This window comes from Neovison vison, chromosome 5, assembly GCF_020171115.1.
Source record: "Neovison vison isolate M4711 chromosome 5, ASM_NN_V1, whole genome shotgun sequence".
Lineage (NCBI taxonomy): Eukaryota > Metazoa > Chordata > Mammalia > Carnivora > Mustelidae > Neogale > Neogale vison.
In genome coordinates this window covers 135,308,464-135,596,821 of record NC_058095.1, presented here as the reverse complement: position 1 = coordinate 135,596,821, position 288,358 = coordinate 135,308,464, and the positions used below count along the sequence as shown (strand labels likewise).

The 288,358-nt window shown below is 40.1% G+C and overlaps 1 protein-coding gene, 1 long non-coding RNA gene and 1 pseudogene across 8 annotated transcripts; 2 read left to right on the top strand and 1 right to left on the bottom strand.

Annotated features, from left to right (window-relative positions):
* Positions 1-61,115: 61,115 nt before the first annotated feature.
* On the bottom strand, positions 61,116-268,751 carry LMO7 (LIM domain 7). 7 transcript variants are annotated; one of them, XM_044249894.1, is made up of 32 exons: positions 268,691-268,751; positions 268,474-268,544; positions 189,294-189,364; positions 176,077-176,146; positions 156,161-156,267; positions 121,390-121,420; positions 120,491-120,604; positions 115,700-115,898; positions 112,075-112,327; positions 110,866-111,144; positions 108,783-109,502; positions 107,774-107,803; positions 100,359-100,476; positions 98,147-98,289; positions 96,412-96,844; positions 94,430-94,738; positions 84,300-84,414; positions 83,107-83,268; positions 82,135-82,241; positions 81,283-81,343; positions 79,524-79,580; positions 77,594-77,619; positions 77,209-77,313; positions 76,509-76,601; positions 75,804-76,138; positions 74,872-74,937; positions 72,596-72,648; positions 70,167-70,380; positions 66,434-66,715; positions 64,475-64,583; positions 63,260-63,362; positions 61,116-61,900 (listed from the first exon to the last, which is right to left on the bottom strand). In XM_044249894.1, the coding sequence occupies exons 2-32, from the start codon at positions 268,531-268,533 to the stop codon at positions 61,878-61,880; spliced, it is 4,848 nt and encodes a 1,615-aa protein (XP_044105829.1). In that variant the 5' UTR covers positions 268,534-268,544; positions 268,691-268,751; the 3' UTR covers positions 61,116-61,877. The 7 variants fall into 7 exon arrangements, with proteins under 7 accessions (XP_044105829.1, XP_044105825.1, XP_044105824.1 ...); XM_044249890.1 differs by lacking the exons at positions 108,783-109,502; positions 110,866-111,144 and having other exon boundaries at positions 82,135-82,322; positions 115,712-115,898; positions 268,691-268,741; XM_044249889.1 differs by lacking the exons at positions 108,783-109,502; positions 110,866-111,144 and having other exon boundaries at positions 82,135-82,322; positions 268,691-268,740.
* Positions 206,449-210,464, top strand: LOC122907281 (annotated as a pseudogene).
* A 760-nt stretch (positions 268,752-269,511) lies between the features above and the next one.
* Positions 269,512-272,185, top strand: LOC122907155. The gene is made up of 3 exons (XR_006384691.1): positions 269,512-269,641; positions 269,727-269,821; positions 271,856-272,185. It is a non-coding gene; the product is annotated as an uncharacterized LOC122907155 (long non-coding RNA).
* Positions 272,186-288,358: the final 16,173 nt, after the last annotated feature.

The following is a 288,358-nucleotide window of genomic DNA, read 5'->3' as shown; positions in this document are numbered from 1 at the left end:
AATTTATATATATGTATATGTGTGTGTATAATATATAAGATTATATATACATATATGTGTGTGTGTATATCCCCTCAACATTAGGCTTTTTAATTACATGTAGCATAAATTAATCACTAATTCCAATGTTAAATTCATTTGGGGTTTTAATATATGCTGAATTTGAGAAGAAAACATGTTTTTGTCAATATCCTAGGAAGTGATTTAATGCTTGCCTGATTCTATAGATGAATAAATTATTTAAGATTAGTTGAAAAATGAAAAGCTACTCTGAATATTTTTATTAGATGGCACATGGGAAAGTAAACATAATTCACATACATTGATATTTAGACACAAACAATTCCAAGTGAATTGGTTGTTTTCCTCATTGGAAATAAGGGCTCTGAATATCCCTGAAGATTAAATTCACTTTAAAGGTTTTCAATGAATGATTTAAAGAAAATATTCCAATATCTTCCAATCTAAGTATTAGACAGAGAAGTCAATAAACAAATGGTGAGTACGCAAAGATTTTCTGTCAAGCATCTCTTAAGTAAGAGATTTCTATTTATTTTTTTAAATGAGTCCAGAGAAATTTGCTCAATAGAAAACATTCAGACAAAGTTCCTAAGCCAGCTTGCTTTCTGAAAAGAAAAAAATCCTTTGTCCCTAAGACATAATTGTTAAAAAAAAAAATTGTGGTCAGTACATGTAACAATAAAGTGCAGGGGGAAAAAATGGTGTTTTTAATTCCCCTCCCCAAGTTCTCCCACTACATGTCATTGTGATGTGAAGGTGGTTTTAACTTCTCAAGAGTCTGATCACTGTTAAACCACTTAGGTTGTCTGTCAGCTCCTGAAACCTGTCACCTAACAGCACAGAGAGCATCATCACTCAAGGATTTCAGCTCTTCGTGTCTCAGGAGGTTACCTGAACTAACCCTAACATGGAAGAAGACCTAGGAATATGCATTTCAAAAGTCAAGTAAATTATTTAAATGCTCTGTTAGAATAGGGATTATTTAAGTGATGTGAGTTAGGAACCAAGAGAATCTGAACCCAACTAAAGTTCCAATGTAAAAGAAATACACAGCAGTCCCTTCCTGTGCACAGAGGCTCTGGCCCCAGACCCACCCCCACCCCCAGCACAGACGCTTGAAATCGCCGATAGTAGTGAACCCTATACATATAGACTATGCTTTTTTCCGATACATATGGACATACCTATGAAAAGGTTTAACTAATAAACTAGGTACGGTAAGAGATTAACCATGATAACTAATAATAAAATTGAACAATATCCTGTAATATACCTGACCAATATATAATAATATAATTATTATTATATTATCATATAATAATTATAATTATATTTTATATATAATATATAATTATAATAAATATAATATATAATAATATAACACTATCCTGCGATTATTATAATATAATAATTATAATTATAATAACTATAATATATAATAATATAAAAATATCCTGTAATCATAACTGACCAAGAGCCTGAGAAGCAATCAACAATATGCTTAATAAAAGTTACATGAATGTCGTCTCTCTCTCTAAACATCTTCTTGCACTGTACTCACCCCTCTCCTGATGATGTAAGATGAGAAAACGCCTGCGCCAAGGGAGAAAGAGAAGAGAATGACGCAGGCGCTGTGACGTAGAGTTAGGCTGCTGCTGACCTTCTGATGATTCGTCAAAAGGATCATGGGCTCCCAGACCTGGGCTGATGCGCTAACGAAACTGCGGAAAGCGGAACTGCAGATGAGGGAGGACTACACTATGGCTTTTTCATTTAAATTACACTACCAGTCCCTGTTGCCTGTTTGAGGGAAATCCTGGTTTTTTGGTTTTTTGGTTTTAATTTTTTCAATTTACTTATTTTCAGAAAAACAGTATTCATTATTTTTTCACCACACCCAGTGCTCCATGCAATCCGTGCCCTCTATAATACCCACCACCTGGTACCCCAACCTCCCAACTCCCCACCCCCCCACCTGGTTTTGATTCTAGGCTGAGATTGACCTTCCTGTATCATCAACCCCTAAACCATTCCATGGTTTTACCTTCCCATTAACAAATGTTTCCTTCGGGAAAGATGTGCAGTTAGAACGGCAAAGAGTAGGTGTTCCGTGGTAGGTTCAAACCCTCTGTACCGTTACAACCCGTGAGACCTGGGTGATTTACTCAACCTTCCCAAGCTGCTTTTTTAAGTCTCTGGCCATGGGTTTGTGAAATAGCAGTTTTAGAAACCTACTTTATAATGTCGTTGTGAGGATTATGAGATTAAATATACAATATAAATGTTAATTTTCATTATTAAGTTGCATTGATCTGTGAAAATTTAACTGGATGTTAGAAACCACAATACTCCGGTCTAATCCCATGTCCATTTATTGTCTTTATGACCTTGCAAACCATGTCACCTCTACAGGTTTACTTTCTCATTCCTAAATAAAAATAATAGTACCCACCCTGCCTATATCTCGAGTGTTGTGTGAATCAAATGAAATAATATATATGAAAATGCTTTAAGTTAATAAAATAAAACTTTAAAATATTTTTATTAACATATAACCTAAAAATAAAGGCTTAAAATATAAATCAAGTAACCAAATGAAAGGGAGAAAGGTAGAGGGACTTCTCCTTTCCAGACTTAGCTCTCAACCATGCCAAAAGGTTTTGGGTTACTTTAGCAGCTTTTCAAATCACTGCCTCAGAGCATAAAGCCAAGGAATCTTTGATCATTGCTCCTTGTTTCAGCCAAGAATAGTTGTGTGTGTGTGTGTTTAAGATTTTATTTATTTATTTGACAGAGATCACAAGTAGGCAGAGAGGCAGTCAGAGTGAGAGGAGGAAGCAGGCTCCCTGCTAAGCAGAGAGCCTGATGCGGGTCTCAATCCCAGGACCCTAGGATCATGACCTAAGCCAAAGGCGGAGGCTTTATACCACTGAGCTACCCAGGCACCCCCAAGAATAGTTTTTTAACCAAATTATAACTGGAAGGAAAGGCAGACATTGCACATTTGTGTCCTAATGGATAGGTAAACATCTCCTTGAATCATAAGGTACAGAGAAATTATTTTGACCTATATTCTTCCTCAGAGACATAAACAAATAATAATTAAGTTTCTCCTGATCTGATTCTATAATTTACTAGTGACTAAAATGTATCTAAAGAAAGGAAGTAAGTAGCAATAAAGGGAACAGAGGTTGCTAGAAACATTGGAAATGGAACGGAGTATTGTGGGGGAAAGTAAAAATGACTTCATCCTGTTAAAAAAAGAATGAAACCAGAATACTATACACAGAATATAATCTTCAAAATGTTAAATCAGTAAAAGCAAATGACCACACTGCTTCATTGTATGGCAGAAAAACATAGTGGTTCAAAGTACTCCAAAAAAAATAAATAAATAAATAGTGGTTTTGGAGTCGATCCATTTGAATTCATTTCAAGATCCACCTCTAACTAGAATGGATTCAGCCACACCAGGGCTTAGTCTCTTCATCTGTATATCAGGAAAAAATAAATCAGGGGCTATGAAGATTCAATCAGATATGACATGCTTACAGTTGGCCCAGTGCCAGCAACACATAGAGTGTCCAGTATATTGATGCCATGACAACTAAGGTGAGGAGGATGGTAAATCAGGAAATGATCTAGTCCCTGTATTAGTTTTTTAGGCTGCCATAACAAATTACTACAGACTGTGTGGCTTAAAATAACAGAAACTTGTTGCCTCACAGTTCTGGAGACTAGAAGTCTGAAACTGAGGAGTTAGTAGGGCTGTGCTTTTTCTGAAGTCTCTAGAGGGGAGAATTTATCTCGTGCCTTCCTCTTTTTTTTTTTTTTAAGATTTTATTTATTTATTTGACAGAGAGATCACAAGTAGGTAGAGAGGCAGGCAGAGAGAGGGGGAAGCAGGCTCCCTGCCAAGCAGAGAGCCCAATGTGGGACTCGATCCCAGGACCCTGAGATCATGACCTGAGCTGAAGGCAGAGGCTTTAACCCACTGAGCCACCCAGGCACCCTCATGCCTTCCTCTTAACATCTAGAGGGGCCCACAATCTTTGCTGCCCCTTGACTGGTAGATGTATCGTTCCAATCTCTGCCTCTATTATCAGGAGGCATTCCCTCACGTGTTTTTCTCTATATCTCTCCTCTTCAGATAAGAACACCAATTATATTGGATTAAGGGTAAGGGCCTGTCCTACTTCACTGTGACATCATCTTAACTTAATTACATCTGGAAATGCCATATTGCCAAATAAGCTCACATTTACAGGCACCAAGTGTTAGGACTTCAACATAACTTTTCGTGGGACACAAATCATTCACAACAGTCCCTAAAGAAGAAGATGGAAATGATGGATGCACACTTGGGCTTTTCCCCCAGGCACCTTCTGTGCAATTCCAAAAGATATTGCATTTGGTTCTGCAAAGTTCCTAACCATAAATAATTTAAATGTCAGAAATCATTCAGAATGAAACACAAAACAATTTAGAAAGTAGAAGAGCTGACTAATAGGGAAATTGAACAAGAGTGAAATAAGTATGCTGGACAAACAAAATCCACAGGGAAAGAGTGAGAAGTTCAAATCAGACCAGAAATCAGTAGAAGGAGACATTATTCAGAAAGGATTAAGCGTAACAAAGGGGATGAAATTAAATGAGAAGATGATTTAAGAAGAGTACCAAGGGATTTGTTAGGCAAACAATAGTTCTAATAAATGCTGGTGAGACAGAGGAAGTAGTGAAAGTATGATTTTATTAATCATTAAAAAATGGGGAATATGGCATAGGAATTAATTACGGCTCAGCAAGCTGGAGGTGTTTATCAATTCCTTGATTTTACATATACCAGTCTATAAAGAGAAATCCAAATGATGTGTAAATGAGTCTCTATGCCCTGTGATCAGGGTACTAAAGCCCTTATTCCGTCAGAGGATGAAGAGGAGAGCAGGAGTGATATAACAAAAAAGGGGGTAAGAACCCTCCACCTCTCTCAGTTCCCTATCTTCTAGACCTCACCAGTTCCAAATCCAGGCTTTAACACTGATACCTCATCAAAAAGATGGAGGTAATAATAGTAATATCTCCCTTTGCAGGTTCTTCTGAGAATAAGCAATTCATCCTATTTCAAATCCTTAGCACGCAGATGGGCACATGGATTCTCCTTAAATGACAGCCACCTGCTTAGACTGATCTTAATTTTCAGAGCCTACGGTGCACTTTTTTTTACTGTGACAAAATAAGTCAAACATGTTTGTTCAGTACATGCTGTGTCCATCAACAGACCTACTACGCACCCAGCACAGGGATGGGCTGGATAAGGGATTTAAAATGAACATAATGAGGATTCTCTATCTCAGAAAATTTTCTACCCCTACCCAGTACCTGGCTGGTTTCTTTTCTTTTCTTGGTGGGGGGGGAGCAAATTATTCACTTCATCTCAGTAAATAAAACAGTGTCAGGAACCTTTTGTAATCCATCTTCCTCACTCAGTAAGCTCCGCTAAGTATACCTAATGGGTCTGAACTCATCAGAGCAAGGCCAGCTAACGGTCTACCACCCAGAATACCTCCAGAGGCTGATCTTTCTGTGGGCACTAAACATATACACATGAGTACCGTGTCTGGGAAAGAACTCAGAAATTAAATTTGAGAGAGGTTACACCCTCCCTCTGCTGGCTCAAAACCTGGGGAGCTCCCTGACTGAAATCTGAAACCAGTCCCTAGGCACAGAGGCCAGTCACCCCAGAATGGTAGGGAACCTATGAGGCTTGTCTATGGCAGCTACAAGAGGAGTAGATCTCCACACCCACCAGCAGAACCTTTAAAGTTTATACAGGGGCCCTAACAGCCTTCAGTTGCATGTACCCTCCAGGCGGTCTCAACAACACACTGCTCTCTCCTTCTTTGGCTACTTCTTTGAAGTGGCTCCTCAGGCAAGAACAGTGGGCAGGGCTACATTACAGAGAACTAATGCCCTTTTTTTTTTTTTTTTTTAAAGATTTTATTTATTCATTTGACAGAGAGATCACAAGTAGACAGAGAGGCAGGGCGGGGGTGGGGGAGAAGGCTCCCTGCTGAGCAGAGAGCCCCATGTGGGACTCGATCCCAGGACACTAAGATCATGACCTGAGCCTAAGGCAGTAGCTTAACCCACTGAGCCACCCAGGTGCCCCAAGAGAACTGATGCTTTTTAAAACTCCATAGATGGCTAGAACTTCAAATCAATTGTTATTTAACCGGAACACTGTTTTAGTCGGAATAACAATATTTTAAGCTAAACAGGATAACAGGAGAAAAGGCTTGGGATGATGATATACACAGTAGAATTAATCAAACCAGGTAGCTTCACCAGTTGTCCTAAGGCGGTGAGAAGGACCTCCCCCTTTCCCATATGAAGTAGCTGATATTTCTTACCTGCTCACAGAGGCTGATCTTAAGAGCAACAAGGGGAAAATATGAGACCAATTGGAACCTGAGCTGAAAAAAAGTGTTTATGTGTTCTACTTTGACAGAGCAGGTTCTCAGAGAAATGGGACTAGTCTAGAGCAGGTTGGGCCACTTCATAATAAATCTACGAGGTAAGTTAAGTATTAACTACTTTTTCCATGTTACACACAAAGAAGCTGAGCGGTGGAGAGGTTAGGCAGCTAGCCGTAGGCCGCAGAGTAAGTAAGTGGCCCACTCTGGATTCCCAGGAAGGAAGTCTGACCCCACTCTGGAGGTCTGTCTGCTCCTGCAGGTGGACGGGTGCCGCTGAGTGTGCTGGGAGATGTCGAGAAAAACATTTGAGGATACATTTGAAGTGGTCTTGATTACAAGAAAGAAAGATTATGATTAATTCCACATGAAACAGTTGGCAATGTAGAAACTTCTGAACAGGACATAGTAACGATGCTCCCGTGAGCATAATAAGGTGAACAAGAGTATGCTCCTTCGGCTGGGTCAAATTTAGCTCGTTCCTCTAAAATTTCTGGAACTCTTGCCTTTCTACGTCACCTGTCTGGGATAGAGAAGCGGAGACAATTACAGTCTGAGGAAGGCTTCGATATCAATTCAGCTTCTGCTTAAAATGCAAAAAACTGCAGGAGAGCATCACTCCTACTCTAAGAACCAGAAAAGGCGGTCTACAAAATCATAACTTTTCTTGAGGCCATCAGAGAGGGGAGGTTACATGGCACCAACAAAGCACAAATGGGATCAAGCTCCCCAGAGGAGGAAAGGGCACATGACTGTCATAGTTGCCAGAGCCCTGGAAGAGGAGTTAGCTACCATAAAGGCAGGTAAGGAGAAAAGAAAGAAAAAAAAAAAAAAGCTTCAATTTTAATGAGTTCTCAAAGGCCAAATGAGAACTACCAGGAACCAGGTTAGAACAAAAGCTTGACGTGGCATGGGAGGGACAGGGAACATTCCCACCCCCCAGGGCTCAGGTAAAATCTGTTTCTCAGGGAGCGGTTGAGGCAAAAGTCATCTGTCCCTGAGGAAGAGGGAGGCACTTCCAGTCTTCACTATGAGCCTCTCACAGACTAACAAGCAATAGGCTTCTATAGCTAGAGGGCAAGCGGGGTGAGGAAGAGTAAAAGGGGCAAAAGCTTTTAGCCTGGAGGGGAGAGGGCACTTGGATCCAGGACTCGGCACTGACACAAAACAGAGTTCTGGGACCTGTCAGAGCTGGGGTCATTTGTTACTGAACTATAATTTAGCCTCCTTTAACTTAATCATCCTCCTAACCTGAATCAACCTTGTGAAATAAAGGAGAACACAGAGCCGGTCTTGGGAGGAAATATCAGCTCTGTGTTAGTTTTTGAGATGCAGTTGATGGCAACTATTTCTATGGGGGGGCCCCAGGCTGGAGCATCAGCCGCATTTCCGTTTCCTAACCTCATTTGTAGGATCCTAAGAGGATCCTGAAATTTTGGCTTCCAAGCAAAAATGTCCTAAATTCAATACAATCTTTTAGGAATTTTAATAGCCTGCTATTTCATATTTATTTCATTGTAGACAAAACTTGGCCTTCTGAAAGTTTGTTGTATAACATTAAAATATTTTTACTGAATGGAAATTGTTTTGTTTGAGAATGGGGGTAATTTTTAATTTTTAAACATTCCTGAAACAAATCATTCCCCTTTTTCTGGCTGTTGACTTGCTTTGTGATGTTTCCTTAACCTATAAAGCAGTGAAATATAATGTGGATGAAACTGAAAAACTTCAAGCAAGATTTGCTGAGACCGGCCAAGCTTCCTGCCTTGGACTCACCAGTGACCAGGCTCAGTGAGCTGTGGCTCCTGAGAAGCTAAAACTAATCCAACCCTTCTCTTCCCTGCCATCTCGTCCACAATGTTCAATAACCACCACCAAATGTCCTCTGCCCAGACCTCAGGTCCTTGGTATTTTCAAGGAAAGCAGTTTTTTGTAGTGCAAAGGTAGCCAATTTCTGTCTCTTAAAGTTCACCCGTAGCAAAGTATAATTTCTTTTCTACTAACAGAACAAACCTGAACTCATTTTTTGGCAAAGTATTTTAAAATGTGAATTTTAAAGAGACTTAGCAAACACTAATAGAATACCTTCTGTAGTTGACTCAGCGAGGTGAAATGTGAAATGTGAAACCTTTAATAGGTTGAACAGATAATTACACCGTAGTAAGAACATGCCGGACACTGTACTAAGCACTTTATAACTATTTTCTCATTTAACCCTTCTAACATCTGAAGACAGGAGAGAAATGATTCCTTATTTTGCAGATAAGTAAACCAAGCATCGGAGAAGCAGGTAACTTGCCCAAGGTCACTTAGCTAGTAAGTCAGAGAATCCAGACTCAAACCCAGGCCAAGTGGCTACAGAGACTGGGTATGATCATGGGAAGAAGGGGAAATGTGGAAGCTCTGCTGGGACAAATGACCACAGCTGCACAGCCTTTGTAGGAAAACGAACAAGAAGCATAGTCATACTGGTAGATTCAAGCATCAGACCCAAAGGAGTCCCCCATTCATTTCTAAAAAGCTCGACTCCAAGGATCTATGGCTTCCCTTAGACCTCAGTTACTTGTGATAATTGATTGAAGAACTGGTGTGCAGAAATACTAGTGGGGAAAAGTGTGTTTTGATATTTAGACATAAATATGCCAAATAAACCTCAGTCTCATATGTATAATTTATTTCAGCTTAGACTGAAGGTAAACTGAGTTATGATTTATAGAAATAGCCAACTAGATAAGGCATCCACTCACAGTTGTTGGGTTCCCAATGTTGGGTCCCCCAATAATGGGTCCATGGTCAAAGGAGTGAGACTGATACAAAGCGAAGTTCAAGCAAAGCTTTATTTCGCACCAAGCATCAAGAATCTAACCGACCGTCAAACAGACCAGTCGGGGCTACCCCTTACACAGAGGGCGACCCCCACCCCCAGCCTCACAGACTAACTTTTATAGAGCAAAGGCCATGTGGCTGGGCCTGGCCACATACAGGTGGCCAATGAGATTGTAACACACAGAGAAAGCTGCACAGTCGTGCTAGGTCACACACGGGTGGCCAATTGAATTACAATTCACCCCATAGTAGCTATGTGAACTAGCCTATCACCTTAGTCAGAATGGGCGCCCAGAAGGTGGGGCCCACACTCCTTGGTAGCTAGGGAGACAGTATGTGCGCTCTACTGATTGGATGTCTCCACCTGACCCGACTCCTCCTTGCATTTGGGCTGTTATCACCACCTGACCTGACCCACCTTTGTATTTGGGCTTTGTTACCTGGGACTGGTTTCCCAGACTTGCTTTTAAGTAAGTTCCCCTGGGTGGGGGGCAGGGGGGGGGGTGTCAGTTTAAGTTTAACTGCATAAACAACAAAATAGGGGCTGTTCAACCAAGGTGGGGCCGCTCTGGCTAAATAGGCCCTTACACAGCGAAAATGGTATTTCTTCCAGATCCCCTTACAATCTTTTGGTGTTTCCAAGTGGCAACATTCAAACTGTAGAAGAAAGGAGACTCTATCATGTGTTTTTACTGGCTACTCCATGCCAGCACGCCCCTCTGTGTTAGGGAAGGGTATTCAGGGATGACTCTCATGGTGACACTTCGCGAACTTAAGAGTTTCCCTACATAGTCTTACCTGCACAGGTGTTGTAAAGGCAGGTGTCCCCACCCCCCTTACCGAAGGAAGATAGGTCCCCACCCAGACCCTCACTGGATGCCTAAAACCACAGGCAGTCTCTGGCCCTATCTACACTGTTTTTTCCTATATACGTACCTATGATAAAGATTCGTTTACAAATTGGGCTCAGTAAGGGATTAACAACAATATCTAATAATAAAATAGAGCAATTATAACTATATACTGTCATAAAAGTTATATGAATATAGCCTCTCTCTCTCTCTAAATATCTCATTGTACCGTACTCACCCTTCTTGTTCTGATGTGAGATGATAAAATGTCTACATGACAAGATGATGTGAGGTGAATGACATAGGCATTGTGACATAGCATTAGGCTACGACTGACCTGACAATTCATTAGAAGGAGGAACCTCTGCTTGTGGATTGCAGGTAACTGAAACTGCAGGAAGTGAAACCACAGAGAGAGGGGGACCACTATAGCAAACTAATAGGTTATAAATTAGTAGTCTATATAAATGTAAATGCATATAATAATAAGTACCTATTGGTATCCATAATCCAAACCCACACACATTAGAACACTCAATGACCATAAGGAAGTCAAAATTTTTGTGAAATGTAAAAGGAATCATGTTTGTTCTTAGTCTGCAAAATTATGAACAGCTCTCAGTCTAAATCAACAACTAATTCGTTGAATGACCCGCAGCTAATATCTGATTAATGACACTTAATTACCAGGAAGCACTTTAAAACTATGAAGAGCCATAGAAATGTTAAGGATATTATTTTCCAAAGTCTCTAGTGCCTTCCTTCAGGCAGAGCAAACAGCTCTCCTCCGTTCCTATCTGCCTCTGCATTTACTTTCACTCACCATAAACGATGCATTCTCTCTCGTAGTCTTATTTTCGTATTTTTGCAACTCAGAACTAGTTCTCCAGGAGAGTGTATGGTATCTCTGGATTATAGGAGAGGACAGTAGACCTCTCTTTCCCAGCCCCAGATGTATGCCTGAAACCACAGAGAGTACTTAGCCCCATCTGTACTATGGGTACATACCTACCTATGATAAAGTTTAATTTCCAAATTAAGCACAGTAAGAGATTAACAGCAACAATAATAAAACAGAATAGTTTTAACAATACACTGCAGTGAAAGTTATATGAATGTTGTCACTGTCTCCCAAAATACCTTATTGTGCTGTATTCACCCCTCCTGTGATGGGTGAGGTGGTAAAATGCCTCCGTACTGAGATGACCGATGTAAGAGGAATGACACAGACACTGCAGCACTGGGCTGCTAATTACCTTGTAACAGTTGGGTGTGCTTCGGGACCATGACTGACCATCAGTTACCGAAACAGCAGAAAGCAAAACCATGGATAACGGGAACTACTGTAATCCGACAGCTTGCCAAGCCATAGACTGTTCTTTGAAAAAGTCATAAAATATGTAATTCCTGTGAGAAAGCAATGATTACCCACAAGCAGCATTATCTGCCAACCTGTTACTGAGCACCTTAGCTTTCCTGGAGGGAGTTGTATGAAATATCACCAAAAAAAAAAAAAAAAAAGGAAAAAAAAAGGTGGCTCAGTTGTTAAGCGTCTGCCTTCAGCTCAAGTCATGATCCCAGGATTCTGGGATTGAGTCCTGCATCAGAGTCCTTGCTCGGCGGGGAGCCTGCTTCTCTCTCTCCCTCTGCCTGCCACTCTTCCTGCTTGTGCTCTCTCTCTCTCTTTCTCGCTCCTTCTCTGTCAAATAAATAAATAAAATCTTAAAAAAAAAAACGGAAAAGATGGGGGGGGTGCACCTAGGTGGTGCAGTTGGTTAAGCCCCTGACTCGGGTTCGGCTCAGGTCACGATCTCAGGCTCATGAGCTGTAGCCCCATGACAGCTCAGCAAGGAGCCCCCTGGAGATTCTCTCTCCTTCTCCCTCTGCCCCTCCTGCTTGTGCTCGCTCTCTCTCGCTCTCTCTAAAATACATAAATAAATCTTCTTTAAAAAAGAAAAGATAGAATCACAAGCAAAGCAAAATTAAGTGAAATATCCTACATATAAAATGCAACATTCTCAATGACAAAAGTGAAAGGTTGCTATTTCCTAGAGGTCACTATCACTTGTCACTCTAAAGCAGACATCAGCTACCCACTGTACTCCCACCTGCCTCCTGTTTGCCCCAAGCACAGAAAAACATCTTCAAACTTCCTCAAGAGAATCCACTTCTATCCCCCTAAAAAGAGTGAGAAACATCTACTGGGCTGAAGATTATTCTGTTGGGAGTGGGAGAGCAGAAACTGAGAAAAGAAACTACGGGAGCGCAGGCAAAAGCCAACTTACATATTCTTGGAGCGTCATTTTCTTCTTGCAAAACCTCCCCCAGCCGTGTGGCTCCTGGAGTTTCAGCTCTGGATTAACTCCCCCTTCCCCATTCCTCTACATCTATGTGTTTTGTAAGATTGCCTTTCTTGGGATGTCTTGAGATCAGGGAACTTTCCTTTCCTTCTTGGGCAAGCCCTTTGGGTCTTCCTCTCCCTCCCCAGCAACTTACTGAAGTTCTCCACCACACACACCAAAATGTTCCCTCCCCTGAAAGAAATCCTGCCAAATAAACTTTTATTTTGTTATACATTCTTTTTTTCCCCCTTTCTTTTCTTTTTTTTTTTTTTATTTTTAAACCTTGACTATCTTGGGTGTACATTGATCTGCTTCAGCGAAGCTGAAAAGAAATTGAACCACTATAATATAATGTCTCTAAAAGAAGATTTATTTCTGCTTCGCACATTCCTCACTGTTCTCCTGTCTTCCACTTCCCAGTCAGTGAAATTTCGGGAAACGTGGGGAAAACACCACCACGGCATAAACCTAGGCCATGCGGCTAAAGAGCTGAGGCAGCTGGTAGCCACTCCAGCCCCTGATCCTGACCCCGGAGGAGTCTAATTTTAAGCAGATGGACTTAGAAGCAGAGCTGTTTCAGGAAATCATTTTGGAAGAGTAGGACTCGGCGAAGCAAGTGTCAAATATTATCAAATTGTTATGCTAGCATTCCCGCAGGCAAAAGCACGCATCACGTTTATTTGCTAGACGTCTAGCTAGGAAATGACCCCTGTTTATTTCCATTTGTGCAGCATTCCACTTAGCTTCCGTAATGTATCCTCAGTTGGCCCAAACCGCAATCAGGTATTACGCGCGCGCACTCACACACACACACACACACACACACACTCACACAGCGGCTCCTCGAAGGTCGAGCCTGTGGCGCACAGTCATGGCAGGTTCAGAGCCCACGCAGCTTGCAAGGTTTCTCTCTGGTTTCCTGTATCTGCTCTGCTGGGGTCCTCAATCCATCCCGCTGATCCCGTCACGGGAGGACCTCTCTCTGGTTAGCTAAGGCCAAGTTTCTACATCTCTTTACTTCTTAATTTTCCCACCCACTTAATGGATATGGTACTATTGATTTCAGAGAGTTGTACTCACGATTTAAAATGTAACAGTATGCCTAAAATATGGAACAGAGCCCCCAACCTAACACATAGCAGATACTCAATAAATAGCAAGTGTTGTTTTTGTTTTGAGTATCAAGTGACTCCTCAAAGAGAAAATTACAGTGTAAAAAAGGCCATGAGAACCTTCTTCTAAACCATAGCCCCTGAGAGACAGCGAAGACCTACCTACCCCAGGCTAACTCCCTCCACCGCCTCCCAGAGACCCGAATCAAGGTCTTTGCCAATCCCTCAGAAAACCTGTACTCTGCTATCAGTAAGAAAGAATTTCAGATAAATACCATGTGAGCATAAGATCACTGCCTTTGCTTCCCCTATCCATAAACCAATGGGCACCTTAGCAAGTCAGATAGAAGCTACTTCAAGATAAAATTCTGTAAGGACACCAGCTTGCCTCACTTGGCCCACTCAGAACCTCGAGAGCTGCCATGAGACCCAGGTGTCTGTTTATGACAAAACCAGGAGGGTTTCTTAAAGTTTGCTTTCTAGAAGTTGACTGAGGATAACCAAGTCCACATCTTTGATATGTGTATTTTACTATTCATAATTATAAAATTTCTATTCAAAACTATAAATTATACTATTCATAATTCATAATTTAACAAAGAATGAAATAGATTATGATATTAATTAATAATGTCTCCTCACTCCAAAAGATAATATTAAAAATTTTTTAATCTGCTGTGGGCTAGATTCTCATCTGTGTTCCTATGGCTCTTGTCCTGAGCTACTCGTGCTGGAAACTGTTTCTTCATCCCAGGCCTTTCTTACTAAGTCAGCATCATTGTATAAACCTTAACTCAAAGAGTTTACGAATTGATTTCTACGTGCGAATAGAGTGCAGTCCTGCGGGGACTTGGATGTAAATATTGGTCCATCTCTGCTACTGAATAGTGCATACCAAAGCCAGCTCAGGCCTCTTCCCATTAGGGGAGCTGGAATCCTCTTGGGGCTCTCCCCTCCTCTTGAGTAGACTGAGAACCATAGTCAGTCTCCAGTTTAAGAGTCAGTCCAGCTCCCGCACTCCTATGTGGAGAGCCCGAAAACCAGGCGTCTCCTGCCATTGCTTCTCCCTGACACAAAGAGTACCGGGACCAAGCTGACTCAGAAATCCATGAGGTCGTGTGCATCTTTGAGAGAACATAATCCACCGCCCTGTATCTTCAGCAGAGGGCAATTCCACCGACATGTTCTCTCAGCAAATATTCAGAGTGCCTCCAGGTAAGGCGGACACAGTGCCAAAAAGGACAGCGTCCCCTTACCTTCCTCACGCTCACACTGATGACAAGGAGAGTGTGTTCATGCAGCTCTGAGACTCAGACCTCACTCACCAAACAGCTGTGGGGCCAGCACTTCTAGAAAGGTCTTTGATCTCATGTCCTCTCTCATGGTGTGCCTCCGGCCCTTTTCCTAGATTGATTTTTATTTTATATTTGATGTATTACATAACATTTCTTGATTTGATTTATTACATAACATTTTCTTTTCTTTTCTTTTTATTTAAGCATATGAAATGTGTCCCCTTGACAAGTTTTTCAATGCACAACCCAGTACGGTTGACTACAGACACAATGACATACAGCAGACCTCTGGAATGTACTCATCTCCCCAGACTGAAACCTTTGATTAGCATCTCCTCATTTCTCCCTCCCTCCTGTTCTGGCCACCACCATTTCATGCAGATGCTATGAACCTGACTATTTTAATTTTTTTTTATTTTATTTGAGAGACCGAGGAAGAGAAAGAGTGAGCACAAGCAAGGGGGAGGGGCAGAGGGAGCAGCAGACTCCCCACCAAGCAAGGAGCCCGATGCAGGGCTCCCTCCCAGGACTCTGGGACCATGACTGGAGCCGAAGACAGACACCCAACTGACTGAGCCACCCAGAAGCCCGCACCTGACTATTTTAGATACCACATATGTGGGGAAGTCTGCAGTCCATAGCACTCTGAACACATCCAATCCCTTCTGACTGATATTTTATGTCCTCAATTTAATTCATTTCCTTTTTTATCTCTACATTGTTGTAATTACAACTATTTGAAAACAGGACACATCTGCTTCAGCCACACTTACAATACATTCCCTGTCACTTGAAAATGAAAGGTTGCCAACCAGAGAGAGATATGTGGAAGGGTCTGAGCCCTGCAAGTAACCACTGTCCTCTTCTTACTGAGGTTTTCAGTGTCGCTATGAAATTAGCTTTTTTTTTTTTTTTAAGATTTTATTTATTTCTTTGACAGACAAGTAGGCAGAGAGGCAGGCAGAGAGAGGGGGGAAGCAGGCTCCCCACCAAGCAGAGAGCCTGATGCAGGGCTCCATCCCAGGACCCTGGGATCATGACCTGAGCCGAAGGCAGAGGCTTTAACCCACTGAGCCACCCAGGTGCCCCTGAAATTAGCTTTTAGAGCTCTTTCGAACTCAGACTCCAGAAAAAACCCTGGCAGATCAATAGCACCTTACTGGTACAGCCTGAGGGCAGAGGTGGCAGGGTCTATCTGCCATCCCAAGGCCGGCTTAGGACATAATTCATGCCCATGTGGCTTTAACTTTAGAATCTAATTTCATCCAAATAGCCATTCGCCCCTGCTAAGCAGCACAGTAGTGTACAGAGCCTTGCAGCAAAAGGCTGTGCCTCCCTTAGGCCCTGGGTGATCAGGATGGTTTCTAACAATTCATCCTCAAACTAGCGTCTTAGGCAATACCGAGGACCAGCGGCCAATGAGGGTGGCCGTGCGCCTGCATCCCCTCAGTGCCCAGGAGGGGCTCTGCACATTTGGGAGCCAGGTGGGGAATGAACCGTGAGGCTTTCCCTTCGGCTGCTCTGCCTTGCACCCCTGCCAGGTTGGTCTCTGTGGGAGCCAAAGAGCAAAGAGCCTCTCCAGCACAAAGAGGACATCTGTTTTGCCAGCTCGGCACAGCAGCGTGACTGGAGATAAATGTTTCTGGCGCCCAGTAGAATGGCTGTTCTTACTGTGTAGGGGACACAGGACGGTCTGAGCAGCACAAGTAAGTTACTAGGACTTTGGAAATCAAGAGTCATAACGTCAGGAGGTGACAGAGGGCAGCAGAGAATGAGGTGAACGGGAAGGCCCGTCCTTTGCCGTGCTGGATAAGCTTCTCTTCCTTCTGGGAAGCTGGGAAGCCCGGTTCTTTGCTCATGGCCCACAGTGGGGTGGGCTGTGCGGCCAGTGAGCACCTGGGCTCTGGGTGGAGGCACAGGGAGGGGACAAAATGTCTCCGTCCCCAGACTCAAAAATAGGCCTTTGCATTCAGGGTGCAAAGCACTTAGCAACTTCCTTCCTTCTGAACATTTGCTTTGCATTTCAAGTCAGCTCCTTTCGTCCTGGCAGAACTTTGCAATCTCGCTTGGAAAGGCAGAATTCACACAGAGAGAAGGAGGCTTCCACATGGGCAGATCAATGGCATTTTCGCCTCAGACGGAAGTCAATTAAACAGATTGGAGGACTTTGGGACTCACAATCTGAAAAGGTCATGGGAGGTGGGTGCTGGTGGGATGCACCCATGTGTGTGCGCACGTGTGTGTAGGTATGTGGGCATGTGAATGTGTGTCTATGCTGGTAAGGGTGAGTATGTGTATATACTGCAACCCTTTATGTTGAAGTGAAGGAGAAGCTTATCCATTCAACTCACTGATGAAGTATTGAAACTTCCCTGTTGAGATCAATCATTATAGATAAATTGACCTGAACATCCCGAGTTTCAGAACCAAAAGTAACAGAAGCCTTTCAGTCTGCCCTGTACCCCACAAAATGGCTCTAAAGCCATTCCCCAGGTTATTCCAGGCTCCTCCTAGGAAGCCTCTTTTTCAAGACAGACAACGTTGCTTCGTGAAGAATGACAGTGCAGGTGGCCAGGGACATCTGCTCCAAACCTTCTGCTCATTGTTCCGGCTTCCCAAGAGGAACTTCTACTTATCTGGAATTTCTACTACCCTTCTGTCTGTTCCTTTTTTCCTGAATTTTCAGCTCCTTTTCATGATGGTTTGAAAATCAACAGTTCACCTGACCTCTTCATGCCTTGACCTGAAACATTAGCGTAGTCAACTCTTCTTGGTATCCATTTTCTTCTTTGACACCTACTTACTGTTGTAGGACATATGACACATGTTACCTCTCATCCTTTGAATTCAACAGACAGTAGAGCAAAGAGGTTAAGAATGCAGGCTTTAGAATCAGTTTGCCAAGGCTCATAATCCCAGTTACACCATTAGCCAGTTGTGTGGGTTTGAATGAGTAGTTTCCTGTTTCCAGGCCTCAGTTTATTTATCTGTAAAATGGGAATGATACCAGTACCTGCCTCATCAGATCTATGAGAGAATTCAGTGAATTAACACAACCTAAGGTGCTTTAAATAGCCTGGTGCACAGTAAATGCTCAATAAATGTTACCTTCCGTTACCTACATGACAACTCTGCACAGTGTGTCTTATTCCGATATTCTAAATGAGAAAGCTGAGCCTGGAGAAGTAAGGAGGCTGCACAGAGAGGGAATGGCAGAGCTACATTTTAAATTCAGAAGTATCATTCTCCACAACCTATGTTCTTACCTCACAGGATGTGACGCGCACAGCTTGGCATTGGTTCTAAGCCTTATCAACTCTCAGGCAAAATTAAAGGGAGGCAAAGTGATGCAACAACTGATAGTAATAGTTATGATTATAAAAGCCCATGTTTCTCTGTTCGAGGGCCAGCATTCACCCCCTCCCACAAGCCTTTCCAAAAGAGCGAAGTGATTTTATTTCTCATGGCTTCTGCATGCAGGAGATGAGGGGAAAGAGAAGAATGTAAGAAAAGTGAATCAGGGACACCTGCGTGGCTCAGTCATTAAGTGTCTGCCTTCAGCTCAGGTCATGATCCCAGTGTCCTAGGACCTAGACCATTATCAGGCTCCTTGCTCAGCGGGAAGCCTGCTTTTCCCTCTCACAGTCCCCCTGCTTGTGTTCCCTCTCTCGCTGTGTCTCTCTCTGTCAAATAAATAAATAAAATCTTTAAAAAAAAAAAAAGAGTCATGAAGGAAACTTCTCATTTTCTTCAGAAGAAAAGTATGTCTTCTTTATTTTCCTTTTTTTAAAAACCTTTCCCTATGTGAGCTTCTTCTTTGTTTTTTGTTTTTCACTTTAGTTTTGTATTTTATTTTTTTCTGAGAATGTGGAAAAATTTTTTTCTAGTGATTACATGTCTATGTATGACTTTTCATACATACATACATACTTTACTGTTTCTTTTAAGGAATAGAAGTTTTCTAGAATTGTTATGGGTAAAACATCCTTCCTTTATGATTTGAGCCGCAGGCATCCTTGTTTAATAAATCCTTGCCTACTCCCAGTCACAGGGGCGTGTTTCTACAGTGCCAATTAACTCTATGCTTTGACCAAAGATGAAATCAGCCCATATATTTTCTTTTCCCTTTGCCTCCTTCTACTCTGTTGCCCCATTTAGCTGATGCTATTATCATTTTAGTGTTCGCTTTGTAATGGTAAATATACTTGTGCTTTTATCCAGAGGCTCTGCAAGGGCAAGGATGTGGGTACAGTCCCAGCCCCGTGCTAGCAGTAAGACCGCACACTGTTCCTTAGAAAATTTAAAAAAAAAAAAGTAAAACCGACTCCAAGTCAGGTAATAAAGGCAGTGATACAGCTGCAACAATACAGACCCAGGCTTAATACTCTTCCTCCTAAGGAGATACCACTCCCGCTGCTACGGGTCCCTTCGTGTGTCCCTCACTTGTTTCATCAGCTTTACGTAGGATCTTTGAATGTTTCACTGTAAGAGATGAAAAAACAACAAAATGATAATACATTTTTCTCTTTACCTCTTGCCCATATTTATCAGGGTTTGTAGCATTTGTGTTGTTTGTAGCAATATTTTGTTTTTGTTCAATGAAGTAGATCTAGTCCCACCACCATTTTCCTATACTTACCATCCCTTTCCTGATTGGCTGTGATTTATCCTTTAATAGTTTTTAAAAAAAATTTTAAGATTCTTTATTTGAGAGCGAGAATACATGGGGGGGCGGGGCAGTGGGAGAGAGACTCCCAAGCCGACTCTGCACTGAGGGCCAAGCCGACTCTGCACTGAGGGCCAAGCCAGATGCAGGGCTCCATCTCAGGACCCGGAGAGCAGGACCTGCGCCTAAACCAAGAGTCAGACGCTTAACCAACTGCTCCACCCAGGCGCCCCTATCCTTTAGTAGTTTCTTTTTTTTTTTTTTAAAGATTTAATTTATTTATTTGACAGACAGAGATCACAAGTAGGCAGAGAGGCAGGCAGAGAGGGGGAAGCAGGCTCCCTGCTGAGCAGAGAGCCTGATGTGGGGCTCGATCCCAGGATCCCGAGATCATGACCTGAGCCAAAAGCAGAGGTTTAACCCACTGAGCCACCAAGGTGCCCCTTTCGTAGTTTTTTAAAGATGGGGTCGACATTCCCCACATTCTAACATATTGAAAAATGTCTATTATGTTAATACGGGGCTAATATTTTGGCTGGGTATGAAATTCTTAAGTGCTGCCCACTATTTTCTGTGAAGTCTGAGCCTAAACCCCTGTTTTTGACTGGAATTTCTCTTTTACTTGAAGATCCCATGCATGAATCTGAGTAAAATTTTCCCAGGAAATAGCATTCCCTTTCAAACTATAGAGACTTCTTTTATCTGTAAGATTGTCTAAATACTTTTCTGAATCATTATCTCCATTTTTCATCTTTAGGACACCAATTAGGCATATCACCTTCATCTGTTTATTGTTTTTTCTCTAATCTTTTTAACTTTTAGCTTCTATTTCAGTGTGCTCATTTTTATCAGGCCCCTTACTGTGTTTCCATCAGTGGCGAGTTTCTGTTATGCTGCTAATCATTTTGCCTTTAGTTCTATAGCAGTTTTTATTTCTTTTTTATTTCTATTTTGCTTTGACTTTTTCCTGAACTCTGCCAACTCACAGTTCATCTCTTCATACTCTCTAACCAGCTCCCCTTGACACCTTATATTTCTGCTTTGTCTCTTTTCTATATTAGAGCAATTGCCTCTAATTTTTTTTTTAAAGATTCACTTACTTATTTGAGGGGGTCAAGATGTGCACATGCATGCGTGCACATAAAAAGAGAAGCAGACTCCCCACAGAGCAGGGAGCCCGATGCGGACTCCCTCCCAGGACCCTGGGATCATGACCGGAGCCAAAGGCAGATGCTTAACCAACTAAGCCACCTAGATGCCCTATCTCTTTAATTTTTTTTAATGACTGGACAGATATCTGCGTTTAATATTTATCTGCAGTGTATTTCTACTGAGTATTCTTTATCAGCAATTTGTCCTGTTTTCCTTTTCTCCTTCTTTCTAGTAATAACTGTATGTATATATGCTGATTCCTTTTTTTTTCCTCACATCATTTGAAAGAGGTAAGTTTTTCACGAACAAATTATATGTATGCAGCTATATGTAATTATGTGAGGATCATGTGGGCAAAGAGCCAGGACATGGTAGTAACTATGAACTTTTTGGGAACTTACTTTTCCCTAGCTGTGGAGTTCATCAGTTGTGGGGAGTTTCATCATGTGAAGACCTTGAAGTTCCATCCATCACCACAAGGACAGACTGTTTCTTGCAAATTATTTACCCATGTAATTCCTCCTTTGTCTGTGTTGTTCCTCATTTCTCAGAACAATACCAAGCAAAGGGAAAACTTCCATGCCAGCCAGTGAACCTTTCCCCCAATTTCCTGGCAAGGGCTTTAATTCTGCGCCTCTACATGAGACTCTACCTTAGAAAATCACACTGGTTTCTAGGATCTACTCACATGGACATCATTTTAATTTTACCTGACCCTGGGTGGTTTGCTCACCACCATTGTTATATTACTTCATCTACGTTGTTTTTCCAAATTTTTATCATCTCTCACTTTCATTGGAAAAAGGTATTGTGTTTGCATCTCTCATTCTTTTCTTGTTGCTTTCGGAGAAGCTGAAAGAAGAGAGAAATGCCAATTTTCTGTCACCATCTTCAGAATGGAAATCACTAGATGTTCTTAAAAGAGAAACAATTTTTTAACTAAAAATGACATATAGAGAGCAATACAAAGAAAGGAGGAAGAGGGGGGAGCGCGAAGGGGAGAAAGAAGGGAAAGAAATTTAACTTTGCAGTAGAAAATCTGCTCTTCACAAAGAAAGCCACAGTAGTCAGTACATACTCTTGGGTTCTGGTTGAGTTTTCACTGTAGTTACTATTTTTATCAGAAAGTCCATGACTAAATCATCCTGTTTGACATGACTTGTTCACATGGAGGTCATGCGACTTCAGCCCCAGATATTTGTCATTGCAACAAATGCTGCAGAGTCCAACAACAATTGACGTAAGTTTTAACTCATAGAAGCAGAGAATAGAATAGTAGTTGGCAGGGGTTGGGAGCATGGGGAAATGGGGAATGATTTATCCATGTGTACAAAGTTTCAGTTAGGCAAAATGAATAAGTTCCAGATATGTGCTGTAAAACATAGTAGCTATAGTTAACAATATGGTGTTGTGTACTATAAAATAGAATAGATTTCATGTCAAGTGTTCTTACCATCACACACACGCATGCACCCACACAGTCGGATACAAGAACATTTTTGGAAGTGAAGGATATACCTAGTATGTTGTTTGTTGTGATAGCATCACAGGTATTGGCATATCCAAATCCAAATCCTCAAGATATACACATTAAAGGTGTGCATTTTTTGTGTATCATTTTATACCTCAATACAACTAAAAAAAAAACACAAAAAATAAACTAAAACTTTTTTTAATAGCGATGAGACTATGATTTATCCCATGATAGTATTGAATACATTGATTTTTTTTATGTAGAAATAAAACTCTAAAGTGAGAACACAGAATTTTTTAATGGAGAAGAATTGGTTATATCCACTGACAGTCAGCTTGTTTTATTTGTGGATGGCAGAAAGACTGGTGAGGCAAGAGAATTTTCACTGCTGAAAGCATCATAGAATTAGCTGTCACACTTGACATTAATGTTAATTGTGGACAAACTGAATCTTCTGACAGATTTTCTGCAGCCAATGATTTAGTAAAAGTGCTCTGCTTTGGAACACCAAGAATGTCAGCTAAAGGTCAGCTTCCAGGGCATTGAAATGACCCCTTCACATAACAAGATGTTAAAATTGGAGTCTTTCTGCCTTACTCTAAAGCTGGGGAAAGCAAACAATAGGCACTTAAGTACCACTACATGACAAAGTGCAGGGCAATATCACCTCTGCAGAACTTGCAAAGTGAATGGTAAGAACTCAGGGCTGCCATCATTCCTTATCAACTCTCTTGAGGTATAAAAAGATGGAAGTTAGAGGGATTGCAGAGCCATATTAGTGCAGCAAATTCTGGAGGGCTAGAATTTTTTTCTTCCCCTCCTGGAGGGTGGGGTAGGGGAGGGCAAGTAACAGAAACATCTCATGAAGAGCTAAGAGCATTTGACCTTGATTGTCTGGCATATGTGGGGTCCAAAGACAGATATCAGACCATGCTGGAGAAAATCCAAGGCAAGAACCTGAAGCCCATGTCTACAGAGTAAAACCCTGCACTGGGAACAAGCTACAATTCACAGTGGGACAAGGATTTGTGAGTGTTTTTAGTGGCAGCATGTGGACCACATTGGGAGGAAAGCTGATTCAGAGTTGCCTTAAGGTGAACTTTGCTCAGGAGATCCCCCAAGGATAGGATAGAACCCAAAAAGGGCAGTTAGCATAGGATGAGCTGCTGGACACACAGAGTCTGAGACTCAAATTATGCGAATTACAATTAGAGAGCCCAGCATGAGTATTTCTCTGGAAGCTATGAAAGCTCCCAAAAGAAAATAATCAGCGTGAGGGACCAGACATTGATAAAAGGCACCAGTGCCAGAATTTCATTCCCTGTGTAGAGGCAACTACTGTTCAATACCATAATAGATTCATTTTATCAATCCTAGGACTTTACATAAGTATGTTCATAGTACATACTCTTTTATGTCTGGCTTACTTTCCTCGGAATAATGTTTTTGAGGTACATCCATGATTTTACATATATCAGAAGATTATTTTTCTTTCTTATTACTGCATATATGCCACTGAATACAGTTATTTGTTTTTTTATTATGTTCAATTAACCAACATATAATATACTCAACTAATGAATCATTGAACACTACATCAAAAACTAATGATGCTGGGATGCCTGGGTGGCTCAGTTGGTTGGACGACTGCCTTCGGCTCAGGGCGTGATCCTGGAGTCCCGGGATCGAGTCCCGCATCAGGCTCCCAGCTCCATGGGGAGTCTGCTTCGCTCTCTGACCTTCTCCTCGCTCGTGCTCTCTCTCACTGTCTCTCTCTCTCAAATAAATAAATAAAATCTTTAAAAAAAAAAAAAAAAAAAACTAATGATGTATTATATGTTGGCTAACTGAATAAATTTAGTTCAGTGTGTTTATCTAAAAGCTCGTACGTGGGCCCTGGGGTGGCTCAGTTGGTTAAGCGACTGCCTTAGGCTCAGGTCATAATCCTGGAGTCCCAGGATCGAGTCCCACATCAGGCTCCCAGCTCCATGGGGAGTCTGCTTCTCCCTCTGACCTTCTTCCCTCTCGTGTTCTCTCTCTCTCTCAAATAAATAAATAAAATCTTTTTAAAAAAATAAATAAATAAATAAAAGCTCATACGTTTTGTCTTTGTACTTCATCTTCTCTTAAGATTTATTTATTTATTTAAAGAGAGGGCAGGGGGGAGGGGCAGAGAGAGGAGAGGAAGAGAGAGAATCTCAAGCAGACTCCCTGCTGAGCATGGAGCCCAAAGCCAGGCTTCATCTCAATACCCTGAGATCATGACCCGACCTGAAACCAAGAGTCAGATGCTTAACTGACTCAGCCACCCAAGCACCCTTTTCCATTTGATTCTGTCCTCCAATTTAAATAATGCTTTATGTATTACGGGAAGTATGGATTGAAGTTCTTTTTTTTTTTTCCCATACAGATATCCAGTTGTTCCACCACCATTTCTTGAAAAGTCTCATTTGCTCATTAAATTATCCAATTACTCTTGTTGCATAATAAACTCTCACAGAAATGAAAGGTTTAGAACGTGCCTTTTATTTTGGTGACTGTTTTGCAGGTCAGGAATTTGAGAAAAGCTCTGCTGGGCAGTTCTTAACTTGAAGCTTCTCGTGTGGGTACACTCAGGTGTTGCATGCGAGTGCAGCAATCTGAAGTCTTGATCGGGTCGGACATTAGATGGAGGACACTCACATGACTGGCATGTTGGCTGTCTACTGAGAGCTCAGCGGAGAGCACCAATGATAATATCTACACACGACCTCTCCAGTATGGCTTTCATAGGGTAGTCAATCTTACTCAATGACTGGCTTCCCCCAAAAAAGAAATGTCCCAAGGAAACCTGCAGAAGGCACATCACCTTTCATGACCTACTCTCAGAAATTAGTGTCACTTCCATGATATTCTTTTGATAAAAGCAGTCATAGGACTATCCAGATTCAAGAGAACCCCACATCCTGATCAGAGGTGTATCTAAGAATTTGTATTCATCTTTAAAACCTTAACAGCATATATATGGGGTTCTAGTCACAGACTCTTTTTTCTGTTTTGTTGATCTATTCATCTATCTTTACATCCATAATAATATCTTGATTATTATAATTTAAAATAAGTCTTGAAACTGATTAGTGTAAGTAATTTTTTAAAATTGGTTTGGCTATTCTATGTCCACATTTCCACATAAAGCAGTTTACCGGTTTCTATTTAAAAAAAAAAAATGCTTGGATTTTAACTGGCACTGTATTGAATCTATGGAATAATTTGGGAAGAGTTGATTTCTTAGTACTATTAAATCTTGCAATCCATAAATGGTATATTTCTCCATGTATTTAGGCCTTTAGTCTCAATATTGTTCTGTGGTGTTTCATATAAAGAATTTACACATCTTTCATTTAACTTATTTCTATGTGCTTTATAATTTTTGATGCTCTTGACAATAGGAATTGACATTTAATTTCATCTTCCAATTATTTCTTGCTATATTGTATACGGAAAGGCAAATATTTTTGTACAGTAATATTGAATCCTGAAACCTCGTTAAATTTACTTGTTATAACTTATTATACTATATACCTCAAATATAATGCTGAAAAATAGTTTTAGTCTTGTTTTCAAATTTTGGGATCAAATCTGAAATTTTTGGCAATTGTTTTTTCCTTGTTTTTCAGCTTCAATTTCATTCTTCCTTACTTTAAGAGCTTCAGTTACATATGAGTTATACTGATTGATGTTGCCCCACAAATCTCTGTGGCCATTTCTTTTTTTAGGCTCTTTTCCTATGATTTAATTTGAATAGTTTACTGATACTTTCTTCTACAGTGTTCAATCTTCTGTTAAACACATCCAGGGAATTTTCCATTTCATATGTTATTTTTTTTTCAGTTCCAGTGTTTCTGTTTAGTTCTCATTTTATAATTCCAATTTCTCTGTTGAGATTACCCATCTGTTCACTAATTATGACATTTTCTTTAAATTATTGAATATGTTTATAATAGCTGTTTAAGTTCTCTTCTGCTGATTTCAGTATCTCTGTCATCTCTGGGTCTGTTTCCATTGATTGTTTTATATAATGATTATAGAGCACATTTTCCTGTTTCTTTTCATAAGCCAGAGAAGCCCAGTATCTGAGTTGTGGTCTTCCTGGAATTCCAATTAAATGCCTGAAGTTTTAGCAAGATCTCTCTACTCTGATTGATTTGAATTTTAATGCAACCCTGAACTCTGTGATCTCCAAAATTGCAGGTCAGCTTATAGTTCCCTAAGTAGATGTTTGCTGTCAGGGCTTGCAGTCTCTCTACACATGCAGCTTAGTATTTGGCCAAAGATTCAAGGGACCCCTATGAAGATTTATGAAGCTCTTTTTCTGCCCACCTGCCTTCTTTCAGGTATCCATCCCTGACAGTTTCAGCTGTAGCAGCTCCAAATTCTGCCACCTCAGCACAGTGAGATCGTGCTGCTTTGCTTGGATTTCAAATTCCTTGCCATGGTCTAAAAGTGCCTCCAGTCAGAAATCTGGGGGTAATCACAGGCTCAGGTGTTTCCCTTTGCACATAAATTACAGTCTAGGACTATCTGTTGTCCATCATCTGAAAACAGTTGCTCTATATACATTTGCCTAGCTTTATTGTTGTTTATGTTATAAGAGTTAGTCAAATACCAGTTATCACCATGGCTGGAAGCCAGTTGATATTTTGTTTTCTAAGATTGCCTAGAGACATCAGAATCTGGTGTTATTTCATTCCAGTTAAATAAAATATCCACAGTGTTTGAAAGGACAATAATGAGAAATAATAAATTGGTTTTCCACTTGACCCTATAAAGTTCAATTGATTCAAAGTTACCTTACCATATCAGAAATATAAGCATGTATGTGGAATAAGAAAGAGAATATGTTTAAGGAGCACTAATACTGCCCCTTTAATTAGGGAATGGAGGAAATGGTGACCCATAGAACCTTGACTGTAAAGAAATAAAGCTGGAGTGAGTTGGAGGAAGAGAACTTTGAGTTTGGATTCAATCCCAGCTCTATTTCTTATTAGCATTATTGAGCAAAGTCATTTAACCTCTCAAAGTCAATGTCCCCTATCATTCCAGCTGGATTAAAATACTGACCCCCTCCTTTTTATCATGAATAGCAGGTGTGAAATACATGCAAACTCTCTACAAATACTAGTCTTTATCAATGGGCACTTGATTTAGGAGCTGTATGAGAAGATGAAAGAAAGAAGTAAAGAGAGAGGGGAAGGGACGGGTGGCGGGAGGGAGAGAGAGAAAAAGGAAATGAAGGAAGGAAGGAAAAAGAAAAGAAAAGAAAGAAAGAAGCAAGCTGTGTTCTAGAATGTGGATACAGATTCTATTCCTCACTCTTTATTTTCTAAGCATGTATAATAACACTAGCACCCCCATTCGTTCAGTGTTTACCACACGCCTAACACTGTTTTTGAAGATTTAATTCATTTACTGGCTACTGTAAACATGAATGAGAGGTATTAACATCCTGATCTTGCGAAGGAGAGAACCAAGGCTAAACAAAGCTAAGAAACTTGCTCAAGGTCAAATGGCAAATCAAGAAATCAAACTCAGACTCTTATGTCTACAAAGCCTGGTTTTTCCCATTACACTATATGGACCATGGGCAATCATCACTTTATGCTTCAGGGCTCTGCTCCATGATTTGAATCATGTGCTAAGTATTCCTATCCTTTTCTCATCAAAACATGCATAATTGCAACATGATTTTCTAATCTTATTAAACCTCAGGCATAAAGAAGCCTAATCTAATTCTAAGTCTACTTAACTTGGAAATGTTGAATTCTAGGAGTATGTTTGTTCTGGTTTTCATATTCAGCTTCTGATCTGCTATCAGTAAAGACTTCAATCTGAACAATGATTCTCTCACCTTATTCCAATCCATCACTCAAGACTTGGTGCTCAACTTTTTTCTCCTCTACGCTGGTGAAATTCACAGTGAAATTCTAGCTGTATCACCTGTTATTGCCTGTCATTGCAGGTGGTGAAAATGTCACCTAGGTTTTTTTGAAGGAGAGTCCCCCTGCTTACTCTGATGCAACCCCTGTCCCTAGAGATAATCTGAAAAACCTTTTTGCACATTTGTGTGTGCACAGCTCAGCTCACGCTGCAGACATGGATTATCTCGCCCTATGCTCATTAGTACTAATCATCATTTTATCTCTTTATTTTTAAATCTATACAATCCAGGGCAATAAAATTATTATCAGTTTGCAGAGTTGGGCTGAGAAGTGAGAAAAGGGAAAGCCTTCATTTCTATGACTCCTCTGATAAGATTAGAAATGAGGATGTGTTGGAGGAACCCACCTCTGCCTCCTGTGCAGAAGCAGAGGCCAGCTGTGGCAATGGCAAGAGGTCATTCCACAAGCATTGGTGGACACTGGGCATATCTGAATAAGCATGTCAAATACATCTGTCAAAGAGACATGTCTCCCACCTGCCTGACAATCACCCCACTCAGGGGCAGGTAGTACAGTGGGATCTGCAATGTGTGTGCAAAAGCCCCTGAAGGGAAGAAAGAACTGGCCCATGAGGCTGGCTGTATGACAGCTTCAGAGAGAGAAGGAAGCTGTTTCCAGATATTTCTGCCATGGGTAGGAAAATAAAAAGGCACCGACTGACTCATCGGGGCAGACGTTCTCCTGGCACAACCTGGGGATCTGATGGGGTTCTGAACCTCCACATTTTCCTGTAACAGTCCTCCATATCTTGTAGTGTTAGGTCTCCCAGGGCAATGGGAACCGACCAGTAGAGATGCACTAACTCAGTTGTCACCTCCACATCATTTCTTTCTGTCCCTGCATATCAGCCACCAGGGTCACTCACCAATCATCAGGCTAAAATATAGGCTTTTACGGCATGCTGCCTCCTACAGAAATTCAGTTTGTGTCGAGCTCGAAGTTGACCTCTTTTCAATCTCCTGAATTTAAAATTAATGCAGCATCTCTGTTTACTGCATGATTGAAGATTCCAAACTCTGAAATGTAATCACATGCAAAATGTTAGCAGGGCAAAAGATCAAGGACGTGTATAAGACAATTTGACACATGCAGAGGCCAAGTCAGAAAGGTCAAGTCAGAAAATAAATTGCAACTAGCAAGGGCATGAAAGATCAGTGGGGCCACGCTTTATAAATATATTAGCAGGGTGAACAAAGTGTAGGGTCCTTAATTATTGTCGTGGCAAGGGAAATAGAATAAGAGAGAGCAAAGTGGTCGAGGTATTAAATATCTCCATCCTCCTAAGATCTATATCCAGTGCTTGAAAAGTATTATTTTAACTTCAGTTTTGAACCCCCTCCAAATTTTTTAAAGACTTTAATGATCAGAAGTCTAATTAATGGGTAGTTGGAAGTAAAAGGAAAGTCAGCCTGATTGAGTGGTACTTTTATCAACAGTTTACTGGGCATTTCTGGATGTCTCCAAGTCACTACAACTCGACCTATCCAAAACAAATTCATCTGATTTCCATCAAAAACTATCTCTCTTCCCAAATATTTCCTGTCACAGCCAATGAAGCTACTATTCATTTTCCCAAATCTTGGAGCCTTGAAATTTTTGATGCTTTGATACATTTCCCTCCCATCCTTAATCTTTATTGTCAACACCGGCTTTCCTTATTTTTACTTCCTTCAAAACATCTCTTGATCTATCTCTTTCTCTGTATCTACTTCTTTTTTGTTTCAGTGTTCCAAAATTCATTGTTTATGCACCACACCCAGTGCCCCATGCAATACATGCCCTCCTTAATACCCACCACCGGGCTCACCCAACCCCCCACTCCCCTCCCCTCCCCAACCCTCAGTTTGTTTCTCAGCATCCACAGTCTCTCATGATTTGTCTCCCCCTCTGATTTCCCCCAACTCCCTTCACCTCTCCGCCTCCCACTGTCCTCCATGTTATTTCTTATGCTCCATAATAAGTGAAACTTATGATAATTGACTCTCTCTGCTTGACTTATTTCACTCAGCATAATCTTGTCCAGTCCAGATAGCTACTTTTTTTTTTTAACAAAATCTTTCACCTCACAATTTAACTCCCATGTCCTCTATGCTCACCTCTCAGGATCCACTTTTATTTTTTTTTTCTTTAATTTAAGTAGGCCCCACATCCAGCCTGGAGCCCAACATGGAACTGGTACACACAACCCTCCCCTCAAGGCCTGAACTGACATGGAGAGTCAAACACTTAACTGACAGAGCTGCCCACGTACCCCAGGATCCACTCATTTCTATACCACATCTCTGGAGGCAGCTCTTTTTCAAAACCATAAACGGTCTCTATCTTCTACCTCAACAACTCTTCACCCTCCGGTGCAGTCTATACAAAATAGGAAAGCTTATGTGATGTGATTTGCTGACTCAGTTCTCTCCTCTTTCATCTAGTCATTACCGGCTTCTTGGGGTTTACAGTTCTCCCTCCCCCATCTTGTTCTTTCTTCAAGGACCCAAGGAGACACACACACTGAACAGGAGCTGTGCTTTGACCAAGACTCAGGGACATTGCACCTCAGCTCTTGGCTCTGGTGTCCAAGTTCTGATTATCATTAGCCAGTTGGATCCCTTTTGAGTTCTGGTATTGAAAACAAAAGGAGAGGACAGGGAGCGCCACCAGCAGCAACGATGACACAGCACAGAGTTTAGCATGAGCCACTGTGCATGCTTTTGTGACAAGATACGTGACACTGGCTTATACCACCAAAAGTCCACATTCTCAGTGACTTAACACAAGGCTTTATTTCTCTCTCATGCCACAGTCCCACACAAATCAGTGTGGCAGGGTGGAGAGTGAGGGGCAAGAAGCAGTAGTTTGGGGGTTCCAGGCAGGGGAAACAGCTAGAGACCCTCAAAATGACCCTCCCATGACAGAAAGAACTAGAAATGGAGGACATTCATGCTGCAACAGAACATCAGTGGCCCAGAAGACTTAATTCCCTTACTCCTTAATCCCTTCATCTGTGTGACCCAACACTGAGCCACAGCCAACAGCCATTAGGAAACGGTGGCAGGTAGAGGATGAAAGCCAGAAGGGAGAAGTTGACGATGTCCTCCTCCCTTACTATAGCTTTCCAAGCCTGAAGCAGAGGCAACCTGGGGTGAGGAAATGCTATGGCCTGATTTAAAATTTCATCGTTTAGTGTTAGCCCCACTGAGATAAAACTGCTCTTATGAATAAAGAATATCAGAAAAGCTATGGGCGTGGCCTGCAGTTTTGTCCAGGAAGTCTGAGTTCAGAGTGTGTTTGAAGGGGTGCTGGGAGAAAGACAGAGTTCTTCCAGCTCGAGGTCTCCAGATATAGTCCAGCGTGCTCAATAACTCAGTTACAAGTTCACTTAGCCTGTTCTCCTGACCTCTTCATTTGACCCTTACTCCTGCCCTCGGGCCCAGGACATGCCGACCAAATATTCACCTATAAATTCACTTTAGGTATTTGCTATTCAATTTGATAAATATTTACTGAGTATCAACTATGTGCCAAATACTGCTCTGATGGGAACAAGGAAAAATAGCTGCTGTCACAGAACAAATAAATATATAGCACGATGTTAGGTACTATAAATACCATGATGGGTTTGTCATGTGTCTGTTTGGCTGTACTGAACTACGTTTCCCAGAGTTCCACTTCTCATGTCTTTCCTATTAGAGCAGAGAAGGATGACTTCTTGGGAGGCGCGGAGAGCTGAAGGGGAGCAGCGGCCCTTGCCTGTGTAGCTCAAATATGTTGTTGATGATCTGCTGAATTACCCTGGCTTGAAGAAGTAGCTGGGACCACCTTTCCCAATCCCCCTCCTGCTTCTTTGATACCTGGGCCAAGTTGACTCCTGGACAGGTGTGTGTGTGTGTGTGTGTGTGTGTGTGTGTGTATAGCTCTCCGATGAAAGGCTTTGTCTCTATAGGATACCCTTGCCTTCAAGGTTGGAGGCCAAAAGATGGACACAGGTTTCACTCTGTCCCAGTTGGGTCCAACCAGCCCTTGATTTGTCCACTCTGCATGCACAAATGCAGATGTCCACAGATATCCACACCCAACTCCATGTGGACATCATGGATATGTGGATATCACATGCGGACATCAAACTCCAGTAACAGATGCAGATATCATTTGTATTTCTCTGCTTGAACCATGATTGATATAGGTACAATGTTTTTTGTTTTTTGTTTTTTAATTAGATGTCAGGTCAGTGAGACATAGGAGGAGGTTAAATAGGGTGGTCACGTATGTCTCTGAGGAGGTAACATTTGAGCAGACACCTAAATGAGCCAGTGAAAGAAGCCTCAGAGTACCAGGAAGGAAATTATTCCAACAGAGGGATAGCAAGTGCAAAGGTCCTGGGGTCAGTAATAAGTCAATATGTTGGAGAAACAAGAACCCAGTGTGACTAGATCAGAGAAGGAAACACTCTGGCTCCTCTCCACTCTGGTGAAGAATTGGCTGGAGAGTATCAAGGTAGAAACAGGGAGTCTGGGCAGGGGCTTAGACTACATGATATTGGCAGAAATGCTAAGTGTCTAGATTCAATACATATTTTGAAAGTAGAGCTGATAGGAATTGTTGATTAAATGGATATGGATGTGAGGAAAAAAAGAAATCAACAATGATCCTTGGTGTTTTCCACTGAGAAACCATATGTTAACCCTGGGAGGATCTAAAAATATAGCCTTACCGTCCTCAAGGAAACAGTCTGTTGGGTGACGTGCCTTTCTTCTGCACATGCCCCACACTCAACACTTCCTCCCTCTCCAAATTCTTCCCAACTCTCCATTTAAATCATTGTGTCTTCCATCTTCACTCAACTATGAGCTGCATGGAAGTAGGGATTCTTATTTATCTTTTTTTTGCCCCAGTCCACTTAGTGCAGTGATTTTGTGGAGAATAGGATTTATTTAAAAATTTTTGTGTTGATTTTCTTTCTTTTTTTTCTTTTTTTTTTTTTTAATTTATTTGACAGACAGAGATCACAAGTAGGCAGAGAGGCAGGCAGAGAGAGAGAGGAAGGGAAACAGCTCCCTGCTGAGCGGAAAGCCCGATGCGGGGCTCAATCTCAGTACCCTGGGATCATGACCTGAGCTGAAGGCAGAGACTTTAACCCACTGAGCCACCCAGGTGCCCCGTGTTGATTTTCTTGAAAAAGATTTGAAACCTACAAACTCTCATAAGCTGCCCCAATTCCTTGAAATCACATCACAAAGTGGCTTTAAGGTTTTCTTTTTTGGAAAGTCAATATGTGCATTTGTTTGCATGTGCTGATTTTGCTTTTCTTTTGGTGAGTTTCAGGGATATGCCAGGGAATCAAAGATTATAACAGAGGAAATCCTTTTATTCCTGCCATTTATCTCACAAAAGAATTGGAATTTCTTTTAACAAAGTACATTCACATATTAGGCAGATTTTAGGCAACTAAATGCTAAGCAAGCCAACAAAAGCCAACCCAATATCTTACACATGTTGGATATTAATTAACACAGCTAATTAAAGCAATTTAAAATCTCCCCTTCCTGATTCCATTAGCACTGGATTTTTCAACTAATAAAGAACCTTTCTTAAGTATTATGAATTGTTATGGAAATCACAAATTGCAGAGGCATTTATGAAGGAGAAATAATTTATTCATTAATTACTAAAATTCACTGACCATAAATTTGTCACTGAAATAAAACTGTGGCACTTATACCCAGATGCACTCATAAATAACGAAATAATTAAACTCACAGCCTCAGAACAAAAGCCTCGCAATGGGCACAATGAAGTCCAAATAAGTATCTCACAGGACAAAAATAGACCATGTAATAAAAATTATGCTAATCTCCATGTGACCCCTTCAGAGCTCTCGTGCCAGCAGCTTCCAGAAATTGTACTTTGTTTGTCATAACTTATTTCCTGTTCACTGTCCCTTAAGGGTGACAAAATATTTGGTGCATACCAAGGCGGATATTGTGCCCGTTGACACTGTACTGGTTGTGACGATGAGGACTATGGTCTTTGAGCGCTCAAAACACATCCTCTCCTAACTCCTATCAGCATGGCCACAAGCCTCCTCCATGGGGCACAGAGGAGAAAGAAAGAGGGAGAGAGGAGAACCAGCTTTTACCAAGGACCTATTATTCAGTAACGGACTCCTAACACCTGCTTTAAATATATTTACTTAGTCCCCACAAGAATTTTTTTCTCCATTTTCAAACAACAAAGTTGACACTGAGGATTTAATTCCTTTGTTCGAGGTCACTCAAGACAAGGTACTTTGTATCCAACTCTTTCTGACTCTAAAACCCGTAATTTGGCACTTGAATTTGGCCTAAAGGTAGTACCTCACGTCTCTCATTTGTACTCATCCTCTGAAGCATCCCTTCCCAGCAGTCCTAGTAAGGTCTGAAGCTCTGTGTTGGGTCCACTCCAGATAGACCAGCCTGCTCAGAAGGCAGGAGCTCCCCCTTTGCGTCAAGCTATGTTCCTCAGCAACTTCTTGTCTTCCGAGAGAAAATCGATGTATTAGGAGTGACTCAGAGACCTCTGACATATCAGAAGCACGTTAACTGTAGGGTATGACGCACGCACACCATGTTCTTTCAAGTTGGGTGAAAATATGTGGAAGGTGGCAGTCAAAATCAGAGAAGGAGCCCTTGAATGATGACTTAGATATGAGAAGAGTGAGTAGCACCAAAACTATGAGCAATTTCTGCCTCTTTCTGCCCCACTTTATGAAAATAACTGGGCATGGGTCCACAGAACTTCAAGTTCCTATATGTGCCCTCCCAGTTACTAAGTTACCTTTTTTTTTTTTTAACCTCACAGAGCTTCTTTCTCTTTATTTGCAAACTACTGTCAATAAAGCTAACTTCCAATAGTTGTTAGAAGCTCAAATGAAAGTGTGTGTATCTGAAAAGAGGTCAACAGGGTAAATCTAGCCCATATATATGTTTCATTTGAACAACACAGCAGAATTTTTTTAATGTGAACTTGAACTTAAGAAGATAATGCACGTCCCAGCTGACCATGGTCCCCACCACTCCTGAAGGTTTTGTAACAACCAGCTCCACACACTGACACAGTCTACCTGTCCGAGGCATTTGTTTGTATCTGATATGTTTATATGTCTTCTGAGAACTATAAGAAATTATAAAAATACTATAAATAGTATATATTTCTTTAAGGACAAAAATCCTAACTTAATGTCGTGTCTTATGTCATGATAGTTTACAACAGAATGCCAAACAGATATGGAGCTCTAAACAGAAGTTTCTGGAAATGGAATCACATGGGTGGAGTCGTGATAGAAGTTATGAGGAGAGTTCATCCTCGCAAACCTGATCAAACTGCAAAACCCTGATTTCCACGGCCCAAGACACTAACCAGCCTTCCCTGTGCTTTCCAGAAAACACTCAGACTGTTTTTAAAGAAAGAATCTTAATATTTGGCTTGGATTGGAAACTTGTATTTGTATGCTGTAGCCATGGTTCAGGTCATGAACGTTTTACAAGGAAACCAAATAAGTAAATCAATAGTACAGAAACAGTTTACCTCAGGGCCCATCTGTTACCCTGTGGTTCACTATAGTCCTTAATATTGCCATGATTACAGTTTCTCTCTTGTGAGTTCAAGGAATAAACAGTATTCTGAATGTATAAAAAATTATTATTTATTCATCTAAACAACTTCCAAAGAATCATCTACATTGCACTGAGTACTGGGTGTTCATGGCACCGGAGGCAGGTGGGTGCTCAGGGCCAAGGCTCGGTCAGACGTGCGGCTGAAATTACAGACCAGGCTAGCTACGGGACAAGGAAAACAGGAAGAATAGCTCTTTCTGTCCTACTATTTCCAACTTTCTTTTGCAGCTGTGTGCCTTTATTTCTATCTACTAGCAAAAGAATAAAATGTAAGTAAGAAAATTGTATGTTCTAGACCTCTTACCATTAATTTACATAAGCAGAAAAAACTCACGAGTTTACATCAGCTCTACATCCTTATCCATAATTGGACAGTTTTCTCCAGTGGCTTAAATAATACCTTTCAGCCAAAGCTTTCAGACTGTTGCTTCTTATTAATTTTATTCCTCTTGGTCCCCTGTGAGTTGGGTTAATAACAGGGGCAATAGAATCTTTATGTTGTACATAAAAAGGTAGACTAAGTGATTAACCCCAGGTCCCAATCCAGTACTAGCCACTGGACACTCTCCCTCGGTTCTCTTGTTCTAGTCCCGCATCGCACTGAGTCACATACTAGAATCGCTAAGGACTGCAGTCAGCAAGGGCTTTCCAGATGTAGGCAGTGGTCAGCACAGACACAAGCAGGAGAGAACGCGCTTCAGCCAAGAAACTTGCAACAGTGTGTCTCAGTAACTATTATTCTTCTTTCCACTCTGTGAAATAGTGATGCCAGATATGCCGGCCATGAATCACCTGGAAATTTGGAGAGTTAGTATAAAGAGGGTGAAAGAATCCATATTTTCAAAGCGCACATCCTCAAACATTGTCTGCAGGTTGCACGTATTTTCTTGCACATAAAGCAGCTACTATTTTTAGGCATAAAAGGGAGCGACTCTGACATATCAGAAGCATGTTAACTATAGGGTATTATGCACACACACCACGTTCTTTCATGTTCTATGAAAATATGGGGAAGGTGGCAGTCAGAATCAGAGAAGGAGCCCTTGGATGATGACTTAGATATAAGAAAAGTGAGTAAGCACCAAAACTATTTTTTTAAAGATTTTTTTAAAATTTATTTGACAGAGAGAGAGATCACAAGTAAGCAGAGAGGCAGGCAGAGAGAGAGAGGGAAGCAGGCTCCCTGCTGAGCAGAGATACCGATGTGGGGCTCAATCCCAGGACCCTGAGATCATGACCTGAGCCGAAGGCAGAGACTTATCCCACTGAGCCACCCAGGTGCCCCAGCACCAAAACTATTTTTAATCATATATAGCTTATATGTACTGTTCTGGGTTATAAAATACCAATGTGTGTATGTGTGTGTGTGTGTGTTGCGTGTGTGTGTGTATACACATACATATATGTATATGTTATTATACATATTATATATTATACATATATATGTTATTATACATGATTTGAAATAGTATTAAATTAATTGTGGCCTTGTAAATATGCATCACTCCAATTCTTATAAAAGTACAAATACTATTACGCAGAGTGTATTGGGAAGAAATGAAGTTGTAACAACTGAATAGTCGGGATACACTATCCTAAACAATATGCTCAAGCTTATGTCACAAAATATAATTAGAGACTTATTTTTGAGTAATGAATATCCTTAAGCAAAATTTCATCCTTTCTACAGTTTATTATTTCCTTTTATGCCTTCCCATGCCCAATCTTTAAAAAGTTTTATTGGGGCACCAGTAATATTGGTGGCTCAGTGGGTTAAGCCTCTGCCTTTGACTCAGGTCATGGTCTTGGGGTCCTGGGATTGAGCCTTGCATCGGGCTCTCTGCTCGGCAGGTGGCCTGCTTCTCCCTCTCTCTCTGCCTACTGCTCTGCCTGCTTGTGATCTCTCTGTCAAATAAATAAATAAAATCTTTTTAAAAAACAAAAAATAAATAATAAAAATAAAAAGTTTTGTTTCTTGGGGTGCCTGGGTAGTTCAGTCAGTTGAGCATCAGACTCTTGATTTCAGCTCAGGTCATGATCTCTGGGTCATGAAACTGAGCCCTGCATCAGGCTCTGTGCTGGGAGCAGAGCCTGCTTCAGATGTTCTCTCTCCCTCTGCCTCTGCCCCTCTCCCACTTCTCTCTCACTCTTTAAAAAAAAAAAAAGTTTTCTTTCCTGAGAAACATCTGTTAAATAATTTATTAGTTGGTCTTTTCATAATAGACATATGCTTTTTTAATTAGAATTTTAAATTTTTTAATTAACAATCTTTTCCCCATTATTTATTTTAGAGAAAACTGATTGGGAATTGCAGCTTTGATCTGATTTTTTAATTTTTTGAGTTTATTTTTACAGTGATCACAGAATCCCCAACACTGGTTTTCTGCTTTAGAGCTTCTGCTAAACACAATGGGTATCTAATTGTCTTATTTGTCTTTGTCAGTTTCTGACAACCGAGAACACTCTGCATCACTTGGTTTAGAAATAGTACTACAACCAGTGACACAGTCCTTTGTTTCAGAACTGGCTCCAACCCAGGTAAGTATTATTGATTCTTCTGCAGAAAGAGTTCTATTTCCCAGAGTTTATTGAGGTAATCTCCAAGCAAACTCATGGGCATAGTTCTGATTTTAGTAGAGACGTCCCCCTGGCCAATCTATTGAGTCAAAGCCTACTGTCTTACAATAGAAAGCCTGAGAAAAGGGCTGCTATCATTAAGGGAATGGTGCTGCTCTTTTTCTATTGTTGGAAGGTCTAGGAGAGCTACAAGTTTGGAAGAGAATAAATAATAACTCTCTTAACCTCAAAGGAAAAATACTAAAGCTGATTGTGGGATTAAGCAAAAGTTGACCAACAGCCGCCATGAACTTGGCAGAGATGCACAGTTGACACTGTTGGGATGGTTTACATGTATCATCGTTTTTATTATAACATTACCATTTTACACATAATGAAACAAAGGCTTAAAATATCACATTCTTCTTGAGCTTAATTAGGAAGTCATTTCATATGCACACACACATACACACACTCACACAAGGATGGCATAAATCTTTCTGAATGTTCTATCCACTTCTCCCTTTGCTCAGATAATTGACCTTTGCAATCAGGGAAACCATCCTGGATCTCTACCAGGAAATAAAGGAATCTCAAGAACAGGAAAGAACAATGATGGAATGTTCCCTCAACTATGTTATTCCTCAAACTGATTATCAAAATCACCTGGGGAATTTTTGTTTTTTGAAGACAGCTTCTCCTCCCCCAGAGCTAAAAAAAAATCCAGCAGGCCGTGGGCAGGGTCTACCATTTGTATGTTTTTAACCATGGGATAACTCCAATCATCAGCCAGGTTTGGGTACCACCTACTTGCCCCTCTGTTCTTAGAATACCACATATAATTTTATCACCCCCATATTTCCCTCAGCACCCACCAGAATTGCCAATGCAGCAACGAATCCATCTTCTGTGCCACCTGAAGTCCAGCCAAGAGCTGATTTTTACCACCTTTTCCTTCTTTGCTAGCAGAGAAACAGGAGAGCACATGCTTGGACCAACTGTATCCAATATTTAATTGATACTCTGCTAAATAATTAGATGATTATTATCTGATGATCATTATCTAGGCCAGTCCAATGGTTCAATATTTTCAATATTAACTCCAGTACTAGTCAATGAATAAGGGACTTGGGGACATTTTGAGAGCTGGCCCTCCTATTCTGTGGCAGCTACAACAGATTCCAAGAAGCTGATGGAAGGGTCAGGGAGAGACCACCAGCTTTTGCTTTTCCGCCTCTTGACTGCTCTCCCAGTGCTAAGAGCTGTCTCCACAGTGACCATTGCAGCAGCAAGAGGACCAGGGGAAGGTTTGGGAAGATCATAAAAGCCTAGTGAACCTTAAATGGAGCCTTACTTTTATTTGAGATTGAGCTGAGTCATTTAAGTTCAAAGTAATATTGGTGGTGGTGGTGGTGGTATTTTTTTTGTTTTAGCGATTAGTGTCCAAAATAATAGCTTTTGTTCAGAATCAGCTGTAGTACCTACTCTTTTTAGAGATATGCACTCTTGGGGCGCCTGGGTGGCTCAGTGGGTTAAAGTCTCTGCCTTTGGCTCAGGTCATGGTCCCAGGGTCCTGGGATCAAACCCCGCATCGGGCTCTCTGCTCAGCGGGAAACCTGCTTCCCTTCCTCTCCCACTGCCTGCCTCTCTGCCTGCTTGTGATCTCTGTCTGTCAAATAAATAAATAAATAAATAAATGAATGAATGAATGAATGAATGAATGAATAAATAAATAAATAAATAAATAAATAAATAAATAGAGATATGCACTCTACCAAGATTTCTGCATCTTCCGGAGCTACTTAGCCACTTCACAGAGTTTCTGCAAGAACTGTAGTCTCAGACATTTCATGACTTCAGTAGAATTATTCAAGATGTTGGGGGTTATAGGAAGACTCAGCGTGTGGAGCAAGAAGACTTGCACCAGATCCTCCACTCTGCTTTTCCCATTCTTGCCGTCATTATTCATGTCCTCTCTCCCATACTCCAGCTCTGAAACCTCGAGACCGAGCGGTACCAACATCCGGACATAAGGTAGAGTTCTGGAGTCAGACTTGTGCCCAATTCAGATTCCACTCTAAGGCAGCACTACACCTCTGGACAAGTCTACTGACCATTGCCTCCACCATTACATACATGGAAATCATAATGGTATCTACCTCACACCGTTTCCGAGAGAATGACACCAGAGCATGTTGTAAAGCACAAAATACAGAACTGGGAACATTACAGGTGTTCATGAATGCCACCCAGGGGGCAAACTGATGTCCACTGAGCTACTGAAATGATGCTTCAGATCTGATCCCTCCTCATAAATAAGGACCAGAAATGGAATCCAGGTCAGTGAGAATGTATTATTATTAATACTCCATTAAATACTTGGAGAAATCAAATACCAGTGATTTCAAGGAACTTGCAGTCCAGTTGGGAACATATTATAAACATATGAAACAGGGGACCTGAGAAACAATACACACAGTAACAAGATTAATAAAATAAAAAATAAAATCCAAGCAAAGCCTCATTCTGAGTTGAGTAGTGATATTTAAGGAAGGCATTGTAGAGGAGACAAAGGAGAAGTAACAAGTGAAAAGGAGAATTAACAAGTGAGGGGTAAAGGAGAAGGATGTGTTAGCTAGAAGGCTAGATAGTGTTAGGAAACATACATTGAGTTACATGTTTGGGAATCATGCAAATTAGCAGGTACATGCAAAACCCTAGCTAAGGTGAGATGGGGGTGGGGAGGGTGGAGATGAGGGAAATGGCCAGAAAGAAGCTTTTGTGATGAATCCTAGGGGTACTTGCAGCTTACATTCCCCTCTTCTTTGTACACCATGTGGACACCCAGCAGCAGAGGAGCTGGAGAAGGAGGGCCTCTGAGCAGCAGCAACCTTTGTGGGAATGTAGGGGGTGGTCCTTGGAGCTGTGGGGGCTGAATGGAGACAGAACAGGTGAATCCAATAATGTTCCAGAAATACTGTCATGTTCTTTTACATACTAGCAATTTCTATGGTTTTCTGAAATCGGAATTATTCCTACAGAAAGGGAAGTGTTTCCATGGTGTCATCGGGCCTCAGGGTGACCACAGTGATGGACTGGGCCATGTGTACACTCAGGAGCCTGTGAGAAGAGAGAACTATGGGAATAAAAACAGGGTCTGGCTTGGGGCAATCAGAGCTACATTGAATCCTAGCTTTGCCAGCTGCCAGCTGCGTGACCTTGGGCAAGTTCCCTAACCTCACTGAGCTTCAGGGTCCTTCTTGGAAAAGGACAGTTTGTTGTGCAGATTAAAGGCAACATGTACAACACATGTCTTGCATACACTAAGCACTCAATAAATGCTAGACAGTATTGTGACCTATAATGTAGGCAACTCAACCCAAACAACCCTGAGTATAACCCACAATTGAGAGTCTCAAGACCCTCTCAGAAGGCCCATATTTTATTAAAACGTGTTTAATTTATTTATATTTCTATTATTTGTATTAAAACTTTGCATGGTTTACGCTTGTGGCAGATACAAAGCCCCTCAGGGGTTGTGTTTGCCTGCCCCCTGGTGGTAACACACGCCCACTTCAGGCACGAGAGAAATAACCTCATTTTCTTGATGAGAAACCACAGACCCTGGTAGGTAAAACGACTTCCCCAAGGTCACAGTGTTTTAAAAGGCAGAATTAAAGTCCAAACTTTATCACTCCTCTTCATGTTTTGTTCTAACCAGATGGAAAGAGCCGAGGGAAGTTTAAACAGGACACTTAATGGATATAAAGTACCGATATCCATTTACTTCACCTCTCTTAAGCAATAAAACCATTTCCCTTTGGGAATGAAGGGGGTTTAAATTGCTAGGCCCTCTACCACCTGGCTAACCTTCCATGGCACCAGATACTAATGGTTGTGGCAAAACAAAAGGAAGTCTCTAGATGCTTGTGACTAGACAGGCCTGGACTCCCCCACAGGTGGAGAAAGCCAAATCAAACCACGTTAAGAAAATCCTGATTTAGGAGTCTGAAGAACATTTTCTATCAGGAAAGTAGGCAAGGTGAGATGGAAGGGATATAAGCCCTCTCCCCCAGGGTCGTGGTGGGCTGGGGATGGAACCCTGGGTTTGTGGCTAGATAAACTGGTTGGAATCCCTGTTACGTCTCTCACTTGCTGTGATCTTAAACTAATCTTCAGAGACTCCATTTTGTCATCTTTAAAAGCCAAGTTTGAGAATAAATACTTAGACAAAAAAAAATTCTATTTGAGTCCCAAGTATCAAAATTTTCAAAAGTCAAAGTATTTTGTGCATAGCAGAGTTTTATATAAATGTGCCTTGTGGCCATTGCACAAGGAACTGGGGATAATGTCTACAGCATTTTAAAGACAGCTTCCAAGTCATGATGGCTCTGCTGTGAACAGGCTCTTAATGTCTCTGAGCCCCACTGGATTCATCTGAAAATATAAATATGCACTTTACTGGTTAATAATGAGAGTTTGTAGAATGATGTCTAGATGTTCAGTAAATGGTAGTTGAATTTAAGATGAAAAGAGCCAACCCTCAATTTTCTTCTTGTCATTGTCCACACTGAAACTGTCAAAGGCACCGGGCAGGAACCAGAGAAAAAACTCAGGTCAGTCCATCTAACAATTTGGTTAGAAGTTTGGTTGGCACCCAAGATTATGACTCTGTGAACTTCTGGAAGGATAAATTGCTCTTCAGTAAACCCAGCTCCATTAACACGACAGGATGATTTGGCTCTATTTAGGAAAGTGTCTTTTGAAATTTAGGAAAGGGAGTTTGCTGATTTTTAGGGTTACCGGACTGTCTTCTATGAAACCAGACTTGGGAGCATTCCCAGCACGCTGGAAGAGAAGGGTCTAATGTAGAAGGGGAACAAATAGGTGCGCTTCTGGAAATACCCCATCTCTGGTTCAACCTGAACAGCCACGTTTTACAGGATTTTATTTGTAGCAAAAAGTTTCTGCTCTAAGACACTTATTAACAATATGATGGGAATAGAACTTGGCCCTACTGAGGCCTGGTGGTAAGTCCCACCCTGATTAGTTGGGCCTTCTGACATGTTACAGAAGTGGCAGAAGTGGCACCATGAATGCCGAAAACTTGTCTCTCAGTGAGGACTGATAATAAGGCAAGAGGCTGAGTAGGAGTCACAGGGAGAGATCTTTCAAGCAGCTGACATGACAAGTCGCAGACTTCCTTTGTGCCAAGGACTGACTCATGGCAAGGATTAATTCAGTTAATGCTCATAATAACTGCATGATGTATATGCTTTCGTGATCCCCATTTTACAGAGGAAACAGACACGGAAGGGGTAAAGTACCTGAAAGTGAGTGGTGGAATCCAAGGAAAAGCCCCATTTTGGCACCAAAATCTGCCCTGTCAGCCTGTACGCTGTGTCGCGTGTCCGTACAAATGGGCTGTGTGAAGAACCATCACAACGAGGAAAACGATCAGCTCCAGTGTTGTGAGGAGTGTGGCACTGGTGGACGTAAGATCATAGGCCATGCCAGGTCGGAACCTCTAGTCAAAACACGCTTCTCGGGATGCCTGGGTGGCTCAGTTGGTTAAGCAGCTGCCTTCGGCTCAGGTCATGATCCCAGCGTCTTGGGATCGAGTCCCACATCGGGCTCCTTGCTCGGCAGGGAGCCTGCTTCTCCCTCTGCCTCTGCCTGCCTCTCTGTCTGCCTGTGCTCACTCTCTCTCCCTCTCTTTCTGACAAATAAATAAAGAAAATCTTTAAAAAAAAAAGAAAAAACACGCTTCTCTAAATCTCCTCCCAAGGAAGCCCTAACTGGGCAGAGGCTACAGCGATGTCCCTCACATGGGCCGCTACAAGGGAAAAATTCTTCTAGATTATTCTGACCTAAAAATTCACATGTAGTCGCTATACTTCATAAATGGGATTTATATTTTAAAACTATTTCAATATTAAAATGGTTAACTAATCAGTGAAATTACCTCAGCACCACCACACCCAGTAAAATGACCTTCCCATGTTTATCCTGCAGTCTCGTGTCCTCTCGGGGAAGCACAACTATAGAAGTTGGGAAACCTGTCCGCCATGCCTGTTGGGTACATTTTGGAACTCTGTTCTTTTACTCTCCGAAACAAATCCCACACTCCTGGACCATCTACTTTCCCTACACTGACCTAACAGTGGGGCAGGGGTATCGTCTCATTGTGGAAGAGGGAGAGCTATCATGAAGTTAATAAGGTGTTAAGATTCAGGCCCCTTACTCATACAGTAATGTGGTGTCGTAGTCTTAAGATTCTGTAAAGGAAAATATTTTAAATCAGCTCAGACCTCTCTTTCCAGTCCTGTTTCACCTCTGTTACTGACCCTCCTCTTGTCAGGTCAGAAGACAGTGGAATGGCCCCGGGCATTTTGAGGATCTGCCTGAAGAGCATTTGATTCCAGGATGTGATCTGTGTAACTGAGATGTAGACACATGTATGTTGTTCGCTATCCCGCCCCAGGAAGGGCTCCGGGAGACGCCTGTTCTCCTCCATGCTGACCCGCCCTGCAATGTCATGATGGGACAGTGGGCACAAAACCAAATGACATATGACTGTGGTTCCACAACAGCCAGCTTTAGAGACGTTTGGTTGTGGGTTAAAAAAGCAAGGACAGAAATGAAGAACACCAAAAGCAACTCCGTGGAAAATTGTTCCAAATCTTAGAGCTCATATTTGAAAGAAATCTTTGAGATTTCCCAATTTCAGGAACCCTGGAAATTCATAGAGCAGAAACAAAAAGAGGCGTGAAGCTGAAAGAAATGTATAAACGGTCAATACTATTTTGCTCAGCCATGCTAAAGGACAGACTAAATTATCTTTCTACTGTCGCTATAAAAATGTATTACACCATCAAAGTTGAATGCGGAAGTAATTGAAGAGTATATAGCCAAAACTTTTGGAAAAAATTGTTTTCTAGGTGTGTCAGGCAGTTAATGAGTAAAATGCCCTGACTAGATTTTTGTTTGTACAACTTGTTAGCTTTTTTAGTTTTGCAATTTCTTGGGGTACTCTTTTGTACCCCAATATTTACTCTTGTATTTACTCTTGTATTTATTTTTGTATTTATTTTTACTCTTGTATTTATTTTTGTATTCTCTTTTTTATTTGTATTCTCTCTTAAGGAGGGTGAGTAATTTTTATAAGCTTCTGGTCCCATCAATTTGTATCTGCCCCTCCTGCCTCCATACCTCACCCCCCTAATTTCCTCAGACCATGTGTATGGTCTGGTAAGGTCCCCCTTCCTAGTTATTAGATGGCTGTATCCTTTTTTTTTTTTTTTCTGTATCCTTCCATGGTGGAAAAGACAAGGGATCTAACACCTCTATTACAAGAACATGAATCCCCTCCCATGACCTAAGCATCTCCCCAAAATCCCATCTCCAACTACCATCACAATAGGCATTAGGATTTAACACATAAATGGGGAGGGGTGACAACATTCAGACTAGCAATTTCAGGGGTCTGCTCAGACATCACCATTCTCAAGAATCCTTCCTTGGTCACTCTGTCTCAAATAGAATATCCTTCCTTTCCAATTACTACCCCTTTATACCACTTTGCTTCTGCACTTACCACCTGCCATATTGAGGTGGGAGACATTGTTGTGTGTCTCCCACCACAATATAAGCTCTGTAAGAGGGTGACATAGCCTGTTTTGTTCACTGCTTTATCTGCACTACTGAGGTCAGTGACTGGTTCATAGTGAGCACTCAAAAAATTATTTGTGGTTTGGGGGCACCTGGGTGGCTCAGTCGGTTAAGCCTCTGCCTAGGGCTCAGGTCATGATCTCAGGGTCCTGGGATCGATCCCCCCCCCCCCCCCCCCCGCATCAGGCTTACTGCTCAGTGGGGAGTCTGCTTCCCCCTCTCTGTTTGCCTCTCTGCCTACTTGTGATCTGTGTGTGTGTGTGTGTGTGTGTGTTTGTCAAATGAATAAAATCTTTTTTTAAAAAGTATTTGTGGTTTGAATGAATAAAAATGTGGGAGAGAGAGAGATGGCCAAATCCATCAAAGAGGTGACATAATGAGAGCTTGTTGGGTTCAATTAACACAGTGAACGTGCATTTCAAAGAAGGAGCAGGAACAGCCCCCATATTCTTTTGGTCCCTATGCCTTTGCCCACTTGAGTCAGTTGCATTTTTCATTTTAACGGGTGATAATTCCAGCAATCTACTCTTACCTTTCTTGGAGGATTCCCAGATAAAACAATCTAAAGTGAATCAACATTGTATTTTGAAAAATACAATTTGACAGTTTTAAAACTGTATTTTGAAAAATACAGTTTGACAGTTTTAAAAGCTAAGACCCAAGTGTCCTGGTAAATATCTGCCTGCCCCACATAGAGAGTCAGCAAGAAACCTCTGCGGCTAAATCCCCACGGCAAAGGTGGTTGGCTCCTTAGCACAGGAAGCAGGAGGATTCCTGAACAGGACAGCCTCTCAAAGCCCGGGCGTGCTCTGGGAGGGGCAAGGTCTCTTCAGGCCACCACTTAGGGCACCTAGAGTGCAGAAGTCTTCCCTAATCCATTCCTGCACAGAAAAAAAAGGCCAAAGCCAGATAGAGAAATAAAGCCTTAGCTTCTCCAGGACTCAACAAGTCCATAGGAGACAATGATCATTTAAATTTCCTGTTAGTCCTTTAGCCAGTCTCCTGTAGGATTCAGCTCTGGGCTGTGCTCAGACTACTAATACTGGACTGATTGGAGATTCAGAAGCTGGCTAGGAAGTTACAAATCTGGAAGGGGAAAGAAAAGAAAACAAAACAAAAAAAAACAAAACCCACACTCTGGGTTTTCCCATTTTGTGCCAATACTGCCACCTAGTGTTATAAATACAGAAAAGGAATTCTGCGCAGTAAAAATCCTCACAAGGAAGTCCAAAATTAGGAACACAGCTGCGCTCTAGGCTCTTTGTCAATTTTCTAAGATTGTGTCAATCCGTTTTCATCTCAAAAGCCGATGGAAAGATTTTAGAAAATAGCTTCTTTATTCTTTCTTCCAAAACTCAGCCATCACTATTCAGCCCAGGGTTACACATGGATTGTTTCTGTTTGTCAGCCACGTCTCTGAGAGCTTTACAGGAGTTGACTTGGATCTTGGTCCCAGGAAGCTCATGAGATATAGATTATTAGTAACCCACCTAGTGGTTTTTGTGTTTGTTTTTGTTTTTGTTTTTCACACATGAGAAGAGTGCATCATGGAGAGGAAGTCAGTCAGTCAAGGTCATACATCTAGTAGACTCCCCCCCACCACAGATCCTGTGACTTCCGATATTCACTCTTGTCTAACCCTTGCACAGTCCTGACCTCATACGTGGTGCTAATTGCCATTAAGGTGGTACAAAATAATTAGAAAACTTGGATCCAACCCTCAAGGAGTTGCAGGACAAAACAATACAGCTCTTTATGGAAAGAGCAAAAATCTGGGTAAGACCTTTTGCGGTATCTGCTCACCCATGGCTTTTCCCATGGAGATATAGGTCTCTGGAAGTTCAAGTTCTTACCCCCGACTGTGTTATAACCAAACAATAGAGTGATTCCCACTGCTAATGCTCCAATTCTCCAGCAGGTGTAAATCCTCTTCACCTAGGGTAATAAAAACACATTAAAAGGATGTAAGATGGGAAAATGCACACAGGAAAAGACAGACCTCAATTCCAGTTCTGGTCTGAGACACCTTAATTCAATTCAACTTGCTTCTTTGGGTTTCAGTTGCCAGGACTGTAAACATATTTATCCCACCTTTGAAAATCATGCTGCCACCACAGTTTAGGAGAAAAAAAAAATTAAAGAAACAGATGCCCCCAATATTAGTATTTATGTGTAAATCATATACAAGTATTAGAATAGGTTTAAATAACCTATTAAAATTATGCTAACATGTATTAAAATATGCTCAATATGAAGGTAAATAAATTTATATAAAAAGCAGTTATTTTAAACCATTTACTGGTAATCAATTTTCTTCCCTCAAAATTTTTATTTTTTAGATGTTTTTGTGACCACAAGGATGAATGACTAATCCCTAATTTTATAAAATACCTTGGTTCATTGATTAAAGAAAAGATTAGAAGAAAAAGGTTGATATCCAGTATCTATAATGAACTCCTCAAACTCAACACACACGAAACAGACAAACACATCAAAAAATGGGCAGAAGATATGAACAGACACTTCTCCAATCAAGACATACAAATGGCTATCAGACACATGAAAAAATGCTCATCATCATTAGCCCTCAGGGAGATTCAAATTAAAACCACATTGAGATATCACCTTACACCAGTTAGAATGGCCAAAATTAACAAAACAGGAAACAACATGTGTTGGAGAGGATGTGGAGAAAGGGGAACCCTCTTACACTGTTGGTGGGAATGCAAGTTGGTGCAGCCTCTTTGGAGAACAGTGTGGAGATTCCTCAAGAAATTAAAAATAGAGCTTCCCTATGACCCTGCAATTGCACTCCTGGGTATTTACCCCAAAGACACAGATGTCGTGAAAAGAAGGGCCATCTGTACCCCAATGTTTATAGCAGCAATGGCCACGGTCGCCAAACTATGGAAAGAACCAAGATGCCCTTCAACGGATGAATGGATAAGGAAGATGTGGTCCATATACTATGGAGTATTATGCCTCCATCAGAAAGGATGAATACCCAACTTTTGTAGCAACATGGACGGGACTGGAAGAGATTATGCTGAGTGAAATAAGTCAAGCAGAGAGAGTCAATTATCATATGGTTTCACTTATTTGTGGAGCATAACAAATAGCATGGAGGACAAGGGGCATTAGAGAGGAGAAGGGAATTTGGGTAAATTGGAAGGGGAGGTGAACCATAAGAGACTATGGACTCTGAAAAACAATCCGAGGGGTTTGAAGTGGCGGGGGGGTGGGAGGTTGGGGTACCAGGTGGTGGGTATTATAGAGCGCACGGCTTGCATGGAGCACTGGGTGTGGTGAAAAAATAATGAATACTGTTTTTCTGAAAATAAATAAATTGGGAAAAAAACTGAAAGATTTGGATATGAGCTAGCATATGGGCATTCTCGGTCTGCATGGGTGTTACAAATAGGTACGTGGAGAGATTGTCCTTGGTTGCACCTAAATCCTGACACTCATTGCTCAATTCTACCATTTAAGCAGAATTTTTGTTAAAAATGAGCTGTTAGGGCACCTGTATGGCCTTGGAGCTCCTGGGTGACTCACTGGGTTAAAGCCTCTTCCTTCGGCTCAGGTCATGATCCCAGGGTCCTGGGATCGAGCCCCACATACAGCTCTCTGCTCAGCAGGGAGCGTGCTTCCCCCACCCCCCGCCTCTCTGCCTACTTGTGATCTCTGTCTGTCAAATAAACAAATAAAATCTTTGAAAAACATTGGGGTACTGATGGCCCTTCTTTTCACGACATCTGTGTCTTTGGGGTAAATACCCAGGAGTGCAATTGCAGGGTCATAGGGAAGCTCTATTTTTAATTTCTTGAGGAATCTCCACACTGTTCTCCAAAGAGGCTGCACCAACTTGCATTCCCACCAACAGTGTAAGAGGGTTCCCCTTTCTCCACATCCTCTCCAACACATGTTGTTTCCTGTTTTGTTAATTTTGGCCATTCTAACTGGTGTAAGGTGATATCTCAATGTGGTTTTAATTTGAATCTCCCTGAGGGCTAATGATGATGAGCATTTTTTCATGTGTCTGATAGCCATTTGTATGTCTTGATTGGAGAAGTGTCTGTTCATATCTTCTGCCCATTTTTTGATGTGTTTGTCTGTTTCATGTGTGTTGAGTTTGAGGAGTTCATTATAGATCCTAGATATCAACCTTTTGTCTGTACTGTCATTTGCAAATATCTTCTCCCATTCCGTGGGTTGCCTCTTTGTTTTTTTGACTGTTTCCTTTGCTGTGCAGAAGGTTTTGATTTTGATGAAGTCCCAGAAGTTTATTTTCGCTTTTGTTTCCTTTGCCTTTGGAGACGTATCTTGAAAGAAGTTGCTGTGGCTGATATCAAAGAGATTACTGCCTATGTTCTCCTCTAAGATTCTGATGGATTCCTGTCTCACGTTGAGGTCTTTTATCCATTTTGAGTTGATCTTTGTGTACGGTGTAAGAGAATGGTCGAGTTTCATTCTTCTACATATAGCTGTCCAGTTTTCCCAGCACCATTTATTGAAGAGACTGTCTTTTTTCCACTGTATATTTTTTCCAGTTTTGTCAAAGATTAATTGACCATGGAGTTGAGGGTCCATATCTGGGCTCTCTACTCTGTTCCACTGGTCTATGTGTCTGTTTTTATGCCAGTACCATGCTGTCTTGGTGATCACAGCTTTGTAATAAAGCTTGAAATCAGGTAAGGTGATGCCGCCAGCTTTATTTTTGTTTTTCAACATTTCCTTAGTGATTCGGGGTCTCTTCTGATTCCATACAAATTTTAGGATTATTTGCTCCAGCTCTTTGAAGAATGCCGGTGGAATTTTGATCAGAATGGCATTAAAAGTATAGATTGCTCTAGGCAGTATAGACATTTTAACAATGTTTATTCTTCCGATCCAAGAGCATGGAATGGTCTTCCATCTATTTGTGTCTTCTTCAATTTCTTTCATGAGTGTTCTGTAGTTCCTCAAGTACAGATCCTTTACCTCTTTAGTTAGGTTTATTCCCAGGTATCTTATGGTTCTTGGTGCTATAGTAAATGGAATCGATTCTCTAATTTCCCTTTCTGTATTTTCATTGTTAGTGTATAAGAAAGCCACTGATTTCTGCACATTGACTTTGTATCCTGCCACGTTGCTGAATTGCTGTATGAGTTCTAAGGGGTCTTAGAGAGGAGAAGGGATTTGGGGGAAATTGGAAGGGGAGGTGAACCATGAGAGACTATGGACTCTGAAAAACAACTGAGGGGTTTGAAGTGGCGGGGGGGTGGGAGGTTGGGGTACCAGGTGGTGGGTATTATAGAGGGCACAGATTGCATGGAGCACTGGGTGTGGTAAAAAAATAATGAATACTGTTTTTCTGAAAATAAATAAATTAATTTAATTTAAAAAATAAATAAATAAAATAAAAGTAAAAAAAAAATCTTTGAAAAAAAATGAGCTGGTAAACTGGAATTAAAATGAAAGCTTTTAAAAATGAGTTGATAAATTTCATCCCATTATAATCGCTCATTGAATCTTGTTTGGGTATGCTTAAACAAATTACTTCAAACTCTAAAGTGTGTAATTTGAAAATATTTTTAAGCATATTAGTTTCCAGTAAGAACTGTTATGCATGAAATATTTACTTTTGGGGGGGGGCAACAAAACCCTTTAACAACAGGAACTGTCTAAACATGAATTTTCAAGGTATTCTATGGCCTATGCTTTTTTTCAAAGGAGTTATTTTTTATTTAATTTTAAATTAGCACCTTTATTGTACAATAAGATTATTATGTTTTTGTACTTTAAATATCCGCTAGGAAAACCACAGATAGCCAAGGAAAATGCATAGGTCAAAAAATCTGGACCACTTTTCTTGCAAAGGAAAAAATGTGTAACATCTTCAAGTTCAACTACTGCCAAATGGAGTAAAGAAAACAAAAACATCGAATGTTATTGCCATCAAGGATAGCAAAAATAAAAAATTAAAAAAACACACACAAGATTTTCATGGTCATTCTCTATCTTATTACAAAGTGTTATTCTAGTCTAGTAAAGATCTTGTTTTTAAAGGGTGGGAAAGCATTTGCCAGGGTCTGGGCAGTGGGGGAAATAGGGTGAGCTTCCTCAAAGAGTATTAACTCTCAGTTACAAGACGAATTAGGTCTGAGGATCTCGTGTATAAAATGGCGACCACAGTCGATAGCACAGTATGGTATAACTGAAATCTGCTGAGAGGAGAATTTAAATGTTTTCACCCAAAAAAACGGAACAAATACAACAATCTCCCCCTTATCCTCAGGGAATACTTTCCAAGACCTCCAGTGGATGCCTGAAGCCACAGATGCTATCAAATCCGACATATACTATGTTTTTTACTAGCACACATCCTAAGATAATGCTTAATTTATGAATTAGGCACAGTAAGACATTAACAGTGACTAACAATAAAATAGAATTATAATAATGTACTGTAATAAAAGCTATTTGAATGTGGTCTCTCAATTATCCTACCCTTTTTCGTGCATTGATGGAGGTGATAAAATGCCTAGGTAATGAGATGAAGAGGTGAGCGACAGGGCCAGCGTGAGGGAGCATTAGGCCACTATCGTTTTCTGACCATACATCACAAGTCGAAAGGAGGATCATCTGCTTCCAGATCCTGGGGCATGGAAGGGGCTGTTAACCGAAACCTTAGAATGCAAAAGCCAGGATAAGGGAGCACCACTCTATGCGGGGTGATGGGTAGGTTAATTGGCTCAACTGTGGGCCTCCTTTCCCAATATATATGTGTATCAAATCGCTGGAAAAGGATCTTTATAAGATTAACGTTTGTGAATTTCTGGCTACAATTTCAAGCTAAAACTTGGGGGGAAATAATGTAAAAATAGCTAAACAATAATTATAGAAAACTCTCTGTACCTATGTCCTATAATCTCCTTCTTATTCCAAAATAGTTTCATCAATGTGTAAACATGCACAGTTTTACCATAAATAATTTGTAATACAAAAATAATTTACTGCTGCTTAGATCCACTGGGGTATTTCCCTTTTGATGGCTCATAAAGCAATAGTTCTTCTAGGGGCGCCTGGGTGGCTCAGTGGTTAAGCCTCTGCCTTTGGCTCAGGTCATGATCCTAGGGTTTTGGGATCGAGCCCCACATTGGGCTCTCTGCTCAGCAGGAAGCCTGCTTCCCTCTCTCTCTCTCTCTGTGTGCCTGCCTCTCTGCCTACTTGTGATCTCTGTCAAATAAATAAATAAAAATCTTAAAAAAAAAATAGTTCTTCTTGCAGTCCATCACCAAGACAGACTTGAACAAATACCACACACTGAGCTATGGCGCAGATAACCTTTGCAGACTGTAGCAAACCTACAATGAATTGTTTGTTTTCATGCTTGTGTCTTCTTGACTTCAGCAATGTTTCCTCTGCCTCTCCACTTGTTGCCAAAGGAACACACGGGTGTGTCGGTTTCTATACTCTTGCCAGCCTTGCTGCTATTTTAACCTCCGCAGGAAGAACAGGATCTATCTCTCCACTGTCTGCAAAAGACACCTGTAAACATGTACCCTTGTGGTATGTTTATGTGGTATGTAAAGGACACATTAAATCTTGACTTTAAACATCACTGACAAATTCGTAGAGGTTCTTCTTCATGCTCTGTTTTTTTCAGACCTTGCAAGATGATTCCACAAGTACATTGTAGTACACCAGGACATGCCAACTGGGGCACCATCATCAACCCCTGCACAGTGTGGAATTCCCAGTCAGCCCTCGGATACTCCATGGTTTTTGTGCCATACGGGACTAACACACATCAAGACAGGCATGGATATGCCACCCCTTCTCTGAACTATTAGGGAAGCTTGAAGTTTTTCTTTTGAAGTGTAAAACGTAAATGAATGGGATATATTCTTCCTACAACACAGTGGGTCATCTTGCTTATAGCTCACTGCGGAGACCACTCCCACAAGAAATGCTTCGAGATCTAGAAAAGCAGGCAACGTCCAAGTCACTGGAACCACTACCACCACCACCGCACTGAAAATTCAATCTACTGAAACTACAAATGCCATTTTATTAATCTTTTAGTGATGGGCACACATGTATAAATACAATTTGAGAAAAATATTTTGTCAGAATCATCCTAGTATACTCCCTTTAAAGAGGCACGAGGGGAGGATATTAACTCCTATGTGTAGCGGGTAAGTAGCAAAGTGGCTGGGAATGCTGAATGATGCCCATCCTAATCTCTGGAACCTGTGATTGAGGACCAAGGGCGTAGAGATGACCTTCTGCTAAAAGCAGACAGGCTGATCAAGAGAGTGACATATTTGAAGAGAAGGGATGGATGCTCAAGCAGAATCCTGGATAGGTTGTACTGCATGGACCTCCATGCCATTGATCAGATGGGGAAGGGGACACCCCAGGAGAGGCCACCATCTAGGGTTAACCAACTGGAAAGACTAGAAAGGACAAGAGGGCTGCAGTAAACCTTGGTCTAGAAACCAGGGGGAACAAAGTGATTCCATGGGCCCACCCCAGGGCCATGACTCTGCCCCGAGGTAAACAAGGCCAAAGATCAGATGCCACCCATGGAGAAGAGGGGACACAGAAAATCCTGATTTGACTGGATTTACACCTGAAAAAGCTGCAGAGAAGAAATAGACTAGATTTTTCTGCCTTTAGACGGACTGGGGCTATAAGTAAATATTAATTTCAATGACAAAAATCTTAATTTTCATAGCTAAACTTCATCCTATGAAAACATCACACTTGCTCCCATGTCCCTAATAAACCTAGCAGGTAGTGAGTACTCAGTAAACACTTGTTAAGTGAACTCAGGTAGTGGGAAAGGTTCTTTCCTGTCTTCTCTCCTGTCTGCTCCCATCTGGTCTCCTCCGCAGCTAGGAGCTAAATTCCCCAGACGAGACCTTATACATAATGAGAATGGAGGCATCGTGGCCGTCTAAAACCTCATTATACATCTGAACTTGAAACTGCCACAAACTTGGCATTTTATGACTAAGGAATCGTAGGGAGCTTGTCTGATTTGGAGGCAAGAAATGGATTTAAGGGCAAAGACTTCCTCTGGCCATCTTTGACTGATGTTTTCCTGCTGCCATAGAACAGGTCAGAAAGGTGAATGAGCTTTTGACAAATGTAAGAGGGATGCTCTATTTAGCCTGAAGTGGCAACAGTCAGATCAATGCCTCCCACGCAGTTCTGGGACACTGAAGTCATTATGGATCTAATAAGGCATTTTAGCTGGAAACAAACAAAATAAACAAACAAAAACACGAAAAAACCTAGCAACAAGTACTACACAAAATACGTAAGCTAAAAGCCTGAATTAACCCAGAAATTATTACTGCATCATTTTCCTGATTTCTGCCAGGTCTCTCCTATGGAATGGTAAATAAACCCTATTTTTTTCTCTAATTTTAATAGCAAGATGCTTTAATAATCTTCCACAGGATTGTGTTATGAAATGGGTGTTGAAAATACTTACTGTCCAGGAAGAGCTTTGAGGATCTTGAATAGAGAAAACTCTAAGGAGCTTCACACACAGTTGTCAAACAGAATCTTCAAGAGAGTTATGGAGTCAACTGAATGTGTTAAACGATATCATGGGATTATAGCATATAAAATCCATAATCTTAAAAAGCTTAAAATTTAATCATAAAAGATGAGTATTTAACCCATGATTTTCTTTCAGGAATTTTTATCTAAGAAACCTGAAAAAGAGACTATTTTTGCACACTTCTATATACACAAAGTATTCACAAATTATCTAGTTTCCCAATTTTTCACCTCATCACCACCATGAGCTGATCTTTTATATTTGCTTGACCAGTTTAAGTTTTCTCTCAACTACTCCCTCAAATGGTCCTTGTTGGATAATATGATGAAAGGAAATACTCTCATCCCTTCCCCTGTCTCTTCTGTATTGTTAAGAAACACACTGACAAGGTTTTAATCATGAATGCAAGACAGGGTCTTGCACAATGCAAATACTCAATCTTCTAGAGAATTCATAAAAGCTAACTGTGGTACGTGTTGTGGTTGGCTCCCCGACTTTACTCAATCATACGCCAATCGGCAATCGCATGATTTAGAAGTGGGGGTTCTGATTACCAGAAGATGGGATTACCCTTGTTTCAGATACAGGCAAGTAACCTAAGTCCAGCCAAAGGAGAGAGAGGTTTTTCTAAAGGCTTCTGGAAAAGTCCCCCTACGCACTTAAGAGCAATGAGGAGTCAGTCTCTCTTCCAGTGCATATGAATGAGGAAGCATGAAGCCTGTCAACCATCTTGTAATCATGATAGTAACTACCCTTAGGACGAGGCCACCCTCATGGATGGTGAAACAGTCTCAGATGAATGGCCACGAATGGGTCTTTGACGACATTACTGAACTGCTGAATGAATCCACCTTCCTGACATCCTCTCGGGTGAGGAAGTGAACTTTAATTTGATCATGCAAATGAACAATGGACACCATTTTTTAAATCTGAATTCAGCTACCTTTAGAGACTTCTGTTCACATGTCAGCTGTACAGTGTGTCTAAAACAGAACTCATCCAAGCAACAGCATCTGTCTCTAACCTACACAACGCTGAGGTCCCAGAGCTATTCTTTCACGACCATTTAGTCTTGTCCCATTTCAGAGTCATCATCTCGCACCTTAGTCCTTCTTGCCGTCTCTCCACCCTAGGCCAGACCCACAGAGCTTCATGGACACCCTACCACACACAGACCCATCAAGGGATCTTCCCATTCCCCTGCAAAACAGGCCAAACGATGTGTATGGTTTTGATGGGAATGCAAAGTTAAGGAAGCAAACTCCAGGAGTTGGACCTCCACTCACATGGTGTTTTGTTCCTTCTACATAATTTGCCAAGATTGTATCTGTTCTTAAAGATGCCGTTCAAATATCAATTCAGCTGCTTCTACTCCCTTAGTGTAAAGGCCTCGTGGATTCTCACACATTGTAGTGCCCTGGCCTCTCACACCAGGTACTAGAATTTTTTTTTTTAAAGATTTAATTTATTTATTTGACAGACAGAGATCACAAGCAGGCAGAGAGGCAGTCAGGGCAGGGCGGGGTGGGGAGCAGGCTTCCCGCTGAGCGGAGAGCCTAATGCCGAGCTCTATCCCAGGACCCTGAGATCATGATCTGAGCTGAAGGCAGAGGCTTTAACCCACTGAGCCACCCAGGCACCCCCAGGGACTAGAATATCTAGAGAATGTGCTCCTCTTCTCTGCAGGAGAATAAGGATTGCTTTGTATTCCTCAAATATACTCCCAGCATCTATGTGTTTTAGGACAAGAATCTCAAAGCTGTTTTTTTTTCCTGTCCCATACTTAGGGACTTTAAAGACAAATTAGGGTTTTTTAAAGCCATTTTTACTGATATGACCTGGGACCTGTACTAACATGCATTTAATCCCTCTTCCAGATTGCAGGGATGGATGTTAAAGAAGAATCCCAGCCTTGCCACATCCTAAGAGACAGGTCCCTCAATTCTAAAAGGCAATGCTGACTAGTCCATGTGTGGTTTTTGGAATACAGATCATATATATATATATATATATATATATATATTTTTTTTTTTTTTTTTGGTGGTGTTCACCCTGTGATATAAATGAACATTAGGTAAAGAGCCATGAGTACATTCCTGAATAGAGCCAAATTTCATGTTACTTTCTTTCTGCATCCAGCACTACACCAGTTCCAGGCTTCTCAGGAAGGCACCCTTGGGCATCTCTAGTCAGAACCCAGGGCAGGTCTTCCCGATTCCCAGCTGAAGTTTTTTCTATCGACTGGCGGCCCTATATTTTCTCTCTGGCCTGACCTCCTGAACTCCAGACTCGCATAGCCAGCTGCCTCCTCGACACGGTCATTAATCATCTATAGACTGTTCAGCCTGACCATGTTTAAAGACCAAACTTCTGACTTCCCTGTCCCCCCACCCCAAATGTGTTCTACCCACAACCTTATCCATTTCAGAAAATGAAGATTCTAATGTTCAGCTCCTCAAGACAACCCTTTAGACTCTGACCCTTCCCTTTCTTTCACGAGTCATCAGATTTGTCAGCTTCACCTTCAAGACACGTAAACACACTATCCAATCTGCCCATTCTTCCTTACCTCCCCTGCCCTTACCCTGCTGAAGAAAACATCTTCTTCCTGCACAAATTCAATAGCATCCTGACTTGTCGCCCTGCTTTTACCTTTGCCCTTCTGCCATCTGTTATTCACACAGTGATCTGTAGTCCTTGTAAAGTGTAATTCATTTCCCTCCTCTGCTCAACCCTCCAATGTCTCCCAATCTCATTCAAAGTAGGAGCCAAAATCCCAGAATCGTCCGCTGACCTGGGCGCTCCCTCCCCTCTCTCCTCCCATTCCAACCCCATGCTTGGTTCTTGAACACATCAAATATTCTACCCTAAGACTTTGGCACGTGCGGTTGTCTATGTCTGCAATGCTTTCCCTCAACGATCTGCAAGGTTTGCTCCCTCATCCCCTCAGGCTTTGGCTCAGAGGTCAAACAGGCAGCCTCTGACAACGCTTATAAAAAAGCGTGGCCAAACTCCCACGGCCGGCACGCGAGGGTCCTCCTCACACCATCACCTGCTCTCCATGAACCATACTGGAGGTCACCTTTTTGCGCCTTTTTTTGCCTTTCTCTCTCCCAACTAGAAATCTAAGCGCCATTAAAAGCAAGACTGAATTTATGTGTTGCTCTGTCTACCGTGCTGAAAACTGCCTGGGACATAAAGTATGAATAAAAAATGTTGCATGACAGCATCTCTCCTTGTTCTTAGATGAAGTGACACATACTCATGGAGTATACAGAGGTCCTGTAGAACCAGCGTCTTAGAAGAAAACCTCTGAAAAATGTCCTAACTTTTGTAGCAACATGGACGGGACTGGAAGAGATTATGCTGAGTGAAATCAGTCAAGCAGAGAGAGTCAATTATCATATGGTTTCACTCATTTGTGGAGCATAACCAATAGCATGGAGGACAAGGGGGCGTTAGAGAGGAGTAGGGAATTTGGGTAAATTGGAAGGGGAGGTGAACCATGAGAGACTATGGACTCTGAAAAACAGTCTGAGGGGTTTGAAGTGGCGGGGGGGTTGGGAGGTTGGGGTACCAGGTGGTGGGTATTATAGAGGGCACGGCTTGCATGGAGCACTGGGTGTGGTGAAAAAATAATGAATACTGTTTTTCTGAAAATAAATAAATTGGGGGGAAAAAAAAAATGTCCTAACAATTAGCACTAAAAAAACTTACCACTGAGCAAGATAATGTAAGAAACGTGAGAAAAAAAGGCCTAAAGTCAACAGAACAGTTGACTAAAAGTTAAGAGACTTAGATGAGAAGGACGAAAAGGATGTCGGATCAGAAAGTTAAAATCACCACGTATGAACTAAAGCTTGCACTAGAGGCCTGAACAAACAGAATTAACAGGACTGAAATTGAAGCAGGGGTTTATTTATTAATTTTCACAGCTACTACGCATTGAGGGCTACTGAATGTCAGGGAGAAAACGAGGCAACAGAAATTGATTGGGGGGGGGCACCTGGGTGGCTCAGTGGGTAAAAGCCTCTGCCTTCAGTTCAGGTCATGATCCCAGGGTCCTGGGATCGAGCCCCACATCCGGCTCTCTGCTCAGTGGAGAGTCTGCTTCCTGCTTCTCTGTCTACTTGTGATCTCTGTCAAATAAATAAATAAAATATTTAGGAAAAAAAAGAAAAAGAAATTGATTTTGGCAAGCACGCATGGAAATGGACAAGCCCATGTACTGCTCGTGGAATCTAAGCTGGTGGCATCTTTCTGGAAGCCACGTCGGCAGTATGTATCATGACAGCTTTAAAAATGCATATTTTAACCTGAGCTTATAGTCTGAGGCAATAATCTCATATCTATGACAATATAAAGAAATATGATGAGTCCATCACAGGATTTCAATTAGAAATATATTTATATGGATATAACTAATCATATTATATATATTAAAATGTTCATTAGAAACAAATGAAATATACCCAGAATTATCAACTGAACATTAAAAGCTCCAAACAATGGAGCACTAGGCAACCATTAATAAATAAATAGAAACAATTTTAAGAACACAGAAAAATTCACAATCCAATGCCAAGAATGCAGGGTAAATACATACAGAATGAGTTCAAACAGAGCTCTTGTCTTTGGAGTTTGGGAATTGGGTGTTATATTTATGTTTTGGGGCATTTGATCTCCTTCAATAAGCACAATCTTTTTTTTTTTTTTTTAAGATTTTATTTTTAAATAATCTTTACAACCAGCATTGGGCTTAAAGCTATAACCCTAAGATCAGGAGTCATATGCGCCTATCTTCTGAGCCAGCCAGGTGCCCCAATAAGCACATTCTTTATTTCAGATTATTAAAGTAATAAGTACTACAAAACAAAAGCAAACTAAATTTTTAATACTTTCCCATATTACAGTTTATTTCTAACTGATTCCAAATACAGTTCTCATACCCTAGAATTACCCATCCTACTCTGACTATAATAAAGGATTCATGCGAGTTGATATTTTTGCTCAAAACACGCTCAAGTTTTATATTCTTGCCTCACCATTCCAGATTTCTAAAACAAAGTACATTTGGGTTTTTTTTTTCCCCCTCTATAAATTTTCTAAACCCATTGCTATTTTCCTTTATCACTGGGGAAGCAGAAGAATAAAAAATTTATCGAAAAGATCCAACAATTCACTATTCATTCTCCTCTTACCATAGAAGGGTACGGCATTCAGAAACAACCTTCCATCAAAAACAAAGTTCTTAGTGAAAGTTTTCCAGTAAAACAATATGAAGATTATGGTGGTAATTTCAAAGGTAATCACACATTTCCAACTTGTTATATTGTATGGTTTAAATATATGAATTAAGTTATATGTCACTTTTTATCTCAGTAAACATGCTAAATAAAAAATATCAATAGAAGTTTAATACTGAAATGGGATTAAAAGGTCTGGGAGGTGGACAAACACATACATACACACAGAATAAAAAAAGAGAACCAGTCCTTATTGGTTCAGCAAGTTTATTTACAAACGCAGTGGAACAGAAAGGCTTACTAGTTCCTGGAGAAAATTTCTGGTATACAAACCATGATGATTCTGTATTAATGAAAAGAAGCAGCTTTCTATTGGGCATTGCTTAGTGATCATTCTGGTGAAGAAAATAGAGATCCCCTCACCAAGCAACTAAAATGTCACATATGCTAAAAAAATTTTTTTTCAAAAGCACAATATTACATAGATGAAAAGAAGGACACAGAAAGCAAATTTGTGGGTAGATTTTAGTGAAATTTCTATACGGTTCTGCATTAATTTAGTATACATTAAAATAAACAGAGCAAACGCAATTATATATTTATATTAACTATTTCAAATAATGTTTCAGAACTTTAAAAAAAACAATAAAATAACCCTCTTCGAGACACCACTAGAAAGTCAAACCTGATCATCATCAGAGTCAAAAATATTTCATTCTTATTTTTCCCTTGTGCTTTTAAGATGTTGAATTCAAAAAGTAAATACTGCACTTTCCGTCCCCCCAACACACAAAATCACTTTCTTATAAATAAACAACAAAAATACAGGTGCTACCAAGACTATAATGCTCTGATGTAATCTAAAGAGGCAAAAATTTAAAAAAAAAAAAAAAGTGTTATCCTTTTTAAAAAAAAAGAACAAAAAAGACATACAACACATATTTATAGATCTACATCAGCAGCAAACACCTCTTCTTCTATCTGCAACAGTGCTTTCGTATGGAGGCTTACATCACATGGCGGTTGGCCGTCCAGCTGATCAGGCAAGGAGAAAAAAAGAAAAATACTTAGGATAGAGAAATAGTTGGATATCGCCACCCGGGGTATAGCAGTCATCACTCAGAGAATGGCCCCGTGAGGTAGAAAGAGTGACCTTGTACTCATTTAGGCTAAAGCTAGGCAAACAAATCACAGCCTTGGTTCTAAAATCCTTCCTTTGCAAAAATTAAGTAAAAATAAACTGCTGACAAAGAAATTAGTTATACTCAACTCTCTATTATTTGTACTGGAAAAGGCAAAGGCATGGGCAATTTCCCCCTGAATATTCCAAAAATCAGTTCTATTTGGCCTGGGAATTGGATTCAAAAGAGAAAAGCGCACACACATACACACACTCCCGCCGTTGGATGCCCAGCCTTGCCGCTCTCCAACCTCAGTGGTCACATCCAGAAAAGAACTGGACGCCGGGGAGAGAAGGTTCCCATCCCGCTGACAGATAAAAGAGAGTTGACTGGGCTGAAACCGTTTTCAAAGCACTCGTCACATAAAGGGCCATATAAATACCTCAGAGTTCAAAAGCAAATGGTTTGCTGATACCACTTGTAACACCCTTTCACAATAAGGAAGAAACACATGTTACCACCATCAAGCTTCAAAGTACCAACAGCAGTAATGGTTGTCTTTACGTGGCTAGAAACGATACGCAACACATTGGAGCTATCCTAGGTTTTATAACACACAAACGAAAACATGCTTAGACACAGATGAGCATGTCAAGTTTTTGAAAAACTCAGTTTTTCCAAAAGTGACACCGAAACACCATATAATCAGAATTCGTGCTCTCCTTTTAAAAATATTAATCATACTAACACAGGCTTATAGAGTAGCAAAGCACAAGCTGTTCTCCAGTCCCTCTGTCAGACCACGGTGTTTCAAGTTGGTCATGTTCTAAATCACAGAAGCAAAGCCCACTGTGAAGCGACAGAAATCTGCTGATAATGAGGGACTGATTCCTAGCCACGAACCAGAGTACAGTCTACACTGAAGGGTCATTTTAAACTGTCTATTTAAGTTTATTGATAGCCTCACATCATTACAAGTTTTTCCACACGCAGAGCAGATAGCAGAAGAGGCTGTCCTGACTCAGGCACGCGTCCCTCTCCAGCCCCTCGGCCCCGCAAGCCTCCCGAGATGGCTGGAGTCTGGAGCCCTGACGCACTCGCCATACCCTCTTTGAAAGGGCGGGACGGGGAAGGTGACACATGAAGCTTCCTAAAGCCTAGAGTTCTAAGGCAGGGAGGTGGAGGGGGACACGGCTGCAGGTTCAGGGAAATGCATGGGAACCCGTGGCCTCCTTAAAAGACAAGAAATTTTCTCCCTGATTTGCTCTCTTACATTTGAATCTGAGATAGCAGTCGTTGCAGTAGAGCTGGTGGTTTCTGATTCGGACTTCAGCTCCTGAAGAGGAGCCTCCGAGGTCACACGAACAGGCCACACACTGAGGGACAAGAAGGAACAACCACAGTCAGTCAGTTGGCGAACTCCGGTGGCACTCCCAGCAGGGGGCAGAAATTGAGCAGAATGCAGCTTCTAAGCTCTTAGATATGTTTCAGCAAAGAAAAAAAAAAAAAAAAAAAAAGAAAAGCCCCAAAGATAATTAGTAGATTAAAATCAAGCCTGCCAGAGGAGACATTAAAGAATTCATAAGTCTAATTTTAAGAGCCAAAATGATCATTCTAAATATACCGAAAGAGTAAAATTGATCTGCTGATTGGCTTGAAAGGATTGAGTCTTCATTTCTTGTGGCAGAATGTGAGAGGGTAAGGCATCAGGGGGAAGAACTAGAGAATGAATGAGGAGTGGGGTTCTGGCACTGTCCACTGAGGTGGGCAATGTCCAGTGGCCCACGGCCCCCGCCTGGTGAGTGTTTGCACACGGCACCTGCACTTCCAGGCTGTGTATTTTGGTTCCACATGCTCAAACACTGGCTATTTGGACTGGTTCTGTTCTGCCCAGGAGCTGCTCAAGGCAGCGATACGCAAGCTTAAACAAGCTGTGCTCTGCAGGACTCCAGAGGTAAGAACCAGGGTCTCTTTCTAGCCCAGTGCAAGTTCTAGAATCACATAGAGAGGGTCTCTAAAGGCAAAATAAAGTAATTACAGGCTTAGTTCTTTTGTGCAAATCCCATAAGGTGTGGCAGGCTTTGCAATCGTAAAAATGTTTGGCGATGCTCTTCATTACACACTCTCCCTATCAAAGCTACGGTTCCGGACACTCCCAACTGCATGTCCCCATGCCGTTAATAATGCTGGTAAATTATATTTCAAGCAGGCCTCTGACAGCGTGTTAAAGAAAGGATTTATAAGGTGTAAATTTTACTCACAGAATCTTAACAGACTGAAGACCAGGAATGCATAGTGTTTCTAGATTTAATTTTTGTGACTAGGTTCAAGATTTGAGAACAGGCAATTTGCGATTCAAAGTGCAGCACAGACTGACAAAAAGTAGCACCGAGTTTGTTAGTGGGACATTCACACCCAGCGCGCCAAGAAGCCATGCGCTCTCCAAGCAAAGCTTTGCGGACCTGCAGGCTGTTCATCTTGGTCTCACCTTAAAACAATGCAAATGATAACAAAGACCCAGGGACTCGATGATCATGGCAGCTCCTTTGCCCAGAATGTTATTACAGTAGGAGCACACGCGCTTCCCACTGACTGACCTAGACGCGGAACGAGAATGGAAGGGAGGCTTTCATCGGCGCAAATCCAGGTTACTTAAAATCACACTCTGGCATTGACATTTATTAATAATTACTTAGGAAAGTATAGCTCTGTGGGAGGAAAACTATCACCAACCAATCAAAGCATGCTATGTTGTACCTCGAAAGATCTCTGTGGTGGTTCAGAAACCCTTGACACCTACTCACGTAAATCAACAATTTCAGTGTAGTTAGTCCAGTCCCTGACTCCTGATGTTATTCTCCTGAGATCACATCTGTATTCAGCACAAGCCTTTCCCTCCTCTAACCAGCCAGTTCGCCTGCCAAAGCCCGGCCCCACTCCTGTCACACCCGTCAGGACGCTAGGACAGCAGCCCCAGCTCCACCCAAAAGGCGCTACGTGCTTCTCCTACCGTCCTAACCTTATTTTCCCATCCTCCTCTTCATTCACCTGCTCTTCTAGTGACACGGCAGGACCAGAGCGTTCCTGGGGGTGTCTTTGGCTTCCAGGACGGCCTCTGGGAGAAGATGACAAGGGGCTGGCAGCTATCATGGACACAAGTATGGAGGGTGTCTACTCTCCTTTGGATGCAAGTCTCTCCTGCAAGTCTTTCCAGGTGGGAAGGTAAAGGTCACTTAGTACCACTGCATCCCACAGTACTGGCCCAGATTAGTGACAGGGAAAGTACAGAACTGCCAAGAGCCTCACACAAGAGGGCAACCTCCAAGACAGAGACCTTCCCAGGGCAGAAAAGCCAACAGCCTGTGTCCCATCTGTCCTCCTATGGTGGAGCTCAGTAAGCAAATGCACACTCTCTCCTCGGCCTCCCTCCTGCTGGGGAGCCTTCATCTCTGCCCAACATTTACCACACATTTGCGCCCCTTCTTAGTTCAAATCCCATGATACACATTTTAGAGATCCTGGTACAAACAACATTATTTTAGATGGATATATTTTCCTAACAAAATCCCTTGACAGCTAAAAAAAATTCCAGTACTTATCACTGTGTTTTTACTTTTCAGTATTTTATTTGCAAAATCCCATAAGCCAATAGCACTCCCTTTGGACAAGAGCAGAAACACTGCTGAACATGGCTTCACGAAGCACTGACGGTCTGTAGAGAAGCTACCCAAACCTCAAACCCCAACACATGTTGAAATCTGGGCTTTACTCCACATCAAAAGACAAGGTGAGTCAAGGCCTAGAGCTATAATTCTTCCCCAGTTCCTGCAGCATATAACCTAGAGAACTCAGCTGACGTAGTCCGAGCCGAATGTTGGCAAACTAGATAAGAAGCCAGCAACGGTTTTGAAAATCAGAAACAAAACAAACAAACAAACAAACAAACAAAAAGAGCAGTATCTAACTACTTAACATTTCTCTACCCAGCTTGTTAAAAGTTCCACGGACAATGGAGCTTGATTATAATGCTTTCCTTGTCGACTCAGTTCCTATAAAACGAGTTTATACTACAGCCTTAATAAAAATCACACATTTTACAATGCTGCTTTTATTCATAAATTGCAAATGCATTCACAAGCTACTGTGTATCTTTAAGCTTCCACACTGAGAATTATACGAGTATGTCTGCACTGACCACAAGCAAAAGCAAACGAGACAGGGGCAACGAGGTACATGTTTTAAAGGTCTCCCATGGCTTCAAGAGACACCTATAAATGCTCTTGGGGTAGCTTGGAAAACCATTATGAAGGCTTTAATAGATTTTGGTAAAGGAGCACTGAATTTCATAGATTCCAAAAGGCTTGTTTTTGGTTTTCACTAGAAAATTTGGACAAGACTTTGGGGGAAATTTTAATGGAAAAAATCTCCCTGAGACTAAGGTGCTCACCTGTTGCGTAGCTGGGAGCTCGGCTGCGATGTTGAAGGAGAATGGCTGCGTGGTGTGGGGGAAGGCACAGTGGTGGTCTTCACAGACCCCGCCGAAGGAGGGGGGATGCTGGAGGATGGGTTGCGCATGTAGGCCCGGTTTGAGGTGGACACCAGCTGAGGCGGGGGGCGACTGAAGTCTTGAACGGAGAAAGAAGCACGGACTCCTGAAGACTGATTGAGCCAAGGGGATGGTTTCCAAGAATTGGATCTTGGAGAATCCAGGTTATCTAGAGATTCACCTCTGAAACATGGAAAGAGTTAATTAAGATTATATAATACATTGAGCTAGAATCCATATATCACTGGAGTCCCTAAAACATCCATTTTATGTTAAGTAGGTAGTAATCTAACAGTTACATATAAAATTACCTTCAATAACTAAAGTTTCTTTTCATCAGAATCACGATGTTTCAATTAATCTTCATTTATGTTTACCTTTTTCACTTGGTGCTTAAAGAAAAAACACCGAAGTGGAAAAGACAATACTAAAAAAAAAAGTTTTTTAAATAAATTACTATAAAGACATACATTCCTTCTTTAAATCTTCAACAGATCAGATACATCAATCTTAATTTTTAAAACCCAACCCCCCCCCAAAAAAACCCACCACTTTAGATACTTACATATATCAGGTATTAGACTAAACATGGTCACAAAATTTTTGACTCATTTAATCTTCACTATAGGCAGGTTTTTTTGGCAGCGGGGGGGGGGCTATCTCACAGAAGTTAACTTGCCCATACGAGAAAGAGCTAGATAGTGGTAGAACTGGCTTTCAAACCAGTATCTCCCTGATTTCAGCATCATCCAGACCATTCCTACTGTGCAGTACTCACTCCCACCCCAAACCCTGAATTTAATCAACTGTCTAATGTACATCTCATAGAAGCATTCATCAACCCCTCCCCTGGAACTGAATATGCATTTAAAATAGAACTCGGCACCTGGGTGGCTCAGTTAAGTGGATCACTCTGGGTTTCTGCTTAGGTTGTGATCTCAGGGCCCTGGGATCGAGCCTCACATTGGGCTCCACACTCAGTGCAGAGTCTGCTTGGGATTCTCTCTCCCTCTCCCTCTATTCTTTCTCCTTGCTTTCTTCCATTGTCTTTCTCTCTCTCTCTCAAATAAACAAATGAAATAGATGCCCAAAAATCATTGAAAAATAAAATAGAGTTTAGCTCACAAACTGATTTAAATATAACTTTCAGAAAGTTATATTTAATTGGGGACAATTTCAGATTTAAATATAACGTTCAGAAAATCTCTCTAAGTCAAGTGCTTACATCAATTCTGATCTACAGAGATTGACTCCAAATTATAAATGGTTTATTTCTAACAGGTCAATTTTGTTATTACATTTAAAACTTGATCTTTTATCCCAAGTTTGAAATATGGTTTTTTTTTTCTTTTAAAATAACAGAAATACTACCTCATCTTGATGAGAAAGACCCAAAAAATATAGAAGGGCATCTGAGAGAAGAATGAAATTTCCCTCCACCCTCACTCATCACAATTTACCTGCCCTAATTCCTGGAAGTGACCACGGTTAACTTCGGGACTTTTTCTGTTTACACACAGATTTTCATACAGAGACCAGCTGACATGAGTAGAGCCCCGTCTAGATACACCTGTAATGTGTTCATGAGTTTAATACTCTTAAACAAATGGGATTACTCTACAATGCATACTCTGCATAACTCTCTTTCTTCCAGGTACGATGTTATCCTAGAGCTATTTTCCTGGCAGTTCCTGCGATGGATGGTACTTCAGAGGCCCCCAGGGAATCGTCGTCCTGGCATCCCTGCCACTGTGCGGCCCCCTCCCACTGATTCTCTCTTGGCCATGTGACATGTTAGGCCAATGGAACATTAGCAAACATGATACAGATGGAGGTTTGAGAAACACTTGTCCATTAGGGCTTATTTGCCTGCGAGGTTTCCTCTTTGGATCCAGGTGCCATGTGCTGAGGCAGCCCAAGCGGCTGTGTAGAGAGGCCGTGAGGAAGCAGAAGCTCCCGGCCAACAGCCCCGATGAGCTCTCAGGGCAGCGTCAGCATCAGGGTTCAGCAGTTTATGGCTCACCGTCAGGAGATGTACAAATCGTGAGCTAAGGGCATTTTTAATTTTCAAACGGTCATAAAAACAACAACAAAGAATATGTGATAGAGACTGACATGGCCTACGAAGCCAAAATTATTTACTATCTGGTCCTTCATCCCCCCCAAAATTTTGTCAACCCCGGTTCAAAAGGACTATAACTGTCCAAGGGACCCCACCAACATCATCCAAACAGCTGTCCAGTCAATTTTGATACAAATCGTGATAAGGCAATACACGAATACAACGATAAAAGAAAGAGGCATTGCCGTATCGTCCACCACCTCAAAACTTAGTGGGTTGATCCGTGTGCTGCTCTTTATTAGGCAAGTGCTAAGTACTTGTATTAATAGATACTCTGCTTCTTTTCTTTTTTGCGATTGCCAATAATATTTAAGCATATATCCTTTGACATATCTCTGCATACTTATCCAAATCCATTCAGAATATAGAGTGTCAGGAACTAAACTGCTCACAGGGTGTGGACATAAAAACTTCTGCTTAGTAAACACCGAAAAACTTTCCACTCAACTGGGGACAAGAACTCCTGTTTCCTTATACCACTGTCAATACTGGACTGAGTTAGTTAATCATTTAAATCTACAAATCTCATAATGAGACATGGGATTGTTGTCTTAGGAGAACTGCTGATCTTTTTTTTTTTTTTAAGATTTTATTTATTTATTTGACAGAGAGAGAGATTACAAGTAGGCAGAGAGAGGAGGAAGCAGGCTCTCCGTGAAGCAGAGAGCCCGATTCAGGACTCAATCCCAGGACCCTGGAATCATGACCTGAGCCAAAGGCAGAGGCTTTAACCCACTGAGCCACCCAGGAGCCCCAGAAGTGCTGATCTTTTAAATGTTTACTGACTTAGTTTCTTTTTCTGTAAACTCCTCTGCTCATATTGCCTATCTATGTTTCTTTATTTGCTGATTTACAAAAGTTACTTGTACATTAGCCCTTTTGAACATGTTATAGATTTTCCTCAGTTTGTCACTTCTGAAAATACTAAATAAAAGTAGCTTTAGTACTCATTTACCCAAGATACATCTTTTAGAATATTCGTCTTCTCATCTCTAATTAATTTATATCTATATATTTTTCTTGAAGTTACAAAAATTGGGTTTCATACTTTATGAACACTATTATCTCGATTCTAATCAAACCATTATCTCATTATAAATAAAAAGAGGCTTAATTTTATGTTTCAAGGAAGGACATTCAAGTGCTTGAACAATACGTCAGAGTTCCACATTCCACTCTGCAACCTATGGCCGTGTGGTTTTGTCCAAGTGTATTCCGGACCTGAGCCACCATTTCTCCATATGGAAAAAGAGCATCACTACCCCTGCCTCCAAACATTGTCCCCAGAGCAAGTGAGATGATGGAGACAAGTAACGGGCATATCGTGGGGCACTTGATACGTACTGGGTAACATATGCCTGATGACATTCACTGTACTTTCCCCTCTCTGCTCAACCTCAGATAAGACAAGAAATTATGACATCTCTCCTGTCCAAGGTAACCAGCATGTCTAGAAATTAAACATCTGCTTCAGAGCACAGAAGAGGAAATAACTCCTAAAACGTCCCGCACCTTCTCATAATCCCAGGCAGACAAATCGGCTCTTTATTTACGCTGGAACTGCGCTGTCGGATCCAGCTGCTGTCATTGAGAAGAGATGTTCTCTTCCTCATTTCTTGAAGAATTTGTTGTCTCTCTAACTCTGCTTCCGATGGGACTTGTTCCTTCTTGGAACTCCTCTGTGATGAGCTAGTGCTCCCAATTTGGTCTAAATATTTATTGCCTCCTAAATTAAAAACACATCAGAAGGTGTAGGATTAGCACGTTATTAAAGGCGGGTGGGGAGGGAAGGAATGTGGTTACATCTCCAAATACAATGTAGCAAAAGACGTGACATTGTACACATATGCTAACATCAGTTCTGCATGGGAACATAAAAGTAAAGTCTGCTATTCCTGGAAATGCCAGTACCACACCCAGAGGCACGCCACAGAACATGCTCCGGAAGACTTACGGAGGCCGCCCAAAAAGGAAACAACCAGCACTGACTTCAGCGCTATCAAGTTACAAAGTGCTTGTCTAGATATCGTTTCTCTTCCACTTGTGCCTTCCTTCCGAAATTAAATCAATCAAACACACACTCATCGAAAACTTGCTGTGACAATGTGTTCAAAAACCGACACTCCCCTTGGGGAGAGCAAGACATTTATGCCTGCATCTCCTGCCAACTCGAGTCTTCATGGTGTAAGTTCTAGAATAAGTGATGACCGAATTGTAAAAATGAGATCACACTCAATCACTGAAATAGCTTTTGTGAAACTGAAAAATATCCAAGTAACCCACATGTTAACCAAGGACTATTATCAAGCTTGTTGGTCCTTGCAGAAACTGACGAAACTATAATTCGGATGTTGAATACATGCATGACAATTCAGTTAGGTTTTGTCCTGAAGGCTTTGTCTCATTGGATTTGCGATTAATTTCTGGTTTGGGTAAGATTTCCATAATGTTGAAGTCTCTTTCCCCTTCGATTTGGATTAGAGAATTCCATCTAAGGATTTGTTTCCTTTCACTCTCCAGATTTACCACTATTGCTCGTTTTTCAAAATTCACAGTGCATCTCTGCCTTAGTTCATCTTCCAGCAAGCAGTCAACAAGGCCAACGTTTTCTCACGCCCACCTATATTTACCTGTGTGGGTGCCCACAGCTTATCAATTTGGTCATATTTTAAATGAAACATCTTCTACTTTAAAAGTGACTTATTGCCATAACCAAGTTTTTCAATAACGTATTTCTTAAGTTCACTGCCTTCTATCCAAGAGCTTAGGGTTAGTAGAGGGAAGAAAACACATACAGAGGATTGTAGAACTTAAAAGTTTGCTTTTAGTGGTGGCTAGAGGCAAATTCACAGGGAAAAGAAACCCAGAAAGTCAAATAAGTGAGACCAGAGCAACCAGATCTGAAAGCATCTCAATTGCCAATTGCAAAAGAGAAAGTTCTGGTTTTAGTTAAGGGTCCCTAAAGGGAAAAAGAGCAGAAGAGCTGGAAATTTAAACTAGGACCAGATAATAGAAACCCCTAACAGTTAAAGAGGAATGATCAAAGAACCTACTGGAAACTAAATTCTACAAGCTTTAACCAGAGGTTACACACTAGCTGCTACCTGACCATTTAGGCCTGCAGATATGTGGTTTGGCTCACAGAGGGCTTTAAATTTTATTTATCCTTGTCAGCATTTCAAAGATGACATGAAAATCCACATTGTTTTTAACTTCTCTTTGACCCCAGAAACACTGGGCTTGCATTCTCCACATGGCAGGGGCAAGCTTACATTCTCCCACGTGGCTCTCCGCTCCGTGGGCACGTCTACCCAATTCACCCCAATCCTCACCTGGACCTTCATTTCATTTATATAACTGACCAGCAAGCACCCTGCTTTGCCCAAAACCTCATATGCAAACCCTGCTTAAAATGATGCTTTTTGCTTCGTAGTTTTTTTCCTCCTCAGTTACATAATTTCAGCTACATGCATTCCTAAAAATACACTTTATACTAACAATATCAGGTTCCTAGCCATTTTTGCCAGGTTAGCGAAATCATTATCATTTTGGACTTTTGGACCTCTTGACACTTAAATGTATAATTTCAAGTTTATAAGCAATTTTTAAGTCCTGTGGTATTTTGCAGAAAACTTTTCTGTCCCATTTCCTTGGCTGCAAGATAAGATCTATACAAAACTATCAATAACACTGAAAAATCTCAGAATGTTTCATTAGCTAAAACCATTTTACTCTCCCAGTACTCCCTCCATTATAAAGTAAAGCCAAAATAAGCATAAGAAAGCTTTGTTTTTATACACAAATGTTAAAAAGAGATGGTATTTTAATTACATAATCTTAATGAATCTGAACTATATTGACTTTAAAAATACTGATCATAGCCTGCGAGAGCATAAGCAAACAACTATGCTGAAGAATTTGGAAAAAAAATTCACATTTACCATTTTTATTTGTAGGGTAATCATCCAGCTCAGTTGTGGATCTGGATTTGTTCCTACAACACAAAACACAACATATTATAGACATCTCCTTAAAAACATCTTTTTTTAAAAAAAAATTTATGTATTTATTTATTTGACGAGAGAGACACAGTGAGAGAGGGAACACAAGCAGGGGGTATGGGAGAGGGAGAGGCAGGCTTCACACCGAGCAGGGAGCCTGATGCAGGGCTCGATCCCAGGATCCTGGGATCATGACCTGAGCCGAAGGCAGATGCTTAATGACTGAGCCACCCGGGTACCCCAAGAACATATTTTTTACATGTATGATGTAAGAACACCAAAAAGATTGCTTTAAAAAGCAGTTGATTTATTTCCTATATCTGTGGAAAGCTACATTTACCTTCTTAATAAGGAATTTTTCATGTTGTACAAGGTAGATGTCTCTAAATAAGAGAAGAGCATGAGAAGAACAAGTGAAGACCCTCTCCAGTTTGTAGGATGATTAAGCCTATGATTTTTAACCAACTTGTATATTTTGATTCCCTCCAGATCTCAATCACATAGGCTGTACCAAGCATCTGTCATCAGATCACCTAATATCATATTATCTCTTCCTTCATGGTGCCCAAAGGCCGAGAACTCAACTTTTTGGGCACTTCTTCCAAAACAGCCACTGCCCAAATGTTACCTTGGCTATGCCAAGAGGCATGGGCAACCTCTAGAGATGCTAGGTTTTGTAATGAGAACACTGAAGTCTCTGAATCAGTCTAGGCAGGTCTCATTCTCACTCTACTAAGCACCATAACTTCGAACAATAGTGGTGATAATGAATAATGTACATTATCATATCTATATATTACACACCTACATACATATAACACATATGTACATACATATAACATATAATAAAGTATAATTCGTAATAAATTAATCACAATTGGTGGCAACTTTGATTAATGGTTTCACTTGTATTAACACAGAAAATGATTTTTATTACAAAATGTCCAGCCATACCCCTTAACACCTCGAAGGCCTATTCTACCACAACAGCCTAGCAGCATTTTATATTTTCCAGGATTTGTTACATTTTCCACTGCAGTGTAATTATTTTCTCCAGGTTATAAGCTACATATACAAAGACTATTTAAATATATATATATAAGTGTATATTTGTAACAAGGCAGATACACAGTTTTAATGATCCACAATTACCCAGAAATCTTCAATATAAATAAAAGCATCCATCACTAAAATTTTTTTTTAGCTTCATGTCAGCCCATTACTATCTATATATTAATTTTCCCTACTAGGAGTCCCACTCTATCAGCCTGATTGCCCATAGAGACGAGTCTTTCCATATCCCTAAGGTAAACTTCCTGAGGAAGAAATGTCAGCTCTGAAAACACAAATTAATGGTCATACACTGGGTATTTATAGACAGAGTCTGTTCAGAAGTCCTTAGTGATTTCAAAACAGCAAAGTATTTTAAAAATTACTTTAAAACATTAAATTTATGTCTCAGGAAATTTTAAGATATAGCTAACATGTACTGGCATTGACCAGTACTTCTCAACAGACTAAGAGAAGGCCACAATTCTCATTTCAGATGTCCACATATATATATAATGTCATTTGGGGCAAGCTGATGCCATTGCTTACAACCTCTTCAAAATAAAAACTAAGGCAGTTGCACAAAATGAACACAATTCTACCCTCTGTCCATTCCTCTTGCATTGTGGCTCCTCCCGTGAAGAGGTAAAATTTTTCTTTGTTCTGTGAACCTGGGCTGGCCTGCGATTTTACTCTAGGTAACAGAATGTGATAGAAGCATGGTGGGCCAGTTCAGAATGTAGACTGCAAGGCGCCTTGCTTCCTCTCTTTAGTTCTGTCTTCTCTACTCAGCCCCCATGTACATGAGACTGCCCTGGCTCGCTGGATCTTGAAAGCACACGGCCTAATTGTTCTCACTGTTCCAGCTTACAGCCAACTCCCAAAGCAGAGCTGCCTAGTAACCTAGTAGGAGATGTGGGAGGGGCCCTATCAACTAGAAGAACTGCCTTAGGATCAGCCCAAAAAATCACAAAATCATGTGAAATCACTAAGCTGAGGGATAGCTGGTTACACAGCAAACGCTAGTCCTTACAAAGGTCAACCAGCAAGATCTCTTTATATCCCACAAAAGATCAAGAGCCGAAATACTTCTAAAATACATCTAGGTGAGCCCTCCAATGTTCATCTATTATTCCAATGAAATTACAACAAAAAGTCCCACATACCTGTCACTAGGAAGCAACCCTGAAGATTTTTCCTCTCTCTTTGGTATGTCATAGGAATCAACAGGTCTAAAAGACAGAAAGAAGTAAATGAAATTGTGAAACAAGAGTTTATGGTCAACATATTGGACTTTAACACTCTTCCTGAGTTAGAGAAATTGACATCAGAAAAGGGTTATTTTAGTCTCTTCATGAGATGGGTCTCTGGGTTGAAAACAAAATATACAGAAGCATTTTAATCAATCACTGCAGAAAGAAGACCCACTGATACCAACAGACATTTGCAATTCACTCATCCTACAAATGTAGAGGGAGTGCCTGCTACTGCTCTAGGGCTGGGCTACCGAAGCAAACAAAACAAAAAGAGTATTAAATGTCATTCTTACATTTCAGGGTTCCCAATAAATATGGAACATAAAACATGGTAAGGCATGTGGGAGACGGTGTGGGGAAAGGGCACATGTTTTAGTCGAGGTATCCTGGAAAGTCTGAGAAGGGGACATATGAACAGAGACTCAAAGAAGATGAGAAGACGAGGAAAAGAGGTGAGGGAAGGCCTCTGCAAGGACAGGGACTAAAAACTGCCGGCGTTCAGGGGCAGAATGCATTGGACATTTTCAAGCAGGAAAAAGGAGACCCGTGTGGCTGGAACAGACGGAGGGAGGGGAGGAGCAGCGGGAAGCCAGGTAGACCACGGGGTCCAGATCCAGCTCGTGTGTGTGCCTCCGAGGTCACCGCGAGGACCCGGGCGGTACTCTAACCTGACAGGAAGCCGTCTGAACAGCTGTAAGGCGATAGCACCTGCTCTACAATGTAACGCTTGTGTAGCAAATGGATGGTAGGGACCCACCAGGAGCCTCTGAAGGTGGGGGAATGGGCGCAGTGAAGCGGAGCCATGTGAACACATCGCAGTGTGCTCCGGCGGCAGCACAAACCTTCTGTACTGGTATATCTTGACTGACGTCTCCCTCTCTCTCTCTGCCGGGCGGGCCTGCTCCTGGGCCGTCTCCCGCCGCCTCTGCTCCTGCTCTTGCTGACATTGTTGCTCCCTCAGTTTCCTCTCTTCCTCAAGAGCCAGGCGCTCCTGCAGCTTCTTCCTGTGGTCCTCCTCTGCGTCATCCTTAGGCGGCTCTCTTGTCTCCTCGTCCCCTGCTCGGCTTCCTTCCTGGTCTGACGACTTGGACCCCTCACCCCAGGAGGCGTCCCAGGCGGCCGCCGCGGGCTCCCGCGTGGGCAGAGAAATGCTGTTTGAGCTCAGGACCATCCGCTCCTGTGTGACCGGGGGGGAAAGAGAAGCCCGACTGAATCTGTGCATCATCACAATTTCATTTACTTGTGTTCTGTTTGAGAGTTGGCCGGGGTTTCCTTTTATCGCTACCAAAGCCACACGTGGGGGAAATACAAGTGCGAGGGAGAAAGACGCACTTAGGGTTTGTTAACAGAACCATTTGATGATACAGTAAAGAAACTAAGAGAAAGGCTGAAACATCAGAGCAAAATTCCGACAGATCAGAGCTCGTTGTGTTTTTCAAAGAGCTTATGTAAGTAAATATGCGGCAAAAGCAGGTGAAACAGAGGATCTTCCATTCCCCAGATAATTTCACTGAGACAGAGAAGAACACAGCACGTTCCAACACTACCTCATTCAAGTACTTGTAATTCTCTCTCTCAGCTTCCTGCTTAGCCCTTTGCCACTCTTCCCTGAGTTTCTCCTGCTCACGTTGATATTTTTCCTATAAGGAGAGATGGCATATTAGTTAATTAGTTAATTAACAGATTAATGATGTTACACGGAATCTCTTTCACCAGCTTCTTTGCTAGCTCTACCCTTCACCTCAATCTTTAAAGATAGTGATATTATTTTCACCAATTGGACTTTCATCCCTAAAGTATGAAATAGCTTATATGGAATTAAATGGTGGTCTCGGGAAAGGGGAGACACTCAGAATTGAACCTGTAGCCACTCTGTACCACAGTTGTAACTGAATGAAGCCCCTGGCTAACTGCAAGGGGGACTGAATTTCCCTGCAGTGGAGTGGGCACACACACAGCTTAGCGGGTGCAAGGCCTTACGATCCACACACCTGTCACACATAAGAAAATCCAGAAAACCAGAGCGCCATGTTCTAAAAAATACACAGAGTAAATAATTGTTTTAAAAGGAGGACTCAGAAAGCTTCAAAATAGAAATGTAACGAATGCAAGATGTGCCGCCTCGCAAAAGATTTGTTAATTATGAGGTTATTAGCTTCTGATTTTTTAGTTTGCTTCCTGGTGCCGGTTGACACGGAGCAGGGAAAGCCAGCGGAACGCCTGTGGGCCCACACCACTCCGCTCTACCTGCAGCAGGCGGTCCTGCTCCTTCTGCCACCTCTCCTGCCGCTTCCGCTCCTCCTCCTGATCCCACGCCCAGCGGCTCGGGGCACTGAGGGTCGGAACCGGAAGCTAGCCAGTTATAAGAGAAGACGTGCAAACAGAGGAAGAACATATTACTTCATTCAGTCATCTACCGAAGCACTTCAGCTTTTATGAATGATTCATCACCCTTTGCCTAAGCGGTACCAGAGGAGGTTTGGCTTTCCGTTTCAAAGTGGGTCTTTTCACCCTGGAAAGACTACCCCTTGATAAATTCTTATGCAACTGAAAAGAAGCAACGCTAGTATGTGCTAATTCAGTCCCGCCAAAGTCACCTTACTTGTTCTAAAAACAAATGAATGCTACTTACATCAGGAACCACAGAATCCGAGCTTCCTGTGTTGCAGCATGTTGGAAAGGAAGAAAAAAATATATAAGTCTTTTCATTTCTATGAAATAATTTTTTACAGAGTCATATTAGCTGTTTCTATGCCAGGATACTAAGTGAGATCAGTGATTTTTTTTTTTTTAAACTGCAGTAGATTCTCAGTTTTTCTCTTCAATTCCATCTGTTTGTTACTCTTCTTCCAAAGTCAAAGTCATTTAAAACAAAGAGAGAGAAAGTATGGGTGCCAAAGATATCCCTTAGCCCTTGGTACTCGAGCTGGATGGCTAGTGTCTTCTGAAGAGGTTTCAGGGTTCTTTTATGAATACACCAGGTAGTATGTCACAGCTGAGCACAACAGGAAGAGAAAAAAGGTTTTCAAATGGTATATTACCTGCCAAATCCAAATTTTTACTTGCCACTACTTAAAGCTAACATGCCAGCTCTGTATCAGATTTTCCAGGTCTCCTTGCTAATAAGCTACTTTTCTTAAACAAGACACCACAAAAACATGTTCAGGAAATCCTTCCCCTTCCTCTCCTATTACTTGCCGCACAAATATTCAAACTTCATGTGTACACCTATGGGCCTAATATTCTTCTCTTTATTCTTAGGGGGTACTTACTATAGGAATGTGTGTGTCTGTATATAGTACCAAAAAAAAAAAAAAAAAAAAAACCAAAAACCAACTAAGCAAATTTCATGAAAGATGCTATCATACAGTATTTTTAATTTTCCTGAAACCTCAGCTGTAAAATAAATTGTTCACTTACACATTTTTTTTTTTAAGAAAACTGCTTTGAGACTTAGGAAAATATTCTTCCCTAAAATAGCCTGTTGAAGAGAAGTGAGTGAAAATTAGACTAGAGAAAGAAAGGAATTATCTTCTGTTAGCCAGTTTAAGCTAAAGGTATGATAGTGTTTCAACTAAATTACCGTAGAAAAATGGGAATTTAACAAAAATATCAAAAACACTATGGATACTGACACAAATAGACCTCGTACATGCACAGCTGGTGAGCTACTCCTATTTATGGTCAAAAAGAAACCTTAATTCCCCAAAGAAATACTCCTCAGTTTTTTGTTTTTGTTTTTGTTTTTTTAATCTTTGAGTACAGTAAATAGAAGGCAAGCGTGTAAAGGTTTTTGATCATCTTAAAAGTAAGAAACAATAACATTTAGATGCCTACAGCACACTCCTCTCTGTGCCATTGCATCTCAAATGTTGGATATTACTTTTAAGTTCTGACAGCACAGCACAGCTCAGACTGCATTCATGAGACAGGGCATCAGACAGCCGTGAGGGGGAAGGAATGCCACATGCACAGCACAGAAGGCAGCGCAGCCCAACTACACCAACACGGGGAGGCTCAAAACGCATGTGTTTAGAAGCACAACTGAAATTTACATTTTATTTACTTCAGGGTCAACAGGACGGTCCTATGAACACTGCAAAGCCATCGTTCCAATAGCAAGAAACAACTCTGCTCTTTTTAAAGAGCATTTTCCCCGGAAGTTAGAGTTTTCAGAAGTTCAACAATCGGGTGTTGGTGTAATCTAATATTACGCAATTGGTAGGAAGCAGTAAGGCGTAAGTGAGTTTCCTCATTTCTTACTGTCACCCAGTGGAAAGAAGCGTGTTTAACAGCATCTCAATCTTTTTTTAATTAGGAAAAAAAAAAAAGTCCAGAGGTATACAAAAGACACGCAAAGACCCATTACCACAGAGGTAGACCCATGAACTGTAAGAAAAGCATGATGACCCTAGGAAAAGAATGGAAATGGGTTACGTTGCTTGGTCACAATGGCAGCCAAATTGAAAAGGCTTAGTGCCCAGCACCAAAGACTATAAGGACAGAGTGGAGAATGGGAACAATTCCATGAAAGTACATGAATTGTTATCTTGGTAGTTTACCTTGTTCAAAAAATTGTGATCGCCTTTTTAAGTTTTTCAAAGAAATAGGTTCAGATGCTAGTTGAAAAATACAAAAAAAAAAAAATATATCAATACCATGTCATTCATTTTAATCTCTCACCACTGGAAAACTAAATGGTATCTGACACACCTTTCTAGTCCACAGCATTAGTTGAAAAATGACAAAACTGATAGCCATAGAAGATATGGATTATTTCAATGTACAAAGACACATATTTTTAGTAGTCTATACTACATCTATATTAGTAATGGAACTAATTATTTTATTAATAAATTCTAGCAGATAGCATCATAGTTTCATAGAAGCCAAAAAAAATCTTCCGTGCTAGATCACACAGCTTTAGGGAAATGGAAACTAAAATGTTTTGATTAGGTTTATCAACCCAAAATCTCAAAGTCCAAGGAGAATTGTTTGTAACTAAGAGTTTCTGCGTTACTAAGTAAAAAATGAACTGAGAAATAGTGGGGAGTTAGACAAGAAAATAAATTAATACCCAGGGAAAGATAAAATAAGAACAAATGTCCAAATTAAAATATTCTTCTATCTAAAGAATTTTGCCTTAGTTTAACATCTTATAGCCACTAACTTTAAGCAAATGGTGTTTAGTCCAATTAAGAAAAAAGGAAAAGAAAAGAAACATTCTGACTTCTACAGATCTGTTGCAAGGTTATGACAAACAATTCGTATACTTCAGTTTATTCATAAGTTGTAAATGCAATTATTACTTGATACTAGTTGGTGCTTACTTGTGTAAAGCAAACCCTCCAATGACAAGCGTGCATACATAATCACTAATGACGAGTCCGGTGGTTACCAGTTTGCTTTGCCTGAGTCACAGGCAGAATGGGACCTGGGCGTCTTGGATTTAACATGGGGAATCCAAAATAAATCATGTTTGCTTTAAAAACTCCTTTGATCAAGAATGCACTATTTGTTAAGACATAGTCACTTCTACCTATCAGAAATTAAATACCAAAATAAATCATCAATAAGGGGGAATTTAGAAATTTGGTTTGGCTGTGATCTAACATATTATGAACTGGTAAAGGCAGATGCAAAGCCATAAAACTGACCCAGCCGGATGGGAGCCTAGCTTCCTGGTAGGAGGAGTCTGGTCTTCTTTGAGTCTCTTTCCCTGACTTTGTGGACCAGATCTTTCTTATTTATTTTGTATGCCTAAGGAGTAGTAGATAGCATGAGGCAACAATGATTTGTGGACAGAGAGAAGAAGAAAGACAGTAATAACTCCATGATACAGTATCTCCCCAGATACCACATCTGCTTTTTCATTACAAATGGGTCCTTTGCCTAACAATGATTATTGCCATTTCTCTACTTGATATTACTGCCTGCAAACTTGTCCGTTTCACAATAAAGGGGGAAAGGAAACCTCATTCATTGTGTCAGATTTAACTAAGATTCCCTTTGCCAACATACCACAGCAAGAAGGCTAACGGCCTCAGGAAAACCAGCCTTTCTTATTTGACTTAGACACACAGGCCCTCAGAGCTCCTGGACAGGCTGCCAAAGCTTTGTTTGCAGTTCCTGAACTATTCAAACCCTGGAACTGAACGCCCTTCCACCTGGCCGCAACAGGATCTCTGTGCTAAACTTTTAGTTTCAGCTTGCAGTGGGATCGGTTTTTTCTTGGACTCACTTGTTATTAGTTTTTATAATAAAAGAACTTGAATGCTGTGACTTCTATATTATAAACATAATTAAAATGGTGATATTTACCTTTTGATTCAAAAGTAGTACTTTCATCACGAATTCCATTCATTTCCTTGGATTCAGTATTCTGGAAGGATAAAAGGCCAGTTAACAACATTCTGTTCAATCAGTCGTTACTTTTCCAAGAAACACTAGGTGCCAAATAATTAGTTCACTTAGCTTATATTTATGAGTAAGCAACACAAGCATAGAGAATTCTTCAGCATTTAAGCTTTCTCTACACGATGCAGCACGATCTCCTTATTAGATAAAAGAATATCTTAAGATAATAACAACTATATCTAGGGAGTCAAGACAAATATTTATTTGAAATTTAACTATTGCTTTGATACTTGGAAAAATTTCTACATTGTAATTATTTTTAATCAGTTAATGTAGTTAAGTATCTCTTAACCACACATTGAAGTCTACCCATCAAAGTCATCTACACAAGATCTAAAAATGTTTCATGTTTTAAAATAAGTATAGTAATTGTGTGTAATTTACCCACAAAGACTAAAGAAAGCATAAAAAGTTACAGTACATAATTTTACATTACATGTAAAATTATAGTATATTACATTACCACTTCACATCCACAAAGATCTGAGAAATGGGTATAATGTTGAAGATTGGTAGGAAACACCTACAGAACACTACTACGGGATCTTTTGATTTTACAATGATATAACTATTACTTATCTATGAGGGCTGCCTTAGGATTATCAGAATCACATTTTACTCTCATTACTATAAATTACCTTATTCAACTACATGATTTTGAAGTAGCATCAAAATTGTTCAAATTCTTTCCCCCCACACACACTTCCTACAGATACTTTGCTCTACACAAATACTCCTACTTCTCAAAATACTTACAGAATGCTGGAGGCTTTCTGAGAAATCAGTTGTTATTGACAGACTTGAAGATTTGTCTGAGTTGTAAATTCCAGAAGTTGTATCAATCCACTTTGTTTCGGGTGAACCTATAATTTTGGTAGCCATACTGGTGAGATTGAGAGTTTTATGCCGTGTAAATGGCAGGGAAGGTTGGTCTTTGCCCCAGTCTGATTGGCATATGATGATCAAGAAATGAGTACACGTAAATGGTGATGTGGAAAGAACAAAGTTAGTGAATGCACATACACAAAATATACATACAGAAGACACACAAACAAATCAGGTAGTGTATGAAAGAAGTAAAGAGTGCAGGGGTTTTGACCAACAGATCACCTTCTGAAAACACAAGGGTTAGATCATATTAATAAGGAAAAGACTAGCAAGTTTACTGACTCTTTCTGTAAACGAGAACTGAATATCGCATTTTGAGATCATAATTTGGGAGGTGGCAGGGAGTTTAATGCCCTTCTCCATCAAACCTCAACAACGAAGAAACACAGTAATAGAATTATACTGACAGTGCCTTGAGTATGAACAGCAGGAATACGACCTACCCTGTTCTCTCTAACACCAGTTAGTTACGGTGCTATCGAGAAAGTAAAGTCATAGTGTGATTCTTGATCCTCAGAATTGTTATGAGATTCCCAAATGCAGATGCAATTACAATAGCTTTCAGTTAGTATCTGCATTCAGATTCAGTATAGCATATCGATCAATCAATCAATAGATAATGTAGAATCCAGTAAATTTGCTAGAGAAAAGTTTGCAGACAGAATAGTCAAGGAGGGATTGTTCCAGATTTGTTTGGGCATAACCACAGAACATCTTGAAGCCAAAAAATAAAAAGTAAATAAAAAATGAGAAAAAAGTTATTGAAGCCAGCTGTTATAACCACTTGCCAAAGACCAGTTCCCCATTGAGAAAGGCAGACAGTGGTAAAACCCAACTCACCAGACTTTCCATGGCGCCTGATATCCATTATTAGGTTTCCAGTTTCTTTAGCATTAGCCATGGTTGCCTCCCACTCTTTTGTGTCCTTATATGAAAACTTGGTGTTGTTAATAGCAATAATTTCATCATCTACCTGTAGCTGAGAAAATTCTGCTGGGCTACCTATAGAAAGCAAAATAAATTAAACAACCAATAACAAAAAATTCCAAACAAAAAAATCTACATTTAGCTTACATTTGCTTACTTAGAGAAAAAAATGACTTCTTAATCTCAACTAACCATTCTTAGATTTTTCAGGTAGAGCAGAGTGAGGAATTCTTTTTTAAGTTACAAAATATTTGAGTACCTACAACATACAAAGCACCAAATCCATTTTTTATGCTAGAGCATGTATCTTCATTAACATATAAAAGAATAAGCTCATCTGTTCCATAAAATTTCTTTATTACCTTCATAAGAACAAAGAAAATTTTAAATTATTTTTAAATTCAAAATGTGAAATATATTATACTTTAATTGAGCTTCCAAATCCAAATGCACTCTGGAATAGATTAAAAAAAAAAAGCAAGGCCATTTAAAACCCCTTACAATTACCACTTCCCGTTATCTAATTAAACAGTCTTTCTAAATTTTCAAAAAAAATAACCAGAGTTAGCATGCAATTTTATATAGCTAAAATATGTAAATGAGGAGCTCCTCTTAACTACAGGGGCTTAATTTTAGGCTCTGAGGTAATATTTTGCTCAAAATTCCTGGGAGGGACTTGGTAGAACCCTGGGTGGGCGAGGGGCTGCTTCTGTACAAGTCCCAAAGCATCCTGAGGACTCCACAAGCAACAGATATATTAGGATGCTCAGAAAACACCAATTTATTACACAGCACATACACAGCCACCCCAAACACAGCCAATCATGGGCAGTTCTTTTGGAATTTCCAGTCAATTGCTGATTAGAAGCATGACAAATGAATTCTGTAAAGGCCAAATGATAAGATTCTACAAAACTAAAATTAATGAGGCAAGCAGAAGAAATACTAATAATCTCTGGGAAGAGGCTGCATTCCTCACTCTACTACTGCCTTTATCGCATGTGCTGTCTCCGCCTGTATCACATAAACTAATTTCTGGAGGGTTTTTTGAACAGCATAGAATAACAAGGGGAAGAAAGTTGAGTAGAACTAAATCTATGAATTACCTGCTTCGACTGATGCAACGAAGATCCCAGACAATGCCCATTTTACTGTAAACCCAAAGTCAAGACCGCTCCCGGGCGTCTGGTTTATGCTGATTCTCATATCACTGAACTGATCCTGAAAACAAACACGAAACGGTGGGATCAGGTGTCCCTGGCACCCACATGGAGGAAAGTCTATCCATGAAAGAACGGAGGCTATATGCAAGGTACACTTGAGTTATTTCATGATAAACCAGAAGCAGCAATCTTTTTAACCTGGGTTTGGTAAAACCTTCATTTATACTCATATCAATGAGTTTATTATTTTTCTGCTAAAACAAGGGAAACCTTCACATCAACAGATGTTTTTCTTCACATTAATATTTTTAATCAGCTGGGCATGAATAAAGCTTGGGCATTTGCCCCGTCTACAATTGGGTTTAATTTATAGACCATTTGTTATTACCCAGGAAAGGAGTGAGAAGGCATGTTGTGCATACTGTTTAGTGGTACAAACTTGCTATTAATAAATAAGCCCTAGAGATCTAAAGCATGGTACAGTGAATAGACACAGCACGGTATTCTAATCCAACTTGCTAACAGACTATAACTTAATTATTCCGACCACTAAAGAGAAAGGATGCTTACATAAGGTGATCAAGGTGCTAATTGTCACTACAATGGCAATCCTATTACAATATATAAATGTGTCAAATTAACATACAGTACACCTTAAATATATACAATGTCATATATCATTTATTTCAACACAATAGCATTTTTGGAAATGCAAAAAAATATTTAAATGCTTTTCTAAATGCCACCATACTTATTAAAAAGGCAAATCCGACATTTAACATATTTAGCTGAACAATGTCAGTGGGTTCATTGACACATGACTCAGCTACACGTAGAGCTCCGCTAAGACAGGGACCACCCCCTATTGGGCACCTGAAGTTTTGGCAAAGCACTGTTTGCCCTGTTGCCTCATGAAGATCAAGGGGTGAGGAAAGAGCCACCACACGAGCTGTACAATGCGAGCTACGTCATCTCTAGGGAACCAGGGTAGATCAGATTCCAGGAGGGCCCAATCCTGGACATCCTAAGCAGCAAGTCACAACTTCCTCCAAGGGACATCAGCCAACAAGCCCAAGAAACAACAGTCTCTTGGACAACAGACAGACCTCTGTTTCCACCTCCGTCACTATACCACACAGCAACAAATGCTCAGTTTCACAGAAGGGCAGCCATTTTCCAAAACAAATGTTTTAAGTTGTAAAACACACGATGTCTGTGAAAATTTCAATTGCCTTTCATAATGTATGTGTTTTGTTTTGGGTAAACAAGCAGACATGAATTTTAACTCGAAATTCCCAGCCTAGTTTCAGTCTTTGATTTAGAATAATTAAGAACTGAGACATACTGTTTCAAAAGCAGAAGTTCTTCCTAAAGCCATTTTATTTTCCAGAAAAAAAAAAAAAAAAGACCTATAAATTCTCCAGGTCAGTGTGGCAGTTAAAACTGAACCTAGGGGGGGCGCCTGGATGGCTCAGTGGGTTGAGCCTCTGCCTTCGGCTCGGGTCATGATCCCAAGGTCCTGGGATCGAGCCCCGTGTCGGGCTCTCTGCTGGGCGGGGAGCCTGCTTCCCCCCCCCCCGCCAACTCTGCCTGCCTCTCTGCCTCTCTCCCTTGTGATCTCTGTCTGTTAAATAAAAAATTAAAAAAAAAAAAAAAACAAACTGAACCTAGGGCTAACTGGGCAAATCATAAAGCTTTATGCTGAAGTTTTTCCACCTCTAAAACAAGTTTAAAATCCAAGTGACTCTATTCTACGAAAAACTGATATTATGTAAGAATTAGAAACAAGGGGGTGGGGCGCCTTGGTGGCTCAGTGAATTAAAGCCTCTGCCTTCAGCTCAGGTCATGATCCCAGGGTCCTGGAATTAAGCCCCACATCGGGCCCTCTGCTCAGCAGGGAGCCTGCTTCCTCCTCTCCCTCTCTCTCTGTCTGCCTCTTTGCCTACTTGTGATCTCTGTCAAATAAATAAATAAAATCTTAAAAAAAAAAAAGGGAATTAGAAACAAGGCAAGGAAGACACCGAACCAAGAACTTACTATATTCTGTGGACAAAGAAGTACTAAAACAATATGCACGTATTCATCTGGTCAACATACACTTACTGTGCGTCTATTTTGTGTAAGACAATAGGGCTTAATACTTGGGAAATAAAGATGGATTAGGCATGGTCTTTTTTCTCAAAAAATAATCACTGACTCTTCCAGAGTTGAGTATGGAACTATTTTAAGAAAAATATGTAACTAATACTATAGAAAAGTTCTCATTGGAAAGCTTGTAAAGCAGTTTAAATACAGAAACCCTGATGTGGGTAGCGAAACACGTTAATAATCAGCCTGATGAACACCGATCTTCAGAATAAAACTCTGCTATGAATAGAAAAAATTAGTGGTTAATTCCTCTCCTTAACCGAAACTACCACACACTTAAATTAGACATGACTCAATGAAAATAAGTGGTCATCTTCGCTACACTTAACCTCCACAAAAAAAAAAAAAAAAAAATTAAAAAAAAAAAAAGCCAAGTAAAACACAGAATCTACTGCAATATGAGGACACAGGACAAAAATGATGGGTTAGATACACAAGATACTAATTGATGTTTTTTAACTTTAAGAATAAAAGACAGGATGGAGTTTTAATAAATAGTCTCAAACTACATAAAGAATACTTTGTGGGAGACAGCAAGTAAACATTATCCTTTTCTACCAAATATAGGATAAAACAGAATAAGCTTAAGTTATAGATGAAAGAGTCTCACAATTTTATTAGACCAAAAGAATTGTCTCACAAAAGGATATTCTTTTTTTTTTAAGATTTTTTAGTTATTTATTTGACAGACAGAGATCTCAAGTAGGCAGAGAGGCAGGTAGAGAGACAGGAGGAAGCAGGCTCCCCACTGAGCAGAGAGCCTGATGAGGGGCTCGATCCCAGGACCCCGGGACTATGACCTGAGCCGAAGAGAGAGAGCCCAACCCACTGAGCCACCCAGGTGCCCCACAAAAGGATAATCTTGCCTTGCAAATGAACCTCCACTTGACCATACCAAATAAAAGAACAGATAACCGGGGCGCCTGGGTGGCTCAGTGGGTTAAGCATGTGCCTTCAGCTAAGGTCATGATCTCAGGGTCCTGGGATCGAGCCCCGCATCGGGCTCCCTGCTCAGTGGGGAGTCTGCTTCTCCTCTCTGCCCCCCTCTCTGCCTACTTGTGATCTCTGTCTGTCAAATAAATAAAACCTTTATAAAAAAAGGCACAGATAGCCAACTCTCTAAAACAGTTAACAGGGGGTTACACTGTCATGTACAGCCACAGCCTCAGTGTGGCTACAGCCTGGCAGACTGTAGATATGGGGGTCTTTAGAACTGTAGACAGGCCAAGGAGAAATTACAGGAGCAATTATAGGTCCATTTCTATCAAGAACCAGGGGACCTCAGGCATGTTGCAGAGTCTGCCAGGGTCTTCTCTCTCATAATGACTTTGCAAGCTTTCTGTTTTGCAAAACCCTGTCTTCAAATGAAAGTCTTATGTAGACCACCTTCCTCCCAAACCGATACATAAAAGGGATTAGAGTGAATAGTGATAATTTCAATTACAAACTATAATTTCAATGGCGTGGCCTGCCCATGGTGGCAGGCCCTCAGGCATCTCTCTGGAATCCCAGGTCCTTGAATTAGATCAGCCCATAGACTCTAGAAGGGAACATATCTATAATTATAGTCAAGCACAAACTGTTCAACAGTGATTTCAGTTAGGATTTCTACTTCCTAATTTATCTCTCCAAGATACATGCCATGTGAGTATTCTACAAAAGATCCATGCCTCAGAAGACAATGATGGAGGAATTTCTGCTTAAACTGGATAGAACCAGGAATTTAAGTTCTTGGGGGAAAGCTAGATTCTTGATGACTGATAAAGTGGTTCCAGTTGTCTGTGCCAGAAAACATAACGTATGGTTATCAACATATCAACATTTAAAAATAATTTCCCTCAAATTAGATCCAATTTATGCAGAAGTATACACCAAAAGATGAGCCTTTTAGACAAAAACGAGATGATCTATTTAGAGTAGCAATGACAAGATTTAATTTTAGAACATCTGATGACTTAAGACTTTCCTATCACCAAACATGAGAACTGATGAAAAAGAGAGTCAGTCTGACACACTGAGAGGTCAGAAAGCTATTTTCTCCAAACTTTTCCATTTAGATAAATGTTGTTGACTTAAGGGAAGCCTAATGAAGTTGATAAAATTAAACAAAACATTAACCACAAACTTGGGCTCTACAGCCATAAATAACAGGAACCAGATCAACTTCGATTTTTGTACACATGATTCTTTTGCATCATTTCTTCAGGATGCAAGTGGGGCATGAACAGAAGGGAATGACCCCCAAATCACGGTGCTGTTCTGGCCCTGAAGTCACTTTCCTTTACAAGATCCATGTCTGTACCTACTTCCTCCACTTCTCCATTCCTAGAGGCAGGTCGCATTTCCAGTCTCATCACTTAGCCCATTCCAAGCTGATCTCTTTCCTACCAAATTCATCTTCATTCCTCCTCCCATCAGGCCCTACCCCAACTATCATTACTTTCAGAAACCCTCATCTACATCACCCATTATCCTACTTTCTCCTCTCTTTTTCTCCATCTGTCTGGCCACCTCTCAGGTTCATGAATGTGCTTCTCTGCTTGCTCTCCTATTCTCATTTTTTTTTTGTTGTTCCTGAGCCAGTCCCCCATCTTTTTGACTACAGGCTTTCCTGAATAACCTTCTCTATTGTATCTTCAGTTACTGGCTCAGCCCAATGTATCAAAAATTAAATTTAGGATCTTCCTCCCAAACCTACTCTTTTCCACCTCTTGTCTCTCAAGTATTAGACAGTTACATCATTACCTGACCAGATGCCCAATTTAGCAACACCGGGGCTGCCTCTTCCTTCTTTTTTTACCCCGTCCCTGCCGCACCTATGTATTTAATAAAGTGCTCTTAAGGCCTCCAACCATAAATCTATTCTGAGTTATCCCATCCTTTCACTGGTCTTCAGGTCACCATGTTAGTTTAGAGGGGAGACCATGGCCCAAACTATTGTGGCCACCTCCTAATTGGTGCTCCTGCCCCTCACTTCTTTCCCTCCATCTTCTACATAGCTGCCAGAAGTGTAGTCACAGAACATGCCAATTATTATTACTGTACCCCGTTTTAACATTGCTGGTAGCTCCTTACTACCTATTGGGTAGATTTCCAACTCTGCATTTCAGAAATTCCACATTTCTGATTCGGTGCTGGTAAGTTTCAAAAACTATGTAGCTTTCCTCAAAAACAATCTTAAGAATGATTTTATCTTCATGAAACAGAGGATATTTTGGTCCCTGTTGGCTCTAAGATTCTAGAGATACAGCAAAGTTAAGTCAACATTTGGAGACTTAACCACACATAAGGCAGATCTCAAATTGGAGTTTGTCACATTTCCCAAAAAATAAGGTCAGAGAAATTACAGTTGTGGCCTAAGCACTTAACCAGCCCAGGGCAAGTTATGTAACTTTCAAATCTCAAGTATTTCATTCGAAAATGTGGGGATAATACTACCTACTGTGAAAGGTTACTGGGAGGATTAAGTGAAACACTTAAGAAGTGCCAAGGTACGCCCCGGCTGCCGCATAATTACTTTCTGTTCCGCGTGGAAACAATGCTACACATGCCATATACGCTGGTTAAGCAGTTTCCAGGTCAACTCAAGAAAGTCCTATTTAACACTCACGTACCTAACTCTGCAGCCCTGAGAACACAGCTTTCAAGAAACACGCTCAGATCCAGGTACTGTGCTAACAGTGATGGGGACAGGCTTGCTTCCTGTTCTCCCGGAGAGGGGAATCTAGACAAGTTTGGGGGGCGGGGGTTGCTGTGATACAGTCAGACCTGGGTGCTACTCAAAAGGGGCACCAGACCAGGGCAGGATTGGCCACTGAGAAGTTAACATGTAAAAAGCTTCCTTCCTTCCATTTCTCTCATCTAGCTTCTGGGGAGCACTTTAAAAAAAAAAAATCTGGGGCAGAGGTTCTGCAATGGAGATTTGGATGAAGTTTGAGAGAAGAGGGCTCTGACAAGACAGAAAAGGAAATGAAACCCTGTCGATGAGACCAATCAGGGGACTAATCATCAAAGCCACATCTGTGAGGCAGATAGAGGAGGATGAAGAGCTCTGGGGTCACCTTCTTCCCTTGCCTTGGGGTCACCTTCACAACTGCCCCGGCAGCCTGGATCAGAAAAAGAGGGAGGAAAAGAAGCCGTATCACAAGAGAAGTAGGGGAGAAACGGGAATGGGAAGGACTGAAACCCCACCTGGGCAATGGGGATGGGAAAGAAATTTCTGTGGGCGGATTTTAAATGAGGTTATATTAAGTTCCTTCCTTCACTAAGCCTTCCCTTCTTAATGGCACGAACCACCTCATGACCACAATTCTGTAAGAGGCTTCCACCCAGTTTCTGCGCCCCCAGACTTTGTTTCCTTAAAATAATTCTACGTAACAGCACAGCGCTTAAATCGTAAAATACGCCTTAATCTTAACACGCCCACATTAATGAGCCTATGAGGACCTAAATTACCTGCCAGAAAAGTTCATACTTCAGTTTGCTGATCAAGGCCTTGAATACAATTCGAGTCAGTAAACCAAAGCGCCAACTACGTGTAAAGGCTATGGAGGGTACAAAGAATACCAGTGAAGGAGAAACAATGAACATTTGGAACAAGGAATCCAGCAAATGAAACTTTCACCAAGGGTGAAAAGTTCAATTCCAACTAGGAGAAGAAGAGGTCTTGATTCAAGAAGGAAGTGACCCTCCTGGGCTTTGAGAGAGCAGGACAACTTCACAAGACAAACATGGGTGAAATGAGCATTTTTGAATCTGGGAACATAAGAACAAGTCTCTGTGGTGTGTTAAGAACGTGGACGAGGTGTTTAAGAAAAAGCAAGCAGTGTCCTGTGGCTCGGTCACCTACTTTGAATTCCTCTTTCCATGGCATAGTGTGGTACAGGCGACCTTGAGTAAGAGTAGCTGGTTACAAACCCTGACTCCACCACTCAGGACCCTGTATGGTCTTGGACAAGTGACATGACTGCTCGTGCTTCAATTTCCACAACAGCAAAACAGGGACACAAGGGTCCCTGAGGACTAAGAAACGGCCTGAGGGGGCGCCTGGGTGGCTCAGTTGGTTGAGCGACTGCCTTCGGCTCAGGTCATGATCCTGGAGTCCTGGGATCGAGTCCCACGTCGGACTCCCTGCTCAGGGGAAATGCCCAGGGAGGCTGCTTCTCCCGCTGACCTCTCTCCTCTCATGCTCTCTCTCTCTCAAATAAATAAATAAAATCATTAAAAAACAAAACAAAACAAAACAAAAATTATAAAAAAAAAAAAAAGAAAACAAAGAAACGGCCTGAGAAGCCTGGTTGGCCCATGGCCGGAGCTCAGTAAGCAGTGGTTACGACGCTCCAAAGGGACCTCGGGACCAGTGCAGAGGGGCCAGAGTGCTCCCCTGAGGGCTGTAAACCTCACTGAACAGACCACAGAGTGCCACCAGAGGCCATGGAGCCCAGAAATGACCAAGTGCAGCCTGACATCATGCAAGTCAACCTAACACGGGCTTGCAGGGATTGCACAGACAGGTGACAATTTACCAAGTGTTCTCACTGCTGGGGAAGGACACTGAGAATGAGGCTGGTGGAAGCAGGGCCAGAAGGGAAGGCTGCCATGGGGGATTCTGGAGGAGGTCTAAGGTCTAAGGATATTACTGGCAAAAGGATGAGGTAAGAAGTAGAAGACCCGGAGAACACTTATCAAGCTCCCAAACATCTAGATGTTTGCCCACATACTACTTTTTATTCTTCTGTTCTCTGAACACGTAGAATGATAGAGTGTGGCCAAACACTTGGAAGAGCGTTACAAACACGCTTGACTTATTTATGACGGGCTGTCTGTACACTCGCAGCCCTTTTCCCGAGGCAGTAAGCTCCTTCTCAGTGGTAAGAGCAGGTGATGCTACCTGAGCAGCAGCGCTGTCCGCGGGGGAGGAGGGGACACGCCAAGCCACACAGAGTTGGGCAAGTCACCGTGTGAGCTGTACGTATGTGCAAGAATTCCAACCGCTGGACTCGGCGAAGCCTAATTTTGCTTGGTAGGATGCCATGCCAGGTTTGGAGACAAAGGAGCATAAATCCATTAATGATGAAACCTGAAACCACACCATGTTAATTCAGGTTCTGCCGAACTCCAGCAACCTGGAACACACCCAGCACCACACTTGCCTCTTTTTCTTAATCCGCAGATGCGGGTGTCAGCGCCAGCCTGAGGGTGTCCTACCACCAAATGCACAACAGGCTGTAAGGCTGTTTTGTTGGGTCTGCTATTTGAAAACGTGAAGGCAAACATGCAAGTCCATAAAAACAAAAGACACCTCGTGTCTGCTTTTACTACTCACCCACTGGTCGCTTATGCTCTCCAAGTATCCCATAGGCTACCTTTCTCATCCACTGAAATTCAGGATGCTAATTACAGATTTCTAATTCTTTAAAAACGAAGCAAAAAAAATTTACACCTAATGATTCTAGCAAGCTGAGGAGATCACTGTTGGATACATGTTTGTAAATATGCACGCGAACAACGAAGAAATATACCTCCACGTTAACAAAGGTCATCTCTAAAAGATGGGATTACCCGTCCTTTCTGTCATGCACCCTTTCCTGCATTCCCAAATTTTCTCAAGCACGAAGTACTTCACAATCAGAAAAAAATTCTTAAGCTTGTAATGCTTTTCTGTAGCAAATATGCCATATCAACTTAGTGACATAGTTCTTTCATGAATATAATTTAGGCCAAGTATATTGGTCCTATGCCTTGGAAGACACACACACCTTGGTGGTAAGGCAGCAAAGAATGCCTGACTAAGCCAGAGAACCAAAGGACCTCCTCCATGCTACGGGGTTCATACGGCTATCAAACTGCTTAACAAAGGTGTTCGGGGTTTTGGCGGGGGGGGGGGGGCGGTGGCGGGGACCTTTGTTTTTTTGTTTTTTGTTTTTTTTTAAGAAAAGCTTTCCATTCTCTAGACAAGCAATGACTTTTAGCTTACATATAAAAATACTACATTCATTACCTAACAATTCTCCTAAAAGCGATCTATGGTGATTTTAAGTAGGAAAAACTACACATGCCTCCACCCCGTCCCCATCATTCTTCTTCTGATAGTACATTTTGTTTAGACTCCAAACATTAAGGAATATAACCGTCGTACTGCAACAAGGCCTCAATATTCCCATTAAAAGACAAGAAAAGCCACAAAATTGTAGACTTTGTAAATCAGTATTAAAAGTCACGGAAAGGTTGTGGTCCTGGGTGGCTCAGTCGGTTAAGCATTTAACTTCTTGGTTTCAGCTCAGGTCATGATCTCACAGGTCATGGGATCCAATCCTGTACAGGGCTCCCTGCTTGGGTTGGGGGGGAGGGTAGTTTACTTGAAAGATTCTCTCTCTCCCCTTCCCTTTGCCCCTCCCCCCACTTGCTTGCTCACAGGCTCAAGCGTTCTCTCTCTCTCAAATAAACAAATACAAGTCATGAGAAGGTTAATATGATAGGAAAGAAAGGCCACGTCCCTAGAGGCCAGCAACTAACATGTGTACCCCTTTCCCCTTGTGGTCAGTTAACCTCACTTACCTGTTAGACCTGAATCTGTAACCTCCCAGGTGACCCCAACACCTGAACCAGGGACCACTGACCACTAGGGGTATAAGACAACAGTTGCTGGACTGAGGAACAGAGAGGAAAAAAACAGCCAAACCCTAAAGAGATTGGTCCGAAAAGCCTCAATACACACACACACACACAACACAAGGGTTATGTGGACCTACAAACGGAAAGGTGCAAGAGGCCCACTTCTTTTGAGATATGCTAAAAACCAACGGCCACATGATTTTGGACACCATCAACCCAAATAATAATGCCCAGAGGTTAGAAGCCCCATTTCCAGGTTTCAATACTGAAGTTTCTGAGCTTGGGGGGACAGGCAGCCTTCCCAAACTCACCTGCGACCTTGAGTCCTCCATCTGTGGTGAGCTTCCCCCTTCTCCAAACTCAGACGTTAAATCGGGGCCAGATGTGGAAGACAGTGTGGCTCTGGAAGTGTCAGCCTGGTCCTGGGAAAGGGATGAGAAGGAGGGTGTGGGGGACGGCAGCCCCGTCACACCTTCTCCCGCCTCAGCCCTCTCTCTCTCGCTGGACTTGCTGGAAACGAGCTGGCTTAGGTCAGGCCTCTGCACAGAGGTGCTGACCAGACTGTTCTGAGTTCTCTTAGCATCTTCTACATGTCCGTTATACTTCCAAGAGTCATCCATCTAAAAAGGAAAAAACCATTTCAAGGTTGGTATCATTAGATTTCTGTTTAAAAAAAACATGTATATTAAATACTTGAAAACTATGAAAATAACATCTCTCCCACAGCATCTATGACTAAAAGCTCGGAGCACATTCGTTCCTGCTCACAGATAGGCACATATGTAGTGGGAAGGGGATTCGTTTTTTACAAAGTGATGATATTATCAACATACTGCTGAAACTTGCTTTGCTCATTTAAATCACCCTGATAGGTCAATAGACAGATCTCTAGACTTGCCTTTTAATTGCTGAATGCTCCATGGTACGGATTTCTACAATGTATTCATTTGATATGCATTCAGTGTTGTTTCAAGTGTTCTGTAACCACCAAAAACACTACAACAAGTACCCACATACTTCTATAATTGCAATATTTATTTTTATAGAGTCCCAAAAGTAAACTCGCTGGACCAAAGGATATTTCAGATGTAATACGTGTAATATTTTAAAAAGTAATATATAAATTTTATATATATTTATCTTCTCAGAAAAAAACTGTAGCAATGCACTCCTAAAGGAATGTAGATGAATGGCTATTTCTCTGCCTCCTTGCCAACATTAGACATTTTCAATATTTTGAGTGTTTGTCAATCTGATGTGGGAAAAGCTATACACCTCATTCTTGCTCTCATGGGGCTGAACATGCTTCCGAGTGTGCTATGTTATCAAAATTCTGAACTCTCTCTTCCTTAAATTGGCTACTCATTTCTATATCCATTATTCTACTCCTTATCTTTTTTCCTATCAATCTGTAGGAACATGTGAAATCCTAATGATATTAAACTTACATCCAGAATTTATTTTGCTATATGTTCCTGAGTCTGTAAGTTGTCTTTTGACTGTTTAACTAATGAGCCATATATATTTGATTTTTTTTTATGCTGCCAAATATATCTCTATTTTATTTACTATAATGATTAGGACTTTCCTGGCTAGTTTAGGGAGGTTTTCCTTACCTTGAATATTCTTTCAAGTTTTTTTCTTAGATTTTAGGATACTTTACTGGCAGGGGTAAAAATAAATCTGAACATTGACCTTAACACTCTCCTGCAATGCCCTCACCGTCAGCTACATAATACTGCTTCATTCTCAGGGCAAATATTTCCATTTTCTCTGTTCTTAAAAATCCCAATATAAATAGAACCATGAGATACATTTTAATAACCGCATTCAAGCATATCAAGTTCTAATAAAGCAGGTAATCAGAGAAAAATAGAAAGTTGTACCTAAGGCACCTGAAAATATTTAGGTTGAACCACGCGAAATTGCTGTTTTGTGGGTCAAAAAGAACTACTAGCATCTCCATATGGTTTAGCCTAATACCTTACAAAAGCTTTATTTGAGAAAATACAACACTAAAACATGCTCTGCCTTAGAAAGCAGCTTATTCGTTCTTTAAAATACATCAGGCCTTACTTACTTTCACTGAAGGTCAAGTTTAACCAGTTCCACAGACTTGTTCTACTTTAAGCATTAAACATCTATTGAATCTAGATCAGCTGACACAAAATGGCCCTATACATAAGTTATGTATATTTTCTATATCAAGTAGAGGTAAATCAAACTTCTACACAAGTTCCCCAGCATTTTGCTCTTGAGAACAGACTAAATGACCTGGGAACATATTTTTTACCGTGTAGGATCTTGGGAGTGATGAGATTCCCCTTGCCTGAGAGCCAAAAGGTCTCGGTGTGACCACAGATGTTAACCTGGCTGTATCAGTTTTCTGGTAACTTCTGGGAAGAGAGGCTGAAACTCGAGTCGACTCTCTTTGTGTCGTCAGTGAAGGCTGAGAAGACAAAGAGTCTGGGAGTTGTTCTTCGATGGGGCTTTTAGAAGGAAGGTGAACGTCAGTGGCCGCAGCATCTTCTCTTTTTGCAAAAGTCGTGGAATCTTGTTTAGGGATTTCTGTAGAATATGCTGTTCCCTCCTCTTCTACTCTCTCACTCTGGTAACTTGCTTCTGACATGGTCAGTGTAGGGGAAAGCATCTCTTCATGCAATATGTCATCAAAAGAATGCAACCTCCTCCTCAAGGTAACTGTGGACGTTTGATTTCGGGATTCCCTTAGCAAGAAGAAGCACACCACGACACCAGGTTACGCATGTGACACACCGAGGTGGAGAGACAGAGGTCACTCGGGCAGTAACATATAACGGACTAAGAATAAAAAGGGTACTGACGTCACACAATAACCAACACGATATTAACAGAATAGGAGTAGAAGTACAGGTAATTTTTTTTTTTAGTGCTTTTTTTTTTTAGTGCCACACTAAAAGATTGTAGGAACTAGATTCTTTTTTTTTTTTTTTTTTTCTTAAACTGGCTCTCAAATACCTCGGCGGGATTTTTTAATTGTAAAGAGATGTTAATGAGAAAATGAGGATATTTGAGTAAGGGAACATGCACAAAGTTTTACCCACAAGTTTACCGATCTTCCCAAATTAGCATACTATAAGTATAACTGATTGTCCGACAACCAGTTTGAACCTTTCAAAGATGTGGATTCCTTTATAGGGCTGGGAGTTTTTTTTCCTGTATATGATTTTAAATAATTTAGTAAAAACAAAACCACAGAAGACTTAGACTTCAGTTAAGATCAAGTTAGTAGATGATTTCATACAGCTTGATAGGACTTGCATGGACAATTATTACAAATTAAAGACACCACTCATATTTATAGAGAAGCCCATGACACATCCAACCTCATTGCTACCTTCCACCAGGGAATACCTCCTAAGTGAATGAAACTGTGCTTACCATTTGCTTCTAAGGCACAAAGCAGCTTTGTTTAACTTCACCTGACAGCACATTTCCTCTCTGACATTATCCTTAAAGCATATTTGCCTTCCCCTGACCTATAAATATTCCAAGGTTTCTCATAGGAACTGCTCTACAGGAAAGTTTACATTGGACCTTTCTCCTGTTATGTCGGAATGCCAAAAATAAACCCCTTACGTTTGTGTTTATATCGTCTTCCTTTAAAACAGAATTTTAATCGCACCACTAAAACATGAAAAGGAACTTGATATTTTACACAATTTAGATGAGTGGGAGCCGGTTTTATGTGGCCATTCCATTCCTAAATTCATCTTAAAAGGAGAAAAGGTAGTTTATTTTCTGCACCAAAGATGGCCAACATCACCCAATACTGCACTTGAATATACAACATAAAAATCAAGAATGCACACCTATATCAAGCACCCACTTTTTTTGTTAATCCAAGTCACTATTTATTACAGCAATACTTTCTCATTGCACAGCAAATCCTATTTGCTTATGGCTTAATACTCGTATCCTACCCTTATATAAAATATGGATTTCTAACACTAGGAACTCCCACAGTGAGATGTCCTCAGCTTTATTACCTGTCCTGTAGCATTTCCTTAAACGTCTTCGAGCTTCTTTCAGACTTCTCGAGTGCCTGCTTTTCGATTTCTTCCCTCTCTTCCTTTTTCTTCTGCAGATCTGAAGTGTAGCTTTTTCGACGATCTTTCCATTTTGCAAGGTCCTAGCAGAAGAAAATCACATCAACGCAGGCACACCTGAATTTCTACACACCCTCTCCGGGAAGGAGAGTGCACCGGAGTGTCCCATTACATCGCTGAAACTGTTCACTCCAACTGGATGCCAAGGTGGCCTAATTTTGCTTTTTATAGCTGGCGTTTCTGTACCAACCTTTATCTCATGTGTCTGTCGAAAAAACCTGACCTAATAAGATAGACCCCATTACTGTTTTCCTGCCTCCCTGCCCATTTCACAATGCATGCTAAATGCCTGTGATTGGGTGTCCGGCCAGAAAGATCAGGAAGTGTTTCAACTTCATTTTTACCTTACTCCAATAATCTGGCTGCTGTGTGAAATGTCATATTTCACTAGTACAGGTGGAACAGAGATAGGATGGTAATGGTGAAGCGTAAACGCACACTCTATCTTTCATTTAACATACGCTGCACTGGATCCCTACTTTGAGGCAGAGGACCACAAACACGCAGATGCATACAATGTGGGTTCCCTCAAGGAACTCTTGGTCTGGAAAGGAAAGGGACTTGTCAATAAAGGTTCAACAATGAGTGTGATGGGACAGCACAGGATGGTGGGGGTCTGAAGGAGAGACAGTGGACAACTCTACCTCTGGCAGGGGAGGGCAGAGTTTGAAAAAGGCTTTCCTGGGGAGGTCAGGCTTGAGGATAAGATTTTAAAGCAAGTATACACCACCTAACAACAGGGCAATAAGGTAGATCCCATAGGAAAAGTGGACCTGTTTCCCATATTCCCAGGAACAGTCTAATCTAGCTGGGTGACCCCAGGACAAGCAACCTGATTTTGCTTTTAAATGAGCCCTAGCAGCCTAAGCTGGTTGTGACTCTCAAGGGTTTAAAACATTTTGGATGGTACAGACTTTTCTAGGTCTCCAAAATGGAGAAATGCTATGCTAAGAACTGCTAGTGGGATTCCAGTGCAAAGAGAGGCACATCCAGGATCTCAGACTAAACTAGTCCGGTTTCATACCCTTAAGAGTTGACAGAGCCGTTCCTGCTTAAGAACAGCCTGAAGCCAGTAAGAGCCACTTCTTTTTGTTCCAAAAAGAACAAAAGCAGTGTGTGTTTAATCCTACAAATAATCAGCATGTATTTTCAACTGCATTAACAGATAACGCCTCAATATTTATTTTCACACCCAAACTGTCCCCATGTATCTGGGCAAAGTGACACTGAATTACTATTTCTTGATCATTAACTCAAGTTCCCAACTAAAAGAAACACCGAAATTGAGAAATGCAGCCAAGGCAGGAGATTCTTCATTTCATAGACTTTAATCTCTCTGAAAATGAAGATTTACCCTCCTTGGCCCTTTTGTTCATCCTAACGCTCTACTCTTCCCATAAAGTTATCCTCAAACTCCTTTGGGTTTGCCTGTATAATTTATCTATTGTGTTTCTAGACACTCCTTTGGTTTGTAACAATTACCCCTTTCAAAAAAGGTCAAGCTTTTTCCCTGCAGGGACAAAGTTAAATATTAAGTCCGTGTCCATATAAACATCTGGATATAAATCAGCCCTGTGAAAACATCTCATTTTGATTCATATCAGACAATTACTTTTCCAGCCAAAATATTACACCTAGTTATATTTATTTCTCCCCAAATCTGTATTAACTCTAAGAACCCCCTTCATCTCTCCCAGACTGTTCTGGAACCCCTGCTCCTCTAAACTTTGAGTTAAGTCTTTTCCCTTCATAAGCTTCAATAACAGTCATACCCCCAAATTCAACTGACCACAGCACAGGAACAGATTAACCGCACTGTAAGGAAGCAGATTCACATTTTTGAGAACTCAGAAAATATGAGAAAATAAATACCCTACTATATTTTTCACAGTGGCCTTTAAAATAGGCAACAGTGATAGGCCAGAAGGGGGTACAAGCCTTTTCAAAGGAAGCTGATCATGTTTTCTGTAGAACTCCATTCTGTAGGAAGGAAAATCATCTCAAGTATACTGATCTTCTTGTAAAAGAAGCAAGAAGGAGTCCAACAAGAAGACTTTCCCCCAGCCTTCCCTTCTCCCAATAAAGTACTCACATCTTGCCACTTCTGATCTTGTTCTTTTAATTGTGATTTTATTTTCTGCATCTCCTCGTAACGCAGCTGACGCAAGTTCTGAACATCCTCCGCGCTGACATCACTCATGGACTTACTCCTACGACAAAAATACCCATGGTAACCAAGGGTCACATGACCGGATTTAGGGTTAAACTGGAAGGCTGGGCTTTTGTTTGGAAATTCCATCTAAATTTCTGTTGTACTACCTATACGTTTTCGTGATATTATCACAGAAATAGCACTACAGAGATAAATGGTGTTTTTCCAAAACGCAGAAACAAGAGCCTAGCACTCAACTCTAAGTGTGAATTCTTTCACAAAATGGCTAAATGAGCCCTCCATGAGTCTGAAAGAAATAATTCAATGTTCATATTTGGAGTGGTCCATGCATGAAAGGCTTACTTCAGAAAGAAATATTTACTAGAATCATCTGTAGGTTTCTATCTTCCCCAAAGATAATCTTTTAAGGTCTGGCTGCCTTTTCTGGGCACTTATTAAATAATTTAATGACTACCTGATATTTTCTCCTCAAGTTCATTACCATGAATAAACGTGTTACTTCTTCTCAAGGATTCTCTAAAATCCAGCCACCACCGCACTAAACGTATTCTCAAAGCACCATGGGTAGTTTCTAATAGCCAGTTATAATGGAATGACCTCCACAGCCCTCTGTTTTATTAAGGCAGAGTGCATGTCACCTGATGTGTGATCCTGTCACGAGTATGTACTGAGGATTAGCTCTCAGAGAGCTCAATCTAGAGTAGAACCAATGAGCAGAGTGCAGCGTTAGACAAGAGACACCCGGAAGGGATGGTCCATTGCACTGGAGATTAGAGTAGTAGGCATGGGGTAGTCCAATATGAATACTAGAGAGCAGGCACGAATGAAAGAGAGCTTTTCAAAGTGGAGTACCCAAAATGTGCTTTCCTACAGAATTTTCATAATACACTGTGGATTTTATTTCATTGTAACAGACTCCACTTTTATTTAAGTAAGTTATTTAAGTAACTTTACATTTCCTTCTTGGACCTTTAAACTTCACCCTCCCAAGAGTTTGCTATCACCACGTTTCTTTTATGACACACTTGCCCTTAGCTAGCTCAGGAATTCAGTGGGCCTCTATGCAAATGATTCCCAATCCACAGCCCTGGGCCAGGCCCTACCTTGACTCAATTCCAATTACTTGTTGAATAAATATCTGCATGGATATCCCCTAGGCACCTCAGTTGTAAAAGGACCAATTGAAATAATATCTAAGAAGGGTTTTGTAAACTATAACTCACTAAACACATGGTTATTGTTGATGTAGCCAAACTCAATCTTGTCCCCAAACCTGCTTTTCTGCCTGTGGCTGTTAATGGTGTAACCTGCTTCCAATCATACACATTTGAAACCTAAGAGCCATTTTTCACCTTTGCCTCTCCCTTCTCCCTACTTTCAATTAGTTATCAAGTCCTCTTATTCAGTGTCTTTTTCTTTCCACTTCTTTTGCCAACACCCTAGATCAGAACACAGTCAACTCTTACCTAGACCTTTAAAGTAGCTTAAATTATCACCCAGGCTCCAGGTCTAGTGAACCTATCTTTCACTGTTCCAATATGAAAGCCCTTCATCTGTATATATACCTTTTAAAATGCCACTCGTTCCTCAGGATCCCAGATACATTAAACACTGGATGGGTATGTATAACTTTCTATTCATTCTCCCACTCGAACTTGACTTGTCATAGACCAAAAACATGATTATTCACCCATAACATACTCATCAATGAAATTCAACTCCATCCTCCAGATTACAGGCCAAAAATCTTGGAGTCATTCTAGATGCCTCTCTTTTTCTTATACATCATAACTGATCCCATCAGTAAACTCTGTCAGTCTACCATCGAATTATAACTAGGACACAGCCACTTCTCACCATGTCTACCATTACCACCCTGATCCAAGCCATCGTATCTCCCACATGGATTATTACAATATTCAGTCTTCCTGCTTCTACCCCTTCCTGCTCAACAGTATATGCTTAAAGCACAGCCAGAGGGATCTTCTCAAAACTGCACTCGGATCGTGACATCTCTGGACCATGCACCCACCAGTTTCCTTCCATTTCACACAAGTTAAAAGCAGATTCTTCCAAGACCTAGGACATTACCTGGATCCTGCCCACCTCTCTCAACTCATCTCCCATCACGCTCCCCTTCACTCACACTGCTCCAGCCAGCTGGTTTCCTTGCATGTGCCCAACCTCCTGCTCTTCTACTGACTCTTCAACCAATCATATGGCTTATCTCTTCCAGTCATTTGCTTGGACATTACCTCAATGCTTCCCTCCCTGACGACCCTACACAAAAGAGCAAATGCCCCTCTCCTTTGGCCACCTTATCCCTCACCCTTTCTCTCCATAGCATTTATTGCCATTTGAAATGTTTATGGACACATCACCTGCCTCATCCTATATGATTACAAAGCAGGAATTTTGTCTCCCATATCACCTCAGCCTAGAAGAGTGTCCAGCCCATGGTAGGTGTTGATAAATGTGTTGATCTAGAGAATATTCTACCACTTTGATAATAATTCCTACCTCTTCTATGCCAAAAGTGGTCTGCCCTATCTCTCCACTCCTCTAATGCTTTACCTATACCTTTCTCCTAGCATTATCATTCAGCATTACAGGGTAGAGTGTGTGTGTGTGTGTGTCTGCGCGCATGCGTGCTCAGTTTAGCTCCCTCACAAATCCACATGTCATTTGGAGAAAAACCCATTAACACATAACAAGGCATGTAGGATACATGCATTTAACTTAACCTGTGGCAAGAGTGAGGTATGTTTTTATCATACTTAATCAAGCAAAATAAACTCAAAGTGTTTCTTTTTATGTGTGTAGGATAAATCAGGATTTCCTCCCCAATGTTTTTTAAGAAAAGCTTTGTAGGATTTATTGAAGAGTATTAAGGAATTACACATAAAATATATATATCAAGTTATATACTAGATCTTTAAAAATATATTCTTAACTAGGTATGACTATATATAAACCTGCCTTATGTGATTTTGAAAATATAAATTAGGCTATAACTGCAAAGAATAAGACTTTTTGTGCTCGGATTTTAACAGACTTCCTAAAAAGAGGGAAGAAAAAATTTTTCAGGACCAAGGCATGAGAATAATCTGGATACCCAACACATAAGATTTCATAAGTTCCAGGACAAACACGGAAATGCTAATATTTTAATAATCTTTTGGTAGGAGGGAAGGCTGATAGTCTCGGCTGGCCCAGACACATCCACGCACACTCTATTAGCTCTCACCCTCCTGCACTATAAAACCTTAACACAGTCCTTTTCAGAGAACATGTTCACCATGAACAGAGGCTACATTGTCCTCCTGAGAGCTCAGAGCACAGCGCCGGGCACCCAGGAGGAGATCCCCAGTGTGAATCATGGGAGCCCAACACCGTCCAGAGCAGACTAATCCCTGCGTGAGGCAGGAATGGGAGTTCCCTTTGTTCCTGAGGGTATAAAGTTACCTAAAGAAAGCCTGGGCACATTCCATTCAGGCTGAACCGAGCACTGGGAACCCTGCTGAGGCTCCCAAGCCTGGTAGTGGCATCAATCTGTATCCCAACCTAACATCACTTAGCTTCTCTGAGCTTCAGGTCCTCATCTTCTAAGCAAGGAAGGGATTGTTGTAAGAAAAGAAGGAAGGTTACACCGCTTGTATTTTAATCACCATCAGTGCTACACACCAACTATTCTTGTGAAGGCAAACATGACTGCATGGGATCTCTTGAACAAAACTCCCAAAACAGCTTCAGACTAGCGAGGCCACCCCAGGCCACACTGATAAAATCTAGAACTTTCTGAGTACAGAAGTCTTTCAGCCAGATCATGAAGAATTCTTTCCTTCCTTATCAGAATTACCAGTATAACATTAAACTCCTGAGGACTTACCGTGTGCCAGTCACACTGCCAACTGGTCTACCTGGGTTAGCTCCTTAAATGATGCCCTCATCTGGTTCTCCCACTCACTAACTCGACGTCCTCGGGAAAGCTGCAATATCTGTGTCTCTTTCTTCAGGTACCTGCAATGCATCTAATACCTACTGTCTGCCTCACAGACTAGAGATAATCTAAGAAGTAAGGGATCAGAAAGGACCAACATGTAGAAAATGTCCTAAATATAAAATCACTGGTTGCTTTAAAGAGCAAGTAGAAATTCCATGATACTAAGTCTGGGGTCCCTGGAGTCCTGAACTTTCAGGGGAAGACAGGGATATACTTATTTATGCATTTTTGAATATATTTTCATTAGATACTGTAGGAATTCTCGAAAGCATAATCAGTATTAAAACCTGGATAATAGGCTCTAGAGTGACTACAAACTACTATGATAATATAAGAAACTTTTCATTTATAGGTTTATGGTCTAAATCAGGTTTTCCCTATAGCAGCACTATTGATATTTTGGGGGTAGAAAATTATTTATCATAGGGGGCTGTCCTGTGTCTTGCAGGACAACTTAGTGGCATCCCAGGATACAAAAGCACCAGATCGCTAGTAGCAAACCCCCATCCCCAACCCACCCAGTGTAACAATCAGAAATGTCTACGGATATTGCTGAATGTCTGCTAGGGACAAGACCCCCAGAAACTCACATCTACTTTATTTGCCTCCTCCTTTTTGTTATTTTAGGTGTCCTCACAGTTCTACAGAATTTTTTGGCCAAAACCCACACAGGAAATGTTCATCTCTTAGTTGTCTCTGGTTACAACTTTACCTTCAATCAGTTTTCATTTCCTGTTGATCCTGGCAGAAGATTGAATGGCTTAGTCCTATTACTAGGACTAAATTATAATGACATACCCTTCCAACAACTTTGTCCTTCACAGCTTCTGCCAAGAGGCATTATAACCATGTTTTCAACTGTCACGGAACCATACAGACAAATCCATGCAACATAAAAAGCGCATGTGACAAAATACCACATATAAAGCATCATATTAAAAATACACAAAGTGACAGATGTTAAAGGCCAGTAAAAAGCAAGCCCAAAATGAATAAGCTAAGACTTCAAGAGGTAATATGCGTTCCTCTTTCGCCTGGTCCTTAACCAAAAAGAAAGCATTCACGTTACAGGCAGTCATTTTTCAATCCCAGGATGTTAAGCAATAAAGATTTTCCAGGTAAGTATTCTAAGCTTGAAAACGGACAGGATGTCCAAGAAATATCATTAAGAGATATCACTTGTTTCCTGTTATATGAACACGTCTAGAAATAGGAAATAAGTTCTAGATGAAATGCCTATACTCAATCCAACTTTTTGTTTTCATTGCAGCAAATCGGTTTAAGAAAAACATTGCTAACTGATAGAACACTGAAAAAAAAATGTCCACATAAAAGGTATTGATGACAAGTGGTATAAAACGCACTTTAGTTTTCTGAAGACATTTTCGCTTTACTCTCCATTATCTGACAAGTCATGCATTATTCATCAGTCTCAATTTACAGACAGCCTTGCTTTATTTGTGTTACCGTGGCGCTCAACTACAAGGGGGACCAGGCTTTAAAACAAATATTGTACTGCGCAAGCAACAATCTGGAAATAGTCTACAGAAGGTATTTGCTGCTGCCAGCCAGAGGCAGAAAGATCTCTAGCTTTCTGAACTCAGCATTTGGGTTCCTCTTCTGTCTTCTTAGCCCAGTCAGACGGGGCACATCCCTCCAGAGGAACACAGGGAGTCCCGGAAATAGCTGGGCGTGCTCGCATTCCCAGATCCCATGCCTGTACTCAGGGTCCTTCCATCCTCTTTAAGAAAAACAAACTGCTGCCATTATCAGGTCTTATTAGCAATGAAAATTCCGGGAGTTTTCATTCAAAATGCTCAAAGCTGCAAAGACTTTTCATTCGTTAAAAAAGCTTTCCGGTGATGAATTGAAATGAGCAGATGCTTAAGCGTCATGCTGTCCAGCACCTCGTTCACCCTCACCAAAGAGAAAGCTTTCAGCCCTGAGGAGCTGGAAAGGGAATAATGTGCCTTTGCATGGCACATTGAAAGCATGCTGGGAGACTGATTTTTTAAAATCAGTCGCTGAGAAGTACTTGCAATTAGTTGCCCGTGACTCAGTTACACCTCTGATACCTAGAATGATTATATGGCTTCAAATAGTAATTTTAGTAATTTCCAAGACTTCTACACTTATTATTATCCAATCCTATCAAAACTAAAGATTCTTAGAAATGACATAAATCCCAGTGGGGGAAGATACGAAGTTGCAAAGGCTTAGGCAGATTTAAATATTTGACATACTTAAATTTTCTTCTTGTTCAAAAACTATTAACAATTAGATTCATAAAGTCACAGAAAGTCTGATGGAAAATATTAAGATGCATTTACCTGGTTATTCTGCATTAAGAATGAATGATTCTACAGTGTGCAGTAAAAAGTAAAAGTATGGTAACATTTGCTTTTAACTGTTACTTTAGGGAAACATTTCCAGAAAATTTTAAAAGATTTTAATTTTTGCAGTTTTGGGAAGCTGATTTTGGCTTTGTGACACAGCCATATTATAACTTTTTATTCTAATCAGGAATCGTGAAAATGTTTCCAAACTCTACTAAGGAAAAATTAATGTTATTCCTCAACCCAGTTAATAAAGCTCCCCCCAAAATAGGAGTATACAGATAATGCCAACTGTATGAATTCCAACTTCAAAGTGAATGCTAGCATTCCTTTTCCATCATAGATTTTCTAAAATGTTCTAAAATAACTTTATATGGAAAAATAAGATAAAATAGAATAAAAGAGCTTTCTTTATTTGGGCTTCAACAGGCAGAAGTGAGAATTTTGGTCTTTGTAGCAATCAAATACTAAGTTAAATATACCCAATCTTAGGCAAGTAATTGTGTTACTTTTATTCAACTCCTTAAATTAAAAAAGGGGGGGGGGGCACCTGGGTGGCTCAGTGGGTTAAAGCCTCTGCCTTCGGCTCAGGTCATGATCCCAGAGTCCTGGGATCAAGCCCCACATCAGGCTCTCTGCTCGGCAGTGAGTTCCTCCTCTCTCTCTCTGCCTACTTGTGATCTCTGTCTGTCAAAATAAATAAATTTAAAAAAAAAAAGGAAAAGGAAAAGAATTGGCGGGGGGGGACCCAAATTTTAAACTTCTAATAAAAAAACCTACCGCAGTCACATAGCACTGCATGCACTGTGCACTTGGGCACAGAAATATTACCGTTAGGTTGCAAAATTAAGAAAAATTTTCCCATTTTTAAAAATTACATGCACAGCACACAGCGTCCCCATTTAGTGACATGCCAGAATAGAAGCGCAGTGACATTTTACACAAAGGACAAACAATACACAGATTTTTTTTTAACTGTGAACTAAAAAACTTACCCATTCTCACCATAAATCTTTTGAAAGAGTCTAAGAAATCAGAAAACCAAAAATTAAAAGTCACTTTTCAGTTCTGTTACTCTCTAAATGTTCAATATCTTTACGATCCTAACTAGAGATGGACAAATCTCAAAAGGTTTTATTACCTTCTTGATAATGTCTCAATTTCTAACTGATCTCATATCTCAAGGAATCAAATTAAGTGAGATAAAGAGTTTCCTAATTTACCTTGAATCAACAAATCCATAACAAGGAGCTTCCTGTTGCCAGGAATAGAAGTTAGATGTGGATCTACTGATTTTAATCAACCTTGTATTTGTCCATCCCAAAGTTCAACAAGCTAAACATCAAAATGGCAAGTTGCACAACACATAAATGCAGACACATTATCATCAAAATGGCCATAATTGCATACAAGTAAATTATGTAGTAGACGGCAAATAACATTCATGCATTTTAATAAGGGTTGCGCTGAATTTTAAACTATAAATTTAAAAAGTCATATATTGATGGTCCAAGGAACCTAGGTCAAAACCAAAAATCATAATTAAGTTAAATGAAATTTGCAATGCCATATTTTAAGGGAAATGTTTACATATAAAATCATACATTCCAAAATATGAGAAACACAGAAAACTAAACTACAACCAGACTGGTTCCAAAAAGCCTGGACATGAGAATATAAAGTCGGTAAACATGGCTGGAAAACAGTTTCCGGAAACATCATGTTGCAGATAGTATCATAGTCTTCCTTGAGGCCAAAGGCAAGGTTTGTGTCTACACATTTTAAAACGGCCTCAAATAGTTGAATTAGCGTTGTGCAAATATGGAATTGCACTTTTTCCAAGAAATCACTACAGGTTTCTCACAACAATATAAATTTTTACAGGATGCTTCAAAATGGCCCGTGACATGCAGAGTTGGGCGATACAATTCCACTTTCTCACACGGGAAAAGTTACACAAGACCATCCATGACAAGCAAAATCCTTTCAGAAACACACTCTGACCTCTCGACCATCAGCCGTTTCCTGTGCCTAAGTCTGCTGGCCTCCCGGATGGCCTCCCACTTCCGGAGGTCCGCCTCACTGCAGGGACCAGGGGTGAAACTGACAGGAGGCACAGTCGTCCCCAGTTGCCAAGACTGGATCTTGCGAGTCAACATGTCATCTTTCTTCTGCCTGTAGGAAGGCACTAATACTCTACAGCTCTTCCTTTTTTCTTTGGGTGGGCGTGTCCTTTCAAGTACACAGAGGAATTTTGCTTGAATTTCTGGAGGAAGAGTCCAGGGTTCGGGGAAAGGGACCGGTTGGTATCTATCTGGGGCCCCTGACAGAGGCACCTCTTTTTTCTGTGCTGGAATTCGGCGAACAATCATATCATCTTTTTCTAGATCTGGAAGTACAAGTTCACCTTCTCTACACTGCAGAATTATATCTCGCTCTACAGGATCATCTTGCTCGGAAAACCTTCTAAAGTCTTCAAAAGCCCGGAGAACATATGGATTTGCATGGAAAGCTCCAGTCTTTCTGACAAAGAAATCATCATTCTCTAAGTCAGGATCAAGGGTTGACATCTCAAGGTCATCTCTTTTATACCCCGGTGCAGAAGAGAGATTCTTTCTGCGTGTTATGAGCCTTGGGCCAGCAGTGGGATCAATTTTGATATTTGTTTCAGAAGATAAGATGTCATCAGAGTATGTTTGGAGTGCCTGAAGTAATAAAAACTGACTGAAGCACAGAAAAGAAAAAGGAAGGGAGAATCTTATTAAGTTTAGGTTGAAAGGGTAATTAGGCAGCAGAGCAACTAGCCCGTTACCATGGGTGAATTATTTCAGGGTACCATGGGAGAGATTCTTGCTTGGAAGAAAGACTAGCCTTTAACGCCATCACCCGTGACCTTCTTGGATACCATTTAAAGAAGCAAATGCAGAGTGTACTTCTTGGCAAAGGTGGGCACCAGCCAGGTCAACTGATGGGGCTAGAACGTAGACAGAGTGCACTTGCCTCTCTGTCGTACATACATTTGCTTTCTCCCTTCCCTTATTCTGTTAGCCACGGTGATGTAGTCCCCATCCCAGAGAAGCAGCAACCATCTTGATGAGATCAAAGAGTTGGTCATCAAGCACTTTATGCAATCAGGTAGTCAGCAGAATTTTAAAAAGAAAAGAAAAGAAAATGCTGTGAACCTTTCGAAAAGACCCTGATGAATCTTTTCTTTGCCTTTTCCCACCAGACTGGCAGGCCCTGATGTTTATCTAAAAGTTATTTCCTTTCTCCACATCTCCACACAGAACACAACCATATACTAAGTTCAACTTCTGCAAAAGCTTTTTAGAAATAGTTTTCCAAAAGATTTGACTATGCCCCACATAACTATGTACTATCTTACACATCATTGCGTTGAAGAATAGTTAACTTTATAGACTTCCAAGCTTTTGCGCTCCCACAGAAAGCAATGCGTCATACATTAGGCTTTTGAGCTAAATATTATGAATGAGGTGTCAGGATCCAGTGCGTCACGGTCAGAGATTAATGGAGCAGCAGCAGCTGGCGCAGGGGTCCCAGGCCAGACTCAAGGCAGGCAGGCTCATGCACACAGATACACCTGGGCTCCTCGGCGGCACTGCTGCTTCTCCTGGATGCATGGGTGTCCCGGGAGTTCCTGGCCCCTTTGGTTGCCAATTCCAGCAGTAGTGAACGTCTTTGGCAGCTGCTGTCTAGCCTATGTTTTGCTTTTTGGATTCTACTAAAAATGGAGGAGCTTCTGTCCGAGCCCAAATCCTCATCCTCAGAATCTGAATTCCTCCTACTGTAGAGCGATGCAGAGAAAGGAGGGAGGGAAAGAGAAAGAGTTGGAGAACACTACAACTACTGAAAATCCTGCCATGCAGAAGGCTTTTTAAGATCCAGGTCCTAAGGTTTAAATTTAAACAGCATTTTTTTTTTTTTTTTTTTTGCAGTTACAGAGGTTCTATAGGTATTGAAGAGAAAAGTAACCTTTCTCTCTCTCTCCTAAGCAGCACACATAGAATGCACCAAGCCAGGGTGCCGAAGGAACACTAGGACAACAGAAACGTGCACAGAGACAAACCTGAATCCCTGAAATTCTTTATACCATGGTCTGTAAGTTTCTCTTTTTATTCTTTTCCAGTTCACATCTTCTGGGATCCAACATTTGGGAAGAAACTGATCAAAAGCATTCCCTGGGTTTGGTATGACTGGACTTAGCTTTCGCACATAAAGATCATCCTTGATGGTGTTGGGCAAGCTTGTCTTGGCTTCTTCCACTTCCAAGTAACAAGAGGACCTTGAAGCTTCTTGTGCTCTTGGCCAGTTCTCCACATTTCTGCCCCAAGTTCTCCTCTCGTTACTGTTCAAAACATCCAACCGGTTAAGATACCGAATGACAATTTGTGACACAGAACAAAAAGGCATGCTTTTTGGCTCACAGAGTTTATGCCACTGGATGGGACAAATTAGTTGCCACTCTCATCATTATAGTTCCTAGAACAAAGTTAAGGCATTATAACGGCATCTCATTTTAATTAGAGAATAACTGGATACACAAGGGCCAAAGATAATTATAAGATGTGTTAAAAAGAGACAAACTGCAAACAACCTGGGGTGTTATGTATCAAAACCAACATCACAGACACTCTGATCTGGGAGAATTTTTCTGACCTCGTCAGTGTGTACGGCCCAGGGGCTAGTGTGTCAGCAGGAGGAAACCTTGGTGAGTACGAGCTAGGAGAGGTGGTTTTCGATGTGAAACACTCGGGCCTCTTTTTCACTCGGAATCTACGGTTGGCTAAGTCATCCAAAACTATATCAGGCAACCTTCGTTCATCCTCGGAGTCCGAACCACTTTCAGAACCATACACTTCCTTCTGACAGCAAGCTGCATTTGAGAAATCCCACTCTGCTCTGCTAATTTGATGGGAAATTAAAGGACTGTCTGTGTGTCCACTGAGATCAATCAAGACAGGGGGAAAAAATGGAAGAAAATAACTGCTCACAATGAACAACAAAAGTCATCTAATCAGCTGAAAGATGTCATTAGGCTAAAGGCATGCGTCTAAAATAGAACCAGCTCTTCCTAGGCTGACACTTTAAATGGAAGAAATATCATCAGGATATGCATGACTAGTGATATAGGTAAGAAAAAAAATTTTTCATTACTGAAATTTATTATCCATGAAATACATTTTAAGAACCATTCCTTTTCCCATATTTAAAATCCCAGCAAATTCACAAAGCATACTGAATTTTAAAACACCATCATCAGCTTGCATCCCAGTACCTTGGAAATGTTCCATCTGCTTCTGGATACACCGGGCTGGCCCAACTTCTTCTGTTATCCTCATTTTTGTCCGGCTTTTTCTTCCTCAATGGCGCCGGCACATAGGACGGCTGTCTACTTTTATTGGGCAAAAAACGATTGAATGGTAAAGCAGATTTTGGTTCAATGGCTGAAATCCTTCGATAGGACATATCATCTTTATTATAATCCTGCATTTTGGATGTAAATTCAGAATCTGTGTCACTTTCACAACCTATAAAAAAAGCAAGAGAATTTGCTTTATTCTCCAGATCATTTGTCTAACTGAACCCACACAGCGAGCCTGCTTTGTCCTTCCCTTGGAAACCCAGGGCTCTTCTGCTAACTCTGGGGAATATTTTTAGAAATTTGTCATGAAGTTGTGATAAGATCCATTAGGAGGAACTTGCTTTGCATACTGTAGGCGCATGCGCTACATTCTTTTCCTGTTGTATAGTCTAAGCAGAAAATGTCCCCATTAACCACTGAATTCCTTCTCTTCCCAATATTCCTTGCCCCTGTGACTTTACATCAAATTTATTGGTGGAACGCAATAAACTTGTAATGAGTAACACGTAGCGATCAAGTCAAAGATGCCTAAAATGAGATCAAAGAGTCATTCAAGGGAAAGTCCGCAATTTAAAATAAAGTATGCCGTTGTCTCAAATTTCTGTGAGGTGAGAGATAAGGGAGGACATGGAAAGAGAAGCAGAAAGCACAATATCACAAAGGGGTTAGCCAGATCCTTGTGAGACCTCTAGAAGCAAAAGTCACACCTCAGAGAGGAGGCTGGGACTTTAGAAATCATTTGGTTCAAAGTAATATCAAGTCTCATTCCTAAACGAACACACACAACTCAAGGTTTTTTGAGGGTGGCCATGGAAATATTAGGAACCTTGTGTTTTGATCCCCAATCATTCAAACACAAGTTCAAAACGATGTACTTTGACACACCTCAAGGTCAGACAGATACAAATACTGATCTGTTTTTATAAAATAAATAAGTCTGCTCTTTTTAAAGGAACAGGAAGAAAAGAGGCTACAAAGTACTACTAGAGATCCAAGCTGAGTTGTCCCCCTTATCTGCCCTTTTCTTCCTGCTTCTGTGTATCTGTAAAGAAAGTTTCCAAATGTTTCTTGCTTCCCACCAGGGCTCCCTGGGAGCATGCCCTTGCTCCATACCCACGGACCTGAGGACCTGAGAACTGTAGCTTCTCAGCACTAAGAACCCCTATAGGGTTAACCTGTGCTGGAGCCGGTCTGGTCTCCTCTCTCCTGCTCACCAGAAATCTACAGTCAGTAACACTGAGAATAGCCTACAGGAAGTGGTTGAGCACACCCCTGTGAGACCAGGAGGCCAGATCAGGGTAAGGGAGAAAAGGCAGAAAGGGAGGAAGCAGCAGCAGCTAAGACCAGGAGGGTTAAGAGTCAATCTGATGCTTCATTTTTACGACCTCCTAAATATGACATCTTTGGCAAAGAAGAAAGATCTTAAAGAGTTTTGCCAAAATGTGGACCTGTGAAATTTTAAACACACAGGGAGATTATTCTACTTTGGAATATTTAAACTTAAAATCTCTTTATTTTTGAGTCCAGTGGAGTTTTCTACAGAGTAGGCAAATATGCTCGATAGAATAAGGGGTTTTATATAAAACCAAGCACCTTGACTCTGCAATGCTGTTAACCTAAAAATATTATCCTAACAGCGGAGATCAGTTTGGGATTACAACCAGTACGTAGCAGAATTTCAGCATACTGATCACAAAAGTTCAATTATCTGTGCAGCCAGTAGGCTTTTCTTCTCTTCCTCAGTTGTAAGGACTTAGCCTTCCCTTCTACCCTCTTCAAACAAGCTCTGCAACTCCCTCCCCACTATCAGGAAGCAGGAGGACAGTGGCCTTCTGCTTTCTGTCACATGTACCAGGCATCCACTCCAACAAGTATCCAACAAGAGGACTTTCATTCCACACCCTAGGCCCACGGTACGGGAAGCACCGGAAGTCTATTCCCACATGCCCTCCGTCTTTGTGGGCAGGACACATGTAAACAGTGCAGGTGTTGGGTTATCCAGTCAGCACAAAGCAATATAGTGTGTTGAGAATTTCAGCCTCTGCTTTTACAGCTTTAATCACTCAGATGAATTATAAGCTCAGATTCATTTCCTTAAAACTGTGCTGGTCATCTGGGCTACGGAAATGTCAGAGAGCAGACGTCGGACAGCAGGCAACCATTGGAGAACAGACAACCAACGAACACAGAAGCAAATATAAAAGTTAACTCTTAGATAGCTACTTACTTTTTTAATTTCAAATGTCACTACTGCTCTAAAACCTAAGAATGTAGGGGTTGGTGATCCTTAATTTGTTGATTAATTTTCTTTTTCAAAACCAAATCTATCATACATCACTTTTATGTAAAACTACATCAGAACAACAACAAAGGTTGTTGTTGATGACTGTGTGCTGAGTATTTAGGACAAGTATAAGGTACTCTGAGGTACCTCGGAAAAACAAGATGTATAAATAATGTAGGGGTAAATATGTGTAAAGCGAACATAGTACAATGTCATGGTAGAACTAGGTGGCCAGAACATGGGTCTTCAACTGTAAAATTCTTTCAACTTTGCTGAGGTCTTAAATGTTTTGTAATAAGAACCTTAGGAAAAACAACTAAAAATTTAAGTGTGATTATCAATATAACCCGCAAAGTAAAATCCCTAACAATCTAGCACAAATTCATGACCAGAACTCTCAATGTTTTCATGTTGATGGTAGAAGCACAGAAATTTTACTGGTGGTTTCAATCTACCTAAATATGAATTGTTAGAGGTACACAGTAAGAAATTTCTGACACCACCCAATGGCCACTGGAAGAAGACATACACTTAAATAACTGATCAGGATTTTGAAAGAAGGGTCCTCTCATAACAGAGTAACTTTCATTTGCATGTTCTTTCCTCATACCATCCTGGATTTACTCTGGACTAAGAGAAGCAAAAGAGGTTTTCTAATACCATGCTAGTACGGCTATTTAATTTATCAAAGTTTAGCATAATACTCCATCGTGATAGGTATCAATCTTTTTTGGGGAGAGAATTACGGAAATATTCTTCTTGCTTTTCTTTAAGAGAAGTTTTTTTTTTTTTCTTTTGGGGAGAAAATTATTCAGGAACTAGAACAGACTTTTATAGACTCTTTCTTTTTTATGCGTAAATGTATCAGTGAATAGGCCTCAGAGCACAGATTATTAAACTTGAATCTGGAGAAAAGAGAATGAGGATAGATTATCACTGATTCAGCAGGTCTCGGTTAAGAGTCTCCCTGCTTTCCTCTAAACATGGAAGGATTAAGAAAAAAAAAAGTAAAAACTATCACCATTCTAGTGGTGATACAGTGAGGAAGGAGTGAGAAAGACAAAGGAAAAGAAAAAGAAAAAAAGAAAAGGAAAAAAAAAAAAACAAAACGTCCAATATTCTAGTCTCTGTGAAAATCCACATTTTGGTAAAATGTTTGCCCCAACAGATTTTGCTCCACTTTTCTCCTACCATTCCCAAGTTTGTCTTAACATGCAAACACATTAAAAGTAAACGGTCAAAAATCCAACTCACCCTCACGCCCACCTCTCAATGTGATATCAGAAGAGCAGCTTGTGAATGACCTAGACCCCAAGGAGTCCAAGCTTTCGAAGGAGTCTTCTCGCTTATGGTTGCCTGGAGAAGTAGGAAATTCTCCACGTTCAGCACACCAGATATCCCCGTAACCACTGTCCCTGCCGCTCCTTTTCAGGCAGCTGGAGTCTTCTAGAGCCTAAAGGAAAAGTTTTTAAAGAAGTTATTATAAACTTTCAAAAATGCAATCAGTCTTTACTTGTTTGCAGAGCTCAAGTTAAGCTATTTTTGATAGGGGAGGCAATGAGATTTCTCTGTGAACCAAAAAAAGAAAATCTGGCAAAAATCAAGAGTATAAATCTGTAAATGTTTTCCCACAATACTTGGCACCTTTGTAACAATAAGGAGGTATTTAAAAAAAGGAGGCATTCAATATTATTTAATAAAAGACTATCATTTATTTAAAAATAATGGGGGAACATTTTAAGAGAAGAAAAGCTAATAATACATTCAAGTGTTAAAGTCAGTGATTATTTATCTGGCAATAAACATGAAAGGAGTCAAAACATAAAGCCAACCATAATTTTGATATCCAAAAGGAGATAAGTTCATAAGATTATAGTCAGCCTACCTCCAGGAAATATTTGGAGGTTTTATAATGAAGTCACTGTAATTAATATGGTTTCTTAACAAAAACCTTTAAGAACAGAAAGAAGACACAACAGCAAGCACACCCCACAGAATTCACTCATCTTCACTGATTATAAAAAACCTAGATCTGCCAAGAAAGCAGACTTGCTTGTGGGTATTCAAAATTTACGTTCTCTGAATCCAAATAAGTATTTGTTTGGCTCATGTAAGACATATATATAGACATGTAACAAACATGATTAGCCATAGGTTTGTAAATTACACAGAACTTCATTTAAAAGCATAATTTCGGGGGAACCGGGCTCACTCAGTGAGGAAAATGTGACTCTTGATCTTGGAGTTGTAAGTTTGTTGTTTTGTTTTGTTTTGTTATTTTAAAGATTTTGTTTATTTATTTAATAGAGAGAGACACAGGGAGAGAGGAAACACAGCAGAGGAAGTGGGAGAGGGAAAAGCAGGCTTCCCACAGAGCAGGGAGCCCGATGCAGGACCCGATCCCAGGACTCCGAGATCACGACCGGAGCCGAAGGCAGACACTTAACGACGGAGCCACCCAGGCGCCTGGAGTTGTAAGTTTGACCCCTATGTTGGGTGCGAGATTATTTAAAAGTAAAGTCTTTAGAAGATCTGATATTTAGATATTTTAGATATGTTAGATATATTTAGAAGATATATGTGTGTGTGTATGTATATATAGCATTATTTATTTGACAGACAGAGATCACAAATAGGCAGAGAGGCAGGCAGAGAGAGAGGAGGAAGCAGGCTCCCTGCTGATGAGCAGAGAGCCCGATGTGGGGCTCAATCTCAGGACCCTCGGATCATGACCCGAGCTAAAGGCATAGCCTTTAACCCACTAAGCCACCCAGGCGCCCCTATAGCATTATTTCGAATAACATTTCTTTATGAAAATGTTAATAGCAAAATAAAACTAGACTTTTTTTTTTTTTTTTTACGATTTTATTTATTTTTTTGACAGAGAGAGAGATCACAAGCAGGCAGGGAGGCAGGCAGAGAGAGGAGGAAGCAGGCTCTCCGCAGAGCAAAGAGCCCGATGCGGGGCTCAATCCCAGGATGCTGGGATCATGACCTGAGCCGAAGGCAGAGGCTTTAACCCACTGAGCCACCCAGGCGCCCCAAAACTAGACTTTCTAAAATTAGAATTTCAATAAAATTATGAAGTCCTTAGCACTGTCCCAATATATAGTAATCAAAGAATATCTATGACTAACGTTTTCCTACAGTGAAGGTGAATGTGTCGTTAGCGGACAAATCAGAAATGCTAGCTGTAGATGAGCTAGCTACCGAGAGTTTGAAGAATGCCAGAATTCGTAACACCAAGATGTAATATGTGAATCTTGATTAAATCAGAATTCAGATAAAATAAGCCATCAACAAAAGTTGGGAGACAGTTGACTAATTTTGAATATGGACTTGATATTAGATGGTAGGGAACATTTACTAATTTCCTTCAGTATAACAGACATTGTAGCTACGCGGAGGGATACTTTTGCTCCGAAGAGATGCTGGCTAAGTTTTTAGAGGTGAGAGATCTGTAATTTACCTTGAAATGATTAAGTAGAACAAATGAATGGGTAGACAAGTAAAGCCCATATGGGGAGGTTTTAATAGCTGAGTCGGATGACACGTATTTGGGTATTTGTTGTACGATCCTTTCAACTTTCATTTGTGAACACTTTCAACATATGGATAAAGTTGAAAAAGAATGTGCACAATGCATAATTAGCAGCTGTCCTGGGCACACTTTTGGCTGAGACTGGATCTGTCCATTCTTGGCTCAACTCTCTGACCAATATGTGAAGCATCTTTAAGGTCTAGTGGATTTATGTGAGATTTCATATACATCAGACTCCAGATACCCTGACATTAGAGTTGGCAACCTGCCATGAAAACGTGAGCACCTACAACTTGTATCTCATTTCCAAGGAGATGGGGAAGCTGGGCCTAGTGCTGATACCACCAAAATACTTCTCAAAATATAAAAAGATTTTTAAATTTCTGAGAAAATCTATAGACCCATCAGTTTTCTTAGATATGCACTTGCTGAATCTCAGAGTCCTTGACACAGAGAGAGATGATTTTTGACCTCATAAAATGTTCAAGTTATTGATTATGGGCCACTTCGGTGATAAAAGAACCTGAGTCTGACTCTGGTGCCTGGTTTTTACAAGAACTTCCCTCTGAGTCACTTAAAATGAGTCACCTCCAGTTTATATGATGACTCAGGTATGACAGCTTACCAAGTGTTTTTTTTTGTTGTTGGTTTTTTTTTTTTTGGTTTTTTTTTTAAGATTTTATTTATTTATTTGACAGACAGAGATCACAAGTCGGCAGAGAGGCAGACAGAGAGAGAGGAGGAAGCAGGCTCCCTGTTGAGCAGAGAGCCAGATGTGGGGCTCGATCCCAGGACCCCGGGATCATGACCTGAGCCAAAGGCAGAGGCCTTAACCCACTGAGCCACCCAGATGCCCCTCAAGTGTGTTTTTTAACTGACACTCTGGTTTGGCCATTAAGCATCATCTATTTCAGTGTGAAACACTTGAACAAGTGACTGTTACGAGAACAGATGCAGAACAGTGACCAGACAGACACATTGACACACTTCTTATAGCCATCCCCATTCCATAAGAATGGACTGGAAACAGCTGTAGTTTTATCTATGAAAATGTTTTACCTACTCTTGTTTTAACACTAGTGGCAGGAAACAGCTTTGAATAAAGAATTCCCCAGCACAATCACTGTACTGAGATTATTCAATCTGAGTCAGACTGCCATAAAAAGAACCAAAGGCTGTAAGAGAGCACTAACACAGGAGCCAAAGTCCCATACTATTTTTAACTAGAAGTTCTCTTAGCTGGCATAACTGTAAGCGAAGGCTCTGCTCATGTCCCAAGCTACCTCCACCGTCATCCGTCACAGCCTTATCCTCTCCCCCTGCAGCGACCTGTCTGTTCATCTGTCTCCCTCAGAGAGCAGTGCTCTAGGAGGACGGCCTTTTGCGAGTGTTCTCCCAACATCTAGAACAACGCTTGTGCAGGATAACTCTAATACCTGAATTAATTCTTTCAAAAAATTTGAGTGAAGTACTATCAACTCTCTCCAATTGAAAAGCAATAAAAATCAAGACGGAATACCTATAATCTCATCTTTCTGCAATGTATGTAGCTGGGCTCAGGCAGAAGTATTTGAAGATCAGAGTCAATGTAAGGCAAGGTGCTCATCTTCATCATAGCATTTCTATCTTCCAATCATGGTAGCTAACATTTATTACAACCTTACAATGTGCCACAGACTAATGTTAAATACCTTCTCAGTACAGTGCCATTTAATCATTATAAAAATCCATGCAGCAACTACTGTTAATTAGACAGTAGCATATTATTTTAGTTACCTATTTTCTTCTGAGCACTGCAAATTCCCCTGGATCAATATTTCCCTAGGAAATTTAATTTTCCCATTTGGATCTTACAAAAGAAAATTTGCTACAACTGTGGTCAGCCCTAGCACTGGACTCTTCCTCAAACAATCCTTAAACATTCAAAAGCTGCAAGACGGACTCCAAGATATAAAGGACTAGAAATGTGTCTAGAACAAAAAAGTCTAATTTAAACCCCTTATCACATTGCATGTAACAGCATTTACTGCTCTCCAGGTAAAAGCAGCAATATGGCAGAATCATGGGGAAACTGGAGCATGGGCATTGAAGGTATAATGGCCTATGACAAGATATTAAGACAGAGAGACTGAGTAAATTCCACACCTGTAATAGTCCTAAAGCACCTCTCTACTACAGGTTGAGTTCCTAATATAGAAAGAGTTAAGTTATATCAAGGGCCTTAGAAAGGAAGCAAATGAGTAGGTCATTGAATTACCTAAAACTAAGAAAGAAATACCTAGACTCACTCACTCCATGGTGGTAGCGTATAAAACCAGTAACAATCCTTTCTACCCAGCACAATCTAGAGTGGAACAAAGATAATAGGAGCTGCCATATTTGTTAGAAGAGGGGAATAAGGAAGAGGAGAAGTGGAAGGAAAGGAATATAGGGAGGTGGGGGAAGGAGGAGGAAGTAGTAGTATTGGGAACAGTAGTCGTCTCATCCAGATGTGGTTTCCTTACCTTAGTCAGAGCTTGTCCTAGAAGATTCTCAAATGCTTTCAAATTAAGATAGGGTCCATTATAGTACGGATTACTTTGTGCTTTTCTTCCCAGCCAGTACAATGTTATCAAAACCTTGAAAAATTCCACGAAAACAACAAGATAAGTCTATTTAGTAACTAATTGCAAGTCCAGATGCTGGTTAGCACTCTAGATGGAAGACAGCATATCTATGGAGGCTGAAAAGTAGAGTTTCTTTTAAATTATGTGAAGGAGAAGGATCATTAAAAACATTAATTATTCTTCAAGTTCTGTCTCTGAGCACGTTCTCAGACCAAAAGCACAGATCCCAACAGCAATTTGTATACTCTAGCAGTACATAAAGGGAGAACATTTATGAAGAAACCGAATTAAACTTTAAAAGCAATCCATTTTTCTGACAAACTTTTAGACTGAACCCTTAAAATCAGTAATCCTCAGCTTCCTTAATAGGGTGCTCTTGTATTTTTTTAAATACAGCATGCACACCTTTAAAAATTCTTCTACTATGCAGAAAGTTAGACATATAACTGCACTGAGCAATTACCCACAGTTTTTAAACATTCAGTCTTTTTCCTTAAAGTCTGATCTGGTGGTTTGACATACTCCTCTAAAGATCCTGAAGTACGTACATTTGTTTTTCCCACCTTTCTCATGTATAAGGACCCACCCCCAGGTCCCACCGTCCCTCTTATCCCCTGACATCAGAGAATATACAATTTAATATTAAATATACTTCGAGTTCCTCACTGCTTGACTACTGGGAACAATTCCACTAGAAAAAGGATTCACAGCATATCGGATATTTTTAGATCCCACTGCCTTATTACAGAATACATAAGTAAAAAACCATTAATAATGTTCCCTTAAATATAGCTTACATTTTTCACTCTCCTATCAGTCTCTTCTTGCCTGCAAAGAAAAAAGAAAATGCCTATTAAGTAATATCTACGAGCTTTAAATTATTAAGTAGAAAAAACTCCTTTTTATTCTAATGTTCTATGAATATTATTACCACCTGGACATTCAAAAACCTTCGACTGCATATTATCCATCAGAGTTTCTCCACATTCACTGATTTCATGAAATAGAATGGTCCATTTTCTATAAAAAGCAGGCTGTCTTTTTCTCATTTTTTTTCATTAGTCTGATTTTTTTTAATGTACTATTTGCAATTTTTGTATTTTCATTTTAAGCAGTGTTTTAAACCCATCCAAAAGTGGGGCAGTCAGTGTGCCTCACGGCCCAAAAATGGAGAAAAGACAAAAACCTTAAAGAGTGGGGCGGGGGTGGGGTGGGGTGCGGAGTTTCTCATGGAGTTTTCTTTTCCATCGTCCGTGGGTTTTTCACCCAAATTCCTCAGAGCAAAATGCTCAGAGATCAAGGTCCTGCAGATGTTGAGAATTACAGTTTTAAAAATGGCCATGACTCTCTGCCTGAAGAGATTTCACTCTGTCACAAGAATCATGGGTTTTCTCCCGCACCTATGAAAGGGCATGACATCTATGCGAGAAGGTAAAAGGAGGCAGATGTCACCTCAGTGCTGAAGAAGTAACATCAGTTAACTACCAAGAGGCCACCCTAAACTTCTTGCTTCCTGTCTTGAGACAGACTGAAGCAGGATCATTGCTAATTCAGAGACTGGAGAAGCCAGAACTAGATCAACTTTCTGGCCTAAAAGTCTGTAAGTATTATATTTTCCACATAAAATATATATACATATATGTCATATGTACATAGGAGATATAAAATACATATCTAACATATAAGACCCGAACACAGAAAAGTAAAAGAAGAGAGAATGCGCACACAAACATTTAACTTAACTTTCAAAGAATTAGTGAGACGGCTACAGCCATTCCTTTCCAGAAAACAAACATGAAGTGAAATGGACCTGAGAACAACATGCACCTCCTATCTACCTCAGAACAGGAAAAAATAAAATCTATGGGTTCTTACACTACTGTGGAAATGTAAATTTATGCAATGACTTTAATGCATAAATTAATGCATTAATTTATGCATTAATGTGGATTAATGACTTTAATCCACCCGGTAATAATTACAAAAGCTGAGTATATGCATATTCTAGAACCCAAGAACTCCAATCCCTGGTATACATCTGGGATTATAATACAGCAGAAATGCTGGAATGCATGGCTGTACCTGGGATTCAGTAGAAATGCTCACATATATTCACCAAAAGTCATATATGAGAAGGTTGATGGAAGCACCCTTCATAATAGAATAAACTGGAAACTGCACATAGGTCGTTAACAATAGAATGGCTGGGGGCGCCTGCGTGGCTCAGTGGGTTAAAGTCTCTGCCTTCAGCTCAGGTCATGCATGATCCCAGGGTCCTGGGATCAATCCCCGCATTAGGCTCTCTGCTCAGCAGAAAGCCTGCTTCCCTCTCTCTCTCTACCTGCCTCTCTGCTACTTCTGATGTCTGTCAAACAAATAGATAAAATCTTAAAAAAAAAAAAAAATAGAATGGCTAAATCAGAATACCCACAATGAAACATTATGTGGCCATAAGAATGAACAATCTGCAACTACATGTGACCCTACGATTCAGTCTAGCAATGAGAAGCAAAAGCAGCCAGACACAAACAATACAGATTGTAATTTTCACTCACAGGAAGTAAAAAACCAAAGATACGGTATTAGAAGAGCGGTTACCCTTGTGGGGAAGGATGGTGGAAGGATTAGAACAAATAAGAGGACACTTGATACTTCTCTTCCTTTTGATCTGGAAGCTGACTACCCACCTGCGTTCTGTCTCTGAGGTCTTTGAAGATTTATTTATTTAACAGAGAGAGAGAGAGAAATCACAAGTTGGCAGAGAGGCAGGCAGAGGGTGAAGCAGGCTCCCCGCTGAGCAAAAAGCCCGATGCGGGGCTCGATCCCAGGACCCTGAGACCATGACCTGAGTTGCAAAGGCAGAGGCTTTAACCCACTGAGCCACCCAGGTGCCCCGACCTCTGAAGTCTTTGAATTGTACACTTGTAATGTATAACTTTTATATGTGTATATTATACTCCAAAAAAAGTAAATTAAAAGAATAAACTGTACAGCTTAAGTGCTCAAATCACAGCTTATCTCCTAAGTAAAAGAAAATCACCTTGTAAAAATCAACATTTAATTTTGGAAGTAGTTAATGGAGGGGGAATCACTAAAAACTGACCATAAAAAATAACACATAGAGTTGTAAAATAGATAGCTTCTTTTTAGAAGAATGATCAAGATATACACCTCAGAAATTAAATTAGCCAAAGCACATAAGAACTGTTAATACTCAATTCAAAAGACAGACTATGCTGAAAATTGCCATTCCATTGAAAGTGGGACAATTTGAGTCAAATGTTATCATAAGCACACTAAGGGCAAAAGAATAACAGAGGGCTCTTGAACCCCTGACCTCCTTTCCACATCCCCCCATAAAGGTTTCTATTCCAACATACTCCTTTATCACTTACTTTTTATTACAATAAAGCAATCACTATAAATATATATGGTCTATTCTGTAATAAACAAAATAAGCAGTAACCTGGGCACTGCAACCTTTCACACACTTTACATTCCCTTATAAGTATGAGCATTTATAATGTGTTCTTGAACACAATGACACATAAGCCAGCCAAATTAGTATCCTATCACTGAAATGCAATGCCAGGAATTCAAGTTGTCAATGATTTGCGGGAGTCAACAGAGGCCACTCTCCGACACAGAACAAGCACATCCCACTGGATAGAAGTCAGTAACCATGTGGCTTCTTTACCTTCTGTGGCCATTGGGCACAACCCCAAACCCCAAAGCCTTTTAAATAGAACAGGCTTGTGTGAAAGCTCATGCTAACACAGACTTTCCATGAGCCAACCAAGTTACTGCCCAACACAAGAGAACCAAAATAAGGCAGCCCAATCTACAGAGCTGGCTAATTCCTCCATAAACATTTCAAGAGTGAACATGCAGCCGGGCCATGTTTAAGAGAATGGGCTTCAGTCAGATCTGGATCCTGCTAACTATGTTCATCTGAGCAATTTGACTCTCAAAAACTTCCATTTCCTTCTGATGATACTGGGGAGAATAATCCCCAGTTTAGTAGACTAGAAGGAAATGTCCACAGTACTTAAGAGAATCCCCAGCCTCATGGTAAGTGCTCATGAGGAATCAGTCATCGCTAGACCAGAAGCCATGTGAGGGGAGGGCCCACTTAACCACGCTGCACACAAATGCTTCCTTGTGAAGCCATGCTGAACCCAAATATTTAAAATTGCAACCAGGCTCTCGGATACTCCCTATCTCTCATCTCTGCTCTATTTTTGCACTTCTGTCTACTGCATGCATTCCTTATGACTCTCCTCCACCAGAATGTGCTTTTGTGTCCTGCCATCTCCCAGGTGTCCTAAGACAGGTCTATCACCTGGCAACCACGTAATATTTATTAACAATGCTTAGCACAGTGCATGGTACACAAATGCTCTCACATATTGACCGAATACATTTATTTAGCTTGCAGAAATGTAAGCAAGCAAAAGAAAGCCTAAAATCATAAGCTCAGGTGATTCCTCATAAATATGCATGATGTTACAGAAGAGTTAAATAGCACTAGCTTGCTTAAAACATACCAATGGACTCAAATTGTATTGGTACCCATAATGGGGCTACTTTCTTAAAAGACTACCTTTAAAATTGCAACAAAGGGGACTTCTTTACAACTGTACATCAATGAGTTAAAAAAAAAAAAAAGGCAGAGATTCAAGGACAAAGATGAAGGGCTAGTCTCTGCAATGAAAAGCTTCCCAGCAGAGCTCTGAAAGACAAGAGGCAAGGAATCTAAACATTCCTTGAAACCCAAATTTACCATAAAAAGAGATAGAGATGAAACATTAATAGTTTCCAAAAATGACTATACTGACTATGTTGCCAGCCTTCTCATACACTAATTTTTAATACTGCATTTATAATATTCAAAAAATCACAAGCATAACATAGGTATAATCTTCCACTGTTAATAGTTCTGATCATTTCTTTGCAACCTGACAAAGGGCCACAAAATATATACCCATACAGATCTCTGAACCTTTTGCCAGAGATCAGGAAGAAAAGAAGCACAAACTTTCAAGTGAGCCCATCAGTGAACACATTCATCTGTAATTACCTTATCCTAATAGGTTCTGGTATACTTCGCACCAGGAAGCTCTAGGTCTCATTCCACCTTTCCTTATCGGAAGCTATTTTAAAATACTAGTACAAATCATCAATCAAGAGGACCACCTTAAGCAAAGGGAAATAAAATCCACGTCCATGTTCTAGCTCTCTTGCAGAGATCCTCATGGCTGGGTTCTTCCACAAAGAGCCAGCTTGGCTAAGGGGCCATGTTCTGGGGTCTCACTTCTGGGTACAAATTCTGACTCCACTATGACTACTCCTGAGAACTCAGTCATGTACTGAAGTCTCCTAGTCTCACCTAGGAACAACATACCAGTCTTGCTGGGCTTAAATGAGAAATTTAAGAGGCGCTTAACTGAAACAGATCACGTAATGGAGACATTTCAAAACTATCCTCCAATTATCCATCTCAAACAAACTGTGGGGGAAGAGAAATGGCCAGCGGACAGTCCACACATAGTATCTTTCCCTGGAAGAGACATTTCTGTGAAGCACAATCCAAGACACTCTCATGTTATGCTTTCTTTGCCCTCTTGCCATGGAAAGCTTTGAACAAGAAAGTATTTCTAGAATAAGGTCAAACAAAGGTCAAGACAAACTGCTGTGGTATTATTATCACTAGCCAAATATCCATATTGGCATCAAGCTAGCCCTCTTCATCCAACCTTTTTCTAACAGAAACCTCATTGGCCAACCCTCAAATTCTCCAAATGCTAAAAATCACGGTGGGGGCGGGGAGGAAGGGGGGAAGGTGCCTACATGGCCAAAATCTATTCCCCTAATATCTGATAGCATAGTTTGGAAACAAAGGATGAGATTATAGTTTTATTATAGCTTGGGGTAGCCAGTTGTGTTCTAGGGCCTCATCAAAAGTATTTCCAAATACCTTCCGTTTATCGGAAGAGCTAACCACCACCCTGCACCCCCACCCACAGGCATGGGCCCACCCACCGCAGCCCTCCCCATCATCCCGGCTGCGAGACTGCAGAGCACTGGAGCGTGCCTGACTCATGGTCTTATCTGTGGAGTCAGCCACAGGCCTGCACTCAATGCGGTTATGTAGAAGTTACTTAAAGGCACTCACAGAGCCAGCCCAGCAGATGAAGGACCAAGAGACAGGACATTTTCCACCAAATCAGGTAAAATTTCATAGCTTTAAACACCTACCCACTTCTCTATCTTCCTCTTCCATATCTCGACACACTTTTTCTTCAAGCTACCAACTTCCTCATTTACAACAGTGAAAGGTCCGATCTCCTCAGCTCTCCCACAATATCATAATCCCCAAAGAACTGAATATTCCATGCTCCAAAATCATCTTTCCTCCCCAGATCTCAACCCCCATCCTCTCCAAGCCTTCACCAACTGGTAAAGTTAAAATACAGCTGTCTTACTGAATCATCAAGGAACAGGATTAAAAATTCATGCTGGAACGTCTTCTAGACTGGCAATATTTCTGCCTCAGGTACCACAGGGGGAGACCTCCCCACATCCTGATAGGAAGAATGAGAAGTGCGGTGAGCCACTCCCTCAAGCTTCTCTGGTTAACAAGGAATCTGGAATTTTATATGGGGCTCAAGTACAGCTTCCTACCCCACCCATCTCTTCCCTGCCACACATACTCAACCTTCTTTCGGCCCCTAATCTTACGGCCCCCTAGTCCTCCTTTCTTGGCCCAGAATAAACTTTCACCTTGTGCCTCAGAACAACTGCAACGCACTGGATGATTTTTGTCGCCAGGCATCTGCTTCCTGAGGCGACTTCCCAGAATGAGTAAGACGGGGATTCCTGCTAGGGACCCAACCCTTCTAGAGTTAGTCTGGCCCCGCCCTCCACGGCACAGCTGACCTGGATGTTGCCTCTTTGGAAACCGGGCTGATGTTAGAGAAACTGGACTCACAAGATACTTGGTGGCTCTCCAAGCCACTAAGTGATCTCTGCCCTCCAGTTGTTGCTAATGAAGTCTGGCCACCTGTTCACAATCTTAAAAATATTTCAAGAAATGAGACCCTGAGTCATGATTTCATAAACGGTCACAAGCAGAAGTGTGTGGACCGCATCTGCTTTCAATCTGTCAGATTGAAAGGGGGGAGGCACCTGTGTGGCAGTGGGAGACAAGTCGCAGCAGATGTCTCCTCATGACAGCGGTGGCATCATTTTTATATCTGCAACAAGACAGTTGCCTCTACAAGGTAGCAAAGACAGAACTCTGAGCAATCCTAAAGGGTACTAAGTCAAAGTATTCAGAAATGTAACAAATAACTTCTAACACTACTGTCTGAGGAAATGGCTTGTTTTTATTCTAAATAAAGGAATCAAAGAAGCAACGTAGGAACCAATCAAATAATGGTTTTTTTCTAACAGAAACTCTATTTTTCTATTAATGGAAGCTCACCCACTGCATTACTTAATATAGAGCAAATACCACCACCTTTCTCGAATGACCGCGTCAAGCAGGGGGAAGAGACCTGTGAATAACAAGTTCAAGAAGAATTCTTAGAATACTGCACTTATTCTTTCCTTCTCTCCAAGTAAGCTGCATTTAAAAAAATGAAATTCTTCCTTTCCTCCCACCTTCATCCCTAAAAATGAAACTGCATTCCATTGGACAATCCTCCAGCAATGTCAGACAATCTATGTGACTCATAGATTTTCATCTCCCATAGTTGCAAAATGCAGGTCTACCTGAATGTGGAAACTGTACAAATGATTCTTGGGAAAACAGCATGAAACCTGGAGGTAATTAGTGAGCACAAAAAGATAAACTCGTGCTTTCTGAACTTACCTATGTGAGAAAAAAATCTTGGAAATTCAACAGTTTTCACCCTAGCAATATAAAATGCTTTTTCCCCCCCAAACATGACAATCAAGTAAGTACCTCTTGTTAAAAATAATTTATTAAATTTCACACACTCCCACACACTACTAAGAATAGCTAAGTTTCACTTAAAGGGAAAGGAAGAAAACTGCAAGCCTCCAAAGACACTGACATTGCTTCAAAAATGACACTGAAGCCCAAAGGTGAGCTTTCTCTAACTCTCAAAACTGCAGATTCTTTCTAATTCTCTTCTACTTAATGCAATGTTTGCTATCACAAACAACTGATTTCACACTGGAAACTCACATGTACATTCCCTGTTCTACTGCAACCCCAAAACAGGCAATTCTCAATGTGGGACTGAGTACCCATCATGCATGCTGTGTCCTAAATTGAATTACACATTTGACTATATCAAATGTATGGGGGAGAGGCTAGAGAGGATGTCAACTACAGACTGACCCATTGTTTTACTTCTGTAGGTAACAACGCTAGGTAGCAGCAGCAACGAAAATAGGGAGTTTGGGTTTCAGACATTAAGTTTGAGACACTTAACAAAGTAGAAATGGTAAGTAATTGGTAATTAGACACAGAAGTAATATGTTCAAGCTAGGAATCTAGTTTGAGATATAATCTGGGGGACTGTCAGCACAGAGAAGAAATGTAAGGTCATAATGCTAAAATAATATCACCTAGAAAATAAAGGTAGATGAGAAGATATCTAGGGTCTGAGTTCTGGAAAACCCAACAAGTAAGGGTTAAGAAGTAGAGGAGAAACCAGCAAAGCAGACAGGCCCATCCCATGTGATAGGGACAGAGGCATGCCGGGGGTAAGGGAAGAAAGTAGAGGGGACAAAAAGGTCAAAAAATACTGTTGAGAGCAGAGCTAAGGAACTGCTACCAGATTATTCTTAAACCCTTATAGTATCTAACACACATACACACAATGACTAAATTATTGGTTTGCTTCTCCTCAAAGGAGGGAGGAGAATGAACTGTCAACAAAAATCTTGTCAAAACCACTGATGTCCCAAAGATACAATTTAGGAGAATACTGAACTACATATCTCAGGAGTCCTTCCAGATGTTCAAACCCATGCTCAACGTCAATATGAAAATCAACTAGAAGCATAAATCTCCTAGTATCATGATACTGGAATGTGCTAGGTGAGGTACTTTCAAAGTCAGTGTCCCCCAAACTGTGTACCATGAGAATGGTAAAATTTAATAGGATTTAAAGTGGAAAATTTTGCAAAGTATTGTGTATTTTCTTCTCAAGTATACACAATAACCAATTAAGTATACACAATGAGAAGACCTGCAACAAGAGAGCTGTTTTCACTTAAAGTTTGAAAATTTTTTTCATATTTTTTGGCACGACTGTTATTGAAATATTAAGAGACACTGGTATTATGAAGTATTTTGCAATTATGTTCTGTTTTAAGCTCACTTTATGCTCAATTACATAATGTATATTAAAATAATTGCCTTTATTAAGTCCTTCATATTATTCATTATATTGATTTTTATACATTATCTCCTTTAATCCCCAGAACCATCTAATGATTAGTAAGTAGAAAATTAGGACTCCAAAGGCTTAATACTTTGCCAGAGTCATAAAACTATTAAGACTTGATGCGATCCATACTTTTCAAAAATTAAAATCCATAGACCAAGACCATGTTTTAGTATTAGTGTAATCAAACTTTCCACCATTATGTATTTTTAAAATAATTCATTTTTTTCCTAATTCTGAAAAAATAATTGTCTCTATATTATCCTGAAATAGGTTTCTCGATATTCTCTCAAAGTGTTGGCTCAAAACCCACCTATGGCAATATCTATATCCTGAGTAAATCTGCCTCCCAGAGACAACATCAGAAGCTCCCCATTACCAAATTTTCGATAAGAGTTTAGCTATGTGTTCCACTGCCTTGAACATAAAACCCATTATGGGACTCCACACATGGAAAACTGCCAGAGCACTTTATAGAAGACGTCTAAGTAAATGAAATATATCACAATAATTCTCAGAGCAAGAGAGTAACTGCCAAAAATAGATTTCCTGTACTTTACCACTCCTAAGCCTTCATGAATAGTTTTTTGTAAGACAAGTACTCATCAACTATAAATAAGATTATAAATTAAGCACAAATGAGATGAAAAGAGAAAATCTTTGGTCTCCTAAAGGCAACTTTTCCTATATTAAAAAAAGCTGGATCTACCTTTAGGTTTGTGAAAATTAAGATATATGTATATGCTAGGTGTAAGGAAAGAAGGTAGAGGAGGCAAAAATATATATGGTATTTTTTTACTTTTTTGGTCAAAAAAAATATATGTGTGTGTGTATATATATATATATATATATATATATATATATATAAAATATAGTAATTTTTTACCTTTATAGGTCAAAAGTACATAGTATTTTTAAAGTATGTAGTATTTTTTTTACTTTTTGACCTGTATATAAAGATTTATTTATTCGAGAGAGATAGAAGCTATATCTCCAATGAGCATGGAGCCCCACTCAGAGGACTTAATCTCATGACCCTAAAACCATGACCTGAGCCGAAATCAAGAGTTAGATGCCTGAGCCACCCAGGTGCTTCAACTGAGATATATTTAAAGTGCCTAGCATGTAAAAACTTATTTCCTGGGGCGCCTGGGTGGCTCAGTCGGTTGAGGCCTTTGCCCTCAGCTCAGGTCATGGTCTCAGGGGCCTGGGATCACATCGGGCTCTCTGCTCAGCAGGGAGACTGCTTCCCCTCTCTCTCTCTCTCTGCCTGCCTCTCTGCCTACTTGTGATCTGTCAAATAAATGAATAAAATCTTAAAAAAAAAAAAAAAACTTTCTGACACACATGAACATTCCTGGCAGCAAAGCATGAGAGCATATAAATTATTAGTAAGCTATCACACTGCTAATTCCTCAGCTGTAATTTATGCTAAATGTGCTATGTGTGCATATAGTACAATTCCATATTATCAAAGTAATACATACTACTTATTCAACCTACACATTCAAAAGTCTCCATATTGCTTAGAAGTAAATTATTCTCCCTCACCCCTATCTAACACTTGTTTCAAAATTTTTAATTTCCATTTCCACTATGGGAAAAATTAGCACTACTTCCCCTCCAAAAAAAATCCCTATCCCAATTTTATCATTTTAGTCCTAAATTTTGCCTGTTTTAGGTAAGCCCTTCTTTATCTAATGTTTACTGGAGCAATTCCAAGATAGACAAGAAACCTTAATTTTTCACAATTTTAATTAATCCAAAGGTTCATGGAAGCAATATAAATTTAGAGCAGGGAAGGTCTCTCAACCTTGGCAGCATTACCATTTTGAACTGGATAGTTCCTTATTGTGGGGGAATTATACTGTGCATTGTAGGGTGTTAAACAGCATTCCTGGCTTTACCCACTTGATACCAGCAAAACTGCACTCACATCCGCCACGACAATCAAAAATGTCTCCAGACATTGCCAAACGTCCCCTGGGGGGCAAAATCACCCATGGTTGAGTGAGAACCACTGTTTTAGAGGATCTAAGATTTCGAAAAAAGCACATTCAAGGTTCCCATGGGTTGAAAATTAGTGGAAAGTGTCATCTAATGACTGCTATCTAGAAAAAGATATCAAGTGTGATCGATGCAAACAGCCAAGCAATGACTAAACACCTGAGAAGTTCATGAAAAACATACTATGAGATCCAAGGGCAAGACCTAACTCAGTGCCTGTATCGTAACAGACACTTAGCAAATATACACCAAATGCTCAAAGAATTACAAATTAGTATAATTTAGGAGCTCAAAGTTCTCATTACCTTGGAAAAATCCATTCAAGCTTGCTTATCCTTCATATTTAAAGTGGTAAATAATGCATCAGATCTTCACGTTCTCTATCACAATCATATTAAACCATCTCCTACTAAGTCTGACCAATTTAGACGGCCCTCCAATTAAACCTTATTTAAGCCATTATTGAGTAATAAGTGAGGCCCCATTTTTCATACAATCCAGAATGGTTAGGTACATTCTTTAAAATACATTTGTATATAAAATATATTGTGTATTGCTATTTCATAGTGTATAAATTATAGATTTTCCTAGTTTCAACACAAATATTCCATCTCTAATTCTTTATTTTTTGTTCACAATATTGATAATTTGAGTACTACCACAGACTGAATAACCAACATCCCCTTCCCCCAAAATGTTCACATCCTAATCCCTTGAATCTGCAAATGTTACCTGACATGGCAAGAAGGATTTTGCAGGTTAAGGATTTTGAGATGAAGAGATATCCTGGATTGTCAAATTGGCCCCTAAGGGTCAAGTATCCTGATGAGAGGAAGTCTTGACCACTACAGGAGAAGGGGATGGGACCACAGAGGCAGAGACTGCAATGAGGCAGCCAGCAGCCAAGGAATGCCTGATGTCTCTAGAAGTCAAGAGGTGAAGAACAGATTCTCCCTCTAGAGTCTCAAGAAGTAACCAGACAGCTGGCACCTTGATTTTAGGCCCTGAAGACTAATTTTAAACATATGACCCCCAGAACCATAAAAGAATAGATTTGTGTTGCTTTAAGTCACTAAACAGTGGTCACAGGACACTAACACAAGTCCTACATCAGCATCTCTCCATGTATTTCCTTCAGTAGAGCTCTATATTGTGCTGTCCCCAGTACTATCCCCATTTGCCAGATAGGAGACCAAAGCTTAATGAGATTAAGTGACTTCCTAGAACTTTTCCTGTATATCTATAATTCAGGCCCAAATATATCTCACCTAAAAGGCAACTCAAAGCAGTAAGAGTATCATTTGGCTTAAAAAAAGGCATGGACTCCTTATTGTCCATTTTAAACTTCATCCACAGCAACCACTGCCAACAGGGCTACCTGCATATAATCTGGGTCAACAAAACTCCATTCACAGCTGAGCTGTCACTACATTCATATGAAAATCCACAAAGACATCTGCCCCATGGCAAAACTACAAATACAGAAGTAGTACACGTAACATTAGAAAAAGGAAGAAGATAATGGAGAATTTCTCTTTCTTCATGAATATATCTTCCAAATCTCCCAAAACAAATAAAACCAAAACCAATCTACCTCCTGAGTAGAAATAAATGTAGTCTGAGGAATTGGTTGTCAAAAAAAAAAAAAAAAAGTGGGGGGGTAAAGGATTTTATTTCTTTTATAGAGAGAAACAGCATGAGCAAGAGGGGGAGAGGGAGAAAGAGGCAGCCTCCACACTGAGCCTGGAGCCCAGTGGAGGGCTCATTTCCAGGATCCTGAGATCCTGACCTGAGCTGAAACTAAGAATCAGACACTTAACTGACTATGCCACCCAGGTGCCCCCCCCAAAAAAATCATTTTTAATTTAATATTTTATGGTTTATCTTCTTGCAATTTGTATAAAGCCACCTGTCTTTTATTAAGAAGCCAACATCATGCATTATTTAAAACTTTTCCATGTACACATACCACCTGTGACAGTTTTTCTATTTCTTATTTAGCTTTCTACATAACACTTGAAATTTCAGAATATTATCAAAGTATCACCAATCATCCTTATATAAACCACTGAGAAAGAATGGACACGCTTCAGAGGAATAATATAATTGGCTTTCAAATTCAGATTAATATAACCCTGCCTTTCAATTAACTTTCAAGGTCAATATACATTCAATCCAATATCCTTCAGACTGCTTGGCATTTATTGCAATCAACTTCAATTTTCCCATTTTATTTGCAAATACCTTTTTGAAATTTCTGAGACTCAGGAACCTAACCAGCTCTTTCTTCTTTCCCCTCCCCACCTTCACCGTATTTAGTCCAAACCAAGTTCAACTAGTACTTCCCAGACAACTTTTCTCAGATGCGCCCTTTATATTCCCACTAACATTATCCCAGCTCAGAATGTAAAATTCTTCTAGTAAGTTCTTCTCCAATGCATGTATCATCTAAACCCCAACCCTGTTCATGCTTCTGTGTTTTCCCATCCAGTGAAGGGCTAAGTTTCAGAGCCAGAAAGCTGAGCCCTAATTAACCCAAACAACTTCCTCTCCTCCAAACTCACTTCCCCACCAACCAAATCCTATCAATTCTAGCTCCTAAATATCTCTCATAATCATCGCTTGTTTCTCAGACCTATTTCCTGTCTTCGGTCTTTCCCCCTCCTTCTTCACAGAGGTGACTCAAGAATCTTCCTAAAATGGAATGCTCTCTATGTGTCCTTCCTTAACATTCTTTTTTTTTTAATATATTTTTTATTTTTTATTAACATATAATATATTTTTATCCCCAGGGGTACAGGTCTGTGAATCGCCAGGTTTACACACTTCACAGCACTCACCATAGCACATACCCTCCCCAATGTCCATAACCCCACCTCCAACATTCTTATTTTTTAATGGCTTATTTCCCCTTGAGTAAAATCAAATGTGGCATTTGCATTCAGCTCTAGCTACTTTTAGCCACCTTATTTCTGGACCTGCCCCAGCACAAACCCAACATTCTTTCCATGAAACATCCTTAGAATTCTCTCAACATTCCTGATCTCTCCCATCTCTACATGTGAGACAATAGGTTTTTTCTTTCTAGAAGTTTCCTGACTCTTCTTCCCTTCTTTTGAGCTACTCATTCTCTCAGCTTAAGCTCACATTTCGCCCACCTCTGAAGACTTCCTATATTCTCCTAGAGGCCATCTCCCATGTGATCCCATGTATACTCAATGCAGACTGCTTTTAGAACATTCCATTATACTATACATCCATTATACTATCATTCCACTATACTACCATGGATGCCTCCCCTGCTGTCTCTTGCACTAGACTGTGAATGCCATGAATTCAGAGATAGAATGTTGTTTGACTTTGGTTCAGTATTAGACACTCCCGCTTCTCTCTAAAAATCTATCCAAGTAAATAAATCTATCCAGAATTATTTTTAAGGGGACATTTGACTATGTCATTTACTTCCTTTCATCCCCATTAAAATACAGGGCACTCTGGTCTTTAATCTCGAACTTAATTTTAGTTACATGCCCCCATCTCCATCTTTCAGCCATTTCTTATTGTATCCCTTACTCTGACTTCAATCAAGAAAGTCAGAACCTGTTAATTCTTACAAAGAGCCAAACATGCCATGCCTTCAGCCTACAATGCCCAGAATCGATCACATATTTCATTCTTAAATGTCAATTTCCAGTGAAGTCCCACAGGACAATGCCATTACCTGAAAACACCATCACTCTGGAGACTGAATAGCTTATATGGGCATATGGATAATAGCTACATGAAAATGAAGCCATACCATTATTCACCCACTTGCACACATTGCTAATGTTAATATACTTGTATACTTGTATCACCATCTCCGGAGGAACTCTGAGAACAAATCTTTTTCTTATTATAAACATAATTTACATAATAGCAGTTTTGTTAAGTATGAACTTAAATAAAAATATTCTTAGGATAACAATTTCACATATTTTCTCTCTGGAGTAGTTCCCATTGATTTATTCCCTACAACAGAAGTTCTCAAAGCATGGTCTCCAGACCAGCAGCATCTACAGCACCTTAGAAGTTGGGGGAAAGAAAAAAAAATCATCTCAAGTCCTACTCCATACCTATGGAATCAGCAACCAGGGTTGGGGTCCAGTAAGGTGGCTCACTGAGTCCTCCCAGTGATCCCAGTGCCTGCCAATGACTAAGAGCCACTGCCCTATAAATATACAAAACTGAAGACGACTTCTTTAACTGAAACTACAGCTTCAACTAGTTTAGCTACTTCTCTGAAAGAGGAAGTTAAAATGAAACATAATTCCTCTAGACTCACCCAAGCAGAATTTAAAACAAAAAGCACAGAGAAACTCAAAATTAAGCGAAAAGCCTGGAACTCCTGCCAACGATTTTCAAGTGTGCACTGAATAAACCTCACATGCTTCCCTGTGCTCGGGCTTGCTTTAGAGGGCACCATAAAAATACACTTGATTTGTTGCTTCCACAGCACACTAAGCTGGCTCTCAGGCGGTCTTGGTCCAGGGATCTAAAGGACGGGGAAAGTCATTGAGTTTATTACTCAACACTCCATAAGCACCAACAGTCCAAGGAATCCAGAAGAGAACACCTAAGCATAAAAACACGCTTCAGGTCCACAGAACAGAATGCTTCAAGAAGTGCAGAAGGGACTTTCTGAAAAGTCAACCACTTCCGGTTTTAAAGGAGTACAATTCAGGAGATTCTAGTGAGTTACTCTTTGTTGCATTCCTTATAATTTCCTCATGGCATTCATTCCTATTTTATAGCTGCAAAGAAGAGTGATCAGTAAAAAATAAATAAATAAATTAAAAAGCCTAGACATATTTCTTATTACCTAATCTCTAATTTGTTTACCCCAGTTAAGGAAGTCTGAATTAAATAATGCTGGAATAATTTGTGGGAACGTGGTAAAAGATTAAGTATGAATCTGAGGCCGCCTTGATAGAAAATCCTACACCAAAAGTTATAATACCAAAGTAGTCTCTGTAAAAATCATCTTGAGTAAAGAGTTATAAAGGCATCAGATTTAAAACACAAAAACAGAACTCGTTGAGAAGAGATGCACAACATGGATAAAGAAAAATGTATGGTGCCACCTGCACCAAAAAATTAAATTGCCATTGGTAAACGTCCTTCTTTACATGGTAAAAAGTGTAACCATGTGAACATATTCTGGTCTGCTGATGCAAGCAGGTAGTTTCCTTTAAAACTTCATTCTAGCTCTTATTTTATTCAGTTTACTAAATCTAAAATAGAGTAATAAATTAAAATGTAGATTTAGTGCCAATATGAACAGCCAGTCATGGAAATAAATAAGGTTAACACCACGTAAAATGAAATGTCACGCTCCTTCAAGTCATTTGCTACACCCAGACCAGGAGTGAGGGATAAAGTCAGAACACCTGTCTTACCTCACTGGGTGGCCCCTTGCAAAAGCCACCTGACTTCTTCTGAGCCACTTTCTCCTCTGTGAAAGAAGTGCATCAAATGAGATTCTCTTTCGTACCTTCCAGCTAAGAAAATCTGATTTTTGCCTCTTACAAAGGAATACTCATTAACAGCACTTCTGAAATTAACAATTCTCTCTGCTAAAACTGATATGAAAGGCAAAATAGAGACTTACTGGTCTGGTAGAAGGGCCTTTCTGCTAAGTCCAAATAAGACAATGAACACTTGTCAACGGGACGGCATGACTAAGTGTTCCAAACTAATATAAACAGATGTCCTCCTACATTACACTGATTGTAATTGTGGGATAACATGCTCCAGATTTGAAGGCTGACAACTCTGAATATTTATCTCCTTGAAAATCACCTCAGTTCTTGAGTCTTATGAAATTAAAAATGCCTTTGAAATCACAAAGTAACTGATAATTAGCAAGTTATCAAAGTCATTCCAGAAAAGCAATTTTCTGACATAAAATTAAGCTTTCAAATCATGTGCCCCCAAATTTCTTCTTAACATTTCAACAGACAATAAGAAAGAGATCGAACACCAGACTGTCAAATTATTTGCTTGGGATTGAAGGAAGAGAAAAAGAATCATGACCAATATTTTTGGGAGTGGAGGCTGAATATTTAAAAGTTCAAAAGTGTACCTACATAGACCCTGATTCCATAATTCTCATCATTTTATGAATGAATTGACTTACAAACAAGACTTTAGACCCTTAGACAAGATGATTTACTACTAACTTCTTGATAAAATAATGCTCTTCCTATTTATATACTTTAATAGGACTGTCACTAAAATTAAGAGGACAAAGTATCTACATATAAGCAAGTCTTTAAAGAAATAGTAAAAATACTCATTCCTAATAATACACTAGGTCAAAACAAGAGTAAATTATTAGTGGATTGTTCAACAGTTTTAGGAACTTTATATTTAGGATGCAGAAACATTTTTGCTTTTATCTTCTTCTTTCTCAGCACACTGTTGAATACTACTGGTTAAAATGAAGCCTGGGTTTACAACTGTTGTCACAGCAATCCAAATATCCAAGGGATATCAAGTGATCTGAGATATTCCTACATCTATAGCCTTCCATCCCTTAAGATTTATATTTAATGGCTTAGAGTTCTTAGTTTGCTCTAAATATCAACTTTTTAAAAAAAGTTTTTGTGTATAATGGCAAGAGTATTTAGAATTCCTTCCTCTCCCATTATAGTATGATGCATAGACTGAGTCTGTAGGAATATCTCCTGGGTCATACCATTCTCTCCAAACAAAGGGAACCACTCGAGTCCCTCTACTACACCTCTCCCTCCTCCACAGATGCCAAGGTCTCTCTCCTGGAAGGGTTTCTCCCTCCCGTTCCTCCTCATACAGACAGACGCCTTACTCTCCTCTCATGCTTATTCTTCATAGGATAAAATCAAGTTGCTTAGTTCATTTAAGAAACGCGTCCCTTCAATCTTTTCTTAAGACTCAGCCAACTATTAACCACAAAGCATTTCTGACCTGCATCTTTATTAAGAAACTAAAGGGAACCAAAGACTTGAGAATTCAAACTGAGGTGAACTTACAAAATCAAGACAACTGTGAGACAGAATACTATTTCATTGCAGATATTATACAATTTCTTTATCCACTCATCCACCAATAAACATTGGAGGTTGTTCCCATATTTTGACTCTTGAGAATTATGCTGCCATGAACTTGGGGAGTATAGTTAACTCTTTGAGATACTGATTTCAGTGCTTTGGGGTATATATCCACTAGTCGAAATCCTGCCATATTCAACAACATGGATGAAACTGGAGGACACTCTACTAAGTGAAATAAGACAGTCACAAAAGAACAAACACTGTATGATTCCACCTATATGAAGTCTCTAAAATAGTCAAACTCATAGAAACAGGTAATGTAATGGTAGTTGCCACAGACTGGGGGAGGGGGAAAATGGTGTATTGCCATTCAGGGATGTTGCTATTGTATTGTTATACAGTTTCACTTATGCAAAATAAATAAGTTCTGGAGAGCTGGTGCACAACATTGCGCCTATAGTTAACACTGTACTGTGCACTGAAAAATTATGCAAGAGGGAAGATCACATGCTAAGTATTCGTACAGCAATAAAGAATACCGCTATGAGTAAATTCATAAATTAAGCCATATCTAAGAATCAAAACAGAGCAGCAACTCAGTAGTACTTTGTCTTGGCACCTTGGGTCCATCCCCTCCTCTCAGCCTTTCATGCAGCTGGGTAAGATCCATCCTTAAGTATTCTTTGTAACTGCCATTGTTCACACTCCTACCTACCCCATCATCATTCACCAAGTGTTTTTAGATTCCACCGAGCTCTAGATATACTAGAGTAGTACCTACCACACAAGTAAAAAAAAAAGAAAGAAAGAAAGAACGATGTCATCACGTAGATTGTACAAACCATGGTAGTCCAAAGAACAAAGAGCAGTCCAAGATTTTACCATTAAAAAAGTACCAGGAGTCATTAATAATTAGACAGCCAACATAAAGTGAGTATTTATTACATGTCAGGTCTCTAAGTTCTTTACCCATCATAACTCATTGAATCCTCACAATGGTCCCTATGCAGCAAGTTTTAGTGTTTTCTTCCATTTTACAGGTAAGAAATAAAAGGACAAAAAGGTATGGTAACTGCTAATGTCCACATAGGCCATATTGGCCAAACTGGGTCTGGTAACCATCTGGCTTCTTCTCGTAGTGAGGGTGGGCTTCGTGGATGAGGCAAGATGGAGCCTGGACTCCAAGAATGGCTGTCTAGAGGAAGCAAAAGAGGGAGCTGGCCTGACTGACACAGCTTATATGGAAGGGAAATAAATGCAGGTGGATAACCAAAAAGTGACCAGAAGGTAGAATGCCTTGAAAGTCTGTGGGTGTGCTTACAAGTGACATGGCAGACTAGCAGCCATGGTGAGTTCATAAGTGAACGCACAGTTCAAGTATACACACAAGATGTGAGACCATGGACAATACCAAATGGACAAAACCAAACCTCTTTATGAAAACCCATAAGCATAATCCATATCATAAGTATCTAATCATCTGGTCAGAGCTAGCCAGCAGTTCACCAAGTTGGGAGTACCAGTGCTGAGGAGGAAAGGACTCATGTATACACACAAATGGACCCCAACATTCAGAAATTAGTATGCCCTTCTGGTTTAAAAAAAAAATGTATTCAAGTTCAGTTGACACAAGATATCACACTAGTTTTAGGCATACTGCTTTCTGATTCTAAAACACAATAAAGCTTCAGTTCAGTGAACTTTTCTTAAGAGATAATTATACCAAAACTATGATACTGTTCAAATAAAACATTAATTCCAGTCATATTGGTACTTCTAAATCTACTGCATGTAAAATTTTCTCTTAACATATGTTTAAAATATCCAAAAGAACCTTCCAAACATGCCCTCTCCTCTCTGTTTTTTCATAGTCCTATCACCATCTCACATTATCTTCTTTGTTCATTATCTGCCCTTTCTATGAGAATATATGCCTAAGAATGGCAGGGCCTTGTCTTTTCACCATGAAACTGAATCCCCAATACCTAGAACAGTGCTGGGCACACAGTAGGAGCTCAGTAAATGTTTGTTGAACTCATTCATTCATCAATACCTACATTTATTATACAAATATTCTAGTGGCACACATGCCTTAAAGTAGTTTTGTATTTTTTTTGTTTTTCAACCTTGGTAGATACAAGTGGAAGTAGTTTTCGGTTATAAAATTGTCAGGCTAAATTGGATATCGTTTTGTCAACTTCGTGGGCTTATTTTCAGTGCTGTTGTTTGGGAGTAGGGTTTCCAAGGAGGGGGAACGGGAAGATAAATACATTTTGTTGTACAAATTTAAATGCAACGTGCCCGAAATGGTTCTGTTGGGAGTTGTATGTATTCTTTTTTGAATAGTCATGTGGGGGAAATACGGAGTTTGGATTTAAAGGAGGAGGACGGGAAAGAAAAACAAGTAAGCAACAATTTTTGCTCTTTGTGTAGAAGAATCCATAGAGTAAATGAGTAGGGCTAAGTACAGCTGACAGGAGCCCACACAAATAGTGAGAATCACAGTTTAAGGACCCCAAGCGCAGGACATACAGTGAAGCTGGATTCTCTAAACCAGTCTGAACACCCAGCTGGGTCAAGAAGAGAGAAACCCATGGTGCTTCTCTGGAAGGAATGACACACCCACTGCCGGTATTTCTGAAGCAAAGTAATTTCCAGGATAGGAAATGAGGCCTCACATTTCCACAAGGTGGTTCAGAAAACAAAGTTGAACCTTAACAAAATGAGGGAATTTTTATTGAGTTTAAACGAAGGAAAGAATGGTTAAAGCTACACTTCTCCAGACCATGTGCAGTGCGGGCAGAAAGCGAGGTAATCGGTCAATGGAACAGGCGAGTCGGAAATAGATGCACTTACACCTGACTGAGGGGGCAGAGAAGGAGAGGAGGAGGAGGAGTCCTCAGCCAGCTGTTTGCCTCTTCTCCCTCACTTCCTCAGAGCTGGGCTTTTCCCTCCCAGTGCCTCTTTACTCTTCACAAAGGACTCTTAAACCGACATAGCCAGCCATCATTTCTGAACGATACCCTGCTCTCTCCATCTCCGTGTGGACGCTCTACTGCCCCGTCCGACGCCATGTGTTCAAACTTCATTTCCATCTTCTATTCCTGTCTCTGCTGGCGGTTGCACAAGCTCAAGAGTAGATTCTTCTAGCTCCTTCATACTAATCAACCCCCATCATGTCTTACTAGAAACATCTTCGGCATTTCTCATTTACCTATCCACGGCTTTCAGCGGCTGTCATCCTTATCAAAACACCCAACAATTTCCTAACCCTTCTCCAAGCCTCCAGCCAATCTACTTCATGCACTATTTCATTACCCCCATCTTTCTCGATCTCTGCTTTTAACATTAGAACCTTCTGATGGAAAGCTTTTGGAAATAATCCCAGTACCCAGGAGATAACACTTAAATTCCCTAGCCAGGATACTCAAGGTACCACTCAGACTGGGCCCAACTCATCCTTCATCCTGCCTCCAATCTGCTGGCCTGGAAATGCATTCCTATGCTTCCCACTCTCAGCTTCCCAAAAAACGAAGGCCTCAGAAGCAGAGATTCTTTACATCCCGAAGGCTCTAAAAAATGTTTGATTAGAATTCTGTACCAATGTGGCAATCTCCTTACATTCCCTCCCACCTCTCATTCAAATCCTTCTCATCTCTTCAATCCACACTCAAGCCTTACATCTCCCCCAGCGCCTCTGTGAAATCTTCACTCCAGTGTGACCACCAACATTGGAGGCCGAAATCCTTGTCACTCAGAATGTGGTCCTCAAGGCCATGACCTGAGAGCTTGCTGGAGGTACAGAATCCCAGCCTTGCCTGGACCTAATGAACCAGAATCCGCATTTGATCCAGATCCTAAGGTGTTTTATACACACACTGAAGTTTGAGAAGCACTTGTTTACAGCACTGTGCCTCTAAAAAAGTCTGAGTAATTTCTTACCCACAGGATCTAAAAATTACAAATTCTTCCATATCTCCAAAACTTACTTCCTACCCAACCAACTTCATGGAGGTCATCTCTGACAAAATACATATTAACACATTTTTTCTTTAAAAAGTCCTTTTTTCAATCTTTATTATCCTTCCTTAGGGCGTGCCTTAAAGGCAGAATGTTATAATGGAAAGAACACTGGGTTAGGAGTCCTAAGGAGGGTTCCCACTTGAACTAAGCATGTGACCTTGAGCAAGCCCCTGAACTTCTCAGTTTCCTTATCTGTAAAATCAGGCAACCATCCTATCTTACAAAATGGCCATACAATTACACAAGGCATTAACTAAAACATTAAATGTTATTTTCTTTCTACTCTCCTCCACCTCCTCTCTCACAAACAGTACTTTTCCTCTTTACATATTACTGGCCTTAAAAATCAAGCGTTTCCTATTATTGCCTCAGACCCACTCCACCAGTTCTTTAAAAGGAAAAATCTCCTTGTATTCTTCTCCTATATCCATATCTTGGGCTACTAGGAGTTTCATCTGTGTTTGGTCGTCTAAAACATCACATTCACAGAAAAGCAGTTTAATAAATACGTCTTCCTACTAAAAAAGGCAATTACTCCTGATGCTTTATGTTTAACAACTAGCAAAAAATAACTTCTAATGACTTGGTAGAAAAAGAAGTGATCACTCCATTTATCTTAAGTCTCTTGGTAAAGGAATTTTTAAAGTGTTTCTGTGCTTGAGTCATTTCTTGGACTTTGCTTTTCTGAGTCACTATCTGATCCCCTACTCTTCTCTGCAATGAGAGAGGGGTTTCATCTTACTGGAATTAGACTGTGCTATTTATTGTTACACTTGATGCTCTGTGCTCACCACCTGTCTCTAACCCTCCAATGGCTAAGTGATAGCAGGACTTCGGGCAATGTACTCAAGTAATCTTTCATTAATCCATTACACTAGGTTAACAGGACTATAATTCACCTTTGGTTTATAATTTGGACCTTCAAATGAGACTTTGAATTATTTATAACTAGGACTTTTTAGTGAGATTTACTATACAATGACCTAAACCATACTAAAAATATCCCACCTTATATATATATTTTCCATCATATATATATTTATTTATTCACTCATTGATTCATTTGAGAGAGATACAGAGACAGAGATGGAAAGAGAGAGCACAAGCAGGAGGAGAGGCAGAGGGAGAGGGAGAGGGAGAAGCAGACTCCCCACTGTGGTGGGAGCCCCATATGGGGCATAATCCTAGGGCCTGGAGATCATGACCTAAGCCGAAGACAGATGCTCAACCTTCTGAGCCACCCAGGAGCCCCTATCTTGTATATTTTTAATAAGCATTTATTCCCAGCTAAGAATATTTGGAGGAGGGAGTCAGAATTTAGTTAGGTTTTAACAAGTAAAATAGAGCATCAAAAATTGGTAAGAAATTATTCTAAATAAATTATTTACCAGTTCTATTTTTAAAAGATACTGTCCATGACAGTGTTATAAAGGTCAAACTGTGGTAGCATGATCCTGAGCAATTTAGATTAGTAAGGTTTTACAATCCGCAGCTTTAACAGGAACGTTCCATTATCATGGCAAATACAACTGAACATTCATAAATGCCTTTGTGAAAGTCATAAACCTTATAAACTTAGGTACACATATCAGTAAAATCCAAAGACTCCAGTTTTTCAACTAACCAGTGTTAAGAACACACATGTAGCATATTTCTTCTATTCTAAGACAAACACATGGTTCATTTAGCACTCCTAAAATGAGGAGGCCTTATTACTGATCTGAAATTTGATAGCATGTTGTAATATTAGATCCATTTGAAGTCACATGGCTCACAAACTAGGAAGGAAACTTCAAATCATAATAAAAAGACACTTGCTATGTACCAATCACAAACACAAATCCAGTTTGGATCTAGCTGGCCTGGTTAAAAAACAACTCAAGACCACTTCAATCATACAGCACTAGAAATAATAGCAGCAAGTTTTTTTTTTTTTTTAAGGTTGTTTAAGTCTGTTTTGACAATATAGTGGAAGGAGTCCAAGCTACAAAGTCTAAGACAGCTCCTGAATTTAAATTCTAGCTCTGTTATTTGCCCAAGGTCATATGGCAAAACAAGTTACTGTTCTAACTCAATTCATTTCACCCATTGGAAGCAAAACAGAAGCAAAATGGTAATACCTGGCTGGGCTGTTACTGGGTTGGAGGTAATTCATATAATGGCTGTGCCTGAGAGCTCTCATCCAGTTTGTCTAAGCATAACTGAGTATTTGAAATACTCTGGACACTCTAGCACCATGATTTCCTTACCTAGTTCATCCCTCCAAACCCAGCGTTCCCTTAGACTCACCAACTATAAATCATGCCAGGGCTCCTTGAGACACAAAAACAAACACTGAGACTTCAGAATGCATTTCATCTTCTTCACTTTGGGTCTGAAGGTCGAGATAGAAAAGGAGGAGGACGTGTTTTACTTGTACCCACCCAGGATTCAGGATCTGTACACAGTGAACATTAAGTATGTGATGGATGTGTCTGAGGAGGTCTACAGGTCCTCCACGCTAGAGGAGGTCTACAGGTCAGAGGACTCAGTGCTCCCAGGCTAGGACTCACCCACCCTCATCAGCCCATCAGGTCAGTAAGGCTTCCAGCTCCCCTAGAGCAGGCATCTCTAGCTCCAACAGCCCAAGGCTTATATCTATGGAAGTCAAAGTCTTCAATAAAGGACTTTTTTCCCTGCCTCTTCCTTGCAAGTAGAATTAAAAGGAGAATGGAAAATATGAGAAAAGACATGCAGTTCTAATTCTTAATCATCTGGGATCAGCATGCTTCAGACACTCATAGGTAGTGGTCTACCATTGCTGTTCCTCCTCTAAGACAGAGGGGGACCAAGCCCCTTTGTAGAATGAATTCATCACCAAAATGAACAAAGATCTGGAACCCCTCAGGATATGAAGACTCACTCTCTGAAGCCTTACACAAATTTTCACATATGTTCTTACTTAGTGTGTGTGTGTGTGTGTGTGCACTACTGCACATGCTATAGGTGAATACACATCATTACGTACAAAACAGACCATGAGATAACCATCTCGTAGACATTTTTCTTCTCCATATTTAGCCAAAAGTAGCCTAGTAACATCTCAGCCAAATTGTTTACCCAGATACATTGATTCTTTTGAAGATTATTTCCATATTTCAGTCAACTAAAAAGATACAGAACAGAAGCATTTTCAAAAAAATCTACCAGTCAATATTATTGTAATGTAATGAAAGAACAAGATGTAGTAACAGTGATACTTGGTATTTATTTAAAGATTTCTCCCCCAAATTGATTAAAGCACACAGACAAAATCCTTGTTAAATTGCTAGTGGCTAATAGAGTTAATTCACAACAGCCGCCTCTTCCAGGCCACCGAGATCCTCTACTTTTCCCCCTTCTCAGCTTAAGAAAAATTGGTTTACCTGAAGTGTGTTCCAATCATGTTTTTAATCTGTTTTTTTTAATGGAATTGTATTACACTGTCATTTACATTCAATGTGATTTATTTACATTTATATGGCAAGTATATGCTGTTTCCCTGAAATTAAAGGCTTTTCAGGGACCCTTTTTGAACCATGTTTTCTGAGGTTTACCGGACATACTTGGCCAATGGTATCTGGAGCAACAGTACTAAGCTCTTAAGGAAAAGTTAGAACACATCACCCTGCCTGACAGTTTAGCTGGGCTGGTTGGTCAGTTCAGTAGGGATACTCAGAATCATGTCTAAGTTGACCAGCAGCCACTCTCACCAGGCAAGGCTGCTCAACATGACAGATTATACCTGGGCAATATCCCTACAACATTTCTACTCCATTAACCTAAACTCTTAAAAATAAACCAATACATGGTCAATATGTTACTTAATACCCAATCAATTTAATATTTTTGATACCAAGGCTCTTTTTAAAAACAAAAAAAAAATCAAGTTATGTTATGGCAGAGTATTAACATAAAAGTATGCTTCTAGGTTTCTTCACTTTTCTCCCCTTGTGTACATCTTGATGTACACAAGCAGCAACGTTTTTGACCTTCCAAATAGTGACGATTGCTATTTATTTTATATATATATATATATATATATATATATATAGTGTCCAGGGTAAAAACCACAAATATTTTAGATAATATAAACCAGACTTTATGCTGTTAGTATAGTAGCCTTTTGATGGACAAAACAGATGGGAGATGCCCAAAAGTAGCAGCTAAGTTTTCTGTCTGGTGGATAACATGGCTGGAGCGGGCATTTCTGTTCCCTAAAGTTTATGAACACCTTTCGGAAAAAATTCATAAGCCCTACAAAAGCATTTCAGAGAACAGTGTCTGATCTTGCCTACCCAAAGGATAACTTCCTCTTCTCATGGCCCAAAGGACAGACTCTTCATGGAAATGAAGGGGGGGAAATGGGATGATAAAAGTAAAACAATAAAGGTTTGGATTTGGATTTGTGGATAGACTAATTTTGGTTTTACATCAGTTTTTATTTTGAAAATATGGGAGCAAAACTTTTTTAAAAGATGCAAATCAAACTAATATTTACAATTCAGGAAATGTACAAAAAGCTGAGTTCTCATAAAAAGTAATAGAATTGTTTTCCATCCCAGAGTGCCTGGGTGACTCAGTCGGTTAAGAGTCTGACTCTTGATTTCAGCTCAGGTGATGATCTCAGGGTCATGAGACTGAGCCCCATGAGGGTTATAGCGCCTGCTTAAGATTGTTTCTCTTGGGGCGCCTGGGTGGCTCAGTGGGTTAAAGCCTCTGCCTTCGGCTCAGGTCAGGATACTGGAGAACTGGGATCGAGCCCCACATCCGGCTCTCTGCTTGACGGGGAGCCTGCTTCCTCCTCTCTCTCTACCTGTCTCTCTGCTTACTTGTGATCTCTGTCAGATGAATAAATAAAAATCTTAAGAAAAAAAAAAAAAAAAGAAGATTGTCTCTCTCCCCCACCCCCTGCCCCATGCCCCACATGAATCCACTCATGCTCTCTTCCTCCCAAAGGAAAAATAAAGGAAAGAATTGTTTTTGGCCCCTCATATACAGGAGCAAGAGCAAATATCTTAGCTATCTGTTTCTCTGGTTTCCAGCTTTGCTAGTTTAACAAAATAAATTGTAAAAAGTTGACTACACATAAAGGTCAGAAAAACATACCTGTTTTAATATTGGCTCCCAATCAAAAGAAAGGAAGGATTAAGTCTAAAAAGGCCTAAATTCTCATTTAAAAACTAAAACCTATAGTTAATTGTCACAATTTAAGGATCCAGGGATCACATTTTTTTCATCCGTGTTCTTCTGCAGAGGACATGTATCTTCATAAGGTCAAGAAGGGAGAGCCAAATTATGAAAATGATCACAATTATAATTCAACACCATTTATTGAGCACCACTGTATGCCAAACACTTAGCACTTTACATGCCTGATTTTGTAATCATTACATCTTTGTGAGGTAGGGGTAGCCCCCAAATGTGGTTACTTGCTAAGCTCCAAGATAGCAGCCATGACATCCGTCTTGTTCAGCGAGAAGCAAAGTTATCCCAGCAAGGAAAAATAACCTAAGGTCATTCAGCTACCCTGTGACAGAATGGGATGGGATTAAACCCATGTCAGGAGACACCTAAATCCTTGCTCTCATCCTAGATGCTTATCTGTTCATGACAACTGATGCACACTGACTGAACTTTTTGTTCCAACCTGAGGGAAAGTGAGAGAAATGCAGCCTGAAGAAATAGCTCAAATGAAATGTTAAGAAATTTTCCAGTTTCTGTATGCACATATTCTTTTTTTTTTAAGATTTTATTTATTTATTTGACAGAGATCAGAAGTAGGCAGAGAGGCAGGCAGAGAGAGAGAAGAGGAAGCAAGCTCCCTGCAGAGCAGAGAGCCCGATGTAGGGCTCGATCCCTGGACCCTGGGATCATGACCTGAGCCGAAGGCAGAGGCTTTAACCCACTGAGCCACCCAGGCGCCCCTGTGTGCATTCTTCACTTGATTATCTTGCCATCAGTCAAAGTGATGTCAAAGTCATAGGTAACCTGTGATTTTTTTCTTACTGGCTTTGGTGTTTGATGCTAGCGATAGGGAAGAGGTACCAAGGCAGGTAGCTTGACTTTGGAAGGAATGAGGCTTTCTATGAACTTGATGATAAAATTTCATGAAGTACTTTTAGGATTCTCTAAGAAGTACCTCCAATATTGATCCCTGCTTTTAAAAATTTTTATTTCTTGCCCTTGAATTTCTACAAGCTATTCTAACTACCTATAGAACCAACTTATTTTCCACCCAAAAGTCTTAAGCATATATTTAGATCTATTTCACAAAATGAAGTGACTTGTGATCATGATATGAAAACATTAAAATTCTTCTAAAAATTCATATAAGCAAGCTCAGAACATCCTTCAAATGTCCATTAAACTTAGTGATTTTGCACATTAGCATAAAGATTAGGACTTCCATCAACTACTTTGAAAGGCACAAGGTCCAAAGTTTCCACTTTAGTGTACTACACACTGAGGTAAACACACATTCCTCTTTTAAATTGTATCCATTTTACAGTATGTGAAATATGCCACATACTGTTCTGGAATGATAAGTGAAAGGCAATTAAAAACCAGGAGATCAACAGCTACTTTGCCAGATCTGCCTTGCAATTTTGGAAAGAGAAGAAAACTTGACAAAGGGAAAAAGAAATTAAGTTTCCATTTTCAAAAACCTAGTACCATCCATCTTTTTCAAAGAAATGGAACAAATAATCCTAAAATTTATATGGAACCAGAAAAGACCTCGAATAGCCAAAGGAATATTGAAAAAGAAAGCCAAAGTTGGTGGCATCACAATTCCGGACTTCAAGCTCTATTACAAAGCTGTCCTCATCAAGACAGCATGGTATTGGCACAAAAACAGACACATAGATCAATGGAACAGAATAGAGAGCCCAGAAATAGACCCTCAACTCTATGGTCAACTAATCTTCGACAAAGCAGGAAAGAATGTCCAATGGAAAAAAGACAGCCTCTTCAATAAATGGTGTTGGGAAAACTGGACAGCCACATGCAGAAAAATGAAATTGGACCATTTCCTTACACCACACACGAAAATAGACCATTTTCAAAACCTGGCTTTAAAATGTCCAGGGGTATTAAGGAGAGACGTGTTAGGATGAGCACTGGGTGTTATATGCAACTGATGAATCACTGAACACTGTAACAAAAACTTATGATGCACTATATGCTAACTGAAAAATTAAATAATTAATTTTCAAATAAATACTTAACACTTAGAGGTGTCAGAAACTAAGGAAAAAAGGGGATAATGTAATTGTCCCTGTCCTCAAATGGTCTCAAGTTTAGGCCAAAATTAGATGTTGATGAAAACAGAAGTGCTCTCAAAGCCCACATGAGAAATCAATGTCACCCCCCCACTGGAAATGTTTTCCTGATAAAAAGATGAAAGGATTGTTCATCTCTATATACCCAGAGAAGCCTGTGCATTTATCTCAAAACAATGTACTCTGTGAATTTACGGGGACATTTCCTTAATTCTAAAGGGAACCCCACTAAAGCAGTATTTTGGCTCCCCCGTATTTTGACTGGCAAGAGTGGCTTCTGGGAACCGCACATTTAGTTGCTACAGAGAAAATGCCCAATTGGGGATTGTTTGTGTGACATACAAGCCAATGACTTCTGACACCAAAACTTCCCCTTACTGAATTAAGTGCCATTTTCTCCTCTGAAGCTCCAGAAATACATGGAAGCACACACACACCGCACACAGACGCTCATGTAAATCCTACCAGTATATGGTAAGAAACTCAGAGCAAAGCAATGCTTAACACCTCTAGTTACTGGTGAAGCTTTCAGTTTCAAAAGTGACTAACAGGGGCTACCGATATTATAATGTGTGTCATGTTAAAAGTTTGATGGAGCCCTATAGGTCATAATCTGAAAGACAGAAGAACCTCTTCAACAAAAGTTTTTCTCTTTGGTTTCACCCTTTGAAGGACCTTGTTACAAAACAAATACCAGCCGGTCAAAGGGAAGCAAATTCTATTATTCTCTCATGAACAAACTCGTGTCAACCTCTACGCAGATGAGCTGCCCATGGAGACTCTGGAGCAAAGAACACAGAACAGGTTCCTTTTGACTATAAAGACCCTGGGCCAGAAAAGCCTACATCATCAAGCCTCACCCAGCACGCCAAGACCCAATCAGGCCCCCACAGCCTTGCGGACTGAAGTGGGTGTAGTGCTGAGGATAGAGAGTTGGCATTCAGAAACCTATTTCTCTATCCAAGAAGTTAGCTAAGAACTGGAAATGGAGAGAAACTAATCCTACATAAAACTTCAGTTATTTTATAGCTTGTCTCGGCATCAGACCTGCCTCCTATTCCAGAACCTTTCTCTGCAACTACGCAGACTCTTCGATAATCTAACCCTGCAATTAAAGAACATTTGAAAACACGTCCACACATTTTTGCTGCTGGCCTTAAAGAGAGTCTTGGCAACCCGAAAGAATGAATGCCCCCTTTCAGGAACTCCCTAACACCACAGAATCGCTGAACGGGTTAGAGGTGTGCGCAGTGCAAACTTCCTTTCTGTTTCATTCCCTTCTAATTGCTTAGTAGGAAGAGAACATTTTAAAATGGTAACATGAATTGACAGGTGGAAATCACTGGGATCAAGTTGCTGATCCAAGTTTAGATGTCATTATTTAAAAAAAAAAAAAAAAAGATTAAGATGTTGAGAAACTCATTTGAAGGGCATAAAAAAAAAAGTAAAAGCAGGTTTAAGTAAGAAAATGATGAAAATTACTTCAGAGTAGGTATATTTTTACTTACATGAATTAAAATCTTAAATAAATACTCACACACACATTCATATCCCAAACTCAGTTTGGCAGGCGGTTCGAGTTGCCATCTGGGAACCAGATTCCTAAGAAATGACTTTACAGTATTGCCACAAAATCAAGTATCCTTTTGAAGCTCCAGAGAACAGTTAAATCCTTAAAATATCGCTTTGAGCCTCTTTTATTTTCATGAGGGAAATATGTTAACACTAATTGTTTCCAACTACTGTTCCTTTGTCAACTAGTATGAGTAAAAAAAAATCAATTTCTGTACCCTCCCTTTGAGAGACATCTTCTAAAAACCACAACATTTTAAGTTACCGTTTACACCTAAAATATCAGTAGCCTAAAGGGAAGCGTAATTCTATACTTGAAAATAATTTTTCTTCGCATAACTGCACTAGCGTGCTCAAGACCATGGCCATCCTGCAATTGTATTATGAACAGAATGCGTCTGAGGAAGTGCTAAAAACTGGCTTGGAATGATAAGGGGGTAGAAAGAAGAAACATGTTTACAATCTGTTCAAATTCTCAGCTTCAAAATTTCAATATATAATTCGTTAGAGCAATGGTTTAAATATGGGACGGTGTTTCAGAGCCAAGTTGCTAAAAATATAATTAAAACCTACAGTAGTCAACTCCGCCTTTCTGCCAACTTTGATTCCTCTAATACAGGACAACCTCTGAACCACTCTGTCAAGTGGACTTCTACGACAAGCAATTGCTCAGTGCCACTGAGTGACCAGATGCCACCCCAAAGAGCATGACATTTGCTATGGGACTCTCCAGTGTGCAGTGGCATGATGTTGGGGTCACGGTGCTTCCTCTGCTAAAGCCTTCTGCAGAAAGTGTGCAAAGACAGCTCCGTAGGAGTCTCACCGCCTCTTCTCTGTGGATTGTGTTTCTGAGTTCAGGACGGATATTTAGGGAATGGTTAATAATAATGATGCCGTTATTCACTGGTGCAGAAGCTAAATTTCACGGCCTCGGTAAGTGTCTTGACCAGGGCAAGTTCAACCTCAATCTACTGTAACTCATGAAGGCAAACTCACAGACTTGCTTTTCCTGTTGGGGGAAAGAACAGGTCAAGATGGATCCTACTCATTACAGTCAGGAATGTCAAAATGTAAGTATTAACTGATATTTGAGTACATGCAGGCCCAAAATAAATGAATAATTCAAACATGCTTAGAAATGTTCCAACTACTTCCTACAAGAAGTAATAGTTAGAACATTTAGATCACATATTAATATGTATAATTATAGAAATATAAGGAATACCCTAGTCTGTTTGACCAGTGGAAAAGTTTTTATTGCAAAGTAAATTGCAAATCTGTAGTTGCTGGAAAATGAGTTTTTATAGTTAGGGTCTGGATTTTTTTAATTAGTGAAGAGCAACAGCTCTCTAAATTTGTTGCCTCCGCTCCTGCCACTCATTCCTACCTCACAAAACTCTCCTGGGCTCTGTGCGCCATCGTGGTTTTTTTTTTAGTCGCTGCGATATCTCACAAGCGATACCTGCCATTTGCCGGCCTGGAGGCTTATTGACTGACCTCTCCTATTTGCTTTCAGCGTGTCATGCAAACACGCATGTTAGATCACACTCGCAGCACGTCTACAAACTGCTCAGGAAGCCTTACCAGACGAGCTCTGATAGAGCATTTAAAATGATTGAGTACTTTGCCCCATTTTTGCTAGTTTTAATGTATACACAGATGAGCAAAAAAACACATTACTCACACTCAGGAGATAATGAGCTTTCCTTTTTAAATGGTCAAACATACTAACAGGGAAATACATAAATTATTATAACAATATAAGCAAAAAGTTACATTTTAGCAGAATATAATGTCAGTCAGTAGCCTTCATTTCCACATGATTAACTTGCAGGCAGAGTGGAAATAAGGAATTTAAAGTCTAAGTCAGGGTTTCTCAACCTCAGCACCACTGATGTTTGGGGCTGAAAATTTCTTTGTTTGGGGGACTATCCTGTCCACTGATGGGTAGTTAGCAGCATTCCTGCCCCACGAGATGCCAACAACACTCCCAGCCCAACTGTAGTGACAAAACTATCTCTCAACCTTCCCAAACGTCCGCTGGGGGAACAAAACTGTTCCCAGTTGAAAACCACCGGTCTAACCAACACCAAGTCCTTTAATCTACAATAATGATAGGACGGGGTCTGACCGACAGAACTCCCCGCATTATATTAAGAAAACTAAAAACTAAGAAATACATGGATATTTAGTAACCAGTAATTTGTTTTCCCATAAACTTGCTTCCTTTTATAAAACTGCTATCTCCGAGCAGAAGAGCTGCGGCAAACATTTTTGAATAAGCCACTTGTCAGCTTGCACAGGTTTCATGAATGGGAGGGGGGGAGCTCCCAGCTTCTGTTGCGGTAGACCCAGGGTCAAGCCCTGTGCTCTCTGGTCCAACGAGACAGAATTATCAGGGGAAACGTTCCCAAGCAGAGCCCAGGCTCTCAGGCATTTCTGCTAGTACGACCTAGGCACACCTTATGAACTTGTGGTTTCCACTGAAACAAGTTGTTCTGCATACTTCCTACTCCAGCTCTAACTACGTGACCTCCCAGTTTCAGTTTGTCAGTGATTTAATTTCCTTCGAGACTGAACCCCGGTACTGATTTTTTTTCCTAAACACGTTAGACCCAACATCTCATGAAGCCAGCTCCAGGCAGGTTTTGTTCAGAGCATTTTTGGAATTAGAAGCCAACAAACATGTTTTGCCTAATCAGTAGCCTACTCAAACATCTGCTACAGAGTTTCAAAACCTTCTATGATTTGGGTGGGGGTGTGGGGATGTTTTCCTTAAGTTGTCCCTGTTCATTAAGAATAAAACACTTTCTAAGTGAAAACTTTATTTGCCCATCAGATAAGTCTCTAGAGAAGGCTGATCAGGAAAAATAAAGTCATCCATGCGGTTATTTTCATGGATATCAAGCATGATCTCACAATACTGCATAAGTAAACATGCCATTTTGGTGATGAAACTTAGGAACAAACTATCTTCCAATTAATCAGAAATGCAGACAGACCCATCCCTGCTATGCACTTACCAAAGCTGTGTAATTTAGAAACGCTAATTCAACAGAACTAGAAGCATATACGTTCAAAATGGCTTGATCGTTTAAAAATATGTACTGTTAGGCTTTGAAAATATGAATTTTATCTGGACTTTTAGCTTTTACTACTAAAAGACCATGCGTACTATGATACTTATACACAGGGTTATTTTTCTTTAAGAAAAATCATTGGCCATTTTTAAGATTTTACCATCAATTCTTAAATAGCTTTTAAAGCTATTACAACAGGATATCAACCATATAAACTAAATCTTTGTCTAAAATGGTAGAAACTAATTTTTCCATTTCTATTTTATTTTACGGCTCAAATAAGGTGTTTATATTCTCTCCTTTTAAAAATGTTAATTAGCTTTAAGGGTCATGATAAAGAGGTAGTCTTTCCTACAAAATTAAATCATTTTTCTGTCACGATTATCTGGTAACACAAGTTTATTCTGACTCACTGAAAGCAAATTAGATTTATAGGGGGGAAAACAATCTCACAGGAGCTTAAAACCAGATTTCCTGAAACCATATACTCCTACATGACACCATTTTCCATCTAAAACACAACAGAAACACCTGCGCACGCTTTCACCCCCCACTTTCACTTTCTCATCTATACTATCAAAATAGTGAAAAACAGCTTATTTTTAGAAATCAACCACAATTGACAAGGTCATTAGCACTCCACATTGGTGCCAGGCACCACTGCCTTCCAAATTACAAAAGAAAGTCTCTTTAACCACTGTCCCAGTCTCATTTTTGTTAGTCTTAATTCCAAATATATAAAGACCACATTTTTACTCTATAAAATGTAATATAACCTGTAAAGTCACTCTATAACGTGTACCCTCACCATTAGCCACCAAACACTACCATGCTGGACAAACATTAAAATATAAACTATCATTTTAGCTAGTATAGAGATTTAAAATAACAACATGCCACGGTCTCAATTACAGACAGCTTCACATTCACAATCCCTAAGCTATTTTTTAAATAATCAGTTTTGGAATGAGAACAGAGGAAGATGGAGGAACGATTTTTCAGTAATCATAAAATCTCAGAAATTCTTTGCACTTCAGCCACAAGCCCTAAGCTGAAAAAAAATGTGTAACAAACCAGTGAAACTTACCTGACAGTGACTCGGTTTGATAAATCCTGGAGATCCCCAGGATGGAAAAGCTGGGCTTCTTTCAATCCAATCTGTTCACAAGCTTTCAAAAAAACGTTTATATTATCCTGTGAAAAGAAGTAGAAAGTGATTGCTTAGCCGAGCTCTCTCTCAAACAAAGGGTACAAATTTTTATGATAGAACTTCTAGGCTTCAAAGTCCAATTACAGCCAGCAAAAAAGGAGGCAGCAAGACCAATGCATACATTTTTTTTTAATTACACGGGCATGTGTAGCCTTTCAGTCTTGCAGCGCATAAACGGTAGTGCTAGCTTATGCCCGGGCATACGCTGTTCTGTGATCTTTGTGACCGGCACGTTAAACATTACCTGTTACAGGACAAGTGCCTAGCCACTGAGCAGTAATCTACACTTTGATGTCAGCTCTGCTCCGCAAACAAACGCCCTCTTCCCAGCTTTGCACGACAAGCCTCACCTCTCCTCTTTAAAAATAACTCCAGCTACTGACATTCACCCACCCAGAAACTGTTGGCAGGGAAGAAATAAGAGGAGGAACATTCTGTTTCTATGATTACAAATTGCAGAGCGACTGTGGAATACCACACCTGGAATCTGGGTTCGGCTGCCGAGCCGGCTCTTGACAGACAGGGAAACCACACTATAGGACCCAGGAGGAGCTGAACGTTCATTGGCCGAGTCACATAGTTTAGGTGTGGTACATTATTCACGCCCTGCACCTGCCTCAGGGACAACCTCCAAAAAGAATGAAAATCTAGGCTGTCCTCCTAGCTAATCTCAAAAACACAAACCCCCTTTCACAAACCAGTGCTTTCCCTTCCTGTCAACAGCTGCCCGGACCCTGGCTACCTCAGACACACATTTGGTGAACAGACTCTGCGTGAGCTGCCCTCTTCTCCTTTAGGAGGTTGAGCTTGTGAAGGTTGCATGGGGACCATTGACCTTCTCTTTGTGAGGACTCTCGGGGAAGAGAATAGCCTGCCAGCATGCCAACACGCGTCCATGCCAACACGCGTCCATGCACTGGCACACTGGCATCGCCACATCCGTCGTGAGAGAGGGCCTCCCTGAGACCTCACCTCCCTAGCGGCTGGCCGTGAGGAGCCAGAAGACAGCTGCCCCTCGGGGAAAGACGATGACTCTTATCCCATCAGGAGAAGCTCATCCCCATGAGAAGAGGCAGGGTGGCCCAGTGAAGTGGGAGAGAACGATAGAGGAGCAAGGATGAAGAGGCTAAATTCAACAGCACAGATTCTGGAGAGAGTGAGAAGGGTTAGGGAAAGGGTAATCAAATGTACAGCAAGAGAGAAGCCATCCTGACTACTAGACACTAAGGGACCTTCAAATCAAAGTGTGTGTCAAGATGAGAGGTTATCCTAGTGTACTATCAGTTAAAGGCAGCATGAACTACCCAGCTAAAAGCTGAAATCCACAATTGTTTGATTTTTTTCTCCCAAGATTTTAATTAAATTCACGTTTATTAGCATACAGTGTAGAACTGGTTTCAAGAGTAGAATTTAGTGATTCATCACTTATATACAACACCTCGTGTTCATCCCAAGTGCCCTCCTTAAAGCCCACCACCCATTTAGCCCAACCCCCCACACACCTTCCCTCCAACAACCCTCAGTTTGTTCTGTATAGTTAAGAGTTTCTTACGGTTTGCCTCCCTCTCCGTTTTTATCTTATTCTTCTTCCCCTTCCCATATGTTCACCTATTTGTTTCTTCAGTTCCAACGAGTGAAATCATATTTTCCTTCTCTGACTCATTTGACTTAGCATAATACACTCTAGTTCCATCCCTGTCATTGCAAATGGCAAGATTTCATTCTTTTAAAGGCCAAGTAATATTCCATTGTGTCTACCTCATCTTTTTTTATCCATTCATCAGTTGATGGACATTGGGGCTCTTCCCACAATTTGTCCATTGTGGAATCCATGATCATTTGAAGTAAGAGGTTGAAGATTAAAAGAATTTATAAGTCAAAACTTGAACAACTCAATGGAAGGTACTCAATCTTAGTAGAAAAAAGGGGGAATAACATATTGGCAAAATTCCAGAATCAGCAAAAGTGATCATTTTTTTAAGCTCACATAATTTTTAAAACCTACACTATCTCATTACTCAGTCATTCAAATTAACAGTTCTAAAACTGGCCTTCAAAGAAGCAGACAAGAACAAATGGCTTGGTGTCCTAGTACCTCAAATCCTACAGGAAGAAAAGCACATTTCTAAAGAGGAAGAATAATCCATTAGAAATCGTCCTGCTTAAAAAAAAAAAAAAAAGGAAAAAGGAAAAAGGAAGTCTTCCCACAAATTCAATTTGGTCTGAATGTTTAAAATGTTATAAAACATTATGACAAAGTTAAACTGAAAGTAAACCTATTGAATGAACAGCCAGAATGGTTCTACATGTGTTTTCTAAAGACATAATAGCATGTATCCGGTTGACAAGTATGTACCTATAGATAAGAATAAATAAAGCCACAAATGCCTCAAAACCCGTCCACCTATTTAGAAAGAAACCACTTCAAATCTGAAGTGATTATAATTAATTGGAGACAATAAAAATAGATTGATTAATTTCTAGTATTAAATAAAGCCATTACAATAAAAAGCAATTTCTCTTAAAGAGCTCCATGATGATGAAAAGAAAGGGGGAAAAAAGAGGAAAAAAAAAAGGAAAGAAGGGGGAAAAAAAGACCAAAAAAGAAAAAAAGAAAAAAGAAAAAAAAGAGCTCAATGATGCTCAGGTTTAAAACAGACGAGCTTTACAAACACGGCCCCACGTGGCCTATGCAGAAAGAACAAGTTGTATTAAGATCAGAATTGCCACATAAATCCTGCTTTTTGGACTTGAGCCTATTGGTAATTTATTTTTTGCAATTTCAAAAGACCTAGGCAGAGAGTCGCCTAAGGGGAGATACAAAATTATAAAATTTTAATGTCTGTTGGAACATCATAAAGCCACACCCCACTCAACATATTAAAAGGGAAGCATTTAGTTTCATTAATGGGATCATTTTCACTTGAAACTAGCCAAGATAAAGTAAAAACAAAGGACAAACATGAAACATCTTCTCATTGGACTGTTTGCCAGGACCCCAAGTTAGCTCTCCCATGAACCAACTGTGTGGCCTTGGAAACATTCATCAGCCTTTCTGGCCCCATTTTCCTCATCTGTGAAATGAGTAGTTTCCGGATCTGCACCCCATTCCCTAGGGCACACAGCTCTGTGCAAGAGGAGAGAAGCCGGCCCCCCTTGACCCAAGCCTCAAGACTTCATGTCAAAAGCCTGCACCCAACTTCTGCACTTCCTAATCAGTGAGAACCACAAGTGGCTTCACAAAAACAAAACAAAATGAGGGTCCCGGAAGATCTGTAATAGCTCCTTTCAGAGTCGTTTATCTACGACATGAATAAAAGCAGACACTAGTTAAACCGACAAGGCAGGATGACTTAAGATTTTCATAGTCTCCCCCAAACCCTCTCCAGCCCTTGGCCTTGAATCATTTACAAAGTAACCATGACAGGTGGAGCAACGAGGGTGAATTAGAGATGAGTGAGGGACTCGGGAACACTATTTGCTCACAACTGAGGAAAGATGAGGAATCCACAAAAATTTACCAATATTCCCAGGATTCCGTTAGTCCCCTTGGGTACCTCTATTGATTATCTACCACTACAGAACTGGTTATCCCAAAACTTGCAGCTTAAAACCATAGACATGTATGACTTCACAGTCTTTGAAGATCAGGAATTCGGGAGTAACCCAAGTTGGATGGCTCTAGTGTGGAGATCTCCAAGCAGCTGTAGACGTTAGGCCAGACTGCAATCACCTAGGACCTTCCTGAGGCTTGAAGAAGCCATGTCCAGGGTGGTGCACTCAGAGCCAGCAAGTTGGGGCTGGTTATTGGCAGGAAGCCTGCGTTCTTTACCAAACACACTTCTCTATGAGGCTGCCGGACAGAATGAATGATCCAAAAGCAAGTAAGATGGCAGCTGTAGTGTCTCATGGTCTATCTTTCCAAGTTCTACATCATTACTTCCTGAGTCTCCTGCCAGTGACATAGGGCAGCCCTCTTCAATGTAGGGAGGACCACATAAGAACAGAAAGAGCAGGAGTGGGATCTTTGAGGACCAGATACCCTGGTTCACTCTCTAGCCCCAATGATTTATGCCCCTCCCACATGCAAAATACATGAACTCTTTCCCAAAGTCCTGGAAATGCTACCCCTTTGCAAGGTGAGCTCAAAGTTTGGAATTTCATCTGAACCAGATCCAGGTTTACACGCGGCTCCTCAAGTGCAGATCCTTGAGGATAGCCCTTGAACACAGTTCCTCTCAAGGTGAAAATCAGTGAACTAAAGTGACCAGTTACCCTCCCTCACACACCCAGATACAGTGGTGTAGGGTAACCTCTAGACATATTCTAGTTCAAAGTGTGGAGGAATTAAGGTACACAGGAGTCACTGATCCACAGAAACTCCGCAAGGCATAGACTGGAAGGTCCTTCATAGGATCCAAGGCCAGCAAACACCCCATAGATTTCCACTTCCCTCTCTGGACTGGTGATTCCACCTCACAACCACCTTTTACTTCCTTGCGAAGTAGCTTGTGTTTGCAGGTATGTAGCTCTTCCAGTCCGCTTCCTCCCTGTGAAGGCTGGGGGAACTAAAGGTCTTTTCATTTGGTCATCCTCTGTCCTTTTCACTCTACTTTTACAGTATTTGCTTCTGCAAATCCAATTCCCTCAATACTGTGATGCATCCTACTGCACTTAAACACTTTAGAGAAAAGCCACACCCACAAGTTCCCACCAGAGAAGCCTTCTCGGTCTTGGTCTGCAGAGATGACAGAGGGACATCCGCTTTCTGCTCTTAGAAGCCCTATAGCTTGCCAGGACAGACTTCCAAGGTACTACTTCAGATCTTTCCAAGATCTTAAAGGATTTCACAGCCTCACCCTCAGCTTCACCTTCAGACCTATTTCAGAAGCCCTGAATAAGACCAAAATCCTAACCGATTCTGAAAAAGAGTAAAACGGTGCTCAGGGCTATAACCGTAGAGGCAACAAGGGCCACACAGTCACCACCTTAAACCAATGTGCTGGAATGATGTCACCTGGAAGTGGGCCCCATCAATGACCCAAACGTTCCTCAGATGCTCACTCTGGTCTGTTATTCCCGGTAAGTTTCTATGCCTACTTCAAGCAAGAGTTTTTTATTTAAAAAGGGAGCACATCATCCAATTCCTCTGACCCTGAGCACACATGGGGTGCAGATTAATTAAGTCGAAGGCTAAGAGGCTTGGTGACCTCAATTCCTTTTCTATTTACAGTATAGCACCAAAGCCCCTATCTCCTGTCCCTAGAGTTAACAGTGACAAAAAGTTAGGAAGTATATGCCAACAACCAAGAGGCTGTAACCACAGTTTGAGGCAGAGAAACCGAACCTAAATCTCTATGTTAGAGTAGCAGTCCCCAGTGGGCCACATCGGAATCAGCAGAGGGATCACACAGTCACTCCGCAGGAGATGCTCACAACACAACTAGGAACAGCTGGCCCGGCCTCTTGGTCCTTGATGTGGGATCCACACACCATCAGCATCACCTGGGAGCCGGTTAGAAATGCAGACTCGAGCACCGCCCCAGACTGACTCCATCAGAATCCACGTGCTAAGAAAATCCCAGGGGATTCGAATCTTCATAGACATCGTTTTGTGGCAAAATAACAAAATAAGGAAAATATTTCCAACTAGGATTGATAGCAGTGTTTCTCCTTAGGAAGAGCAGCGGTCGCCTAGTGATTCCGGAGCTCATCATTAGGTCATCCCCAAAAGTACCCAAATTCCATTCCTGTGATATACTCATTGGGACCATTCAGAATTATTTTAAAGCAACTGCCAAGCACAGAGTGACGACGATACACCCAAATGTGCATTTCGGTTATGTAGTTTCTATGAAGGAAATGGTGTGGTTGCAATTTTGATCAGTGGCACGAGTTTTATTATTAGAGACGTCATCTCCTTATGTGTGGCTTAGTGAATAAATGGAAGCTGTGTTACTAACCCCTGCATGGGATAATTACAGTTTGTAGGAAAACACACAGACCCAACTTCAGTAGGTTATTTGTGAGGTAAGTACACAGCACATTTTCCTTTGCTGCTTCTCTGCAAAGAGCCTCAGTCGTGTGCTGAAAGCAAAGGATTCGAGGACAAGGAGAGCAGTCAAGTTCCATCACATATGACGACAGGAGTAAGAACCAACTAGGAATGCTTAGAAGCAATTGCCAAGTGACACTGAGGGCCCAGGGGATTATACATGATAAATCACAGCATGCTTTTCTCCAGCACTGCTTGGCAGAGGAGGAGCGGGAACCATACCAAGAGGCAGAACCGAGCCCTGGCAAGTTAGGGCAGCGAAAGGTCAAAAGCATGAGGACCGTGCTCTGCTGAAGGGCTAGTTACTGAAATGCTAATCAACGTGGGTTACAATTAACTTCACAGAAGCAGCAACAGGCTCTGTCGAACTGCAGCATGGATTAAGTATGGTCTTCCATGGTGTTCGAATTAAACTTTATACATCAAAAATGAAAGAGTTCTAAAACCTATCTACTCTGTTGGAAGGAAGGAAGGAAGGACAAGGAAGGGAGGGAGGGGAAAGGAAAGGGAAGGGACACAAAATGCTGAAATAGAGGCTTAAGAATTTCTGTCTGAGACCAGACTGGTGGTTGCCAAAAGTGAGTGGACAAAATGGGAATAAAAGAAAAAAAAAAAAAAAAAGTTCTGTCCTCAAATTATCCATGCTCTCTGTTCCAAAGTAAAACAAATACATAACTGCTTAAAGAAACATGTCATGATGATGCCAAAACACATTATACGAAGCAGTGAAGTACATTTAATGAAGGAGAACAACATGGAGTACGAGCCTAGAGCGGGCTGGGAATCCGCACTCCGTTCAGCACGGCTGCTCCCACCTGCTTTCCGAGCGTCACTTCTACAGGGGACATGTCTGGATCATCAGCCCTTCTTTTAGCTTTCCCAGCCCCAGGGACTCCTTGCTTTATGAGGCTGACTCACTTTTCATCATTTCTATGTCAAAAAAAAAAAAAAGTCCAAAGACTCCCTCGCTGTCATTGTAAAACACTGATCCTAAATCTGCCTACTTCATGCGCACTACAGCCTTCCTCCCACGGGAGTCCTTAGCCACTTAGACAGCTCTCCTGCCTCAGACACGCCGCACGTTGCCCCAGCCTCACATCTTCTCTTCAGATAGCCCCGGTTTCTCAACACCCCTTGACCCTCTGTGACACTTTTCAGTTCTCCTGTCGTCCCAACGGGCCCTCCGCTGAACAGCTGTTTTTCTCAAGTTCACATTCACCGAGTTCTTACTGTATGCCAGGCAGCATGCTGAGACCCTTTATGCAAATTATCTCCAATTCACAGTAAAATATCATACCAAGTCTTTTTGTTCCCATTTTACACATGAAGGATCTGAGGCCTAAGAGGTATGTGATGAACCTGAGGTCATTCAAACCTCAAGCAGTCTAATTCCTGCGTCTATGCTCTCAACCCCCATGTTCGTTTTCACCATGAGGGAAACACATCCCCACTAGTCGTTGGCTGAAAACAAGACCAGTTTATTGTCTTAGAGTTCTGGAGGTCAGAAGTCCAAAATCAGTCTCCCCAGGTTAAAATCAAGGTGTTGGCAGGGCTCCATTTCCTCTGGAGGCTCTAGGAGAAAATCCATTTCTTTCATCTTTTCCATCTGCTAGAGGCTCCTTCCTCCACCCTCAAAGCCAGCAGCATCAGCCTGAGTCTGTCACACCACCACCCAACTAATTCTCGCTCTCTCTTCCACTTATGAGGACCATCGGGATTCTAATGGGCCCACCTGGATAATCCTGATCCATTCCTCATCTCAAAGTCAACGGATTTACACCTCAGTCGTCCCTGGAACCCAATGTGCCGCCACCACAACACACTGGCTGGTTCGCGGATTAGAGCGTGGACATTATGGGGAGCCATTCCTCCTAGAACAACTGCCACACTTCCTCGAAGACAGTTTCCTGTTTGTTAGGTCTTCCCTTCTCAAGATGAAACACGTGTAACTCAAAAGAGGACTCCAGATGTGGTTAACTGTCCAAGTCACTAACAATGACTTGGGTCACCAACGACAGCCCTCTTGGCAAATGACTGTAACAGTGATTTTGAACATTTACCGAGGAAATAGACATGTGATTGGCGGTTTCTAGGCTATAGCAAGTGGTAAGTGGACCTTACTTCTCGTTACAGGCCACGGGTCCTTCACATTGTGGCATCCAACACACCATTGGCTAACTGAGCAACAACCAGTTCACAATGACATCACAGTTCACAGCAAGATGAACAGTGAGTTTTAATGGGTCAGGAGGCTAGTGAAATTTGGAATAAAATAAGGTGGATGGGAAGAATCTGAAATGAAAGTCATGTCATTCTATTAAAGGAAGTTTCATGGATAAAGGTATAAAATGCATGATTGAGTTTGCAGATAATATAAAACCGCTGGACCCTGGTGACTCTCGATCACTTTAACTTGCAAATTTTTATATGCAGTCCATTAACTATACCTTATTCTTCCAGTGTCCACAAAGAGGACTACTTTCCCCATGTTTTTATTCCATCCTTTTTGTTTTAAATGAAAATAGTGCAAGTACAAAGTCCTAAGGCAAACTGCAGAAACTTCTCTCCATGTTTACATGGATTTCCATTTACCTCCTTAAAATTAAGCATTTTTATTCAACCACTTAAGATTTCACCGACAGATATTACCTGGTCTATTTTTCTCTGTCTTGACTCTTACCAAGACCCCAACAGAAATTTTGCAGGAAAGGAGACATGTCTAAAAGGGAAAGGCTGGTAAAATGACTGAATAAACCATAAATGAAAAAAATGGACATCACGTTGGGGAAATGACCAGAGAACAAGCAATGCAGAGACTCCCATCGGGTCCACGGGACACCCCATCTAATGCTTGCTTTGTGGGAATGCAGGCCTGCTGTTGCCACATTCACTGAGAAGCCAGAGATGAGGATTTTATCTGAAATCTAAAGGTATGCAAATTTTGGCTCAAGTTTTAGAAATAAACAAAAACAGTGAAGTCAAACAAAATCCATCATGAGCCATTCTATGAACTCTAGCTGGTTGCCTGCTCTCTCCATGGGACCAGCCCAGGAATATGTCACTGTAAACATCTGTTTGCAGGGGACAAGGCTAGTCTCTAGTGTTATTTTCTTTCTTACAAATAATCACAAACCATCACTTTAATCATATTTTTCATGATGTTGTCAGGAACAATATCTAAGATTGGCACTGATCACTTTGACATTTATAAATCTGCAATCTTATGTAAACTGCCTCAATTTCCAGTTTCTCCCTTGATTCTTCCTTTCCCTTCACTGACCCTCTCGTTCCTTATTTATTATATCAAAAAACTACTGATGCAAAGACCCTGGCTTTTCTGTCAACCCATGAGCAAGAGCTATATGGTCTTCCAACAATTTCCTCCATTCCCAATATTGTCACCATCACAGCTTGCCTGAGCTACTGTATTAGTCAGAGTTCTCTAGACAACAGAACAACAAGATACATATATCTATAGAAAGAGATTTATTTGCAGGAACTGACTCATATGGTTATGGAGGCTGAGCAGTCCCATGATCTGTCCATCTACAAGCTGGACCCCCGGGAGAGCCGACGGTGTACTTTCAGTCCATGTCCAGAATCCTGAGAACCAGCAGAGTCAATGAAATGTTCCATTTGAAAGTAAGTTCCAGTTTCAAAGCTGGCAAGCTCGAGACCCAAGAAAAGCCAGTGTTTTAGTCTAAGTCCAAAGGCAGGGAAAGACCAATGTTCCAGTTCATGCAGTCAGGCAGTAGCAGTTCCTCTGGCTCACAGGAGCATTAGACTTTTTGTTTTAGTCAGCCCTTCAACTGATTATATGAGGCCCATCCACATTAGGGAGAACAATCTGCTTTCCCCAAGCTACAGAATCAAATGTTTACCTCATCCAAAGACACCCTCACAGACAGATGCAGAATAATGTAAGAATGTTTAACCAGTATCTGGACACTCCATAGTCAGTCAAGCCAGACAAAAATTAATCATTACAACTACCAAAACTGTTCTTTAACTGGCCTTCCTGCTTCTATTCTTGATTTCCTTCAGTCCATTGTTCACACAGCTACTTGTGATTTTTTATTTTTACATTTTATTGAGGTATAATTCACATAGAAATCATAAGATAAAGGGTACAATTCAATGATTTTTAGTATATTCACAGATATGTAAATCCTTTACCACAGGCATCCAGTGATCCTAACAACAAATTAAACCGCTCTCAAAAGTCCCCAGTGGCTTCTCATCATGCTGGGAGTAAAATGTGATCTACTCCCCAAAGCCTATGAAGCCTATACAACCTTCCTGGCCCACCCCATCTGCCTCACTTAGATCCAGACCCACAGTCTTTTCCTGAACCAGCCTAATCCTGCCTTGATCTTCCCTCTTTTCCTTCTGTCTCAAAAAGTCCCATGATCCCCATATTTTTCCCCACCTTCACACTTCATTCAGGTCCCTCACCAAATGTCAACTCCAGGAACAAGATATCACTGAGCCTTTTCTGAAACACTTCTCATACACTCACTCAATCACTCTCTACCCATTCATTTTATTTTTTCAGTGTAATTATTGGCAACTGACAAGGTATTATATATTCTGCATGACAACTGTTAGTACCTTACAGGTTATTATTGGGACCTATTGATTACGGTCCATTAGGGAGGAACTTTCTGTGCTTTATTTGTGGCTGTGTTCCAAGTTCCTAGAATAGTACTTGGTATATAGTAGGTGTTCAATAAATACTTTTAGGGAGGGAGAGAAAGTTGTGGGCCAAAGACCATTAAATGACCAATGTGCTTATACCAGCCTGACACCTGGGTTCTATTTCTTACTTAATCTCATTTGATGTTTCCACTGTCTACATTAACAAAAGGTCCCTAAAGAGAGATGTTCCAAGCATTTTAGTATCTTAATAAAACTATCATGTAAGATATAATCCTACTCTGAATCAATTTTTCTTTGACTCTACAAGTTAATCATGTTGTTGCGTTAGGAATTCTAATTCATTAATGTTTTTTTAAAAGGTTGCCCTCAAGGCTGACAGTTGGCATATGTTCAGCTTGGATTTAAAAACAAGTTTTGGAACTTTAAGGAAGTGCTCTTAAACTTGTGCCAATGCCATGACTAAGAAATTATGGCTCAAAATAAAACAGGAGTTTCCTGATGTACAGTGCTGCATCATTATGACGGTACTGGAAACAACTTTACACATTGACACCAAGATTTGGGGTTTCCATTCCTGGTGATATGTATCTTTACTGCGAGTTAGAAGTAAGGAGACAAGCAGACTCTTGAGAAAATCACCTAAAATTTCTTTGTAAATAACTCAGTCATCATTGGCTTATTTATCTGTCATTTATATGGAGGTATTAAGGCATTTGGATATTTAATATCTACTATTTGTTACCTAGAACACAGACAATGCATAATGCCCATTCAGTCTGTTTTCTCGACTTAATTATTGGATAACACCAAAGTATTTCAAAATACTAATGGTGATCCACAGAAATTCCAATGCAATATACACTGGAAAAAAATTAAAGTACAACTGCGGAAAATATCATTTTTCAATGCATAAAGTGGCCTTATTTTTAGTAAATGGCTAGCTTTTATGCTATAATCTCTTCATAAGTGTAAGAATACATTAAATAATGGCAACACTAAAGTACTCTCCTGTTACTTCATTAAGAAGAAAAAGCACTCCACGTTTTTGTTATTGGTGTTCTGTTTTTAAAGAAAATAGATTGACAAACTAGAAAAATAAAAAGTTTAAAGTTTTTTGTTTACGGCATAATTATACAACTTGTAATAGTGGTCTACCCTCCCTTTGAAATAAAAAGATTTCTTTAGTGCAGTTTTTATCCTGAAACCACAACTGAGCAATTTTTGTCAAGTTTACTAATATCATTTAACCTCTCCCTGTCTCTATTAGGAACTGGAAGAAAAAGAAAAAAACCATTTAACTCAATAAACCACTAATGTCTGATTCCACATCTACAAAACTGTTCCAATACAGTGATAGGGGAGAAATGAACAATCATTGAAAAACATGGTCATTTATAAACTACCTAGCCTTTCTTAGTTATCAACTGTGAGGAAAATGAGAACATGAAGATTAAGTAAGAATGAAGGCAGAAGTAGTGTTATAGGAGGGGACCTCAATGTTGTCCCCCATCCGTTTGGAGATGGGGAGCATTGCAGCCAGAGTCAGCTCAGCCTGAATGCTGTTCTCACTGGCTATGCAATCAAACAGCAACAATGAGTGAATCAGAAAGATTTCACTTGGTGGAAGCCTCTCCCACATGTGCTTGGTGGAGATCTCAAACAAATCAGCAATAAAATACAAGAACAGAAAATAGACATTGTTGATCTTAGCATTAAATGGTTATTGTAAATGCGCTCTACGATACCATCTTCCCACCTCTCTCCACGGTGTTGCTTTTTACCAGGTTATATATAGATCACCATCAAAATACATTCATGAATGTATCTTGTTTATTACCAGCTAGAGAGCTATTCCCTCTGAAACACACACTGAGTTTGATCTAGTACAGAATGACCTTTTGTCACTAATCTTTTAAGCAAAGCATGGGTTGGTTGCCCATCCAAGTCACATTCTAATGTTCCCTGAATATTTTCATTTCAACCGTACAAAATTATTCCTGCCTCCTAACCAGAAAAGTGCCACCCTTGAATGAAAATAATAATTATATTCATTTTTCCTATATATTTCAACTTGGATAGGAAAGAAGAGGAAAAAGAAGTGAGCTTTTACCCTGAATTATTTTTCCCTGAAAACACGCTTGTCTTGAGGTCTCACATTTGGTCTTACTTATAAAAGAGCTCACAAGCTCAGTGTCCCACAAGCCTCCCTTTTCCCAACCCCCTTGTTCCCCTTGTCCTGGGAAAAAGAGTAGGTTACATATAGTCACTGCCTGAAAGTGGGTTTTTAAAAGCACTTGATAAAACCTGGATTCCTAGTGCACTTTCTATTACTGCTGGAAGGGAACAACTAGATGTTTCAATAGTGATTTTTGGCACAGACTAGGTCACACTACTTTGCTGACACCCAAGTGCACAGGAGAGTAAAGATGAATCAGGAATAATTTTACACAGGCACAAGAACATTAACCACTAATAACCTTCTGAAAATGGCAGTAAGAATGGAGCCCATAGACTTGGATTATTTCTTGAAGTAATTCTTGAAGTAACCATTAAGAACACAAGAGAAACTGACACATCAACAGCTTAAGCTAGCTGGCATCTTTGCCCATTTCCTGCATTCTACAGCGTTCCTGAATGAGGAGACAACCTTCCCAGTCTCTACAGTCTCAAAAATAATCTGAAAGAGTAACCCTTTAGAGGAAAGATGCTCAAATTCAGCTCATATTTTGGAAGAAAGTGTGGATATGCTGAGGAGATAGACAGGGGCAGGCAGGGAGGCAGAGGGAGAGAGAAAGAGAATCTTAAGCAGACTCCCTGATCAATACAGGGCTTGATTTCACCTCACGACCCTGAGATCATGACCTGAGCCAAAGTCAAGAGTCAGGTGTTTAACTGACTGAGCCACCCAGGTGCACCAAGAAGATTTTTCTATTAAGCCCACTAAGAGACACAAACTTTCAAACAAACAAATGATTCAAACCAAATTTTCTAGAACACCATTGCTTTTCTAAGAGAAACTGCAATGGAAATGGCAGGCATAAGTAGATCTCTCAAATCTATACTCAGTAAGCAAACCAGCCCATGTGAAGGGGCAGTGTTCACTTTCTTAACCCTTTAGCTCCATGGCCCCTAGCTAGGGATGATTTTACCTCATCAGGGTCCTTGGCAATGTCTGAAGACATTTTTAACTGTCATAATTTCAGGGAAGGGAACATGGTGTTACTGGCATCTAGTGAGTAGAGTCCAGGGAAGCTACTAAATATTGTACAATGCACAGGAAAGACCCCCCCAACAAGGAATTACTGGGCCCGAAATGTCGATAGTCAGGGGTGCCACGGTAGAGTAATCTTGCTTTAGTAAATACAATTAAATCATCAGGGGTCCAAGACAACTATAAGTCTTAGGGTTAATAACTTCCTTGACGTTCTCTGCACATATTGTATTTCATGCACGTTAACACATCTGATGGTAAACATTATTCTGGTTCAATGGCTCTTTTCACCATCAGGATATCTTGCTTATTTCTCAGGGCTTTGTTCTGAGGTTGAGTTTTTGAATTCCCAAATCAACTTTTAGTTTTGAGTTTCAATAAACTGAATATACCCACACTTATCACTGGCTAATTTTTTGTAAAACTCGAACTCTTGTGTGAGATTTTTTTTTTAGCATGGCTTTGTAAAGAATATAAAGAATAAAAAAGAGAGAAAAATGTATTTCTTTAAAAATTAAAACTTAGTCCAACGAGAAAAACTGTATCTCTATCTATGAGAACATGGTTAATATCTCCCCAAGACAAAACCTTCATAAAATAATATGAATGTTCCAAGCAATGTATTCAGTGTATTTCTAAATCAGCTAAACGCCTCTCTCCGGATTGTCATTGCTCAGAGGCTATCCAATGTGCTTCACATAGGTCCATCTACAAACAGTAAATCCAGTGCCTTGACCTCAAAGCTAAATACAGTAACTGACATGAAATGGATAAAAGTTTTAGCAGAAGGAAAGAGAGTAAGAAGGGAGTGATGGAAAACAGGGCCTGGAGCATAGAAATTGTATAATTCTTACTACATTTAACTTAATGTTATCTACACCAGAGAAACCTCATCCACAGAACCCTCTTTAAACTACACACCTGAGGGCACCTGGAAGGATCAGTGGGTTACAGCCTCTGAATTCAGCTCAGGTCATGATCTCAGAGTCCTGGGATCGAGCCCCGCATCAGGCTCTCTGCTCGGCTAGGAGCCTGCCTCCTCCCTTTCTCTCTGCCTGCCTCTCTGCCTGCTTGTGATCTCTGTCTGTCAAATAAATAAGTAAAAATATTAAAAGAATATTGAATAAACTACACACCTGAACTCAGGGACCCCAAGGCTACCTACACTCCTAACCACAGCCCGTTTGGCCAAGATGACACTCTTCTCAAGGAACGCATCCACCAGCTAGCCAGTGACCTGTGATATCCGTAGACTGGAAAGACAAGGTAATTTGATCCATTCGGATTCTTCTCCTGGGAACCTCAACTGAGAGACACCATTTCCTGTTTGCACTGGGGCAGAAAGAAGTAATCATGTGGAATGTGACTGTCATATCTATGGCTGCACACCAAATTAATGACAGAGTCCTCTGAAAATCCTTAAAATAAAACACTTTATCTCACTTAGTCTGAAAGCATCTCTGCTCTTTGTTACTAAAAAAGCATTAACTGCATATAAAACGGGTGAATCAGATTAAGGTCTCTGGATGTACCCATGTCAATTTCCTGGTTTTATTATCGTATCACAGTTATGCAAAATGTTATCATGGGGGAAACTGGGTGAAAGGCACAGAGGACTTCTCTGTACTGTTTCCCCCCACCCCTTCCTGTGAATCTCTATTTGTTTCAAAATAAAGTGTTTTTTAAAAAGCAAGTATTAAATTAAAAACAAATAAAAACACTTACCTATTTGTATTAATTTCCTAGCACTACTATGACACAGTCTCACAAACTAGGTAGCTTAAAACCACAGAGATTTATTGTCTCACAGCTGGAGGCTAAAAGTCCAAAATCAAGGTGTCCGCAAAGCCACGATTCTATGAAAGCTGTAAGCAAACTTCCTTGCTTCTTCCAGTGTCTGGTGGCTTGCCAGCAACCTTTGGTTCCCTTTGCGTATACAGGCGTCACCCCAGCCCTCTGTTGTCTCGTGGCATTCTTCCTGGGTATATCTGTCTTCACAGAGCCATCTTCTTCTAAGGATGTCATACTAGATTAGGGGCCCACCCTACTCCATTATGACCTCATCCTTCCGAAGTACATCATCTGCAACAACCTTATTCACAAATAAGGTCATATTCTGTGGTATTGGGGTTTAGGACTTCAAAATATTATGTTTGGGGGAAGGCACAATCCAACCTCTAACACTATCCCTTCAAAGATTTAATTCTGGAGCTTACTATTGTTCACAATGGAAAACTTTTCCATTTATTCATTAAAAAAATCTTTGAGGGGCATCTGGGTGGCTAGGTCGGTGAAGTGTCTGCCTCAGGCTAGGGTCATGATCTCAGGGTCCTAGGATGGAGCCTAGCATCAGTCTCTCTGCCTGGTGGGGAGTCTATCTCTCCCTCTCCTCTGGGAGTATGCTCTCTCTCTCTCTCTCTCTTAAGTAAGTAAATAATATCTTTTAAAAAAAATCTTTGACCTCCAAATTTATCAGTCATTGTGTTAGCTGCTGTGAACACAGAAATTACTCATATAAAGAGTCCAGCTCGGGGTTTTTTATCTTCTACACACATCAAAAACAAAGTCTTCTAACATATTCCTTGAGGAATTCTTAGAGGTCAATCATCATAGTCCAACTACAACTGCTCAGGTGTGTTCACCAAATGTCAGTCTATTATAATTCCCTGGAGCACATTTATATCTGGTGCTTTCTTGCTCATTTGCTAATTTATTTGTTAGATCCTGCTCCACCACTAAAATGTAAGCTTTTTGAGGATAAGGTCCTTATCAGTCTTTCTTCCTCCAATATATCCCAATAAGCTAGAAAAGTTCTTGACCTAGTAGGCACTCAATTAATTGTTTAAAAATTAATGTGCAGGGGCGCCTGGGTGGCTCAGTGGGTTAAGCCACTGCCTTCGGCTCAGGTCATGATCCCAGGGTCCTGGGATCAAGTCCCGCATCGGGCTCTCTGCTCAGCAGGGAGCCTGCTTCCTCCTTTCTCTCTCTGCCTGCCTCTCTGCCTACTTGTGATCTCTCTCTGTCAAATAAATAAATAAATTCTTTAAAAAAAAAAATTAATGTGCAACAAAAGAACATTCATTGAGTATCTGTATGTCAGACTACCTACATAATTTTTTTCTATCCACATATGACAACCCTACCAGGTAGATCCTGGAGCTCTAACACACACCTCAAATTGAGGCTTCAATAATTTTTTTTAAGTTTTTATTTATTTATTTAATGGACAGAGATCACAAGAAGGCAGAGAGGCAGGCAGAGAGAGAGGAAAGGAAGCAGGCTCCCCGCTGAGCAGAGAGCCCGAAGCAGAGCTCGATCCCAGGACCCTGACATCATGACCTAAGCTGAAGGCACAGACTTAACCCACTGAGCCACCCAGGCACCCCTAGGCTTCAAGAAATTTTGACATAACCATCCTGACACACAAGTATGGGAAGAAGGAGTCAAATGAGGCATGATGACAACTTCAAACAAATTATAGCCCAATTCTGCAACTGTGGTTATTCTTATGCTCCTACATCCCATTGAAAATGCTCAGTGTCCTGTACTTGGGAAATCATCCCATTTAATATTCCGGAAATACATTTCATTTTAGTGTCTAGAGATAAAATCCAAATCAGATAGAATCTCCATGCTTGAAATAGAAATCGTTGGAGAGATGTTTGGATTTAAATATAAAATATATTTGGCTTTCATCTAATCATAGAATCAGAAGATTGAATAAAACCTCTAGAGGCCAGTAACAACAAACCACCACAGTTCAAGCATTCCAAATATGTGGGGTATTTGAAATCAAAGGCTAATTTCATTTCACATGTGTGTAATTGGTCCAAGAAATGGCAATTCAAAATCTAAGCATTAAAGTAAGAATAACTTGAGCCACTTGAAAAGACTTTCAATATGATTCAAACTTTTAATTTTCACAGGTGTTATTTCATAAAAGTAATTTTCATATAAGGCTTTATTTTCATTAAACTGAATGTTTCATCCTAGAAAGACTCAAAAACCAAATTTCTTAATGTTATTCTTGAAATAATACCTTCTGACTTGCTATATTACTGGAAGTAAATCATACATGTATGAATATTGCTATACATTCATACACACACACACACACACACACACATCTCTTCATATAATGATACATGCATACATGATGGGTTTTTTACCTAACCAAATTTGAGACCAATAAAAATATCATGTCATGACAGAAATGGAACAGAAATAACCTGGTAAGAAAGAAGGAATTAATATTTGAGCCCAAATGCTCTGGAAACTTTATACATATTCTATATTTCAAAAGAAAATTGTAATTGATCTTACAAAGAAAAAAGCTCTAAAACTCTTCTACCCCTTTCTTCTAAACAGATATTTTCCAATAATACAAAACCTGTGACCAACTTACTCCTGTCAAAATTTTAATAAGATTTTTATACCAGCTGCAAATCCAGAAATCTTGATACTACTACCTTTCTATTGCTATCCTTCATGCCTTTGATATATGCAAACACATGGTTGACAAAACAGAAGGTTCTCAAATATAACCAGCTAGACTACTCCAAAGATATTACATATGTATGTATATGTATATATATACTATATATATACAAATATACATACTACACACACACATATATATATGTGTATACACACACACACACACATATATTAAACTCCAGGTAGTAGCTGTGTTAAACTTCAGTGTTTTACAAAATAAATCTTTTTGACTGACTCCTATCATCAGCCTTGATTCTTAGGGATTGCTAACATTTTGAAAATAACCCATCATGTATACTTAATTATAAACTACTTTTTTTCAAAGATACAGCCCCACCTTGTTATTGGTCTTTCAATTATTATTGATCCACTAGAGTATATGATGACAGTGTGAAGTATTTTTCATACACAAAATCCCAATTTATTTATTTATTTATTTTTTAGAATACTGACACTATCTTTTTTTTTTCCAATTTATTTATTTTCAGAAAAACAGTATTCATTATTTTTTCACCACACCCAGTGCTCCATGCAAGCTGTGCCCTCTATAATACCCACCACCTGGTACCCCAACCTCCCACCCCCCCCACCACTTCAAACCCCTCAGATTGTTTTTCAGAGTCCATAGTCTCTCATGGTTCATCTCCCCTTCCAATTTACCCAAAAGCACATACCCTCCCCAATGTCCATAACCCTACCCCCCTTCTCCCAACCCCCCTCCCCCCAGCAACCCACAGTTTGTTTCGTGAGATTAAGAGTCACTTATGGTTTGTCTCCCTCCCTATCACAAAATCCCAATTTAAAGCGATAATGGATCTAGAGACTTATCCCACAGTCATCTGATAGGTAGTATTAATGAGGCAAGGGAAGATAGCGATTTACCCAATACCACCTAGAACTCTGGTGGGAAATCTATGATACAAAGCAAACATGTTGCAAATACACTCCAAGATCTGCAGGCTAAGTGAGGTTCATGCCTAAGCATGAAGCAACAGAAATGTAACAACTGGGAAACACCTAGGTTTCCCTAAAGTGTGGTCACCTAGCAAACAAAGTAGGCAGGGCTGAGCTTCAGAGAGAAGGTGATCATAAACAAATGCAATTTGCAGAAGAAATAAGCTAAGAAAGGAGATATATAAGATTTGAGGGCACAAAAACAAAACAAACAACAACAACAAGATAAAAGTCTGCCAGCAGAAGGGAAACAGAAAGAACTGAAGATATAGGAGGACATCAATAAAAACCTTCTCCTGAGCAAGAAACCCCAAACCCAATTTCTATGATAATTCCAGATAAGAGGACCAGTCTATGCCCATCTTTTTACATTTTGAAAACAAAGAAATCCAGTTTTGAAGATAATTTTTTACTTACCAAACCTGCTATTGGTGTGGATAATCTATTGATCTTCTTAATGACACCAGGTTTAAGTTTATTAACCAAACTGAAAGTAAATAAAGAAATAACATATGCAATTACAAGAATGCCAGTATCATTTTAGTATTCTTTTTAACATTTTCAAAAATCATGTATACCACTAGTCCATCCCCCATATGTGATTCAGAGCCAAGAGCCCAATAAAAGGCAAACAACCAAAAAAACAAGTTAAGTAACAGAGTAAAAAGAACATCACTGGGGGCACCTGGGTGGCTCAGTCGTTAAGCATCTGCCTTCGGCTCAGGTCACAATCTCGGGGTCCTGGGACTGAACCTAGAATCAGACTCTGCTCAGCAGGAAGTCCGCTTCCCCCTTCTCTCTCTGCCTACTTGTAATCTCTTTCTCTCTCTCTCTCTCTCTCTCTCTCTGTCAAATAAATAAATAAAATCTTAAAAAAAAAAAAAACACCCCAAACAACAGTGAGTGTCCTCTCAGACCTTATAGAAACTGCTATACTCAAAGCCATGTCCCTAAAAATAGTTTCACATTTGTTAAAGGTAGAATTTTATTCTGTTCCAAGAGCCAGGTTAAGAATCTCTTTCATTATAATCTAGTTCTCTTGGGCCTAAGAATAACCTTTTCTATTAATCATTTTCATTAATTTTTTTCTCATACTGATCTAAATTTTAAAAGGTAACTTCAAAACACATTATTTTTCCAGACTTGTTTACTGAAGTATAGTTGACATATAATATTAGATTAGTTTCAGGTGTATAGCATAGTGGTTGGACATTTATATACATTATGAAATAATCATTATAAATCTAGTTACCATCTGTCATCATACAAAGTTTAATATTATTGGCTATATTCCCTATTACTGTATAATATATGTGACTATATTCCCTGTCTTCCCTTTACACCTCCATGACTTACTTATTTTATTACCAGAGTTTGTACCTTTTAATCCCACTTGACCCGTTCTGCCTACCCACTCCCCTCTGGCGACTACCAGTTTGTTCTCTGTATTTATGAGTCTATTTCTGTTTGTTTTGGTTTATAGATCCCTACATGTAAATGAAATAATACGGTATTGCCTTTCTCCGTCCGACTTATTTCAATTAGCATAATATTCCTTAGATCTATCCGTGGGTACAAAAGACAACTGTAATTTGCCAGATAGAAAGGATGCAGTAGAACTCATCCCAACAGTTCCTACTGGTAACTCATACAAATACGTGACTGATCACTTTGTAACCCTAACAGAATGACTGCCTAAAAATTAAATGTACCAAAACTCCCCCCAAAGGGGCACTGAACACATTTAAGTTGCTGATGAATCTGCAAAGATATCTGTAAGTTCCTACATTCCAGAACATGAGAAAAGAAGCCGCCTTTGCAGGCTGTACCTTAGAGTACCATTCTTGGCTCTAAACCTAGTTATTGTGAACTCTGTGTTTTTTGTTGCTGTTCACTGAAACATTGCTAAGCCTTGGAGACATTTAATACTATAGTAATGCTTTTCTACTAATGCTAGCTTGGTTAATTAATTATTAGTCCCTGTCAGAAAACAGTAATTTAAAACAGTGATTTTCCTATTCAGTAAACTAGCTACAAAAAGCAATTCTTTATTCTGTAGACAGAGCTCCAAAAAGAAAGCAAATATAGGAGAGAGAACCAAACATTTTTAATTTACTGGTCTCCTCTTCACAATGGGCAACAGAAAAAAAAAAAAAATCTGACACTTGTGGAATGTCACTCCTTCAACATTCCAGAGATTTATATACACACTTGAATGTGCTAAAAATAAAGAAGACAAAAGTCTCAATTTAATAGTCTTCAGAATGTTGTTCAGCAGGATTTCAAAATTACAAAATGATGGCTTACAAAGATTTAGCCTGGTGAACAAAAGATGTTTTTTCTGTTTTCATAGGTTTCTCACACAAAGATCTTTAGACAACTTAACATAAATAATAAAATTGCCCCCTCAACCAAGCATTTCCTAGAACTATTACTCTCTGATTCCTAATTTCTTATTTGTGCACTGAAAGCCAGGTGAGAAGGAAGCCTTTCTCCTTTAATAGCTAAAAATTTGAGCAGTTTCTAAAAAATGACAGTTGCAAATTAATTCTAGTCGTTCCCTATTTACCACATATGCAATGCTTCTAAATAATTAGAAGCACTAATTAGAAACACTAATAACTGGAACATTACTTAATAGCAACATTATTCTAGCATAGTATAAATCAAGTAATTCATGGAGTTGTTGACCACTAGCTTGGCAGTGACTTTCCTACTGTAATTTGGATCTTACAATGTCATCTTCCAGGGCGCCTGGATGGCGTTAAGCGGTAAGCGGGTTAAGTGCCTGCCTTTGGCTCAGGTCATGATCCCAGGCTCCCTACTCTTTGGGGAGCCTGCTTCTCCCTCTCCCTCTGCCCCGCCCCCTGCTCTCGCATGCACTTTCTCTGATAAATAAATAAATAAATAAATAAAATGTTTTTTAAAAATGTAATCTTTCAATGACATAAAAAGTTGGAGACTAAAATGAGCTGGGCCAGCTTATCAAATGTGAGGAAAGTGTGGCATCGGTTGTCTTTATGGGAGGAAGAATGTGATAAATTCCTCCTCCACCCATTTGAGTCACTGATGACTTTGGCCAGATCTCTCAATTTACCTGCTTACTTCACTTATCATTTTTCTATTACAGTAATGGTAATACCAAGAGCATTTAAAAAAAAAAACACATACTTTCTGGAATGAATAATAACACAGCGTACACTCAATCGAGTCAGCAAAAGGAAGGGATTGAGGGAAGTAAAGAAACCAGCACAGATAAGTGATGTTTCCCCAAAAATGACTCGACTCCTCCTTCATCCAAATGTTCCACAACTACTACCTAGAAGCAGCATACACACAGCGGATTGGCTTCCTTCTCGACTCTGGAGCCTCCTAGTCCATGTACAAACACAGAAATAACCACAAGGAAAAACAACCCCCTGCATAACACACAAAACTACCCTGTAAAAGTTGTGTCACTAGAGGAAAATGTTGTTTTACTTTGTCAAATGTTTAAACGGTAGCAGGTCTAAGCACTAGAGCAGGGAGAAAATGCCATATGGTTTTGGCAAATACTGAACATCCAATCAAATTATGAGTCAAGAATAATTATCTTCACATACAATTGAAGGAAAACTTTTTAGGGTATTTCTTCTAGAGAAGAAAATGATTTCATAAAATTTAAGCTTCTGTGAAATTTAAGGATATCTTAAAAAAAAAAACAGGGGCACAGTCTTACACCGAATAAAACACAAGTGAGACACAAGGGAGATATTACTCTCTTTTATAAATAGAACTTCTTTGCATAATAAGGGTTCTTCAATTACACATGTGGAATTCGTAAAGGGAACACTCACTTGAGGTCACTGGTTCTATTCAAGAATCATATAACATGATAACCTTCCAGAAGCCTCTGTGCACAAGGAAGTGGAGGCAGTGAAGAAACCGTTTTATCTGCCTGCAAACCCATTCCTCTAATCCTATGTATAATTATACTTTGATTCCTCCAAGCCTTCCCTCAGGCCATGGCATAAACCTAGTTATGTGCTTTGTTAGCACATCAGAGGTTTGTTCTTTTGGTAACATTAAAACCAGAATGGGAAACACCTAGTCATTTGCTCTCCCTGTGGTAGACCACATGGGCAAAAGCCTGCAAACCCTCTCCTTCAGCTCATTCCTGCATTCTTGTCTGTTTCCTTTTCTTCCTCTCTCCAAAACCTCCTGCCCACTTCCTCCAATGGAGCTGAGTTACATAACATGCTAGAAGGCTCTCTCTGTTCCAAAACCTTGTCACCAGTGAATGTGTCCTCACTTTAAATATAACTCAGAGGTGACACTCCAAGAAAACTGTACATGAAGTTCAGTGTAACATCTAGCTCAGTTATAAATGGTTTCAATGAGCATTAGAATTTGGTGCTTAGTCTCCAGAAACTAGTTCCAAACGCCACACTTCTTTTCCCCTTTATCGGAAAACTCTTCAGCAGGGACACCTTTCAATTCTCTATTTCCAAAGATCTTTTCCAAATGTCCTGGAGACCTGTGCTTCAAAGAGCACATCAGTACACGAAGAGTGAACTTTCTAATCTCTGAATAATTCGGTCAGTCAGTCACACATACATATTTCTATTATCTTTCTGCTGACTACGTTTTCTAAATACATATCCTCACGTTAGTCAAATTTTCCTATTGATAATCACATTCGTTAAAGACATGATGAAGACAATTTATATTTCCTTACACATTAAAGAACAATGACTTTGGTTTTATCTGCTATTTAGCACATCTTTATCTGCCTGGTTTTCTTCTAGATGAAATGTCCATAAACATTTGAATGCTTACTAAAGATGGAACACTGCACGAATCACACAGTGAAACTGCGAAGTACAAGGAAATTCTCTCATTCCAAACATCTCCTAGCACTTAGTAGTGTATCTGGTATTGATTGTGTGCCTCAAATTATTTGCAAAACCTCGCCATCTGACTTGTAATACAGAAATTTTTCTGTGATTCAAAACCTCTAACTTCTTTATAGAAATAAATTTAGAAAAACGTTAACTTTTGTCTCACTCAAATGTGAGAAATCACTTTTAGCTGTTCCCAACAAGGACATCTCCCCTCTGTTAGGTTTTCTGTTAAGTCAAACCTTGATGTCATCTCTCCTAATAGGCAAGTGTTGACCAAGAGAATAAACTCTCTATCAGATATGTTAATTTGGACAAGTTATCTTAAGGAAATTCCTTACTAAGATTTTTCATTAATTACCTCCATTTAAACGCCTAGGTTAAATATCTCTAAAACAAAAACCACTCTGAGTAGTTAGTGATCACAGTTCCTTGAGTAAAGTAAGAAGTATATATAATCTAAAATTTTAAAGTTTGGGGCACCTGGGTGGCTGAGTCAGGCATCCATCCAACTCTTGATTTCGGCTCAGGTCATGATCTCAGGGTCGTGAGATGGAGCCCCATCCCACTCTGTGCTGGGTGTGGAGCCTGTTGACTGTGCTAGCTCTCCCTCTCCCTCTGCCCCTCCCCCTTCCTAAAAATGGTTGGTTGTTTTTTTTGTTTTTTTTTTAAGTTTAAAAGGATACAATATAAACATTTATATTCACCTTAATATTTTCAAATACTGGTAGTAACATGAACATTGATCTAAGCTGAATTTCTAGAATTCCTGTGGTTATTTTGAATCGTGCTGAGTTAGAACAGAACACAAATAGTTAATAGTGCTAAGTTATTAGTGCTAAGATGGGAAAGCATGCAAGAGCAACATGTCAGGATCAATAAACCTGATAATTATGGTTTTATTATGATAGGACCCTCTTATTTAGCCTCACTGTTAGGCCCCAAGCATCCTGAAATGAGCAAGCAAAGTCTGAGTGGTCTGAAGGCAGATGCCTCAGGACATTTCCCAATACGACATCAGCAGCAAAACACCTCTAGCATATGCTATCCTGCCTTGCTGTCTACAATTAAGTAACATCTCTACAGTCCTCTCCACCCCTTCATGCAAATGAGAGTGATATGTTGTTCTTTTATAGGTGGACTTGATTTCACTCCAATTTCCCACCACTGTGAAAAGGCTTCTGAGGCGGGTCTGTATGCGTATCGTCATCCCTGCTCCTTACAGTTTCCTATACACTGTTTCTAGAAATAAAATCATCAGCATCAAGCTCTTGCTCCTTGTCTGGGAAGGAACCTGGCAATGCGAATCCATTTACTTTTGCACCAGCAGGCAGGATTCCTGTGCCTGCCTCTCGGTGGGCTAGACCCGCCGCGTGGTCCTTCTGCGCCTGCGCCCTGCACTGCACGCTCTTGCACAGAGCGGCCGCCTCCCTAAGCGCCGCTCTCCGGGGATGTACAAGATCCCACCGATTTTATCACATTAGAGACATTTAAGTTGTTTTTTTTGTATTTTCCACGGTGAAGAAGCTTTATACCTATTTCCCCATTTAATAGCCTTTTTTAAAAATAGATTCCCAAAAGGGAAGATTATTGGGAAAAGTCCTATAATGTTTATGGTAAGTTAATATATGTTTATATTAATTAACTTGCATACAATTACATGATGGGTATTGTCACACTGTTTTTCAGAGCTTTACCAGCTTATATTCAATTAGTCATTTTGAGTCTATAGCATTTTGCCATTATATGCCATCATGTGGTAACATCGAATTATTTACCACCTTCAATTAAAAAATAGTATCTGGATTTCTCATAATTATTTCTTACAAAGGAAGGTGAAGATTTTACTGCTTATTTCCAGTAGTATTTCTTTATTTGCGAAGTCTTTGGTCATATCCTCTGCTCATTTGTCTCCTGAGGTTTTCAAATATGTTTCTCAGAAGTTTATTTGAAACTAGATAATGTTCAAGTCATTTTGTTTAATGTATTTTTCTCAGAATGTCAGAATATCTGTTTATGTATAGATTTAAATCTTTTTCTTTTTTTCCTTCTCCTTCAAAGCTTAGAATTTTAGGGACGCCTGGGTGGCTCAGTTGGTTGGACGACTGCCTCCGGCTCAGGGCGTGATCCTGGAGTCCCGGGATCGAGTCCCGCATCAGGCTCCCAGCTCCATGGGGAGTCTGCTTTGCTCTCTGACCTTCTCCTCGCTCATGCTCTCTCTCACTGTCTCTCTCTCTCAAATAAATAAATAAAATCTTTAAAAAAAAAAAAAAAAGCTTAGAATTTTAAACTGCCTCCACAGATTTTAACTCTTCAATTTTATTTTTTTTTAGCTTTATATTATCTTAACCTAGGCTATTTGGTTGGCCTATAAATTCATTCTTAGCCAATTATTTATCCCAATACAATGAACTGAGTGATCTCTCTCTTCTGCATGTTTTCATATCTCCTTTATTACAAATTCCTACATCTAAGAATGTATTTGGGACATTATTCCTGTATTTATATGTACATTAATAAAGCAGTCCATAATTTTTAATTACTGTACTTTGTCATGTTTGTCATGTGTTCTAATGTTGGGATAAGCTCATCTCATAGAAATTCTTATTTTTAGAATTTTTTCTATTCTAACCTGCTTATTCTTCCATGTGAATGTTAAAATAATACTTATAAAGAGAAACCTGTCTAGATTTAATATGAGTATTGGATTAAAATTGTAAATAAATTGACCTCTATTACCCTATTAGAAATATAGCATGTAACTTCATTTCTTAAATTTTATAGCTTACCATTACATTTTTGACAAACAAAATAAAAGTCTCACACATTTCTCTAAAGAAAACAGTGTTTTAAACCTTGTCACTATGGCTTTTAATCCCTTGGATCTCATCTAATTTTCTGACTGTTGATTGTCAGTATATAAAAAATTCTAGGGATTAAATCTCTCATATAAGGCAATTGCTCTACTTTTAACCAATGTGATACCATTATGTATTTGTTCTTTTTACAATATTCCTTTATTTAACTTACTTCTCAAGACACTGACTAGAATCACCAGACTTTCACAGCCAACACAATGTTTTCCATGTACCTACCTGAACCCCTTCATTACACAGAAACTGCCTTCAGTAATAACTTATTGCTGATCAACTTTAATAAAATTGCTCATATCTCATACATCTATCATACACATTGCTTTCTTTTATTTTTAGAAGACTATAATTCTCATTTCTGTCTCAGAGGCCCTATCACTGAAATGCTTTATGTTCTCTTCTTAGTGATTTATATTTAGGGCAGGAAAGCCCTATAGATGGTACACGCAGGTTTATGAAACAGGACTGAAGCCACCATACAAAAAACCTTCTGCAAAATTTGCAATGAGTCTGTACAATGTGACTGTTCAACAGAAGTGAACTTTTAAATTAATATTTGCTAAACTAGTCTTCAACTTAATTATTTTTAAATGACATTTTGTTATATGTAGTTATCAAATTACAAGAAAAAATGACTTTGAATCTTAAAAACAGAACATACACTGGCAACCACAAAATGCTAACATGAAGAGAAACAAGCTTAAAATTTTAAAATTGCCCTTATGAACCTCAACACTTATCTTCCTTTGCCAACTACTGGGTTATCAAATAATATAGAAACTTCAAAGTTCAATACTTTAAGTGAAAAAAAATTAAGATTTTATTTATTTATTTATTTATTTGAGAGAGAGAGAGAAAGAGGAAGCACGGGTAAGAGTAGGGGGAGGGACAGAGAGGCAGGGAGAGAATCCCAGACAGACTCTGCTGAGCCTGGTGCCCAACAACCATGAGATCATGACCTGAGCTGAAACTAAAAGTAGAATGCTCAACAGACTGAGCCACCCAGGCACCCCAGAAATATCACTTTTGTTACTTATACCGCAAGTGGCTGCAATATGGATGGGAGCAATGGATAGTGTTGGTGTGCTAGACAGACGTATGGAAACAAGTGCCCTCAGGAAATTCTAAACCAGAAAGAACTCTAAGAAAAATATCTTCATTAAAGAAGGCCCTCTGGGGGACACCAGAGTGGCTCAGTGGCTTAAGCATCTGCCTTCAGCTCAGGTCAAAATCCCAGGGTCCTGGGATTAAGTCCTGCATCAGGCTCCCTGCTTAGTGGGGAGCCTGCTTCTCTCTCTGCCTGCTGCTCCCCCTGCTTGTGTTCACACACGCACTCTCTCTCTCTCTCTCTCTGTGACAAATAAATAAAGAAAATCTTACAAAAAAAAAAAAAAAAGAAGAAGAAGAAGAAGAAGAAGGCAGCTCTCTGGGCTTCACATGGAACAAAGCAAAAAATCCCAAGGGCCCACTGGTATCACTGCCATTCAATGTGTCAAAGTCTCCATCTCTAACAAGACTGATATCTCTTGCATGATTGAGAAATAACAAAGTTCTTTACTTTGTCCTATGTCTTAAAAAACTCACCTGAGGATCCCGTAGAAAATTAACAGGAATTCTTTTTAGTAATTTTTCTCCTTCTATTGAGTGCAACTTTAACCAAACATGTTTTGTTCATGTGGACCGTGTAGTGGTCATTGGTATAATAAATTAAAACAGGATTTCTCAAACCAAACAGGTGATTCACTCTTGATTCACTCTTTCCAAGCTGTGAGCCATGGCGAAGAAGTAACAATGTGAGAAGAGTTTTCTCAATAATTTGGGCCAAGTTCAAAGAGAGAAACTTCTGAGACGTGGCTCACGTGCAAACTTCTGCGGCATGGCTGGCTGTCATGGGATAGAGCAAAGACTGGCAACATTCCAGGGATGGGCAGTATAGACTGACTAATCAGAGACACACCCAATACAGTTAATCTCCAAATGTATCTTCTTACTTCATAAGGTGAATAAAGAATGCTTTCGTTTTAGTATTTCTGAGATTGCTATCATAAGATGAGTAACTGAAATTACTCCTATCACTAGCTAGATAGATATGCCTCAACTAAATATGTTTAGAGAAGAGAAATCTGCTAGAACCACAGAGTGAGAGAGGCTTGGATATTTAGGTAGTACAGCTAATCTCGTTTTTTAAAAAAGTACATAGTGAGGCCCTCACGAACACTAACAAACACTGTAGACAGGGGACAGGGGACTGATTAATGAATACTATCAATGATTAACAAGGAGCTGAAGTCACCTTATATAGACTCTTGTCAATCCTTTCACTAATTGGAAAAAAAAAAAACAAATTAGATGTTGTTCCCATCTTTACTGTTTAGGAAAGCCAAGAGAGATTACCTAAGGTATACAGTAAAAGAATTACTGTAACAGACTTCAGCCAGCGGAGTAATCTTTAGCTCTCAACTCAATTAGATCTCACAGTCAATCAAACTAAATGATACTAAAATGATTAACAGAAGATACTAACTTCAATAGTCAGTCAGATTAAAAGACAATTAAGGCCCATTATCTTCGTTGCACGGGTATGTATCTTGTCTAAAACCTCAGTGTGGAGTTTATACCCAATTTAGACTATCTGAAATGTCAGAACTATGCCAGCTGGGTGGAAGCTATAATAAGCTCCTTTCCTCTAACTCTTGACTGGTATTTCGGAGAGGCAGCTCCTAAAGGATAAACTACAGTTCTGCTGAAATTAGATAAAATAATAAGAAAACTCTTTAATGATGATAATGAACCAGGATGCCTAGAGATTGTTAACAGGCAATAGCAGACTCTGTATTTCACAAGAATCCATTTTCCTGGCCATGAACCAAGCAGACGTCAGCTTTTTCCTGTAAGAAAATGAATTCAGAATTTTAAAATATCCTAATCATACTTCAGCTAAAACTTGAGACCTCTTATGGGTAAAATGTTCTCAAAGACAGACAGTCTACTATATCTACCATGAATTTAGGAGTCAGGACTTACTACCAGACTCTGAAGGGCGGATTGTGCTTTCCTTGGGGGCATTAGAACTCGGGCGGAGGGAGGGGACCAAACAGTGACGCTTGATTCATTGTTCACAGGCCACCCAGCTAAGCTTTCTTCATTACAGATTTATAGAGAACAGAGTTACCTAGGTTTTTTTCCCTCAACATTATAACTTTTATTAATATGCTTTATTAACCATGGGGCACCTGGGTGGCTCAGAGGGTTAAGCCTCTGCCTTCGGCTCGGGTCCTGTCAGAGTCCTGGGATCGAGCCCTGCATCAGGCTCTCTGCTTGCCAGGGAGCTTGCTTCACCCTCTCTTTCTGCCTGCCTGCTGTGATCTCTCTCTCTCTCTCTCTCTCTGTCAAATAAACAGGTAGAATCTTTAAAAAAAAAAAAATGCTTTATTGACCAGTGGCTGTACACAATGTGATTCACAATTAAGAGAAGGATTTTTTCTTTTAATACAAACATCACGGAGGGCTTTGATGCCCCTCAATAAACTACAATTGCCGATTACCACAGCTTAATACTTACTTATGCTACTTTGGGAAAACATTCATTTAAAGAATACTGGATACCAAACATATTGATTAGACTTAATCTGATAATGCACAAAACCCCCCACTGGTATATTATTCAAGCTAGGAAACAATCTAAGAATGAATGAGCTTTAGGAAGTGGTCAATTAAAGTGACTTTTTTTTTTAACCAATATATCTCTCAACAGGCATCCAAATCTTATCTGAGAAGGTAGAACTTATGTACTTCATCTAACAGTATTGCTTGTGATCAAAATAGTTTTTCCTCAACTCTGAACATCTTCCCTGGTAACAATAAGCACTTCCTCTCTGACTGGGTTTGGTTTTTACAAATCACCTCAAGTCATTCAGAGACCAGGCTGGTGCAAAAATTGCATTTAAAAAAACAAAAAACTAAGTAGTCACACAAATATGTTTAATGATCTTGTTATGGAGGCAAAGACTCAAAAAGACTTAATTAAATCCTTAAAAATGATTTAAGTGGTAGCTCATCATTGGCAGTATGTACCCACAAAGTGACTTCTCTGAAAAGATCTCCTGTTTGGCTCTATGCTCTCACATGTCTACCAACAACTCAGCGCTTCACAGGCACACTTCTAGCTAAGGCTTATCCTGACTTGTAAAGCTTACAGTGGAGAAAGTTATTTCACTCACTATGGACTCATAGACTATGAGTCCATACTCATAACTCTGAGATCACATGCATCTTTCTACCCATCATCCCCCCTCCATCTTCTGAACACATTAGAACACATTTAAATCCCATAGTTTTCAAATTAATAAAAAGTAACTTCCTAACATTGACCAGTTAGACTGACCACATGGTCTACTAGAATTAAAGATATTCGGCAATGGCACTTCTAAATAGACATCAGAAGAGGACAAGAAACACCTCTTAAATTTTACTTGAGGCCCTTCTTCAGATGCCTGTTCTGCTATGTACTAGGTAAAACCGCATGAGATTGACTTTTCTGTAGGTCACGGAGGGTTGAATATCAGTAATTCATATGGTTCCATTTACTAACATTGCTCTAAGACAAAAAAGTTTGAATATCAACCAATAGATCTAGTGAGATAGAGGTTGTTATCTACATGGCCATCTTTCCAGCAACAACTTACATTTATGCAAAGACTATATATGTGTGTGTGGGTATATATACACATACATATACATACATACATACATATATACGTATGTATATGTGTGTGTGTGTGTGTGTATACGCACACACATACATATAAATATAAAATGGAATTTTGCAATCCAGTGAGTTAGGCAGACCAGATATGCTGATCTCCACTTCAGGGTTGAGAAAATAAGGGTCAGATGCTAAGTCAGTTGCTCAAATGTCCAAAAGTAATGGGGCAAAGAATCAAACCTAAGCCCTTTGACTCCACATCTTTGCTGAAACAACCTTCCTTTAAAAGGATAATCAAAATCATCTAAATACAAGCACATATACTCCCAACGCTTACTTGTGGACAGATTCCATAAATACCTATGTGATAAGTGTCTAAATTAGAGCACTTAAGCCCTTTCAAAATTGTGGGTGCATACTCATGAACATTCTTATAATTTATTTGCTCACTTATGCAACCTACACCCTCACCCGGGATTTCATCTTTACATCCCACAGGCCAGCCTCCCCATCACCCAAAGGTCACATACCTGGCTAACTACACTTTGCCTCCCCTGGGGGACAGAACAGTGGGACTAGACGATGCAGGCTTCATACCATATCACTCATGCCACCAGCCTAGTTTACTTATGATAACCAAGCCCTGAGATATTATTTTCAATAATATCTTAATTGAATGAATGGCCCATAGGCCATTGACTCAAACTGATGGTGGCAGTGTAACGACTCCACTTAAAGCTTAAAAGAAAAATTTGTTACTGCCTACATTTGTTTTATAAGCGTCACTATTTACTGATGAAGGGAAAGTTTTATATTAATTTCTAATCCAGGCAATTCCGTGTGTTAGAAGATTCAGTAGGAGCTGGTGGGAGGTAATAAGGCTTCCTCCTCAACCACCCACTCCTACTGGCCCATGAAGCAATAACAGAATCTTTCTTGTTTACTAATTTAAAATAATATATATTTCACCAATGCTATCTTTAGATGCAGAGACTGATAACCCCTTCCTACTGTCTGGTACTGTAGGGGTATCAATTTGCAGAGATCAAATCTCACTTGTTACCAAGAAAACAGATCGGTGACTATGATGGCCATGGAGGGGGGAGTGAAGACAACTCAGAACACACATACACACTTTTGCTTTTGAATTATTTTTTAACTACTTTAAATACTTACTCACACAACAGAACACCATTTTCTAGAGAAGCTCGAAAATCCTTTGTTTCAAAATTCTTCTCTGTTACTGCCTGAAAAACAAATTTAGGTGTTAATTTTCTTAGCCAGGGTTAATACACAAGTCAAATTTAGCATTAGATTAATTGATATGCAACTGTTATCCTTGAAGGATGTGCATATATCATCAAAAGTTGATTAAGAAAATTGATCTAGAAAATTACATGTGGTTCTATGTTACAGAGAGAGAGATTAACCATTTTAGTATGAACAAACATAAACAGGAAAAAAAGACGACGATGAGAGTTTTCTGTAATGGAACCATTTTACGGGTAATCAACAAAAGCTAGAAACTCCATTTCCAACATGTTTTCCATAAAATCCTATAGGCAATCTAGCCTACCAAGAGTAAATAAAATCAGATTAAGATATAAACATGAAATATCAATTACTCATGCCCATCATTAATTTCAATTCCATCCTTCAATTGCTGAAGTTTCATGCCAAAGCTAAAAAGAAGAGGGCATGACTCTCCTTAAATGGATTCATAAAATAGCCCTGATTTGCATAATGAACCACATTTATTGAAACATTCTAGAGAGGGGGCTATGACATCCTGACACAGAGAGACAAAAGACAGACACAGAAGACCCTGTGTACTTCAAACAGACAATTCCCCACTGAAGGCTATGACATATGAACAGACCACCTATAGTTGTTACCACAACATTACCACAATGTTCCTTAGCGAAGCCACTGGAAACATATGTACAGATCCTGTCTCTTAAGAGTGGAGTAGCTGGGAGGAAAGAGGGTCTTAGAGAGGAGAGATTACCAGAGAAAATGGAAGCCTCATTAGGAGAAAGCTGTTCCAAGAACAACTCCTGCCACTTGCTCCACATGCCACATTGGGAAGAAACGCCATGTTGGAAATCTGGGGATTTGGGGGAAGTCTCTGATCTTAACCTAAGTAGCTACAAGTCTCCTGTTGTCATAACTCACCACCACTAGATTTTCAGCCCACCTACAATCCCTAGTTATGCCTTCCGCATCTTTTCCATGGTGCCCAATATCGCCATAGCTAGGCATATTGCCTGTTAACTAACAAAACAGCAGTTATTTTGTAGAACAGAAGTTAGTTTCTCATTAGCTGGTTGTGTAAATGTGGACAGAAGTCTGGGCCAGGAGGTAACAAATTCAAACACAAGAAGTAGGAGATCCCTTCCTCTATACAGCATTAATCTAAAGAAAGGCTACATTGCCCCATGAATTAAATATTGGCTGAGTGTCTCTGTTACAGGCACTTACCTGGATATTGGGTGGAGAGCTGAAGAAAAAAATGCAGGAAGCTCTTTCTCAAGGACTTCATAGCCACATAAGTAAGACACAAAGCTCGAAAATGCAATAAAATATATCCAAACAGAGTGGTACATTCCTTTGGGGAAACTTTGAGTGGCTCATGGATTATCTCACATAACCAGATGCTCATGGTTTGTGCAGCACTAAACTCTCTTGAATTTTCCCCCAAATGGATCCAAAACAAACTCAAGATAAGCATTGTGGGGCGCCTGGGTGGCTCAGTCAGTTAAGCATCTGACTCTTGATTTCAGCTCAGGTCATAATCTCAGAGTCCTGAAACTGAGCCCCGTGTCAGGCTCTGCACTCAGTGGGGAGTCTGCTTGGGGATTCTCTCTCTCCTTCTGCCCGCCCACCCCCACTCACATGGTCTCTCTCAAAAATAAATAAATGTTAAAAAAAAATTTTTTTTTACTTCAACAAGTGAAAACACAGTAACTTCTCATTTATCTGAGAACTCCTATCCAAAGCCAAAAAGGCATGAAAAATTCCCAGGAACATCCAAAGCAGATGTCAAAATCCATTCTCTCTAGTCATAGGACAGCCCCCTCAAAGCTTCCGATACTTAATTATCCACCACTGACACAATCTGGTGATCTAAGTTCCCACATAAACCTTGATTAGAAGCAGCGAGTTAGAGGAAAAAAGGATTGTACCTACTGACACATGGATAGCAGTGAAGAGTGACAGTCCATGGCCCTAGATGGGGCCAATCAAGAGGGCAGGGCAGCAAATGGCAAAATGGAAAGAGAAAGGGTTCACATCAGACAAAGTATATTCATATCCCACTTTCACTACCTAAGAGCTGTGTGATCTTAAGCAAGTGAAATAATCTCTCTGAACCAGTCTACTCGTCTGAAACAAGCGAAGTATCACCTATTATTAGATTGCAATTGCCAAGATGCTATGCAATCAAATACCTGAGGGTAGCTAACAGCTGTAAAGTTTAACCTCATTACAAGCACTGACCTTCAGGTTAGCACTCTGACAACACACTCTGATAATTAACCCTCAAAGGAACACTTCTGCACCATAGATAAAGCCAAGTTACATTCCAAATATTAAATAGAAATAATGAAATATACAGAGATATTCAGAAAACCCAAGTATCCAGAATGGTTTATTTCCCCAAAAAGACTATAGAAAGGCAAAAATCATGGTCCATGGATTTTGGACCACCCTCATCCAGATGTCAAAATATTAACATGCTCCTGTGTATGTATTATATATGTATTATATATATATATATATATATATACACACACACCACTCTTGTATATAATACAAATATGTTAATTATGTATTATATACAAGAGTATATTTTTATTTAGATTTATTTAGATTTAGATTTTTAATTTAGATTTTGTATCATTTTAATTTTATCATTATTTAGATTAATACATATAAATATATAATACATATATATTAATCTAAATAATGATAAAATTAAAATGATACAAAATCTAAATAAATCTTAATAATGATATAAAACCAGACTCCATCTATACTGTATTTATAAAGAAGACAGAATATATAAGCTAAACAAAGATTTCTAAATAATAGTACATATTTTAAGGACATGGGAATCTGGCAAACTGTACATTACTGAAGGTATTACAAAACGATAACATTTTCCAGAATGCAATTTGTGATATGTATTTAAAGTCTTAAATTTGCATACTCTGAAGCACACCAATGCAGATCCAGGAATTTATACTAATAAATTATACTAATTTATAGTAAGACAATAGGACAAGAACGCAAAAAGACATGATGCCAGAATTGTCTCACAGCATTATGTGGAATAGCAACAATTATAAACATCCTGAATGCCCAACAAAAAACTGGTTAAATTAAGATATAACCATAAAACCGAAAACTACATGAAATTTAAACTTAAATCATCAAAGTGTTTATTTACTTGTAAAGAGTATTTAATGCAGGGGTGCCTGGGTAGCTCAGTCAGTTAAGTATCTGTCTCTGGTTCAGGTCATGATCCCAGGGTCCTGGGATCAAGCCTCGCTTCAGGCTCCCTGCTCAGGGGGAAGCCTGCTTCTCCATTTTCCTCTGCCACTCCCCCCTGCCGCTCCCCCTGCTTGTGCTATCTCACTCTCTTGCTCTCTCCAATAAATAAATAAAATCTTTTTTAAAAAAAAGAATACTTAATGTGTTAATTATAAAGTAATTTATGGAATACATGAAGTATACTAATTATTATAAATCTATAGTAGGTGTTATCTAAATAAATACGGAATATATTACTAGTAATTGTTTCTAAGTGGTGGAATTATACCTTACCTAAATATATTTTTGCTTATAATCTGTAACAACCACAGGTGTTTCTTGTGCAATAGATATACAAATTAATTAACATCTTAAAAAATTCAAAAAGGCCAGAAACCATTATATTTAAGTCAATTTCCTGTATCTCCACATTTAAAGGATAAAGGAAACTTTCATGCTCATAATTTTTCTCATTATCTATGAAATCCATATAACCCTTGAATTTCATAATCCTTAATTATCCCCTTTTGCTAGTGAGAGGATTGAGGCTCAGAAGGTTTAACTTTCCAGAAAGTTACAGAACCATCCATATGCAACTGACACCAAAAACCTACAGAATTTTACAAGTACCCAGTAAGAGAGGGTCCTAACTGCATCACACACTAAATGTTCCTAAACTAAAAAAGTTAAGCAGTCTTCAATCTGTATGTAGATTTTTTTAAATCTAAATTAGTATATTAGACCATGAACTGTGTCCTCCAAAATAATCCTCCACTGTTCTGGGTATAAAAAGTAACTTGGTAAATTAAAAATGTTCCATTAACTTTTTTACAATGTTCCTGGATTAAAAAAAAAAAAATCTGTGTCTTAATACATAGTGATTGTGTGTATGTGTGTGTGTGTGAGAGAGAGAGAGCGCGTGAATATGGCACTCGAAACATTAATAAAATGAAAAATTAACTGGACATTTTCCCTGGACATTTTCATACACAAAATACTCATACTGTATATGCTAGCTAACTCAATCTCTGTAACTCAAAATATCTGAATATCATAAAGTAAAAATTTTTAATTAGCAAATTATATATCCATGTGACAGTAAACTCAACTAAGACCCATCCTAAGGAACTAAAACAAAAAAGTTTTTCCTGGAGTTTTAAATCAAAAAAAGGAAGCATAAATTAATTTATTTTTAAATATTTTTTTTATTTATTTGAGAGAGAGAGAAAGAGCAAGTCGGGGGTGGGGCGGGGAGAGAATCTCAAGCAGAGTCCACACTGAACACAGGGCCCAAGCCAGGGCTCCATCTCATGACCCTGAGAACAGGACCTGAACTAAACCAAGAGCTACCCAGTTGCCCCCTAGAAAGCATAAGTAGAGATTTTTGGTCCACAGTGGCTACCTGGGCCATGTTCATCAAGAAACCTACAATAGGCATTTACTATTGCCAGGTAAGGACAGGTCAGGCTCCCAGGCCCTTGCTAGTTCCTCCCTGTAACTCTGGAGACGCCAGCTTAACTTTTTAGTGTTCTGATCTGTGCATGGAGACATAAAGTCCCTATCTCACAGCGTTACTGAGAACTAAATGAGATAAAGCACGGGAGGCACTCAACATTTGCCTGACTCAGGAGGGAACTGACAAGCGTCAGCTAGCATAAGCAGTTGTTACTATCCATCTGCAGAATGTAGATAAAAAGTTTCATCTTATCAAAGAAAAATCTGTTTTACCAGACATAATATCCTTTAATTAAAGGAAGAAACTGATTTACAACATTATAAAAAATCCACAAGACTCCTTTCTGTATACTGGAAAGTATAAAAATTATAGAGATCTGTAAAGGACCTCCAAATAGAGTGAAGGCAGTTTGTGGGAAAAAATAAATAAATAAGTCATATTTTTTTAAAAAATAAAGATTTTATTTATTTATTTGACAGAGACATAGGAAGAGAGAGCACAAGTAAGCAGAGTGGCAGGCAGAGGGAGAGGGAGAAGTAGCTCTCCACTGAGCAGGGAGCCCGACATGGGGCTCAACCCCAGGACCCTGGGATCACAACCTGAGCCAAAGGTAGCTGCTTAACCGACTGAGCCACCCAGGCATCCCAAATCAAACTTTAAAATATAAACCCATCCTTAATGTAAGAAGAATTCAGTGTGCTGAAATTCCAGAATCTTGAAAGAACAAACTGCCTAGGAGTTCTAACAATTACTATTGCGTTCAATAATTCTGAACCTTACTCATTAGCAAGTTATTTGAGGTGTGATACGTTTTACGTAACGAGGTGTGATTCATAGGCACTAAATACATAAAGACTATGTGTTCCCCTCTTAAGTTATCAGAAGTCAACACAAACAAGAGCCATAATCACTGTGTAGTCAAACAGTCACACCTTGCCTTCTACAAAAACTTGGTTTTTCCCTCTTTCGTGCCCCTTTTCATATTTCCTTAATGCAGTTAAAGAAAACCATTACCTGAACTAACCTCAGAGGGACATCAGACAAAAAAAACTGGGGTTGAATCCTGGACCCATTTCACTTGACACACTTTTGACAAACCACGCTCAGTCCCCTAACTAAAAACAAAAACAGTATCAACAACAACAACAACAAAAAAAACAGGTATCTGCCCTATCTACTTCACAGTACAAATATGATATGTAAAAATATTTGACTCCTCTAAAAAACAAACAAAAATCAAATGCATGCTAAAGGCAAGGCTAGTGCTTCTTCCAGCCCTGTGTCCTGGGTGCTGACTTGCTCTGCTATTGGAAAGAAGCTAACAAGAGACAGGACCGAACGTGAGGCTCTTGGGTGAGAAGCTTTCCCTGGATTAATGACTCTCTCCGAGCATATGAAGGGTGGGGCAGCAGGCCAACAGCATACTCCCCATTAAACTGCTGCCAAACCTGTCTTTCCACCTGCAGCCTTCAGAGAAGCCCATGATAGGACGTTTTCCAAGAGCATACTGTGAGGAGGAAAATTATCAGCCAAGCATACAGGCAATAAATGCAAGTTCAAAAATTCCAAAAAGCCATTTCTTTTGCTATGAAATGTATTATTTTAATAAACAAATGGGAGTTACCTTCATACCCTCGATTGCTTTGTTTATGGTTTTATTTTAATCCTCTGGCTGGATGAGATTTCCCACCAATATAAGCAACACGTTTCCTTAACGCTGCATCTCTCCATTCCAATTCTGACCACATAATCCACTGACTTAAATCCCAAACATTCTGGGAACTTCTCAAAGACCACTTCATACCAGACTGGTTATCAGCAAAACACCCACTAGTGCAAGTCAGCAGACACTCATCTTGTTTAAAATTTTCAATTCCTTTTAAGCAGCCATGTAAAAGATGTTTAGAATTCAAAAAGCACTCTCGATCATATTTTTGAGTGAATCACAGCATAAAAACACAGTGCCCATTTCAGCTTGTTTTAAAAGACAGAAAGCAAAGTTTGCAACAAAAACTAGGCTGTGAGCTTCAACTGGTCTCACAATGGATTCCAAATTAAGTTCCATTCAAACTGATCAACTGCTAGGTCATATTTAAGATACAGACATATGATCACCATCATGTCAATCATTTCAACCTAAGTAATGCAATAAACCCAACAAAACCCAAGGAATATTTACTACCAGAAGCCACTGTGGAACACAGGACCCACATCACAAAACAATTCACAAAAGATGGTTCTGCCTTAATTTTTCCATTCCAGGAGATGATGGAGTATTCACCTTTGAATGACAGTTTCCATATCGGGCGTTGTTTCCATAGCTGGAAGCCCTAGGCAGCACAAATCAAGGAGCTTCCATACTTTTCAGTTAATCTCTAAAGCTGTCAAAGAATTAAAAAATACCTCTCTCTCCTTTCTTCAATTTAAATATATTTTGGGGGGGCGCCTGGGTGACTCAGTGGGTTAAGCCTCTGCCTTTGTCTCGGGTCATGATCTCAGGGTCCTGGGATTGAGCCCCGCATGGGGCTCTCTGCGGGGAGCCTGCTTCCTCCTCTCTCTCTGCCTGCCTCTCTGTCTACTTGTGGTCTCTGTCTGTCCAATAAATAAAATCTTTGAAAATAAATAAATAAATAATACATACATTTCGGGGGCACCTGGGTGGGTTATTCAATTGATTTTGGCTCAGATCATGATTTCTGGGTCTGAATTGAAATTCAGACCTGATTGAGACCCACATCAGTCTCCATGCTGGGTGTGGAGCCTACCTGGGATTCTTTTTCCCTCTCCCTATGCCCCTCTCTCACATTTTTCTATCCCCAGCCCTCCCCCCCAATTTTTTTTTTTCATTTTTGAAGCAACCATTTTATGATCCCAGCAACTCCACAATACAGGTCCAATTTTTTACTCCATGAGTTGTCTCTATTATTATTTATGATACAGTAACTTTGACAGATCTTATTGGTCACACATGCCAAAAACATAAACACACACACACAAAAAAAAAAAAAAAAAACCACAAGGATAAGGCACACAGTCAAAAACATTAGGTGAAAACTAAACGCAATTTGGGACGCCTGGGTGGCTCAGTTGGTTGGACGACTGCCTTCGGCTCAGGTCATGATCCTGGAGTCCCAGGATCGAGTCCCATATCGGGCTCCCAGCTCCATGGGGAGTCTGCTTCTCCCTCTGACCTTCTCCTTGCTCATGTTCTCTCTCACTGTCTCTCTCTGAAATAAATAAATAAAATCTTAAAAAAAAAAAAAAAACCTAAACGCAATTTAAATAGAACAAATGTCTACTTCCTAGTTCCTTTCCTTGAGTAAAATTATTTAAAAGGTTATTCACAATGTTAGAGAAGCAGGTTCCCCCCAAAAGGATGGTCTCTGTTCTTTTTAAACTACCCTAGTACTGTGTCCCAAATAAAAAGGAACTTGGAGACAGAGAAGCTAAGCTGGGCAGCTCATACTCCTTCCTTGTGTAACTAAGAGGATATTCTCCAGGCCTTGTCTTCTCCACTATGTATCAGGAACCCAGATTATGACTGCCAGCATTTATTCTGCTCACTTTGAGCGCAGTCTCCCTTAATCCCACAGTGACCAAATGTGGTAGGGTCTCTTACCCCATATTTACATGAGGAACCTGAGTTACAGTATAGTTGCTTGAGATGAGGGGTAGAACAGTACGTAGCTCCCTATCTAACAGGCAGTGAGTATCAAGAGAGAGTGATGAAGTTCTAGAACCTAGGTGAGGTTCGGTGGGCTGAGGTCCAGAGCCGATGACCAAGAAAGAATTCTTGAGACATCTTTGGTGCAAAATGGTGGTTTATTAAAGCACGGGGACAGGATCCGTGGGCAGGAAGAGCTGTTGCCTCCGGTTGTAAGGGATGGCAGATTATGTACCTTATGGTTGGGGGAAGGTGACCAGAAGGGAGATTTCAATGGAGTTTTCATATGCTAAAGAGGGCCTACAAGGTGCCAGGATGTCCAAGGCCTACCCGAGAGAGGCTTTGGGAGACTTTTTTGGTGGGATGTCACAATCCTGCTATCAATCGTCTTTGTTAATGAGATTTAGGACATTTGTACGCCAAGGGAGACTCCTGTCTAGCAGGACTGTGAGCTCTGCAAGTTAACTATTTGCTTATTGTTCATGGCAGTCAGGGCTGCCTGAGGGATGCTACACATATGACTGAGGGGGGCATGGAGAGGGGAGTGCGAGGCACCAGCTTTTGCTTTGTCTTCAGCCAGCCTCGTGCTCCCTCATCAAGAGGGTCTATCATAGCATGGAGTGAACTCTAGAATGTCATCAGGAACCTATGTCCTGGCCATCCCAGTCTTAACTGCATACTCTCAGGGACAAAATGGTCTTGCCCAACTTGTCAGTGGTTGAAATACTGCTTACACATACTGTTCACTTATGCTAAATTTATTACTCTTTCCATGAATATTTATACTACGAGTATTTTAAGCAAAGAAGAACAAGACCAAAACAAACAAACCAAAAAAACCTGATGGTTTTGTTTCAGGAATATGGGGCAGGGGGTGATGGGGGGTTTGCTTTAGAGGAAGTAACTGGCTCAGTTCCTGAAATCACTTTATTCAAGTTGCCTTCTACTGCATAAGAATTAACCCACTGTAGTTTGGTCAATAGTTTTAAGAACAAACACAAATGTCCTTGGAAGCATGGCACTCTAATGATATACCCTTTCAAAAGGGAATATTCTTGGACAAAATGTTCAAAGTTGAGAGCTTGTTACCACTATGGATTTGCTACCTGAAATAGGCTAAACAATATCCTGGAATTTAACTTCCCCATTTAAATGAACTTTCTTAATTTTATCTAAGATATTAAGAAATTACCCAGTTATTCATTCATTCAAAACTCATGTAATGACAATTTCTATGCACGTATCTGACATGGTGCTTGGCACTAGGAATTTTAAAAGTGAGGTGAAGCAATTCTTGGAAATTCTTCTCTAAAAGCCTAACCCTGTTTTGCAATGTGTAGTCAAAATGGTATTTTAAGGCTGGGTATCTCTTTAAAATGTGGTTAACCCCCTGAATTACAGCGTGTTCTTGGTTAAGTTATACTGTATAGTCAGCAAATAACATTGCTCCAAGCAACATAATTCCCAGGTCACTGGTCTCTCTGAAGATTTGGCATCATACAACATAATATCCTGGAGTAAACTAGGACTGTTTTTGCCAATGTTAATATCACTTGATAGCAAATTCAAAGCCAGCTCTCCATCTCCCAATAATAGTGGCAATCCAAATTGCCCAGATCCCTGAATTCTACATGGAATTCAAAAGTCTCATGATGGTCAAAAATCTAAACATTTTTTACTGCCCCCTTAAATTCACCTCCCACTTTGCCTCCCCTTGGGGAAGACTCCCAGGTCCTCACAAAGCTGAGAAGGGAAAGGAGCAAAATGTAAAGCTCCCAGCTGAATCCCCAGATGATTAAAAGCCAACTGTCTTTATAAACACTCAAAATTCTCACTCAATCATCATTAGGCCAAATGTCAGCAACACTCAGATTTAGGGGAGCCAAAAAAAAAAAAAAAGAATTTAAACATAACTTCTGCTCCAGAAGTGGTCACTTCCCTACACAGTTACCAATGTTTCGTGTACAATCCCAAATTACTTTGGCTAAAACACACTCATTTATAAGCCACAACTGAACAACAACTGGAAAGAACTAAATAAAACCAAGGAAAGAGGAAGATTCGCTCCAGGGCTGACAATGTCTGTGGCACGTTTCATCTAGATACAAAATCAAAGAACCTATCAGCAGGTAGTTAAGTTCACCAAAAACACCACACACACAAATGTGCTCAGATTTTACAGACTGACTTTGTGTTCTGTTAACAATCACAAATAACTACTTCTACAGGGTAAAGTATAAGGTACATTTTGTAAATACATGTTCATACTCCAATTTCGGCTGTTGGCAACAATAGGAAAAAATGTTCCAAGGGGGGAAAAAAATCTGCCAAAAGACTAACTAGTCTCCTGGATAAATTATTGGTTTTTTTCTAGATCAAGGAGTTTTTAAATAACTAGCACATGACACACACATGGATGTGAACATCCATTATCAGGATATTTTAAGTATAGTTCAAATGCTTAATATAATCATGGGTTCTCAAGAGTCAAGAGACATCCTTTTTTGCAGAAATGTCTCACACACATTAGCAAGTCTCAACAATTATCTGCTTATCTCCCTGTGAATTACTAGGAGAGTCATCTCTCTGTGGGAAACATTCATTTGGGGAAACAGTGTGTCTATATTACAGGTGAGAATCACTACTTATTTTATATGAACTTCAAATTGATGGTTACACCCCCAGCACCAATGATAGGCTTTGTCTCCGGTGTATGTTTAGTATTAAGGAATGCAGCTGAGGTGACCACTAATGCAAGAGTTGCCTAAAGAATGCTTAATGGATTCCAGTTGCAAGCTAACAACATAGCCCTTCTGGTACCCATTTGTCAGCCTTCCTTCCATGGAACAATGAATTTCTAGGAAGCCAAGAGAGAGTTACAATATATTCCTAATCACATACCCAAGAGAAATACAAACATGCCCACACAAAAACTTGTATCTGAATGTTCACAGCAGTATGACTCAGATTAGCCAAAGCATGAAAACAACCCAATGTCCATCAACTGATGAATAAATAAATAGAATATGGTAGAGTCATAAAAGGAAGAATCATTCAGCCATAAAATGGAATGAAGTACTAATACATGATACAACACGGATGAACCTTGAAAATATATAGCTAAGGGAAGAGAGCCAGATACACGAAAATCACATATTGTGTGATTCCAGTTACGTGAAAAGTCCAGAAAAGGTAAATCCATAGAGACAGAAAGTAGAGTAGTGGTTGCCAGGGGTTAGGGGAAGAGAAGAATGGGGAGTGACTGCTAATGGGTATAAGGTTTCTTTTGGAATGACAAAAATGTTCTGAAATGAAACAGCAGTGAGGGTTACACAGCTCTGTGAATATGCCAAAAACCAATGAGTTGTATACTTTAAAAGTGTGCATTGTATGGTATATGGATTCTATCTCAATAAATGTGTTCTTAAAAAACTCAAATTGTACCCCTAGAATTTTGTATTTTACTGCAATCTAATAAAGATGATTTTTTTTAAAGATTTTATTTATTTATTTGACAGAGAGAGATTACAAGTAGGCAGAGAGGCAGGCAGAGAGAGAGGAGGAAGCAGGCTCCCTGCTGAGCAGAGAGCCCGATGCGGGACTCGATCCCAGGACCCTGAGATCATGACCTGAGCCGAAGGCAGCGGCTTAACCCACTGAGCCACCCAGGCGCCCTAAAGATGATTTTTTTCAAGAGACTTCCCCAAAACCTTAGATGGTATCCATACCCCAAACCCAAAAGGTGTTCAATAGGCACTAAGTCAAAAAAGTAATTTCTTTACTCTACATGCCTACCTCCCTTAAAAAGTTGTACATAATTTCACAAGAATAGGACTAAGTTTCCAAAGTGGAATGTCCAGCCCCTCTACCTTACGCACAGAAATGTTTGAGTATTAAATCAGGAGATTTCCTTTCGTATTTTTGTATCTATCTTTCCATTTTTTAATGTGTCACCTTTGCATTGTATCTAAACAATTCCACAACCCTATGTTTTCTTACATGGATTTGTGGCCTTTTTTGATCATTCATTTTACTTATATGGTTTCAAAGCGGAAAACACACTTAGGGCGTAAGAACAAGGACCATAGCATATGGACTTACACACTGCCACATTAACTCCTGCTGCAAGTTGATTACAGTCCCAACAACAGAATGGTTAGAAAATCAGTTTTCCTCAACTCGTAGAAGCAAAGTTTCCCTTACATTCTCTCCAAGGCTTTAACAGATCTCAACAAAGTTTCCAGTTTATTCACCTCCAAAGTAGATATGCTGATGGCTCCACAACATACCAATTATTAGTTTAAAACACCTTTAAGATTTTATTTATTTGAGAGGCACCTGGGTGGCTCAGTGGGTTGAAGCCTCTGCCTTCGGCTCAGGTCATGATCCCAGGGTCCTGGGATCGAGCCCCGCATGGGGCTCTCTGCTCAGCATGGAGCCTGCTTTCCCCTCTCTCTGTGCCTGTCTCTGCTTACTTGTGATTTCTGTCAAATAAACAAATAAAAATCTTTAAAAATAAATAAATAAATAAAAAGATTTTATTTATTTGAAAGAGAGCATGAGCATGAGTGGGGGGAGGGGCAAAGGGAGAGAGACAGACAGACTCCCGACTGTACATAGAGCCTGACCTGGGGCTCAATCCCAGGACCCTGAGAAAATGACCTGAGCTGAGGTCAAATGCCTAACTGCCTAATCCATCCAGATGCCCCACTTTAAAACATCCTTGCCTGAGTAATAATTTTATTTTTCTGTATTTGAATCATTTGTCTCAAGGCTATAAAAATGGAAGCACTGAGAATATTTTTTAACACTATTCTGGTACACTGAGACATTAAAAGATTGGTATGTGTGTTCCCTCTTAGGGACACAAAGGGAAGACCCTGCCCAAAAGAATAAATGAGATTGTTTTACTCAAAAAAAAAAAGAAAGAAAGAAAAAAAATGCTGGTGACCTTAAGAACTCCACTTCAGGAAAACATCTTGGCCTCCCTCAAAAAGCGTTGATGGCTCCCTCTACCCCCTGACTCCACACCTTTCACTCATGTCTACCCCTGCCTGCCTCCCTGCCTGCCATTCTCAGCACTGTATGGCAAATGTGTATTCACATTCATGGTTCCCCTACTGGCCTAAGTTCCTAAAGGAGGTATTGCAGCCCACAGGCTGACTCTAACCTGTAGACATGTTTTGTTTGGGCCACACAATATGGAAATATGAACCAAAGTTCTAGAATGCTAGCTTCTAGAAACCTAACTTCTAGAAACCATCCAGGGCGCCTGGGTGGCTCAGTGGGTTAAAGCCTCTGCCTTCAGCTCAGGTCATGATCACAGGGTCCTGGGATCGAGCCCCGCATCAAGCTCTCTGCTCAGCAGGGAGCCTGCTTCCCTTCCTCTCTCTCTCTCTCTGCCTGCGCCTCTCTGCCTACTTGTGATCTCTGTCTGTCAAATAAATAAATAAAATATTTTAAAAAATAAAAATAAAAAAGAAACCATCTGACCAGCATTACCTCACAGCCCCAAGACAACACCCCTAAGTCAGTGACAGGCCACTCTGGAGAGAACACACTCTCCTGACAGTGAGAACTCTATGCTCCCATACTGGCCAACACCCAACCTTACTCGTTCATGAACACCACCTGGTTGGTCCCCACAGGCATGTCCCTTTGAAACCACGTGGAATTTTTTTTTTTTTTTTTTCATTTTATCCTCAAGGCCTAACAGAATTCCTGCCCTGCAGGAAGGACTCTTGCTTTTGGACTCAGAATTTAATGTGTAGAAGAATCCCTAGTGGTGCTTGCAAACTAATCCAGGGCTTTCTGTAGGAGGTCCTGATTCAAACAGCCTGGATCGACACAGAAGGTCCACCTTTTTCAGAAATACCCTTACTGAGTCTTACTAAGAATGGTCTCTAATGGGGGTAGGAAAAGAATAAATGAAACAAGATGGGATTGGGAGGGAGAAAAACCATAAGAGACTCTTAATCTCACAAAACAAACTGAGGGTTGCCGGCGGTAGGAGGGTAGGGAGAGGGTGGTGAGGGTTATGGACCCTGGGGAGGGTAAGTGCTATGGTGAGTGCTGTGAAGTGTATAAACCTGGCGATTCACACACCTGTACCCCTGGGGCTAATAATACATTATATGTTAATAAAAAAATTAAAAAAAAAATAAAAAAGAATGGTCTCTAATAAACACGGTTTTCGTGTTAGGTATATAGGGCTCTCATGAGTCTTGATTTCCTTACAAGAAAAAGAATTGGGACTAAATCACCACATCTCCCCCCAGCTCTCAATGCTTCGGCTCTTTATCGGAAGTCTAAGGAAAGCAAGCAGAAAATTCGTTCCTGTTCTCTGCTACCCCCTGCTGACATATTCTTGGTACTGCAAAGGTATAAACTTCAGTCCTGGATATACATCTATTTTTAACAGCTAGATCCAAGTACATAAAAAAATACAACAAGTTTAAAAACACAAAATCAAGCTACATTTGATGAAAAAGAAAAAAATACCTTACAATTTTTTGTGTCAATTATACCTCAATAAAGCTGTTTGGTTTTTGGTTTTGTGTTTTTTTTTTTAATGTTAATACCACAAGTCTGTCTCTCTACAAGAGCTTCTGAATGTGTTTCTAGAAAACTGACTTTGGAACACACAAATAGATTTGAAGACTTTTAGTAGAAAAACTTGCACATTAAAGTATACAATCTGTGTAATGTAGATTTGGGACCTACCACATGGAACGACTTTCTACCATAATAAAATTTCCAGAATGGAATGACCTGCATTTTAGGAAAAGCAAACCTCTGATACAGAAAATGTTCTGGGCCAAACATATGTAATCCATCTTGATTGGGTGAGATTTCTAAGATTCCTTTCAATGGTCAGGGTAGCTTCTCTCTCATCTGATAGACCACCAGGGAGCTCATGAATCTGGGTCCTATGAGATTTCTGGATTTGGTTCATAGATGGAGTCTGCTCTCCAAGCCCAGAGCTATAATCCAGAAGGGAGATAAAATGGGCTGACAGCCAATCGTAATGAACTGAAGATCTTGCCTAGATCTTCAGGCAAAAACCATAAGGACCCACAGCAGAGAGCAGTTGGGTGTGACAGGATGTGTGGGAGGCAGGCAAGCATGGGTTAATCTGGAAGCTTTCTCATGATTACTTCACCCTCCTCGAAACTGTGAAGCCTGACCTGCCAACCACTCCCTCCTTCAAATTCTTAATCAGCTCACCTGCTCAGAGCTCTTTCTCCACCTTTTTTTTTTTAAAAAGATTTTATTTATTTATTTGACAGAGAGAGATCACAAGTAGGCAGAGAGGCAGGCAGAGAGAGAGAGAGAGAGAGAGAAGCAGGCTCCCTGCTAAGCAGAGAGCCTGATGCGGGACTCGATCCCAGGACCCTGAGATCATGACCTGAACCGAAGGCAGCGGCTTAACCCACTGAGCCACCCAGGCACCCTCTTTCTCTACCTTCTAAACCTTATTCATTCCAGGATAAACTCCAAGCAGGTCATCCTACTCTGACAACTCGAGTCCTTCTTCCCTGAGACGTTCCCTTCGTGGTTCCCAGTGGAGCATTTCCTCTTGAGCCTTTCAGCACCCTTATAGCACCAGAAAACCAGCATGTGAAATCAACCCCACCCTCTCACCAAAGATGGAACTGCCACACCTCACCTCACCACCGAAATCACAATGCCAACATTCTCCAGGGTGACCAGACCCAAAACAACAGACCACGCCTTCCTTGTCACTACAAGTCCACGTTCTTCTTTATGTGCACCAACGTCTAGCCTTCTCTTCCTGCAAATGGAACACTCTAGTACCGCCTCCTGGGTGCTCTGCCTTAAATCTTCTCCATATCTCCTCTACTTGGATGCCTGCCTATTGCTCCTTAAAAATCAAAAAAGCTTTCGTCACAAAAAATACCACCGCTCAAAATCTTCCAAAGGTCCATTTGGTCTGTAGAGGAAGGCCTTCCTACCTGCCCTCAGGCCTTTCTTCCCTGGATTCTCACACATAAATCCCAGATGCTGCCTAAACACAAGAATTCAATGTCCTCCAATAACCTTCATCCATCTTAACAACTCAGATGTCTTCCCCAAACACTACTGCTCCAACAAGATTCCTTCTCCCTCAGATCTTTGTGACTCTGATTTTGAGCCACTAATTCAGTAGTTGGGCTGTTCTGCCTTTTGTCACCATGATTTAGTCACCTTCTCTTCTGTACCAGACAGGAAATTTATTGAAGTCAGGAACCTCCATCAAGGTTCTACACATCTTCTCCCTCCCTCCCCATGGAGTAACATGCACAAGTACTTGAAAGTAGTAAGAAATTATCAACCTCCTCTAAAGGCAAAAGGCTGAAAGAAATCAGAAACTGCTGCTTGAGGCATTATAGAAAAGGAAGAACGCGACTCAGGAAAAACACTTTGCCTTTCGGAAAACAAACAAACATAGGTGTGATGAGACAGGTTACCGCCTACCATCTACAGAAGGCAGCCATGGAGAAGCTGGGCGAGCAAACCAGTCTCACCATCTCTCAGGCCACAATTCAGAGACGAGACACCCAGATCCGATAAAATGTTACCTACGATGTGGAAAAACACTCTCAGTACTCCTGGCAGCACATGAGAAACCTAAACAATGTCTGGAGGGGAGCAAGAGAAGCCCCAAACCAGCGTCAATGAACATTTTTTCGCTAACAGAGGAGGACAGTGGCCCTAGATGCTGGAACAGAGAACAGAGTCAGGAGATGGAAAAGCTGGAGGAGAAGGAAAACAGATTCAGGTAAGGTAGGGAGGGGGACTGGCAGTGCCCCTGTCAAAAGCAGAGCCAGATGGCAGCCGCGGACAATGGGGACCCACACGGGTGATATGAAATTTTGATGAATTCCTTAAGGGCCACACAATGAAAGCCTATATTCCACAAACAGGCTAATAATGGAACAAATGTCAGTACTACACAAAAAGACTTAAAACTGCCTTCATTATTTACTCAGCTGTATTTGTACGTTTTTCAAAATGTGGTTGTTTAATAACCACATTATTGGTGAGAAGGATCATGGTCTATGTCATGAAAACTACTGTTACTTTTCTGAAGCCTAAGCCAACACTCCAGGCCCCTGGATTCACTGTACTAATACAGAGGACTAGTTACCACAGAGGGCTAGTTACCACAGAGGGCTAGGTGATTCAGCTACCCACATAGCTCTTCATGAGTGAGGGAGACCCGTACACACCACTTCCCAGTGTCTCAACATGAGACATCAAGCAAACCTACAGCTTCTATAACCACATACCCTTAGCCCTCTTAGGAGGAGCAGACCAGATTGCGCAAGAGTGTGGTAGTGCCTTATTAACGCTAGCTTATCTAGGAGAAACACTCTGAACTACTTCCCATATCCTCTTTCGTCATCTAATCAAAGTCTAAAGTCAAAATGAGACTGAAGGTCATCAGGGCTATCTGCCTTCTATAAAACCCTGACAAAAAGGAGTCTGGTCTCTTAAATAAGAGACACTAAGTGGACTAATGGCCCCAAAATTAGCTGGTGTCTGTTGGCTCATGACCCACTCGATAGAACAAGGGTCCAAGAGGTCTGCAGCTAGTGCTGACCAAGCAACCTGAGCAGACTGTCAAAGGCTGGGTATTCCCCAAGAGATGGGAGAGGACCAGAGAGCACATTTGAAGTCAGTGTCAAGAAAGTGACGTATTAGACTGCACAGACCATGCTAAGCCGGTGAGGGAGGGAAAGACCGGAGGCTGGTAAGAAGGAAGAAAGTGAAGAGGTTTTTGACTGAAGCAATGGGAGATGATGGGATTTAACAATGCAAAACTGAACTCCCCCTGAACTGAACTGACGACATCCAGGATCAGGATGTCCAAGAAAGTGGCTGGAATAGCAGTGGAGGCATGGCTTTGTGGTGAGAGGACCTGATGGCCCCTCCCGCTCACCGTAGTCTCCCAGACCATGGCAGGGTTAGTTAGGGGGTAAGGGAAACAGGGAGGCAGGTGCACCAGCCCGCTCTGAATAAAGAGGAACAACAGGAAGGTCAGCACAGAACTGAGGAGGACGTCGCTGGATAAGTAAGCCCCATGGTATAAGGGGTTGGTAGCATTGTTATTTCTGTGTAAACTTCCCAGTGTGTCTTGAAGTGGCTGCTGCCTCCAGCCCAGAGGTGTACAGGGTGTGGGAATGGGCAAACTCCACCGGGGAAGGCTATAGGAGAAAAAGAGGACTAGGTTTCTCATATGGGAAAGAGACAAAGGGAAGGCTTAGGAAGGGGTAGAAGTTGAAACCACAGAATCATTCTGAAGGGCAGAGTGGAAAGATCTGGGAGGAAGTATGGGCACCAGGCCAGGAGGCTACGTTTTGAGCATTATGACCAAAACTCCTCCATCATGGGTAGTGAAAAAGGCTGACAGGAAGGACACAGAGTTCAGCTGGTGGCAAAGATGACCTCTCCGTGATATTAAAGATTTCCATTACGTTTAGCAATAAGTCAGGACAAGACCATACAAATCCTGAATTTTTTCTTCTGATAAAACATTTTGGATTTTCAAACTAAAACAAACAAATATCCTCTACCCAACACACACCCAGGAGATTAATGGGATGAATAATACTTCAAACCTTAGGTCAATGGTCTAGAAACAGTGAGATATTTTGGCTATATTCACATTACCCTGAAGCAAACCTAATTTTTTAAAGCTCTCTGAAAACACTCTTCTCAGTCACAGTTTAGCTTAGAAAAACCTTCCTGTTTGGGGGCACCTGAGTGGCTCAATCCATTAAGGATCTGCCTTCAGCTCAGGTCATGATCCCGGGATCCTGGGATCAAGTCCAGTGTCAGGCTCCCTGCTCAGTGAGGAGTCTGCTTCTCCCACTCCCTCTGGCCCTGCACTTGGCTCAGCTCGTGCTCTCTCACTCTAATAAATCAATAAAAACTTAAAAGAAAAAGAAAAAGAAAAACCTTCTAGTTTTGCTTAAAGAGTACACTTCAAATGGACTTCCCCAAATTGTTCATTTACTAAAACTAAACCTCCAGTTTTAACTTAAATTTAAATTAAATTTAATTTAATTACTTTAACCAAAAATAATGTAAAATACTTACAAATACAACATATAAACGATCCCTTATATATTCTATGAAAACTTCCATGAAATATTATCAGAAAAAGTAATTATTATTCAGTCATTAGAAACAATTGTTTAGCCATCCATTCAACAAAATCAATGTACTTTATATGTATTTTCTTAGTCCTATATTAAAGCAATATAAGAGAAAAATAACTTATAAACCTAATTTTATGAAAAAATACATCTTAAAAAGTGATAGGCAAACTACAGCCCTGGAGCCAAACACAGACCTGCCATTCTGTTTTTTAAAGTTTTACTGAAGCACAAATTTCAACCAACTGTAATGAGGTTTCTCATTACAATGGGCAGAGAGAATGGAGTAATCCTAACAGAGACATATGGCCCATAAAACCTAAAATATTTATTATCTGGCCCCTTGCAGAAAAAGTTTGCCAACCATCATTACTGACAAATTATCAAGGTTTTTCATTTATTCATTCAAATACATTAGTTCCAAATGTTGAGAAGATACAAACGTACATCAAACACAGCATGCCCCCAGAGGCTCATTCAAATACAGGGCAAAATAAACAATACAACATGGGCTTGGGCTCCATGTGACAGTTCCAGAGCGCTTGCCCAGAGGCTCTATGTGGGCAGAATGGGCCAGGGAAGACCCCAGGCAGGCCCACACTGTCCTCAGAAAGGGCAACTCAACAACTTCCCAGGTCTTTGGCGCAAAAGGGTTTCTCTATCCCAGCCCAACCCAAGTGAGAAGGGTAAGGATGCTCCCCACTAGGAAAATGGACATGTTTACAATCATATTCTGAGAAACACCTACAATTCAAGGAAATGTCAATAGGTTAGAAATCCTATCTGGGACCTGAGCATTTTGTCCTGTCCCTGGAGAAAACTCTTCCCACAGCAGAACTGATGGGAAGCTCTGCCCTAACAGTCACAGACTTCTGGGTTTAGAGCCAGGCAGGGAAACTGTGCCTTTCTAGAGCTATCCTCCTGAAGACCTAACTTAAAGAGAAGATGTGGAATAGGCTGCTTCCTCTTGGCCCGGGTGAAGTGATGTTGCACTGAACTCTGAAAATGAAGCCAGAACTCAGAGGACAAGAAAGACGAGATAATTAGAAAAAACACACCTCAGATTTCTTAACAGGCAGACCAAAAACTGAAACGGAGGACAACGTAAATGCATCGGAAGCATGCTTTTCTGGAATTTCCTTAAATATGTGGAATCTATTTCAAGAATTGCAGAAAAAAACATTCCAAATGTAAAACCCCAACCTCAAGATGGTGGGGGGAGGTGGGCAGAAAAGACAAGCTGAAGAATGAAAGGGAATCCTCATAGGGAACAACCTCCAAGCCAGTGGGAGAAACACACTTGATATTTTGGAGTCAGTCATAGGTTTGAAGAAAAAGAAAAAAAAAATTGGAAGTCAGGCCTTCAAGAGCATACACCAGGCTGTGGACGAGTAGAACCCGGAGAAGACTGAGGAACTCAGCAACCAGCTAGTTACCAGAGAGCTTGGTATAAAAACTGTCTGAGCTGTTGCTAGCTCTACGACTGTGTAAAAGCCAAAAGGGATGCTGAAAATGCACCGGTTGTTTGAGAAGAGAATAAATGTCTCTGGGGATTTGAAGCAAAGAATAGCTAGGAAACCAAAACAATATTGGATAGTGATATTCTTCAATCCATCTGTGGGCTCTAAGCACTTGATTTACTGAAGAGATTTTCCTGCTTATATTAAGTGTGTCGGGAAATGGACAGAAGTAGAAAAAAAAAAAAAGCATAAAATTTGGAAGTTAATTATGGAAACTTTTCAGTCCTTTTCTAAGGAGTTTATCTTAGTGAAATGAATGAAACAGAGCTATCTGTTATTTGTACAAGCATACATTAGGATTTGTAAACTTACATAGTATAAAATTCATTTCCATTTTCATCCACTTGGCCAGTGAGTTTCCAGGACTTTAATTCAGCCTAACAGTACTAAACTGGAATTTTGTTTTTAAGATTGCTACTTGTCTCATGATGCATCAGCCTTAAGTGCCAAGAGGGTCTCAATTGATACTGTTTTTACAAATACCGTTATTATTTTAATGTTACAAAAGTAACTATTAAATCTTTATTGGGAGGCAGTGAAGTTAATATTTCACAGTCACATGGTAAAAGCAATTAAGCTTTACGTTCCTTCAAATACATTACTATAAAAAAGAAAAGAAAATATAGTAAGTGCCGCAGACACATATGTACTGAAAACTGGAGAATAACTCTGCTTGGGGAGAAAGAAAAAGTTTGAGAGAAAAAAATGAAATTTTGTTGGAGTTAGGCAGGTAGAGAAAAGGGGGAAAGAGTATAAAACCAACACAAAGCTGTCTTCACTCAGGAGGCAATGATCCTTTCCCACAGTTCTCTGTGGTATACCAAAACATGGCGTTCAACAAATATTTGTCAAATGAATTCTGCCCTCTGGTGGCTGAGAAGCACTGCCCCCCCCACTAGGACTTTATCCCAAATCAAACTGTTCTAGAATTTTCCCAAGTCTTTTTCCTTCAAAACTTACCCCTTCTTTATTCCAGTCACTTAAGACTGATAATGACAATATGACTGAATATTTCTGAAAAAAAAAAAGATCCTAACACAGTCAAGTTTTAAAACAGGCAGTAACTGGGGCACCTGGGTGGCTCAGTGGATTGAGCCACTGCCTTCGGCTCAGGTCATGATCTCAGTGTCCTGGGATCAGGCCCCCTCATGGGGCTCTCTGCTCAGCAGGGAGCCTGCTTCCCCTTCTCTCTCTGCCTGATTCTGCCTGCTTGTGATCTCTCTCAATAAATAAAATCAAATAAATAAAATCTTTTTAAAAATAAATAAATAAAACTGGCAGTAACTTTATACAAATATATATATATTTGTGTGTGTATGTGTGTGTGTGTATATATATATATATATATATATATATATATATATATATATATAAAGAGTCACTAATAATAAATCCAGAATGGGGATAATACCTTTCATGTTGGCAGAACCTCTAGTGCATCCTTCATTCCCCCATGGGTAACAAATTGCACATGTACTGCCTTCTCCTAAATGTTCTTCCAGTTCTAAAGATTTGTTTTTTGATATTGTTTCCACAGACTTTGCTTAGACCCTTCTGTACACATGCTATTAGTCGGTCATATCTAAAACCCCCTCACACAAAGCCAATTTCAATATATTTTATCCCTTGGGGTGGGAGTCAGGAGAAGCTGAGACAGGAGAAAGAAATCTTGATTTGATGAATGCTCATTTCCCAGTGAACTGACAGAACTGCATAGCCATTTCTCATTCTATTTTTTACCCCTCATATCCTATACGTAATTATGGCTGATAGGGGAACCTGGGTGGCTCAGGTGGTTAAACGTCCGACTGTTGATTTTGGGGGTCTGTGATGAGCCTGGAGCCTGCTTGAGATTCTCTCTCTCCCTCTGCCTCGCCCTTTGCCCCTCTCCCACCTCACCCTACACCTGGGCATGTGCTTTAAAAAAAAAAATAGGGCTACATCAGGACCCACAAAATGGAGGCCACACCAGCGGCTCGGCCCTGTCACAAATATAAGCCTAAGATAACCTGCACTTTCAGGAAACACTGGTCAAGGAAACCTAACATACACCAGTCACAATCCTCTAACTCAGCTCTAGCTAGTTCACTTTATCCTAGAAAACACAGGTCTTTGTTTTCCTACCAGGAAATCCTTGCCCCCCAAGCCAATCATACCCTCTTTCCATGTGGCTGCTTCTAATGCCCTGTAAAACTCATTCCTGCCCCAAATCCCTCAGGAATCGTGTCCCCCATGGCTGGTTAGGCACTGTATCCTCCCAATCCATGAACTGTTTTCCCTTGAATAAAAGACAAACTCATTACTAAATTCTACTTTTTTTTTTGGTCAGTTGACATGAGTCACCAATATTTCCTCTACATTCAGGCTCCATCTTTTCTGTTTCTTAAATGCTTGGCTCAGTCAGCCACCGCTGCGGGCCTCACAGAGCTATACATTCGAAGGTAAGTCTGAAAACATGGCTTTCATCTCAACATGTTCTTCATGAGTCATTTTGGTACAAACCATGAACAGCTGAGTACTGAGTTTCCATAAGACAAGTCCAAGTAAATATTCCACAAGCTCTTCTGCTTCCTCTCCTTGACAGGGCCTGGAGGCTACTCCGGGCAGGCAGATGAGAAGATTAAAATGCATTGCCAGGCTTTCATCTTTTAATTGGTTTCTCTACGGCATTCTTTTGGAAGACAGTAGTGTGGGATGAGGCTTCAGTTTCCTCCCACTTTGCACAAACATGAGTCAACTCTAGCCAGAAGGGGGAAAGACACTCAAATATGTGGTGCGGTAGCCTCATCCCCAGGGGCCAGCAGGGCTCACAGAAACTGCAAACCCAGGTTACTCCCAAGGTCATATCCGACTTTTACAGGATGTTTACTAAGTCTATGCAAAATGAAAATAAAGGCAAATCCCATGGAAAATCTACACCAAAGGATCCTCAGAGGCAAAACATTCTCTCCTTATTTAACAAATTCTGGGGAAATTAACCTGCAGGATAAAGGACTGGAAAGTTATGGAACACATGCTTAAAATTTCCGCTATTACTGCTGTTACACAATAATTTACAAATAGCTGAAGATAGGTGGAATTTACCAGAGTTAATCTCATAAGTCCCAACGTCACAGAAGATCAACCCTTGAAGATTACCTAATAGCTGACATCCAAAACTCTTTGTAAACTGTAAATGACTCTATAGAAGATGAGAAATTGAAGGCTTTTCACTGAAAGAGACAGGTTAGTGAAGAGAATACAGCATATGGTAGCGAGCACATGCCTCAGGTTCAACTCACCTGCAGTCTGCCTTAGGCTCTGCCACCCTCTAGCTACATTAGAGAATTTCTAATACTCTACTGTTCTCTGTCCTGAACCACCTTTTCATAAGAATATTAGCTAATTTTATGCCCTTCCCATGAGACTTCCTGCCTTTGATGGTAAAAATTTTATTTTTTTTATTTTTTTTAAGATTTTATTAATTTATTTGAGAGAGAGCAAACTGGAGCAGGGAGAAAGGCAGAGGCAGAGGGAGATGCAGGCTCCCCACCGAGCAGGGAGCCCAACTGAGCCAAAGGCAGACACTTACCCAACTGAGCCAGCCAGGCGCGACCTCCATGGAAAAAAATTTTAAGAGGAAAAAAAAAAAAAAGACTAAGAATTTCAAAGTGCTAAAGTTGGGATACATGAAAAGTATTCTTTTCCATTACTCCATATGGCCACTGGATATACTCAAGATATTGCCCATGGGTTTGAAAGTACTGGAGAAGAACTGAAAAGGAATCTGTTAAGAAAAATAAATTTATAAGATTGAATGCATTGAATGACAGTTAGTACTGGGACACAACTTCTACTTTTTGAAAGACCCTGTTAAGAGAGTTTAAAAAAAAAAAATCAAGCCACGGAAATTTTTTGCCAAACATGACTGATAATGGACTTACTTCTAGAATATACAACTCTAGAAAACAAACAACCCAATTTAAAAGATGGGCAAAATCTCAAAAGTTCACCGGAGAAGACATATGGGTGACAAGCACACGAAAAGGTGCTCAAAGGCAGTAAAGAGAAAGACTGAAGTTTTGGTGTTTGATTTCTGCAGCTTTCAACCCCCCAGCCCTCCTCTTTCTCTTCACCCCACATCTCAAAAATGTGATAAGAAAACCCCCATGCACCATCTGTCCATTGACACTAATGGAAATTTCAAACCTTGCTAAGAGGAGCCTGCCTGAAAAAAGGGGCTCATCCAGGCTCCACCCCTTAAACATAGTAAAAATCCCAAACCAACCATCCCTTCTCCTTACCATGTTTCACTCTCAACAAAAGTTAAGCTCTTCTCCTCAGTAAATCCTCTTGCTATTTACTATATAAATTATAAGCTTGATTTTACATCCATTGGTAGCTGTATGTCCTTTGTCCTGACATCCATAAATTCCTGGGGGAGAAGGGAGTTACTCCCCAGTGTCCAAGATAGCATGCTAGGTACTCAAATAAAATTATCGGTTATAATGAAAATGCAGATTAAAACTAATATAAGGTATGATACATGCCTACAAACATATACTATTACATTGTAGAATGGCAAAAATTTTAAGAGCTCACATTAATTGATAAGGGTGTGAAAGAAATGGAACTCTCCCACAGTGCTGGTGGGAATGCAAAAATGGTACAGCCAAGTGGAAAATGGTTTGTTAATGTCTGATAAAGTTAAACATATACTTATGATAAGACCCATCAATCCCACTTCTCAGCATTTACTCAAGTGAAATAAAAAGCCTGTCATGAATATTCATAGTGACTTGATAATTGCCAAAAATCAGAAACAACCCAAATGTCCTTTAAAGGGAAATCAATAAACTGTGGTATTCCAGGAATACTACTCAGCTATAAAAAGGAATCAAGTACTGATCCAAACAATATTGATGATTCTTGAATGTGTTAAGTAGGAAAAAACTAGACTCAAAAGACTACAAATAGGATAATTCCACTTATAGGACATTGTCGAAATGACAAAACCACAACGACCAACAAGGACAGAAACCAGATTAGCAGTTGCCAGGGCCTGGGGATGAGGAGCGAAGGGACTGAAAGAGGTACACAAGGAAATTTGGGGGGTGATGAAATGCTGAACCTTGACTGACGAGGCAGTCACACAACTAAATGCATTTATCAGAACTCAGTACCTAAAAAGGGTGAATTTCATTGTCAATTATACCTCAGGAAAAAGAGAGAGAGATAACAATGTGAAACAGCTATCAGAAATGTTGCTATTATCCAAGTGGCTATACAGTGATTCATAACTTGTCCTGAGAATTAGGAATGACCAGGACTGCTACCTAATACTTCAGATTCCGACCTCTGCCTCTGTTCTTGAGTGGGTGGGTAGAAAAGGGAAATCTACAGCATTAACAAACTAGTTCTAGATTACTTCGATGCAGGTAGTCCAAAGACTACAGTTTGAGGTGCTGACACAGCATTATCATGCCAAAAGTTGATACAAATACCCTTCCATCATTTCTTGATCTGAACAAGCCTTGTTGCTGCCAAAGCTCATCAACTCCAGCTGTTCCACATGACTCAATATGTTACAAAGACAGAACAGCTGTAAATAGAGGGAACAAGGGCTTTCTCACTGGAGGGAGTGGGCACAATAAACATGATTACTGTATAAGGTCTTTTCCAAACTTCCAATTCTCAGAGAGCTATGGATTTCAGATAATCACCTGTTTAGTGTCCTTGAACAGCTTTACCAGTTGGAAAGACAAGAAAGAAATGAAATTCACATGCAAACATGGAATATGACCACAAAAGTTAATCAAAGAACATCTAAGCCATCAATTTGTCTGTTTAAGGCAAACTTCAAATGGAGAAAATAATTCTCCATCTTCTAACATTCATTTACTTCATTCATAACCGAAAGTGGAGCATTTATTTTTAGAGAAACAGCATGCTGAATTCCCCTGTGTAACCTGATAGGCATAGAGCTATCAGGTCTCATAAAGTGGGGAGGGAGGGGAATATAGGGGTATTGTGTGATAGAAGATTCTGAGCATCACTGAAAAGCCATATACACGGTAAATCCCATCCCCACACATCATGTCCCAAAAGTCACCACGCAGACCTTTGCTCTGTGGAACCACATTAGACAACATCCTCAAAAAGTAAGGTTGCAGGAATAAATGCACAGTCTTTTCATTAGGACATAGAAGAAATCTAGCTAATTTCCACCAAAATATTTTCAGCAAACTGAGTAAACTTGGCTGAACAATGGAATAAACTTAACACTTATTATTCTATATGTTTGTCCGGTTTCTTCACTAATATACCCGAGACATCTAGTAAAGTCCCTGACTCATAGTAGGTACTCAAATTATTTTGAATGAATATCTAAGCGTAAAGTAGTTCTTAAACATCAAGAAAACATATCCCCCATACATTCAAAATATGATCACATATACTGGTAAGAATTGAATGACAATGATTTAATCTCCCAGATTAGAATAATTGCAATTTTTAAAAACATTAAGTGAATGAATCTCTAATTAGTCAAAGGTATTAGAGTAGATTTTTGCAGAGAGGACTTTCCATGGTCTGTATCTTCCACTGTGGCCCTGTTGTCACTCCGACTGTGTCTTCATTACTGTTTGGTGTATATATTCTTAGCTGTGCTTCTTCTGAATTAAACAAAATCTTGAAAAACAAATCCAGGAAAAAAAAATACACTTGGGCTCATTCTACACCACAAATAAGGTCTTAAAAGGTTTTTTTCTAAGAAAGAGTTTTTTTCTAAGTTATTCTTCTCTCAGGCAAAAAATAAAAAGTTGTACTACCAGAATTTGATCCAGAAGCAAAACTTCACCACTTTTATATTAAAAGCTTCAATTACAGACTTAAAGTTATATGCCTAAACTACAATTTTAAACGTGTAGTAAGTAAAAAGCCTTTTAAGAAAGACTTCTAGGTAACCATCAAAGAACTGCCACATTACAGGAAGGTACTACTGCTGAATAGTTGTTTTCTTTGAAAAACAATGGGCGGGGTGGGGGGAGGTATCCTCAGCTTATTTACCTAGCACCCCTCTAAGTGACTAAAGGCTTTAATAATGCAAAGCTTTCTCATCTTTGTTAGCTAATGAAACAAGGTTTGAGTTTCACATTCAGTGGGTAGCTCTGTGGAATGCATTAAATAAGGAATGTTTTCTCCAGAGCAGGACAAACCTAATCTTCAGGTGTGGATTGACACAAAGAGAGGAACATTCACAAAACTCCAGAGAATCAACACCTAACAGATTCTTGCTCCCCCACCTGGGTGTTGCATTACCTGCTACATTTCCTCCAGCTTCATTTCCCTCTGTAGTCAAACACACTTAGAAGGTATTCATATGAATGCAAAGCTTCAGCCAAGCCTGGAATGCTTGGTCTCTTTGTGTATAATTTAGATACAAAAGAACAAGATTTGAAAAAAATAAATTTTTTTTTGTAACTATCATCACAGTAACAAAGACTAAAGAGTAGCAATAGTCACTATTTCATGAAGTCAGTCAAATATTCAATCTGGAGTAAGTCACATACTTAAAAATGCTATACTTGACAGCAAAATTGGATTCATCCATTCCACCATTTACTAATCATTTATCTTGGCAGGATGCCGAGGACACTTTAACAGGAATGTGACTTTATCGATCAGTGCCTATCTATCAGGAGCCTGATTCCGTATATGCAATCTTTCACCAAAGTGTGCAGTTTCAGGGAAAATTTTGTAAATTTCCCCATGTATTTTAATTATGACTTTGCTTCTTCCAAGAAACACCGTAAATGATACCCATCTGTGTGCATGTCTATGTGTGTGCATGTGTGCATGTTTTACAGGGAGACATTTATGAGTGGGGAAGGCAACTTATAAAACGCTCTTCAGTTTTGTGTGCTGTAAGCACCCTGTCTCATTGAACCACCTTCTTCCACTCAGTTAATAACTCATTCTTTGTCTGTTGAAAGAATAGCATTCCAGCAATGAATGGCAGGGTAACATTTCCATACAGAGCTCTCTCTCAGGGAGCTCACCAGCCACCTCAGAGCGAGCCTCTAACCACAAAGATGTCTCCAGATTCATCTTGCTGGTTCAGGCTCTCCAAAAGCCAGAAGAGAGAATATCCTCCAAAAAAGACTGTTTAGTTTATTTTTGGAATGAAGATAAAATGCTAACAGTAGGGTGGGTGAGAAGGTGGGGGGCAGTTAGAAAAGGTGTGTCAATCTGAAAAAATAAAGCCCAATTTCCTAAATGAGTTGTTTCATAAAAGTATCTATTTTACAATCATGGACCTAACTTCAATTTGGCTTACAAAACATTTTACACTGCAAGGAAATACAGGGTACAAATATGTTTGAACATACTTCCATTACCATTTAACATGAAGATAAAATTATAAGTAACAAGGAAAAGGAGTTGAAATCAATTCAGAAACCATCTACTCACTATGAGCTTTACTGAAGCTGGCAGATTTAATCCAGTAGTGTCAATGAATTATTACTTATATTTTCTTCACAATAAAATCTCTATTCTTTAAAGACTGCATACTACTTAGTCCACTAATCAAGATATTGGCCAAAAACATATATATATATATATATATATATATATATATATATATCTCACCCTTAGGCTGAAACCAAGTGGGTTATTTCCTTTGAACAGGTTTTCTCTGTCTTTCAAAAACCTAGGCTAAAACCCAGTGAGAAAACCAACATTCTTGGTCTGAGATGTCATCATATCTCAGAATAGTTTTCTGTATGCCCCAATTCTCAGATTCACTTTGGGGAAGGCCAGCATATTGGGAATAAAAACTAAGAATGCAACCCTTCCTTCCGTGTAGTCCCTTTCTCCCACGGCTCTCAGCCCTGGCTCTTGGCCCTCTGCTTTGAGCTTGCCAACATGTATATGCACAGAATCATTCTGACCTCTGCTGCCAGGGACAGGAACTTTCTCCACAAGGGCTTTTACTTCCATTGCATTTTTCTGTGATGTTCACAGCATCCATAGGATTGTTTGTCAAAGTGTAATTCGCAGGGATTTCCCTCATGGCCCACAAATGCTGGGCATCTGCCCTTTATACCTTCATTCAAACAGGCAAAGAGGGAAAGGGTGAGACCAGAGGGTAAGGCTGGCAGTCTGTTCCTCTTTGCCAACAAGGAAATAGCTCTCCTGGAAGCTCTGCCACATTGTCCTCGGGGACACAAGGCCACCCTCAGCACAAAGATATCCAACAGGAGCAAATCTTTTCATCAGGGTTTACTGCCATTTCACAAACCATTCAGACTATGAAGAGAGAGGAATGGATATCAGTAGATAATGGAAATGTCTGCCTTAGGTAGAGGTTTTTTGAAAATGTGAAATCACCTGGGACGCCATTAGAGGGAAAAATAGTTAGATGCATAGCTCCTGTCTTTCATGGAAGTTAATTCCAGGTAAATCAGTGATTTTAAAGCATACAAAATGAACACACAAAATAACCTAAATAGAACTGGGAGAATGTTTATACTCCAGAAATAAGAAAGATCTCTATGATACAAAACCCAGAAAGCATAAAAGAAATGATTAATAAATTCAATTACATGTAAATAAGTTTTTTCATAGAAAACCAAAATACAATCAAAACACAACCACCACCACCCCCACTAACACACACACACACACACACACACACAAACATTTGCAGCTCACACACCAGACAAAAAGCCACATTTCTTAATAAGCAAAAGAGCTCCAACAAAAAGGAGGAAGGGGATTTCAGGAGTTAGTAGAAAAGACACAAATTGCTCTTAAACACATTAAGAGATGATCAGCCTCAGTTATCAGATAAATACAAAATCAAAACTAAAAGATACCATCTTCATCTTTCTAGCAAAGAGTAACAATAGATGTACAGACCCTCTCCTTCATGGTTAGACGCAACATAAATCGGCAGACCCTCCAGAAAGGAAACCCATATATATTCAACAGCTGGGAACAATCCTACAATTATGCAAAATGATCTATGGCCAATTTTATTCACTGAAACACTGCTTATTACTACAAAGATAAAAATTTTTAAAAAGTATCAAAAGAGGACAGGCTAAATAAGTTCTAGTTTATCTACTGAATGAAATACAGTAATTACACATACTAGGGTTTTGCAACTATAAAGAATTTTTTAACCTTTTTATGTTTCAATGCGTAAGTGTATTCAAGCCATACTGTTAAGTAGCAAAACCAATGAACAGAACAGCGTCTAGATCACGTTTCCATTCATACTCTTCAAAGTTAAGTAATATATGAAATAGGAAGGCTTCCTAAAGCACTTTTTTTGGGGGGGAGGGTGCAAAATGGTGGTTTATTAAAGCATGGGGATAGGACCGCCGAGCAGAAATAGCTGCTTCTGGGGGTATTGGGAGGTATGGCTGATTACATACTATGGGGTTGGGGGAGGTAGGAAAAAGGGAAGGTTTGAAAGAACTTTCACATGCTGAAGAGGACCTACAAGAAACCAGAGGCCTTGCCATTGTCAGGTTAAGGTTGTTTTTTCCCCTCTAGCACACTCACTCCGCACCCCTGAACTGCATTTCCCCCACCAAACAGTGGCAACTGAAGGCCTTCAGAGAGGTGAGAGAGGAGGCTGGCTATGGAACGGGAATACCAAATCTGATTTGATACATTTTACTCCTTAGCAATGCACCTAAAAAGCATGAGGTCTAAAATGTCTTTACTACAAATGGAGCCAACTGCAGATTTTTTTAAAAGATTTTATTTATTTATTTAGCGGGGGACAAACAGAGGGAGGAGAGAGAAGCAGACTCCCCACTGAGCAGGGAGCCTGATGTGGGGCTTGATCCCAGGACCCTGGTTGGGATCATGACCTGAACTGAAGGCAGACGCTCAACCCACTGAGCCACCCAGGCACCCCTGCAGATTTATTTCTTTAACAATTTTCTACTATAATTGAAGGGTGGTGGGGGATTCACCTTCATTTAACCTTTGATGAAATATGTTCATCTTTATTTGATAGAAACACAAAGACACCTGAGAGCATCACTAGAGCCAGAAGGAACAAGAACTCGTCATGCACTGGGTGAGGATGGGACACTGGGAAGCAGCATCGTGGCAGAAAATGAAAGCAGCAATAGAAATGAGCTCCATAGCTCCTTTACCATCTGTCTTTTAACTTAAGGACATCAGGGTGAGTTCAGAAAGCTACAAAATCTCCATTGCCCTACTTCAGGCTACCTTTCCAGTTTCCTTATTAGTTCAGCCAAGTGTCTCCCCATCTAATCACACTTCTCTCCTCTTAAGACATGAGGCCCCAAAAGGGGTGGAGGGTGTGGATATTCCATATCTCCCTACTTCTCCTGCTCAAAGTTCTAAGGCCTTTCCCTGTCCTGAGGGCCTCAGAAGGGTCAACCTTCGTCAGCCAAGCTGACATTGTGTAAAGCAGCCTGCGGTCCCTCCAGGGACCCAGGAACATCCAGGCCCAGCTGCAAGAGAAACCCTGCACCAGAGACGTTCTCTTCACCCTCGGCACAGACGCCTGTTTCCACCAGCGCGTGGCCTATCCCATAGCCGGAGACCTCTGCCGGTGAGCCACAGTAAGCCTTTACTCTCAGCAGAGTACAGTAGAAAGTGCTATAGGGAATGAACACAGAAAATATGGGGGTGGGGGGCTGGGGGAGATGTCCTTGTTGTCATGGAGCTCATAATGTCTCTAGGATCCAAAGCAGTGAATGCATTCATGCCGGCCCACACAAGCAGCCCCTGGCTTTGCACAGCACAGCAGCTTTCACAAACGAGAAGACTTGGTGTGTATGCACAAAAGGGCTAGTATGGCCTGTGACAGATGAGGCCAGGCAGGGCAAGGCTATGCTCTCCTTAATCTTACTCCCCTCTATCGAGCAATCTCTCCTCGCCTTATCATCCAGACTTCTGAAAGCAACTCTACACTCCCTATCACTACCTCTGCATCTCGGATTTACTTTGCAGGGAACTCCCAACTGGTTTTCCACCTTCAGTCTGAAATTGCTCTAATGAAGCCACTAGTGGCTCTCATTCATTTTTCTGAAATTTGATACTGTTCAACATTTAACTCTTTGTGGGTCACAGACCTTTTTGGAAATTTGATGAATCCTATGAAACTGCTCCCCAGAAAACTCATACACATACTCTGTAGAGAATCCAGAAACCTCCTGCAACTGAATCCTAAACCCACTGGGTCAGCAGATCCCAGGTTAAGAACTGCTGAACATTTGCTTAGTTTCTGTAACAACTTTTCTTTATAAATTACTTCACTTACATTTTTAATCTCCTTCCTGGGCTCCTCTTCCTATGCCTACCTCTTAAGCATGGTTATGAATTCACGGTTAGGACTTCAGGTCAATCCTCTCATTCAAAACACTCTTCCCTTGCTCATCCGTTCCCCCTGACCTCAGTCGGCATCGGCATGCTTACAAGTTCTAAATCTGTATCTGCAGCCCAAACTTCACCTCTAGGGGCCCACTTCCATAACCGCCACTTGGTGGAGAACTCCACATTGACTAACCCCATACCCAACATGGCCAAAATTAAATCCAGTGAATTACGTTGTCTTTCTAGAATCTCTCTCTTTCTGTCTCAGTTAATAACGTCAACACAATATGATTCCGCTTCTGGGATAGCCAAGTAGCTCCTATTGGACCAACTCTCCCACAGATAAGAACTATAAATTCAGGGGTTCCTGACTGGCTCAGTGAAACGTCTGCCTTCAGCTCAAGTCATGATCTCAGGGTCCTGGGATGGAGCCCTGTGTTGGGCTCTCCACTCAGCAAGGAGTCTGCTTCTCCATCTCACTTTCCCCCTATGCTCTCTCACTTTCTCAAATACAGAAGTTAAATCATTAAAAACAAGAAGCAAAAAGCTACATACTAAAAAATAAAAAAACACCACAGTATTCTGAAGGCACTCAAGAGCAGACAAAAGCTGGCAATCACTGGAGGGGAGTTGATTCGTGGGAGAAGGAACTGTGCTAGGTGAGTTTTTAGTTTGTAGCGTTCATAGCCTGCTGAAAGGCCCCCATCTGTACCAGGCACATGAGGAAAATTCTGGTACAAAGCCCATAATCTCATCGGGTTTCAGAACTAGAGAACAGGGCCCAGGGCAACCAGAGTAACTGGGAAATGAAAGCGGAATGCCAGGCAAGAGAGAGGGAAGATTCAAAACTCCTCCCAAATCTCTACATGGCCCTGAACCACAGGTGTACATGCAGGCTCCAAGCACCATGGCCAAGGCAAGACCAGCTGAGGTGAGACCCAAGCTGCCTTTACTGCAGGCAAAACAGAATTTGTAGCCAAATTAACTGTCTGGCTTAACAAAAAACAAACAAACAAAAATTTTTTTTGGCAAAACGTAACAGAATTGTGAGTTCCCACAGCTTATTTATAATGTCCAGGCTACGATCCAAATTACTTGACATAAAAGAACCATGAAACAGGGCCTTACTCACAAGGGAAAAGACAATGAAGGGAGACTCCAAGATGTTCCAGATGTTCTAATTAGCAAGCATTTTGAAACAGCTCTCATTCTAATACTCCAGTATTGAAAGCAAAAATGCTCATAAGACTGAAAGAAAATCTCAGCAGAGAAATATAAACTATGAACCTGAATAATGCTGGCATTAAATGAGCCAAATGAAAATGCAGGAACTGAAAAATAAGGTATGGGAAGTAAAAATTTCACTGGGTGGGATTCACAGCAGAATGGAGACAAGTCTGAGCTCGCCGAAGATGTTGAAGATGTAATAAAGATGGATCAATGATAATCATTCAGTCTGAAGAACAGAAAGATGAAAGATTGCAAAATTCTAGGCATCTGGGAAATATTAAATGTCTAACATAATTGGGTAACGATTGCCACAGACATCCCAGAGAAAAGGAGAGGGAGAATGGAGCAGAAAAAACACTTCCTCAAATACTGGCCAAAATTCCTCAAAATTTGGGAAAGGTGTTTGGTGATTGTTGAAGAGCATCATCAAAAAGACATGACTGCCAAGTACCCCATAAGCAGGACCTGGGCACTAGGAGGCTCCTCACTCCCTCCCTGTCCTTGCAATGCGGCCTCTGTTTTGCCTTTCCTGCTCCAGAGACTGCTCCAAGGACACAGCCTTGAGACTGTGATGTGACTGAACAGGATACATGACTGAACCCAGTTAAGGCCTCTTTATAAACTTTTAAGATTCGGCAGGTGGGTACAAGGATCTACTCGTCTTGCTGCTGCCCAATACAAGACTCGTATGTAAGTTCCCTTTACTTATTAAAGCTGCCACCTGCCCAGCTGCAGTGGCCTGCCTCTTTGGTCTCTCCTTGCCCTCTGAGTACAGGGGCCAAATTCAGATCATATCAAGGAAGCTTTGAGGAGGGTTACAAACCAGGAAGGAGTCAAGAAGACAAGCAAATCATACTAAGCAGGTACATACAAACACCATGACGCATGGGCACATTGGAGACAAACTGCTAAAAACGAACTAGAACCAGAAAATCTTGAAAGGAGACAAAAATGACACGTTACATGGATGCATGCACTGATTTGAATTATAAGTTACTTCTCATCAGGGCAATGAAAGCCACAAAACAGTGGAACATTCATTCATTCATTTATCCATCTTTGCTGGGTGGGAGGGGTGGACAGACACACATACATTATGTTTAAAATGCTGAAAGAAAATAACACTCTACTCAGTTTATAATAGCACTGGCCTCCAGAATCCCACATCAGAAACCTGGGAGTGAACTGGACATCTTCCTCCATTCAAGCCCTCCCAGCACAAGTGAATCTACCTCCTTTAGCTCTATGGGCACCAATACATCTATCTCAACAAAAAACAGCTTGAGCCCTCACATCTCTTCTGAATTACAGAAATCGCTGTTTAACTGGTCTCTCTGCCTCTGAGACACTTAGTGTCTCACATCACAAGCCATGCTAGGAATACTAATTATGTCAACCTCTTGCAAAAGTCATCCCATGACCCCCTACCTCACTCAAGATAAAATCCAAACTCTTTAGAAAACCATTCTTAGATTTTTTGGGGTCTCAAGACCCTTTTCTACTCTTAATTATCAAAGGCCCCCAAAAGCTCTTGTTTATATGGGCTGCCTTTCAGTATTCGCCATTTTAGAAATTTAAAGTGAGGGACCCCTGGCTGGCTCAGTCAGTGAAGTGTGTGACTCTTGATCTTGGGGTTATGAGGTCAAGCTGCACGCTGGGTGTAGAGATTGCTTAAAAAATAAAGTTTTTTCATTTTATGAGGCCAGCATGATCTTGACCCCCAAAACAGACAAAGACCACATCAAAAAAGAGAATTACAGACCAATATCCTTGATGAACACAGATGCGACAATTCTCACCAAAATATAAACCAGTAGGATCCAACAGTATATTAAAAGGATTATTCACCACGGCCAAGTGAGATTTATTCCAGGGCTGCAAGTTTGGTTCAATATCTGCGAATCAATCAATGTGATACAATACATTAATAAAAGAAAGAACAAGAACCATATGATACTCTCAATGGATGCTGAAAAAGCATTTGACAAAGTACAGCATCTTTTCTTGGCAAAACTCTTCAGAATGTAGGGAGAGAGGGTACATACCTCAATATCATCAAAGCCATCTATGAAAAACCTACAGTGAATATCATTCTCAATGGGGAGAAACTGAAAGCTTTTCCACTAAGGTCAGGAACATGGCAGGGATGTCCACTATCATCACTGCTATTCAGCATAGTACTAGAAGTCCTAGCCTCAGCAATCAGACAACAAAAAGAAATTAAAGGCATTCAAATCGGCAAAGAAGTCAAACTCTCACTCTTTGCAGATGATACAATACTTTATGTGGAAAACCTAAAAGACTCCACTCCAAATCTTCTAGAACTTGTACAGGAATTCAGTAAAGTGTCAAGATATAAAATCAATGCACAGAAATCAATTGCATTTCTATACACCAACAACAAGACAGAAGAAAGAGAAATTAAGGAGTCAATTCCATTTATAATTGCACCCAAAACCATATGATAACTAGGAATAAACCCAACCAAAGAGGCAAAGAATCTGTACTCAGAAAACTATAAAGTATTCATGAAAGAAATTGAGGAAGACACAAAGAAATGGAAAATGTTCCATGCTCATGGACTGGAAGAACAAATATTGTGAATATGTCTATGCTACCTAAGCAATCTACATGTTTAATGCAATCCCTATCAAAATAACATCAATTTTTTTCAAAGAAATGGAACAATCCTAAAATTTATATGGAACCAGAAAAGACCTTGAACAGCCAGAGGAATTAGTTAAAAAAGAAAGCCAAAGTTGGTGGCATCACAATTCCAGACTTCAAGCTCTATTACAAAGCTGTCATCATCAAGACAGTATGGTACTGGCACAAAAACAGACACATAGATCAATGGAACAGAATAGAGAGCCCAGAAATAGACCCTCAACTCTATGGTCAACTAATCTTCGACAAAGCAGGAAAGAAGGTCCAATGGGAAAAAGACAACAAATGGTGTCTTCAACAAATGGTGTTGGGAAAATTGAGCAGCCACATGCGGAACAATGAAACTGGACCATTTCCTTACACCACACATAAAAATAGACTCAAAATGGATGAAAGACCTCAATGTGAGAAAGGAATCCATCAAACTTCTTGAGAACACAGACAGCAACCTCTCTGACCTCAGCCACAGCAACTTCTTCCTAGGAACATCGCCAAAGGCAAGGGAAGCAAGGGCAAAGATGAACTATTGGGACTTCATCAAGATCAAAAGCTTTTGCACAGCAAACGAAAGAGTCAACAAAACCAAAAGACAAATGACAGAATGGGAGAAGGTTATTTGCAAACAACCTATCAGATAAAGGGCTAGTATCCGAAATCTATAAAGAACTTATCAAACACAACACCCAAAGAACAAATAATCCAATCAAGAAATGGACAGAGGACATGAACAGACATTTCTGCAAAGACATCCAGATGGCCAACAAACACATGAAAAAGTGCTCCACATCACTCGGCATCAGAGAAATAAAAATCAAAACCATGATGAGATACCACCTCACACCAGTCAGAATGGATAAAATTAGCAATTCAGAAAAGACAGATGCTGGTGAGGATGCAAAGAAAGGGGAAACCTTCTACACTGTTGGTGGGAATGCAAGCTGGTGCAGTCACTCTGGAAAATGGTATGGAGTTTCCTAAAAAGTTGAAAATAGAGCTATCCTATGACCCAGCAATCACACTCCTGGATATTTACCCTGGATATTTGCCACACTACTGTATATTTACTATTTACAAATGTAGTGATCCAAAGGGGCACGTGCACCCGAACGTTTATAGCAGCAATGTCCACAATAGCCAAACTATGGAAAGAACCTAGATATCCATCAACAGATGAATGGATAAAGAAGAGGTGGTATATCTATACAATGGAATACTATTCAGCCATCGAAAGAAGTGAAATCTTGCCATTTGCAACAACGTGGATTGAACTAGAGGGTATCATGCTGAGCGAAATAAGTCAATCAGAGAAAAAAAATCATCATATGATCTCCCTGATATGAGGAAGTTAAGAGGCAAAGTAGGAGGTTTGGGGGGTAGGGAAGGAAAAAATGAAACAAGATGGGATTGGGAGGGAGACAAACCATAAGAGACTCTTAATCTCACAAAGCAAACTGAGGGTTGCCAGGGGGAGGTTGGTAGGAAGAGGATGGTTGGGTTATGGACATTGGGGAGGATATATGCTATGGTGAGTGCTGTGAAGTGTGTAAGCCTGACGATTCACAGATCTGTACCCCTGGGGCAAATAATACATTATATGTTAATTTAAAAATACTTTAATTAAAAAATAATAAAGTCTTAAAAAACCTTTTGGTGGTGGATATTAAGGAAGACACATATTGCATGGAGCACTGAGTGTGGTACATAAACAATGAATCTTGGAACACTGAAAAAATTTAATTAAATTAAAAAATAATAATAAAGTGAGACACATAAGTGCATATCCCATTAAACATGAAAGCAATGATGTCATCACAGATCATGTAGCCTCTGGAAAATTCTCCACATACACTTGAGAGAATGAAGAGGAAAAGGCAAGCAAAATCTTGGTATTGTTTTAAAAATGGTTTTGAACTTGTGGATCCCCCAAAAAGGGGTCTCAGAGCCCATATTTGCTTTATATGATTCCCTCTGTTGCCCAGCTGCCCCTGTAAGGTTCAGCTATTCCATACTTGGGGGAATTCCCTGAGCACACCACTCTCTCTGTGTTCTGAACCTCTCCTTAAAAGAAAAGCCTTTTAGTTCCAGATTTCCCAGCTAACACCTACTCATCCCCAAGAATCTGAGTATTGCTTCCTCAGAAAGCATTTCCTACTCTTCCTGGTACCGTCTGATTTGCTGTCCCTTATCTCCTTTCCCATAATTCCCTCTGCCTCTCTGACTCATGGCATTTGTCAGACAACTGAACCAAGAAATACAATGTGGGTTATTCATCTCTGATCCCCAAAATAAGATCCAGAATTCCATTTGTTCATTAAACACACACACACATAATCCTTACTGGACACGGATCTAATGAAGAAATAAAGTCAGTCATTCACCCAAATTGTAAATACAGAAGTTAACAACCTGGTCTCCTAGGCTGCAAGCAAGGTATTCAACTTATTTCTCCACATCAAATTATTTGGGTCTCCTTTATTTTATTTTATTTTATTTTTCCTAAAGACTTTATTTGTTTATTTGACAGAGAGGGCAAACACAGGCAGGGGGGATGGTAGGCAGAGGGAGAGGGAGAAGCAGGCTCCTCACTGAGCAGGAAGCCTGATGTGGGGCTTGAGCCCAGTACCGTGGGATCACGTCCTGAGCCAAAGGCAAATGCCCAACCAACTGAGCCACCCAGGCATCCAGGAGGGTCACCTTTAAAATAGAATTTCAGTTCCTTAAGAATGAGTACTTTGGCCCTCTTGGGGTTCACATAAAGTAGAGAAAAGGAATTTGAGGATGAAAGTGCTGAGTGACAAATCATTTCTGATGGTGAAGAAACAGGTACCAAAATACCTACTAATCATGTTGGGTCAGCAGGAACAGATTCTACTGGTATGAGAGGAGCTAAGATGGTCTAATTGCCACTAGACAGTTAAGGAGGGCTCCAATTAGCTGTTTTACAAGTAAGGTACAAAATAACAAAAAATACTGAAGTGGGAAGAAAATTTAAGAAATCTGCAGCAGTGGGGCACCTGGGTGGCTCAGTGGGTTAAGCCTCTGCCTTCTGCTCAGGTCATGATCTCAGGGTCCTGGGATCGAGCCCCAAATTGGGCTCTTTGTTCGGTGGGGAGCTTGCTTCTCCCTCCCTCTCTGCCTACTTGTGATCTCTCTCACTCTCTGTCAAATCAATAAAATAAAATCTTTAGAAAGAAAGAAAGAAAGAAATCTGCAGCAGCCTGATAAATGTCATACACTTAATCGTGAGGAGAAGAGCTACAGAAAGGTAGAGTTACCAGGTGTGGGAAGTAAAATATCCTACATGCATGTCCTCTCTTAACAACTTCAGACTGTTCAATGAGTGAATAGGAAGAAGGGAGAATAAACCAAGGGAACTTCCTTTCTATTACTGCGGGAATGTTGGAAAGGCCATAGTGATACAGTAAGGCCAGGGCAACATCTACAACTTTAACAACACCAGCTTAGGTCATCAAGAATATCAACTGCCTCATTCTAGAATTAAGAGCAGAAATGAGAAACTTCAGGAAGGTTTCTACTTTTTGAAGTTCCTGAATCCTGACATATAAAAAATTTAGACATTGAGGAAATCTCAATTTGAAAAATAAAAATTACAAGTTATGCATAGTAATATCCAACTTCCAAATATAAACCAGTCTGTTATCAGGTTATGTATTTCACTGCAAATTGTTAATCATGCTCTACATCAATAACCAAAAAATTACCAACTTCAAAAAAAGTCTTATATTTTGACTCCAAATTAAGACAGAACCACATTAGAATATACTTATAACAAACACTGGGGGAAAAAATCCTAAGACTTTATGTTTTTTTAATCTAAATATCCTCTAACACTTTTCATTACCTAGAAAATAGAATCTTTAATCAAAATTATATATTTAGTTGAATAACGATCAACACTTATAGAAATCCTTACCATACGGATTTCTGGTTTCTAGCTTCCAACACTGAAGAGCTATAGAACATATAAAATACAGGCCATTTAATACATTCAGAATAAATGTCATTTAGGTCATTTAATACATTCAGAATAAAACTTTTTTTAATCAAGTAATAAAAATAAATACAAAGTAAATAAAACTAATTTATAAAATAACAATCCAAAAGCAAATCTGATCATAAAGAATTTACAAACATCTAAATGACTACTTGCAAATATCCAAAATATAAACTTTTTTAAAAAGATTTTATGTATTTAAGCAAATGCCCCACTGGGCAGGGAGCCAGATGCAGGGCTCAATCCCAGGACCCTGGTGTCATGACCTGAGCTGACGGCAGATGCTTAACTAACCAAGCCATGCAGGCATCCCACAAATATCCAAAATATATAAGGAAAAATTTAAAAACTACGGAAAAGAAATCATAGTCTTTAAACAGGAAAAGAAACTCTCAGAACAGATTTGTTTCTGAGTTTTAACTAGTTCTAAAATTTATACTAAAAAATTTGAGGGGCACCTGAGTGGCTCTGTCGGTTAAGCATCCAACTCTTGATTTCGGCTCAAGTTACCACCTCAGGGTTGTCAGATCAAGCCCCATGTGAGGCTCTCTTAAGCACAGGGTCTGCTTGATATTCTCTCTCTCCCTCTGCCTCTGTCCCTCTCTCCCACTCTCTCTCTCTCTCTCAAAAGAAATAAAATCTTTAAAAAAATTTTTTTGAGAATTTTCAAAAAGCTTTAAAGTTCTAAAGAAATTACCAAAAAACCTACCAGTATATTCTGCCCAAGAATAAGAGCATAAAAACAAAGTTAAAACTATGAAGCACTTATTATAATTCATAATAGCCTATTTCCTCAAAAACAACAACATTTAAAAATGTTCACATATCTGACCCTTCTTATCATTATGCTAATTTAAATGGGGGTAATACCAGCTCTACGGCCTCTCAGGTATGATCATATCAGTAAGGCTTGGGGCACCTGGGTGGCTCAGTTGGTTAAGCCACCAGCTCTTGGTTTCAGCTCAGGACTTGATCTCAGGGTCTTGGAATCAAACCCCGCCATGGGCTCCAAGCTCAGCAGGGAGTCTGCTTGAGGATTCTCTCTCTCCCTCTCTCTGTGCCCCTCTCCCCACTCACACACGCATGTGCTTCTTTTGCTCTCTCTCTGAAATATATAGATCTTAAAAAAATAGGGGCACCTGGGTGGCTCAGTGGGTTAAGCCTCTGCCTTCGGCTCAGGTCATGATCTCAGGGTCCTGGGATCGAGCCCTGCATCGGGCTCTCTGCTCAGCAAGGAGTCTGCTTCCCTCTCTCTCTCTGCCTACTTGTGATCTCTCTCTCTCTGTGCCAAATTCAAAAATAAAAAAAAAAAAAAATTAAAAAAATAAAATAAGGCTTGCCAGGTTGGCTACAGAAAAATCTTATACTAATTTTGTACTATGAACACATAATGTATAAAAGATGGGGATTATGGTATCAATAAGTATATAATCCACTCTAAATGTTAAACTATATTAAGGTACATTTGAAGGACTAGAAAACATTTCTTTGTAATTCTTTAGCAAGCAAGAAGCCCAACATGATGAGAGGTCACATTCTAATGTTCTCTTAGCCAGCCTGGATAGTACAATTAAAATCAAGGCAACATTTTATTTTTTTTTAAAGATTTTATTTATTTATTTGACAGAGAGAGATCACAGTAGGCAGAGAGGCAGGCAGAGAGAGAGATGGAAGCAGGCTCCCTGCTGAGCAGAGAGCCCGATGCGGGACTCCATCCCAGGACCCTGAGATCATGACCTGAGCCGAAGGCAGCGGCTTAACCCACTGAGCCACCCAAGCGCCCCAAGGCAACATTTTAGATTGAAAAAACATTTAAGAATTCACTGACAGACTCCTTATATTCATCTTTCCCACCCCCAAATCCCATTTACCAAACAGAAAAATCAACAAGTAATCTGAGGTACCACTGGAAAGAGCAAGTACCACAGAAAACAGTGCTAGAATAAGAATCTTGGTAGAGGGATGAGTATTGGGAGTTTCTGGAAAGAAACTAGCTGAAAAAAAGTCTAGGAAATAGTCAATCCTGAAAGACATATTTTCAAAGTGGATAAACTTATTTTACTCTAGCACTACATCTAATTTGGAGTATTTATTTTAGACATTATACTGAATTCAATAAGAATTAAAAGGCATAAGCACTTTTAAATTTTCATAGTCACTAAACATCAATGAGTCATGTAAGTTTTTTTTCTAGTTGGAAATATTTTTCAGCTATCAACTTCAACCACGAAACAAATTTTTCCCAAAAACCTAGGAGCAGAAACACATATACCTATTGTTGCCTTATGAAGATATTTAGAAAGATCTTTTCAAGGACCAGAAGTTATCTAAATTAAAATCAATTTTGTTATTGGATTCTAAAGGTATCATGCCGAGTTAGTTAAAAAAAATCATTTGGCATATATTAACTTCTAGATGTGAATATGCAGGGACAAAGATATTCATTTTTCCTTAGTCATTATGTTACTTACTTAGTTTACATAAAAAAAATCTTTAGTCGTTGTGTAACTTGACTTAGTTTATATTAAGAAAGTCATGCAAATTTTTCTAATTTTGGTAACAAGTGATACAGACATGTTTTAGATCTTAAAAATGTGACATAAAGACCAGAAATGGCTCCCAAACTAAAATATACCACTAATCATCAGTGCTGATATTTCACAAGATTTTGAAACATTGAAGGCTTTTCTACATAAATATTTCAAAGTCCTGTTTTGTTCTTGTTAAGATTTTATTGTTTATTTATTTGACAGTGAGAGAGAGAAAGCATAAGAAGGAGCAGGGCCAGAGGGAGAAGCAGACTCTCCATTGAGTGGGGAGCCCAGTGCAAGACTGGATCCTGGGACTCCTGAGCCGAAGGCAGAGGCTTAACCGAATGAGCCATCCAGGTGCCCAGTCCTCTTTGGTTTCTTCAAGAAAAATCAAGCAGTAATTAAATTTGAAATACAATAAATTTTGTCACTTTTTTTCATCACACCTCAGGAAGAATCTTTGTTATTGCTGCAGTTAATTCTGTTGCTATTTTTAACTTTTAACAGTATGCAGTGTCCTTATCTTGTTTTCCTCTGTGTGACATTTTGTAAATGATTAGCATAAAGACAATTAAAGGTAAATCTAAATCCATTTAATCTTACAATTAGCATTTGGCTGATATTGAAAACATATTAGAGCTCCAAAATTTAATTCCGAAACTGTACTTTAAGTTATATTCAAGAAGCGTGTAACACAAAAATCAATCAAAATTATGCCTGAACTCTGACTAAACATTTTACAAATCTGAATTTAAAATATAGCTATTTCCAAAAAAATCAAATAAATAAATAAAGTAAAATACAGATATCAGAGAGAAAATCTTTAATAGCTAAGTCTTATATTTAGCAATGAGAACAAAAGTATTACATTCCCTAGGATCAAGTAAACCATATACACAGTAAGGAAGGAGATCTCAAAAGCTCCTTAGTAATAATCAATATACTTGTCCCCTCCATAATGGAGATCATCTATTTCAGTTACTATCAGCATCGACAGCAAATGGGAAACTCGGCACACCAGTCACTTTAAAGGCACTGTTTGAAAAATAAAATAAAATAAAATAATAATAATAAATAAAAATAAAATAATAAAAATAATTAAAAATTTTAAAAATAAAATAAAATTAATAAATAATAAAAATAAATAATAATAATATAAAAATAATAATAAAGGCACTGTTTGACTAGAGGAGGCTACCAATACTCCTTTAAACTCTCAACATTAATCAAAATCAGAAAACTTCCAGAAGGGGGGAAAAAGGGTTGGGGGTAATTAAAGAGAATTAATAAGAGTTTCCACTCCTTTACCAGCAGGGTCAGAATTTGCTTTTAGTCCTAAAAACCAGCTGGTTTCCTCACAACGATAATTTCTTTCTTCTAGGCACATACCAGAAAATCAGTAAATACTTACAGAGTTAAATTTGAAAATTAAAAAACTTTGCGTCTCATTTTAACCTGAAGTTTTTAAGAACATTATACAAGGGGCTTATTTGTCTTGTATTGAATTATCAGATCAAAAGTAATTCAAGGATTGCTTAAGAGTTTGAATATCTAATATAAACTTTAAATTTGACATATAGCTTTTATTCCAAATGTGTTGATAAACTGGATATTTCTCAACCGTACCTAGTTTTTATAAAATTTAAAAAGACATTAAACCGGGACGCCTGGGTGGCTCAGTGGGTTAGAGCCTCTGCCTTTGGCTCAGGTGGTGATCCCAGGGTCCTGGGATCAAGCCCCGCATGGGGCTCTCTGCTCAGCAGGGAGCCTGCTTCCCCCTCTCTCTGCCTGCCTCTCTGCCTACTTGTGATCTCTCTCTCTGTGTCAAATAAATGGAATCTTTAAAAAAAAAAAAAAAGACATTAAACCAATAGAAACCAAAAAATCTAATTAAAGCTATTTTCTGATAAAAACAAAAACAAAAAAAAACTTTATTTCTTCTTTTAATTAAGAACTAGAACAACAACATAAGAAAATATAGTCAAACCCGTCAGAAGTGGCGGGGGGGTGGGAGGTTGGGGTACCAGGTGGTGGGTATTATAGAGGGCACGGATTGCATGGAGCACTGGGTGTGGTGAAAAAAATAATGAATATCGTTTTTCTGAAAATAAATAAATTTAAAAAAAAAAAAAGAAAATATACTCAATCAATAAATCACATTAGGATTAAAATGAGAGTCCCTCGAATCCACCCTTTGGGAACTATATAGAAGTCCCTTAAGTGGGTTTCAGTTTTCTTATCTGTAAAATGGGAATTTTATCTGCCATTCGCAGGGGAGAGGAGCTCTGAAAGGACCAGATGAGAACACACAGGACAGTAATAAGCCTAAAAGTATGAACAGCAATGTAAGAGATATGAACTTGGGACGCTTAAATCAACTTTGTTCACCCAGTCCTCTTCCAAGCATTAATCATCTCATCACTGGCCTTCACAGGTAACTGTGAAAATGATCTACTACTTCAAGAATGTAAAGGTAAATAAGAATGCAAGGAAACAGTTGAAAATTATATAGTGCTTGTTACATGATCAGTTTCTAAAGAATTCCATGAGTGCCACACAAAAGAACTTTTGGAACTTTGAAAATTTTAGTTTAACACGCGGTTAAGGATGAGTAAAGGTGAGTCATGAGTAACCATTCAGTTAAACTGTGTCACTTTTACAAACTGGTGGTTGGGGGGGTGAGTGGGAATGGGAGAAATGGGTGAAAGGAAGTGGGAGGTAGAGGTTTCCAGTTATGAAATGAATCACTTATGGGAATGAAAGATACCCCATAAGGAATATAGCCAATGGTATTGTAACAGCATTGTGTGAGGACAGATGGTGAGCCCAGCATAACATAGAGACTTGTCAAGTCACTATGTTAGACACCTGAAATAAATGTAACTTTAAAACCTAAAAAAGCAAAACAAAACAAACAAAAAACTGCCACTTTTTACTTAACATTAAAATGGCAAGTAGAAAAGAGTTTTTTTTTTTAAAGAATTTAAAGACAAAAGAAAATTTAAAATGGTAGGAGAATAAGAATCTGAAGTTATAAATTCCATATAAAAAATATTTATAATTCACAATTTCCAGAAGCAAAAGAGCACACCCACTTATAAAAAGATAAGACTATTCACCTCTAAAAGTAACCCTAGTTGGGGCACCTGGGTGGCTCAGTGGATTAAAGCCTCTGCCTTCAGCTCAGGTTGTGATCCTGGCGTCTCATCAGGCTCTCTGCTTGGCAGGGAGCCTGCTTCCCCCTCTCTCTCTGCCTGCCTCTCTGCCTACTTGTGATCTCTGTCTGTCAAATAAATAAATAAAATCTTCTAAAAAAAAAAAAAAAGTTACCCTATGTTTTTACGACAGTATTTTCAAGGTGGGTACTTAAGAATCTTCAATAAAGCACAGGATTTTATGGGATATAAATTATACTCAACAAAGTTGTTAAAACATAAAATAAAAATGAAGCATGGAAAGAGACCGGAATCGGGGCCCCAGGTGGCTCAATTGGTTAAATGTCCCACTTGTGGTTTCAGCTCAGGTCAAGATCTCTGGGTCCTGAGATCCACCCCCTCATTGGCTCTCAGCGGAGAGTCTGCTGAGATTCCTTCCCTCTCCTTCTCCCTCCCTCTCCACTCCTCCCCCAGCCCCTGTGCTCCCAGGCACACCTCATGCTTTTTGTCTCTTTCTCTCTTTCTCTCAAATGGAAAGAAGAAAGGGAGGGAGGGAGAGAGGAGGGAGGGAGGAATCATGGACCTGAGTGCATGTGACAGTCCTGGCAGAGGGAAGTTTCCGTGCCTCCTGGACTGGCCAGCAGAGGAGGTGGCAGTGGCTGGAAGGTGGGTCTAATTGTTAGGCACCCTTTGGGCACTCCCAAGGCGTTACCTTTTCTGGAACCTCACCCTTTCCCGTGCCTCTGGTGTCCACAGCTTCTGCATTCCTCTCTTGCTCCAACTGAAATGGCATCTTACATGGCTTATCTCATCCTCTGAACACCATAAAAAGGTTTTACAAGCATTTTACGAGAAAACAAATACAGAGAACTTCAGTAACTTGCTCATGGTCATATTTGGTAGTTTACAAAACAGTTTCATATACATATATGAATTTTATTCTTGGCTGTCCAATGTCTAGAAGCCACCTTTTCTACAATTAACATTTGACAAAATTTAGTTTAATAAACCTCAACTTTTTTTTTTAACATCTGCGATGTATATATAGTACTACGGGAAACACAAAGATGAAAAAGCCAGGGTCTTGGCCCTTTAAGTATTTCTACATGTAGATAGGAAACTGCTAAGCAAAAATCACTATTTTAAAAGAGATGGGTTTGGGCGCCTGGATGGCTCAGTGGGTTGAGCCACTGCCTTGGGCTCAGGTCATGATCTCAGGGTCCTGGGATGGAGTCCCGCATCAGGCTCTCTGCTCAGCGGGGAGCCTGCTTCCTCCTCTCTCTCTCTCTCTGCCTGCTTCTCTGCCTACTTGTGATCTCTCTCTGTCAAATAAATAAATAAAATCTTTAAAAAATAAAGAGAGAGATGGGTTTACACAGTAGAGGTAAAAATAAAGCAGAAAAGGGGTGCCTGGATGGCTCAGTCATTAAGTGTCTGCCTTTGGCTCAGGTCATGATCCCAGGGTCCTGGGATCAAGCCCCACATCAGGCTCCTTGCTCGGTGGGAAGCCTGTTTCTCCCTCTACTCCCTCCCCCTGCTTGTGTTCCCTCTCTCGCTGTGTCTCTCTCTCCTTCAAATAAATAAAATCTTTAGGAAAAATAAAAGCAGAATAATACATAGAAGAACTGCTGCTGGAGAGAATAATCAAAACTTCTTAGAATAAGGGATTTAGAGCACACAGTGAGAAGACTAAATGTGAGAACACAAGTCTGTAAAAATGGCCATAGTTTTTCATTAACTAACTCTCCTCAGTGGGACTCCATACTTCTGACATTCTAAATTCTACTGGCAAAGTGCCTGTGATCAACGAGCCCTACACTCCACCTGAAACCCCTGACAGGGGTAAGGCAACTCTCGTCTACCACTCAGGAGGAAGACTCAGAAATAAAATCTCAAGGACTCCCCCGAATGCATTTCTAAAGGCAGAAGCCATGACAAGCTCACGAAACAATATTTCGGAAGGAAGGCACCTTCTACTCGGGGCACAGCACAGGACCTACTCTCCAGTCTCCGGAGGCCAGGGTGCTCCTAACCCCACTGGTGAGCAGGGATCTGAAGAAACCAAACAGAGCTAAAGAAAAGACACAGAGAGGAGAGAAAGGGCAAGATGCAGTGAGTCTCCCCGGGCTGTCACTTAAACGCTGTACCCATCAGCTAACTATTTAAGTGGTTGGAAAATAATCAAGACCAAGAATCAAAAGGTAAGACTGATATTAAAGGAAGAGCAGAAACAATGAAGTGACTATATGCATACGAGAAAAAGAACAAAATCAAAACTCGTTCCTGAAATGATCGGTAACATCCACACACCCCTGGATAATGTGGTGAGATTTGAAGGAAGCACTACAATGAGTAACAGACAGACTGAAATGGGACAATAAACAAAGATCTAATAATGTCATCTCATTTGCAAAGGTAAGTCCCATGAGGCTAGGACTTCTATCTACTTGTTTGTTGCAGTGTCCTCATCAACTGTACTGTCTAGTTACAGTAAGTGCTCCATAACACTCAGTAAACTTTTTTTTCAGGGAATATATAAAGTTCTTTTTAAAAGAATATTATAAACTATCAACCACAATTTGAGAATCTAAAAGGAATGGGTAGATTTCTGAAATCTCATGAAATACCAAAACAAATGCAAGAAGAAATGGGTTTTTAATCTGTCCTTCCCTGAAATAAGCCACACTAAATGTTTTTTACACATGACAGAATAAGAGAAGCAGCCACACAATTCATTTTTAAGAGGCTAATGAAATCTTGGTTCCAAATCTTAAGCCCAAAAAAGAAAAATACAGAGCTGATTCCTTAGGAACATAAATGAGAAAGACCTTAGAAAAATATCAAGTGAAAAAGTTAACAGAGTATTTTTTAAATCATCGTCACAAAGGGTTTACTCCAAAAAAGCAAGGGCAGCTTAAGATTGGAATATCTGTCAGTATATTTCACCACATAAATGAATTAGAGGTGGGGGGGAAACCACCTAAGTCTAAAAGATGCCAAAAATGAATGTGATGAAGTTTCACTTCAGATTATGATAACTATTCTCAAAGCCAGAAATAGAAGAAAGTGCTCAACTGATTTTCGAGGCTCCATACCCCGAACTGGAGCACGGAGGAGAGTAGAAAAGAGGAATCTTTTATGCATTTCTATGAAGATAGGAACAAGTCAAAGATACCACCTCATGCTGTGCGTCCTGACAAATGTAAATACATATATATAAATATAATGCTACATATATAATAATATAAATATATATTATTAAACATTAAATAAATATACTATCAAATAAATATAATTAAATTATTGACTAAATATCTGGTTTTGGGATCAAGGTGATGCTGGCCTCATAAAATGAGTTTGGGAGTTTTCCTTCCATTTCTATTTTTTGGAACAGTTTCAGGAGAATAGGAATTAGTTCTTCTTTAAATGTTTGGTAGAATTCCCCCGGGAAGCCATCTGCCCCTGGGCTTTTGTTTGTTTGGAGATTTTTAATGACTGTTTCAATCTCCTTACTGGTTATGGGTCTGTTCAGGCTTTCTATTTCTTCCTAGTTCAATTTTGGTAGTTTATATGTTTCTAGGAATGCATCCATTTCTTCCAGATTGTCAAATTTGTTGGCGTAGAGTTGCTCATAGTATGTTCTTATAATAGTTTGTATTTCTTTGGTGTTAGTTGTGATCTCTCCTCTTTCATTCATGATTTTATTTATTTGGGTCCTTTCTCTTTTCTTTTTGATAAGTCTGGCCAAGGGTTTATCAATTTTATTAATTCTTTCAAAGAACCAGCTCCTAGTTTGGTTGATTTGTTCTATTGTTTTTTTGGTTTCTATTTCATTGATTTCTGCTCTGATCTTTAAGATTTCTCTTCTCCTGCTGGGCTTACGGTTTCTTTCTTGTTCTTTCTCCAGCTCCTTTAGGTGTAGGGTTAGGTTGTGTACCTGAGACCTTTCTTGTTTCTTGAGAAAAGCTTGAACCGCTATATATTTTCCTCTCAGGACTGCCTTTGTTGTGTCCCACAGATTTTGAACCGTTGTATTTTCATTATCATTTGTTTCCACGATTTTTTTCAATTCTTCTTTAATTTCCCGGTTGACCCATTCATTCTTTAGAAGGATGCTGTTTAGTCTCCATGTATTTGGGTTCTTTCCAAACTTCCTCTTGTGGTTGAGTTCTAGCTTCAGAGCACTGTGATCTGAAAATATGCAGGGAATGATCCCAATCTTTTGATACCGGTTGAGTCCTGATTTAGGACCGAGGATGTGATCTATTCTGGAGAATGTTCCATGTGCACTAAAGAAGAATGTGTATTCTGTTGCTTTGGGATGAAATGTTCTGAATATATCTGTGATGTCCATCTCATCCAGTGTATCATTTAACGCCTTTATTTCCCTGTTGATCTTTTGCTTGGATGATCTGTCCATTTCAGTGAGGGGAGTGTTAAAGTCCCCTACTATTATTATTGTATTATTGTTGATGTGTTTCTTTGATTTTGTTATTAATTGGTTTATATAGTTGGCTGCGCCTACGTTGGGGGCATAGATATTTAAAATTGTTAGATCTTCTTGTTGGACAGACCCTTTGAGTATGATATAGTGTCCTTCCTCATCTCTTATTATAGTCTTTGGCTTAAAATCTAATTGATCTGATATAAGGATTGCCACTCCTGCTTTTTTCTGATGTCCATTAGCATGGTAAATTCTTTTCCACCCCCTCACTTTAAGTCTGGAGGTGTCTTCGGGTTTAAAATGAGTTTCTTGGAGGCAACATATAGATGGGTTTTGTTTCTTTATCCATTCTGATACCCTGTGTCTTTTGATTGGGGCATTTAGTCCATTAACATTCAGGGTAACTATTGAGAGATATGATTTTAGTGCCATTGTATTGCCTGTAAGGTGACTGTTACTGTATATTGTCTCTATTCCTTTATGATCTACCACTTGTAGGCTCTCTCTTTGCTTAGAGGACCCCTTTCAGTATTTCCTGTAGAGCTGGTTTGGTGTTTGCAAATTCTTTCAGTTTTTGTTTGTCCTGGAAGCTTTTAATCTCTCCTTCTATTTTCAATGATAGGCTAGCTGGATATAGTATCCCAAAACCAGACAAGGATCCCATCAAAAAAGAGAGCTATAGACCAATATCCTTGATGAACACAGATGCAAAAATTCTCACCAAAATACTAGCCAATAGGATTCAACAGTACATTAAAAGGATTATTCACCACGACCAAGTGGGATTTATCCCAGGGCTGCAAGGTTGGTTCAACATCCGCAAATCAGTCAATGTGATACAACACATCAATAAAAGAAAGAACAAGAACCATATGATACTCTCAATAGATGCTGAAAAAGCATTTGACAAAGTACAGCATCCCTTCCTGATCAAAACCCTTCAAAGTGTAGGGATAGAGGGCACATACCTCAATATCATCAAAGCCATCTATGAAAAACCCACTGCAAATATCATTCTCAATGGAGAAAAACTGAAAGCTTTTCCACTAAGGTCAGGAACACGGCAGGGATGTCCATTATCACCACTGCTATTCAACATAGTACTAGAAGTCCTAGCCTCAGCAATCAGACAACAAAAGGAAATTAAAGGCATCCAAATCTGGCAAAGAAGAAGTCAAATTATCACTCTTCGCAGATGATATGATACTCTATGTGGAAAACCCAAAAGACTCCACTCCAAAACTGCTAGAACTTATACAGGAATTCAGTAAAGTGTCAGGATATAAGATCAATGCACAGAAATCAGTTGCATTTCTCTACACCAACAACAAGACAGAAGAAAGAGAAATTAAGGAGTCAATCCCAATTACAATTGCACCCCAAACCATAAGATACCTAGGAATAAACCTAACCAAAGAGGCTAAGAATCTATACTCAGAAAACTATAAAGTACTCATGAAAGAAATTGAGGAAGACACAAAGAAATGGAAAAATGTTCCATGCTCCTGGATTGGAAGAATAAATATTGTGAAAATGTCTATGCTACCTAAAGCAATCTACACATTTAATGCAATTCCTATCAAAGTACCATCCATCTTTTTCAAAGAAATGGAACAAATAATTTTAAAATTTATATGGAACCAGAAAAGACCTCGAATAGCCAAAGAGATATTGAAAATAAAGCCAAAGTTGGTGGCATCACAATTCCGGACTTCAAGCTTTATTACAAAGCTGTCATCATCAAGACAGCATGGTACTGGCACAAAAACAGACACATAGACCAATGGAACAGAATAGAGAACCCAGAAATAGACCCTCAACTCTATGGTCAACTAATCTTCGACAAAGCAGGAAAGAATGTCCAATGGAAAAAAGACAGCCTCTTCAATAAATGGTGTTGGGAAAATTGGACAGCCACGTGCAGAAAAATGAAATTGGACCATTTCCTTACACCACACACAAAAATAGATTCAAAATGGATTAAGGACCTCAATGTGAGAAAGGAATCCATCAAAATCCTTGAGGAGAACACAGGCAGCAACCTCTCTGACCTCAGCCGCAGCAACATCTTCCTAGGAACATCGCCAAAGGCAAGGGAAGCAAGGGCAAAAATGAACTTTTGGGATTTCATCAAAATCAAAAGCTTTTGCACAGCAAAGGAAACAGTTAACAAAACCAAAAGACAACTGACAGAATGGGAGAAGATATTTGCAAACGACATATCAGATAAAGGACTAGTGTCCAAAATCTATAAAGAATTTAACAAACTCAACACCCAAAGAATAATCCAATCAAGAAATGGACAGAGGACATGAACAGACGTTTCTGCAAAGAAGACATCCAGATGGCCAACAGACACATGAAAAAGTGCTCCATATCACTCGGCATCAGGGAAATACAAATCAAAACCACAATGAGATATCACCTCACACCAGTCAGAATGGCTAAAATCAACAAGTCAGGAAATGACAGATGCTGGCGAGGATGCGGAGAAAGGGGAACCCTCCTACACTGTTGGTGGGAATGTAAGCTGGTGCAGCCACTCTGGAAAACAGCATGGAGGTTCCTCAAAGTGTTGAAAATAGAACTGCCCTATGACCCAGCAATTGCACTACTGGGAATTTACCCTAAAGATACAAACGTAGTGATCCAAAGGGGCACGTGCACCCGAATGTTTATAGCAGCAATGTCCACAATAGCCAAACTATGGAAAGAACCTAGATGTCCATCAACAGATGAATGGATCAAGAAGATGTGGTATATATACACAATGGAATGCTATGCAGCCATCAAAAGAAACGAAATCTTGCCATTTGCGACAACATGGATGGAACTAGAGCGTATCATGCTTAGCGAAATAAGTCAACGAAGAAAGACAACTATCATATGATCTCCCTGATATGAGGGAGTGGTGATGCAACATGGGGGCTTAAGTGGTTAGGAGAAGAATCCATGAAACAAGATGGGATAGGGAGGGAGACAAACCATAAGTGACTCTTAATCTCACGAAACAAACTGTGGGTTGCTGGGGGGAGGGGGGTTGGGAGAAGGGGAGGGTTATGGACATTGGGGAGGGTATGTGCTTTGGGGTAAATTGGAAGGGGAGATGAACCATGAGAGACTATGGACTCTGAAAAACAATCTGAGGGGTTTGAAGTGGCGGGGGGGGTGGGAGGTTGGGGTACCAGGTGGTGGGTATTATAGAGGGCACAGCTTGCATGGAGCACTGGGTGTGGTGAAAAAATAATGAATACTGTTTTTCTGAAAATAAATAAATTGGAAAAAAAAATAAAAAACAACAACAACAACAACAAAAAAAAATTATTGACTAAATATAATAAACTATTTTAAATATAATAATATATAATATAATATACATGTATCTGGAAGACTGGAGGGAAAGAGAGAAAGTTGTCATTATTTGGAGATGATCTGATTATCTGCAGAGAAAAATCAATCAACCCTAAAAACTAATGAGAGAATTGAGTTCCCAAGTTGAAGATAAACTTCTCAGTCACATCTGTCAACACTAAATTAGAAGACATTATTGAATCAAATATCACACAGAGAAGCAACAAACTAAATTTAACCTGATATGTAAAAACTATAATTCATAACTTATATGTAAATTACAAAAAACTGAATTATAATATTTATTCTTTATTATAATAAAAACTATAATTTATAATAATTTTAAGACATATTAAAGGACTATTTTTTTTAAACTTGAAAAATAAAGAAGTAAACCCCATTCACAGATGCGATAAAACTATTTAGTTGCCAATTCTCCCCCACACTGATCTAGAAATTCAGAAAATTACAATTAAATCTTACCTGGATTATTTGGAGGACTCTCTAATTCCAAAGTTTGTATGAAAAAAATATAAGTTGACAAATAAGCCAAATCAACTTTGAAATACTGCAGAAAGAAGAGATTCACACTACCTAATAACTGACATAGCTCAAATTCAACTAAGAAAAAACAAAAACCACACAGTTATATTGATACAATAGACAGACACAATAGACAACCTGTGTATATATGGACCTTGATACCTGTTCAAGCAAGCAGCAAAAACAAAGGACTAGATGATCCCACATATGGTACTGGGAAAACTGGAAGAAAAAAAAAACCAGCGCTGGGAAAGTTTGACTACTACCTCATACCATACTATGTCCTCAAGCATAAAATGCACACGGATTAACTACCCAAGTGTGAATATAAAATCATAAAGGTATCAGAAGAGTACATTTATGGTTTAAGAAATTACAAAATACTTAAACATAAAATAAGAATGAATGAATATGACATCAAAGTAAAAACTGTCTTTTCAAGAAAAGACATCATAGAACAGAAGTAATAGACAGGTGAATGTCCTTGAGAAGATATTTGAAACCCAAACAAGCATATGAAGAGATGCTCAATCTTACTTTTAACTCTAGAAATGCATATTAAAACAATCCGAGAGAGTTTTTGAGGGTTACTATGCCACCTTTGGAAGAGAATATGATTCACTGTGCGGGTTAGTATTCTCCCTCTCTTCTACTCTGTAGGAATCTAGATCACAAAATCTGAGAGATCTCATTTTCTTTCAAGACTGCAGTCAAGGACTTTCAGAATTATGCTTCAGGTGTTTCTTTCCTGGATCATCATCTTGACTGCTGGTGTCACCAAAACACACACACACACACATGTCTAAGATACCACTTGACACCAGTGAGACTGGCAAAAATTACAAAATTGGATAATATCAGTGATGAGGAGTGTCCTCATCTGCTAGGGCTGCTATACCAAACTACCACAAATTGAGCAGCTTAGAAAAGAGAAATGTATTGTTTCACACTTCTAAAGTGTTAAAGTCGGAAATCAAGGTGTTGCCAGGGCCATGCTCCTTCTGCAACCTGTAAGGGAAGGATTCTTTCTTGCGTCTTCCTGTTTCTGGTCGTTTGCTGGCAATCTTTGGTGTCCTCAGCTCGTAGGCACATCATTTCAATCTTCCATTTTCACACCTTCCCTTTCCGGATGTCTGTCTCTTACACGTTCAAACGTACCATTCTTCTAAAGACAGCAATCATATTGGATTAGGGCTCAACCTAAGACCACATTTTAATTTGTTTACCACTGTAAAGACTCGATTTCTAGGGATGCCTAAGTGGCTCAGTGGGTTAAGCATCTGCCTTTGGCTCAGGTCAAGATCCCAGCGTCCTGAGATCGCATCCAGCCCCCTGCTCAGAGGGGAGCCTGCTTCTCCCTCTATCTGGGGCTCTTCCTGCTTGTGCTCGCTCACATTCACTCTCTCTGACAAATAAATATATAAAATCTTAAAAAAAAAAAAAAAAACTAGACTTAATTTCTAAACAAGGTCACATTCTGGAATATGAAAGGTTAAAACTTCAACGTATTTTTTTTAAGATTTTATTTATTTATTTGACAGAGAGAGATCACACATAGGCAGAGACAGGCAGAGGGGCGGGGGTTGGGGGGGAGCAGGTTCCCGCTGAGCAGGGACCCCGATGCGGGGCTCAATCCCAGGCCCCTGAGACCAGACCTGAGCCAAAGGCAGAGGCTTTAACCCACTGAGCCACCCAGGGGCCCCTCAACGTATCTTTTTTGGAGGGACACAAATCACCCTCAACCGTGAGGACGGGAGGCAAGAAGAGAAACACTTGTTCAGTGCTGCAAGTGTGTAGCTGTGGGAGCTTCCTGGAAGGCAATCTGGCAAGTCGTTAGTGGCGAAAACAACGGTGTGTCTATCTTACGGTACAGCAGTCTCACTCCAAAGTAGGTAGCGTGGGGCAGGTGGACGAGCTTGAGGATGTTTATCTCAACACCATTTGTGAACATGGTTCAGTCTTCACAAAGTTTGGTAAATACATACATATGCACATAAAATGGGATCTAAACTACGTAAATTTATAAGACAGTCATACACAGGCACACAGAAAACAGTACCTATTTTGTAAGAACACTAAACTCTACGGACCAAACAAACATATTGTTTGCCTGTGAATGGTCGTCTATGTGGGAAAAGGACTGGGAGTAAAAAGGATTCTAGTGTACCCTGATCACAAACCCTGAACTAAACGAAAAGGCTTCATTAATTTAACTATCTAGACCTGAAGTCTGAAATAGAAAGACAGGAAAATGCACTAGAAGAGCAAAATAAAATGATAATTGAAAGATTAAGACAAAGCTGAAGCTCACTAAAGCTTATTTTTAAGTGATATTGAGCCACTGAGCCAACCAGGCGCCCCAGGACACAAGTCTTAACAAGTTTGTTTTTCTCAAATAAAGGGAATAGGGGAGTAATTTAAAACAATCACATCAGGGCGCCTGGGTGGCTCAGTGGTTAAACCCTCTGCCTTCAGCTCAGGTCATGATCCCGGGGTTCTGGGATGGAGCCTCACATCGGGCTCTCTGCTCAGCGGGGAGCCTGCCTCCTCCTCCTCGCTCTCTGCCTGCCTCTCTGCCTACTTGTGGTCTGTCAAATAAATAAAAATCTTTATTTAAAAAAAAATCACATCAAATCTCCCTATTTCGTATAATATGTTTATCATCAATTCATGAGTTTCCCTGCCCTAATAACGTGTACTAACCTGCTCAGGGGAACTGCTGGGTGATCAATAATAACATGGGCTTATTCAGGAAGACGTAGCTAAGGAATCAAGGAGGGTTCCAAATGTGACACAGTGTCACTCTTTGACTCTTGGAGACTATTTAGAGATGGTTTACTATTTTAAACTGTATTTTATCTTTCAGATTCATGGCATGGCCTCATTTCATTAATCAGTCCTTGAAAGCGGTCTGTACTCTCTTCATTATGTTCCCCCAGCAGCATCCAGAAAATCATGTTGCTCAGTGACCCATAGGTGCTGCCCAGTTTTCTATAATGTCCAGACATACAGCACTCCACAGGAAAAGAAATAAGCAAAACAACAATCAAGTATAACTTTTCAAGTACTACGTGTAATTCTATTTTTTAAAATTACATTATGCCAAAAAATATTTGGGGGAGAAGTCTAGACTCAAGAACAGGATTGTTCAATTTCTCCACTACTGGCATTTGGGCCAGGTAAATCTCTGATGCATGGGCCAACCTGTGGCCTGTAGGATGGCTCACAAAATCCCTGATCGCTGTTCACTAGGACTCAGTAGCGCCCCCTACCACAGCTGTGACCACCAAAAATGTCTCTAGATATTCCTTAATATCACCTGGGGGACAAAATCACCCCCCAGATGAGAACCAACACTCCAGAAGAATAAGACTATCATTTTGGCCCAAAATTCATATAATGTAATATTACTTTATATGGATTGTCATATATCATTAAATTAATTATACGAATTATTATTTATTTATTATTAATAATTATTAATAAAGTTAATGGACATTAATTATATGTAATTATATAGTACAAATTCACATAATATAACATTCAGGAGTGATGTTGGAGTCACAGGTAGGCTGTTGACTCAAGAAGGGAAGAGAAAGGAGGATCCTCAAGTCTATTCCTCACAGCCAGGTCCTCCCACGGCCAGTTTGCCCATACTGAACTAAGCTTTTTCATAGCCAACACAACTCTACAACCTTTCCAAGTATCCATATTTTACAACCTAATAAAACTTGTTGGCTAGGGTTTTTCCCCACTGGCTCCAATTATAAATGTTCTATAGTCTACCAACCACAGGCTAAACATGGCATTTCAAAAACCATAACTGGAACATTCCCTTCATATACAAAAAATGCCTACATTTATTCCAAAGTCATAATTTAAGATAAAATGTTACAGTCTAGGTTTTGAAATATAAAAACATCTTCAGGCATTAAAAAATCCCAAAATTAAAAAACAAAAACAAAAACAGATTTCAAAGGGGAAGAACCATTCTGAATTGGATAGGTGGTTATAAACATAAATATTAATAATGCACCTACAGAAAGCCTAAAACATTTTCACATACCCAGGAGGTGGTAGTATATTAAATACTGCCTTTCTTTCTCTCCCAACTTCAAGTCCAAGCCATATGTCCCCATGAATTCAGTTCCATGCCAGGTATCTGGCCCCAGAGGGCAATAAGAGAGCTGTTGTAGGATTATTTTCCTTCAGTACAAGCGAACTACAGGACCCACAGCAGAAGAGCCCCAGGTAAGCCCGTGACCACAGTGACTTCGAGGGAGAAGTGACACAGAAACAGACCCGGATCCCCACTGGAACAAGAATTATCAGCTTCCATGGCCACAGAATTAGAGCAAGTTGGGGTGTATGCCCTCTATACCAGGGTCTAAGAGCCTGAAGAAACCTAGGAGAAAAGAAGTGTCCTGCTGGTGTCTCAGGATAGAACAAGAACCTGCCTGCCACATGGACAGAAACCACGGAGCCTCCCCCGCATGAGGCAGCCCAGAAGCTGGACCTGAGCTGCAACAAGGAGACAAGGAAAAATAACCACATGCCTGCAGGCATCCAGCAGCCAAAGAAAGAACAAACAAACAAAATCTTCCCAACTTTTCCTGAATTAGACCTTCTGGAGGACACAGGTGACAACCTGAGCAAAAATGATCACTTCAAAGAAATTGAGTCAATATTAAAAACTCCTTCATTGCAACTATATGTGTGTGTGTATATATATATAACCCATAAAATGTATGGAAATATAAATACTATATGTTACATATGGAATATGTATTATATACATGGAATATATGTTATATATATGGATATATATTATATATATGGAATATATGTTATATATGTGGAATATATATAATTTTGGGGGGGAAATATATGGGAGATACATATATATTCCATGAATTAAAAAAATCAGCACATGAACTGAGGCATCAGCACTACCAAGTTTCGAGGCCTCAAAAAAATAACCACAGAGCAAAACTACAAAGGGACAGAAAACATGAAAAGATTTTGGGAAGAGCTGTGGGAAACCTAAATGCAAACAAAAGGAGTTACCAAAGAAGATGGGAGATAATCATTCAACCGAATTAAGACCGCTGTACATTAAGTGATGAGCACAGTCTCACCTAACATTATAGCTGAGTAACAAACCTCATATTCCTAGTCAGGTGGTGAAATATCCGTTGACCAACTATGCCAGCATTACAGGTCTACAGTCACGAGAATAAGAGAAAATGATTTATTGGGATCTGTCATCAGAGATGTGGACTATGACCCCTGCAGTCAAAAAATTCCAGAACCGTTACAGACTGCTTCCAGTTGTCCTGACGGCTTCCTTGTCTTGCTCAGCATCTCCTCCCTCCAGAAGTGACACATCTAAGTCACTAAGGCTCAGTTCTTGTTCCACAAGAACTTACAGTGCATGCAAAGCCCTGAGTTCATTGAACATTTTTTTCTTTCAAGAAATTTCTCCAGAGCCATCATCACAAGCTTCAGGCACGGTCTGGGTGGTTGGCGGGTCTTCTCAAGAAGCCTGTAGCATGAGGTGTAGCATGAGGATAGAGTTCATGGGAACCATAGTTGACAAAACATATTGTGGGTTTGACAGCAAAGAGAATAGATCTCAGAAGTTCTCATCCCAAGAAAAAGAAAAGGTGTGTTTAACTACGTGTGGTGGTGGATGTTAACTGGACACCGTGATCACCATTTCACAGAACGTACGCATATTGTATTATACACTGTCAGCTAATAAAGTTATATGTCAACTATATCTCAAAACAGGGAAAAAATAAAATATTAAAGTTTCATTAACTAAGGAAAAAGTAAAAAAAAGAAGCTTGTAGCAGAGACAGACAACTAATTATAACAAGTGAAGCTCTCTTCTCATTTAGGGAAATATTCACAGAAGGAGCATCACTGGAAGCAATTCTGATGTGGCAGAAATGACACGAGGACCAAAGCCAGGGTCTCGCTCTGTGGCTTATCTTTCCTGGAGCAGGTTATTAATGTTATCGATCTTCACTTTTCTTTTCTGTCGAATGTATTGTTTGAAGTGACCAGCACATAGGTACTCAATATATGTTAATGTCCTTTTTTTCTTTGAAGACAAATTTTTCAGAGGTTTAAGAAAAAAACTCTTATTTATTGAATAGCTATTACATGCTAGTCCCTATTCCTTCTCTGCACCTCCACCCCCACCATAATCTGAGCTCCAGGTAAATGAGAGGCCCAGCAGCGAGACTGTGAAAGGCAGGGGTGAGGCCAGGGCTCTGTCCCTGAGCTGACTGTGCTAGTGCAGATGTTACCACAGGGGACAGAAATTCTAACTCCTCTATGGCTTTAGCTTATCTTTCTTATGCTCATTTTTTGCTTGTAGTGCATTCACCATCCCTTAGTGATTTCAATTTTGCCTCATTACAGCATGTGAGCCCTCTCACTTCAAATTTACAGTAAGGTAGGATTTTTCTAATTTAAATAAAGTAGAATTTATTTTAATTGTATGAAATTTGTCTCGGCAATAATTGTAATCTTTATGTCTTTCTACTCTCTTTTTCTATGATTCACTTGAGATACACACACACACACACACACACGACTTCTGTCTGGTTAAACACAATCAATGAACTGGTAACACATTTCTTTTTGTTGCCTCCCACAGCACGGAAATTTGAGGTTATTAACTCAGAAGGACAAAAAGAATTTGAAAAGTAGAAGAAAACTTTGAACAAACTTTTGGAAGAAAGAACGTAGATGCAGGACAGGTAGCTGACTGAGCAGAACAGAGGAAATTTCAACTTCAGGAGATGTGAAGAGATGCCATAGACAGCAGAATAGTCCAGCTCCCCCAGGAAAGAATCAGGACCTGGAAGCAACCAGATCTTCAGGTAGGGAGGGGTCGTGAGAAACGCCACTTGATATACAGAAACTGGTAGACAATGATCATCAGAAGCTTAAAAGAAAATTACAGTTTAAAAGAGACCAAAGCCAAAAGAAAACCGAAAACAGAAAAGGCACTTTGAAGAGACTGAGACAATGCAGAAAGTAAGAGGAAAAAAACTGTAATATGGTAACTTCCAAAAGCAAGCCATTTGATTGCCATCATAAGAAAGCAAAGTCCTGTAGAAAAGCAAACACATACAGCAAAGAATTCACTGTCAACGCAACATTGTAAGCCTGTTCTCCCTTAGTAACAGGAAGCCCATATTGGTAGAGGCAGTGATGTATCCAGCTAAAAATATTTTCCAGACTCTCTTGCAGATAATGGTGGCCCATGAAAAGTCAGCAGAAATATTTAGCTGGGCTTCCAAAAAAGCTCTCCTTCATGCAACTAGCAGAACTTCCTTACGGGGCCTCACCTTGATCTCCTTATGGCCTGGATTTGCTAGCCATAAGCAGAGATGCTTGACACTTCTTAGCCACAGATCATGCCAAATGCAGAGTCACTGGTTACATCATAAGCTTGTACCCCAAAATGACTCACCCCAAAAAGCAATGTCCCCTCCATAGTATTTCAGTTTTGCAAAGGATTTTAACATCACATTGGCCATCACAAGTGCAGAGAGGGCTGTTGTTAACTGAATAGTGAAACCTGAATTTTAAATGACTTGGTAATAATCAAGGAGCCAGAAACTCATCTGGAATTTATTAAGCCAAGTAGATTCATTTCCTTACACAAAAAGGATTACTGTAAATTGCAGTGTGGCTGTCAACCACATTCTTTTTACCAGAACTTAGGCCAAATTTCAAAAGTATCAGCTATTTGGCAAGTTAAACCTTTTAGGACTTATATTTTCCAAGTCTAAAAATGCTTGCAAATTGGCTTAAAACCAGGCATATAAACTTTATCCTTTGAATAAAACACCTAAGAATGTATTTCCTTTATTCATGGAAACCATAAAAGCTTTTCTTTCTAAAATAGCTCATTAGGTTTGTTTTTAATAAGACATCACAAAATGTCCTTCTTGGAAATATTACAGTTGCTTCCTCCAAATTGAATACAGCAGAAAAACTAAATAAGATGAATCAAAGACACACAAAATATGAAAAGCAAAAGGATAAAGAATAGAGATAACAGAAACATAAAGGAACTTGAAAAAATTTTATATGAGAAAAAGAAACTTAATGCACAGAATCTATCCACCCCACTCTCTAATCTGGAACTTCAAATAGAAGCTAAGTGGAGAGGAGCAATGAGTACAAGAACATATGGCAGGGTTTTCAACAATGCAGTACATGTGGGATTCTTCAACTTGCAAAGTCTCAGGCAAGCTGACTAGCCTAAAATTTATAAAAATCCACTGACAGAGTCAATAGGAAAGAAGTGTTAAAATGCACCTGGGGATTCCTAGAGAGAAGACAATGACAGAAGTACCATAAAGAAACAGAATTCATTACTCTTAAGGTAATGAATTGGTTGTTCATTCCAACCTCAAGGTCTCATAAGGGATTTTTATCACAATTTAAGAACAATATAAAAAGGACTCAATAAACACCCATATTCACAAATCAGAGATTAGAACAGAGGTCCTTTTTTTCTAAACCTATCACCACCCCACAGTCCTCATTTTACGGTTATGCGAATGTAGGCTCAGAGAAGCTTAGGTTTTGTCCACGGTGACATTTTCTCCAGCATCTGCCCTGCACTAGCTACACCCATCCAGTGTCACCCCAAACCTTGCCACTTTCACCACCACACCGTGCTGGAACACAAAAAAGAAACAAAGACACAGCATTTTGAAAATGTACTTTTTCCTGGTAACTATTTTGTACCTCTATTTAAAGTTAGAAATGTTGGGGCACCTGGGTGGCTCAGTGGGCTAAAACCTCTGTCTTTGGCTTGGATCATGATCTCAGGGTCCTGGGATCAAGCCCCACATCAGGCTCTCTGCTCAGCAAGGAGCCTGCATCCTCCTCTCTCTCTCTCTGCCTGCCTCTCTGCCTACTTGTGATCTCTGTCTGTCAAATAAATAAATAAATGAAGCCTTTTTAAAAAGAGAGAGAAAAGTGTTTTCCTTTCTCATTACTGTTTTCATATTAACATGACTTTTTTATTTTTTTTTTTAGAGATTTTATTTATTTATTTGACAGAGAGAGATCACAAGTAGGTGGAGAGGCAGGCAGAGAGAGAGAGAGAGGAGGAAGCAGGCTCCTTGCTGAGCAGAGAGCCTGATGCAGGACTTAATCCCAGGACCCTGAGATCATGACGGGAGCCAAAAGCAGAGGTTTAACCCTCTGAGCCACCCAGGTGCCCTTAACATGACTTTAATTTTCTTAGAGTCATTAAATCAAAACTATTAAGATATCTTTTTCTGAATGTTAAAAACAAAATATCTTCATCAAATTATTGTCAGCTAAAAACCTTCAGGATAGGAGAGGCATTTTTTTAGGAGAGAGGAAATTAAATCCAGAAGATTAAAGGAAATTAAATTCAGAAGATTAAACTCTGAGTTGATGTTTAATATACTAAGAGAACTTTACACAGCAGAGCACGAGGATTCCCTCAGAGCCACTGTCCTAGAGCACACCTCCCCGAACAACAAAGGGTTTGTGTCACTAAACACATCCATAAACAAAAACTGGAGTTAGGAGATGGTTCTGCTAACACAAATAAATTGCTTTTTTGAAAGAATCTTTCTACTTCTTATGCCCCGCTTGCCCCTAATCTAAGACTATGCTAAGCCTTTAGGATTTTCTGAAGCTTAATTTGGCTCCCACACTAACACTTCGCAGCTATACTTTCAACAAGTGAGAAATTACTGTCCTGTCAGATTCAATGGACTTGCTCCCACTTTCTTTTCCCATGTTCACTTCTAATCCTGAACATAGGTGGTACTCCTTCCTTTCCATCTTTCATGAAACCAGGGCTTCCTTAAGACTTCTAACACATGCCAGGTTTTCTGCCTCGCTTTCTGAACCTGACCTCCCTTTCCTCCGGTCTTCTTTTTTTTTTTTTTTTTTTTTTTTTTAAGATTTTATTTATTTATTTGACAGAGAGAAATCACAAGTAGATGGAGAGGCAGGCAGAGAGAGAGAGGGAAGCAGGCTCCCTGTGAGCAGAGAGCCCGATGCGGGGACTCGATCCCAGGACCCTGAGATCATGACCTGAGCCGAAGGCAGCGGCTTAACCCACTGAGCCACCCAGGCGCCCCTCCTCCGGTCTTCTTAATAGAAGACCTACCCCAAGGCTCAGTCTGTGACCCTTGGTGTGCTGTGCTCTTTCCCCTCCACTGACCCATTCCGTCCCTGGAGTTCCAACATCACTTGACATGTCATTTCAAGGAAAAATTCTAATTCCATATCCGTATTCCAATTTAATCTGGTAACTCTCCCTACCTTCAAATAAGTACATTCCACAAGTAGATTACTAGCTTCACTGTCTTATCCATAAGACTACCCAGTGGACCCAGGCTTGTGTCAGCACCATTCCACCTGACTCAACTGTCCTCCACATTAATTTCTACCACCATCTTTTCGGTCAAACTCAGGAAGGACCTTGTCTATTAGCTTCCAAGTGCTTTTCTGATCCCCAAAGTCCTGCAGATTTGGTGTCTAACATGGTCACATTAGTTCCCACACTATCTTGTGATTGTATCCTCTCTGTCAGGACAAGCCCAGAAAGAACCACTGTAGCAAGTGCCCTCCCCAGCCCCTGCTCTCCACACCCTCACTCTAAACCCATCACATTCCAATAGCAGGAAGTTGTGCTGATCTTCGTGTGAATTTACACATTTTATATTAAATCTGAAAACTTTCCTATGCTTTTTAACTCCAATCTTAAAATTAAAAAGCGAGGGAGAGAAAGAGTCCAACAGAGAGCAGAGCAGACACACGTTACAGCTATAGCACAAAAGGGTGTATATGTGTAAAAACCACAGGCACAACCATAACAGAAGGAGAGAAATGGAAAAGGTGAACAAAGTGAGTTTGGCTTTTTCCGTTAGAAAAAAATCTAACTTCAAATACTGGTTCTACCAATATCGGCTGTGTGGTCTTGGGAAAGAAACGTAAGTTCTCTGAGCCACTCTTTTCTCATCTGTTAAAAAAAAAAAATTATGTTTATAAAAAGAATACTATCCATTAATTCATAGGACATCATCTTGGTGAGGATTTTTTCTTTTTTTAGGAGGAGTGATTTTTTAAAAGTATATTTAGACAAAGTCAGTTTGCATCAAAACAGACAGTTTCAGCTTCCCCCTTGCCCTTCATTTCTTCAAAAAAGCTCTTTGGAAAGTTTCCACTTCTCAGTTTTATGTGCCATTTCAGAATAATTCCAACAACAAAAAAAGAAAGAGTACAGCACTTTGCAACTATGAGGGAGGCCTCTGATGTTTGAGTGGGGCAGAGAAAGAAATGTCCCTGTTCTCAAATTTTTTGAATTATTTTCATTTCTTTCCAAACAGGGTAAAGTTGTATCCTGCTTCTTTGTCTCCAGTTAGTACCAGGGTCCCTACTCAAGCGGGAGGACACTGAGCAGTGAGCGGCAAGACCTTTTTCATGACTAACACCCCTAAGTTGCCTGACAAAATACTGTCCCCCGTGCAGGATATTTAGGCAGCTCATCCTCAAATGTTCTGGGATGTCTATGATACTTGCTTACCTTTAGGCATCTTTACAATTGGTTGAACAAAGTCAATTTCTCATGCTTCAAACTTGTTTTTCTAAAAACTTCCTTTGAACTTGCTCAATACAGAACCGAAGTTGAAGAAAAGCAGACAAGTAAAAAACCGGGTATAACAAAACCAGCTTGTCTTGTTCGGGGAAGCACAACCAGAGACGCAGTCAAATCACAGGGTTAACAAGGTATCACGTATAAAGAATTCAAAGACATTTGTTCATTCATCCATTCATTTGTCCAACAAATATTTATTGAATGTCTACTAACTACCTGGCACTATTTGAGGCTTAAAAACAAAGTTTAAGTGCTTACGCATAAGACACTTATCTATTATGGTGAGAGTAAGAGCCAAACCAAAACCTATATCCTATAAAACTGTTACATGCTATGAAAAATAAGAGTATGGTGTGACCAGAAATGTTATTTTATAGGGAGGGAGGGAGCGAGGGAGGGAGGGTAGAGAGAAGAGGGGGTATCATTTGAACTGAGATCTGAATAAGTGAAAGATATTCATGCAGAAAGAACAGCAACACCAGGTCCCTAAAATACAAATCTTTGCACATCCAGGGAACAGCAGGAAGCCAGTATGACTAGAGCATGGTAAGAGAGAGCAGATAAGACAGCAAGGGGGGAATCGCCCATGCATGACTCTATGGACCACAGCTTAAAAACTCAGATTTTACTCAAAATAGTCATTGTGGGGCAGGGGGAACAGAGTTTGAAATACAATCTCTAATTTACTTTTTTTTTTAATTGAATTATAATTAACAGGGTTTTTTAGCTTCAGGGGTACAATGTAATGTTTCAACAACTCTATGCATTACTCAGTACTCATCACAGTAAGTGTACTCTCGACTCCCTTCACCTGTTTCACCCATCGGCTACCTCCCTCCCCTCTGGCAACTGCCTGTGTGTTCTCTGAGGGGGTTTTGTCTATTTTTTTTTTGCTAATTTTTTTATTTTTTTAGTTACATTTTTTATTAATTTTTAATAAACAAATTGGGGTTGTTTATTAATATTTTGTTTATTAAATTCCATATGAGTGAAATCATATAGTATTTGTCTTTCTCTGGTTTATTTCACTTAGCATTATACCTTCTAGGTTCATCCGTGTTGTTGCAAATGACAAGATCTCTCTTTTTTTTTTTTAAGATTTTATTTATTTATTTGACAGACAGAGATCACAAGTAGGCAGAGAGGCAGGAAGAGGGAGAGAGGGAAGCAGGCTTCCCACTGAGCAGCGAGCCCAATGCGAGGCTCGATCCCAGGACCCTGGGATCATGACCTGAGCCGAAGGCAGAGGCTTTAACCCACTGAGCCACCCAGGTGCCCCAAGATCTCATTCTTTTTATGGCTGTATAATATTCCATTGTCTATATGCCACATCTTCTTTATCCGTTCATCCACTGATGGACACTTGGGCTGCCTCTAACTTTGGGTATTGTAAATAATGCTACAATATATGCAGGGGTACATACATCTTTTTCAAATTAGTGTTTTTCTCTGGGTAAATAGTAGTGGAATTACTGGATCCTATGGTAATTCTATTTTTAATTTTTTGAGGAGCCTCCCTATTGTTTTTCACAGTGTCCAGCAACAGTGCATTCCCAGCAATGTTCCTTTTTCTCCACATCCTCAGCAACACGTTATTTCTTGTCTTTTTGATTCTAGCCATTTTGACCTGTATAAGGTGATATCTCATTGTGCTTTTGATTTGCATGTCCCTAATGACTACTGATGTTGAGCATCTTTTCATGAGTCAGTTGGCCATTCATATTTCTTATTTCTGGTGTACACTTTTAAAGGGGAATCTGGCTGTTACATTGGAACCAGGAAGGGTGGTGGAAATGGCAAGATGTGGTCAGATTCTAGATATATCTGAAGATATGGCCAACTGAATTTCTTGACAGACTAGATGTGGAGTGTGATAAAAACAAGAGTCAATAATGACTTCTAAGGTGGAGACCTGAGCAAGTGGGTTAACAGTGGTGCCATGTACAAAGATGGGAAACACTGGAGGGGTGAATAGGTAGGTGATAGGGAAGGGGAGGAACTCAGAGTTTTGTTTAGAACTAAGTAGAATGTGTCTATTTGACCTACAGTTGGAAGTCTTGAGTGTGTGTGTGTGTGTCTATATATGTGTGTATGGGAACACACACACACAGAGGGCTCAGGGGTGGGGGGGGAAGGGAGATTACAAACATCATCAGGACCAAGAATATAAATAAGGAAGTTATCAGCATACAGACAGCATATAAACTACAGATTTGATAATGTCTACTAGGGACAAATGAGGGAAGACAGAGCAAGATGAACCCAGGGGTACTCTAATATTTACTGATCAAATAATTGGGAAGATTCAGCAAAGGAAAATCAGAAATATCAAGTAAAATTGGAAAAAGTCCAAAGGATGGTTGAAGAAAGTATTTCAAGAAGGAAGGTATTACTGTGTCTGATGCTTTTGATGGACTGACAATATTTTCTTTGGACAATATGGTAAGTTCCAAATTGATTACATACTACTCAAGAAACAAAAGCAAAACGCTTGCTTATTTTCTTCCTCAGGTAGAATGAAAGACCTTAAAATCTAATGAGATAGAATTTCAGAATCCAAGTTTATAATAAGTTTGGCAATGAGTGCCCTTTCTTAAATATTATGAAATGGTGCTGTAACAAAAGAAGATACTTCCTTCCCAGACCAGACATCTAGATCAAATTTCAACCTAGTCAAGAAGAGGAAATCTTTGATCGTGGTCTTGGCTTCAGCTGTACTTACACATATGAAACACTAACTAGAATGTGTCCTCATTGAAAACACCACATGTATTTCAAAGCACTGCACAATAACAGTCTGTACAAGTTCTGGTATGTCCTGGACTACTGAAATGTAGGTCAGTAAGAAATTGATACTTCTGCAACTAGTCATATAGAAGAAACTAACTGGATATAATTTATCTCCTCTTCTAGCTCAAAGTACATCAGTACATCTCAGTGTCATCATATAAAGATGCTTCCCTTTTATAACACTTTAAATGGTTTGCTGAGCGTCAGTATATTCACTTGGATATAGCAGAACATAGAAATCTAAAGTCTGCAATTGGTCAAGAATGTCTATCAGCAACTCTACAGTTTATAGAATGTTTTCAGTTATCAAGTGCTTTCCAGGCACTGACATCACAAGACAGAAGCTGTTCTAGTGTGCAGGACTTGTCATAAACAGAAAATAGCAAATATTACAGCTTCGGATGGGATGAGGACTGAGAGCCCATTCCTTCTCTTCTGATTTACAAATCCTTTACCATGATTTACTGACCAGTGTCGCTCTGAGACAGTAGAGTGTAGTGATTAAGAGGGTAGGCTGTGGAGTCAAATTATCTGGGATCAAAGCCCCACCACCACTTACTAGTTTTAGGGTTTCCCTGAGCAAATGATTTGACCTCTCACTGCTTTTTTCCCCTCAAAGAAAACCTCTTGGGTAAAAACAGTCCTTCATTATAAGGGCAATATACTTGCCACATATCTTGCACTTGTAGAACAAAATACTAGCCCCCCAATTGTCAGTTACTCACCTTCTCTTGCAGAACCTCCATAGTGGGTAACTCACTTTCCGTGTCAGCTTATGCTGGCATAGGACAGGACTTTGTTTATAGCAACACCTTAAAAAACTTGATGCGAGCAGAGAAAGAAAATGTTCACACAGTTTCACTCATATGTGGAATATAAGGATTAGCACGGAGGACCATAGGGGAAGGGAGGGAAAACTGAAGGGGGTGAAATCCGAGAGGGAGATGAATCATGAGAGACTATGGACCTGGGAAACAAACTGAGGGTTTCAGAGCAGAGGAAGGTGGGGGCAGGGGTAACCGGGTGAGGGGTACTGAGGAGCGCACGTGTTGGGATGAGCACTGGGTGTTATACACAACTAATGATGGTTGAACATTACAGCAAGAGCTAATGATGTACCATACAGTGGCTAACTGAACATAATAATAATAAAAAAGAAAGAATAAAAATAGATTAAAACAAAATACTTGATGCCAACGTCTCATTGTGCCTGATCAATTATTACTAGTGTTGCCCTGTGAACCCATGTAGAATTTCTCTCTCTCCTATGACAGTGCCCACTGTACCAAAGGACAGACATAATGTGTCGCGCTGTGCACCATCGTCTCGATGCACTCACACACCACACCAGTCATCGTGTACAAATGAGAACCAGTCCTCGAGCACCTGGCAGGGCAGATTTTGCCATTTTTGGAAAAAAGGCTGTTTATGGGATGGTTTCTATGTTGCGAGTCACCTGCAGAATGCACTAATGCCGACCTACTTAGAGCAAAGTGGCGGATGGAGCACGTTAAACCTGGGTTCGTGAAGTTGTGCACAGGTGACAGCTCTTGTCCTTATTAAGAGCTTTGAGTACATCGAAAGTGCTTTTCAAAAAAGCACACCCAGTAATTACCTTCAGAAACTGAAGAGTAAGCACGAGTACACATATTTATCATTTCCTCAGGCTCTAATACACTTTTGACAGCTAACAGGCTTACAGAGACGGGCAAGCATTAATTAAAGAAGCCAATCTCTTGACAGGATACAAAACATTCACCACTTCAACAAGCATTTGAGAACTTTCTGCCGGGAACTAGAGAATACAGAACAACAGAAGCAATTCAGTCTGCAGACGCTAAGGGATGAAATCGTTTTCCTACAACATCTATTTTCTCTAAACTAAAAGGGTTGGACAAATTTATTAATGGTGTTTTTTCTTTTTTTAAGATTTTATTTATTATCTGAGAGAGAGAGAATGAGCAGGGGGAGAGGCAGAGGCAGAGAGAGAAACCTGATGGGGGACTCCATCTCAGGACCCTGAGATCATGACCTGAGCAGAAGGCAGACACCTAACCAACTGAGCCACCCAGGCACCCCTGATGCTTTGTATTTCTTAACTAACATTCTCGAAACTAGTGCTTGTCTTTGGCTCAAATGCTACTATGTTGACAAGCAGTTTAAAAACAAAGGAGGAGGGGCACCTGGGTGGCTCAGTGGGTTGAAGCCTCTGCCTTCGGCTCAGGTCATGGTCTCAGGGTCCTGGGATCGAGCCCCGCATCAGGCTCTCTGCTTGGCGGGGAACCTGCTTCCGCCTCTCTCTCTGCCTGCCTCTCTGCCTACTTGTAATCTCTGTCTATCAAATAAATAAATAAAATCTAAAAAAAAAAAAAAAAAACACAAAGGAGGATGTAAAAGGAGAAAGTCAGTCTTAAGAGGAGTCCCTTGCTAGCCAAAGCACTGTGGGAATCCAGACGGCAAGCATGCTGAAGCACTGCCTAGAAGGCCACAAACCAAATGAATTGAATGAAGCAACACTGTCCCTGCCACACTCTCAGCATGCTTTTCCTAAAGCGAAGAGAAGCTTTAAGGGCTTCTGTGCTTTATAAATGGCTGAAGAAATATCCTCAAAATGGCCAGTTGTTCTACTCCTCATCTCATAATTCTGTTGAGAGGGAATATCTGGGGTGTCTGGGTGGCTCGGTGGGTTGAAGCCTCTGCCTTCAGCTCAGGTCATGATCCCAGGGTCCTGGGATCGAGCCCCGCATCGGGCGCTCTGCTCAGCAGGGAGCCTGCTTTCTCATCTCTCTCTCCCTGCCTCTCTGCCTACTTGTGATCTCGTCAAATAAATAAATAAAATCTTAAAAAAAAAAAAAAAAAGAGGGTCCATCTCCAAAAAACCCAGAAGAAAAATAAGACAACTCAGGAGACACTTCCTTAGTGGTCCTACCACGCCCATGACCTTGGGGATGCACTTTACCAGGCCAGGGGCCCTCTGAGCATTTTCGTGACCTCATAGTGAGGAGACAGAACCTCCTTGTTTCAGCTTCATCCTTTCTCACTGGGAAGAAGCCCAAAGAGTCATCTGTTAGATAAACTGTTTAACATCACTAGGGATCTGAGAAGAGGGAGAACAACATGCATCGTTCACCTGTTTACTTAGAGAAAAAACATAAATGACAATTTCCAATTCCGGCCAGAGCATGGAGAAGCTGGGGCCCTCAACCTCTACGTGATGGTTGCAAACAGCACAACACTTTCAGAGAGTAACTTGGTAATAGGTCAAGGACCAAATAAGCCATTTGATCCCTTTGACCCAGTGAGTCGACTTCTCTAACTGGTTCAAGGACACTCCATTTTATGGAAGGCACAGGCTTTGTATTTCCCCCCATTTTAAGAAGAGGCCCATTTCTAGCTTTCAGTGCCTAAGTACATTGAAAGATCCAGAAGAGCACTATCCTGGAATCCTCCCAGCTGCCCAGGAAGTATCTTGGCATGTGTGCTTATACCTTCTGGAGTCAGGCTATTCTAATGGCATTCCCGCCCTGGTTCCTATTTGTGTGAATCAGTTCCTTCTCAAGAGGACTCTGTGAGCACAATCATCTCTTGCCAGGCTTCCTGTCCTGTTTTCCAAATAAAGACATTGTGTTCAAGTAATAGTAAAATGCTACATCAAGTAAAAAGGAATGAACTGACAATCAGGATACTTCTTGGTTGTTCAAAACTACACTAAGAAATCTAAGATGCTGGAAAGAAAAAGGGGTGGTTGCCTACAAGAGGTAGAGTCTCATGTGCCCTTCTGGAAGGGAAATTTGTTGAGTATAAAAAGGTTCTACATGTTGATTCAGGTGCTGGTTACATGGGTATAAACATTTGACAGAATTCCTACAACCGTACACTTCAAATCTGTGCATTTCTCTGCCTGTAAACATTACCCGAGTAAAAATAAACTACTCCCAGCAGCTCCTAAGAATTGTGCTGTCTACAACTCCAAGCTCTTACAACAAGTGATAAACCCAAGGTGGGCAAATGTGTTCGCCCCACTGCAGCCTGATGGTAATGCTGCCTCGCTGTGAGCTCAGTCGACTTCCCCAGCAGACTGGGGCTGCTTCCTAAATGCTGTCACTCTGCCCTGTGCAAACTTGCCCGAGGACAATCATTGGACAGAGCTGCTGAGTGTGTTTGCATGTCTGTTCCTTGTGGGGCATGCCTCTGTCTGGAGGTCCAGCAAAGCTGCTGAGAATGTGGCATTTGGATCAATAAGCCTGGCAAGTGGCTGGGACAGAGTAAGTACATAATAGGCATTTTCTGGATAACAAAAAGATTGAATGCAAGACCCCATGAGGGCAAGCCCTAATCAGAAGGCAGAAAGAGAGGGCTCCCGAGCAGGGCTGGGGCAGGAGAGAAAATGCTAGGTAAAGAGGCAAGTACACATCGGCACCCAGAGGGAGGCATATCTTGCAGACAAAAGCACCCCCAAGCAATGAACTCAGCTTTAGACACTGAATGAAGCAAGTGTCCCCTGGGAGAAGAAATAAGCTGTGGTCCTTAAAACCCTATTTTAAAATTTTGTTTAAGCTGTAGCCTTCAGATTATACTCTTCTTCAATAAGCATTTACCAGGCACCACGCCAAATCCTTGAAATAAAGATTCTGTCCCTGCCCTCAGTTAGCTCATAGTCTAATATGGAAAAACGGATAGAATTATACCACAGAGCAGAAAAAGAGAGCTCTAGACGAGCAAGAGAGGAGAGGAAGCAATGGATGGAGTGGAGGTGTATTGTTTCAGAAAAGGCCCCACGGGGTTTTAGTCCAAGCAGGTAGGACTGAAGGGAAGTAATGTGTGTTAGATAAACAGGGAAGACACTAGCTGGCCCCTCATTCCTTTCTAAACAAGGGATAATCTGAATTCCATGCACAGTAGCCTGGAGGTGAGAAAACAGCTTTGCGGGGGGGGGGGGGGGGGGGGGGGGACACAAGGAAGGATTAGGAAGCATTAACTGCTTTACAGTCCAGTCCGTAGGTCACTAAACAGGCACAACCAGCATGCAAGCGAGGTTCAAGGAAGAAAACGAAGCTGGGGACTTGAAGCATCGTTTGTTCCCAAACCTGTGAGGACTTCTTTCCCTTTTTTTTTCACCCCAATTTCAATGAGATGAAATTGACACCTAGTTCCATAGAATAGTTTTAAATGTACCACACAATCACACAATGACGTCACATACACTGCAAAATGCTTGCCACAAAAAGTTAACACCCATCTCCTCATACAGTTACAAAAAGCATTTCTTTTCCTCGCGATGAGAAATTTCAGGATGTGCTCTCTTAGCAATTTTCAAATATACCACACGGCAGCATTAACTATAGGCATCATGAATTGGATGAAGTAGTCAAAGGTACAAACTGCCAATTATAAGACAAAGAAGTACTGGATATGTGATGTACAAAACAGTGTTCTTAATCTCTATGCTATCTGGCAGCTAGGCAAATAGTTACAGAGAAGAGATAAAAAAATAAAAACAGATAGGCAGAGATGAGATTGTAAGAAACTGTCAACGCTATGGTATGCTTCATGGTACAATGTCAATAAAGACTGTGGACTTTAAAATCTTTTCATGACTCTCAGAAAAAGAAGGAACTAACAAAATCAGGATTTTATTTTGCAAAAATAATTTCAGCTACAACAGCTGGTATTGGAATTGCTTCCTAACATTTAAATTTTGAAATAAATTTTTACAATCATAGTATTTCCCAGTTTAATTTCTGCTCACTGAAATTATACGTAATTACCAAAAATGCATTTATGAATTCAATGTTTCATCATTCTATATACATTTGAAAAGCAACAGCACAAGTCCATAAAACCTTCATTTAGTCTGCAGATAATGCTTGTGGTCACTGAGGACTCCTATTTCCCAGGCAAACCCTTTCAAACCAGAACACAGGTTGGAAACCACTAGCAGAAAGGGTGCAGTTTACAGAGAAAGAGGGAAACCACTTAGAAAGATTTCGGGATGGGTGGAGAAACCGATTAATTGGAAGTAACTGAGTAAGGAGTTATATTCGGGTGCCCGTTTTGGCAATGAGCTCAACTTGGCACCCTTAGGTCTTTCCCCAGGATGACAGTGATACGGAAAGAATCAAACTCAGAGATAACAGGAAGCACAGGTGAGCAAGGGGGTGGGGAATGAAGTTAGCCTGTTCTGCTCCAACCATACTGTATTTACTAGTCTATCGAAACTTCAATCCAGACAGCAACATTAACCCACAAATTGGAAACTGCTGACCAGCCAATGCAATGAGTGATAGATCCAGTTTTCCATCTCATTGGTATTTTGTCTGTTCACTACAAAGGTTTTTTAGTGCCCAAAACAGAGACAGAGGCAACTGTTAGGTGTAGAAAATTAGAAGGTGCTGCAGAAATTCTAAAATTAGAGGGTCCTGCTGGCAATTTCTGCTCCATCACCTACTCCGTGACCTTGCTGGAATCAGGCTTCCTCTCCACCTCTCCCTTTAAACTATTACATTATTTGGCTTTAAAATAGTGTTTAATCATAAACCAGCTCTGCCACATTATTAATGTTCCAAACAGGATTTCCAACCAGATAATAAACCAATAGCATTTTATTGAATTACATTAAAGGGTGACATTCCTACATTTGCTTTAAATTGAAATATTAAACTACCGTGAAGTATACATACACTACTAACCGTTTATGCAAAATTTAAAATAGTCATAAAATTTTAACTGGTAGAACAACAACCACTAGCCCTTGCCTCATCCTTTTCTCCTTCTCCCGAAATAAAATAAATAAAACTTTAACTTTGGTTGTGGGAATAATACATTAGCTATTTAAAATCATAGAGAATGGAAATGACATATTAACAAGGACACTGGCCATCATTCAAAATTTTACAAGGTTATTGGCATTTATTGACCTCGGGATAGTCAAAGCTGCAGCTAAGAATAAAAACAGCAAAGTATAGTATGTTATATATGTTTATATATATGAATGACCTGTTTATGCCTCAATATATGTAGAGAAAACTATGATAGGGAAAATGGAGCAAGAATATTAGCAAGTAGAAGAAAGACTTATACCATAATCTTCCCCACTTTCCAAAATATGTTATAAAATACACTTCAGAATCAATATTTTATCTTTAAATTAGGGGTGCTCAGAGTTAAGAAGCAACTGTGGCAACAGTGGGGTCATCCAGTCTGCTACTTTTGGTAAGAACAATATTTTAAAATATGTGCTTTAGTTGTAAAGGCAAAGGAGACAAATAAATCTGGACACTACTGGCAAGATAAAAAAAAAAAGCTAACACTGCTGTCACTTTGAATGTCCAGAGCATGTGGAAAGTGTACATGAATATGTAAACTATTTACATATCCTCAGTGAACTCACTGCCTTGGTCCCAGCGGCAGTAGGGAAAAAATGATTTGAATTTTATTAAATTTGAATTTAATCTCATTTGAATTTTTAATCTCATGATTTGAACTTATTAACTCATTAACTTATTATAATGATATGGCAAAGTCTTTAGAAAACTTGTCTCTCTGTGCAAGAGGAACAAAACATGTTTAGATGGGACGGATGAGAGTGGGAAGATGAGCACGTGTCCATGCATTATGGTATCTTTTATTGCAACACACTTCCCTAGAGTTTATTAGATGCAAACTTCTCCCAGAAAGTCCACACAATCACGCGCAAGCTACAACAAACAAGGAATTTTTAGATTTCAAAAATCTGTATACTAAAAAAGAAAAGTGTGAAGTCATCCATATTTATAGATTTCCTGAAGCAAATACACAGCATGCAGACAGAAACTCCACAAAGGAGCCATGTGTGACCCAAAAATGTCCTCCTATTTCTTTCCTTCTTTCTCTCTCTATCCCCAACACTCAAAAGCAAAAGACAAGTTTAATCTCTTTTCTAAAATTATGCAAAACAAATACTACAAATGGAAAATTACCTTTGGACGCCTTGGCTTTTCAAAGTTTATGAATGAGGGAAGTCATTTCTCTTAACTGCATTGCTGGAATTTTTCCACTCTCATTTCAATTCAAAATACAGTGTTTATTCTTCTCTGGCGTCCCCATGCCCTCCCCTCACATCTCTCCCCCGACCTCCATACCTTTCTAAATCACCTTCAGACTAGTTCAAAGTTCAGTCCAGAAAGGTCACCAATAGCGAACTTCTTGACCGCCCCCCCCAGTCTAGTGGGTAACGCTACTCACATTTCACATTCCTTTATTTACTGTTAGAAATGTAACACTGAAAGTTTATTCTCCTTTTCCCCATATACATACATTTAAGGACAAATGAATTATGTTTAAACACTGGGTGCTTTGGGATTCTTAAATATATTGTTTTTCCGATGGAATAATCTTTAAACCTAATTTGCATTTTTAAGTGCGCTGAACAAGCCAGCACGCGGCATCAATAACCCCTAAGTAACCGCCAGGCTGGTGGAGGCAACAATTTTCTAACAAGCCGTCGTTCCTGATTCACATCTGCTCTGAAGAACTCCCCTAGCATCATTTAAAAAGTCATCTTTTCCATCCAGTAGAATAACGGAAAGAAGTCCTGGTGTTAACTTTTTACGGATAAATGTAACCTCAGAGTGTAGAGGACGAAACGGCCAAGAGACCATCTCCATTTCGGTGGAAATGGAAGATCGCCTCTCTAAGGCACAGTTGGGAAAGCAGCAACCCTTCAGTGAGTGATCCCAGGAGATCTTAGTCTCATCAGTGCCGACTCTGAGTAAGTAAAAACCTTGACTCGCATCCCTCCCCCCACCCCCGGGCTCCAAAGGCTGCGCGGGAGAAAACATCTCTCCAGGTGCGCCTCAAGTGCCTAACCTCCACCTGCCCTCCCACTCAACGCACGCTTTATCCACTGCCCCTGCAGGTAAGAGTCGGGCGTTCCCACCGTAACACCCCCAAAGCACAGCTCGAGAGGCACTGGGCCGCCTCGGACCCGGTGCTGACGTGGTCTGGCGCACGAGGACTTGTGGTCCCCAAACCCAAGTGGCCGAGCGCCGGCCTCCGCCCTGGCAGAGGAGCTCTGGGGAAGCCAGCGAGCCCGTCGTAGGGAGGGCAGCACTAGGCTTAGCTGGACATTAAAAGATAGGAGAAGCAGGACTTGCAAAGTCCCCCCAAACTGCAAAGCAACCGGCTGCCACGCGCCGGCGCGGGTGCCGAGAGGAGGTGAAGCGCCCAGCGGCGGGAGCGGCCTCGAGGCCTCAAACTCGTGCGGAAAAAAGTAAAGGCACTCACCTCCACCCATCTCTGGGCCTCGGCGAAAGCTACGGCGCAGTCGGCCCCGACCTCCTCCATCCTTTCCAGGACTAGGGTAAGAGGGAGAGAAAGACGCGATGAGTGCGCGGAGGGGCGGGGGGGGAGGGGGGCAACGGCGCGCGCCCGGCCCTGCCGCCCGGGCTCTCTTTCCTTTTGTTGCGCTCTGCAGTTTGGAAAGTTTCGAGCCCACAAGTACCTGAAGACGTGGCTTCCTCTCAACTCCCGAAAATGACCCCGGGGCCCCGGGGGTCCCGGCAGGGCGCGGGAGGTGGACGGGAGACGAGAGGCGGTGCGTCGCACCCGCCCCGCCACTGTGAGGACTTCAAAAGTCGCAGCGCCGCGGCCGCCGCCCTCCCCGGAATGGTCCCGCCCCAGCCCACCCCGCCGCCGCCCACCCCGGGCCGCAGAGCCGCCGCTTCCGTCCGCCCCCCTGCGGCTCCCGGGGTCTCCCGGCCGCAGTCGCCTTTGTGGGCAGACTGTCTGGGCCAGGAGATGCCACCGACCGCCAGGAGACCGTGGCCAAGGCCACGCTCCCGCGCTGCCCGCCCAGACCGCGGCTCCGCCCCGAGGGACTGCGCCCCCGCGCCCGCATCCTTCCCGTCTCTGCCCTCCTGGCCGCCTTCCCTCTCCCGGGGACCCGGGCAAGAGGCGCCCCCTCGGCTTGCGGCCGCCGGACCCGCCTGACATACCAGGAATAGCTGCACACAATTGCACCTTTCCGGGCCAAGAAACTTCCCCCTTGGAGGAGCCCGGCCCGCCGTGACGCGCAGCCGCCCGGCCCGCCGCCCTCACCTGCGGCCTGAGCCCGGCGCGCGCGGCTCCGCGGAGCCCGCTGTCCCGCTGCGCGCGGCCCCGCCGCCAGGTGCGTGGCCTACCCCACCGCAAGCTCTCCGCCCCCCGCAGCAGCCCGAGCCCTCCTGGCGGCAGGTGAGGGAAGTGGCCTGAGCGTGTGCCGCCCATTTCCCCCCACTCTGGGCCGGCCCCTCTCCACCCCGCCTCCAGGTGGGTGAGCTGGAACGTACCTGCCACTCCAGCCCGGCCTCTCCGCAAAGGGTGGGAGCCGAGGGGAGCCTGGCATTTCTCTCGCCCTCACCCCGAGCATCTGACAGTAAGGTGACAGGTTATTCAGTGTCCCCAGCGGTCCTAGGTAGGTGCGCAGGGGGCTGGAGGGTCGGGGCTCCTGGTTTGGCTTATGTGAGTTCTTTTCACTCAAAAATTAAATCTTCGGAAAGGAACGTGTTCGTTGGTCCGGTCTCCCTTGGACCTCGCGTGATGCTCCCGAAGCCCTATTCAGGCCACATGTTGATGGCAGCACCTCTGGAGGAAGGTAAAGATGGGTTCTTACTCTCCTAAAGGAAAGAAACCCTTATTTTCTTTTTTCCGGTTGATTGACGTCGTTTTTCATTATAAGGAGTAAACAAGCATAGAGCAGGAGACTAGTATAAGAATAGCTAAAAACCTAGCGTCTGTATTTAACAAAGGTTTGTATTTTACCCTATTTACTTCATCACCTTCATTTCCTCTTAAAGATAGATATTATTTTAAAAATAGATATTATTTTTCACCCCTCGATATTACAATACACATCTCGGTTTTTAAGGGACACTTTTCTACATAATATTTCCATTTTCACACCAAACCACAGCTAACTGAAGCTAAGGAATTATCAAGTATCAGTTTATATCCCATCCAGACTCAAATTCCTCAACTGATACCAAAATGTCTTTTACAGCTGTTTTACTCAGACCCAAATCCAAACAATGACCACACAATTGCATTTGGTTAGGTCTTTTTTTAGCCTCGAATAGCCTCCTTCAACCGTTCCCAACCCCCATCCCCCCCACACTGCTTTTTTTTTTTTTATCGTATTTTATTTTTTATTACTAAAATATTTTGGGGGGTGCCTGGGTGGCTCACTGGGTTAAGCCTCTGCCTTCCACTCAGGTCATGATCTTGGGGTCCTGGGATCCAGCCCCGCATCGGGCTCTCTGCTTGGCAGGGAGCCTGCTTCCTCCTCTCTCTCTGCCTGCCTCTCTGCCTTGTGATCTCTCTCTGTCAAATAAATAAAATCTTTAAAAAATATATTTTTTAAGTTTTTAATATCAGTAGAGTTAACATACAGTGTTATATTAGTTTCAGGTGTACAGTGTGGTGAATTCGGCACTTCTATACGTCATCCTGTGCTCTTTAGGACAACTGCTCTCTCCTTAATCTCCATCACCTGTTTCACCCATTCTCTCCCCACCCCTCTCATAACCAAGTAGAGAACTATAGCTAAGAGTCTGTTTCTTGACTTGCCTCTCTCTTATTTTTTTTCTCTTGTTTGTTTTGTTTCCTGAATTCCTGTTTTTTTTTTTTTTTTTAGACTAGCATTGTCTTGTTAGATACTGACTCTCATATACTTCTAGTCCAGGAGAAGGACAGACATTCCCCAAGCTTCATGAGGGTTACTGTTCTTACAGTTACTATGTACCTATACTATACTGTTTAAAGCCGGCTGCTATGTAACTGGGCTAAAAGCTTAGGGGGTAACAGCCCAGGATGGTAACAACCACAAAGATGGAAATCTGAATGACTAAGGTTACCAAGTAACCAGACACACTGACCTTAAATTACCTCATCTGAAAAATGTGATGATAATAACTACTTCGGAGGGAAGTCGTGAGAATTAAGTAGGATGGTATATGTGGAAGCCTAGGGCATCGCTTGACAGAGAGTAGGCACTTATTATTTCTCATTAGTCTCTCTCTCTCACAGCAGTGTGTCAAATATGAATTTTTCCTTATAAATGGGAGTTTCGTTTATTTGCTCAAATTCTCACATGGAAAGAGCTGTAGGGGATGGTGAGCTCTGTTTCAAGCCAGCTCAGGCATCAGCCATTTCAGCCTCTTTAGTGATGCAATTTGCAACTCAGAAGCCCAAATCCAAATAGTTACCTTCTTTTTTTTTTATTAATTTATTTATTTTCAGCATAACAGTATTCATTATTTTTTCACCACACCCAGTGCTCCATACAATCCGTGACCTCTATTATACCCACCACCTGGTACCCCAACCTCAAATCGTTGCCTTCTACTATCAGTCATTAGAGTGTTTTATCCTTCAGGAAAGATTTATGCAGCTCTCTAGAGAAAGGTAACCTACCGCAGGAGTTTAAAGTTAAATTCACAACAATAAATCATCAAGAATATTGTTCATTTTCCCAAAGAATTTGAAGTACCTTCCTATATTTAAAAACAGTACAATTGTCATGTGTTTATACATTAGCGATGAACTGTTGGTGGGAGAACGTGGTACAATCTTTCTTGAAGGTAATTTGACAAATATTTTAAAAATTTTAACTACTCATACTCTATTGCAGCAACTCCATTTCTGGGCATTCATCCTAAGACTATGAAGAAAGATGTGTGCGCAAAATGAGCCGCTGTGGTGGACCCAGATACGCTAGCCAAACCTTCCTTTGGAGAAAGAGTGTGATCAGCAGACAGTCACCAGCTGCCAGCGCTTTGAGGTCTGCCTGAGCTGCTGAGTGCAGCCTCCTCTGAGCTCATGGTCCTCCCAGAGCTGCTCTCATCCACTGACTGAGTGACTGGATGTTAGAAAAGTCCAGTCATTTCTATCCAAAGCAGAGTACGGTTGATGGGTCCTTTCCATAAACATGAAGCCTGGGTCACAGTTCAACTTCTCCCTTGCTTTTTTTTTTTTTTTTTTTTTTTTTTAATTTTTTTTTATTTACTTGACAGAGGGAGATAGCGAGAGAGGGAACACAAGGAAGGGGAGTGGGAGAGGGAGAAGCAGGCTTCCCATTGAGCAGGGAGCCCGATGTGGGACATGATCTCAGCACCCTGGGATTATGACCCGAGCCGAAGGCAGAAGCCCAATGACTGAGCCACCCAGGCACCCCTCTCCCTTGCTCTTTCCAGTTCTTCCCTCTTTGTTTCACAGGGGTCTATCCTTAATAAGTATCTTGCTCTTCAAACTCAATTTCTTTCAGCTTCTGGAGGACTAAACTTGTGATGACATAAAGCATTGTTAAAAATGAAAATCCCAGGGGCTCCTGGGTGGTTCAGTAGGTTAAAGCCTCTGCCTTCAACTCAGGTCATGATCTCAGGTCCTGGGATCAAGTCCCGCATAGGGCTCTCTGCTCAGGGAGCCTGCTTACACCTCTCTGTCTGCATGTCTCTCTGCCTACCCGTACTTTGATCTCTGTCAAAGTCCATTAAGCATCTGCCTTCAGCTTAGGTCATGATCCTGGGGTCTTCGGATTGAGCCCTGGATTGGGCTCCCTCCTCAGCGGGGAGCCTGTTTCTCCCTATCTCTCTCTCTCTCTCAAATAAATAAATACAATCTTTAAAAAAATGAAAATCCCAAAGCAATCTAAAGTGACAACAGGTACAGTGGAGTAAATTACGTTTCTTCCATAGAGTGGTTATCATTCAGTCATTAAAAAAGTAAAGGGCAACTCAAGACCTAGAGAGATGTTTAAAAATATATACTGGAATGGATAAAAAGCAATGAATAAAGCACCCTAATATGTGATTGCATTTTTTAAATGTGTATTTTGCCACATAAAACAAATTAGAAAAAAATTCCCAAATTTTAATGCCAACTATTTTCAAATGGAGATATTGTGCTTCTCTTTTATAAGTTTTTTACAAAAGATATATTACTTTCATAAATGAGTAAATATATATGACACAAAGATATGGCCAAATATCTTTTTTGGCTATCTCATTCCACAAACTTCAACCTCCTCCAGTCCTCCCTGACTTGGCAAATGGTACTGTGACTAAAATTTGGTCTTGTCTTTCACTTGTGTCTACCCCATTCCCAGTCCTGTCCATCTATTTCTGTAGTAAATCTCCAGTTGGCCTTCTTCTCCATCTCTATTTCTATTATCTTAGGTCAGACCTTCATTTGCTCTCACCTGGATTTCAGAAATCACATGACCTTTCTAAAATGTAAATATTATCATGAAGCCAAAATATCCCACCTTCCATTACTCCTCAGTGACTCCCAATTGCCTTTTTTTTTTTTTTTTTTAGATTTATTTATTTTGAGGGAGGAGGGCCAGAAGAGAAGAAGAGTCTTAAGCAGATTCCACACTGAGCCAGGAGCCCAACATGGGGCTTCATCTCAGGTCCCTAAGATCGCAACCTGAACTGAAACCAAGAGTTTGACGCTCCACTGACTACGCCACCCAGACACCTGTCAGTTGTTTTTAAGGGTCATTTAATGGTTTCCAGGATTTGGTCCTGCCCACACCTCTAACCACATGCCTTACCCGTATTTCTCCGTTTGTGAGAAATGTGCTTCCCTCTCTCCTTGCCTGGCTTTCTCCTACTTATTCTTCCAGGCTCGGTTCAGGTCTCTTGCTTCTCAGTATCCTTCAAAATATCTTTGCAGATTATCCTAGGATAGGTTAGATATCTCTTCTTTATGTCATCGTAGCACCTTTCATGAGGTATTTATTTTTCTCATTCAGCCTTGAGCAATTTAGGAATATCTGGTATTTAACAACTATTTATTGATGGGAGTATATGTGGGCATAAATAGATATATATGTATATATATACATATATATTCACACACACATATAATAACTCTTAATGCACAGAACTAGTAAAACATTAATAGTAGCAGAGTAGAAAATACTGTTGATTATGGCAGCTAATACAAGAATTTCTTTACAGCAGAGTTCCTAAACAGAAGTACAATTAATAACCCAGGCTAGATAATTCTTTATTAGGGGAATTGTCTTGTGCATTGTGGGAGGTATAGCAGCATCCCCAGTCTCTAACCACTAGGTGCTAGCAGCACCCTGAAAATTCAGCAACCAAAAATGTCTCCGGGTATTGCCAAATGTCTCCTGGGGGGATGGGCACATAACCCTAATTGAGAACCACTGCTCTTCAGGAAGAGATTGGCTTTGTCAGTTAATGCTTTGGCACCCTAGAAGCATAACCCAAGCCCAAGTTTCTTGCAACACATGGGTGGGGTAGAGAAGAGTTGGGGTGAATTAGAAGACAAAGGCTATTCTGAGTTATAAAGAGGAAGGGGCAAGAAAGAACCAGACTGAATGAGGTCTGGGCAAAGATTATAAGAGGAAAAGGATCTGATGACTGAAAACGTCTGCAAGAAGAGACAGGCACAGTAGAAATTCTTCTAATAAAAGAACTGAATTCATACTGTGGTTGGTTATGGTTCAAAATGTACCAATCCTTATGAGCTCAAAGATAGCCAACATCTGGATTGTATATATATTTCTCATGCTTCTGTAATACCTTTATTAATGGGGAGATTCACTACTGGAGGGTAGATAAATATAATAAAAATTGTTTGCAGATGATATGGTCTTATATAGAGAAAAGTCTAAAGACTCCACCAAAAAATTAATAAATGACTTTAGTAAAATTGCCACAGAATACAGAAATAGTTGCTTTTCTGTACACTAACAACAAACTATCTGAAAAAGAACAATACCATTTACAATATCTTCAAAAAATAAGATATCTAAATAATAAATTTAACAAAGAAGGTGAAAGATCTGTACTCTGAAAATTATAAGACTGATGAAAGAAAACAAAGACACAAGTAAGTGGAAAGATACTCGTGTTCATAGATTGGAAGACTTAATATTGTTAAAATGTCCATAGTACCCAAATCCATCTGTTGGTTCAGTGCAGTCCCTATCAAGACTATACATTGGGAATGGATATTCTCTTCAATAATTGGTATTAGAAGAACTGGATAGTCATGCTCAAAAGAATGAAATTGGACCCTATATTTTTCATCATTTACAAAAGTTAAGCAGAAATGGATTAATTATCATACCTGAACTGTAAAACTACTAAATGAAAACATAGGGGGAAAACTCCTTGACATTAGTCTTAGCAATAATTTTTTGAATATGACACCAAAAGCACAAGCAACAAAAACAGAAATAAAAATGTGGAACTACATCAAATTAAAAAGCTCTCTACTAGGGGCGCCTGGGTGGCTCGGTGGGTTAAGCCGCTGCCTTGGGCTCAGGTCATGATCTCGGGGTCCTGGGCTCGAGTCCCGCATCGGGCTCTCTGCTCGGCGGGGAGCCTGCTTCCTCCTCTCTCTCTGCCTGCCTCTCTGCCTACTTGTGATCTCTCTCTGTCAAATAAATAAATAAAATCTTTAAAAATAAATAAATAAATAAAATAAAAATAAAAAGCTCTGTACTACAAAAGAATCAACAAAATAAGAAGGCAAACTACACAATAGGAGAAAATATTTGCAACCATCTATCTGATAAGTGGTTAATATCCAATATATATAAGGGATCCATATAATTCAATAGCAAAAAAGAAAAATGAAAAAAAAATCTGATTTGAAAATGAGCATAGGACCTGAAAAAATACTTTTCCAAAAAAAGACATACAAATGGCCAACAGGTACATGAAAAGATGCTCAACACTGTCGGGGAAATGCAGATCAAAACCACGATGAGATTTCACCTCCTAGCTGTCAGAATGGCTAGAAAACAAAAGGACCAAAAGTAACAAGTATTTGCAAGGATGTGGGGAAAAGGGAATACTTATACACTGTGCGGGGGAAGGCAAGTTGATGCAGCCATTGTGAAAATTAGTATGGAGTTTCCTCAGAAAATTAAAAAATAAAACTATCATATGCTCCAGCAATTCCACTTCTGGGTATACATCTAAAGGAAAAAAAATCACTATCTCAGAGATATCTGCAACCCCATGTTCATTCAGAGATATCAGCATTATTCCACAGTAGCCAAAACACAGAAACAACCTAAGTATCCATTGACAGATGAAGAAATTAAACATACACATACACACACGTGTACACACACATACATGTACATACAAAATGGAATATTCAGCCATTAAAAAAAAAAGGAAATCCTGCCTTTTGGGACGACATGCGTGGAACTTGAAGTGTTTGTGCTAAGTGAGATGAGAAAGACAGGTACTGTATATTCTTACCTATATGTGGAATCTCAAAAAGCCAAGCTCAGACAATAGAATGGTGGTTGCCAAGGGCTCAGGGTGGGGACAGGTGGGAAGTAAGGCGTAAAATTAGCAGATATTGGTTAAAAGGTATAAACTTCCAGGTATAAAATGAATAAGTTCTAGGGTTTTAATGTACAGTATTGTGACTCTAGGTAATGATATTGTATTATACACTTGAAAGTTACTAAGAGAGTAAATCTTAAGTCACCCAGAATAAAAAGAAAAAATGGGAGGTGATGGAGGTGTTAACTAATCTTATTGTGGTAATCATTTCACAACTGTATGTGTATTAAATCATCATGTTGTACACTTTAAACTTACATAATGTATGGCAAATATATCTCAATAAAGCTGGAAAAAATTAAAGTCAGGTAAACAAAAAATACATACATATATAATGATAAAGTCATAATTATCCCATCTTTACCCACAAAAATGTATCTAATAGTGTTAGTAATTAAAGGATTATGATGTTGCCAGCACTTACATTAATGACATTCAGGCAAGTAGATTCAACTCAATAGAAGCCAGAGAGGAAAAGAAGCTAACATGTTACAGATTAAGAAATGAAGATAAGACAGAGGGACATAGAAGGGGGAAAATCTAGGTGAATCCATATTTTATCACTCCCCCAAAACACAGACAAACCTTGGGAGGCTTTTAGAACAGCCTTAGGATAGTGATGAGTGCTTTGCCCAGTGGATGAAGACAAGGGTTCCTAAATTTGTCTTCGGAACCTGCTGGATGGTTAACTGAGAAGGAATAGATGAGAAGCCGTTGGTTCTTATCAGTCTTCCTCCTGTGTTCACAGACATCCCATTAAGAGATCAACTGAGATTATAACTTTCAAAACATGGGACCAACCCCATAATAAGAAGAACGGTTAGTTATTTTCTTCCTATGGTAAAGATCTTAAGAGTGTAGAGTTTGGCTTTCTTTTTTTTTTTTAAACATGTGGAACAGTTTCTTATCATTGAACTCAAATTATTTTACATTAAATGTAGGACTTTTTTTGTTGCTGTTGCCATTAAGATCCTGCATTTGCGTTCTAGCCAGAATCGCAAAACCACACTGTAATTCTCCAAGTGATGGCAGTGAGATCAAAAGGACTTACCCTAGCATTAGCTTTAAAATAAACTATTGGGGCTTCTGGGAAAGAAGGAGAGAATGTGTGTTTACTAAATTTCTCTTCCTGAAGCTCTGCGAAATGAGTAAAATAAACTCTGTATTTTCCCTAAAAGGATATCTTTAGTAATAAAAATCACAGACAAAAATAGTCAAGTCCAGATTTCTCTAAAACATATTTCTTTTTTTCTTTTTGTTTTTAATGGTTTGGAAGAGAAATTCTACCTGACTTCTCATTAAGTTTACTAAAATAGAGCAACAACCATACTATCTGTTCAAACTGTTCTGCTAAAAAGGCAGGCGAAAAAAAATAAGCACAGGGTTTATTGTATTATTAACACTTTATAATAACCATAGTTGTTTACATTTTGAAATGGACTGACAGAAGAAACAGCTCATCCATTATAGGAAACTTATTTTTATATAATTATAGAAAATAAGGACTTTGATTATAGAAATCATTATAGAATTATAGAAAATAAGGACCTTAATAATCCTTTTAATAAGCCTTTCTTACTCGCCAGGTATTGATCATATATTACCTTCAAAAAGGAAAGGATTCAAAAACTACAAAACAGACTGGCCCAAGAAACAAGAGAGCAGGTTGTACTCCTGGGTTTACCACTAGTACTAGTGGGGCCTCAGTTGTAAGATGACAGATTTCTTTTCTTTCCTTTCTTTTATTTCCTTTTCTCTTTTCTTTAAGATTTTATTTATTTATTAGAAAAGCACACACGGGGCCGGGGGGGAGGAGCAGATAGAGAAGCAGGCTCCCCACTGAGCAGGGATCCTGATGTGGGTCTCTATCTGAGGACCCTGAACCACAGCCCTGAGCCAAGGGCAGCCACCTAACTGACTGAGCCACCCAGGCACCCCAAATGACAAATTTCTAACAAAGCTCATTCTTACTTTCATACACTATGAAGAAACCTTACAAAGAGCTATGAAAAGAAGCTCTTGGCTATTCTTCAGAGCTCCAGGATGGCCATGAAATCACACCAAGACAGGTCTGGTTCTCCCTCAAGGATTGGAGATTATCACAGAAGAGGTCAGCCTCGGACCCAGCTCAGCCAGAAGCTTCCATATGAAAAAAGGTAAAGGGGTTTCCTTGAATGGTGGGTGGGTGGGGGTCACTTGAGAATGCTCCCAAGGATCATGAATGAAACCAGATGGCCTGTGATGTAAATCACCAAAGTCCCTGGGAGTTCTTGCAGGAAGAGCGTCATCCATGACTCTACTGTCAACTTCTTTGATCCCTGTGGACAGAAACAGACCAGTCAGTCCAAACCATTTCAATCCTATATGATTGAACTCAAAAACAAAAACAAAAACATGGCCTTGGGGCCTTCTCAGGACATAGAAGACATCTACCTATCCCATTTCTGCTAACTAAGACAGTTAGTTACACTATGTTATGGATCAAGGCTACACACACATTCACACACACAAGAACACTCCTCCACGGATTGTACACACATGTGTCTTCTTCTACTGGATCTTTGAATAATTAAAGGTAGCGACTACGGATATGTGGCTTTGTTACTTCAGGAAGCATTATAATGGACTCCATTTTATTTTTGCAGAGATAGACCTCTCGGCATGGTCTAGATAAGCAAAAGTTTATAGGGGAAGACCTAACTCTATGCTGTGTAAAATATAAAGGGCTATTTATTGTAGACAGGAAAAATTCTTTTCAAGATATATTGGCAATGTGGGGCACCTGGGTGGCTCAGTGGGTTAAAGCCTCTGCGTTCAGCTCAGGTCATGATCCCAGGGTCCTGAAACCGAGCCCCACGTCAGGCTCTCTGCTCCACGGGGAGCCTGCTTCCTCCCCTCTCTCTCTCTCTACCTGCCTCTCTGCCTACTTGTGATCTCTCTCTCTCTCTGTCAAATAAATAAAATCTTAAAAAAATTTTTTTTCAAAAAAGAAAAAGATATATTGGCAATGCAAAATTAGCCTTTTAAAAAAATTTGTACAACAAAATAATTATACGGTAATATTTCACCCCAGAAAAATTCTTTGCCAAAGAGATGCTCTGTTCTCTGGCTCGTGGCAAGAGAAAAGTTTATTGGATTCTACATCCAAAGAGCAGGAGTTACTAATTTTTAGATCAGTTTTTAATTGGTATCCTGACATATTCAGCCAATACCATGAGAGAAAACAAGATTTTTCTCATGCATAACTAGATTTTTCAAAATCAGACATGAGTATTGTCTATGTTTACTGCCCTACCTGTCGACTAGATCTAATGTCAGGTTAGGGTAGTGGTCATAAATCAACATGTCACCCGCCATTAAGTATCCACTTCTAGCTTGCTCCCTTTGAAAGAAGTCTGGGGCTTATAATTCTTAAAACTCTCAAAAGCATGACTAGAGTAAGAGCATCAATTATGAAGGTAGTACTTAGAGACAATTACAAGATTTAGAAAAAGAACGAGAAGAACTTTTCAAAGTTAAGTCCACAAGGATCTTAATAACACTGGGCTCAAAAACCTAAACTGAAAGTGGCTTTCAGCAGCTTGGTTGACATTTCTGCACGTTCTTAACACTGGGTATGTGGTAGCACCTTACAAACTACAACATGCCTTATGCTACCTTAATGTCCTCCATCACCCAGACATATCCTACCAGTACAAGAGGTCAGTAACAATTACAAAATCGCTAGGAGGGCACTAGATATTTGCAGTAGTGTGGCTATGGCAATAAAAGTTCAGATTGAATATGGCTGGGAATAGTCTGTTAGATTGACTTAACTTTTTTTTTTTAAGACTTTTACTTGTTTATTACACAGAAAGAGAGACAGTGAGAAAGGGAAACAAGCAGGGGGAGTAGGAAAGGGAGAAGCAGGCTTCCCGCTGAGCAGGGAGCCAGATGCAGGGCTCCATAGGACCAGGGATCATGACCCAAGTTGAAGGCAGGTGCTAAACAACTGAGCCACCCAGGTGCTCTGAGATTTATTTAACTTTATCTCAGTTGTCGTATTTACTTTCTAACCTCCTTCTGACTTCCTCTTTTCCAACTGTATGTGTTCCAGAAGAAAACCAGATAGAGGCATTACGCCTTAGAGCTTTCAAAGCAACCATGGAGATGTAGTCAAAGAACTATCGATATGTCCTGTGCCGTGGACCCTTCCGTGGATCAGAGCCAGCCCACACCTACCCAGACGTGGGCACTCATCAGTTGCCTCCAAATTTCCAGCTCTCAGAGGTCTATTCTCAGCATAGAAAGCCCAACTGTAAAAAGTGGAAATTTTAAATATCCGAATTTTCGTTACAGGTGCCCAGCAGAGGACTTTTAATATCCGAATTAACATAGGTTTATGTCACAAACCCCATAGTGAACTTATCTGATCTCGTTTTGTTGCTCTAGCACCATACTGGAACTCACCAAAATTCAAATAGCTTGTAAATGAAGCGTAAGCAGTTATAATACCTTGAAATGTTGAAATAATTATTCGGGGTGATTTAGATTCTGTAAACATAGCTATCAAAAAGAAAAACAGCATTCTGGCCCTCAAGAGTAAAAGATTCAGATAAAAATGTTTTCCTAATGAGCAGTATGCTTTGGTGTAGTATTATTACAGGAAAGACCAAAATTCCAATCGTCCTTGCTAAATTGCATGTCTGCTAACTTCAGCTATTTTGAGATTTTTTTAAAAGTCAAACCATTTCTGAGTTACAGAAGAAGTATGCACAGTTCCCTTGTGCATGGAAGCGAAATGTGATCTATTCATTCCATCTTCTTATTCAAATTCTTCCAAAAATTAGGTGAGTCTCATGATTCATGACACAAACTTTAAAAATATGTTCAATACAGGTTATTGCACTCGTTGGGGGTGGTTGTGATAATAATAACTATCTTTTTTGAGTAGGCTTTTATGTACCACAGTTACAATTCTCACAAAAAACCCACATAAGGGTACTTTTATCTAATATATTAATAATTTTCCTAAGACCAACCACATAGAGACAGAACTAAGAATCAAACCACATCTGAAACCAGAGCCTGAGCTCTGTTCCTGAATCAATGACATTTCGGTGGGTTTTTGGTAGAACCACTATATTTGTTGCCGTAATGTCAATATCATCCTGTCAATCAAGCATTGTGAAAACACTGAGATTCAATCTTTGTTTCATTTTAGAGACGGAGTGGGGAGAGCAGCTGGAAAGGAAGGGAGAGAATCTCAAGCAGGTTCTAAACCCATCACAGTGCCCCTCACGTTGGGCTTCGTCTTAGGACCCCAAGATCGTGACCTGAACCAAAATCAAGAGTCCAACACTTAACCAATTGAGCCACCCACAAGCCCCAAGAACACCGAGATTCTAAATTACCAAGGTCAGAAATTTTCTAGTGAAGCAATTCTCATAAAATAGCCATTTAGTGGGAAAGGGTACTAATTGGATATTAGGGGAAAAGTTCTTCCTTAAGAAGTTCCATCAGCCAGGGGCACCTGGGTGGCTCAGTGGGTGCCACTGACCTCTGCCTTTGGCTCAGGTCATGATCTCAGGGTCGTGGGATCGAGCCCCACATTGGGCTCTCTGCTCGGCGGAGAGCCTGCTTCCCCTTCTCTCTCTGCCTGCCTCTCTGCCTACTTGTGCTGTCTCTCTGCCAAATAAATAAATAAATAATCTTTTTTTAAAAAGTTCCATCAGCCAGAATCTCCAAATTCCATAGGTATTTAATTCTCCTGCCCATGGTTTATCTCTTCAGCTGGGTTCTAGAATCACACAGCTCAAAGTGGGAGTCCTCAGACCGGCAGCTTGGGTGCTTGTTAGAAATGCATAATATCGGGCCCTATATCTAATGGCTGAATCAGAATCTGCATTTTGGCAAGATCTGGCATCTCCAATGCTCATTCAAGTTCAAAATGTTCTGCTAGATGACACATATCTTATCCCTGCCTCCGTGCCCACAGTTAGATCCCTCAAGTGTCTCATTTCTTACCTGTGTTCTCAACTTGTCTCTATTTTTTGTTTATTATTGCTTACCCTCACATAGAAATACTCTTTTAAAAGTCCTCTGCTGGGCACTTGGGTGGGTGAGTCAGCTGGGCATCTGCCTTCAGCTCTGGTTGTGATCCCAGGGTCCTGGGATCGATTTTTGTGCAGGGGGCTGGGGGGGGGGGTCCCTGCTAAGCGGGGAGCCTGCTTCTGCTCATATGTTCTTTCTCTCTCAAGAAAATAAATAAAATCATTAACAAAATTTTTTTAATAAAAAAACCTAAAAGTCCTCCACTGATCCTGATTCCACACACCTAAGACCTCATTTCTCTTCTCTCAACCATGTGGCTTGAAGGAGGTGCCTATATTCCTTGAATCTACATCTTCGCCTCCTGTTTGTGTCCCAACCCACTGCAGGAGAGTCTAATACAGTTTAGCTAAATGTCATCTGGCCCTCTTCCATTTGCCACACATTGTGCCAGACTCTGAGGATAACATGGTGTGCAAGAGACATGGTCCTTGTCTTCAAACGACCATCTCTGAAATTGTTTTTATATGGATAACCAACTGACTCTCTAAGTTACCAATTCCACTTTTCATTCATTATCAGATAGGAGGATTCGGCTGTCTTCCGCAAGTCAGAGACTAAAGAGATTTTGCAAAAATGTAAAATACTGACTGCTACTCTTCTAACTTTTTAAAGAAAATAGTTATTTTTTGAATATTATTGTTTAATAATAATATATTCAGAAAATTTGTTTTAATCTGTAGTATTTGTGGGTCAACAGATATCATCCCTATAGACGTTCTCTTTCTGGGCCCCTCAATAATTTTTAAGAATGTGAAGGGCCTTCTGAGACTGCAAAGTTTGAAAGCAACTAGATCAATTTTAAAACCAGGTTCGTTGCTCAACAAATTGCTAAAATCTACATAGCTATCAACTCTACAGTTAATATAGGAGGGGTATGAATAAATTGGTCTAAGCATTTTCTATTCCATGTTTTATTCAACTAGCTAAAGATGTTACTTTCTCTAGGCATTTCATGCACATTAAATGTAGTTAATGTAGTTGACCACTATCCCTGAAAAACAAAGCCTTCACAGGAATATTTTTAGTATTTGAAATACTTGCTCTTGTCTCCTAAAAATGAAACAAGGTAAAAATTAAAACAGTGAGGTGAACAGTTGGCTTTCAATATTCCTTTGTCTTTCTTTTGCCCAAAGCAATATTATCTAAAGTTCTTAAAATCAGTACCATTATGCTCTTATCTTGAATACTTCATGTGTCTCTGATTGTCAAGCCATACCAGACTATGGCTTTAAAAGCAATTCTATTTAACACATTAAAATAAAGAAATATTTAAGGCATTTGCATTTTGTTTATGAAAGAAATCAATTTCTCAGAAGAATGTGTCTTTTTTTTTTTTTTTTTTAAGAATGTGTCTTTTAAATTATACCCAAACCATGAACTATGCTTTGGTCTCCAAGGTAAAAATACGAACAATGTAACATACCCATCAACTGTGTACACACTATTATTAACTGTGTGTAGTCCTTTAGTATTGATGAAGGACAGGAGAAACTTCTGATTCCAAATACTTCATGTTGGAGGCAGAATAAAGAAAAATAACTGTCTGCTACTTAGTCCTAAAGTAAAATGCAGATGTAACCTGTTGTCATCTTCTACTCCAGGCAATTAAACTCTCAGTAGGCAGGATGATGTTTCAGCAGACAGGTTTTAGGACATTTTTAAATGGTCTGATTTATGACATTTGCCTGTGTTGCAAGTCTTTCATGTTTAGGATACAAATAAAACCTCAAGCAATTTTTCATCTTGTCCTCACAGAACATGTGCAGGATGGAGACTTTATCCTTTAGCTCTAAAGGGATACACTACTGAACATAACTGGTATTTAAATACAGTTTTCAACTAAATTTAACTATACATGTTGATAAAGGGCACACTTTGAATCAACTAAAATGTGTCATTCACACTATTTGGGATTTATTCTTGACCACATGGATTTTTATTCTCAATAATTCAATTTATACTCATAGCTGTCTTATGGATTAGAAAGGCTTTATTATATATCTCTAAGCCTTTTAAAGATTCTATGTATTTTAGAGAGAGAGAAGGAGAGCAGGGGGAGGGAGAGAGGGAATGGGAGAGAGAGAGAATCTGGAGCAGACTGCTAAATGTGGAGTCTAACATGGGGCTCAATCTCAGGACCCTGAGATCATGACCTGAGTTGAAACCAAGAGTTGGACACTTAACCAACTGAGCCACCCCAGGTTCCCTAAACTTTTTAAATAATTAATTTTGCAAAATAGCTCTTAGTATAGATTATGTATACTCAATACCTCTAAACTAGGGATTCCCAACTAGCCCATCAATTAGACAGTGAGGCAATGCTCATAATATATAGCCGTTAGTGTCTACAGAACTTCCCACTATTATCTAGGTGTGGACAATGGAAATGTCATACTGGGGACTCTCATCTACAATGTAGGCAGAAGCAATAGAGAGCTTCAAAACCACTATCCTAAACAAAGAAGTACAGAGAAAGACTTAGAATAACTTTTATTCAAAGGAAAAACAAGTAAAAATATACAGGAAACTAAGGCATGAGGATTGGTCTGATCCACTGACACCGTTGGCACCAGGACACTAAATTTCTTCGTTATACTGAATCATCTACAACACAACAGGCCATACTCTGAAATCAAAAGAAGCAAAAAAAAAAAAAAAGACAAAGCTTACTTAATGGCTATCTAAAAACTCAATATTTTCCACACTTGGTTTTTAGTGGTAATTCTGTTGAGAGTACAAGAAACCTCATTTTAAGATCTTACCAGAGAATCTTAATAAAGACATTAACTATTAAACTTTATACATGTATGTATAAATCCTTCTAAATTAGCTAAAAACCTTCTGTAATGATTACATACTTTTCAAAGTGGCTTTACTTTAATTTCAGCCAAGGATTTAAATAATCCACAGAGAATTTAGATCAAAGTTATCTGCCTATTCTAGGTATGGATATGTGAACATGTGTGGATGTGTGTGCACGTGCATATACATGCACATGTGTATCTCTATATTTGTTCCCAGATGATATATACACAAAAATATATACATATATATACAAATACATATATGTGTGTATATATACACATATTTACATACATGTGAGCTTTCTCTAAAGGGAATTTCTTCAGATAGAAAAATGTTTTAGATGTGATGAAAATATTACTTTTTGCAATTTTCTCACAAGCACCAACGTAAGAATCATAAGCCTAGAAATGCTACTTTGAAAGATATTACAGTAGACAGATGGCAGCTGAAAATGTCTCTTAAACTATATTATTTTCAAAATGAGATAAACAGGTTATATGTTATACACAACCCAATTAAAAAGCTTACCTAACAAGCACTGTACACAAATCTAAGTTGGAATGAAACTAAATTTAAATCATGTTTGAATAATTTTTATACAGTATTAAAGATGGTTTCCACTTGAGACATGTTAAAATTTGATTCACCACAGAATAGATAACCTCAGTTTTAGTCACAAATGAACACGAAAAATATTAGAGGTTAAATATGGATATCATAAACTCTATTTCAGTACTTAAAAGCAAACCATTATACCTGCTGAAAGATGTTTAGTTAATTCCCAAAAGTCCAAGTAAAAACATTTAAAGTTTCAGTTCTCTTTAGTTCCATTTCCCCCAAATGTATTAATCATTAACAAGTTCCAGAAATGTCCCATTTGTTGACCACCCTGTCTCTCTACAAGTTTCTATATAAAATTAATCATCAATTTCTTCTGTAAGTGCTAAATTTTAAGAAAGTGACTAAACAAAGTACTATAGTTAATACAGTAGTAGGACTAAAATCCTAGACATAAATCTAAGAGAAAATTTTCAAATTTTGAGTTTCACAAGGGACTAGCATCCTAATGTGTGTGCAAAAGAATGCCAGTCCTAAATGGTTGTTCCATAAAACATCTAGAAAATGACATTCATAATACACAGATTTTTTTTAAAAGCTCTGAGTTCTGCAATGCTCCCACCCAAAAAACCTGTATTTTTAAAAATTACCTTTAACCCAATGTTTTCAACAGATACTTGACTTCAAACCCTTCTTGCCCATTAAGTCTGAAAAATTAGTATTCATCACAGCAAACTTTGAGAAATGATGTAGGTTTTTGGTGATAAATTAGATACTTGGAAAAAGTCAGCAAGGGAATCAAGAGCTGTTTAGGAATACTTGAAATTTTAAGATAATATACAAGACAGCTGGGAGTACAGAATGCAAATAACTGATGGCAAAGAAGAGTGGAACACTTGGCTTTACTGGCAGGACAGAAGCACCAGTCTCATACACTACTGGTTGTTTCAGATGACTTCTTCATCCCTCTTGCCATCACTTCATTCAAGCCTTCTTCACCATAGAGAGTTTGAAGGTCTTCCAAAGGGACCCTCCTCCTTATAGTCTATTCTTCTAATCCAGTGCTTCCCAAACTTAATATGCATATTCATTACCCAAGGATCTTGTCGAAAATGCAAGTTCTGATTTGGTAGGTCTACGGTGAGGTCTGAAATAACTCTTCTTTAGCAAGTTCTCAGGTAACGCTGATGTAACACTTTGAGTAACATAGATCGAATCAGTTCTCTACATCACTACTCCATTACTCTTCCTGAAATACCACTTATCTCCGGTCACTGCCGCAGAAATCTAGGTTACCTCAGGGAATCAGGTATACACGTTTACACTCAATGATTGCTCTAGAACTTCATTCCAGACCAATTTGGTCTTTCTCCTAACTGTTACAATCCTTCCAACCCAACTCTATTTTTTTTTTTTGAGGTAAAATGAATATACAGTGAATTTAAATGAACAATTCACTGAGTCTTGATAATTGCATACACCTGTGTAATTAATATTCTCCCCACAAAATATAGGGCATTGCCATCACAACAAACCTGAGTTTTGATCCAGCTCTATAAATACTCTTCCACCTTTCCTCTGCCTTCCACTTCTCCTTTAAGATGCAGCTGAAGCCCTCCCTTCTTCAGAACACACATTAAATTCACACACATAGCTCCGTCTAAATTACCACTTCTTTTAAGATTAAGCCATCACCATCTCTCACTGACCCCACAAATCTCTCTGCCTCCATTCTTACCTCCTCCCCAAAATATTATCCACAGAGGAGTCAAGATGATCTTCTGAAATTATAAGTCAAATCAGGTCACTCCTGCTTAAAACCTTCCATGGTCTACCATCACACTTGCAATAAATCCAAATTCTTTTTTCTGTTGTCCTGTATCACTCAGCCTCTCCTCCTACGACCTTATCTCTTGCCACCTTCCCCTTCACTTTCTATTGCTCTGGTCTTATGAGCTTTCTTTCTGGCCCTAGAACACCCTAAGATTTTCCTACTTGAGGGACTCTGTATTAATTTTTCCTTTTATTCTTCACTACCACCTTTCTTGGGTTGGTTTTTTTTGGATTGTTTTTTTGTTTTTTTTTGTTTTTAGCTATTCAGATCTCAACTTCACAGTTACTTCCTCATAGGAGCCTCCCCTGAATACAGATTCTAAAGTAGCCACTCAGTCACTCTCTAACACAAATCTGACTTGGCCTAACATCATTGGTGTGTCACTTACTGATGTGTTCTTTATCTCTTCTCACAAGCACATAGGCTCCAAGACTGTGGAGCTTGTGGACTGTGTTCACAAGTGGCTGTAACTCCTGTACCTAGGACCGTGTCCAGGTCATGA

Excerpts from the sequence above, each read along its gene's own strand:
- LMO7 (XM_044249894.1), bottom strand. The coding sequence starts at position 268,533 with ATGGAGGAGGTCGGGGCCGACTGCGCCGTAGCTTTCGCCGAGGCCCAG. Across the intron at positions 176,147-189,293 it reads AATGGTGTTCTGTTGTGTGA|TTTGGTTAATAAACTTAAAC; the intron begins GTAAGTATTTAA and ends ATTTACTTTCAG. Across the intron at positions 83,269-84,299 it reads CGTTGCATCAGTCGAAGCAG|GTAGCCCAGCAGAATTTTCT; the intron begins GTAATTCATAGA and ends TGCTTTCTATAG.